This window comes from Periplaneta americana, chromosome 15 (assembly GCF_040183065.1).
Source record: "Periplaneta americana isolate PAMFEO1 chromosome 15, P.americana_PAMFEO1_priV1, whole genome shotgun sequence".
Taxonomy (NCBI): Eukaryota; Metazoa; Arthropoda; class Insecta; order Blattodea; family Blattidae; genus Periplaneta; species Periplaneta americana.
Genome location: NC_091131.1, coordinates 71,385,587 through 71,663,513, shown reverse-complemented (window position 1 = coordinate 71,663,513; position 277,927 = coordinate 71,385,587). Strand labels below are relative to the sequence as shown.

At 35.0% G+C, this 277,927-nt stretch overlaps 7 protein-coding genes and 1 long non-coding RNA gene across 12 annotated transcripts in view; 6 read left to right on the top strand and 2 right to left on the bottom strand.

Annotated features, from left to right (window-relative positions):
• The first annotated feature begins 38,120 nt into the window (after positions 1-38,120).
• LOC138715125 (troponin C, isoallergen Bla g 6.0301) lies at positions 38,121-62,216 on the top strand. Its single transcript, XM_069847663.1, has 6 exons — positions 38,121-38,407; positions 47,806-47,839; positions 52,742-52,885; positions 57,123-57,242; positions 59,121-59,252; positions 61,999-62,216. The coding sequence occupies exons 1-6, from the start codon at positions 38,405-38,407 to the stop codon at positions 62,022-62,024; spliced, it is 459 nt and encodes a 152-aa protein (XP_069703764.1). The 5' UTR covers positions 38,121-38,404; the 3' UTR covers positions 62,025-62,216.
• A 16,397-nt stretch (positions 62,217-78,613) lies between these two features.
• Positions 78,614-89,895, bottom strand: LOC138715122 (rRNA methyltransferase 3, mitochondrial). 2 transcript variants are annotated; one of them, XM_069847654.1, is made up of 5 exons: positions 88,923-89,824; positions 85,674-85,739; positions 84,741-84,979; positions 81,644-81,799; positions 78,614-79,262 (listed from the first exon to the last, which is right to left on the bottom strand). In XM_069847654.1, exons 1-5 carry the CDS (start codon positions 89,489-89,491, stop codon positions 78,685-78,687), a joined length of 1,608 nt encoding a protein of 535 aa, XP_069703755.1. In that variant the 5' UTR covers positions 89,492-89,824; the 3' UTR covers positions 78,614-78,684. The 2 variants fall into 2 exon arrangements, with proteins under 2 accessions (XP_069703755.1, XP_069703756.1); XM_069847655.1 differs by lacking the exon at positions 85,674-85,739 and having other exon boundaries at positions 88,923-89,895.
• Positions 89,896-90,148: 253 nt separating this feature from the next.
• On the top strand, positions 90,149-99,555 carry LOC138715123 (glyoxalase domain-containing protein 4). 3 transcript variants are annotated; one of them, XM_069847658.1, is made up of 6 exons: positions 90,149-90,323; positions 91,939-91,988; positions 92,147-92,412; positions 92,968-93,123; positions 95,234-95,409; positions 96,613-99,555. In XM_069847658.1, exons 3-6 carry the CDS (start codon positions 92,175-92,177, stop codon positions 96,730-96,732), a joined length of 690 nt encoding a protein of 229 aa, XP_069703759.1. In that variant the 5' UTR covers positions 90,149-90,323; positions 91,939-91,988; positions 92,147-92,174; the 3' UTR covers positions 96,733-99,555. The 3 variants fall into 3 exon arrangements, with proteins under 3 accessions (XP_069703759.1, XP_069703758.1, XP_069703757.1); XM_069847657.1 differs by having other exon boundaries at positions 90,149-90,338; XM_069847656.1 differs by having other exon boundaries at positions 90,149-90,511.
• A 3,789-nt stretch (positions 99,556-103,344) lies between these two features.
• Positions 103,345-143,299, bottom strand: nan (transient receptor potential cation channel subfamily V member nanchung). Of its 2 annotated transcripts, XM_069847652.1 has the most exons (17): positions 139,760-141,647; positions 132,980-133,158; positions 131,736-131,823; positions 128,846-129,022; positions 127,113-127,302; positions 126,355-126,508; positions 125,287-125,437; positions 123,594-123,697; positions 122,071-122,153; positions 118,931-119,408; positions 114,103-114,309; positions 111,614-111,765; positions 109,508-109,617; positions 108,043-108,224; positions 105,188-105,304; positions 103,929-104,054; positions 103,345-103,712 (listed from the first exon to the last, which is right to left on the bottom strand). In XM_069847652.1, exons 1-17 carry the CDS (start codon positions 139,848-139,850, stop codon positions 103,578-103,580), a joined length of 2,724 nt encoding a protein of 907 aa, XP_069703753.1. In that variant the 5' UTR covers positions 139,851-141,647; the 3' UTR covers positions 103,345-103,577. The 2 variants fall into 2 exon arrangements, with proteins under 2 accessions (XP_069703753.1, XP_069703754.1); XM_069847653.1 differs by lacking the exon at positions 114,103-114,309 and having other exon boundaries at positions 139,760-143,299.
• A 6,234-nt stretch (positions 143,300-149,533) lies between these two features.
• On the top strand, positions 149,534-161,953 carry LOC138715120 (trypsin-1-like). Its single transcript, XM_069847651.1, has 8 exons — positions 149,534-149,780; positions 151,601-151,664; positions 152,463-152,502; positions 155,155-155,320; positions 156,322-156,521; positions 157,565-157,776; positions 160,217-160,274; positions 160,784-161,953. The coding sequence occupies exons 2-8, from the start codon at positions 151,602-151,604 to the stop codon at positions 160,933-160,935; spliced, it is 891 nt and encodes a 296-aa protein (XP_069703752.1). The 5' UTR covers positions 149,534-149,780; position 151,601; the 3' UTR covers positions 160,936-161,953.
• Positions 161,954-169,799: 7,846 nt separating this feature from the next.
• On the top strand, positions 169,800-194,940 carry LOC138715723 (trypsin-1-like). The gene is made up of 8 exons (XM_069848779.1): positions 169,800-169,811; positions 176,290-176,364; positions 180,207-180,270; positions 184,063-184,228; positions 187,569-187,759; positions 191,586-191,788; positions 193,706-193,763; positions 194,242-194,940. The coding sequence occupies exons 1-8, from the start codon at positions 169,800-169,802 to the stop codon at positions 194,388-194,390; spliced, it is 918 nt and encodes a 305-aa protein (XP_069704880.1). The 3' UTR covers positions 194,391-194,940.
• Positions 194,941-197,246: 2,306 nt separating this feature from the next.
• Positions 197,247-248,275, top strand: LOC138715722 (transmembrane protease serine 9-like). The gene is made up of 15 exons (XM_069848778.1): positions 197,247-197,510; positions 201,201-201,312; positions 203,425-203,458; positions 205,339-205,510; positions 207,531-207,739; positions 210,055-210,248; positions 210,711-210,768; positions 215,952-216,193; positions 225,383-225,505; positions 228,839-228,866; positions 231,770-231,932; positions 235,580-235,803; positions 241,186-241,388; positions 245,435-245,495; positions 248,134-248,275. The coding sequence occupies exons 2-15, from the start codon at positions 201,259-201,261 to the stop codon at positions 248,265-248,267; spliced, it is 1,899 nt and encodes a 632-aa protein (XP_069704879.1). The 5' UTR covers positions 197,247-197,510; positions 201,201-201,258; the 3' UTR covers positions 248,268-248,275.
• Positions 248,276-271,737: 23,462 nt separating this feature from the next.
• LOC138715645 (uncharacterized) overlaps positions 271,738-277,927 on the top strand; it is a 13,860-nt gene continuing 7,670 nt past the window's right edge. Inside the window, exon 1 of the long non-coding RNA XR_011336526.1 lies at positions 271,738-271,768. This is a non-coding gene — a long non-coding RNA (uncharacterized lncRNA). The remainder of the gene's footprint in view (positions 271,769-277,927) is intronic.

The window sequence follows — 277,927 nt, the reverse complement described above, 5'->3', positions numbered from 1 at the left end:
TTAACTGGCAAAATTGTAAGAAATAATATAAAAATCCCGAATTCGACTCTTTGTTGCAAAAAAAAAAAAAAAAACTCCCGCCATCACCCCGTACCTAAAATCCCTGTTTTGAGGGATTTTTCTCGCCATCTGACAACACTGGCTAGGAATGGGCTCACGGGTGAGGCAGCCTCGCATACTTGTGAGGCCGCCGCGCCCTATTTAAGCGGCAAGGTTTCCACCAAGGAAATTTCCTTGGTTTCCACTGGGCGAAGCAAGCATCACGAGGCAGCCTCGCTTCGTGGATACGCGGATTTAGAATGACATTCTCTGGGAGACAAACTTTGATAAAAAAAAAACTGGTAGGTCCGTGTCGTATATTCTAGACCATGTTAAATTTCGATTCTTAATTACGCCTGCAGTTGAAATTATCGGTAAATAACCTATCACCACCACCACCACCACCATCACTAATACTAATACTTTATCGATATCAGAGATGATTAAGAACTGTAATTCCATGAAGATCTTGAAATATAATTCTTTCAGTATCACAACGCTTTCTCTTTATACAGGGACATCATTTTATTTTTACTTCAATTTTTATTGTACCTGAGTTTTTGAATGTACTTCACTCCCACCCCTTCTACTAATGAAGTTTCAACTGTTTTCCAGACAGAATCAAGGCCGCTTATAGTAAACAGCACTGAGTTACTGAGTATAGTACGTTCCAGAAATATGTTCGCGTTTTCCAGTGACGAAAGAACTTTTAATACTGAATCATATTTTCGCACAGGTACTGTCCGTTTGCCTACGTCACATCCCGATTTCCCCCACCTGCTTCTGCACGGCCCTCTGTAAAAGCAGGGCTGTCTTAGCTCTTTTCTGAAAACATTAATTTCTGTTAGGAATTGGACGTTTACGTAATATTATATAACTGTTCAAAATAACTTAAATAAAAGGGCCTCGTTAAGTAATTAACTGTCACGTGATTTCCCTCCTTTCTACGATCCTGCGGCATAACCACTTGGACGGAGAGTAGATAGCATGTACCAGTAATTTTATCTATGTGGGTCTTGCAGAAGTGAAGATTGAATTTACATTACATAAGGTACTCTTTTATAGAGTAGGTACAGAATTATTTCAACATGAGTTACTAGTACGAAGGACGAAACTGGTAATTGGAATTAGATGCAATAGTCTATAGTGCGATAATATGCACAAAAGAACTGAAGCCTGTAGGCTATCGAAATGAATGGCTACCATCTTCAAAAATGTGTTTAAATATCCATTTTATGATTATTTTTCAAATGAACTTCATTATTCTCTATATTGTACGCTAATGTGCTGTAGACAGTATAATATACACTACATAATGAACACGTTCGCATGGATAGCTCAGTTCGTGAGTAAAAACACTCATTCTTAATTCAGTACTGCATTTTGATTAAATAAAAATTCTAATGAAAATTATCGAACTCAAAATCGCGATATTTCCTAGTTTACGTAAATGGATGAAGTACTTTCCTTCCCTCCTATACCTAGTAAAGTGATGTGTTTGTGTTTTACGCCAGTATCATCGAACTCCAGTTGTGGAAGGGGGTAGCGAACGGGTTTTCCCGTTCTCTAAAGGTATAGCCAGGTTAATATTAAAAATGTTAGTAAAAATAAAATGATGTCCCTGTACTTTCTTAATGAGCGAGTAGGCCTGACCGTAATTCTCCTTATCTTGAATTGCACCGACTCGGGACGTACTAACTGGATTACATTCCCGCCTACAATTCTTGGCAATTGGTTGCAAGAGACAAATGTTCGAAATGCTGTTCCGTAATGGTTTTTGTTCCTTTGCACAGCGATCGTTAACCTGGAAAGCAAGGACACGTTCGTTTCTTGGACACGTTCCATGTTCGCAATCAGTTCGCAACCACAGTGCAAGTGTACTCGTCCTAATTAATCAAATGGCAGGGGGCATAAGCAATTCTGGGGGCTCGGCCCCGCTCAAAAGGTCCCACTTCATTTATGCCCCATTTAGCTCACAGCAATGTAATTTACAGTATAGCGACGTAGCTCAGCGGTAGTAAGTTTGCTTGCTGCTTCGAAGTTGCGATCGAACGGGGGTTCGATTCCGGATTGGGTTGATTACATGATTTGGTCTTTTTTCCGAACTATAAAGAAAATTTAAGATAATTCCATTAAAAATCGTCGCATTCACCTTGCCCAATGATATCTCTCTATGAGCAATACCATCAACGATTAATAACCTTGCAGTTGATAGAGCGGCGTTAAATAAACAACCAAACTACATTATATTACAGCGACGCTGCCATTGCACTTCTTTAGATAGATTGATATTTCCATATGTTTGATTTGCTTGTGTTTCGTTTCAGATAAAATCAAACGAAATTATTTCGTCCTTCATGGTCCAATGCTTATCATTCTTGAAGTTTTGAGAGCTTAGGCCTAGTCAAAGACGATGGGTTTTCAATGGGGCTAAAAATCCTTAACGGGGTTTAATTCAGGAAGAAAATATACTTAGAAGTCCGTAACGGAATCATGACAGTGTTTCCTTCCTTAGAACTTTATCTCAGAAAAGACGATTAGTTTTGTTTCGTGACGATTAGTCCCAATTCATAAAGATTCGTCTCAGTCAGTTCGTCAACTAAAATTAGTTACCTTTGCGCCAAATAACATTTTTATTAAGTGTTAACGTAAAGCACTTATGTTCCTAAGACACAGTTGCTCCTTTCCGTGAAATCTTAAAATAATGCATTTCTTCGCTAAAATATTTTACTAAGGGCCTAATATTAAAATAATTCACTACTATTGCTAAGAGACGGCTCCTCATTTTTATGAAATGTTAAAATAGCGCACTACTATTGCTAAGAGACGGCTCCTCACTTTTATAGAATGTTAAAATATTGCACTACTATTGCTAAGAGACGGCTCCTCATTTTTATGAAATGTTAAAATAATGCACTACTATTGCTAAGAGACGGCTCCTCATTTTTATAAAATGTTAAAATAATGCACTACTATTGCTAAGAGACGGCTCCTCATTTTTATAAAATGTTAAAATAATGCACTACTATTGCTAACAGACGGCTCCTCATTTTTATAAAATGTTAAAATAATGCACTACTATTGCTAAGAGACGGATCCTCCTTTTTATAAAATGTTAAAATAATGCACTACTATTGCTAAGAGACGGCTCCTCATTTTTATGAAATGTTAAAATAGCGCACTACTATTGCTAAGAGACGGCTCCTCATTTTTATAAAATGTTAAAATAATGCACTACTATTGCTAAGAGACGGCTCCTCATTTTTATAAAATGTTAAAATAATGCACTACTATTGCTAACAGACGGCTCCTCATTTTTATAAAATGTTAAAATAATGCACTACTATTGCTAAGAGACGGATCCTCCTTTTTATAAAATGTTAAAATAATGCACTACTATTGCTAAGAGACGGCTCCTCATTTTTATAAAATGTTAAAATAATGCACTACTATTGCTAACAGACGGCTCCTCATTTTTATAAAATGTTAAAATAATGCACTACTAATGCTAAGAGACGGCTCCTCATTTTTATAAAATGTTAAAATAATGCACTACTATTGCTAAGAGACGGCTCCTCATTTTTATAAAATGTTAAAGTAATGCACTACTATTGCTAACAGACGGCTCCTCATTTTTATAAAATGTTAAAATAATGCACTACTATTGCTAAGAGACGGCTCCTCATTTTTATAAAATGTTAAAATAATACACTACTAATGCTAACAGACGGCTCCTCATTTTTATAAAATGTTAAAATAATGCACTACTATTGCTAAGAGACGGATCCTCCTTTTTATAAAATGTTAAAATAATGCACTACTATTGCTAAGAGACGGCTCCTCATTTTTATATAATGTTAAAATAATGCACTACTATTGCTAAGAGACGGCTCCTCATTTTTATATAATGTTAAAATAATGCACTACTATTGCTAAGAGACGGGTCCTCATTTTTATAAAATGTTAAAATAATGCACTACTTTGGTAAGCGACGGCTCCTCATTTTTATGAAATGTTAAAATAATGCACTACTATTGCTAAGAGTCGGCTCCTCATTTTTATAAAATGTTAAAATAATGCACTACTTTGGTAAGCGACGGCTCCTCATTTTTATGAAATGTTAAAATATTGCACTACTATTGCTAAGAGACGGCTCCTCATTTTTATAAAATGTTAAAATGGCGCACTACTATTGCTAAGAGACGGCTCCTCATTTTTATAAAATGTTAAAATAACGCACTACTATTGCTAAGAGACGGCTCCTCATTTTCATAAAATGTTAAAATAACGCACTATTATTGCTAAGAGACGGCTCCTCATTTTTATAAAATGTTAAAATAACGCACTATTATTGCTAAGAGACGGCTCCTCATTTTTATAAAATGTTAAAATAATGCACTACTTTGGTAAGCGACGGCTCCTCATTTTTATGAAATGTTAAAATAATGCACTACTATTGCTAAGAGTCGGCTCCTCATTTTTATAAAATGTTAAAATAATGCACTACTTTGGTAAGCGACGGCTCCTCATTTTTATGAAATGTTAAAATATTGCACTACTATTGCTAAGAGACGGCTCCTCATTTTTATAAAATGTTAAAATGGCGCACTACTATTGCTAAGAGACGGCTCCTCATTTTTATAAAATGTTAAAATAACGCACTACTATTGCTAAGAGACGGCTCCTCATTTTCATAAAATGTTAAAATAACGCACTATTATTGCTAAGAGACGGCTCCTCATTTTTATAAAATGTTAAAATAACGCACTACTTTGGTAAGCGACGGCTCCTCATTTTTATGAAATGTTAAAATAATGCACTACTTTGGTAAGAGATGTCTCCTCACTTTTACGAAATTTTAAAATATTGCACTACTTTAGAAAGAGACGGCTCCTCATTTTTATGAAAATGTCATAAATATATTTCAGTAAACATAATATATAGCTTTCCGCCGATGCATTAACTCGTAACTCGAAATACAATAAGAGTAGCCTATAACTATCATTATCAATATTATACAGTAATTATTACACTTTGAACATATAATAATATTGAATGTTTTTGTACATGCACAATAGTTTCCGTCACACCCAGAACGAAGAGATTACATACCATTCTCACGTTCGCGAACTTCTCGCATCTTTGCTTGCATTTTCACTCAATGGGGATATACCTGAAATACTTTTGTCCATTATTTCCTTTCGCTGCAGTTTCAGTCTCCGAGCCAGCTGTTATGGGCGTTGTTGCTTCATTTTCCCCTTGTGGTTCCTCACTGCTAGCGATCCCAACATAAAATAATACTTTCATTCCTTCTTCTATCAGTACATCAGATCTGAATTCAGTGTATTCAATATTTTTCATGTATTTATTGTTATTATTAATTTGTGTGAGAAGTGAAATTCGAAGAAAATTTTATTGCAGTAGACAAAAAAAAACCCATAAGGAACCAGCTGTATGTAGTAAATAATAATATCAGTCACTGAAACCATGATTTTAATTTGATTCTGACATATAGAAAGAGTCAATTGGCCTATTTTATATTAAACATAGAAATACCTATAGAAAATACTCCTATTAAAACATTTACTACATTTATTGCTTTTGTACAAGAAGAATCATTCTCTTTCTACTGAAGAATATTTTAACAACTTTTAAGTAACTCGTTAATGCTATTCTTTCACATTCTAGAATGTAACAACAGTGGAAATATAAATCTTGCAAACTTCCTCATTAATACAGTGTTGGCACTTGTTAGTTTAAGCCTAGATCATAATTATGCAACAGATACGTAGCTCATTCCTATGTTAAAATCGATAGCACTTTGAAGAGAACAACCGCCAGGATCGCCACCCGTCTGCTGTAAACGAACACAAGATGGCAGTATAGTCGCTAATGCAATTCAAATGGGAATTATGACGTGACTCCTTATGTAACAACTAGATGGCAGCATAGTAAACCCGACGAAAGTTGTTACCGTCAAAGCCTATAAGGCCGAGCTATCTGGGTGTATATTATGATCTAGGGTTTAAGTAGAGACGCATAAAAATCTTAAGTGATCAACATATTACTTCTACAGTACATCATATAATGATGATACTAAGGGCATATGTGGACATAAACCGTTAATACCGACAAAATATTAGAAAATAAGACATGAGGCAAAATAATCATTCTACTGTATTTTGGCTTGCATTCCACCCAGATACAAGTCCGTAATATCAAATAAAAACTTAAGGTTTTTTAAATAGCTTTTCAGAAACTAAAAGTTATAGAAAAGAAATTACTTGAGCCCCATTGATCATTCAACGAAGAATTATGAAAAAAAAAAAAACTTTAGATAGGCCTATATGATAATCATCCTCTGATTGAGGCTCTGACTGATATGTACATCTATTATCAGGCAGTACACCTCACTTGACGATATGTGTCAAAGGAAGAACAATTGTTTGTATGCATCTGAAGTCTGACTAGTGTAATATACTGTATAGCTAGTGGGAGATGTATGCAATGGAGAGGGAAAGGAACTGGCCATCCTACCCCATTATCTCCTGGCCTAGTTGCCTCATAAGTGGTGCCTTCGTGATATCACTTGTGAGGTTTAGACTTGTCTTTGGACTGTTGACCAAACAACAATAACATAACGATAATCTTTATGCTAGCTTTTTACGGTTATAGTAGAAACTACAAAACAACTTTCGTACACCCTTACGTTTTGAATTTCGGATTTCTGTTCGATACGCCCTAGTGTACAGGCCGACAGAGGGAACACGAATGTAGGCCTACTCACAGCTACTGTACAGCAGATAAGTACGCGTACGAGTAGTTTAGTTCCCAGAACAGCCGGGTCCTCACTCACCTTGGACGGTTAGTAGAATTAACATGGCACACAAACATTATTTTAAGAAATACAGGAAACAAGTATGTTGCTAATTATAAAAATGTGTACGTTACGGAATAATTAACACTTAATATGTGCTGCGTCTATATTAAGGGATTAGGTACAGCTTACAGCAGTAAAATTTTTTAAAATATTCAACATTTTTTTCCTCCATTACTGTATCTTGTACAATAATGAAAATTGGTATGTGTAAAACACTGTCCTTCTGCTATATGAAAAAAATGTTTTTACGCTTTAAAAAATTATTTATATATATTTTTTTTTTCAAAACTCATAATGGTGACAGTTTACTGTGCAGTGATGAAGCGTTTCCCTCATAACTCATAAACTTGTTAACTTTTTCATGTTCTCTCTCTTTTATTTTATTGCTGGAACTCATGTTTACAATATCATGCTCTTTTAACTACATTCCTTAATAAATAATGTTCTTTTTTTGAGTTAGAAGAAAATACTGATATTTGACCATTTTTAAAAATGAATTTATTTTCTACCAGGCAATTTATCAAAGATAGAGAAGTTATCTTCCATCATATTGTAGACATGCCCTGCATAAATACACACAAAAAATTTCATCACCGAATGCTGAATAGTTTTTGAGTTGTGAGGTAAACGCTTCATCACTGCACAGTGAACTGAATTTAAAAAGTATAATTTTTTTTAATCGTAGAATTATTTTTTTCATATGGCAGAAGAACAGTGTTTTACACATACTAATTTTCTTTATTGTACAAGATACAGTAATGGAGGAAAAATATTTTGAATTTTTTTCAAAATTTTACTTGCTGTAAGCTGTACCTAACTCCTTAAATAATGAAATAACACAACGCAAATCATACATCAGTCCCTGTGTGGTGTGATATGATATCGAAGTTTCAATCTATTCTTTAATCACTTTAATGCATTGATGAAAGAAATGTAATCTTGCGGGGAATATCATGTTGAAAAGTGTACCACATATAGGCCTACTTCAAACTATTCAAAGAAATATTTATTTATTTATTTATTATTTTGCTAATAATTATAACATAACATATAAAATATATAGAAAAAACTTTAGCTCGCCCCTGAAAGAGGAGAACTCGTGCTCAGGGGCGGATTCCTGAATTGAAATTAATAAGTATATAATACAATTTGTCTTATGTCTACTATGCAATAATAGTATATAAATTTAAATTTACAATTTTTCAATTTTTATAAAATCCATACATAACTTTTTAAATTTAATACTGGAACTATTAGAATTGACAAGATTAGAATATTTAAATATAAATTTGTTATATAAACTTGGGCCTAAATTACTACTATGATTAAATACTGTAACAGTGTTGCATTTTGGTTCAATCAATCTTAAAGAATTCATACCTTTTGTTTCATAACTATGAGAATACAATTCAAATTTATTTTGATTTTTATGTATGAATTTTATTAATACAATATAATAAATTTGTCTTACGTTAAGTACATTAAAGTCTAAAAACAAATTCTGAGATGGAAAATCAATAGGTTTATGAAGACATATTTTAATTATTTTCATCTGTAATAAATAAAGTGGATTAAAATTGGATTTAAATGAGCTACCCCATCCTATAATTCCATACATAATTACCGATTGAAATAAAGTTAAATACATTGTGCGTAATAAACTTATTGACAAGTAATTCCTCAATAAAACAAAATAATATACTATTTTACATAATTTATTACAAAGGTAATTAATGTGTTGGTTCCATTTTAAATGATTATCGAAAATTATGCCTAAATACTTAACTTCAGAGGACTCCTTAATAATCGGACATTTACACTGTATAAGACAACAATCAGAATTATGTAATTTAATACTTAATATAGATGTAGGAGGTTTGTTACATTTTTCAGATAATGAGAATGGAATAATGATGGTTTTATTTTCGTTGATAGAAAGGTAATTTATGTCAAGCCATTCTTTTATTAAATAAGGGCGTCCAATTGATCGATACTTGATTAAGTGATCAGTCGAGGATTACGGCACTATGATCCGGTATATTTCTTCGATTTTTATTTATGATGAAAAATGTAAGATGGTGCATAGAAGAGCAATTCTCATGAATCGAAAGACAATATTTGTGTTGGAATAGTAATTACGCAGTGTTGTTTGGAACACTGTTTAGTAGTTGCGAGGCAGGTGTCCAAGAAGTGAGTAACCATTCCAAGATTCTGTTGTAAAATTAACTAAGGCACGGTTTTATGTGTATTTCCTTTTTCCAAAAGATCATCAGGAAACGACCCACTCACTGCTGACGACGCAGACTGACGTAGAAAGATGTCTCGACTATTCATGAACACGTCATATTACCTACAAAATAGACGACATAGGCGTAGGATAGTATGGGACAATTCAACTCAAGTGGGCGTTTGTTTCGTGTCGATTGTGTTGCTGGACTAAGCCGGCTTTAGGCTGCTATTACACTATCAGAGTTCTTTGACAAAGATCTTTTATAAAATATATATTATAAAATATATGACAGTGTAATGTGTTTTCTTTTATAAAAGTTCATTTGACTATTACACTTTTACTACGTCACACTACTTTTGACCAATAAAACGTTACGAAAGGACGTCTTTCAACTAATCATGGCTGCTTATCGCACAATTTTATCGCGTCCCTAACATTTGTTTATTTTTATCACTACCCTAGCATTTGTTTCTTTGTTTGCCAACATTTCAAACTGCACTGGTTTGGACGTCAAAAAACAGAAAATTACAAACCACTCCAGTCGATGCACAGCACTTTCAAATATGACTCGCATTGGCATTCAAGAACAAGAATTAATAAAGATCACTGGTCATATATGAAGAGCACCGTTCGGAAATTCTGAATAAGTTCAGGGATACACCATGTACATCAACGAGTTCACTTCTTTTACGCAGACGTCCAATATAACATCAACTGAACCACCAACCACTAAAAAATTCAGATTTGAAAATTGTACTTTCAATAATTGTTTTTTTTATTATTCATGTTTATTTTTTATTTCATCATGTTAATTAAAACGTTTCTTGTTTATTTAATCATCCCTAATTAAAACTTTCCTAACACTCGTTTATATTATTTAGGTTATGTTTGTTATAGCTTCTGCTATATGATATTATGGATAGTCACGTATCAGAGATTGTTTAATACTAAGATTTATTGAAAATCATCTGTCAAGTGACGTTGATTACTGGGATCCGGATGATTGAAGTGGAATGCAAATATTTTAATAAAAATGAAACTGAATCAACAAAGCCTTCTTGACTAGTAACCGTCCACAGAGTTCAATGAAGATTCCATAGTTGGCACAACTGATCTGATAACAAGAAAACATAATCATAAAACACTACAGCCATCTAGCGTAATATTGAGATGGTATAATAATGCATTGGAAGACAGTTGTATTTTCGTAAGCCAATTAATATTTTATTGTATTGGAGTATTTTGTTACTTCTAATCTTTATATACTTTCTTCTAATCGTGTAATAGTCAATTAAATCCCACTCGAGTTTTGAATTTCTCTAGATAAATCAAAACCTCTAGTGAGATTACTGTTGATAAAATATCTTTTATAAAATGTAAGTGCATCTTGTTATCTTTGACTATTACACATTTACTACGTCATACTACTTTTGACCAATAAAACGGTACGAAAGGACGTCTTTCAAGCAATCATGGCTGCTTATCGCACAATTTTATCGCATCCCTAGCATTTGTTTATTTTTATCACTACCCTAGCATTTGTTTCTTTGTTTGCCAACATTTCAAACTGCATTGGTCTGGACGTCAAAAAAAAAAAAAAAAAAAAAAAAACAGAAAATTACAAACCACTCCAGTCGATACACAACACTTTCAAATATGACTCGCATTGGCATTCAAGAACAAGAATTAATAAAGGTCACTGGTCATAGATGCATCTTCCCTGAAATCCTATTTACAAATAAATGAAGAGCACCATTCGGAAATCCTGAATGAGTTGAGGAATACACCATGTACATCAACGAGTTCCACTTCTTTTACGCACACGTCTAATATAACATCAACTGAACCACCAACCACTATGACTATCTATGCGGTAAACAAATGATGATCGCAAAGCATGTTTTATAGTACAGTAAAGAATTTTCAGTTTGAAATGTTGGCAAACAAAGAAACAAATGCTAGGGAAATGATGAAAACAAACAAATGCTAGGGAAGTGATAAAAATAAACAAATGCTAGGGAAGTGATAAAATAAATGCTAGGGAAGTGATAAAATTGTGCGATAAGCAGCCATGACTGGTTGAAAGACGTCCTTCCGTATCGTTTTATTGGTCAAAAGTAGTATGACGTAGTAAAAATGTAATAGTCAACGTTAAAATATTGTCCTTGAATCAAGGTCCTTATGAAAAAAAATATGAACTTACTGTATTTAAATGTAATGCGCATGGAACCTTTTGATGTCACTAATTTGTATAATTCAAATAAAATTAACTTCGAATCTAGCAGTGCGATTGAGCTGAAAATCTGTACACAGCTTATTTTATTACATCTAGCAAATAGTTAAAAATAAAATAAATCGGATTAAAATTGTAAAAAATTTGAAAACTCAGTCCTAGCATCCCTTAATGTGAGTAAAACATAATTTGTGACCAATATTTTTATACCTTTAACAAGACACACAGTCATTATAACAACCAACATTTTATTCTTCTTCTCCTTCTTTTTTTCAGAATTACTAAGTCTTCACAATCTTTTGTGATCAACAGTTGTTAAGAAGATTTATACTTAACTAGAAGGGTCATACGTTTTCAGAATAAATGGATCTTGTAGGGAATTAAACAGAACTTAAACCAGGTTAACTGCTTTAAAATCCATAATCCACAATTTCTATACGGGTGTCGAAGAAATGATGAGAAATTTGTTAAATGACTAGGAATGGCGGAGATGTGTGCGTTTGAGTAAAGACTGTACCACGGAAGACGGAAGTAGGCACAAATACAAAGGGTCACTGCCCCTTCTATATATAACCTGTCAGAACTAATGCTACCATATGAAACTGTCCTTTGTCTTATGCAGTTGCTGCTCATGTCCTCATCCAGTTTATGAAGACGTTTCGTAAATCTCTTTTTCGATGTAATATCCTAACGGAAAATTAGCAAGCAATAGGCCTATAATAATTTATGGACTTTCTCCATAAGGCCTAATTATCGCGCTTAAATATATACACAGAGACATCATTTTATTTTTACTAACATTTCTAATATTAACCTGGCGATACCTTTAGATTAACGGTTGAGAACCGGAAACACCGTTTTCTACCCCCTTTCACGACTGGAGTTCGATGATACTGGCGTAAAATACAAACAAATCACTTTAGGGAAGAAAAGTAAGTAAAATAAGAAATATAGCGATTTTGAGTTTGATAATTTTCATTAGGTTTTTGTTTAATCAAAATACAGTACTGTATTAACAATAAGTGTTTTTACTCACGAACTGAGCTATCCATTCTGTCGTATTCATTATGCAGTGTATATTATACTGTCTACAACACATTAGCGTACAATATAGAGAATGAAGTTAAATTGAAAAATAATCATAATAAGGATATTTAAACACATTTTTTAAATGATGGCCGTTCATTTCGATACTGGCTTCAGTCTTTTGTACATATTATCACACTATAGACTATTGTACCTAATTCCAATTACCAGATTCGTCCTTCGTACTAGTAACTCATGTTGAAACAATTCTGTACCTAGTCTATAAAAGAGTACATTATGTATTGTAAATTCAGTCTTCGCTTCTGCCCGATCCGAAAAGATAAAATTACTCAGACATTCTAACTACTGTCCGTCCAAGTGGTTTTGTCGCAGGGTCGTAGAAAGGGGGGAAATCACGTGACAGTTAATTACTTAATGAGGCCCTTTTATTTAAGTTATTTTAAACAGTTGTATAATATTACGTAGACATCCAATTCCTAACATAAATTAATGTTTTCAGAAAAGAGCTAAGAAAGCCAGCCATTAGCCTTTACAGAGAGGCGAGCAGAAGCGGGTGGGGGAAACCTGGATGCGACGTAGGCAAACGGACGACAGTACCTGTGCGAAAATATGATTCAATATTGAAATCTCTTTCGTCACTGGAAAACGCGAACATATTTCTGGAACGTACTGTAGCCTACTCACTACCGTAAGGCGACTTTGACTGCATACGCGGCCTCGGTTCTGTGTGGAGGACGATTGGAAGTTTACTAGTAGAGGGGGTGGGAGTGAAGTACATTCAAAAACTCAGGTACAATAAAAATTGAAGTAAGAATAAAATGATGTCCCTCTATATGTGTTATTTTAAAAAGAGTATTTAAAACCTGCAGGGGTTCTTAAACTTAATGAATTTGAGGACCCCTGTCATACGATGTGTATTTTGTCGGACCCCTAACACATCAGCCTAATTTCATATTTTTGTTTGGTATAGAGTAAAAAAATATTGTCATATTCATTTATTCATAGTTTTCTGCCCAGGGACAGATCTTTCACTGCATTCTGCTATTTTCCTCCTACCTCTTATACGAACCATGTATCTTAATGTTGTCTATCATCTGATATCTTTGTCAGCCCGAACATTTCTCCCGGTTCACCATTCTTTCCAGTGCATCTTTCAGCAGGCAGTTTCTTTTTAGCCAGTGATCCATTCAATTTCTTTTTCTCTTCCTGATCAGTTTCAGCATTATCCTTTCATTATTCACTCCTTCCAACACAGCTTAATTTCTTATTCTGTCTGTCCATTTCACACGCTCCATTCTTCTCCATATCCACATTTCAAATGTCTCTAGTCGTTTTTCTTCACTCTATTGTAATAGTACACCCCACTTGCATTTCATATCCAGAAGCTATTATTTTTCACTGTGCAAACTACTACGAGCTCAAGTTTAGTTTACAAACTTTGCAAAAATTAACTTAAAAAAATTAAAAAGTTACAATTATATTTTTTAAGAACATTTAGAAATATTTATTGTTAATTGCTGTGGGAAGAATTGTGTTCTTTTCTGTCACTAGATATGCAATATAATTTATTTAAGCAAATGATAGACATTGTGACAACAGATCATTAGCCCAAGATGAGCAATATCTTGTTCAATGTTTGAATCGCGTATTATTATTTTCAAAACGTATCATTTGTTCATTAATTAAAACAACTTCAAAGTTCTCCAGTTTCTGTATATAATAATAATAACAATAATAATAATAATAATAATAATAATTTACTCTTAATATATTTTATTACAGTAAATGCTCAAAATGTCCTCTTCTTGCACCCAAGTAAGCCTGGACTCGTGCTCTATAACGATACACACACTATCCAACAGCCCGCTTTGTTGTCTGTCCTATGTCTGCCGCAGCTGTATCAATTCGTTTCAGCAGAACATTTGTGTATCTAACCTCTGTATGTAACCTTTTATTTCATACAACACCATTAAAGAAGTCCAGAGACGTGAAGTCAGGGGACCATGCCGGTCAAGACACAGGATATCCCTCTCTATCCATCGACCTGGATAGTATTAATCCAGCCATTGACGAACAGGGAGTGTGAAATATGCCGGTGCGCCTCCAGCTGATACCACATATACTGACGCGTATTGAGACACATCGTTTAACAATGTGTACAGTGTTTCCTAAAGGAAATGGAGATAATATGCGCCTCCTATTCTGTTTGCCAGCACGAATAGACCAATTAAACTACCACCAACTATTCCAGACCAGACGTTGACACTAAATCACATTTTAATTGCGAATTAAATGTTTGACCTCTTGTAACTGTTAAAAGGTTGCATATAAACAAAAACCCAAAGGAGTTTTCTGTTGTAAACATCGCTCTGATCCTCATCCTCGCCAATTGACCTTTTCTCTTGAATCAACCTATGTACGTGTGCAAGTGTTTTTATGTTGAAACTTCGAAAAGTAGTGTTATAAATAGAAGGACAGATGGACATTCAACTGCATTCTGAGAGTCACCTCGTCCAGTTGCAGGCAGACTATGAAAAGCTTTAAGAAACACACTCACAGTTCCTCTCATTACACACTCCTTCATATCCATTGAATAAGTAATGATAGGCGAATAGGGCTTAATATTACATAGTTTCGTTAAATGTACTTTTTCGGAGATTGAACTAGGAAAGATACTAAAAATTATATTTTATAAAGCAACGGGCACACTGATACTTTTATACGGATATGAAATTTGGGCACTTAATAGAACACAAAAAAGAACAGAGAGCGCAAACATGAAGTTACTGCGATATGTAACTGGATATAACGTAAGAAATGAATCAGTAACCTCACAATCCAACGATAATTGTAAATTTTTTAACTTAAATTGTATAAGTTAATAATAGAAATGAAAAATAATTGGAAAGATCATATCTTAAGAATGGATGAACCAAAGATAACGAGACTAATTATGACTTACAAATCTGTGGGTAGGAGAGATGTCGGTCGACCAAGGAAACAATGGGAAGATAAATTTGATTCCTGAGTAAGCAAAACAGACTTACGAAATCCAACCTATGTAGATGATGATAAGAAACTGAGCAAATATGTAAGAAACTGAGCAAATATGTCTTCTTCTTCTTCTTCTTCTTCTTCTTCTTCACTTCTTGGTGTAGGCAATCAAGTGCCTGTTCCGTCTTCAAAGTCCTCCAGCCATCGTTTCCTAGGTCTGCCCATCGATCTTCTTCCTTTAGGATGATATTACATTATTTGTTTAGTAAGTCTGGTATCTGGCATTCTATCGACAAGTTCTTTCCAATTTTGTTTAAAATCTTTTAATCTTTCATTTATATTAAAAATTTCTAACTCTTCTTTTATGTTTTCATTTAGCATCGAGGGATCCGATGACTGTACCCAAATTGGGCGACAGGAAACTTCTTAGAAGATGTCAAACGGCTCTAATGCCAGAAGAAGATCTAGAATCTCAATGACTGAAGAGGCGGAGAAGACATCCTCAACTCTACTGCCTTGTAGTTAGGTATTGAATCACCAAGGGCTAAAGGAAGACAATCTTGAGTAAAAATTACCGGAAGTCATGAACCGTGAGAAGGCTATTCCTTCAGATGACTTACTCATCTACCGGCCGGTAACCCGTAATGAGGAAATTTCCTTACTCGAAATCTTCTAAGAAGCAAATATGTAAATGAGTTATTCTGTAAATTGGACCGGTAACTGGAGATCTTATAAAATTAGACAATGTTATTTTAATTACTTGAGAAAAAAGCGTATTAAGAGAAGAAGAGAAATGGAAATATTGGTCTATGACAGTGATGGGCAAACTTTTATGGGCGCAGGACAAAAAATAAGAAATATAAGAGATGGATATGTCGTTTATTGAAACGCTGCAAATATTCCCACACACATATACTGACAGTTTTACAATTAGTTTTGCAAATCATCGTCACAATTATAAGAGATAACACAACCTAAATAATTAAAATGATTGACTTGTTTTATAATGTTTTGATCTATCCCGATTTTAGATCTTGTTGAACATTTACTTTAGACTTCTTGCTGGATATCTCTAAATTATAATTATGTGTCGTATTGTATAAAAGATGTGAGGGCAACCAATTCATTTTCCGATTATTGTACTAAAAGTAGCCTACCTGATCATCTGAAAACAATAAAATATTTAAAATCCAATTCCTTTATCTAAAATATATCTTAATCTGGCCTTGCTATTCTTGAAATAGAGGGTGGATCTGAAATAATCTTGCAGATTGAAAGGGACGATAGGGTACGAAAACCTGTATTACGTTTAGTGATTAAATGCACGGTTAATTATAAGATTAAGTTTGAAGTTTCAGTAGTCCGGCAACATCGCCGCTAACACACTCTACTCGTGATATAGATGTAAGAGATCAACAAACTCGGTGTGTCTCGCTAGATGATCTGTTTTCTGGTGCTGTGTTGCAAACAACTCGCATCGTGCAATGGCTTGAAATTAGTGGTTTTTTTTAATTAAATTTACACGAAAATCGTCCATACTATTGAAATACGCCAAAGGGATAATTAATCTTTATTAGTTTTCCTATCGATATGGACAAAAATCACGATCCTACTCGCAATAGTTACCGAATAAGATGTTGTTAAAGATTTTTGAGAAAAAAACTTTTTTTTATTATTAACTTTCCACTTCGTCATTATTAGGGGGCGGATGTTGATGACCTAAAAATCTACTGAAAATGATCATTAAAATGCTCTTAAACTAATGGAAAAATGACATAACATTAAAAGAAGAGGGCATTTAAATATTATTCACCGTACTCGCACCACAACTTCTTAACAATTATTAGTCACCTTGTTTCAATGACTGCCCTGCAAATCTCGGAAAGGAGGCAACTTCCTGGAATTTGGCTAAGAAAAAGGAAAAGAACATGCAACAAAATGAATTTTTTAAGGGAAAAATATAGATTTTAATGAGGGTTTACAATGTGTTTCAATCAAAGGTGGTCCATGGCAGTGCCTTCATTCTCGGTCTCCTCCTCCTTCCGCGCTTCACTTTTGCTACCATATCTTCCAGATGAGGGAGTGCGAATGAGAAAATAAATTGTGGGCGCAGCGTGCATTCTTGCAATCTTTGTGTTAAAAATACATTCTTGCAATCTGTGTGTTAAAAATACTGTCTACTGCAGTAGACATCCCTTCCGAACCATGTTGAGGACACAACGTCCTGTCCAGGACATGGTGAAAGTTTCCCCCTTTCCAAACATAAGTTCTAAAGACACCCTCGTACCGACAAAAGAACAGCAGCGATCAAAGTCCTCACTTAAACTAAGCTACTGTCAAGCATTTTATATTACATCCGTTGTGTGAAATGAAGCCTTCAGTGGAATGAGGGATGGACTTTAGAGTCTGTTCCAAACTATAAAACTCACTGTTATTTACTTATTCAGTAGATAATTACTACTGACCTATTTGGTTATAAAATGATTTAACACACCTATCGGTAAAGAAGAAAGTAAAATGCACTCCAAATGATCTAAAAGTTCTTCAAAGTATTAAAAATGACCAAAAAGTGCCGAAAGAATATAAAAATGACCTATTAGTTCAAAAACGTCAAAAAATGCAAAAAATGCAATATAAGAAATTACTTTCTTACGTTGATATTAACATAGAAAGGATTTCTATATTAATAGGCATCGTCCTAATGTGAAAGATAAGAAGATGACTTTTCATCAACATCCGCCCCCTAGTCATCATAATTACACTTCCCCCTCTTTCATCATCATCTCCGTTTATTTTCTATATTTCGGGCTTGCTTCGATGTAGAATCGGCTGCGGTCGCCGCCTAACTTGGACCCCGTGGATACATGGTAATTCGTTGTTGGTGGTAGTGCTATGCACTGGGCTCATGATAACTCGTGGGACTGGGGTTGAGGGAACGCGGTGAGGCCTAAGTGAAAAAGTAAATGCATCATGTAGATTGTAGGTGAATTCGTAGGCGGCGCGCAGGGGGATCTATAGGCGGGAGGACTTAACACATGCGCACCATTCCATCCCGAGTAGTACAATGGACCCAACCAAGCGGCCTGCGTACGAGGACAGTTCCAGTCCGTGCCCTCTTCTGAAGGGGGACTAATAGATAGAATAACTTTATTAAATTATTAGGATAGCATCTTCTTTCTATTATGTCCCACAATTTATTTCTTACTTTATCAAAGGCTTTTATATAGTCTACAAATAAAATATAGGTTTCTAGATTAAATACTATTATTTTCTCAGTTATCTGTTTTACAAATAGTTTCTTTTAATGAAAACAGTTAGGCCTATTAATATTCCACAAGGCTGTCATCACTATTCCAGGCTAGAACACTTAAATCTTAGCTTTATTTCCTGTTAACATGAACGCACAGCTTCTAGCAGGTCAGGAATTTCATAAAAGCAATCAAAACTTTCCTCGTGCCGACATTTTAACGGCTGGGAAACCCGTTCCCTTCTCGCACTCCAGGAATAGCGACATTAATCTGTACGTCATCACACGTTCCAGAACATTCTCACTTCTTGAAACTGAAGGGTGATTCATGCACGGTAGGTTTCCCAAACATTCAATGGAATGAATTGCGCTACTGCAAGTACATACGTATGAGTCTAGCGCAGATTGTCGTCGATTCACAAAAATTCGTCGTAGTTGCGTTACTTCCTTTGAGAACGGTGCCAAAAACGATGATAATATCTCCGTAACGAGACATTTAATAAGCATACGCACATTCAAGAAACTTTTAATAAGACATTCAAAATAATATAACGTGAGCACAAAAACAGGAAAGATGGATTCGATGAGTTAAAAGTCTTCTCCAGTAAAATTTGCACCTGTTTTACATACCTAATGTCAGCTTGATAAAGTACGTTATTCATCAATGTTCAGTAGGCTTATAATTTGTAGGAAAAATTTACGTAGATCGGTTGAGATCCTTCAAAATCTATAGTTACAGATTTCGTTGAAGTATATTCAACACATTATTTAAAACTTACTGATAGGGCAACCATGAAGCATAAACGCAATAAAATTATCATAGTGTTCTGAATTTCAGATAAAAAAAAATACTGAGGTAAACCAAAGGGCGGAGTTTTACCATCTCCCATAACATCGTACCAAATCATGTGTACTATATTTATTGTATTGTATTGTATTTATTAATATTCCATGGTATTCGTACATTGCTTCACAGCTAGAATATAGAACAAGTCAATAAACTTAATATTACCATGAAGTCTTAATTTATCATCACAGTCTAGTTGAGAAATATGAGCCGTTCAGAGCAGAAGTGGTGTAAGTCAAAATTGAGTAATGAGGTTTAAAGTAAAAATTCTGTAAAATACAGCACAAAGTAGCAATTAATATGTCCTTCGTGCTATCCACAGACTACTAATAGTTTAAATAAATTGAATATTAATTGCTGCTTTGCACTGTATTTTACAGAATGTTTACTTTAACCCTCATTACCCATTTATGACTTACACCACTTCTGCTCTGAACGGCTCATATATAGAAGAGGTTTACAATATAGTCTACTAGTACAACACAAAGTTTTGGTATCAATTTCATGAAGTGTTGTTGAATGTCATGAATTCACCTACAGAATAGAAGGCGTGAGAAATTAGGTAGGCCTACTTCTTTAATTTGGCCGTAAATAAGCTTATGTTCTGAGTTTCATTTTTTATATCGATAGAGAGCCTATTAAGATTTTTACAGCATATAAAGCACTCCTTTTTGATAGCACGATAGACTTGCCGATGGAATATGAAAGCCATTTTTGACGCGTATTTATGCTATGAACTGTTGAATTAGTTACAAAGTTTTCACGATTACATACGTGGAAGATTATTAATGAAAAAAATATACTGACAATCCATGGGCATTATTTGTAGTTTTTTGAAAATAGTCGTACACGATTCCCTAGATTTGACACCTACTATTATTATAATTACCGTACTCTTTTTGTACTAGTAGAAATATACTGTTACTATCTGTGGAATTTCTCCACAATATTATTCCAAAACTCATTACCGAGTGTGTTTACTTATTGCCTAATGTTGACGTACTCATTAGAAATTAGTTCGCAATATTCGTTATTGAGATGATGTTGATCGTTACTGATAATTTAGACAAAAGTGAAATATTTTAACATCATGAATCGAGATTCGTGATTAGAACTCTGCATTTCATTAAGAACTACCGACCGAGAGTCATGACAATAAGCGCAATCGGTCTCTCGTTCCGTAGGTTAGCTGCCGCGTGTCCTGACTCTGCTGAAAGCAAAACACCCAACGAAGCATCACGAACGCCCGATCGTCCCGGTTATATGAAGGGCATCACAGACTGAAAACTATCTTCGATCGATGTGTTTACAGTATGAGCTATGGAAATTATTAAACTGCCCGATGCCCTATCACCTGTGTAGTGAACCTAGAAGATGCATAGGCTATCAGATTGAATAAAAATTACAATAAAATATTTAAATAATAATAAATTAATAAAATAAAATGAAATAAAGTTTTAACAAACTATATTGTCTATAAGAATTTAAATATAAAGTATAAGCAGCACTAAAAATGATTTTAAAAAATATGTTCGTGTTTATCCTCTAGTTCAGAGGTCGCCAACACTCGCTGAAATGAGTAGAGTGCAAGCGGTGCAAGGAATTATGCTCCGTTGTGCAGAAGGGATAGCGTGGCAGCATACCCGCCAGCAGCCGCGGTTGCACGCTGTTTCTGTAAGAGAGCTGCGGGTAAGACACGCTAGCCCGAGAGTGCAGTGTGCTCTAGTTGAACGGAATAGTCAACTTATAATATTTCGTAACAGTCTTAGATTCATAATGGCACAGGACAAAAGTAAATACAATGAAGAAACCAAGGAAAAATTCTAGATAAGATTGAACAAATATTATTAATTTTAAAATGGCGATTTTTTCCATTGATTCTCTTAATTTTGGAATAACTTTAGCACGAATTTTGTTTGCTCCATCGTTGACAATTCGTGATATGGTCGTTGAATGTGGAATAATAGAATATGCATACACCTTACCATAAGTAGCTCCAACGTCAATCATTGTTTGTGATTAACTTAAGCATTTCTTAAAATACACCATTGTAAAACGTTAAGCAAAGTGAACATGTAGATTTGGTTTATTTTTATTAAATATTGTGACTTAAACAGATTATGTATGCTTTTGAATAAATTTGACACGCATCACAAAATCTCTGTTTTATGCAATCATATATTTACTAAGCTACATTAAACATTTTCGTTACTGATATAATGAGTTCAACAAGATGGATCATGAGTAACATTATTGATAATATAAAACATTATTTCATTTAAAGAATTGCGTTATTTAGAAATTATGTTTCCTTGTTTAAATGTTCAAATACTTCCTAATTTTCGTGCTATCTGAAATGAAAACAAAATGACAACCATCTTAGGTAGGCATTAAAAGGTGATGTAATTATATTACAAGAACCTTGAGCGCTCACGACCAACCGAATAAAAGTTTCAACCGATCGGTTATAAATTCTCGATTGCATGTGCTGGAGCTTATCATTTCACGGCTGCCTCCTTTACAACCGAGGACTGATCGGCGAGTTCGGTCGGCCTTTTTCAAGAGAATGCAGAGGTCTGTTCGTGATATCGTTATATAGATATGAGCCTAGATCATATATACCCAGATAGCTCGGCCTTATAGGCTTTGACGGTAACAACGTTTGTCAAGTTTACTATGCTGCCATGTAGTTGTTATATAAGAAGTCACGTCATAATTCCCATTTGAATTGCATTAGCGACTGTACTGCCATCTCGTGTTCGTTTACGGCGGACGGGTGGCGATCCTGGCGGTTGTTCTCTTCAAAGTGCTGCCGATTTTAACATAGGGATGAGATGATCTAGGATATGAGTTATCACAAATCATTCTCACAAAATTAATATTACTGCTAAAGTAGGCGGGCTTCCTTAGGTCGTACTGTTACATTCCATGAAAGTAGAACCTGCATCACAACCAAACATAATCTATACCATTTCGAATGACAAAACTTCACTACAAAATTACAGAAAAATTAAAACTGTCTGGAGTCAAGAGCCATATAATTATGACGATATGTGATAAAAATGCTAGAATTGGTTTTTTATGGATTAGGTAGGGAGTGTGGAAATTGAGAGGTTTTAGGGGTAACATAGAAAATGACAGATGTATATTATGTCGTGAAATACAAACTATACTAAAGCATATATTGTTAACATGTATTAGACAGATTGGAGTGAACGCAGTTTTATGAAAAAGGAATGACTAAATTTTAATAATGAAATTGTTTTTGTCAAAATTACAAATGAACAGATAATAAAATCCTTAGGAACATACTTTTGGAAAGTAAGAGAAAAACTAATGGGAAAATTAATAAGTTAAAAGACATGTAAAATCAATTTTAAAATATATAGTGCATATGATGTAAGACGGTCTACCTATGTATACAGAGTATTTCCGAGGTGGCGTTACAAACTTTCAGGGATGATGGCGAAGGGCACATGTATTAATTTGAGATAAGGAACTCTGGTCCGGGAATGACCGAGTCGAAAGTCACAAGAAAAAATAGTTGTGTGGGAATGAAATAATTTTATTCCTCTGTACACCTTATTTATGTGTATTTATCTGTACATCTTACACATACTGTATTCATCTGACGTTGTTTACGTTGTTTACTTACAGTATACCATTCAGCGAACTGTCTGATAGGTGGGGACAGGAAAGTACACTAAAGCAATACAGATAGCGTAATGTGTAATGGACATGATCGGTCCTGATATGCACGTCTGTAGACAGCAGTGTATGTGTACAAGTTGCAGTGTCCAGTCGATCAGTCATAGTGAAATTTAGGAGTACACGAAAGCGGAATTTGAAGACCTGAGTTTCGAATACGGATGAGCCAATGGGAACAGTAGACAAGCTCACAGATTGTATCGGACCAAATACCCACGTAGGACACATCCGACCCATACCATCTTTCCACGACTGTTCCAAAGGTTAAGGGAAGGAGGGCACGTGGTGCCAAATTACAATTCCATTTCCACACAACTATTTTTGCTTATAACTTTCGACTCAGTCATTTCCGGACCATAGTTCCTGATCTCAAATTGATACATGTGCCCTTCGCCATCATCCCTGGAAGTTTGTAACACCACCTCGGAAACACCCTGTATATGTAAATTGTATGTTGATAAGTGAGTGAAAGCTATATGACCGGAGTTCAATGCTGTCATTCAACATTGTAACGCGCTGCAGCCAAATCCAAAAATAAATAAATAAAATATGTGCTGTTAAATCTAAAATCTTCAAAATATGCATTATCCATGAATTTATTCCTAAACAAGGCCAAAGCATGCAAATATGCACGGAATCGATGACATAAAGCGAATATTTGCTTATACAGGGACATCATTTTATTTTTACTAACATTTTTAATATTAACCTGTCTATACCTTTAGAGAACCGGAAACACCGCTTGCTCCCACCTCCAAGACTGGAGTTCGATGATACTGGCGTAAAACACAAATCACTCTACTAGGTATAGGAAGGAAGAAAAGTAGTTCATCCATTTACGTAAACTAGGAAATATCGCGATTTTGAGTTTGATAATTTTCATTAGGTTTTTTTTTAATCAAAGTACAGTACTGTATTAAGAATAAATGTTTTTACTCACGAAGTGAGTTATCCAAGCGAACTTATTCATTATGCAGTGTATATTATACTGTCTACAGCACATTAGCGTACAATATAGAGAAAGAAGATAAATTGAAAAATAATCATATAATGAATATTTAAACACAATTTTGAAAATGGTGGCCGTTCATTTCGATACAGGCTTCAGTTCTTTTGTGCATATTATCGCACTATAGACTATTGCATCTAATTCCAATTACCAGTTTCGTCCTTCGTACTAGTAACTCATGTTGAAATAATTCTGTACCTACTCTACGTACTGCAAATTCAATCTTCACTTCTGCCCGACCCGAAAATATAAAATTACTCAGACATGCTATCTACTGTCCGTCCAAGTGGTTATGCCGCAGGATTGTAGAAAGGGAGGAGATCACGTGACAATTAATTACATAACGAGGCCCTTTTATTTAAGTTAAATTAAACAGCTGTATAATATTACGTAAACTTCCAATTCCTAAGAGAAATTAATGTTTTCAGAAAAGAGCTAAGACAGCCCAGCTATTACAGAGGGGCGAGCAGAAGCAGGTGGGGGAAATCGGGATGCGACGTAGGCAAACGGACAGTACCTGTGCGAAAATATGATTCAATATTGAAAGCTCTTTCGTCACTGGAAAACGCGAACATATTTCTGGAACGTACTATACTCAGTAACTCAGTACTGCTTACTATCTGCGGTCTTGGTTCTGTATGGAGTTGGAACTTCCTTAGTAGAAGGGGTGGGAGTGAAGTACATTCAAAAGCTCAGGTACAATAAAAATTGAAGTAAAAATAAAATGATGTCCCTGTATAAAACATTCATTAGCCTGGAAATCAGCCCTCTAGTAGTAGTAGTAGTAGTAGTAGTAGTAGTAGTAGTAGTAGTAGTAGTAGTAGTAGTAGTAGTAGTAGTAGTAATAATAATAATAATAATAATTATTATTATTATTATTATTATTTTTATTATTATTACTAGCCGTACCCGTGCGCTCCGCTGCACCCGTTAGAAATAAATATAAAGTAATTACATAATTAAAATAGGACATTTGATCCAGGGAACATTCGTGTTTGATATAAGGATAAATCGTTTATTATGTTACTTAATTTAAATTGTATTTGCACAATTAAAATGAGATCATTTTGATCCAGAGACCACTCATTTGGTCATAAAAATTATTTTAGGAAATACAGGAAACGAATGTACAGAATAGCCTATCAAGTTTTCTGTGCATAAGAAGCTATTTTAATCTTACCTGTTCTCGATTCACTCAGAAGTTACTGTAATAACATTATAGCATTATGTCCATCTAGAGAAACTACACTTTCCAGTGGTGAATTAATAATTAATTATACAAATCGGTTAATTTAGCTTCTGATATTACTTCATACAAATACAGAAACATTATCTGTAGGCTATCTTTCATAGCTTTCGATTGTTGCTGTCCAAGGCCCCTTATAGACGAAGTCATTTGTTTTTTAATTCATTACACGGCCTTAGATGGCAGTTATTTTCATTTTGAAACTCATTTATCTCATTAAATATCAGTCCTATCAAAATTCTTCAAGGAATAAAACTTATCGGAAATTATTTTTAAAGAAACGTTTGTTATGTAACATTTTTCACAAAAATCAATAATAAGCGATATATTTCGATTTATTTGAGGGCCCCTTATAACCCCTCCTTTAAATAACGTATTTTGAATGCCATATAGCCTAAAATCTGAGTTACAACGAACTTAATTTATATTCCAATTTTCATCGAAATCCGTTCAGCCATTATCGCGTTAAAAAGGTACCAAACATACATACAGACAGACAGACAGACATACAAACAAAAATTTCAAAAAAGGGATTTTCGGTTTCAGGGTGGTTAATTGTATATGTTAGGACCAATTATTTTTGGAAAATCGAAAATTACCAGAAAAATTTCGGCTACACATTTATTATTAGTATAGATTATTATTATTATTATTATTATTATTATTATTATTATTATTATTATTATTAATGGCGAGTATCTGACTGTCATCATTCACCCATATGAAGCCAGATGTGTAGAAAATTTATCAACACAGTCCCTGCCCAGGGCACGCCATAGGAAGCTACACCCGCGATGATATGAGAAGATAATGGAAATTTGTTGGGATGCCACAGGGGAATAGGAGCTCCGGAAAAAACTCTCCTGTGGTACCTGGATCTCGGACTTGCCCAACACAAGTTATAAATCAGGGATCGAACCTGAGTCTACAGCATTAGAAGTTCAGTGTTCTAGATACTATACCACCGTGGTAGCTGTAATAGTAGTAGTAGTAGTAGTAGTAGTAGTAGTAGTAGAAGTAGTAGTAGTAGTAGTAGTAGTAATAATAATAATAATAATAATAATAATAATAATAATAATAATAATAATAATAATCATACTAAAACGATCAATTTAAGAATAGCTTGAATTGTTTTTTATTTCATTCGTCATAGCAACAATTGTCAAACTAATGAAATAGAAATTTGTGTTAAAACAGAATAATCCTACCCAATTTTTAACAAATCTGTATAAAAACTACTTGGTGACTTTTGGCATAGTCCACTTTTCGCTTCATTGTTATACGATTTCACAATACCAAAACAAATTTAATCTCGAGCTGTAACCTTGCTCGAGAGTTTCACAACCATGGCTAATGCTTAAAATGAACATTTCTGGTCTTAAAAAATCACTCTCATCGGTTTTTTTGTCATGGCCGGTGACCGCCAAAAATAGACTACTTTGTGTGCAGCAGCTTGGTGAGTGTAATAAAGCAATATATCCACCTGTGTGCTAGCACTCATCTAGTCCCAAAAAAAATGATTAGCATAGGCTAATAAATAAAAAGAACTGAAATATAATATAGCTGAGTGAAAAACGTATTGTTGAAAGGAAGCAGTAATATTAGTAGTAGCAATAATAATAATAATAATAATAATAATAATAATAATAATAATAATAATAATAATAATAGCAGCAGCAGCAGCAGCAGTAGTAGTAGTAGTAGTAGTAGTAGTAGTACTATGATCCGTCCCAGGAGTCTGTGGATCACGCATATGTGGGCGTAATCTATCTGTGCCGAAGTGTATTGCGGGCAGCATCAGCTCCAGGCCGCTAAGGGGTAAGATGCTCGTGTTAGAAGATATAATCTTTTCGCTGTAAGAAAAATCCTAATGTAAACAACAGCACGTGACTGAAGTGAGGCTTCATAGGGCACTGTTTGGCGTCATAGATTCTCAGTACGTGTTCCCGCCTACTGTTGTACATTCTGTTTCATGTTAAACATTTCCCGTTACTCGTCAAGTAGGTCAAACCTCACTACTATGCATTTGTTTGCTTAGGAAACATTTATTTTATAATTACTGTAATTAAATTATTTTTAAGTCTTATGTCTTCACAATGAACAGATGAGGATGCAAAAGCCATACTACAGTACCACGTGCTTACGTGAACAACTACGAGCTCAAGTGACGCCAGCTTGTTACAAGAACAGACTACCTCGGTATTACTGTTGGTATTCATCCGCGTTCATAGTACATAACAAAACATAAAAGTAGCTTTTCTTTTACATAGCGTTTTACATATGAGTGAAGTTAAATGTTTTATCGTATTTACCAACTAGAATTCAATGTTTTATTTTCAAATAATACAAGATTGTGGTTTCCAAATACGAACTATATTTTCCTGCGTCATGTGAGTGTTTCGACTGGGAGCCAATCACGGGTATGACAGCAACGTGCTTATGTTTACATTAGGATTTTTCTTAGAGCGAAAACAGTATAGAGTAGAGTTCAGATAGAAATGATCCAATCCCTGCAAGCGATTGCTAGCTTCGTTCAATCAACACCTCCCCCCAGAACGATCATTGGCCCTAGTCCTCTCACATACCACTTACGCAGACGTCTTGTTTCGTCTTTCTACTCCACGGACTATAATATTACTGCATTCCAACGAACTAAATTGAACTGAAAAGCAGCTATATACTAATGTTCTAACCTTAACGTACTTTTGGGCTGTGTTATCTGTCCGTACTACCCAACACAAAACTTTTCCACGCTTTATAGAGGAAAAATGAACAGTAGTGACAAAAAAAAAAACCGGACCGACCCTTGTAGCTGATTTCAGAGCCTTGTTTACTCCAGAGCACGATAGACTGGTAACGAAGACTTTCGTGGTTCGAATCCTGCCTGGGAAGGAACATTTTTTTGTTCCTTATTCAAACTTATTCTCAATACTTTTCGATTGCAGCGATATTTTACTACTTAATTAACTTATTATTCCCAGAACATAAATTTTACCAGCAATCGAAAAGTATTGGGAGTAAATTTGAATAAGGAACAAAAAAGGTTTCCTTCCCAGGTAGGATTCGAACCACGAAAGTCTTAGTTACCAGTCTATCGTGCTCTGGAGTGAACAAGGCTCTGAAATCAGCTACAAGGGCCGGTCCGGTTTTTTCTTTTTTGCCACTATTGTACACACTATTTTCTCGGCAATCGCGTTCGATCTATAAACTCCGATTGCATTTATCTGGATGACAACTGTTTTTAGGTGAACGTTCTATACCTTATACAGTAGTAACAGTGAGTAAGGTCAATTCATGTTTAGGCAAAACAATTCGTTGTTAATTTCTGGTATAAAAAAAAATTAACTCACTCAAGAATAGCTTGAATTTCTGTTTATTTTATTTGCTTCAGCAACAACAGTCAAACAATTGAAACAAAAGAAAATAAAGTAATCTTTCCTGACTTAAGTAATCTCATGTAGAATTGAAGCCTTGAAATATCGAAAGAGCTAAGTAAATTTTTTTTCGAAATGGAGACTTTCACATTGATATGTGCTATGTACCATTTTTAGTTACATATCAATCGGGGTGAGAGCTATGCGATCTCTAAGGAGTTCTAACCATGTATACGAAAGATAAGTTACAAGGTAAGCTTATTTTTTCAGCCTATCCAGTATTTACACCTTAGCTTCGCCACTGAAATTCAGATTATTTATTGCGCACGAAGCAACGTCAATCAGCTGGCTAAAAGACAGAGGACCCTACATGTAAACCGCTATGTAAAAAGACGCATAGCTGCGTCAGTCTGCATTTTTTCCACTGCTGATCACAGATGAGAAGATGGTAATATTTGGGGAAGCGCCTTGTTTCTTGGAAGTGTTCACCCGAAATATCCGACGAGTTTGATGCCCCGGAGATGTCATAGTGAGCGACAATTTCCCGCTCTATCCATCATCGTTCATGTAGGAAACAGTGAACTGTGGATAAACCGTCAAATGACGTCCAGCAAAGCGGGAGTTCCCAGAAATGAAACTTCCACCGACTTCGCGTTTGATCATTGAATAAATTTCACTTACATCTGCCAGGATTTGAATTCATATCTCTTGCATCGGCAACAGATATTATTTCTTCTATAGTTCTATCTGCTTTATTTTGTGCAAGAGAAAATAATGAGTTGAGTTCGAAGTTGAGGCACAGCACAGGATAGAACGTGTTTACAAAGCAAATGGCAATGTAGTCCTCTGTCCTCTGTCAGTCGAATGGAGCCGTTGTAATACGTAATACAGGTCCAGCAAGTAGGGAGGGAACCTTTGCTTGAAGGGCAAACGTAATAGAATACAATGTACAGTATTATACAGGGTCATCATTTTATTTTACTAACATTTCTAATATTAATCTGGCTATACCTTTGGATCAACGGTTGAGAACCGGAAACACCGTTTGCTACCCCCTTCCACGACTGGAGTTCGATGATACTGGCGTAAAATACAAACAAATCACTTTACTAGGTATAGGAGGGAAGAAAAGTAGTTCATCCATTTACGTAAACTAGGAAATATCACGCTTTTGAGTTTGATAATTTTCATTAGGTTTTTGTTTAATCAAAATACAGTACAGTATTAACAATGAGTGTTTTTACTCAGAACTAAGCTGTCCATGCGGAAGTATTCATCATGCAGTGTATATTATACTATCTATACTATAGAGAATGAAGTTAAATTAAAAAAATATAATATGGATATTTAAACACATTTTTGAAAATGATGGCCGTTCATTTCGATACAGGCTTCAATTATATTGTGCATATTATCGCACTATAGACTATTGTACCTAATTCCAATTACCAGTTTCGTCCTTCGTATTAGTAACTCATGTTGAAATAATTCTGTACCTACTCTATAAAATAGTACCTTACGTATTGTAAATTCAATCTTCACTTCTGCCCGATCCGAAAAGATAAAATTACCCAGACATGCTATTTATTGTCCGTCCAAGTGGTTATGTCGCAGGATTGTAGAAAGGGGGGAAATCACGTGACAGTTAATTACTTAACGAGGCCCTTTTATTTAAGTTAAATTAAACAGCTGTATAATATTACGTAAACTTCCAATTCCTAAGAGAAATTAATGTTTTCAGAAAAGAGCTAAGACAGCCCAGCTATTACAGAGGGGCGAGCAGAAGCAGGTGGGGGAAATCGGGATGCGACGTAGGCAAACGGACAGTACCTGTGCGAAAATATGATTCAATATTGAAAGCTCTTTCGTCACTGGAAAACGCGAACATATTTCTGGAACGTACTGTTCACTATGACCGTAAGGCTACTATGACTGTATATGCGGTCTTGGTTCTGTGTGGAGGATGGTTGAACTTCATTAGTAGAAGGAGTGGGAGTGAAGTACATTCAAATACTCAGGTACAATAAAAATTGAAGTAAAAATACTGTACAATGATGTCCCTGTAGTTTCTCAGGTGTAGAAAAATAACATTTTTCTTAGGTCTATAAACAGTTACTTAGAGCAATATTATTTACAAAAGTACTTTGTAATAGTACCGGCAGTACTAATAGTGGTAGAGATAGTGGTGATAGTGGTAGTAGTGGTGTTAGTAGTAGTAGTAGTAGTAGTAGTAGTAGTAGTAGTAGTAGTAGTAGTAGTAGTAGTAGCAGCAGCAGCAGTAATAGAAATATAAGTAGCAATATCAGTAGAAGTAATAATAATAATAATAATAATAATAATAATAATAATAATAATAATAATAATAATTTACCGGAAACTGCATTTGTAAATGTACATGAATTACAGTACAAGGAAAAGAAGAGACATAAATACAGTAATTATGAAGTATTAGTCACAAAAATAAACTTGTCTTGTTTTTAATTCGGTTATTTTACGACGCTTTATCAACTGTGATGGTTATCTAGCGTCTGAACGAGATGAAGGTGATAATGTCAGCGAAATGAGTCCAGGGTCCAGCGACGAAAGTTGCCCAGTATTTGTTCTTAAATGGTTGAGGCGAAAACTTGTCTTAAAAAACTTTTAGATAACAATGTGTTCTATTTAATATAAACCTAACCCCCGCACGAGTTAAACTCTTGTTTGGGGGAAGGAAAATTGAATATAAAGTAGTTTAATATACCGTATCATTTCCAAGAAAGAAAGATAATTTTATACTTAAAATAAAAATAACTCGAGTATTGTATGTAGTAAAAATTTATTATTAATAAGAAGTAAGAATGAAGGTTTTCATAATAAAAGAGTAAACTGAGAACAAAATGAATTAAAATTAAATATCACCAAATCGTAAGATAATTACAATACGTATATCAGTAAAAAATGATAGTAATTTAAATAGCGCATTCTACATAGTTCTTTATTTTTAATCTGAATTTAAATGTTACGGTTTCTTTATTATAGGTACTTCAAAATTATGTCAGTATAAATTTTTTATCCATAACTAAGGCTGTACTTTTTTTCAGCAATTATGACGCATTTTGTCTCTTCAAAAAAAAAAAAAAAAAAAAAAAAAAAACAACAAAAGTATATATGTATACTTGTATTTCTTATTCTAAGGTTTTCTTTTACGTGGAATAAAGTTAATAACGTACATTTAGAAATATGTTCCAATTGAATTTCGTTTCCGACATCGCAATGACTTCATGTTCTTCCAACTTCTGTGCTAGTACGTACGAAACCTCCAACCAGACCTAGATAGACAGCGCAAAGGATAGATCCGATAGATGGAAAAAATGAACAAGCCCTAACCTGTTCCCCCCACCTCCGTTCAATACTCCGCTATCAGTTAACTTAATTTCGAAGTCTAGTAGGTGATGACCAAAGCTCGGAACTTGGGGACTTGTGTGTCGTGTGCATGAGTAAGGTTACAGGTACAACGTACACAAAGCTCACGCTGCAAGTGCTCAGGGACAGTCGTGTGTACTAAGAAAGTGGTCACATCGAATGACAGGAAGACGGACGAGGAAACTGTGTCGTTCGAAGCCAACGACATTCAGATAATTAATTAGAGGTAAACGGTCTGTTTGAAAATAAGAAAATACGTATTATTCGAATGGGTATTGTATACGTTTGAAAATATATTTCTTAAAATTTAGGTACAGAATTTCGTGGAGGAATTCTGAGGAGATACATTATTTTCTTCGAATGGAGAGTTTATATTTTGTAACTTGTGTCAAACACAAACTAGAGATTGGAAACGGGCATTCATTGAAATACATCGCAGTCCCTTAAATCGGTGGAAAATTTGTCCATAGCCATGGATCAAGTCGTAGTGGAACCTTCCCTAGTAGTGACATAGAAATTGAAAACTATTTTCGAGACAAATTTAGGATACTTATCTTTCTCAGATACGAGATCAGCTAGCAACTACTGAAAATCGAACAGGAAACAGTGACAGTGAAAACATTCAATACTTTATTTCGGCCTAAGATTTTATAATACAATTACAAACCATTTTCCAAATTTGAAATTTTTTTAAATTGAAGCTTTTAAAAAATAAATTTGTAAAATTATCCACGTTATAATATAATATTAACAAATGTATTTTTTTACCTTTTACTTCTGTCTACTATATTCTTGTTTTTATTGAATATCACTGGCTTCTGTCGAATTGCCAATTTATATTAAATGTGTATTTTTCTCTCTTTTTCTCTTTCTTCTTTATTCTTGCTCTTGTGTTGTATTTATTGGTTTGAATTAAGTTACTTACTGTATTTAGTAAACTGTCCTTGTAATTTTTATGTTATATTATTGACTAAGACCACACCGTACACGAGCCTGGCTCTTACGGTAGTGGCTAGAAACATTTTTGTTTTATAAATGTAATTTGTATTCACTAGGTAGCCAGTTAAAATAAATAAAATAAAAAAAAATAATTTTGCTCCCGTCACTCCATGTGGCGTGGAAATAAGTTTCTTTCGTTTCAAATCATGTTTAACTAACAGACGAAGAAGGTATGGGTTCGAAAAATATTCGAATGTACGGTATGTAGTCATACACTGTAATAAGATAAACAGAGCAGAACTGTAAATTTGATATATTTTGCATGTTTATTTATATATATGCTATAAAATTACTTGTTTCAACCTACCATAATATTATCATTATGTTGTTCCAGCCAGGAACCACTTTTATAGCAGACCTGACAGTACCTCTGTGCTGGAAGCGGGAGTTTGTTGACATTGAAGTCCGGTCGCTTAGCCACGTTCAAAGACACAAGTCCCCAAGTTCCGAGCTTTGGTGATGACTAGGCTTCGAGACTTCGGACCCAATAGAGCAGCTCAGTGGGAAATCCGCATAACGGCGTATTGAGTATAGTGGTAAAGCGTACAGTGGGTGGGGGTATTGTAGAATGAATGCCAACAAATATGCAAAGGAAAACGCTCTGGATTTTAAGGTTTTGACGAATAATTTGGTTTTCATACGAACCTATTTTCAAACTGTGTCTGAAACTATTACACGGTTACAAAAGTCAGAGCAAGAGATGCCGGAAGCCCTCAAATTAGTTGAGGAAATGACACAGAGAATTAATGAGACACCAAGCACACCGGTTACTGAACGTGTAAAACAGAAGCAGAAATCAATTTTATGTAAAAATAACGGATATGGAATACTGTATAATATAAACAGCAAATTAGTGGACATAGAGTCATCCGAGAATAAAGGACCGTCTCTTAGGGCCGTATTCATAGACATTTTTAGCGCGGGCTTTCGGTGGATGATCAGCGTTTTTCGTATTCGTAAACCAGTGTTAGCGATAGGATATGATTTGAATTCTGTACAAGTAACCAGTGGATAGCCGGGGCTAGCTTAGTACGCTCGTAGTGCGTGCTGCGAAATGTCTATGAATAGCACCCTTAGAGACTGCAATGATGTTAAGTTTTTTCGTTTTACTCCTATCACGTCATGCGACGTAGATCGAAGCTTTTCCCATTACAAACTGTGTTTGGCAGATAACCGAAAAAGATTTACGTTTGAGACACTGAAAATGTGTCTTGTAGTACATTGCAATTTGGTCATGTAAGTGCATTTCCTAAAGACTACCAATAGAATAAAGAAGAAATTAAAATTGCTACATGTTTATTTCCACCGTTAACATTGTGTATAATTAAACACAAATGCTTATAAAAGACAGGAAAATAAACGCTTTTCACATTCTTTTGCCATTGTCATTGTGTAATGTATATTTACTTTCAGAATGTACATATGTGTACTCTACTCTAAATAGCAACGTTGTTACCTCAACCCATCTTTACCTTTCACTACCTGCAGCGAGTCAACAATACGTGCACAGTAAACTTATTGTACCGGGTCCCAAGTCTCGAAGCCTAGTAATGACTTTGTAAAAGAAAGTATAACTCGTTGCACGAATGATTGCCGATTTCGAGAGAGGCATTGGCACTGAGTTATACGATACGATCCAGTGTTTATGCTTTAGTTCGTGCAACGAGTAATACCGTTTCAAATTTGGTAAAATCCTACGGTAACAGAGCTTTAAAGGAGTTGTTATGAACCCAAAGTCAACATGTCAAAACGTTTTGTAATGTGGTATTCCTAACCCACGCTGAACTTCCATTTAGACAACTTGTTTCGATGTGAGGGATGCTGACGTGACCCACTTTTTGGCGACACTTTCTTTCGAGACCCCCACCCCCACCGTACTAAACCCCATTCGAAAAATATAGATCTTTGTAAAATCGAAAATAATGATAATTTTACTCAAAATCAGTGGATATGACCCAAAGTATGATCAAATTGAATTATATATGGTGCAACAATTACACGAAATATTAGGTAAACATAATTTCTAGTACTTCAAACTATTACCACTGTGGCGCTACGATAATAGTTCAATACAAAGTGGTAAATTCCATCGAAGGAAGGGCGTTGCAAACTCGTATTTTCAGCAAAATTTGTAAAGGTATGGCTTCGTTATATGAAAATACTCTTTATCACACAGAAGATGGGTTTCTTGGGGTAACGTGCTGAAAAAAGTTTTGTGCGAGATCGTGCGTATTTGTTTGGTTTCCGCACAAAACCAATCCGCGGAAAGTCTAAAATTCCACATTCAGTATTCCCAACCTAACACACATAACAATTTCCCTCTTCTTGCCGCTTAAGTGACATATTGATTTTACTGCTTTAGGCTTTTAACATATTATTTTTAGAGACGTTCAATATAGTAATAATTATAAATTGGAAACTTACTACTGCAACTTCACCTAAATTGCACTGTTAATTATTGTTTTTAAATATTTGCAAAAATTAAGTAAATTCTACAACTCCACTAAAGTTACTGCATTCGTGATGCAAGTAACATTAAGGAAGCCGTGAAAAAATCAACAAGATTCCAGGCTCATCATAGACTGGGGGAAAAAAAGACACGTATATCACGGCCTGCTGGAGTATAGTAAACACAGAAAACATTTTAAAGCAAAAATGTTGAAGATAGATATTTTTGTTTTGCAAATTTGCCGTCATTGAACAGCAACCAAGATGGAGATTTCATTGCAACTAATTAGAAACTCCTCTTTCAGGTATGTAATAAACGATCTTCGCACAAAATAATGTACGATACACGAGCGGTATGTTTTCTTTCAATTCTCGGAAATTAAAAAAGCTCAACTACGTTTCGCTTTTTCAAACTTTTCCTCGAACATGAAAACTTCAACATACCGCTCTTGTAACGCATATTACTATTACAATTAAGAACAGAAGTTTTAATATAAAAGACGAGAAATCGGAATATATGCAAAGCTATTTTCCAATTGAAAAATGTTGTCACAAAACTCACTCAGTCCATTTGGCCATTTTTACTATTTGTACATATATGATTTTTTTTTTTTTGATTTTTATCACATTTTAAGCTTCTTTTCTTCCAAAACAACGTCAATCCTTGTATAAAGGTTTGTGTTAATGTGCAAATCACTTGAAAATGAGCTCAGTCCGTAGACCGGTGGATAAAAAATTATTAGCCCAGTCCTTTCATGAAAATGGACTGAACGCGTTTTGAATAACAGCTTGCAATGTCAAGATGTTAACATTATAACAGCTAGAGATAAAATTAACGGATTTTCAAAGAAACTTGATTTCTGATCAATATCATTTGACAAAAATATATTTGATTCATTCCAATGTGTTAAAGAGCTCATAGAAAATTTCGCTACATAAGATAGGCAAATATTGTGTTTTTGCGGACATGCAAACAAGTTTCCACAAATTTGATCAACAACTTTTTGAGTACATTCCGAAAAAAACTCAAAACAATTACGACTGTTACAAAGATGATGAATTCATTTTTAGACAGTTGCGTTCAACTGGTTGAAATTCCAGCAGCTATGAAGTAAAATCTCATTTACATAATACCTAGAAATGTAATGTTACCATTATACTTCTTTCGCACAGCGTAGATCAATTTTGGATCAAAGGAATGCAAGAATACCACAAGCTTGTAAAAATGCGCAATTCTTAAATTTTTAAACATTTCTATCCCCGTATTTATGCAAAATGTGTTTCTCGTCTATGTTCACCATCAAAACAAAATGATATCACTGTGTGTATGGAATGCTCAGTCCAGATTTGAGAAGTTACTTTTTGAAAAACAGGCACATTAATCGCATTAATTATTTTTTACTTTATAACTACTGAAACATTTTTTATTCTTATGTTTCTAAATATAAAATAAATGTTAATAAGAAACTTTCTGACTTATTTTGTAAATCATCCGCGACCCCCCTCAACCCCTTACACGACCCCTCTGGGGGTCGCGACCCATACTTTGGGAAACACTGGTGTAGTTTGTATGTTTCGTGCTTCTGATTATTTCGATATAAATATTACTATAAAATATTAAGATTGTAGAACTTACTTAATTTTCCGTCGTTTTCTTTTTTTTCTTCTACGAAGTTAGTACACAAAGACTTTAGACTTAGAGGGCCAGTTACGCTGTGATGTCACCTTACTACCCCAACTCTTGTCCTTTCTTTCTCGTTGTAAAACGGAAAAACATTCACTTCTTTAACAATCCCACCGAAACCGAATAGACATTCGCTTTTCCCATTCCTACCGTTCCCGCCAAAACCCATCCCTACTAAATAGATTGAAGGAGTGTTGTTCTGTTGCAAGAAACGTCCACTGCGTGTGCGTAAAAAGACTGAGGAAAACATCGAACCGAATCTCGGACTTAATCCTACGAAACCAGAACCAACCCCGTAACTAGTTCTTATGGTTCTAGGCTCATTCCATATCACAGCACTATTAATATTGAATATTAGCATTATCTAGAAGAATAAATAGAACAAGAGGCTTCAGCAGTTGTGGTGGAGGAACGAGATTGGACCCGGCGCTGTACAGCGCTCCTAGGATTCGAATCTGACAATCGAAGTGACAGAACAAGCCTCATGCGCACTGCTAATAATGGTAGATCGCGGAGTGGGGAGAGTAGGGCAGAGGATAACGACGACAAAAAGAAACAAAAACCCTAGGAAAGTTTCCATGTTTTGCTTTTTGTACCACATACGAGGGTTTTCCACGACCCCTCAGACGACCAACTAAAAATAACGCATCCAAACAGTTTACATACAGCGTGTTGCTCAAGAAGTGTGCCCTACCCCTTTCGTTACAAAGGACCATTAACAAACATACTATACCAGAATTCACTGCTGGTTTCAAGGAGCTGCATTCTTCGCCTATTGGTTGTTCTTTAAAGGCGTGGTAACCAATTATAAACCTCCGCGGCACACCCAGACTAGAAGGGTTCTTCGGTGCGATATACTTATTTACGTCATCGTGATCTTGAAATCAACTATACTGTACACCATTAATACTGTAGTAAAGTCCTAAGACTCCTCATTGTAAGTTCTGGAGCTACGAAAGTTGGTGAAAGAAGCGTCTTCAAGAAAAAAAACTGCGAGTTTAACAACTAACAACAATCATGGTGAGTAGTCCAAATAGAACTTATCTTTACTGGGTTACATGATATCACAGAAATGTTATGTTAAATGTTGTTATTACGTTTTGAAGAAATGACCTAAATCCTGCTGGAATGTGACAGTCTTCAGATATTTTATTATATCTGGTTTGTAAGACTGCAGCCTCAATGATTTCGCGTTAAGAAAATAATTATTTTATGTTTCTACATAATATGAGAGATTTCAGTTTATGAATATAATTTATTTGATAATAATTCTATTACTCCTTGTCAGTTTTGGACATTTTTTCGAATCTCCTAGGACCAAATCGTTAACAATGTCAATTGTTTTATTGACCAAGTTTTCGTTCTTGACGCTGAAAGAGGGGAATTTCATCGAAACGTTTTTGATAATACGCTTTTGTTACAAATGTTTACTTAATATCATTTGAGTGCTATATGATTCAACCGAAAGTACTTCCTGGTTATTGTATATACCTTATTTTATTTCGAGGAGTGCAATTCGGTGTTCAAATAAGCCACCGAACTGCACTCCTTGAAATAAAATAAGGTATATCATTACCAGTGAGTTATTCAGTGTATTTTTTGTACATACTGCAGTCGAAACTGAGATCTGTGGTGAGAGTTATAATGTGATTTTAAAAGGACTGAAGTAATAAAATAAGGTACCTATTAAACTAACAAGTGTAAAATATCTATTGCTTGCACGAATAACATATTGAAAAGAGAATTTCAATAAATTTAACTTCCGTGAATGCTATTACAGTCACGTCCAGCTAAAAGTATAACAACATGAACATGAATATTATTATATAAAGTGAAAACCTCATTTTATTATTATAAGACTATAAATCTTAGACGTTAAGAAGAATATATTAAGGCGAAGATAATCTATCAAACGAAATTTCTTATATTAGAAATATTTTGCATTGAGATACAGTACATTCTGTACAGAAAAATTAGGCTAAACTTATACAGGGCGAACCGTAAGTAATGTTATTAATTTTAGGAAGTTATTCTTCGAGATATTTCAAATAAAAACTTTAATACAATTTTGCTCGTTTTTGTTTCCTTTCTGAGATAAAAATTGTTTTATATGAAACATTTCAAAGCGTGTTTTGGGAAAGCCATTGATTTAATTCCCATTATGCTCAGTCAATTTAAGAGAGCTTTGTATTTTGATAATACATGATTGAAGGAATTTTAGTTTTATCCTTTAAATGTGCAGAAATTTTATCCGAACAAATGTAAATTTTCGTTCTGAAAATGAATATAAAATGTTACATTTGTTCGGATCAAATTTATGCACATATAAAGAACAAAATTAAAATTTTGATCATTCAAAAAAAAAAAAGTAGCATTTTGTTTGTTTGTTTGTTTGTTTGTTTTTTTGTGAAAAATGAATCGGCAATCTCTTACATGTAGAGCAAACTTGATTGCTCTGCGGAACTCGGAAACACAAAAAAAAAGTCATATTTTAATGACTGCATCTTAGAATTTGAATTCCATGCAAACTTCAAAATTTTGTTTTCTGACAGTTTTTTTAAGACACTTCGTCATGCTCAAAGTGCAAAAGCTCTTAAAATTTTGATGCTAGGAACATGAAATTTATACTGCATGTTTTATATGTTGTGCTTAACATAACACAGTAGCATTTTGATAAATTAAATATTTTGAAATTAAAAAGAAACAAATTTATTGAAAATTAAACATTTAAATTTTGAAGTTGCATATATTTTGTATGTATGTATGTATGTATGTATGTATGTATGTATGTATGTATGTATGTATGTATGTATGTATGTATGTATGTATGTATGTATGTATGTATGTATGTATGTATGTCTCTTCAATTGTAGATGTAAATTTGAATTTCTGGATACTTCGTTATTTTCTAACCATATAATAAAAAATGTAGTAAAAAGGTGTCATGCACGCAACTTAAATTTTGTAAGAGGAGATACTAGTGCATTCGACAAGTAATGGCAACAATGCTATAAAGCAGTGCTCCTAACGGTGACCATTGGAATCTTGTAGTATGTAATCAACCCTGGGCCATAAGCTTGAAACGGTGAAACCAAAAAGGTCTACTAGTATGGCCGTCAAATTACCGATAGTTCATCTCTTTTTCCGGTGTGTTTATCAGCTATTTTGTTCATATTATTACGATTACAAATTATTTCGTGTTGTGAATATTTAAAAAGTGCAGTCAAATTCAGCATGATGTGTTATTTTTTTTATATAAATAAGCTAATATTCTGTTCGGCTCAACTGTAGAATATGTCCGTTGATATGTCCCCCTGTGCTTTAACATCCTTCTTGATAAAAGAAAATAATAATGTGGAAATAAAGTGTTCAATCCATGTCATAACCATAGCACTTTTAATAAAATTAATATACAGTGAAATGTACATTGATATAATAATCTACTAATACTCCTGTTACCTCCACATCCATTCTAAGCCGTTTACGTATGACCGAAACCGATAGTACGTAGCAATTGAATAATAGGCGATTGGCGGTATTTCGTGGAGGATTATGGGGCATAGAAGGTGTAGTTTGACGTCATATCCGTCGCACCAATTTCAAGCATATTTGTTTGGATTGCTCCTTCCTCTCTTTTTATCTTCTCAGTACGTAATAGAGCAGCGATTGTTTCATAAATATGCAATATTGAAAATCTCGAAGTAACTATATTTTGTAAATACAGTGAGTGTTTCTGATTTGTATTAAATAATACAGCCCTAAAAATGTTCAATAGGTGCTTCATAAAAATACAATTTCCAAGCGAAAAAAATGCAAATCAGTGCTTTCGGGCATTACAAGAGGCTTGTGGGAGAGAAGTCCTACCATACCGAATTATTGCAAGATGGAAGGAAGTAACGCTTTCAATCAAGAGTTGACATCCAAAGAGCTTTAGATCGATCAGTGAAAGAGAGATCCAGAAATGATGCTATAGATGGATCCGCCATCTTCCAAGGATTTGCCAACGTATTGTTGACATGTCAACAGATTATATTTGAAATAAGTAATGCCAAAAGTAACCTAAATAAATTCAGTGTAAAATAGTAACTATGTTCCCATTACTTTTCGAATATCCTATTATATTTTGAAAATATACATTTTTTATTTGAATATCTAAAAAACCACAATGGAACTTATACGCAAGGATACTTATAAGAAGGGGATGGAGTGTAATACCTTATAAATTGCATAAAATAGAAATTTCACCCATCCAGGGACGTACGCAAGGGAGGGGTTTCAAACCCCCCCCCCCTTGAACTTTTAAAAACTGAAATATATTTAAATTTGAGTATTCTTTTATCCATAATCGTTTGCTCTTCTCTGATTTTTCACTGTCAGTGTAACAAAATCTACATCGACATAGACAAAGTCCACCTATCCCTCCTTTTACCGACCTTGTAATAAAATAAAGCCGACACAATAAGAAAATAACTTGTTGTTTGTTAAAAATTGGATGACTGCGTAAAAATTAGGTTTCAAAGATTTTATAAGGATATTAATAAATGTACCGTTGCATAATAATAATAATAATAATAATAATAATAATAATAATAATAATAATAATAATAATACTATTATTATTATTATTATTAATACAGACAATTTAAAATACCGGTAATGCAAATTGTAAACAATTTTAATAATAACGCCCCCTTGACAAAATTTTGCGTACGCCACTGCACCCATCACTCCTCTTAAAACATTTAATTTTAGTATAAATCATTTTACAGAAAAGACGGTGATACATTGTCCTTAGTTTAAGTCTAGTGCAAATGAGATAAATAGTCCCGAAGATTGCAGTCAAAAAATATTATGGTCAATAGAGATGGTAAATTTTCGCAATCACGATAAATGCGAAATGTGCCCAAATGCAGTCAAAATAAGTAATTTGATGTTTAAAAGCATGATGAGTATGTTAGTGCAGTTTTATAATCCGCGATAAAATACGAAATTGAATATAAAATGCGAAATATATGTGTTTTTGTGAAATAAGAACGAAATTATATTTTGAGACATTTTTGTGTTTTTGTAAAAAAAAAAACAGAATTTATCTACAGGTCCCGTCATATACAGGTTTTTAACTTTTTTTTCAATAGTTTGGTCACACCGCCATTTAGCTTTAACGATATGAATAGCACAAAAAGACGCCTACCTGATATCGTCTTTGTTGTTACTTATATCATTTTCTCCAGTTTTCCACTAACCTGTCTGGTGCTGGTGGTAGAATATTGCCTGCCTATGCGACCGCATCAGGTCCAGTATTCACTACAAAGAAGTTCTACGTGAGAGCGGACGATTGTGATTGAGTAATAAGTAAAGGAATTTATACCACAACATGAGGACATTAGGTTAGTTGTGCTTAGACTGTCGTTACGTCATGAATGACGTGAAGCCTATATGGCCAGGTTACAACTGAAATTTGTTTTGTATCGCAGCAATTGAATGAAGATATGTTTCTCGTGCGTAGGATTCAGCGTTGTACTCTGACAATTGGTTTGTTTACATTGCACTGCGATTCGTTGATTGATTAACCATATATAATCTCACCCTGCTTATACCACGGCAAAGTTCCCTGACATGCACCTGCATTGCTAGCTACGCTCAATTTCTCTTTCAACAACGAACACACTATGCATTCCTAACCTTGTAGTCCACGTGGGTAAATTCCTATCTTATACCATATTTTTGGCATATTTCTTAATGTTCACAGTTTTGTATGTTTCTTTATTTATTTTTTCAAGAGTTTTAAGGAGAGACTGTACAGAGCCTTTATTCCTATATCTGCTAAGTTAAATTGGTGATGTTCAAGTGCACATTACTAAAGAACTATTGAAGATAGACTTCTGAATCTTTCCATAATAATAATAATAATAATAATAATAATAATAATAATAATAATAATAATAATAATAATAATAATATTTATTTATTCTGGCGAAGTTAAGGCCATCAGGCCTTCTCTTCCACTTAGCCAGAAACAAAAGAAGCTGATACAATTTTACAGACTAATATTTAAAGAACATTAATACAAATTTACATAGTTATACAAGCACAAGTCGAGTAAAATAATGCGAACATACTAAATAATAATTACAAAATAATATAACGCTAGAAGTTACACTCAATGAATATGCAAGCGGTAAGTGAACCAATATTACAAATTACAAGAATAACAAATTCAAATGTAAATTATAACTATACAACACTGAGGAAAATTACATATACACACAAAGGAAAATTAAACTTGAATACTGGTCACGTGTTTAAACAATTCACTTTTAAATTGCAATATCGTTCGGCAGTTCCTGAGGGAGCTGGGTAGGGAGTTTCAGAAATGAATTGCTGATACTGTGAAAGAGGAAGAATAGTGAGCTGTTTTATGGCAAGGCATAGATAATAAAAAGTCATTTTTAGAACGAGTACCCATGCTATCTATGATTCTGAGAGCAAAAGTAACCAGAAGCCAATACTCGTTTCATTTACGATAAATTAATGTTATTTAGATAGGAGTACCGGCTCAGTACAGTTTCCCCTTAACTGGAAAATCTAGAAAATGCAACTAACATATTGCCGACATTATGAATTTCTACCACCAAATTTTTCATAAAAAATTGTTCCATTCAAAATCGCTACAAAATGCTAACCAAGTTCTGAAGATAGCCCACAACAGGCTGAAACTAGGCAACAAGGTACCATAACCTAGCATTTAACACGTGAAAGCAATGAATTATATATTCCGAAAATGCTAAAATTTAACAATAAAAGTAAGATTTAATAGGCTATACTAAATCTTATTTCTGAAGTTCTCATTTTTTTATTTGAAGTTATTAAAATCTACCACTAATGATCAACTCTCACCTTCGGTGGTGACGTCTTAACCTGCACAGCAGATGTTACCACTTACGAATATATTTTTAGGTTAGTTCCCCGAATGATTCACCCGTTGCGACAGATAAAATTCCCTACTCAGGATTTCAATATGCTGGAGAGCGAGCGTAACGCCAGATTCCGTTGAATGTCAGCAGAAGTCTGTCTATATTAAGAAATAAAGTCGTGGCTCACGATTAATTGAACGGCATTCCACGCAGGATGGCCAGAGTGCTAAATGTCACTGCGCTGTGCTCAAGATCTGATGACCGACGACAGATGAAAAAATTTGCTATCCACTACAGTTACTTGCAGATTTCTGGGTTTAGTTTACATAGGTCTACATACATACATACATACTTTACCTGTTATTTAATGACGATATATCAACTGCGCGCTTATCGAGCGCCGATATTTGTGATAGCGAGATGAGTCCGAGGTTCCGTCATGGAATTACTTAACATTCGACTTGCAGTTGGGAAGAATCTCGGAAAAGAATTAACTGGGCAATCAATATTTATTACAACCCATAGGAAGGATTTCCTTTATATTAGAAAGTAATTTCATTCTTAGAGAAAAATTTAAAATATAACAATTTTATTGCCAAAACAACATGAGCTTAAGCCCTTCTAGAAAAAATCAGAAAACAGATACTTTTAAATAGTTAATAAGAATCCGAAGATTACCTGTTTTATTTCTATTCCATAAAATTATTTCGTTCAGAGTAATAACGATCGGTTATGAAGAAAACTATTCAGAATGTTTTTTTGTAGGTAAACAAACACATTTATTAGTTATATACAATAGGGTTATTTCTACAAGAAAGCTACAAAGAGAATCGTATCAAATATTGTTATTTTGTTAAAGAAATCTGAGACAGTTTATAGCAAATGGTAGCGAGAGCAAAAGTTCATAAAGCATTAAGCAATCCGTCACTGAGTAGTGCTTAACTGCCGATCTAATCGTCTCAGCCGGAGAAGGTGGAATGGGGAGTTAAGGGAAAACTGTAGTGACTCAATTCAGCTAATAGCGCTCACGTATGGACTATAGATTAACATCTTTTATAAAAAAAATGTATCAAGGAGAATAAATTTATTTCTCTACTGCCATTTTAAAAGCTTTCTCCGTTACACTCATGCATTTTATATACAGTGCGATCGAAAAGTTCTTCCGCAGCTCTATATTAGTTCTAGTAACGCTACAATACAACCTTGTAGAAAGTTGGTACTTCCCCATTCATTCCGGTTTGACAACCTCACACCCCCAGTCCTTCATATGCTTAGCGGCCAGTGCTGCCACTTGAATTCTCTACCAAATACACTTGAATTCTCTACCTAGTGGATTCTCAGCTACACAAGCACTGCGGAGAGACTTCTCGATCGTACTGTAGAAGAGAAGTTACATATATTGAGGAATGTCCACCACTGTGGAGTAACGGTTAGCACGTCTGACCGTGAAACTAGCGGACTCGGGTTTAAGTCCTGGTTGGGACAAGTTATCTTGTTGAGGTTTTTCCCCTCAACCCATTAAGAGTAAATGCTGGGTAACCTTCGGTGCTGGACCCTGGACTCCTTACGCCGGCATTATCACCTTCATTTCACTTAGACGCTAGGTAACCATAGCAGTTGATAAAGCGCAATAAAATAACCAATTAAAAATACATGGAGGAAAACAGCACGATCAAAGGAGTATGTAGGGTAAGGTTGCCTAATTCCGTGACATATTTAATAAAGTCTATATTTATGCCAAAATTGTAATAAAAATTTTCAAATATCACCTAAATGACGTTATTTGGACCTTTAGCTACAGTTTTTACAACATTCAGTGTCAACAGTTTCACAAGTTTGGTATATAATATATGTATGATTCTTCATTGTTATACAGTGGCTCCTAAAACCGTGACAGGGATACAAATTCCGTGATAGTGGTTTCCTAATTCCGTAAGTGATATCCAAATTCCGTGATACTAAAATAATCCTCATTAACTGCTCAGAAAACAAACGTGTATTTGGAAAAACACATTAAAGTCATGGTATATTGTTTTAATATAGATTAGGCAAGAAATTACAACATAGAAAAAGGGTCTAAGTGACAAATTTCATAGAAAATACTTGTGTAACTACAGGAATACATATTACATATTAATATATTATAAACAAAATAAACAAAGTTAAATTCAATACAAAATTAAATTTGAATAAATTGAATTATAACACAATTATTTCTCATTATTTTATATTCTTAATAACAGAAGTAATTAAGTTAAATATATGCCCTATTATTTTATTATAATTATAATTGATGTTTTCTATAACTTATTTCTATTATTATTTCCACGAACTATTTTCTTTCATAGACATTAATTTTCACAGTTTAGCGTTGGAATCACTGATCGAGTGAGTCGGAAAGGAGAAATATGAAAATAAATTCGAAAATGGGAAAGCTCCTGTAGCATTGTTATTGTCTCATAATGTTTAAATAATCATACACATTGATTCAGCTAACTATAATCTACAGTAACAACAGGGGCGTATTTTGCGGGCTACCGGGGCTACCGGCGGTAGCCCAAGGAAATTACAAAAGAAAAAGTTTATAATATAACATAATGTAATAATTTTGTATTATTAGTTTTACCATAGTAATTAAAATTAAAGTAATTGTTAGATATATTTTGTGTAATAATAGGGTCAGCGGTAGCCCAAATCCTTTAACCAGTATACGCCACTGAGTAACAATCATTTTTATAATGCTATATTAATTCTTACCTCAAATATAAAATGTTTCTTCAGGAGCGGTCACAAGAGAAAGAAAAACTTACTGGTCAACCAACTTCCACTGAACAAAAGCTTCTGCAGTCGACTGCTTCTATTCAAAAGGCGGGTAGTCAATAGAATTGAAAAGAAGACATCTCCTGGCATCTGTTAGAATTTATATTAATTATTTAAACTTAAATAACTTATATTGTAAAGCGTAACATTGAAGATTATGTCAAGACTTAAAAGTCAGAGACCACAACTCCATGGCAATCAATTGAAATTTTATCACGGGATTAGGGGTATCACGGAATTAGGCATCTTTACCCTACATTACTGACCATCAAATTTCATTTTGTCTAGTGATAACAAAAGCAGAACATTAACTCTGTCCATAATACAACTTCTTGAAGTAGCATATATATTGTTTTATTACTTATATTTATAAGTAACATACTCGTAATTTACCAAGATTGTGCGACTGCAGTAAAATTCAGGCATCCCACAAACCCCCAATCCTGACAACGTTATTTATATGTATAACACAATTGTTTGCCTCGCGTTTGCAACCCCTGTTCTAGAGTGTGCACGTGTTCTTCTTGGCACCCGCATTTGCCACAGGATTTTAAGAATAGCCCACTCGTAAATCCCATTCAAAGTGGCTACAGATAAGAAGTGTTTACTTTGAGACACGTTTGAAAGTGAGATGTGTTTTACATGGGCTGCTGATACCAAAATGGTGTTCTCTTGGTTTTCCAGGCTGACGAGCAGCTTCCCCCAGAGCAGATTGAAGGTAAGAATAATCTATTGATATCACTCTTGTGTACACAGAAGAAACTTTGAGCGCCAAGTAGTGAAAAGGAAGAGTACATGCCAACACGTTTAAAAACAAGTCCAGATATTAAAAGCTAAGCCAAGATTTTCAGATCTTGTTATTCAGTTCCGAAAATAAATTCCTCTCATCATCTGGTTTAGTTGATTATTCTGTCTTGCAATTTCTAAATTAAAACTAATTTCATGGACTTGCCAAATTTAATGTCACTCTCAATATACATTTTTGATATTATCAGTGTCTTGTGATTCCTACTCAGACTTCCGAAAAGAACTTAGTCCTTGATGAGCAGCTTTATGTATAATCAGTAATCAAAGTTACCTCGGTGTTTGAGTGTTTACCTGTGGTTCTTAGATTTAAATAGGCCGATGACTTCTTTTTTTACATGAAATGTCCATATTAAATCCACATGAGAGAAAAATTATGTTTTAACATACTGTAAAAGGTTTACTCTGACGTCAATTGTGGTACCATGTAAACAGAAGAGTAAGATGAGCTTCGTGCCTCGTTTTCCACGCGGTCAGTTTATCTCCATTTTCTATTTAATATGCATTGTTATTGTCGGACATTTATCTTCGTCTCGCGACGGATCCTTGGCATAAACGGAGCTCCCAGCACCAGCAAGCGTCGTATTTCTACAGCCAATCAATGGAGGATGGAGAATGGAGCGAGACGGACAGAATTAAAAACCTCTTACACTTCTGTTTCCATGGTACCACGAGTGACATCAGAGTAAACTTTTCAAGTCGAAACGTTACAATTTTCCTGTTTTGTACCTCGAACATACAGTAGATGTACTATAACGTCAAAAGGTTTCATACTGCACAAAAAATAAATTATATTTTTATGAACTATGAGTCAAAGTCAGGATAGGACAGACCTGCTGAACTGTAGCTCTTGAGAGCGACTGCTTTCCTTCCCTTTCTTACCCCACTCACATTTTCTACCTGTGCATTCACGGAGTTCTAGTTACGCTCGGCTGCATCAACATTCATTCTAGGGGCGGAAGTCGATCATCCCCAATAGAAGTGGAGTGAGGCTGACGTCATAGTTCCCCTACTTTGCGAGTTCTGCAGGCCTGGGATAGGAGAATAAGTGTCAGAAGAAAGTGAAATAGGGAGAGGAGTACGACAAGGATGACTTTAATTACATACCCTGTTTTCAACATCTACTTAGAGGATTTAGTGAACTGTTTTCAGAACAAGGAAGGGGTGATGGTATGAGAAAGAATAAAGTGAATTTGCTGACGATATGGCGTTGTTAGCAGAAGAGAAGATGACACTAAGGGATATGCTACTAGAGCTAAATAACAGCTGTGAGCAGTACGGGATGAAGATAGATGCAAACAAGATGATGTTCATGGTTATCGGAAGAAAACTAAAGAAGATAAACTTGCGAATTCGAAATGAGATAGTAGAGCAAGTGGACAGCGTCAGATACTTCGGGTGTACTGTGGGGAGCTCACGAGATCAGCCCTGGTAGAAATGTGGAGTAATGCCAATCCTACACGCAGGCAACAACCAGCGTAACGCCATTCTTGCTCGTAGAATGCGACATAATGACTCACTACTACTACATTACAGTAACTAACCAATGTGAAAACATTCGATCAACTTTTAAAATATAAACTAACAGTTTCAACTTATACAACACACTGACACAGAGCTAGTCTGAAACTAGTTGATATTTTCAGCCAAAGTATAGTTAAACACCATGTTGTGGCAATGATGTCGTCTGTTTAGTGTCATAAGACTCATAACTCATAACAACGTATCTTATCTGTGGTCAGTTCTAGGAAGAGCGGTGCTTCATTCATCAATACCTCCCGCACCGCACCTAATTAAAATACACCTCGCAGAGACTTTCTCGTAAGCTCCACACAATACTACTTATGCCTTGGTTTTTCTGAACCGACGCATGCGACGTGCCAGGTGCGAGGCCCGCCTCGTACAAATCCGGACTACACGAGAGATAGTGAGTGGTTTCTATGGCTGCGAGATGCTAGGTCTACGAGGACTTCGCACCTGGCACGTCGCATGCATCGGTTCAGAAAAAACCAAGGCTTAAGCAGTAACGTGAGCTGCTGCCAAGAAGTCCAAAGGAGAGCAGCAATGGCAAAGGAAGCTTTTAATAGAAAAAGGAACATCTTCTGCGGACCTCTGGAAAAAGAATTAAGGAATAGACTAGTGAAGTGCTTTGTTTGGAGTGTAGCATTGTGTAGGGCAGAAACATGAGCATTACGACGAAGTGAAGAGAAACTACTAGAAGTATTTCGTCGTTCCTGCAATAACTCCTATGTGATATATTTATCGATTTTCAGATTTTTACTTTATTAAATAACTTAAATAGTGATACAGCAAATAATAAAATCTCCTATATGTAATTATATTTCTCTGTTTCGAAAATGTAAGAATTCACAGTCTCCTATAACTTATATGGCTGCCATAGGATGAATAAATGTGTTTTTTCTCTCTACTGAAAAATTTCATATTTTGCACATAGGAGTTTTTGCAGGAACAACGACGATTTGAAATGTGGATATGGAGAAGAATGGAGCGTGTGAAATGGGCAGACAGAATAAGAAATGAAACTGTGTTGGAAAGAGTGGATGAAGAAAAAAATGATGTTGAAACTGATCAGGAAGAGAAAAAGGAATTGGTTGGGTCACTGGCTGAGAAGAAACTGTTTACTGAAGTATGCACTGGAAGGAATGGTGAACGAGGAAAGAGTTCGAGGCAGAAGAAGATATCAGATGATAGACGACATTAAGATTTATAGATCATATGCGAAGACTAAGAGGAAGGCAGAAAATAGGAAAGAGTGGAGAATGCTGGGTTTGTAGTGAAAGACCAGCCCTTAGAAAGGAAAAAACGAATGAAGGAATAACCGACATCCGCTGAAATGGGTTATGAAGACTTTAAAAGTGCACTATGAAATTTCTCTCAAATCTAGATTTAATCTTTCACCAAGTAAACGGAGTAACTTTAAATTTTTTGCGTGCTTCCGTTGTTCCTTGTTGAGCTGATCAAAAGAATACTGTAAGATGTTACTGCAGTGTAATCTCTCGTCTCTAGGATACATAAATTGAACAGAGCACAAGTGGATTTAAATTGGACGGCAGCTTTGATTTACTATTGATTGGAAACTGATCAGTCGCCTACGCCACTCTTCTGTTGGCGTCTGCGCTGTTTCAGTGTACCCAGATAGGTCAAGAGTCTTCACTAGCCTACGTGTTCCATGACGCAATTTTGGCGCGTTCACAATGAGAGTTAAGCATCTCTTCAGTGACATTAAATCATTAATTGTCTTTCCTCTGAATATATCCCCATGAATTTCAGAATTGACTCTTTCACTCCTGAGTTCTAGTATCATTGCTTGCGTTTATGTAAAAAAAAAAAAAAAAAAAAAAAAAAAAAAAAAAAAAAAAAAAAAAAAAAGAAGTATGTAGCCTCTACGCGTGTCAAAACAAACTTTTTTTTTAGCTGTAAGTGTTTAGTAATCTTTCTAAATGTTCCTGCAATGAGGAACATTTATTGTTCAATTGAACATGTTATATCCAATACTCTTCCCAATTTAAAAATGAAACAATTGGTTTATGATGGTTAAAATAAGATATGGAAACTATACTAGAGTCCGGATTTGTGCCTTCTCTCCACCAAGCAACTTGCATGCGTCGGTTCAGAAAAACCAAGGCTTTAGGTATTCTTCCTTCGTTAACCTCGAAAACTTTCTTCAAGTGGATGAACTCTGGAGTTGTCCTTAATGCAAGCTTCCACGTCAGGAAGCATTAGTATCATTTGATGCAGACATAGTCAGTTATTTTGCTTTGGAAGATCATCCATCATGGGGGGAAAAAAACTTGCTATGTCTGAACATCAGGCCGGAAGCAGTTCATACAACTACTAGAAATATTGCATAGTGTATTTTCGTTATCAATTTGAAGTCCAGATTTTTCATGTGTAAAGAAAGGGCATTATCATTATCATAATATTATTGATACTATATCATTAAACTTCTCTAGTGCAGGTCGAGAAAAAATGCATATATTGTGAATAAACCTCATTATGAATATGAAAAGTCCTAAACATAAATTGATATCGAAGACATCATACCAGAAGAGCGTATCAACAAATGCAGCGTTATGAAAATATTTTAATGAAACCTATTTATGTATAAAAACAATCGTTTGAGAATTAAAATGGACTTGAGGAAGAATCAAAGAAAGTACCTTGTTATGTGGACAAGGATAGAAAAAATTATTCTGTATTTAAATGGCTCTAATTAAAAATTGCAGTTTTATTGACACGCCCTTCCCGTATGATGCCCACGATATTTATAGTAAATGTACCGTAAACTGGGGTTACTTTGAACACAGAGGAAACTTCGAACATTTTTTCAGAAAATTATATTTAGGTTTCTAGATGCTACACTTGTTCGATGGAGGTAAATTTGGTATGAGAATGATTTTTATGACAATTTACCTCCATCTATAACAAGTGCAGCATGTAGAAACCTAAATATAATTTTCTGAAAAAATGTTCAAAGTTTCCTCTGTGTTCAAAGTAACCCCAGTTTACGGTACCTAAGAGTACAAGGTACAGATGAGGAGGCGAGATCTGGGATGTGGGCTGTGCGAGAGGAGAAAGAATGAGCTATCAGAAAAACAGTTTGTTTCATAATGGTTAATATTATACGAATATACCCACACGAAAGTTCATCTCAGACTAAAACCTATCTTCCCCCCTTCATACCCAATGGTGATATAGCCACGGCACATGATAAGGTCACACGACTGTACATGTTAGAATTGTCTCTTCGGGATACTTATACTACTGAGATTACATGGAAGTTTATGCATTTCAGTGCTGAGGAAGGCGTTTGATGCATTCGACCGCGAGAAGTCGGGGAGCATTTCCACCAACATGGTTGAGGAGATCCTGCGTCTCATGGGCCAGCCCTTCAACAGAACCACACTGGAGGAGCTCATCGATGAAGTAGATGCTGACAGTAAGAACCGTTTCGTTTGTAATATAAAGCGTGTCAAGAGTATCAAAATATCAGAGAACACGGAACATACAAGCGTAATCATTAAATATTGGAAAGGAAGAACAATCATGACTTCATTGTTAAATTCTGACCATTACATACTGCACATATACAATACATAAAATAGCTACGGACTACCCGTTCATTGTAAACCGACAGGTGTTGATTTCACGAACTAGCAGAGTGCGTCAGACCCGTCCTCAAATGCTTTGATGTCCTAAATGCTCCACACTCCGTAATTGTCTTGGCTAGTATACAACGACAGTGGCGACATAAGGGCTCAGCAGTCATGTATAGTCCGCATCAGCTTACTTACGGGGTCGGTACAGCTTACAGCAGTAAAATTTTTGGAAATATTCAACATTTTTTTACTCCATTACTGTATCTTGTACAATAATGAAAATTGGTATGTGTAAAACACTGTCCTGCTATATGAAAAACATATTTTTACGATTTAAAAAAAAACTTTTTTTTTTTTTCAAAATTAAAAATGGTGGCAGTTCACTGTGCAGTGATGAAGCGTTTCTCTCATAACTCATAAACTTGTTAATTTTTTTATGTTCTCTCTCTTTTATTTTATTGCTGAAACTCATATTTACAATATCATGCTCTTTCAACTACATTCCTTAATGAATAACATATATTTTTTTTATTTTGTGTTAGAAAAAAATACTGATATTTGACCATTTTTTTTAAGAATTTATTTTTTATCAGACAATCTATCGCAGGTAGAGAAGTTATCTTGCATCATATTGTTGATATGAAATATATAAATACATACAAAACATTTCATCACAGAATGTTGAATAGTTTTTTTTAGTTATGTGGGAAACGCTTCATCACTGCACAGTAAACTGAATTTTGAAAAAAAAAATGTATTTTTTTAATCGTAAAATTATTTTTTTTCATATAGGAGAAGGACAGTGCTTTAAACACACCAATTTTCATTATTGTACAAGATGCAGTAATGGAGAAAAAAATGTCGAATATTTCCAAAATTTTACTGCTGTAAGCTGTACCTAACCACTTAATACTCTAGGAGTGAAGCCTAACCACTTTTCCCCTATTATTGTATATACTAGTGGATTATAGTGATTTTCTAGATGTCAGGTTGAATTTTATTTTACCAACTTTGTTTCGAATTTCGAGTAGGCCTACTGTCAAATACAACTGGCAGTTATTTTCTAATTGTTATGTTGGCAGCAATAATTTTGGTTTGCCGTAAAAGAAACTCACGAAATGGAAGTATAACTAGACTTGTTAAATTTGAACGTAATTAATAATAATTAATAATATTGGTATTAATATTAATATCAATACATAATTCAGTTATGTTGCGTTGTGATTTCAATTCAGCATTATATTCAGGTAAGTTTAATTAAATAAGATATAACTTCTAGACCTACTTGGTATAAAACATGCACGTGGCTAACGCACAAATTTTTATTAAAATATCCAAGAGAAGAAATAGCATGATAGCGACTTAGGAGTATACCGTATGTAGTTTAAGTAGGGTAGGTCTATATATTTAAAAGTGGTATTTTGTTTTCGGCATTCATATTAATTATTTCACGTTATCAAACAAGATACATTTTTGGGTTAGGTCGCGTGAATCGTAAACTGTTTAGTGAAAGCAATGAACTTCATGTTGCCAGACAAAATACATTTTAATATTAGATCATACTAATCTACTAATTACCAATATAATGTGCTAGAGATCCAGGAAGAAAATATACTCTTTCACAAATTATTAAACCATTTAGAAAACACCTCCCAACATAAAGCTGAGATGTGGTAAATAAGTAAATAAGGAAGCCATTGTTACTGTTAATATATTATTATTATTGTTATTATTATTATTATTATTATTATTATTATTATTATTATTTCAGCATATGGCATTGTCACTTTACCCTCTTTGGTGATTGATATCTGGCATTGTTGGCAACACTGAAGAGACAGCCAAATTAACTTTTTAGGAACTACTCTTACGTGATCCTCACTATACTGTGGAAGGCGTAGTACATACACACATACATTAGTTACTGTTTATTCACTGATGTTTGAGCCAGTGAGAAGGGGTAATATCTTATCTTTTGTCCATGTAGGAGGCAGTGAAGCGTACCGGCACACGGCAGTTACCGGTACAAGAAACCAAGCTCTGTTGCAACACGTTACTTGAAGAGTCTAGTTAGTATTATTCGCTTACGAGTTGAAACTAAGTTTTGTGTGCATGGGCTAGATGCCCATCAAAGCACATTCTTCATATAATGATTGATAATGTTTTACAAAGCGACAGTTATAAAGAAAGAATGTGCAATTCATTAACAAGAGAAATAAAAGAAAATTAGAACATAAAAGAGAGATGTGGCTTATAATGAACCTTAGGAAAATCAGAAATTTAATAAATCGATAATAAATAATTATAGGAGATCTTAATTTCTAGCAGAACCAAAACAAAGAAAGAATTCAGTTTTTCCGGAAAAAAATAAATCTGCTATGATATGAATGACATTGATAGTTTGTTTATGAATTTGGTTTCTGAATAACTTTCCTATGCCGGAAAATAGATCAATTTGCTCACTTAATGGATAGAAGTTTCTTAACATTTTAATTAATTGTGAGTTCGTATGAAATACGTTTCTCGATCTTGGGATATTAACTAAATATATTCTAGATATAACTTGAAGGATGTAAATTGGAATCAGTTTGAATATTTCGAGGAAATAAATATTATTGAATTTGTTAAGAGTTTTCTTAGAAATATCATCGAGTGATTCTTCTGTCATTGTGCGTATGCAAATCTAACATTGATCTCAAAAATGAAATTGGAAACTTGAATGGACAGGGTACTTTGAATGTTTCACAATAAGGAACTTAAGAAATTTATTCTGCATCAAATCAATTGAATGAACGTTGTTCTTGCAACGAGGATTCCAAATTAATGTAGCACTTTCCAACTTGCTTGTAACTAAGTGATTATAAAGTAAAATAAAAATATAAGGTTGCGTGAATAATTTCGAATTACAAACCCGTGTGATTTGTAAGTAGAATTTAATAATTTTTGGTTGTAACATTGGCTTTGAAAATTATATGATTGTCATATTTTATACCTAAATCCCTTATTCTTGAAACATTTCAATTTTTTGTCATTAATAGAATAAGCTGTGGAAAAACATTTCTTTTTCCTAGAATGTCATCATCAGGCTTCAGTCCTGGGCACAGAAACGCATGAAGTTCAGAACGCACGGGCGATAGTGTTCTGTTGGTCGAGTGGATTGGGAGATGGAGCGCGCCGTTACTTCGTGTCTCAACATGTAAACAGTTCGTCATAGTACGGCACAAAATATATTTCACCCTGTACAGATGCAGTATATACAGTACATTCCTAGTGTAGACAATAAATGTCAATCATTAAAGTATTAACGTGAGCTGTAACCTTCAATCAGGTGTTTCTACGTCGAAGCTTGTTACACGTACCGCAGCCAAGCAGCAATATACACAACGGTAATGCACATTACGGACCCACCTGTACTGTTGCAGTCACCCATCCACACGGGTCATGACGTCATTTATACTCCGTGTACTCTAAACCTCATACTGGCTACTCTGTGTCCCTAGGCCGAAGCCTGGTCATCATCTTAAATTTATTTGCATTAAATTAAAAGTGATTTTTATTAAACCAAAATAAGATATTACTGGTATCTTCTTGTAAACATATAATGTCATTAATACTGGCTAATGATTTTATACAATTTTAAATCATCAGCATATAATAATAATTTAGAATTATATATAGAATTAGGTAAATCATTGATTATTATAATTAAGAACAAACGGGGCCCTAAGTTCGATCTTTGTGGGCAGCATATGAAGCTCCTTCAAGATGTATTCATTTCACCCATGATCTATGGAAGTATGCCTCATGAGTACGTGACATTATTGTTCCCTCATTGTTCAAATATACAATGTATTTTTAATTTATAATATAAAATTCGAATTTTCCTAAAAAAAAGTACACTTTTACGTCATCGTCTTACATTCATGACAGTGGTTTGTGTACAATCATTTCTCATAAGGTATTGGAAGAATTTTCTTTGGGAGAATTCACAATGAAGTGTAAACATTTCATGAATTAGTATATTTACTTGAAAACTAGCAACAGTATATTAAAGTCAAATATATTTTTCTTCCACAGAATCCGGACGCTTAGAGTTTGATGAATTCGTAACACTAGCAGCCAAATTCATTATTGAAGAGGATGTAGAAGCTATGGAGAAGGAGCTCCGTGAAGCATTCCGTCTTTATGACAAAGAAGGTTGGTTCATAAATTCGTGCACATTCGCGAATTTTAATTACACGTACGAGATACAAGCTCAAACCTCGGGATACACTAAGGACTAAATCACTACGATAATGTCAAAGAAGTTTTGTCTTCGATTACTTCCGTTTCCTATTCCACAAAATTTTCTTTATTATCTCATAATGACATCCAATGAGTAAATGCACGAACTTGTCACGCAATATAGTCACTTCAGTTCAATAAAATTATGAAAGAAACAAGAAATCTTACTTCTTAAAAATGAGTTTAAAATCTTTCTATTAACAGCAACAGATCATATTCTGTGCTGAAACAATGAAGTCATTTTGATAAATATTATGTTTATCAAATCGAACAACCGTTGAGAAGACTTACAGATTGCTACAGTCCAAGGTGTAGCTTGGAATTTTCCTCCATGTCTCCCGTTCCTAAGTTTTTCTTCTCCAATTCTGAATCCCCATGCTCTCCAAGTTATATTATGTCACAGAATCCAATATCTCGTTTTGGTCTCTCACGTTGTTTTTTTGTAGCACCATGTTTCATTGACAGAGGTAATGATCCTATCTCCTTATCCAAATTCTTTTATCGTTTACTGGATCAGACAGTCTTCTAAGTATGTTTCTTTCGAAAGATCCAAGAGAATCTTCATCTGTTTCTAACAGAGTCCAAGTTCTCGAACCAAATGTCAAGACAGAGCATATATCGAAGTTTCATAAAGATTAATATTATGTTCCATGAAAAGATTTTTTGGCTTTAGGAACTTTAACATCCCAAAATAACTTTCATTTGCTACTAGACATCTTGCACTAATTTCAGGGTTATACTGTTATTCTGTGAGTCTAATGAGATGAAATATTTAAACTGACTTGCACATTCAACAATATATTTTTAAACAGATTTTTTTCCGGTATGGATGTTCTTGTATGACCAGCAAACATATGCTTTCTTTGTTTTCATTTATTATCAAGCCCATACCAACTTTGAGTAGTTATGTTAAATATCAAAGGAGCAACCTTTCCTTCGCAACTGATATCCGGTAAAGCTCCAGAATGCAGCCACATTCTTTCAAAGTTTCCGTTTCTTTCCTTAAATTTTATTACTAAGCATCCGTTTTTACTTATGTAATGTAAAATCCCAGGAGGTGGGCGGTAATAATTGCTAATGTCGCTGCAAGCTTTTGTAAGATTTTGTATTATACTTTCTCAAACATCGAGATTCGTCTGATTCGAACAGAACTATAATCTTCATGATTAGGTTGTAATATTCTTTCCCCTCATGCGCTGCTGAATCTTAGCAACAATAGTATGTACTGGGTGACGTTTATCTGAAAATCTCTCACAAAGACCTTCGAATTCTCTTCTGTTTTCTCCTAAATAAAATTAATTTCTACAAGTTCTACTCTTACATTAGGAAATGTTCCATTTTAACTACGATACGCAAGAGAAAAGGTAAACATGAATACGTGACGCCAGTTCAGGCACGTAACGTGTGTGACAAGTACATTTACCAAATTAATATAAAACTTGACAAAACAGTAATGTACACTGACTTCATCTATTACCACTGTGAATTAATGTAATAATAGTTTTCCTTCCACCCTGCATAATCAATTGTATTTTATAAACTCCTTACACTCTATATACGTATGTACATAATATTAAAATAGTCTCCACTGATGTGAGCGCTTTGCTACTTGTTGTCCACAGAACATGTAAAATATAAGTATCGAGAAGATACCACCCATTAAAGTACGACAAAACCAAATATCGGTAATATTGGCTATAATATTGTAATCATTGACAAACAGAAAACATATATGTTTGAGTTGAAATTTGATTTTCACAAAAGTAACGCATTTTTTAAACATCTTTCCAGGAAATGGTTACATCCCTACATCGTGCCTGAGAGAGATTCTTCGAGAGCTCGACGACCAGTTGACAAGTGAGGAGCTGGACGGGATGATTGAAGAAATTGACGCTGATGGTTCAGGAACAGTAGACTTTGACGGTAAGCATTACCTAACTGCGTCTTGTTAACGTTTCTGTAATTATTTTGTTCAATATGTAAATTTTTTGCTCGTATCAATCCATTATTCTTCTCATATTCATTTATTCATTTTAGAGACGTTTGGCTAATTATTATTAACTGATTAAACATATGCACAGAAATCTATGACAGTAATACCAGCGTATAGGAAATTACAAGTATGGACACTTCGCGTCAGTACCTTCGATGTAGCATGACTGATTTCAATGACCTTCAAACCAGCCTGAGCGTGAGATTCTGCTTTTACCCTAGAGTTGGCGCTTACATCACACCAGTTACCAGGCGACACAGAGTAAATATAACACATATAGTTAATACACCTAGATACATAATGTACTCAAATAAAATAAATTGGACTAATGAAATCGACTTCCTCTTGTGTTCAGAAACTGAAATTGTGATCTTAGATACATTTCTTTATATTATATCAAGTCCACCACGTTTCGTTTTTTTAACTGTAATTAATTCAATGTTCGCGTAAGTCCTTATAAAGTATGTTAGTGAAAATAATGTGAGAATATTTACCAGTGTTGTGAATGATATAATTATAAAACCAACTGCATAAAGATTATAGTCAAGAGGGCTTAATTATAGTTACACAACTAATATGTTGGCAAATCCATGGCAGTACTATGGCAGTCAACTTCAAGACCATGTTTCGTTTTGCACCCATATTTCGATGTTCGCGTAAGTCCGCTTAGACATTACATTAGTGAAAGTTATGTGAGAATATTTACCATTGTTGTAAATAATGTAATTATAAAACCAAATGCATAAAAATATTATAAATTACACAACTAAAATGTTGTAAATCCATGGCAGTACCTAAACTTTTATACGGTAGTTATTGGATAACTGGATGAAAAGATGAAAGTAGACCTATATATTCCTCCGAAATGAAATCCTTACGATTAGTAAACTATGTTCACGAGTTGACCATGTTAGGAATGAGCGGGTAAGAGAAGCTTTAAAAATATCCATGAAATAACATATTAATAAATTTTTATGGACGAGGAAATCGTCGTAAAGACAATTCGTTTTGGCTGTCTATAGTTGAGTTTCTGAGATTTCCTAAAAGTCTAACAGCCAGTTTAATTAAAAAAAAAAAGAAGAAGCAGAAAGGACAACCCGGGCAACGCCGGGTAATTTCAGCTAGTATTAAAATAAAATAGTGACCGATTACCAAACATCGCGCGAATATTTCAACCACTAGATGAAGGGATATTGGACGACATAATAAAGATGGAATACAGAGCCTGAAGACTGCGTATGGCCTAACCCATAAAGCAGATGATGATTATGATAAAATTTCACTCTGAGTAACCAATATGCTTAAAAATACAAAATAAAGTATATTTCCAAAGTTCATGTAAATAGCCTATATAACTTATAATTTTTAGACAGCCATTTCTAAAAGTAGAACTTTTAACATTAAGTAAGCTATTACAGGTCTGCCCCAGTGGTCTGGGGGTAAAGCGCTCTCTTCTAGACCCGAGAGTTGCGGGTCGATGAATTTTTAAGACAAAAAAATCCTGAGCGCAAACCCTCCTGGTGGGACTTTAAATCAGAGTCCCTGGACTAAATTTCTCCTCTCTCGCATCCTAGTAATACCTCTGATCACAAATAACAGATTGACAGCCTAATTGACTTTCAAGGCAACACTTTTATCAGTTTCACTATGCTGCCATCTTGCGACTGCCATACGGAATTGCATAGAGCAACTGTACTTCCATCTAGAGATCGTTACCAAAAACTGATTTTTCGACGGTGGAGGCTCTGGTGGTTCTTCTCATTTAATGTTGCCATTTCATAACATGGGAATGGCCAATCTGATATTATATGTGATCAGAGTAATACCTTAGTTGCATACTTCAGCATTTAAGGCGATGAGCTTACCACTTGTTCCTCTTCCCTCTGTCGGTAAATAACTAAATTCCTTGTAGCTACTGAAACCTCTGCTACGTGAGTATCTATGTTCGGACTCTGGAACTATGGGTTAAATGAATGAAACGTTTTATGAATTGACTATTATATGAGTATATACGGTTGCGTGCGAAAATTACTTTTAACACTAGTGTGAAAAGTATTTAACACTGACTTACAACTGTTTGTGCCGATTTTCAATTGTGTTCCACCAGATGTAGCAATCCAACAATCACAACTAATGAATAAAGTGGCTTAAGCAATGTGAGGCCTACTTTTAAAAATGACTATATTTGGTTAAGAAACGTACTGAAATTACATAAATTGTTTCAACAACTATTTCAATGAAAAAATATAAAACAATTAATTAATCCAATGTAATAAATTATAAAAAAGGAGGTCACACAACTTTGAACCTGGAACCTCTCGATCTACAGCCAAATGCTCCAACACTGAGTTATACCACCGCCTGTATTTAATGCAATAAAGTTTCACTATTACAATGGGAGGTAATACAGCGGTGGAGAAATCGCGGAAATTGTCTCTTACCAGCACGGACGAACGGCTGCCTAAAATTAACGTAGACGAAGACATGCATATTAAAAATTAGTTTGTTTTGCCCGCAGGATTGCTACACTTTGCATGCGACCTCATTTTGAAAACATCCTTATTCACAAAATAAAATGCCATTTTTAACTTTTGTATCGTAAAAACTACTATAATACATATTAAACACTAAGTTATCGAAATAAAATATAATTTCCATTTCATTTTTTTTTTTCAGAGTTCATGGGAATGATGACTGGTTGATGGCAATGATTAGTGAAGGTGTATGTCATGCCAAAAGACATTTCTTCCAACTTTTGTAACAAAAGTTTTTTTTTTAATTTCATTTATGTACGTTTAATATGTTTATATTATTAATGCATTCGTATATGTAATTGTTAAGTGTTGTTTGCATGTATTATGACAAAATAATGTCAATAAAAATATATATTATAACCTGTGTTCATTATTATTATTATTATTATTATTATTATTATTATTATTATTATTATTATTATTATTATTATTATTATTATTATTATTAAGGCTCTGAAGTTAGCCACTTTTAGCAAGTTAATGGTGTATGGTGTATTGAATGGTCTCCGAAATGGTAAACAAACGACTCTGTGCCATGCGGAGAGCTGTAGCCCACAACGATGGAAGAGAGGCGTGGATACCTGACCCTTACTAATCGATAATGATCGATAATTTGTTCGTGTAAGTGTGGCTTCTTTAGTTATTACTTCTATGAATAGATGAAGTTGACAGTTATTGTTGCCAATAGTACAAAGATACAGAGTGGTTCATTATTACGTGTAAATACTTTGTGTGTGTAATGTAGAGGTGAAACTAAGGCTAAAACTTTCTACACAACTTTTTCTCAAAACCTTTAATTCCAGAGTTAACGCCATTTTGCGTGGAACTTGCGCTCCAAAACAAAGAAAGGATAACACACCAATTGTAAGCTAATTATAATTTTCGTACAGTGCATTTGGACTTCAATACAAAATAACCAAAGTCACTAAACCCATATCCTCGGCAGTCCACTTATGCAGTTTTGTGAACTAAAACCAAACACATTAAAGAATGTAAAGCAATTTTTTCTAGACTACACATTTGCACAATGCATGTTCAAAGTGCTGTCCCTCAACTTGAAGTCCAGAGGGTTCATGTCCGGTGATCTGGCCGGCCAAGGAGTTGGCCCTGCGCGGCCTATCCATTGACCTGGATACGCAGCATTCAGATACGCCCTTACGTTGCGGCAGTAATGCGCAGGAGCACCACTGTGCATAAACCATAAGTTCACTCGCGTTGGAAAAGGGATATCATGTAGCAATTCGCATTCCAAGAATGCGCGGTAGATTTTCCCAATCAACCGCGGAGGTAGAACTCGAGGTCTGAGTAACTGATTCCCCACAATACCATACCAAATGTGTGGGAGAACAGTAATGCCTATGCAGTTACTACGACGTAGGTGCCATCTACTGGAATTCTGGAATTAAAGGTTTTGAGAAAAAGTTGTATAGAACGTTTTAGTCTTAGTTTCACCTCTACAATACACACACACAAAGTATTTACACGTAATAATGAATCACCCTGTATGTACCCTCTTTATAAAATTCAAAATTTCATCCTCCTCTAATGATTGTAAATTTTACAGGTTTAGCCGGAAACCGCTGATATTGCCTATTATGAGAATAATTTGCACTGAATGTACCGGTAATAATAATAATCCCCAGCATTTTTTAACCCGTCTCAATAAAAATGTCGCCTATTGAGAACAAGCGGAACTATTTCAAAGTAGTCAATTTGTTATATGTTTGGTTTAGACTTACAAAGCTCGCTTACACGATCAGAAAATTCTAGGTCACATCTTTGAACTCCAGTGCACCTACAGCTGAAGTGCAGCCGAAGAGGAAAGTGTTATTGCTTGCTGTGTCACAATGTGAGTTGAACGAATAATAATAATTCAGATAATAAAAATAACACTGAACAACAAAATTGACGTTTAAACTGTTTTTGCACAATATATGCCATTATGTATTTTCATGCGCTGGATTCAAATATTGCCCTTAGTTTTTATGTAGCACCCTCAGTTTTATTTTACTGAGTACATTGTGCGCAATTTCTATAATAGCAACTAGGCTATGTGTACTTATTTCGTACATAATGACTAGCCTACAAAATGTAAACTTCCTTGAAAATATGCCATATTAAAACTAACATGAACAAGTATTCATTTTTTATCCTATAAACTGTTATTTCACTAGAATACATGTGTCAGACGAGACTTTCTTAATTGACTGTACGTGTGCAGTCTAGCTATAGTACGAATAGTGTATTATAGGTAGGCCTACAGTATGTTGATAACGGGGCCTCAATCCGTCTACCTTGAAAAGACTACGATTCTCACAACTCTATGTATCACTAACTTGTAAGCTATGTTTCTAGATAAAGTTCCGGCCCTAATTATTACTATTACTATTACAATTAGACCTAATTCAAAAGAAGTTATGTAAAGAGAAGTATAGCCTATAATAATGTGATTAGTTTTATGATGAAATCACATATGATAATCAGAGCCATTGACAGGCAGTGGCGCAGGAAATTCTGCCTACCTATAAGTGCATATTGTAATTAGCCTATACCACAGTCTAGTTACTAGCTCAATACGTAGTAAATATGCATCCATAGATAGTTGCTAACCACTATCGCTAATATCGCCTCATTACAGACAATGCGAAATAGTACCGGCACAGTCAATTGTTTCTAGCAGAGTGCTGCATTGGAGTTAAATCGCTCGCTTGAACTCGGTCGAATGTCGCACGCTCGAGTGAGATAAGATCGGTCGTGATACGCTCATAATAAATAGAAGCACAGTGCAAGGTCATCTCACCGACATGTCTTATCTTGTATGGAAGGCGACAGATAAGATACACATATGTTTCGCTCACACGGTAAAAATAAGGCTTTATTTTCTGCGTTTATGACAAACGTCTAATGGAACGTACCAAAAGAAGTAACATGAAGTTGTATATAAAATAGTATGAAAAAAGTTATTATTCCTAATTAATAATTATTCAATATTTGATTTACCACATATATAATATGATAGGTCCATACATAGTGTTCCGCCTATATACTGCGACAATGTAGAAACGTTTTATAAAATATTATTATATAGCAATAAATTAATAGCAATATTATTACAGAGATAACGTCACAGAAAATATAGTAAAACGAATAATCATGCTGCACAACTGTCCTAGGACCTTTACTATTTTCTATTTATATTAATGATATTTCTTCTAATCTAACATCCTGCCGACACCATATTTATGCTGACGACATACAAATCTATCTGCATACTCGACCTAACTACATAAATGACGCTATAACTAAAGTTAATGATGACTTGAATTCAATATCCATATGGTCGAAAACGCACGGACTTAATTTAAATGCAAGTAAATCGCAGGCAATCTTAATAGAACATCAAAGATCGAAGTGTGACAAACAAAATTTGCCACCGATAATTGTAAATAATACTATTATTCCATACAGTTCGACTGTGAAGAACCTTGGTATTTAAATGAATTGTCACCTGGAATGGAATGAACAAGTGAATCACACTTCCAAAAAAATATTTTCTATTATTCACTCATTAAAGCGACTGAAGCACTTTCTTCCCGATAAATTAAAATTAATCCTTGTGCAAACACTCGTGATGCCACACTTTGACTACTGCGATGTTATATTAAGTAACCTCAATGCAAATTTGAGCAGCAGGCTACAATGTGTGCATAATGCGTGTGTCCGTTATATTTGTAATATTCGTAAGTATGATCATGTTTCCCCGTCTTTCCAAACTCTGTCTTGGCTAAGGCTAAGTGATCGACGAGCCCTGCATTCTCTTGTTCTCTTATTTCAAATTCTGCGCACCACTACCCCAATCTATTTGGCTTCTCGTTTTCAAAATTTATCCGCATATCATCAGCTAAGTACAAGATCTCATCATAACAATTTACTCATTATACCCTACCACAAGACATCTTTATATTCTTCATCTTATACAGTTTCAGTTGCTAGAAACTGGAACTCGCTTCCGAGTGATGTAAGGGGTTGTTGGACAATAACTTCATTTAGGTCAAAATTACATAAATTCTTACTTAACAGATTAATTGCTGATTAATATTTGTTACTCATAATGAAACTAACATCTGTCCATTCTTATTATTATCATTAATTTCTCTAAATAGATTTACAAAACCTCTAATAGCAATTACATTAATATTTTCATTATAAAAATATATTTTAGATTTATATATATATTTTTTTCTCCCTTTAACATAGTCCTAGTAAGCTTATATTAAATTAATTTTTATCATTTTGCTAGCTATCTCAAATATTAAATTAATTATAATTGATTGAATTAAATTAGCTCATAAATTAAGTTACTACTTTACCTTATAGGTTTATCTAAATTTAAATAAATACATATTATGTAGTCTAATAGTCGTTAAAATTGAAGAATTTTGCTGGAGAACCTATTAAGTGTAGTGTAAATATTTGTAATTTAAACATGTATTGTATTGATTAAGGCTGGTTGAGTGGAAGAGAAGGCCTTATGGCCTTAACTCTGCCAGCTAAAATAAAACATTATTATTATTATTATTATTATTATTATTATTATTATTATTATTATTATTATTATTATTATTATTATTACAGACACAAAGATTGATACACTAATTATTAGAGATTATTATTACTAGAAAACTTGATACATTTCTTGCATTATCGTGATTGTGTTCTCCGTTTATAATAATTACATTTACATCCAATAACATCTATCAGATAATGGCAAAAACAAAACCACTCCTGTGGGGGGGGGGGGGGAATATTTACCTACAATATTTATATTACATTTTAAAGCAAGTTTTGTAGTTGTACTATGGAGAGGTTAGTTAAACACTGCAAAGTTTTGAAATGATAAACATCTATGATGTTACTACATAGTTCATCACTGTAACAAGAACGAATGTCTAACGCTCGGCTTATACCGTTCGAGGATTTATCGCTCGCGACAAATTTACTCATCATGCATGTGCGCTACCTAACGGATTATGCTATGAACTACTTGGCGCTCGAGCGAAAACGTCCGATGCAGAAACTTTCTAGCACCCTCACAACTCAAGCTTCGTGACTGTATATCCTAGAATGTGCTAACTGCTATTACCTCTTAGCACAGAGCGAAACTTGTTGCCCGATGGGAAGGCGGCAAGTGGCTTCAGTTTAACTCTGTTCTAGAGTCCCTCTACTGTGTACAAAGAAGGCGGCGTAGGTCATGCTCCGTTGAACTACTACAGGTTCGTTCCAACAACAGTCAGGAACCGTCCGTAACCATCGTGAGCATGCGCAGTACAGAAAAAGCGTTCCAACACAATCCGAACCAGTCCTGAACCGGAAACATGTACTGCAGTCGCCAGTCGGGCGTTCCAACAAGCTTTTGACACGGGTTCGGAACGGTCAGAAATAGTCCGCGGATTGAGGCATGTACGGAAGAGTACGCGAGACGCGCATGCGCATAAGCTCACCAACGTCTCCTGGATACTGAAGAAAGACATGATCGACTGTTCACATCAATGAGGTTAAAGATGAAAAGTGACAGTACAGACGAATAATAAAACTAGAGATTTAATTGAAATTTTCGCCAAAAAGAAAGGGAATGGAAATTATTTGGATATTGAAATAGTTAATTACAATTTCAACATACAGCTTTGATTAAAAGTATAATAAATAACATACATACATTAATAATTAAAAAAAGACCTATTTTTTAGATGAGAGTCCCCCAGTACACGACATTGAATTAGCGGAATTCTTGCCTTCCATATTTTTTGTCATCTTTTTATAGAAAATGATCGAAATTCTATTTTCTGCAATTAGAATTAGCTGCAAAACGATAATAATAAGCATCCCGTTCTTAGCAAAGATGATCACAGCTATAGCATCTCTGGATTTAGTACATAACGATCCGCGAAAGCGTTCCAACAGCGACCAGTCCAGTTTCAATCCCGTTGCTTACGGGATTACACAAGCTGGCGCATAGCACGATCGAGAGTAGGTCTCTGTGAGTCATGACAATTTCTCCCGCTAGGTTCGCCTCTCTGCCCTATGAAATGATGAATAGTACCATTACAAAGCATTGTGCATCGTGAAAATAGTTCGATTAATTGTGCATTACTGATTGAGTACGAATATTATAAATATGCCAAGCATATTACAGTGTTATTTGAAGTTTGTTCAGCTAAGTTATATTCGAAAATTGTCTGTGTTTTGCTATGTGAAGAACTCTGTACCAACAGGTCGTATCTTTATAGGTTAAGGTAAATGTCAAAGTTCTCTCATATAACAAGCAATGCTATGTTAAAAGTGGCGAATTGCATTTTCCGACTCTCGAATGATGTGACCCGAAATGTAAAATAATTTCATGCATTGTTTCACTTACCAAGCATTACTGAAATAGGCCTAATGAAAATTTGAACGACGTGATGTAAACATTGAAGATAATGTTGTTACTGTTTTCCCTTTCTCTTTTAGAAAATACCGACAAAAGTAATGAATCATCTTCATGCTGTACTTATTAGGTAATTAATGTGTATTTGTCTGTATTTTAGACCTGTGTATTGTTACGTAATTATCAGTGAATTAGGTTAGAGAACTTAACAAGGTTAGTATGAGATTAGGTAATGCACCTCAAACTGTAACTAATAATGGCTGCTTCCGAAATAGGCTGAGGTGATTATCGTGTGAAACAAATTATATCTGGAATATCTAGTTTTATTATATACGGATACGTAAAGGTTTTTTTTTTTTTTTAGCATGTGTTTGTAATTTTGTGAGGTTATGTCTAGCCTAATTTCTTTTTATTCTTGTATCATTACCAATACATTACGCGTACACGCACTAAAATACTACAGCGTTTACTATTACTATGCTCAATAGATTAATCAGTAGGCCTATAGAAATATTTTCACCACTGCAAGAAAAAATCGCGCAATAATTATACTTCTCAGTTATTGTGACGTCCGTATTTTTTTTTTTTTAAAGAGAGGGAAAAGTTAGGCCTTCTTGCAAATGCGTAATTATGAATTCAAGGAAATTAAAGATAATGCAGTACCTTAATTAGTTGCAATATCTTATTTAATAACAATATTAATAATATTAGGTGAAAAGGGTAGGCTATAGTGCGTATATGTAAGATGTCAAGTAATTTATTTCCGGAAATGTTTGGTGTATGAACTGAAGTACAGAGCAGACAGTCCCTCAGTTTATATGTAATATGTTTTAATATCAAGAATGACAGCCTTTTATTGTAATATAATTGAGGAGTAGAAGTTTGGAAATTACGTCTATTGTCCATAAAATATTGTACGAAGCATTTAATAAGCAATGGTGAGTCCTTTAAATGTCCCAAATGTCAATGTCATTTAAGTGTTCTGCTATGAATATATAGGGCAGAACAGCGCTCCGAGCGGCGGAATTGGCATTACGAGGGAACCACTTCAGACTCGTTTTTCAAGCTCTATGCGCCAGCTTGTATAATCTCGTAAGCAACGTTCAATCCCATAGCAGATGCTCAACTAGCGCATGCGCATAAGATCGTACAGGAACTGTACATAAACTGATCCATGAACCGCTTGTTGGAACGAACCTTATGCCTTAGTTGTTCGCTATTTGCTTGCTTTGTGTTGCAGTCTACGAGTGGCCTTTTAATTGGTAATTTTACAACGTTTTATCAACTGCGACGAGTAACTTACATCATGGGCTAGAAACCACAGAATTCCGTATTAATATCGGAAAAAAAATCGTGATAAAAAACATTATATTCCGCGTTTTATCATTATTTAGTTGTAAGATGTTCGCAATAATTTCGTACAAATTGGAAAGAAATTTTTACGTGAAAAAAATAACACTATATTACGCATTAGGCGTCAAAATAATGATAAGAAAGGTTTCATACATCAATTTATTCAACAGATGCACAAGGAACCCAGACATATTTCAACAAAGCAGGTGTAAATTCAGAGTAATTCAACATGAGAGCTCGTAATGCCTCAATCACGTCAACTTTATTTAACATTGAAAGTGTTGGATGATTGTTTAAAAACTATTTCTTCCAAAGTAAGAAATGCTACACTGCAATCGGTACTTTTTATATCCTTGAAGTAACTCATTGTTTTAACCCTTACTGTGAGTGCATTAATGTTATCAACATTGATCTGTACAATATTTCCTGGGTTGAATGTCTTTTAAATTTACAAACAATAGGCTATGAATAATGTAACTCGTATTTTTCAATTTTCTGAATCACTAGTTTACTGACACGCTTAAATAATTAGCCTATTATATTTGTCTTTAAGTCCAAGCTGAAATGGTTTGCCTACCGACTCCCTTACATTATTAGAAATTGCTATATTCATTCTACACATCATGTCATTATGCGGAAATCTGTGATCTGTGCCTATCCCTCTCCACCGCTGAACATGACTACTCATCGCATGTAAACAAAGCCAACCCGTTTCATCGGACAAAAAGTTTCGCTCCCTGCTTACTAGTAACCACCCGAGTACTCATTTCCAACTGTGAGTTCTCTGTCTCAACATTCACTTATACCAGTAGCGGCCCGCGGTTACAAAGGTTGGCAGTTCTGCATGAAAAATAGTGTATTTAGCAAACGCATGCTGTTTATTGCATCTAAATCGGATAACGCGTGTAATTACAGCCCCTTCTCGAAGTTGACTGTGCACCCGAAATTGTAACCCAACCATCCGTGCGCTACACCTCTCCCACCTGGTACAACTAGTCACGTAGTGGAGATGTGCCCCACATGCTTTTCTAGTTTTTTAAGTCAAATTAACTAAATCCTTCACTCCGGTGTTTGTCCATGTATTTTCTCCTCTAAACAGCATACATGGATGGAGGAGAAAGCGTTTTCATGAGCGCAGCAAAAAAGCAATCGTTTCCATTACACATTTCGGTATTAAAATGACTGGTAGGCTACATGATTTCCTCGACTTTTTCCAGAAATTTCAATATTTAAATTTTGTGTAGGACGTCCTAATTTCTTGAGTTAACATGCAATTTCTCTTTTAATTTCGAAAAGGGTTGGTCGATTAGGTTTTCATTTCATTCATTTTTAATATAAAATATTTCCTTAGACACACTGACTAATCACATCACCCACAGTACTATAACATACTGGAACTGTAATGATATACAGTAGTCCAGAAGCTTACGTGTTCTCCTAACGCAGGTCATAAATAGAGGAGGGTGTTCGGTTCTTTTGTATATTCGGAGAGAGCTGCTTCGGTTGCAGCTCTAATGCAGTCTTACTGGGACGGTGAAGAAAACCAGTTTTCTGCTGCCGACTACCCTACGTTGAGCTTCAGGAACTGCCGATCACAGATCCGAGAAGTACATCACAGCTAAAATTCTCGAGCAGTTCAAGGCTCCTACAGACAGTAAAATCTCGAATCGAAGGAGAATGAATTTAATTAATTGATGAACTAGTGGACTTACTCGTGTTAAATATGAAATATTCGTCCGGCTTACAGCTGTTTCAGTGCATCACGCACCATCATCAGAGCCTACTAGATCGCGGCGTCATCTCGAACTTCTCTGCCTGTTAGGAGAGTGTGTTTTATTGTTGGAATGTGTTGGATTGTGGAGTCGAATAGTGTGTGTGTGTACTGAAATTGATCTGTGTGTTGAGGATTTGATCAGGGTGTGTTTTAGTGTGTTTGTATATTTCGTATTGTTCTAGTGTGTTGAGTTTTTGGTTCTTGGGTTGTGTGTATAGGATTTCCATGTCCGTATTTATGTTATTGTATGTATGGTTGGCATTGGTTATGTGATCGGCGTATGTAGATGTGTTGTGTCCTCTGGTTATAGCTTTAATGTGTTCTTTGTAGCGAGTTTGGAATGATCTGCCTGTCTGTCCTATGTAGAACTTGTCGCAACTATTACATGTGAGTTTGTATACACCTGTGTGGTCGTATTTATTTGTTTGTGTTTTTTGTGTGTTGAGATGTCTTTGTAGTGTGTTTTCTGTTCTGTATGTTATGTTGTATTTCTGTTTTCTGAATGAAGATGCGATCTTATGTGTGCTTTTGTTTTCATATGTTAGTGTGATGTATTTCTTGCGTTCTTGTGTTTGTGTTGTGTTTTGTGTATTTATGTGTTTGTTAAGTTTTTGTTTTGTCTTCCTTATGATGTTGTCTATTATGTTTGGATTGTATCCGTTTTCTTGTGCTATGAATTTGATTGTGTTTACTTCTTCATTGTAGTGTTGTTGGTTCATGGGTATGTTGAGTAATCTGTGTACCATTGTCCTGAATGCAGCATGTTTGTGTTGTATGGGGTGGTTATATGTGTTGTGTATGTGTGTGGTGGTGGTGGTGGTTGGTTTTCTGTATATTTTGAAGGTGTGTTTGTTGTCGATTTTTGTTATGGTGATGTCTAGGAAATTTATGGAGTTGTTGTTTTCAAGTTCTAGTGTGTATTGAAGTTTTGGATGTAATTTGTTTATGTATTGGTGTAGTTTGTGTATTTGTCTTTTGTTTCCTTTGTATAATATGAGTATATCGTCTACATATCTGCAGACAACATAATATACTGGCACTGGATTTATACAATATATCTCCAAGGAGTTAAAATGACCATGTTACAAACTGGTGAAGCTATTTATTGTACACTCGAGTGCAATGATGGTCGGACGGTATAAACAAATGCTGCCTGCCATAAACCCTTCCCAGTCTCAACAAGACTGGCGTTTTTCTAAACATTATGCAACTGCGATCGTCTCTTCCACCTGCTTGTACGATCACAGTATGCCCCGTTGCCAGCTCTTCCACTGATATTAAAATTAATTTAATTAGTAAATTTTATAATAATTACGTACTGCGATAATTCCTGAGTTGTAAATTTCTGAGATGAAAGAAACTTAATCACGGTATTTTATTGGAGTTGCAATTGAACGGGAGAAGAGTTCGTAGCAGAAGAAGATATCAGATGATAGAAGACATTAAGATATGGATCATAAATATGAGGAGACAAAGAGGAAAGCAAACAATAGGAAAGATGGAGAAAGTTGGGTTTGCAGTGAAAGACCTGCCCTTGAGCAGAACACTGAATGAATGAATGCTGAAAAATATCACATAAACTATATCGTATAAGTTTTTCTTTTTTATTCTTGTTTCCCAGAAGCCACAAAGCCTTAAAGAAAATTTGCGCCGGTTCTGCTGCAAGTAGTACCTAATGTGGAAACTGAAGTTCGTATTAAGTTTCGCAATCAATTTGTAGTTCCGCGCGCTTCCAGTCCGCAAGGGGGAAGAAATTTTCTCACGACATTTCGATCACTGTACATATGGGACCGGTTCCTACCCAGCATCGTAATGCATTTGGGGAGCTACGCTAGGTAGAGAAATCCGGTTACGAAAACCGGCTAATGGCCGAGAGGATCTCGTGCTAACCACGCGATACCTCCATTCTGGTTGGATGATCGTCCACCACTGCTTCGGCATGTGGCCGGCTGGTCGGTCTGGGCCCTTAAAGAGCTGTAGCGCCATGGATTGTAATTCATTTATGGGGTACAAGTGGGAAAGATGTACACATTTCAATCCAACTTTTCTACAATAATAAAACTGCACTAGTACAAAACAATTTCTTACCGTATCAAATGTAATAACAGTTGTGATGTGTTGATTCACTCAATATTTTCTAGTTGTCAGAAATGAACCACATGGAAGAAGCGTCTCAAGCTAATGTCACGACCTATATGACTATGCAATGAATCATTGCTTGCCAGAGGTTGCATTCGGTTAGTGAATACTTGTGCAGCCAAGCATGTCGGCGAAATACTGACCTAAACGTCTTACGTCATTCTTGTCAATCATAGATCGTAGGTCTATACATCAAACCTGGCAACTTACAAAAGATGAAATGGGGCGATGAGAATTTGGTAGGGAATATCCCTATTTAATAATAATAATAATAATAATAATAATAATAATAATAATAATAATAATAGCAATGAGACAAACATAATATTAAAAACGAAAGTTATGCGAAGGGACTTCTTTTTTTTTTTTCTTTTTTTAATTCGGTTATTCGACGATGTTGTACCAGCTACTAGGTTATTTAACATAGATGGAATTTGTGATAGCGAAACGTTATTTGGCGCAGTTCTGAAAAGCAGGCAAACGCCTCAACTGCTTGAACTACTCAGGTGGCTAAGGCAATGTTACATCGTGGGTAGATATGTTGACTTAGGCCTATACGTATACAGAATGTATCAGAAATAAATACAGATTTTTTGGGGATGATACATTGCGTCTAGGCCATACATGGGCACAATTTTCAGTTACGTGAGGCACTCGATTTGAAATAGTTTGTTTTCTAGGAGAGGAGACTGCAGAGTAGGATGGGAAATATAAACTGCTGTGACCTGCGTCACCTTATCGTAATCGCTAAGGCGGTCAGTGGCGAATTATTAGGAAAGCGCTTGGTTAACGTGAGACTCTCGAAAACTTTTATTCAATTTGACAAATTAATTCGGCAGCTTTAATCATAAACCTCTTTACTGTTTCTCCGTCGCTGAATTGATTTAAATCACAGGCGAGGAATTGCGTAACTAGCCAATAATGTTCCATCATGTTGTCTACGTTTATTTTCTTGAATATTTTGGCGTTTCTCAAGATTACTTAATAGATTTGTACGTTCTCGACCTAACATAATTTCAGAAAATCATATTTCGTTTTCTACGCACATTTGATATTTTTTTATATAAATTTCTTTTGGAAATAATACGTACAAACATCATTTAATTCCTCGTACCTTTTAATGCAGCGTCTTTAAGGTATAATGTCGTATTTAGTATACTATGCAAATGTTAAGATCATATAGTACGAAAAATAACATCTAATTTGTCTTACCTATTAATTCAGCATGTTCTTTATGGCATAAGGAGTAATGTCGTTGTATATTAAATTTATTAATGCCTAATAGGATTTTCGAGCATAACATACATCGTATGTTCTCCTCTTCTAAACAGCAAAAAATCTCTTCCTCCCATTTCTCATGAAATAATCGTTTTCTAACGCGTACACACTCTTTTGATAATGCCATTATGCCACCACTGATATTGCTTATGAAACTGATATAGAACCTGCCCACGCCTAGGAGCTACGTGAGGGAGGAACGGGGACTGTGAGGACGATGTCACTCAGAGCGATAAGCTCTGTGAAGGTCAGTGAGGCACTATGCCCGTCTCTGGTCTAGGCGATTGTTTTGAGAGGGACACAAGATAAATTATTATGACGCTACGTGGCAATTGCGTAACATGGACGATACGCATCCGGTGGTGCAGTGATATGTTACTGTGGGATAAAAAGAGGGAAAAATACAGACGAATTTTAAAAACACTGTAGTGGTATGGCGTCATAAGCACAGAATTTCTAAAGAAGGAGAGACAGTAGAGGTGACAAATCAGTCAGTTACAGTCGAAACTAGCGACAAAATCACAGGTCTTCAAATTACATCCCAATACTAAATTACACAACTCAAATTGTCGAACCATAGAACGATGAAGAACACTTCATGTGGTCGATCTCGAACATCACTGCAATTAGTGTTCTTAGTTGTTCCGGAGTATATAAGAAGAACCTTTATGTTTACACACAAATAGAAACCAAATGGCGTGAGATAATACAAACCTTTGACGATAGTTGATCAAGAAAAAAGCAAAGTCCAGGACACATCCATCACAACGAGTAACAACATGAAATGAGCAGTCAGCTAATAAAATGCAGAGCAACGCCACAGTCTAGTTAGTATACACAGTCACGAAGCTCAATACGTAGTAAATATGCATCCATAGATAGTTGCTAACCACTTGGATCGCTACTATCGCCTCATCAAAGACAATGCGAAATAGTAACTGCATAGTCTATTGTTCCTAGCACCCTCAACAACTCAAGCTTCGTGACTGTATATGCTAGATTGTGGCAACACGTTTTCGAATGGTGGCATGCCATTTTAAACTAACGAAAGTAGACTTATAGTGATCTGCCGCCTGTCTAATCTCCAGTTCGATACACGGCAATTTGGCATTGCATGGTGCCGAAATTACGTGTCGGGGACATTATGCTCCCTTACTTAAAGTTATTACCTAGATCCAACCAATCAATCCTTAAAAAGAAGTAGGCCTATATCTATTCCTGAAACATCCTGTATTTTCATAATAAAATGACATTAAACGAAATTAATTCATAATTTTAATATCACTTAGGCTACAATAAATTACAGGAATAAAATTGAAACTATTTTTTTTTGTTACTAGTACGCTAGAAAATAAGAGCAATACGTAGTTACAAAACAATAATACACAAGTGTTGTATTATGCGTCCAAGGGACAGACCGTATTGCAACCAAATTGCTGCTGCTTGTTCATTATTTGTTGTTTAGTCAGCTGTCCAAAGACAAAACTGAACTTCACAAGTGATACCAAGAAGGCACCACCTATGAGGCAACTAGGCCAGGAGATAATGAAACAGAGTGGCTAGTTCCTTTCCTCCTCCATTGCTTACATCCCCGATTAGCTACATACTACATTAATCAGCAGAGCTAGGAACTTCGTACCGATCTCGTTATTCAGGGAGCGAGCAGCCAGGAAATGGGCATACAAAACAAGTGACCTGCACGACCAATGGCCGTCTTGGAGTGCGTCACGTTGGAATCTTATATTGACTGAAATAAATACTTGCATGCATGCTTTTGCTTGCAGGGTGTCTGATACGATAAGCTAACTGCTCTAGCATCCACACAAGAAGGAAGGGAGCGCTTCAGGTCTCAGAAAGCCATCATACAAGTACAGCCATTGGGCTACTCCAGCGATTTTCAATATTTTCAAACCTCCTTTTGAGGACCTTGTAGTTCATATTATAAGCCAACTTTTTTTTTGTATTCGCTCTTTCTTTCCAGCATCTTCCTTTACACGGAAATTGACAGGTTTTGAAGATTCCCTTGTCAGCGATTCGATAGGGTATCCAATGCACTGCAATTTTACATAACCCAAAAATATTGTGCAGGATGTGGAGCACGGTTTTGTGGCATACGTCTATCTCTGTGGATAATTCACATGCAGTCCATTAGTGATCAACATCCAGCAGGGAAACAAGAAGCTAAATACCCGTAGTGTGGTCGTCAATTTGGAGTCGTCCTAAACAACATCCCTGCCTTCAATTAACACTTTCATCCATCACGCCATTGTACAATATGACGACACTGCATCACCACATGCTTAATGCAGTCCTGTGCACTACGACCTTGTGCAACTTCAATTTTGATCCAATAACGTTGGTCCAGCTCCGTAAACATGTCATTAGGGTGCTTGCACTATCCTTCTGTACTTCAAGGTGTCACCATATTTGATTGAATATTGTACAAACTGATACCACTCTCTGTACTAGCTCGTCTGATCTTCTGTCCTCAGTTTCACAACACCCTAAGACTATCTTATCTGACTTACATAGCAGCAGTGTTGCCATTCTTTTTGTCCAACCCTCATATAAGTGCAAGAAAATAAAAATAATATATAATCATTTGAATGTATTGAGAATTGGATGTGTATGATCTTCCTGTATTGCATGATGCTGTAGTTCAAAGAAATCTGTTCACTTACTTAATTACTTACAAATGGCTTTTAAGGAACCCGAAGGTTCACTGCCATCCTCACATAAGCCCGCCATCAGTCCCTATCCTGAGCAAGATTAATTAATCCAATCTCTACCATCATATTCCATCTCCCTCAAATCAATTTTTTATATTATCTTTCCATGTATGTCTCAGCCTCCCCAAAGATCTTTTTCCCTCCGGCTTTTCAACTAACATTAACTATGCATTTCTGGAAATCAAGATTTCAGGTATAACTCCCTGTAAAGTTGATTTGAATAATTTCGAGGGAAAAATTGTTCCGGAGCCGGGTATCGAACCCGGGACCTTTGGTTTAACGTACCAACGCTCTACCACTCACTACCCGGCTCCGGAACAATTTTTCCCTCGAAATTATTCAAATCAACTTTACAGGGAGTTATACCTGAAATCTTGATTTGCATAATACACGTCACTGTTCGTTAACAGAAAGCCACAATTTAAGTCACACGGAGTTAGTGTGCACTCGAAGTTGGTTGCTTGACGGTTGTCAGCCCACTTTGAGGTCTGTGGATATAGAGGGAAAAATTGGATCGGTGTCGGTTAGAGTTCCCGAGTAGCTCAGTGGTAGAGCGTTGGTACGTTAAACCAAAGGTCCCGGGTTCGATACCCGGCTCCGGAACAATTTTTCCCTCGAAATTATTCTTATGCATTTCTGGATTCGCCCATACGTGCTACATGTCCTGTCCACCTCAAACGTCTTTACTACATTCACTATATTAGTGAACAGGCAACAGAGATGACGAACCATGGAACCTTACAGGCCACAACACTAAAAAAAAAACTATAGTAGCTATGAAGCATACAAATGAACACACTACTTTAGGAACGCTGATATGTTTCATATACATACATGCAACTTCAAATTAGATAATATTTAATGCATTAAACACCAGGTTTACATATTGCTCAAATATTTCTCACCATATGCTACTGATCTTCAAATACCAAAGTTTCATGAAGTCCTTTCTTCTATTACTATGATTCTTGGCAATGTTTCCTATATTTCTGTAATATGAAAATACAAAAGTAAAATCCAGAGTGTTGGGAAGTAATTTAAACAATATTGAAAAACAAACTTGAAACAAATAATACGAATTTAATTGTATACAAATTATACATAAACTACTGAATACATATACAAACAATATTACACATTAGTAACAGACATTTTCTCTGACTTCTGAGTAGTGCCTTGTTTAAATTTATTTCGTAGGTTTGTGAGGAACTGTCGTTTAATTTCAAACACGATAATGCCAAGAGCAGTGCCAGAATTTAAGCTTTCCACATTATTGCTTAGTGGAATGTTCAAACGAACACCACCTCTATTATGAACCAATTGGAATGATTCTGCACTTAACCCTTCTGTTTCCCCACCAACCACCAAAATGACAGAATCCTGACTTGCAAAATCTACGGCAAAGTAAGGAAAAACCGGAACATTCTTTAGGTAGTTGTGTGGTATATCAGGAGATCTAGAGTTTGAATTTTCTGTCTCTAGTTTCTCTTCTCCTTTATACTGTGAGTCTGAAATATTTTCTTCACCGTCTTCACAACTTTCATGATCATCTTGTGCCACGAATGCATTGCTGTCAGCAATAAACACCTGAGATTCGGAGTCCACATGTGATTCCAAGTCATTCCATTCTACATTGCTTACTATTGGTGTTCGAAAATGGGCGCCTGCACCACTTCTTAAAACCTTTGGATCCCACAAATCAACACAACCTAAAACAAAAACCGCTGATTAGATATAAACAGGCTAGTCGAAAGTTATACAACTGGTTCTTCATACCAGTCATTGCTGATAGTGAAGCTATCCATGATCATAAGATAATTTTGGAAAATGTATTATATGACTTTCACGTGTTAAATTTTACGTCACCTTGTTAACATGTTTCGGCCTGCTATCGGCCATCATCAGAACTGGTTGTTGCTGGTCTTGGCACTTTTTGTTTTGTTTTCTGTGGGGGTGTGTTTGTGTAGTGTAATGTGGAGTCAAAGAGTGTGTGTGTTCTGAAATTGAGTTGCTTGTTGAGAATTTCATTTGGATGTGTTTTTGTGTGTTTGTATATTTTGTATTGTTCTAGTGTGTTTAGTTTCTGACTTTTTGGTGCAACAACTTCTACATAGGACAGACAGGCAGATCATTTCAAACACGTTACAAAGAACATATCACAGCCGTAACAAAATTACAAAACACTTCCACATATGCAGAACACATCACAAATGCTAACTACACATACAGAGACATCAACACAGACATGGAAATTCTACACATCCAACCAAAAAGCCAGAAACTAAACACATTAGAACAATAAGAAATATACAAACACACAAAAACACATCCAAATGAAATTCTCAACACACAACTCAATTTCAGAACACACACACACACACACACACACACACACACACACACACACACACATTCTTTGACTCCACATTACACTACACAACCACACCCCCACAGAAAATAAAACAAAAGGCGCCAAGACCAACAACAACCAGTTCTGATGATGGCCGATAGCAGGCCGAAACATGTTAACAAGGTAACAAAATTTAACACGTGAAAGTCATATAATACGTTTTCCAAAGTGATATAGTGTTAAAAGTTGTGTAATCAAGATGCATAAGATAATGTTGGTTTTATGGTTTTCCAAAATATTTCCATTTTATGTAATCGCAGTACAATTTTATTTTAACATTGCCATTTTTAAGGAATAATCTGTTAAGTCCCAGCCAAATTACCATAAGAACAATGTAATTAATTCCTGCTTTTAAGGAAACTGTTTTAAGGAAAATCCTGTTTTTAAGGAATACTTTTAAAGTGAATTTCAAAGATCAATAGTACCAGCATATTCAATAGCGCATCTTAGTCAATAGTAATGTGGTGTCATGCAGCAGCATTATTCTTTACCATTCTCTACGGTCTTGCTTTACACTGCTTTCACAGAATGGTTGCTTTGCTCGTGAGTTGTGTGGATCCTGTGTACAACCTTTTTTGTTAGTTTATGCTGTTTATGCATCTTTATAATGTCGATTAAATGGAAGAAAGTAACTATAGGACAGAAAGTGAAAATAATAAGGGATTTGGAGGCTAATCCTCAAATAACACTATCGCATATGGCAAAAAAGCATGATTTGCCAACTACTTCAGTATGAGGAATAATGAAGAAGAAAAAATAACTTTTCAATGCCGACTTTAAGTGTGGTCCAGGTTCGTGTCTCATCATTTCAGGAGTCAGAAAATATTATTGCGAAATGTATTGTAAATAATAATTGTAGGCCTAATTAAATTATTACAATAATGTTTGCTATATAAAACACATTCTTGCACAGGATAGGGTCCGATGGCGGGCTTATGTGAGGGCGGCAATGAACCTACAAGTTCCTTAAAAGCCTTAAGTAAGTAAATAAGTATATAAACACATGTTAGTACCAGTTATTTTAGCCTTTCTTTCCCATTTTATGTAAACCCTACTTTAAGAAAAACCCCTATTTAAGGAAAAGAAAGTAATCTTTCAGAGATTCGTTGAAAAGGGGTTCTACTATACTTATTTCTATATTTTATCTCATGTGTGGAAATGATCAAGCAAGTACTTATAAATAGATCAGTTTTACAGAGACACCTGTCTCTATGAATTTAATAAAATAAGAGAAAGATTACATTTTGACATTTCAGTGTAAAATACAAAGCAATGCCATTCATAGACTCTTTATCAGTCAAATGTGAATTAAAATTTAAGACAATAAATGTATGAGCAAGTTCATTTCAATTTTGAATGACATATACAGCAGTACAGTGTTCAAATTGAAAGGGAGAAGCAGGGAATTTTCTCATTCTGGATATTTTTCACCAATTTCTGCATTCTTGTGTTCATTCCCAACTGGCGAAACAAAATTCCCCTCTCTGATTACACGTTTTAATATTATTATCACACAGGCTGAATAGAGATATTTTTCCTGAAATTGCATAGCTGTACTGTTTATATAGAAACTGGTAATTTATATTTCTTTTTCTTTCAGAAAAAAAAACACTTTAAGCAAATTAAAAAAACGGGAGTGGACGAGGGAAAAAGTAAACTAAATCACATGTGGAAACTAACCTTTGGTAAGAATCACTTTTTGACAACCTACACCCGCTGCTCCTCTAAGAATTGAGCCCAAATTACCAGGATCACGAATATTGTCACAGATAATTGTCAAAGGTATAGCATCCTTTTCAGGTTTCTTTTCATGGACAGGAGGTGTCTTCATAATAGCTGAAAACATTTCAAACAAAAACAAAATGTAATGTACAGGTCTACTAACAAACATATTGTACAATATATTTAAAGATACATCACTACAACAAAAACTAGAGTGGAAATTTTCCATATCAGAAACACGTACTAGCTCATTTCAGTCTCAAGACAATGGGAACAAGGCGATTTACTAGCCAACCATGAAACTACCATGCAGTGCTATGGTCTGGACACATAAAGGTACGGTCACACGTCGCTACTTTTGCTGCGTAACTTTTGTACTGCAGCAAAAATTGCGTGTCGTGTTCACACATAAGCCAAAAGTAGCACGCTGCACGCTACTTTTCGTGCTGCATAACCCAAGTGCTCTAAAGTTGCAACTGGAGGTTGCGAGTCTGTTCACACATAAGGCACTACTTTTGCAGCCACAGTCTAGCTGCAGTTGTTGACTTCTCAATATACATTTTGTGGTTATGTTCGCATTATTATGAAACTCACGCGATAGCTTACTTATTTATTATTTGCTTTTCTGTCCTAACTAGTAATAAAAAATTGGCATTATTTTTACTATAAAACTTTTAAAAACGCCTATATACTTAAATGATAACCAACAGCATATTCACATAATCAATGTTGGCAACCCTCCTGTTTGAAACTACGCTATGGAAAATTTAAAAAAATGAATTATATCGTCAGCAAATATACTCAGTCTGTGTTGTACATTTAGTAACTGTTACAAATAATTTATTTTCATCACATCTAACATCAAAATATACCCAAACAATAAAAGTATCAATGGCACATTTGGGTGGCAACACTGGTCGCAACCGCAGCAGAAGTTTCAACAAAAGCGATATCAAAAATGCTGCGGCTGCAACCCTGAGAACCCTGTTCACACGTCGCTACTTCTAAGCTGTGCGTAGCATGAGAAAGTAGTGGGCAGCAGGTTCGGCAGTTGCTACTTTTCGGGTTGCACCATTGTTCATACATCGCCGTACAAGAGTTGCGCAGTTTTTTGTACTGCAGTACTGCAAAAGTAGCAACGTGTGAACCGTACCTTAAGTTGGAATCTCTAAGTGTATAATCAAAACAGGCTCTAATGAACAATCTGATGAAGGGTTTACTGAGAGCATGGAGATCTATACCAGCTATGAGACAGGTCAAACTCCTTATTAAAGAATCAAGATCTGACTTAACTAAACTATTTCTAGCCTTAGAAAGGAGAAATTGTAAGATGAGCAACTGGACTTCTAACTGGACACTGCCATCTGAATGAACACCAACATGTATTGGCCCTCAGGGAGGATCCAACCTGTAGGAAATGCAGGATGGATGTTAAATCATCTATCACTCTTCTGGACTGTCCAGGTTTAAGCCACATCAGACATCGATACCTCAGGAAACATGCTTTTTTATGAAGTTTTATCAACTGTGGTGATTATCTAGTGTCTGAGTGAAATGAAAGTGATAATGCCAGAGAAATGTGTCCAAGGTTCTGTGCCGAGAGTTACCAAACATTTGCTCTTAATGGGTTGGGTTGAGGGAAGAAAACCCGGAAAAAATCTCAACTTGTCCCAACCAGAATTTGAACCCAGGTCTGCTCATTTCACGGCCAGACAAGCTAAATATTACTCCACGGCAGTGGACGAAACATAGGGCCTATGTTGTCTTTCAAGGAGATTCAAGAAATCAAACCCAAAGTATCGTGAAACTGGTCACCCACTGCAGTCACCTGGGATAATTTCTAGGTTATGGGGCGCACAATGGGCCAATTGTACCTAAGTTCTTATGTAGCTGTCTACAATTAGGAAGAAGAGGAACCCATGTTGATGCAATTTCATTTCTTCTGAAGTTATTTCACTATTTTCTTACTTTTCATGAACAGCTTTCACACCAGTTCTGCACCAAACCAAATTCTCACGAGATGATGATACAGGAAGAAGAAGGAAATCAGAAGAGAAGAAGAAAGAATGCAGGAGATGGAGAAAAAAATGAGAAAGAGGAAGTAATGCAGGGAAAAGATAGGCAAGAGTAAGAGGACGACAAATAAAAGAAGCGAAAATGGAGGGAAAAATGCAATGGAAATTGAGACAGAAGAAGAAATGGGTATTCTGCACCACAATGGACACATGTACCAATAGATAAATAACAGGAGATCAAGGTCTGTGACAAGGCTAAAGTGGGTTACACAAAGGTTAGTGGAAAATTAGGAAAAAGATATGGAACAGAAGAATAAAGAGTTCATCATGAATAGCACAGCATGAGCTGATCAGTCCTTTCTGTCCCCATTAGAACTGCTCAGCCTATTTTATCTAGGTTTTCCAACATTACGGTATCAACATTGTCTAAACTCAAACGTCGGTTTGGGGATTTGATCTTTCTCCATTTTGCATTAGATGGTCCAAGTATTTATTTGTTACAGAGAATAATGAATAAGGAATAGTAGTAGAACAAAAAAGAAACAAGAATATTGAGATCAGTTCTGAAAGAGATTTAGAAGAAGGCAGTCATTGATTATTTAAAATCCTGTCCTGATATATGCCTGAAGAAGCCGAGAATAGACATGAGAAACTTGTCATAGAAGTCTGTTTCCCAAATACAAGACATCATTAATTAATTTGGAGACCATTACATAAGATAATGCGTTGACTGAGTGATCAGGAGATATGCGATTCTGACCACTAAATAGATATCCTGACAGTTTTTTAGAATAACAACTTAAAAGAAAAAATTACCAACATCCTTCAAATTTTTTTCATATTCGCCAAACTGATAAAAATAACCATTATCAGTCTCAAAACAACTACCGGTATGCAACTAAAAGTAATAAAATAAAAAATATAGTTATTCCCACAGTGCATTCAATATCCTAGAAGACACTGATGAAGTCTGTCATACTTTTAGATCGTAAATATTCATATTCGTAATGATAAAAAAAATACAGTGAAATGATACTCACCCAAAACACCAGGAGAAGTAGTCAAGTCTGACCACAATGAAATTGATTTGTATGAAACTTTGAATAATTGCACCCCTTCGGGAAGATTAAGATCTCCAGCATCTTTCACTCTGCTGAAAAATACCATTTGTGGTATGTAACCTGCCAAAATAGCATCTTTAATCAAACGTTTTCCTTCCAGAACGATGTTATTCCTTTTCACTTTCTTGTTTTTTGATTTTGCAACCAACATGACAGTGCTGAAAAAAAAAAAAAAAAAAAGAGCATCACAAAGATGATACAGACAAGATGGAAGAGAACCTATCACATTAATTCACAGAAGTAAAAGATCAAGTCAATGTGAACAAGTTTGGGGATGAGTCTCATCAGATACGTTTCGATCAAATTACAGTACCTATGTAACAACACTAACACATTATTTAAATTTCTTTTCCAAATTAATGTTTAATTTCAAAGATAAGCTAATAACTTAAATGGCGATTGAGTTACAGAATGTATATTCGTAACAATGTTAGGGTTACATAAAATTAAAGAAATCTTTAATGGAAATGGTTTTCTTTTATAAGAATGTACATTCTTTACTATTTTGTAATTAGCCTACGTAAAAAACAAAGACATCAACAGATACTGGGAATGTTAATCAAATTTCACGGTATTAAATTTAAAGATAAAGAGGCTAAGAAAAATGACTTAATCCCTACTCCAGTATGAATGGTATTACTCGACAGATGCCAGTGGAGTCCTGCAGCCCAGAGCACCACTTGTACTGCTCCTGCGTTCATATAGCGTCATTGTGATAGTTCACGTTATGCCCACAGCTCCACTCGCCTCGGTCGAGTCATACTTGGTTTCTGTACATTTTAAAATGTTTGTTGCCAGGCTACACTTCTGCTTTTCGTCAATTAATTTCTTTTATCGTGTTGCGAATATTACCGTTTATAGTCTATTGATGTGGAATACATATTTCCCCACACCAAGTATGGGCACCTGTTCCAGAATCTGTGGTGAAAGAAAATATGGCAGAATTTCAGATGACACTGTGCTTGCTGTAACAATACTATAAGCCACAGCTAAAGCTAAATAATTACTAATGTTATTAGTACCTGTATCACTCTACGAGTCCATGAACTAATGTAACTTGTGTGACCATGTGAAATGACGCCATCTCCCTTCACTACAAACATGACGAAACCAAGTTGCGTGTAAAATTAGTGCCTTCTCTCAGTAATATTTCAGCATCGAGTGCAGCTACAGACTTATGCAACCACTTGTTTGCTTTGTAATCGCGGGTTGATAACAGACAGGTAAGCAAAATACACTGTGAACTAGGCCTATAGTAAAAAATTTGTTGTGAGCTCGAACAATTTCGAAATATCACTTCATACACTTCATATGGAGAGAAAATAGTTTGTTGTAATCATTATTTGCCATGCATAAACAAAATCTTTTACTATGCACACTGAAATAGGAACTTGTTTTTTTTAGATTACGATAGGCCTATTAGACTTCATGTATAAATTGTAGTGTGTAGTTTAAGTACGTATGTCAATTCCACGATAGGTTGGACATTGAAGATAAAATTACATTTCGTGTTCAGTATATGTTCTTTATATCATTTTCTTCAGGAAAGTCCATATTTTTAGAAATTAGCAGAAAAGTTCGATTTACTTAATTCATCTTTGTTTTACATACATCCGAAGTGAATATTTTTAGTGTGTACTTTTGATCTGTCAAATTTACTTTGGCAGTTTGTTGCCAAATCATAACTTAAAATTAATAAACAAGGCTGTTCTCTGTTGTAATTCTATTAACAGAAAGAGAAGACTTTAAAATCAGTATCAATTTACTTTTATGAATGTCAGTGAGTTTAAAAGTTTGCTATTTTAAAAATAAGTGTTTTCATGTAACACCCGTCACAGAAAATGCTTAAAGTTACTCTCTTGCTCTCAGTTTTTGTCCTGAAGGCACCAATTTTTGATAACTAAGTCAAAATATGATGCCAAAAGTACAGTATGTTTTAAATTTTTTTTTTTTAAACTAAAACTAACAAGTGCTTTAATGTGACGGGTGTTACAAAATTAGAGCACGGAGAACACAGGAATTCTGTATTTTGATTTATTGCAGGTAGTTCCCACAACACATTATTAAATAGGTTTCAAATGTTGGTAAATCTGAAGTTTAAGTTATCAACAGTCATCAATACCTGTTACCTCCAAAAGCTTACTTGTCTGAAAGATTTCCCACCAAATTTACATTAAGCTGAATGTTTGGTCGAAAGTTCTGATTTACTTAAAAATTATAGGCTACAAAGGTAAATGTACTTATGTCCTATTTTAGTTAATCATAGTACTTTTCTATTCTGTAATATTATTTCTTGCTTACTTAACAAGGAATGAATTACTGAAGATATTAACCACTAGCATAACCTAAAAATAAATGTAGATTAAGCTGCTGCATTTTTAGGATACACGCTGCATGTTAACCATGCAATTATTTATTTTAACGTTTTGAGATAGCTGGATACAATATATATTTAATTGCAGAATGGGGACATCAGCAGCTGAGAGGCAACCTGAATGCCATAGGCGAAGAAAATTAAATCAAGATAAAATTCTGTGGTGTTCGAGTAAAGGGGGATAAGTAATTTTTTGTGCAGATGGAATTTTGTTCCCCAGATGAACACACAAGTTAAATTATACAAGTGAGTGTGCAAAAATGAAAAGAATACTAGCAGTTGATGTGTTTTGTGTAGAAAAGTATTTTCAGTAAGAGTTCTAAGTTTAATTTTCATTTATCTCCAAACTCATTTTTATGACATCTCCCTTTACCCAAACAACACAGATATGAAGACTATTTGCAGAAGGAGAGAGAGAGGGAAAAGCTTAGGAGAACAAAGAAGCTATCAAGAAAAGAACTTACTGCTCACAGTAAGAAAACAAAACTGAAAGTTTGAAACTAAAGGACAAGAAAAGCTGCATTAATAAACACTAGTATTTTCAGTGATTCACCTGTGTACGAAATTCCAGTCACTAGGAAAAGCTATCCAAATAGTAAAAATTGAGACAGCTCTGAGTATAATGCTGCTTAAGTTGTTGCAATTTGTTTTGTAATTACAGTTTTAGTAAAATTTATTAAATTCCATTGTGAGAAATATAAATTTATATTTAGCATTTGTTGAAGTGAGCATATATACTAAAAAGTAAATTTATGTTAGGAACAACAGTTTAATATCAAAAGCGAATCTGTTTTTCTAGCCACACTATTTTGATTTTATGGCTATATTTTTTATTGTTTCTATTAAATATTTGTATTAATTTACTTTAGAGCGTCAGAAGTACAATTGTTAACCTGTCAACATCATATTTGTAATTTACTAAGTGAAAGTTAACTTTAAAAAAAAATTGCACACTTTGAAAACATATGTCTACCATTGATATTATGCTACCAGTACTCTTAAGTCTATGTAGTGAACTACAGAAAATGTATGTTCTATGATTTGAACCAAAAAAAAAAAAAAAAAAAAAAAAAAACAAATGTGAAATTTCTTCAGACAAGTAACACCTTTCACATAAGATTAATTAAATTGTAAGTGCAAGGCTTAATATTTTAATTACATCCATTATATCACTCGATTCCTTGAACTTTCCTCTCACTGAAAATAGGTAACACAATTAATTCAAACTGTGAACTTCACAGAGTTATCAGTAAACTCTATCATTAATTTATGCATGTTTTTTCATGTTACACCCGTCACATTGTTTATTTCACTTATATCACCTGACAAATAATATGATATCCCAAAAAACAATTAGTTGTGTCTGACAAGCAAGAAGTGGAGATTCATTGGCGTACAAAAGAACTAGTAAAAATATTTTATTAATTATTGTATTCCAGTTAAATTTCGAAGAATCTCTTTCTGAAAGTAACATCCGTCACAGTGGAATTGACCTATATCGGTATGTAAAATTGTCACAAATTACCATGATAATGCTCTATGTATAATCCAATAATTATAATATTAACTCACTTTGCTTTAAAAATCGTTTTTTATATTTATGTAATACAGGTATATTTTAATGTACTGTTGTACCCCATACCCTATTCATATTAACATTAGAAAGGTTCTGGAGAATTACCAAAATAATAAGTTCTATAGTTTTTACATTTACTATCATCTCTAACCTTAACTTAGGATCATTGTCCTGTAATTTGGTATACACAGGCACTCCTGCTTTAGCCGCAGACTCTTTTATTTTGAGAGTTTTCATTTCCTGCTTCTTCTCCAATTTCCTTTCTTTCTTCGACTTCAATTTTGAGCTGCTCTTTTGAGGTATTTCTAGTTCAGAAGATGGTTCCAATTCAAGGGATGTACTCGCATTATTGGAAGTGTCATAAAGACCAGAATGTGGCACATTACCTTCATAGTCAGATTTTATCACTGAAGAGTCCTTTAACTTTATACTATCTGTATCTTTACCATAACTGTGACTGTTTAACACTGTATTTTCAATATCAGTTTTACTGAATGTAGACTGCACGTTTTCTCTTTCTACTCTAAGCTTCTCCCTGTAATTAAATGTATCTTCATTTGAGTCTTCAGGGTAAAAAACTTGGAGAGGTCGTCTATGTAATCGTCTTGGAATATGTCGAGCTTGTCGCTTTGAAGTTATCTGTACAGTCATCAATTGGCTAGTAATATTGAAAACCTTTGAGAGGTTATGTCTCAGGCCTATTTGAAGCAGATGAGCCATAACTACTTCGAAATAGATTCAATTCCAGCCTGATTTATATCCTCTGTTATGTTAAATGAATATTTATCATTCTGACAAAGTATGATTCCCCGTACTTTAATCAATATCTCAAAAATTAATTCACTAACTCAACTCCCTCAAAATTCGTACCGCTACCCACTTCCACTAATACACCAACACCACCGCCTGGCGCCTGTGCTTGTATCAGTGTCGCCAACAAATCGATATTGCGTTATCACAGAGTTTGTGACTACAAATCGACAATTTATCTGTCAAAAATATGTAATCAACCGTTAAAAATATGTTAATATTTGTTGAAACATAATAAATATATTCAGTCACATGTTACCAGTTACCAAAAAGATTTATGTTTAGGAGAATTTAATAAAGCTCTTGTTGGCTACTTAGACGTATACCAACTTACGAATTCGTAAATATAATTTGCATTTACAGAAAATTTAATAAAATGAACCTCTACTTACTTCTTACATCTCTCTACGAGCCTCCGGAGTCAGTCAAACAAGATGAATCTATGTAATTATTCATGAAATACAGTCCATTATGTACAAAATTTGTAACTTACTAATAATCTATTCATCAGTTTTGTATGGGATTATTGGTACTGCTATAGATACCGTCACATGTTTTTTTTTTTTTTTTTAGCAATTGACAGGAAAGAAAACTGTACAGGAAAAAAGTGATATATCGAAAGTTCAGAGAAAGCAGGTTGTTTGCTATTAGTGGTTACCAGTTTCACAATAATTGTTCCGACTTGATAACTGTCTCAATCGGGCTCGCTGTCAGTCACAAGTGAACTCTTTTATGCGCTGTGGTAAATTTATAACAGGTGACAACAGACTTGTATGTGTTGGCGTCAACAGTGTTCCTACTGTAATCTCGTACATAATAGTGTAACAAATATTTTACAACATGATTTCTGGAAGAGCTTTACATTTTGTATTTAAAGTAGCAGATAGAACCTTGACTGCAAAGTTTTACCGCGAAATCTTGGGCATGAAGGTAAATATAACGCTGAACTTTTGAATAAATTTTTGAAAGAAACGTCGTCCTGAGTGGCGCAGTTGGTATAGCGCTGGGCTTCTGTGCCCGAGGTTGCGGGTTCGATCCCGGCCTAGGTCGATGGTACTTAAGTGTATTTAGATGCGACAGGCTCATGTCACTAGATTTAGTGGCAAGTAAAAGAACTTCTGCGGGACAAAATTTCGACACATTAGCGACGCTGATATAACCTCGGTAGTTGCGAGCGTCGTTAAATGAATTATTTATGATATATTTTTTAAAGAAATGTGCAGTGGTTTAGTTGGACCGAAGACCGAAACGCACCGGAGCACCGCTCCGGAAAATAAAAATGTATACTGTACTTGTCGGAAACATGAGGATGCCAAACTTGAAACCTGGTATGAATCTATTATGCGCGTGGTGAAATGATAAGTTGAAGTTCCTGTAAATATTTGTTTCCAACTAAATCACTGGAAACAAGTACCGGTATAGTAAAAGCTCGATAATAACGCGGCTGTCAGATAACTTTAGTGATTTATCCCCGCGTTGTTTAATCATGGTACCGGTATATTGTTAGGTAATTCGCAGAATGACAATTGACGGACTGAAGAACACGAGAAATAATATATAACATCACGTACTACCGGTACTATAAGTTACGTAATTTTATGTTGTCAATCAGTTTTAAAGTCTTGGCCTTGCCACTTTAACCATGTTCCTCTTTCTTCTGCTGTTCTTTTAAATTTAAATTCTTTATGCGCTTTTGTTACGTAATGCCAGAGTTTATGACATCCACAGAAATGTCGTAATGAGCCAGGTACCGGTACTTTACTACTGCGATAAAGTGAAACAAACTTTGAAATAGATGAAAAGTAATTTATTTATTGTACACATTAATTTTACATACTCTTTCTATCATCATCATCATCTTTTGTTTTTAACAATTTTCTGCATTATCGATATCACAGGCAACTCATTCTTTATCTGCATCACTCATTTTTACAAAAAAATTTGTACCAGTAGTGGCTTGAGGTTATATGACACAGTATTGCGAAACTGCGGGCCCGGATTCAAATCTTGGTTGGGACATGTTATCTGCTTGAGGTTTTTCCGGGGGTTTCCCTCAACCCATTAAGAGAAAATGATGGGTAACTTTCGGCACTGCACCCTGGGCTCATTTCGTTGGCATCATCACCTTCATTTCACCCAGATGCTATATAATCATCGCAGTTGATAAAGCGTCGTAAAATAAACCAATAAAAATAATCATAATTATAGTACTGCAAGCTTACTCGATGAGTTAACAAACTCGGGGTTCGGCCGCGTTACTTTTATCATTTCAAATGCCTATAAACGTAAGTATATGACCGACGAATGTCGGTTTACTTTATTTTCAGTTAACTAATTTATCTTCCTTTTTTGTTCAGGTTCTGAGGCATGAAGAATTTAAAGAAGGTTGTGATGCTGCATGCAATGGGTAATTATTCATTGTCCTATAGTAAAGTTTCGTAAATAATAATAATAATAATAATAATAATAATAATAATAATAATAATAATAATAATAATAATAATATAGTCTGTATTTGTCGATAAGTAAATGTTTTTATTTATTTATTTATTTTTTTTTACTCAGGCCGTACGACAATCGCTGGAGCAAGACTATGGTAGGGTATGGACCTGAAGATACTCACTTTGTAGTTGAGTTGACTTACAATTATGGTGTTACTTCGTATGAGAAAGGAAACGACTTTTTGGGATTGACAATACGATCTAAAGAAGCTATAGAAAGGGCCAAGGCACAAGGATGGCCTGTAAAAGAAGACAGTGGACTGCATGTTTTAGAGGCTCCTGGAGGTTACAAATTTTTTCTCATCAATGAACCACAACCAACAAATAAAGGTAGTATATTATTACTAATTACTTAGTTTGAGAATACTGTATTTTTGGTATTAGTTGCTAAATCACTATGCACCATATTAATTTCTACAATAGTGCTTTAGCTGACTTTATCAAAAAGTGGACGAGAGCTCTTTCTAAAATGACTGATTCAATTATTGTGAAGCTGCAAAATATTGATTTTGAAATTTAGACGGAAATAAAAAGACTTTTCGTTCAGTTAAATAATTTATTATGCTACTGTAGGGCTCAAATACTATGGTTATTCTTTCCCATCATTTTCAGTTTAGTGTTTTAGTTCTCCATATTCCTCTCCCTCACGCCCCCCCCCCCCACCCGCCTCTTTTTTTCTTTTTCCTTTGAAAGTTTTTCATGAAACATTTTAGTATGACTTTTAAGTTCGGCAGGTACCAATACCTATATAGGCTAACTAGTTACAAATTGTATTTTTCTAAAGTTTATTTTCTTGAAACATGAATAGTGCATTATCTATCCTTGATATGCTTTATTGAAGTCCTGAGTTAAGGATAGAATTCGTTGTAATCCTTTTACTTTCAGATCCTGTGGAGAAGGTGGCATTAGCTAGCTCCAATTTACAGCGCTCTATTGATTACTGGAATGGAATTTTGGGTCTGAAAATCTTTAATCAGAGTGACAAGAAGGTTCTTCTAGGATTTTCTGACGAACAAACTAAATTAGAACTTCAGGACATAGGTAAGTCTATTGTTAATAGGGTGTACAGTATAGTAAAACTTTATATATTTGTTAATTACAGGTTTTTAACACGAATTCAATAAGACAGTTGTCTCAAAAAGTATTCAATGTTCAGTATTATTGGTCATTACGCGCCAGTTTTCTTTTGTACCGTAACAGAGTATAGTTGAGTGATGACAGAGCACATTTATTTGTTGGTTGTTACGTAATATACAGAACTTGTAACGGTCTATTTGTTATCTGCAATGAATCATACAACTTTCCCAAGAATTCTTGACCTCTATAAAGTTTCTCTTATTTATACAGACACTATTGAGGTTGAAGTGCTGTTCCTTTTAATTGAATCATTGTGCTTAATTCTGGTACAGTACCTTTGAAGTTTCAATAGACAAACTACAGCATATTATTACATTCTGTATAATGAAACAGCTGAAGGAAATTTAGGCCTACATAATACCTTTTTTTAATCAACAACAATAGTAATAATAATAATAATAATAATAATAATAATAATAATAATAATAACAATAATAATAATAATAACAATAATAATAATAATAATAATAATAATAATAATAATAATAATAAAATAAGCCTGGCCTATAAAATATGTGAGTGTGTATCCAATGCCCATCCACTTCACTTGCGTGATTGAGGTTCCGCATACTGCGGATAGATGGCAGAACTGTGACCCATACTGTACATGATGTGTATCTGTGGATAGTTACCGTATGTCGTGTACTAGGGTGAGTGTATGTGTAAGTGTTCGTGTAAGTGTAGTTTCTGGAATGAGTGATGATGAAGAAGATGAGGAAGGGAGAAGGGGAAACCTGGTGCAGGCACATAGCCTACTCCCGTCAAATAACACCAAGGGGGCCACCAGGCTTATTGTCCCCATCCGACGGAAGAATCACTATCAACAGTGACATATGCCTTCTCTTCATATGCACTGCGGAGAGATTTGAGATATTAGTGCACAATCTAGTGATTAGAAGTTGTGCACCGCCATCTCGCCTAGTCCCGAGGTAGAAATTTTACATGAAAATTTCTGACCCTGCCAGGAATCGAACCCAGACCGGCTAGTCTGGAGGCAGGCACGCTACCACAGAGCTAATTCGGCGGACTGGCCTTTAAAATATATTCTCATTAATTTAGATAGGCTACATTGCTCTTTATTTTTGCGAACTTTTTTTTTATGAATGAGAGCCTGAAGGCTTGCAATGCAGCCTGAGGCTTATTGTGCTTACCACATTTCTATCCTGTGAATGATTTCATCGCCGAGCGGCTACACTTTTGCAACAATACAGCATGCTGTACCGTGAGCTTAATCTAGGCTATGGTAGTGACAGTGACTGACTTACTTACTTACTGGCTTTTAAGGAACCTGGAGGTTCATTGCCGCCCTCACATAAGCCCGCCATTGGTCCCTATCCTGAGCAAAATTAATCCATTCTCTATCATCATATCCCACCTCCCTTAAATCCATTTTAATATATCTTCTCATCTACGTCTCGGCCTCCCTAAAGGTCTTTTTCCCTCTGGCCTCCCAACTAACACTCTATATGCAGTGACAATGACATTTGAATTAATAATGGCGAAATGATTCCGAGGTCAAACATCGAACATTTCATTTGGTTGAGGGAAACCTCGGAAGAAACCCCAACCAGAATTTGGTCTTTACTACACGACATCCCACCCACTCTGCACATGCTTAAAACTATGGGTTATTTGTGCGCCTGTGCAAAGGATGGACATGAGAATTACAGTGCCCAGGCTGGACAACTAGACGACTTACAGGCCAGACACATCTGCTTCCCCCTCAGCCGCAAACCTCAACCAGTCTCTCTCTCTCTCTCTCTCCATACTATGAACTGCTCATGGTGAAAGCATTCACATTTCACAGTAGGTTTATGCCTGTATGGAACTCGTAAAACATCCAGTTTTGAGCCAATAATTTTAACTAAAAAGCCCTCTAATTTTTTGCGGGTAAATAAAACGGAAGCAGCGGCATGCCCCTTAATTTGAGCCGCCACCATTTAGAAGATTTCAGTGCTTGGTTTTCATTCATAAGTTTAATGACAATGAGTTTTCTATTTGGCATTAATTCCAGGTACTGCTGTGGATCATGCCAAAGCATATGGTCGCATTGCATTTGCTTGTCCCTACGATCAACAACCACTAATAGATGAGAAGATAAAAGCTGCCAACCACAAAATATTAACGCCACTTATTTCATTAGACACGCCAGGGAAAGCAACAGTTCGAGTCATCATCTTGGCTGATCCGGTGAGTGTGAGAGTGAAATTTCTTGTATTGTCCTTCGAAATTCAGTATAATATGTTTAAAGAATTAAATTCTAATCTTTAGTCTTTGAAATGACCAAACTAGAACTGGAAGTGACAAGTTGTTGTTACTACCAGATAGAAAGTTTGTTCAGAGCTTTAAGATTGTTATTAACATACCTTAAGTACGACTTTTATTAAATAGGTGTCTAATAATTAATTTAACAGTACTAGTGGTAATTATTTAACAAAATGTAAACTGATTTGCTGATCAAAGAAAAAAGCGATTTGGCTCAGTTTATCATTTTGAAGGTTGCACCTGAACAGATCCAACATAATCTGACAAGATAAGTTTTGTTACACTGTTTCCAAGATTATGTTTCCAAATTATCACTAGCAGACGATATTTGTAAGAGAAATACTTGGAAACTGTTTCATTGTACTTGTTACCTCTCAATGCTCACACATTCCTCCTCTTCTTGTGCCTTCTCAAGGAGTGGGTTATTTCCTGTTCCGAAACTAAAGTTCATTGGAAATGTTGTGGCCATTTTTTTTTTTTTCAGTCTCTCAGTGTTCTGTCTTCCAGTAGATTTATAAAACAAAGCTTGTCTTGTTAGTCGACCAGGTAGCGTTCTATATACATGACTACACCAATTCTTCTGGTATGCTATGACCTTTTCAACCATTGTATGTTGTACCCCTAACTCTCTTCTTATGTCTTCACTCCTTATTCTGTCTCTGAGCGTTAGTCCTAGAAGCGATCTTAGGAATTTCATTTCTGCTGCTTCAATCCTCTTTTTGTCAGATTCTCGTAATACCCAAAATTCACTGCCGGCTGTGATATAATATTATGTAGTTTCAGTTTAACTCCCTTTCTAATGGCTTTTCCTCGATATCTTTTAATTTGTCCATTTATTGCATTGTATATAATGAGATTACTTTCCATGTCTTTATTTGTATTGTACATGGAAATTTAATTTCCCAAGTATCTAAAGTAATTTACCTGTTCTATTATATTGTCTTTTATCATTATTTTGGCTCTCCCATTATGTTTGCCTGTAAAATCATTCCTATTTTGTCAATCCAGTATATTGAAATTGTTCCAGAACTTGTAAGACAGACTCCTTTGCCTATTTTTTCCATCAGAACCCTGCCATTTTGCAAGTATTGAAAAATTATTTTGTAATAACATGGACTTTTGTTTCAGGATGATCATGAAATTTGTTTTGTGGATGATGAAGGCTTTCGTAAGCTGTCTGCATTCGATCCAGAAGGGGAGACTTTGCTGAATCGTTACATTGCAAAGGATAAATCTAGAGAACAATAAACTCTTGAAATCCAAAGTTATGAAAATAAGCATGATTCAGAAATAACTTCCATTTATATTGAATATAGAAAAGATATTGATAATGCCTCAAATATATATACATATATTTTTTGGGGGAAGATGTTCATACTCAGCAGTTTCTTGCCATTGCTTATTTGTAAAGAATGTGTAATCTCAAAACAAAAATACAGAAGAAACCTTTATTTCTATGCATTTTTGTCTCACTAATTTCTATAACCATTTCTTTCCTCTTCCACCAATTTCGAAGAACAGTGAGAGTCAATTCACACTGTTCACGTAAAATAATTTACTTATATTTAACAACCTTTGTTAAACCTTGGCATTTTAATATTTTATCTTTATAATGCTAATCTTTGACAGTGTTGAGTGTTTGGTTGTAGCAAACTAATGAATGTTGTTCGTCAAATGTTTTAGAATTTTTCCTAACCTTCCCTCTCTGCCAGTGGTCCAAAATGTGTAGACCTAAACACCATTTTTGTAAAATGCCTATACAGAAAGCCTAAAATGACAGTGTTGCCACTGGAGTATATAGCTGTCATCAGGCGAGAAATCTGTTCTTGAGAATACAAAACTTTTTAAGTTACAAATTTAATTGCTCAAAATTTGTATATTTATATTTACATAATTTTACGTTATAAATTATAAAATAATGCATTAAATATACATTAGTTTTCAGCGAACAGTGTAGCTCAGGCAATACCATATTTGTTTGCTGATATAGGGCATGGGTTCGATTCTCACTTGGGCTGATTACAGGGTTGAGTTTTTTCCGAGGTTTTCTCACCTCAGTAAATACCATGCCACTATCACCAATTCCATCGACGCTAAATTTCTAGTAGTTGATATATTGTCGTTAAATAAACAAATTAAAAACATACATTAGTTTGTAACAAGTTTTATCGTCATTGTCCTTTGAAAATTTAAATTTTTAAACAGTCTTTTTTCGGTGTAAAAAATTACAGTTATGCTACCTTCCATTTCAAAGTTATAAGTTTAAATTATTTTAAATGAAAGTGTGAACATTCCTTTGCAACACCTCTTCCTAAAGAAGATGTGATTTCAGAAATTGTTTCAAGTTAGAGAGTGATCATTCCTCTGCCAAACTTCTTCTCAAGATATGGTTTCAGATCTAAAGTTTTTCTTCCTTCAGTTAAATTGTCTTCACTATGACTGAACTTGTCCTGTTCTAGTATTATTTCGGAGTACTTTCTTCCTGCACTGATTCATATCTGATAGACGGAGTTTTATTTTAGGTTCAAAATCTTCTAAATACTGCTGAGGAATATTACAGTGTGCATTCACTAGAATTTGTAGAAAAGATTTTAAGACTTCAATAAAAACTGATTACTTACATACATTCCAGAATCATATAGAATATTAACTGTTCAGTAGAACCTCGATGATCCGAATTAATTGGGACTGAGGTTCGTAAAAAGAACATATTTTACACTACTTCCTTTCTTATTCTGTGTAACATTCCCTTTTATCCCATTTGTACATCACTGCAGGTAGAGGAGGGAACTTCATTGTATCTTCTTTTCCAGTACTCCCTCGTTTTCTGTGCTTTTCGATATTATACGTACATTCGGTAGTGCATTAGGATTATCTAGGTTCTAGTGTATATTTTTTTATACGTTTAGTTCAGCAAAATGCATTTTATCTCAAATGTTTAAAACTACTGAAAGACTGCTTCCAAATAGAAAAAGCAAATCGTAAATAAAGACTGAAAAGGAGTAAAAATATTACAGGCCTATACAGTAGTATGTTCAGTGTTAGGTACTAAAATCAAATTGATATTAATTTTTGGGTGGTAACGAGAGAAGTTACCAAAAAAAAAAAAAAAAAAAAAAAAAACTAATTTTGTCAACTCTTCCTTCCCTTAGTTTGAAAACGAATAACTTTTTCACGTGTAGTTACTGCAGAAATGCAAAATAAAAAATTAAGCATAAGAGTGAAATAGTTTTGTTACTTGCTTCATTTGTAAATTTTGAAAATATGTATTTGTGAATAATGCAATGTTAATCAGTATTACAGTAAAACTTAAATATGGTTAGTAAAGCAAAAGAGAAACAAGTATAATATCTTCACATCTCTCTCAATATTTATAATTGGCTAAAACGAGATTGTATTCAGCATACGTTTGTTTTTGGAAATCGAATCAAAATTAATGGCTTAGGAAGCACTTATTTTATCATCATTACTTATTGGACTGTATGCATAGGATAAAGTAAAGTGAAGTAAAATCCCCTAGTGACAAAACACTGAAGTCAATATGTAGAGGGCTTCACAAATGAAAGAAGTAACAAAATTATTTTACTCCTACATTTAATTTATTATTTTGCATTTCTCCAGTAACTATACGTGAAAAAGTTATTGTTTCACAATCAATTAGTATAGGTATTCTCTTTTTTGTTTCCCTAGCAACAAGTTTATGTGTGGGAATTCTAACTTTCAAAGCCTAACAATAATAGCTGAAAAAAAAAAGATTGTGTAAAAAAATCATATTTGGCCACATAACAAAGTAAAGGTCATCTTTTAGCACACAGTAGTGCTTCAAATCTGATCAGCTACTTGAACTGAAAACAAAGAGCGGTCTATAAATAAGATACATTGTAACAAACGTATTTCTTTAACTTAATGTAATAGAAACACAAACACATAATGTTCTCAATATATTGTATCTGTTACTTTTATTATGATATATATTTTATAATATTATATGTACTTAAATGCCAGAAATGATTATTTTGTTATATAAGAACTATGTATTATAAGAAAATAAAGATACTTAGATACCTTGAAGACAGCAATGCAATTTTTCCTTTTACCCAAATTTATAGTTTACCGGTACTGTTATAACATAGAAGTTAAAAACTGCAATTTATTCTAATGGACTCCAAGAAAGGACTTACCAGTATGTTCTGAAGCTGCTTAAATATAACTGGTTTTTAAACATTCCTCACCTAAAAGAGTGTACTATTGTTGTTGTGCAGTAATAAGGACAGTGGAGGACTCGGTTCAGATATGCTGTACTTTTTATAATAAGGGTAATGGTGCTATATTTTGTTAGTGTGGGTATTTAGTTAGCAATACCGTGATAAATTTTTACTAAAGATGTCAGTAGAGAAAGAATGTGGGCTAATGATTCTTAGCGAGGAAAGAACTATAATTGCGAATGTGTTTAATTGCCATGATGAAAAGAAATTTCGTAGTATTCTCAACACGAAATCTACTGAAAGAGCATGGAAGTATTATACTGTAAAGTTTCCGCAAGTTAAGTTAGGTTAGGTTAGGTTAGGTTAGGTTAGTTTAGGTTAAAGCACAATATGGGGAATAAAAAAATGAAATAAAATAATAAAAAAAGGAAGCATGTTGTCATCACCTAGAAAAAGTAACAGCGTCCACATTACCAGGGCCGCCGAGAAGGGGGGGGGGGGGCAAAAGGGGCGAGTGCATATGGGCCCGTGAGCAGTAAGGGCCTGTCAGATTAAGTGAGTCTGATTACTTTTTAATATCATGAATAATTATTCAGAGATACATACGGGTACTATAAAATTTTGTAAGAACATTTGTTACATAAATTTGACATATTAACTCAACAATAGTAGAATTAATACAAATTACCACTTCATATATAAATATTTGACTTCTATATAATAGAATATCGGTTTCCCGCATTAACATTTACCGACATGACAATTGAGGGCCCCTACATTTGCCTGAACTATCTTACCGTCACTTGTACCGAACACGTTCAATTATTTTATTGGCTTGTCGTTTTTAACTACCAACTGCTGGCCCACTGCAATATGTTATTGGAGTCTCCCAAACCGAAGTCGCAGGATACGTTTCCTTTTCAGTACATTGTATGTTTCGTGTCGAAACATTCGTCTTTTCGTTGTCGTTTTCTAGTGAATTCTGTTTATTAGTTTTACCGGTTATAGTTTAACTGAACAATGGACAAGTACAGGCATAAGTCGGGAGCTGAGAAGCACAAGGAGAGACAGAAAAAATTGGAAGATATTAATATGGGTGCTAGACTGCGTGAAAAATATTATGGCGACATTAACAATGAGAACAGTGATGAGCTGAAATATTTAAAATTAATTCAGGTTTCTAATTTAGGGACAACCCCACTGAAACCTATGAACCTCCTAAATAGTCTGAGGAAATTAAAAGTGTACAGTTGATTTCCTAATATCTGTATAACCTTTACAATATTTCATAAAATTCCTGTGCCAGTTGCTGATGCTGAAAGATCCTTCAGCAAAATGAAGGAAATAAAAATTGTATTCAGATAAACAATGTGTCAATAACGTCTGAGTGACCTTGGCCTCCTTAGTCTGGAGAGCGATCTTGCTAGTCTTTAAATTTTTATGATATAATTGATGATTTTGCATCAGTGAATTCAAGGAGAGTTGTTTGTTGATGTCGGACTGCAAGTTAGACATTACAGGTGTTTAGGAATAACGTTTTATGAATATAATATATTGTGCTAATGTGAAGTTTTGCTAAAAATGTTCAATGTAATAAAAGTGTATATTTTTAGGTCCGTATCTGTGTAAGGGGTTCTCTTATTTATTTTGCAAATAATTATTATGGTTAGAATAACTGGTAACTTGTAATTATTACTTTTTTCAACGGGGGTCCGAGTACAGTATTGCATAGGGGCCCATAAATTCTGTTGGCAGCTCTGCACATTACTATAATATAAGTGTAAACGATTTTGACAGGAATGTATCTAAAGACAGTGGTGATATTCGGCTGATTCACACCAGTTTGGACGAACCGGTTGTTAAATTATTTTTAGGTAATATTTGCAATTACAATGGACATATACTGTACAGGCCTATGTTTAACATAGGTACACATGAGAGAACTGTTTATTAAACTTCTTGAATATCATCACTGTTTAAAGACATAATTGAGATTTATATTTACACAAAAAGTAGTACCGGTATTAATCTACAAGAAATTTTTGTCTCTGCTCCAAGACGTAATTAGTTTCAAATGGAAGGCGACAGCACAGAGATGAATATTAAAGGGAATGTGTTTCAAGTAGAAAAAAACATGTAGAGTACGTCCAGAAAGAAGATTTTAATTGAGAGAGAGTATTGAAAACTGAAGGTGAAGATATCTACAGAAAATCAGGACACTTGAAGAAGAATGTATATCTATTTTACTGTATATCTGGATGAGACATGAGTGGACACAAATTTAATGTTTCAGATGATCTGTATAATTACATAACCTACAGCAATACAAACCTTGCCCTTCTGCCTAGAAGCATTCTACATTACTCGAGGTGCAAGTACAAAAATACCTATATAATATGATTCCAGAGTTAATATCATCACTACCACCATTATTATCACCTTCATGAAACTAACTTCAAGAGGAGGATACAGTCAGTCTTGACCTATCAGCAATTTAATAATAATTACCGATATATTATACAATCACAATTTTCGTATTCTCCCATTTCATTTAACTTCTTTAATATTTTAAATTTGTTGTGTTCAATTATTAGTGAGAAATATTGATAGCCTGCTTCGAAAGTTCTTTAAGTGAAATGTAAAAACTCAAATGTTCTTCAGAAGACACAATTAATGAATAATAAAGAAATATACGAAATGAATAAATAATAAATTACTGTAATAAGCAAGCATAACATTAGGCCTAATCATCAAATTCAAATGAACTGCTCAGAGTAACTACCCTCCGTTTCTAAACTCTTCCTGCACCTTCAAATAAAGGAATTACACACAGATTCTGTACGTCTCCACTTATGAAGAAGTTTAAGAGTAGCTTCAATTGTGAAGGAACTCATGTTTCTGGATATTTACTCTTGTTTGAAACACCGCACTTCACTTTTTTATTTGCTAAAAACACTCACTCACGAATAATGTCACAATCAGTGGCGAAGTTAAGGTCTAAATACTGGGTAGCCTGAAAAAATCTGCTTACCTTAGGCCCTATATCTTTTTATACAACAGACGTTTCTCGGCTTTTCTATCAAAATATTTTTTCTGACACAGACTCCACAAGAAGATGATGACCATTTGTTTTTATCCCCAAACAGAATACAAATATAACAATATAACTTATTTGTCTCAGAGCACCCTGACCCTATTAGCCAAGGATATTTCTTATACCTCGAAAATTAAAAATTTCTATTTTGTCTTCCTCCATCTGCTATTTCAATATGTAAATGTAGTGTCGATCTCCTATCTTTGTAAGCACTTTTTGTTTCACATACCAAGTAAAACTGTTTCTCTTTCAATTCTACAAATAATTAATAATGACCTCAATGTTCTCTCAGCATGAGCCACTTTACAAAAAATTAATATGTAACACACACATGCATGCACTTGTGATTTGTAACCCAAGGAGTTTCCCTTCTCTCCTCCTATTCGCGAAATTCGTATTTAGAATTGAAGTACTGGTACGAATGTCTCAATTTTAAAGCTGAATTGCAAAATTGCCCAGATATATTATACTGAAATTAACGTCACATTAATATTTATTTGATTATATAGTACAGTACTTGCATATAGCCTACCTACAATATTTCAGCAAAGAATTACTTGACACATGATAACATTGTATATTTCACCTTAATAACATTATACAATTAAAGCACTACACATGCCATGTCAGATCCTTACAGGTAAGCTTACATGTATGATTCAATAAAGAACATTCCTAACCAAACATATACAACAACTCACGGATTAAACAGATTTCTTATTTTTTTTCCTACTTGAGAAGAAATTAATCTCTGAAAAAAATATTCAACTGCAACAGACAAACGAAATAAGAGGTTATATATTTACAAGTCGCTTTGGACTGGGGCTGGAGGATAGTATTTTGTTGCAGCCTTGTTTTCTTCTTTTAACAATGCGTTGATGCACTCTCTTCATCTCCAGAATCTCCTTCATTTCTTCCTTATCTTCTTCCTGAAATAAAAAAAATTATCATGCGCTAATAAATGAACCATTATGTACCGGTAGTTCTGTATTAATTATAAGCTACGCTACTGTATTAATAAATGTTGGACTCTGCTGCAATTCTTCAATATTACACTTTCAAAATATTCTCTTTCGGTACAGTATAAAACAGGAACAAGTAAAAATTGTAACTTAATAAATATTATGATAATGAGGAAAACTCACTGATTGATTTAATCTCAATATCAGAGCACGACGACCATCAGACATAGGCTGGGAGTAATCCATGAGCTTCTTCAGCCTCTCTGCTGGACTTACTCCTCTTTCCACTACAAGCACAATGCGTGCCCACTGTAAATTACCAATAGTTCTGCTTTACTACAAGAATTTAGGTTAAATAATTTACAAGTACATTTTTGTATGTATAAAGATAAATAGATAATAGTAATAGGAGGACAAGTTGTATTGTATTATATTTATTTACATTCCATGATATTTGTACATCGCTTCATAGCTAGAATATGAAACACCTTAAAAAAATCTTAATAGTACTACAAAGTTTTAATTATAGTCACAGTCTAGTTGAAATATATACAAAAGAGTTTTGCAATATATGATACTAGTACAACATATTGGGTTAGTATCAATACTTATTATAAGTAAGAAATATTCATGCAGCGTTGTTGAATGTCATAAATACACCTACAGAATAGAAGGCTTGAGTTAAATCTATCTTTGAAGTAAAAAATAGAGGCAGTAGAATTTCTGTTTCTGAGTTATTGTACAGATCACATCTCTTCAGTAGATAATAATATGTTATTAAAACTGACTCCATTGCTGCCAATCAAGCAATAGCTCAAACTCCAAACCACAGTCTAGTATAAACTAAATATAAAAAAAAAAAAACCTTTTTTACTGCTGGACTCCAAGACGTATTGAACTTTGAAGGGAATAAAATTGCAGATCAGAAAAGAAAAGAGGAGAGAACAAGGATATGGAAAGAAAACCAAAAACTACAGTTAACATCTACAAAAATAAAAAAAAACCGACTTATGTCGATAACATTTAAAAAATAGGAATTTTTAATTCAGGTACTCGTATATACCAGTAGTATCCTCTGTAAAGAACTCATAATTATGAACAAGGACTACTGGTACCGTCAGATTGTGAGAGCTTGGCTAGAGATGAAAATGATTTGATAGCTTTTATTGGGACATCAGAAGACATGTATCTTGAAACTCCAAGTCTGATATCATTGGAAAATAACAACAGGCAATATTTACACATTTTTAACTACAAAAATGTTAGAGATGTGTGTTTTTGTTTATTACGGTACGTGCAAATGGAGAGTTTTTACATTCTTTAAGCCTTCTTTTAAATAACTGATACACTATAGTTGGGAATGATTACTGATCACTTCCCATAAATAACCTGAGCCATAATGAAAATATCAGTAACACATTTCATATGATTTCTACTCTTACCTGTCTTTGCCATTCATTGCGTGTTTCAGCAATCTTCTGGTATGTGTTACCCATCATAGCAATCAACATGTTCACTAACAGAATAGCCACTATGCCCATATATATCACAAACAGCAGCTGAAAAATACATAGAAGGAACTTATCAGGGGCGATTTCTCAGGGCATGCTATGCTTGCTGCGCAAGCCCAATATTTTCGTAGAATGTGTATTTCTCAAAATGGGATTACGTACATTAAAATTTATTTTGATTTTTGTATAGGCGTAATACCATCTGCAGGTTGCATACCACAAGTATCGCAACGCTTGCTCGTTTCCCGCAGCTACAGGAAAGACGTAGAAACAGCGAGAATATGATGCGCGCGCAAGTGCCTTCCTCCTTGGTCCGTCCTAGGCGCACATGCTTCTGTTATGTGTTGTTTGAAGCTCTGATCCGAGAGCTACACCAACGACTATTTAACGTTACACAGAGCAGTATTGACAGCGGGAATGTGCTGTGATTCGCGAGTGCAATGTAATTGTATGAGTGGAATGCATGTATTATTAATTCTTAAACATTAATTTGAAGTATTGCAATGAGTTCGGAATTGTGTGTTATTGAAACCCCATTATTAAGTCAATTTCCCGAAGGACTATTCAAGAGAAGACGGACATTATAGAGAATATGTGCGCTCGTTCAGTGCAGCTCAATACAACAATATGCATTGGTTGGCAGGGTCGAAAAAACTAAATAAACTGTTTTGTTGGTCATGTTTGTTATATTATATCGAACTTCTACATCTGATAAGCGAATATGATCCATGACTCATAATGATTTCATAATTATAAAATAAATTATTTATGTGGGTCTGATTATTTTTATTAATTATGAATTATTATATCCTCCCATCTTCCCCTATGAATAAAAGAGCAAGCCTAACTTTCGTGACTAGCATTCGCCCCTGGAACTTATCGCAAATTTATTATATTCGTGTCCCAACTTTGTATCCCTGGAAAAAATGCGGATCAATTAAAAAAATGTAGGGAAATATGGGCCAGAATAGACTAACTGCTGTTGTACTTCAAAATGTTTATGTGATCTAAAGCTAGGGTCATATTTTTTTGTTAGAAGTATAGTACTTGTACCTATCTTATCGGGGTGAACTGTATACCTGCCCCTCACTATTTGGTACATTTTCCCGACTGTCACAGGGGAACCTTAAAAAATTATGAGTCGAAAATCCTCTAGAAAATCTTCCATATATTTAAAATACAGTATAAAATGTTTCGTTGTACTAGTAAATATACTCGGGTAAGCTTCCTACTTATCACTATTGAAGACAAGTCATACGGTAGCCTTAGGGTTGGGACTTGATGATGATGATGATGATGATGATTATGATGATGATGAAAGTCTCAAGATACAATTTTAAAACTTAGAAAGTTTCTTCGGTTGTTACTTATGAGTAGGGCTGTAACATTGGTATATTTGTATTAGTCTGAGTGAACATACGACGCAGACAAAATGTAGTCGGCATTTCAAGTACAAGCAGCGGAAGCGAATTTGACACATGCCTAAGCAAGCACATTCCATGTTTTGTAGAGTATACGATTATTGCGGGTTATAAAATCAAGACAATACAAATTATTGTATATAAGGGTTAATATTGGAAAGGTCTAAAATGCTGGTGAGGTTGAGAAATCATACTTAAGTTGTCACAAATGTGATAAAACATAAGTCTGAAAAGATGTTTTTCTTTTAATATTTAGAGTTTTGCATTACAGTTTTAGAATGACGAAAAGGTATATAGCATACAATTTTGCTTTCCCTATATTTAACTGTTACGTTAATTTATTTATCACATTTATTCTGTACCTTACTTTTCTTGGATGTTGTTCGCCTGGTTTCGGTTCCTGCTACAATAAACAACAACATTCATTTTCAAAGTTTCAAATGAAAATGACCGCCGAGTGTCGGATAGTATAACTTTGTATGCGGAAAAACTGCGTTCTACATCGGCTGAAACCAAGGGCACATATGCAAAATATTTCAAATCATTCATTTCTACATCAAATGTTATGTTTTATTTAACGACGCTCGCAACTGCAGAGGTTATATCAGCGTCGCCGGATGTGCCGGAATTTTGTCCCGCAGGAGTTCTTTTACATGCCAGTAAATCTACTGACATGAGCCTGTCGCATTTAAGCACACTTAAATGCCATCGACCTGGTCCGGGATCGAACCCGCAACCTTGGGCATAGAAGGCCAGCGCTATACCAACTTGCCAACCAGGTCGACTTCTACATCAAGTTTATAACAATCGCACTTGTCATCTGACAAAACCCTTGCAATTTTGCATAATGTATTGAAACCACAGTTTTTTTGTATTAATGTGTTCATTTTCGCACACACCTTTTTGCTTATATCATACATAAAATACGTTTTCGGCATTCCAAAACTGTAATACAAAACTCTTAAAAAATACATATATGTTTTTTCAGACTTATGTTTTACCACATTTGTGACAATTTAAGTATGATTTCCAACAATTCTCAACCTCAACATTTTTATATCTTTCCGATGTGAACCCTTATATACAATGATTGTATGTATTGTCTTGATCTTATAATACGCAATAATCGTATACCCTACAAAACACGGAACGTGTTTGTTTAGGCGTGTGTCAAATTAGCTTCCACTGCCTGTACTTGAAACACATCGACTACATTCTGTCCGGTATCTTACGTTCACTTTCAAACTAATACAAATATACTGATGTCACGGCCCTTCTTATGAGGAAGTGAAATTGTGCTTGATAGATATGGAGCATCGAACTCTGTCTACAAGAAATACAATGTATTATTTTTATTGTACTTACCTTAGCTTCAAACTCATGTTCTGTTTGCTCAAACGCATTGTAGTAATCACCAAAATTCGTCATGGACATGAGGAACATGGCCATTACTGATTCAGTTGGACTTGGCACTGGGTTAGATATAGTGTCATCAATACCCTCTGGTGTTTTAGGGTTGTCGAATGACAGGAAGATGATGTAGTAAGCTGTGTGTATATCAGAAAACAGTAAGATAAAACGCTATAAATTCAAAGTATAATAATACTCATCATTCTCCTTCCATTTAATAGATCTAATGGCCTACTGTGTTCTCCTGCCAGCATTTTGGGCATCATCCTTGAATAGTAAATTCAGAATCTGTAAAGGTGCATACAAAGACATGGTGAATTATAATAGTACCAGTACCAGTACATAATTTAATTATGTGTAACAATGTTAAATAGGGTGTGTGTTCTGAAATTTAATTATATTATTACCTATATTAACTATATTCTTAAGTGATACAAAGTGTTACAATTATTGTGTAATCAAAATGTATAATCAAAATCTCTATTTGACTCAACATTAGCGTACACAAACGCATCCCCGAGCAAAATAATTGAAGAAATCGAAAGACGCAAGGACCTCACTAGTTCTGATGATGGCTGAAACAAAAGTCGAAATTAGTCAACTAGAGATAATTAATATACCTCTTAGTTTTTCATATTAACACTAGAAAATCGTTATTATATTAACTATAAGATATTCTTAAGTGATAAAAGTGTGTAATCAAGATCAATTGAAGTGTGATCCCAAAACACGCTAAGTCCATTTTTATTGAAGGACTGGGTTAGTTTTTTTTATCCATCAGTCTATGGACTGAGCGAGTTTTCAAGTGACATGCATAATAACACAAACTTTTAGCCAAGGATTGGCGTTGTTTTAGAAGAAAAAAAGCTTAAAATATAATGATAGAGGTTTCGAACATAATCACTTTTTCATCGAGAAAGATCTTATGCTTAATTTATTTTATAAAATCAAATATAACCAAAAAACAAAAAACCAGAACCAACAAAATCATTCTTAAGTCATTGATGTATTGTTAAGCTATTTCAATAAATAACTACTTCACTTTGTTAACACTATAAATTGACTAGTTTCGATGTTATTTGCATTATCTTCTGAATCCTAGTGTTTCTTAAGGTGTTTAAAAAGTTGTGAAAAATACGGTACCAGATTGTAATAAACTGTAGTTTTTCGGAAACTTGGGTGGAAATGAAAGTCTCTTTTTACAGTATGTACGCTGATAAAAAATGAAATTCCTTTAGTCAAAAATCATTAAAAAATTAGGGAAAATAAGCCTTTTTAGTACATATATCAAGCTTAAAGTATATATATATATATATATATATATATATATATATATATATCTAAAACTTTGAAAGTAGCAAGAATATGAATACGAGTCTATACTTTTGCATCCATTCCACCTTAACGATGCCATACTTACATTGTGAGAATCCCATTACGAACACCAAGTAGATAGATACAAATCGCAGAAGATCGCCCATTATCATACGGTAAATCATCACCACGAATGGACCAACTGTTTTGAAGCCCCTATATGAAGAGAGGATAATATAAATATTGTAAAATTATTATGTCCATAAATGCTTAATAGTAATTAAAGAGCAACATTTTAGTTTCTGCTTAAAGACATTATTTGGCTATGTTGTGCTTATTCGGGCACTCTGTTAACTGAATTGGTAAGCTGTTGGCTACAGACTGGGAGGTTCAGGGTTCTGTCTCGTTGCCAAACTTCCAGAATGTTCCCAAGGTTCACTCAGCCTCCTATCAAACTGAGTACCAGGTCTTTACCTGGGGGTAAAAGGCAGTTGGAAAGTGGTGCCGACCACACCACCTCATTCTAGGTTATGGAAAGCCCCCGAAGTGCGTTCATGTGAAGTGGATACCTTTACCTTTATGTTGTGCTTATTCAACATAAAAACAATGAATATCTGAGAACAAACAAGATAGGCCTACAATTCGTTTAAAATGTAATGTCTCATCTTCCTTTAAAAATTGAATAGACCATTCACAGGAGTGGCATGACAGTACCCGTATTCGTATATTTTATCATTAGAGCAATTTTGTAATAATAAAGGAAAGAAAAAGCGAAACATGAAGGAAACCTGTCTCCAGTATTTTTTAAATACAAATTGCACTGGATCATTCACTCATTTCAACATATTAACTGACAGGTTATGCCATTATCGCACTTTATAAAAATACAATATGCTTCATATCATCAAAATCTTCATGTGCAACAGGAAGTTATATATTAGCAACTCGTAGAAAGAACAAGACATGAATTGCACAATTGCTATCCATAAAAGTGAAGAAAGAAGCATATTTTTATTAAGCAATTGGAAGATAATAAAATATTTTTTTAGTGGAAACAGCGAACACAAAGTTAATTTACAGAACATTTTAGTAAAACAGTTAAAAAACAATACTCGCATATGTATATCCTAGGTTTTACAATGATTTCTTATCTTCCAGTGCCCAATATAATTCACTTGGTAAGAAACTACGTACTTTATGCCTAAATTTTTTATCTATTTTTTTTCTATCAACTCATTGTCATCCTTCTCTAACCCTAACCATAATTGAATTTCGTATTCTTTATAATTAAGTAAAGAATGCGCTTCCACAATCATTGTATCAACAAAAGCCATCCTAAATAAGGGTTCATAGATCGGCCTACTAATCCATTCACAATGAACAATGATTAAAAACAATTATTTGTTATTCATTATTTGTTAATTACTATATAACATTTTTGTCTTCAAAGAATACAAAGATCTTGTGTAATATATGATATGGTATCCATGGTTGGAGATGGTAGCTCGAAAGTTTCTGTATAATTTGTAAATCTTAAAAACATTGAGATACAATAAGCTAGCTTGAAAACAAATTATATTTTCAGTTCATAGTAACAAATGTTTCCATGATCTGGTGGTCAGCATGCTAGCTTCCAGATCTGAAGATCTGAGGTTCGATTCCTTTGGCTATTGGGAATTTTCTCTGAAGAAGAAAAGTTACCCGAGTGTCTAGAATCTGGAAATTTGTACAAATGTGAGTGTGATTGCGTATGTGCAGAATTATGAATTAACCAGTCTTCAAAATATAAAATACAATATATAGTGTTCATTAAGTATGGAATATTACTCGTAACTTTTTACATTTAAATTTTACGAAAAAAAGTTTTACACAAAAGCTGTTGGAGATAAACTATACAATATGATACTAGTGTTCGAAAAAAAGTTAGTTATTTAGGTACAGAGTGCAACAGTAAATCTAATTTTTTTAAATGGCTTCTATTTTAAGATTTACATATTCCGAATCTCCATTTCTGCCACAGAAAAATTTATTGTTTCAAAGTATTTAATTATATGTGAAATTTTGTTCTATCTTTCTCTGAAGTATCATTATGAAATATTTCAAGAATTTAATAATCCCCTGGAATAAAAGTATATCTGAATACGGAAACAATGTACCTTATACTCTTATTTCGGAAGGCTATTCAATTAATGTTCATTGAACTACTACTTACCTGCAGAAAAAGAGAAAATATGGTGCTGTGGTGAGCATAATGAAGACTGCCACAACATCCTCAATTTCGGTGAGACAAGACAAACGCAGGAGTGGCATGAACAGCATGAGCACACAAGAGCAGAGGAACATGACGCGGGAAGGTGCAGTCATCTGCAAAGTGTAGGCGATGATGTTAAGTGCAAATGAAGGATTTTGGCAATTTTTCTCAGAAATGCAAGAGAAGAATAATATGGTGATGATTACGATGATGTTTATGATGGTGACTGTTTATTTTAAAGACAAAATTATGAATTCTATTTATTATGAAAGCATTGATGTACTCCAGATATTGTCTTAACGAGGGGTATGTATGGCAAACAATTTAATTTATTATGCTAATATACTCGTAATGTTACCCATCCAGAAGCGAAATGAAAAATATTTTCGGTAATATTTTACTGTTCTAAGAAAGCATTGATGTACTCCAAATATTGTCTTAACGAGGGGTACGTATGGCAAACAATTTCATTTATTATGCTAATATACTCGTAATTTTACCCATCCAGAAGCGAAATGAAAAATATTTTCGGTAATATTTTACTGTCCGTAGAAAGCATTGATGTACTCAAGATATTGTCTTAACGAGGGATATGTATGGCAAACAATTTTATTTATTATGCTAATATACTCGTAATCTTGCTCATCCAGAAATGAAACATATTTTCGGTAATATTTTACTGTCCGTAGCAAGCATTGATGTACTCAAGATATTGTCCTAACGAGGGGTACGTATGGCAAACAATTTTATTTATTATGCTAATATACTCGTAATCTTGCTCATCCAGAAATGAAAAATATTTTCGGTAATATTTTACTGTCCGAAAAAAGCACTGATGTACTCAAGATATTGTCTTAACGAGGGGTACGTATGGCAAACAATTTTATTTATTATGCTAATATACTCGTAATCTTGCTCATCCAGAAATGAAAAATATTTTCGGTAATATTTTATTGCCCGAAGAAAGCACTGATGTACACTAGATATTGTCTCGCAGAACTGCAGAACTCGCAAAGTAGGGGAACTATGACGTCAGCCTCACTCCACTTCTATTGGGGATGACTGACTTCCGCCCCGAGAATGAATGTTGATGCAGCTGAGCGTAACTAGAACGCCGTGACCACACAGGTAGAAAAGGTAGGTGGGGTAAAAGAGGGGAGGAAAGCAGTCGCTCTCAAGAGCTACAGTTCTGCAGGCCTGGTCTTAACAATGGATATGGCAAACAAGTTTTATCATTTCAGCCTTTCATTAGGCTTAGGCACACTACACGCACAGATAACATTTTATTAATTATCTTGTCTTGTATCTGAGGGACTCACAACCAGTGTGGACCAAGTCCACCAGTGGTCAGTTTGTGGATTAATTCAATCTCGGATGAAGAAAACTTAGATCTATTCAGTGCCGTAACAAACCAAGTCCATAACTCATATGTTACTCCATAGAGGGCAGCATTTCCTATGGATGGTGAAGGTTGCTAAGTGTGAGCCAGGAACTTTAAGACTCAATTTCTCAAAATTATTCCAGGAGGACTTGGTCCACTCTGGTTGTGAACCCCTCATATTTGCGAAGCATTTGAATAATAATAATAATAATAATAATAATAATAATAATAATAATAATAATAATAATAATAATAATAATAATAATAACAGTAGTAGTAGTAGTAGTAGTAGTAGTAGTAGTAGTAGTAGTAGTAGTAGTAGTAATAATAATAATAATAATAATAATAATAATAATAATAATAATAATAATAATAATACTCTTCTGGCTCGTGTTCTTTCAAGGATCTAGTTTCTGATTAAGAGTCTCTCTCCATTTTCCCCATCCTTCCACAGTTGGGTTCCATCTACTTCTTGCTCTTTTTCTCGTCTTCTTTCACTATCCCTCTTAATGTGGTCCAGTCATCTGCTTTTGTCTTCCTCTTGTCCAGGGGTGGGAAACTCGTATTGTAAACAGAGCAATCATCATGAGTATCTACATACAACAGCAACTGTAGTGGGAGAAGCTAAGCTCTCTGAGAATGCCTGTTTTCCATCTCTGCTCTTGTCTCTTTCCTCTTTCTATCGATTCTAGCACTTTTCTGGGTAATCTGTTATCATTCATCCTTTTCACATGAGCAAACAATCTCAATCTTTAAGTTTACATGTATTTTACATGTACATTAAAGTTTACAAAGAAGTTGTGAAAAAGAGGAGCAAATCAGAAATCTATCTGAGAGCAAGGACTTCTAAATATCTCTTAAATGAGAGATATTTATTTTAAAAATAAAGTAAGAATTATGCAAAATATTATAGACTATAGAAAATAAATTTTTCCGCGATCAAGAGAGCATTTTTCAAATGCAAACTCAATTGTCTCACAATATGTCCAAATTTCATTTATCGTAATGAGAAACTGAAAAACTAAGTTCGTTCCTATCCTAATTTTAGTTATTAAAATATGTAACTTACCAAATTCTCTATGAACATGTTAAGGCCCAGAAAGCGTGCCTCTCTCAATGCTGCCAAAATGTAGAGCATAGATCCTGCCTCCATACCAAGTTCGCAGCCAACACGGATCTTTGCCTTCATGGATCCAAATTGCATTAGCCGGCATTCTTCTTGCAGGTCATCCCACCAGTCATCGTCGTCATCGTCATCATCTTCATCTTCTTTCTTCTGTTTAACAGAATTTTACTGCTCAGCACATCTGAAACTACAGTGCGATTATTCCCTTGATGTCCAACTATTCCCATGCGGCCAGTGGACCAAGCCACATGCCTGAGAGTGTTGACCACGTGGGACTGGCAAATACAGTAAATCGACACTTACCAACAGGCATTGCTGGAAATGCTACTTATTCGCATGTACACATTCTTCAGACATTTGGAAAAAAATGTTGATCACACAATAAAGTTCGTTTACTATGGTACTTCTGTAAAACTGTCTTTTAGTTTTCTGCACAAGTAAAAGTGCAGAAGGTCAAGTCAGGGTAGCATTGCGGCCATAACACAACATTAATAACTCTATTCTCAAAACTGTTATTAAATTTATTAAAGCCATGAATAGGGCTATGAACAGTGTTGAATCCTTGTTGAAAAACACGTTAACATCTGTAATCTGTCAAATGTTGGAAAAATGGATTCAGGATCTGTTGTCTGTAGGCCCTACCTTTCACAATTAAATGCGTCATTAAAGAAAACAGGCTATATTAATCTTTTAACACAACACACCACACAATAAAATAAAAAAATCGTCTTACTTCTTTAGTTTACCTGTTACACACACTAATCTCATGAAGACCCTTTGCTCTAATATGTGTATGTATTGTGAATTTTATTAGTAACAACAATGTAATTTATTAGTCACAACAATAATTCCTTTCTACAATTCGCCTTAAACGCTCTCGTCAACAATTAGATTTTCACTCAACACAATATTCGTTATAGCACTCCACCGACGACAATGACAATTTACTTGGACTAGTGCGAACAACAATGAACTGTTAATCTTAACTAATATTTACAAAGCACTATTTACAAATCAGAACTATCAGTTCTCAGTTCACAGTTCTTCTAGCTCAGTCACTCGAGTTCACAGTATCTCGAACCACAGACCTTCAGAGACAGTTCACTGTACTCGAACTCAGGTCCCTCCAACTGCGGTCCACTGCACTCGAACTCAGGCCTTCGGATGCTGATACAGTTGCGGACGCACACTCGAGTCGAACTCCGGTACACAAGACTGGCTTGCTTGCTCTGGCTTAGTCACTCACTGGCTGATTAATCAACTGAAAACTGCTGTCGTTCCTTCGCGTCCGTAATTTATAACCACAGCGACGTAGCCTCGAAAGTTCGAATTCGCGAGTCTTCCACTTCGACGGATTTCTCGGCCTCTCTAGGCAAGCAGAAGATGCGCGCGCAAACTCCCTCGCCACTCTCTCGCTGCGCGCCGTCCCAAAGTGCTCCACACGATCTTCTCTCTTGCGGGACGCTGGTCGTGAGTTCGAATCTCACGTCGCAGTCACAGTATTTATTCACACTGCAAATGGGTAAATACCCGATGGCAGTGGTAACTAATTACCGTACACTCAATAATAAGGTGCATCCCAAATTAAATGAACGATCACTTAAAATAGCATTTAAAGTAAATCTACATAATTTATATCTTAACCCTAAGTTCGAACTATAACCCATGAGTATGATATGTTCATACATGCACAAGTATCTTTCAACACTACACTCATTTTGCTAGCAACTCACTCACTGCACTGAAACTACGACACATTTCACTGATACTTATCCTGATTTCACTAACACTTCAGAAACATTTCGTTGTTCAAATACTTTGCACTACCACTATAAACTATAAAACTTCATTGACGCACACACACTTCACTTACACAACACAAAATTAACAGCTCCTAGAATTGAGGATACACAAAATTATTCGTTAGAATAATTTAATGAGCATCATAGGATAGTAGTTAACTATAACATTTGGGTTGCATTAAAAAAGTATTGATTAACTTCACTGACATAACACACTTCTTCACTGATACGACACTTCAAATAACAAAACATCAATTACACCCTTTAAATAGTGTGTATAATATACTACCGTGGTAAAGCCCTTAAGCCTATTTTAAATACATTTTTGGTTATTGGTATAGCCTTTAGTACCGGTAAGTCTGCAGGTAAAGCATTCCAGTCCCTGATAGCACGGTTGAGAAAAGAAAACTTTCCAGTGTTCGTCCTCTGTCTCCTTTCCCTCAATTTATATGAGTTGTCTTTCTTTGAAGAGTAATTTGGCGGCTGCAACCTATTTTTTATTTCTCTCCAGGCAGGCTCACCTTTGTATGTTTTGAACACTGCACATAATCGAATTCGCATTGTGAATAATCGAATATGTCCTTAGGATTTAACGTTGTTACTTAAATAAACACTTTAACAACTTAACATGTAGGCCTAATACGTGTAGTGATTGCATATGATACAATATGCAATACAAAATACATACTTAACGAATACGCAGTTCAGTGACCTCTGAAGATAAGCTACTAATCACGAACAAACATGCAACATAATTCAAGAGACATGCTTGCATGGGAAGTGTTTTCGGGAGTATGTTATTACTTTCTTTCCTCGCAGAACTTGTTGGCAGTGTGACATCAAAGAAATAATCGCACTCCACTTGCTTACAATTTAATTCATAATTTTAGGTACATATGACATGCTTATTGTCTAACAATAAGTGGAAATGTTTTCTGTATGAAAAACTGAACTTCATTTTGCACTTCAAGAATTTCAATTACTGGTACTACGTTGGTTTGTAACTATGCAGTACATAATATTAAGTAGGTATTATTAGCAAAAAACTTAGTAATTCATTGTTGTTGTTCACAAAGCTCCCGAATGTTATATTTAATAAATCAATTAAATTTAGTAGCCTACATACATTCTACTTAAAATTGTGGTTTTTCAATGACTACAGTTCACTGCTGTGGTGTGGAGTAATGGTTAGCATGTCTGACCATGAAACGAGAAGGCTCGGGTTGAAATTCTGGTTGAGACAAGTTACCTGGTTTTTCTGGTTTTTTTCCTCAACTCAATAAGAGCAAATGCTGGGTAACTTTCGGAGCTGGAACCTAACTCATTTCGCTAGCATTATCATCTTCATCTCACTCAGACCATAGTAATTGATAAAACATCGTAAAATAACCAATAAAAAGTCCATGACGACAGTAGGTATTATTACGTTTTTGACTAAGAATACAATGTTTTCTCTATAATCCATTTCTAAATAGGTGTGAAAGATGCTAAATTAGGAGACAAGTATTTATTCTGAGTTTCTTCCCTTCTCTTTTGTCTTTCGTGACAAATAATTTTTGCAAGATCAAAATTAGTGGAGAAAATGAAAATGTAACTTAACCACAATAATAAAAACCTTTCTGAATGTCACGATATGACTTAAATAGTTAAAACGACAATAAATAATTAAAAAAAACCTTTTCTCTTACAAACTAGTAATAATTTAATTCGAATTCTAACTAATTTTTATTGCTTGATACAGTTCTATATGTGATAATAATAATAATAATTATGATGATGATAATAATAATTATGATGATAATAATAATAATAATAATAATAATAATAATCATCGTCATCCAAAACATTAGACCAGGTGGTCTGTTAGGGTCTCACTCAGTCCATCTCTTAGCTGGGTGACCAATGGATCTTCTTCCACTAGGGGCATACTGCAGGATTTGTTTCAGGACACCACCGCCGCCACCGCTGCCGCCGCCGCCACCGCTGCCGCCGCCGCCACCGCTGCCGCCGCCGCCACCGCTGCCGCCACCGCCACCACCACCACCACCACCGCCACCACCACCACCACCACCACCACCACCACCACCACCACCACCACCACCACCACCGCCACCACCACCACGAACTTGTTCATGCTTAGTTTTTCGATTGAAATAAGTTAAATAACATCTCACATCTCAGTCATGGTTTGATACACAATCGTCCAAATGACGAAGAGTTTCCAAACATTCAGACGTAAATATCCTGATAGGCCATTGTCCTCTAGATACAATAATGTACAGATGAGGAGGCGAGACCTGGCATGTGAACTGTGCGACAGGGGAAATAATGAGCTATCAAAAAGAGAGTTTGAGGATGGTTAATATTATACAAATCTACCGACATGAAAGTTCATCTCAGACTAAAACCTATCTTCCCCTTCCATACCTATTGGCGATATAGCCACGGCACATGATTAGGTCACAGGACAGGTCTTGCCTTCCCTACTATATTAGATGTACAATATTAAGGCTATTTGATAAACTCAAACAGGTTCTTCAAATGGCAGGAAAAGAAAAGACAAAAACACCATGTTCATATGGAGGGAAAAATCAATGAAATTGATGCAATTTTGAAGCATAGTCTTTGCAAGTTTCCGAGACATTTAGCCAGGAGACAGAAATTTGTAAAGCATCTGCAGCAGTAGGAACAAAATTATTGAAATTAAATCCGTACAGAATTCCAATATTTAATGAGACAAAATGGACATTTGGCATAGAACATCTTCTGTGCGCAGGGTGAGTACCGGTACCGAATGTTGTTGCCTTATACAGAAGTACATCTAAGTTGTAATCCAGTTAACTCCTGAGAGCAAGCATCCTCTTTTAGTGTTAGAGACCGAGCTGTCTATCCGATATGTGGCTGACCAATTTCTCTATCTACTTATATAGCTCTATGCACTATATTTAGTGACGTGGTAATTTATTTACCTGAGATGATGGATCAGCCGCTCTCTTGATTCTTGTTTTCGTTCTCTTGCGCATGACAGTACTGTCGTTAGAGGATGAGACATTGGACTGCTTGTTTGTCCAGGAGTTGTTAACTTCTTGCGCTGCATCTGAATTCTGAGTGTCATTTACAAATAACAAAGGTTCATCGATTTGATCATTGTATCCAGATGATAGCATTCTGTATGGCAATGGCACGTTGTTAATTGATGACTGATTCTGTTGGAAGAATTCGTAAGAAGAGTTTTCAGCAGGAAGTAAAATATCTTCGAGTCTCAACTGAGAAGCCATTTCAGGGAAATTGGAGATGTTCGAGAATGGTACTGGTGTTGTGTTGTTTATTCCAGTGTTGTTGGTTTGAGGCGTCAGTGCAGTCTTTGGTGGTGGCCCTGGTCTGAGAGTGAAACAGACCAGAGAGAAGAGAAAGTAGAAGAGGAAAAGAAAAAACTGTCTGTAGAACCTGTAATTTGAGAAGAAAGTATTAAATTATGGATTTTAGAAATAACTTCACAAATAGTTTACGCTTTTTGGGGGAAAAAAGAAAAATTATTCTCTCTTCTATAACATTGCCAATTTTCCTTGTTCCTAACAATATATATTTTAATATCTAATGTAGAAATATCAGTATGATAATATGATTGTTTAGAAAACAGTTTTATTTGTTTTGAACAATGATTTAATACATATGACGTATAAGGGTTACTTCATGAAACATTACAATTTTACACATATTTTCACAACAGGTGTATAAGGTTTTAATGGAGGGTACATGGTAGCATCGCAGTGAAGGCGTAACACTGGAAGGCAGGAAACCGCAGGTTCGATTCCCGATAGGGTCATGGATTTTTCCATTGATTTAATCCTTCCGGTCGCACTATGGTCCTGGGGTTTACTCAGCCTCTAACAGAAATGAGTACAAGAGGCATCTCGCCACCTTCTGGGCTGATTTGGCCTGTCGTGGGGTTGACTGACTATATGTTTAATCATGTAGAAGTTAATAGCTCTGACACTAATCGAGTTAGAATACTCAAAGTCATACTTGGTAAAATTTAACATAAGTAAACAATATTTTAAAAAGGTTACTGGTACCTAGTGGTACATTTATTTGTGAACAAAATTTTTTTATTCGGAATTGTTTGTGTTTATTGCCAGTCGTCTTAAAAGATCTTATATAATTTTAAAATAAACATTTTTTGTTTTCATTTTCGTAGCTAGTACACAATCATATTAGTTAAGGACGAAATTAGGAAGTAAGGTATCGGTATTAATTGCAAAAGTTTCCCAATCACTTATTTTTTTATCATACTGTATGGAAAAGAATTTCCTATTAACTGATTTGAATTTCAAATTAATTTTCAAAATATAGTAAGTTTGCAGAGAGATGTCACAATATACTTTATTAATGTGTTTAAGTTGAAATATAGGCATCCATTCCTGATTACATTTGCTATGTACTTTTTCATAAAGAGAGGAGATGAGTAGACTCAGCATAGCAAAAAAGAAATAGACAAAATAGTACAGATTCATCAAATATATAATATCAAGGATCTTATACTCAAGATACTAAGAAGATGATGAAGTAAAATGACAAATTTTTCCGTTTAAAGTGTGTAGGATTTTCCAAGTTTCGTTTACACCTTACTGTATTGTATTTATTTATATTTCATGGAATTCGTACATCGCTTCACAGCTAGAATATTTATTTATTTATTCTGGTGTAGTTAAGGCCATCAGGCCTTCTCTTCCACACCACCAGAAATACAAATACAATAATAGAAAGACAAAAAAAAAGTCACACAATAAACAAAGTAAAGCCACACAAAAATATACACAGGTTGTAGTCACACAAACTGTAGATGAGTGATTGAATATCCTAATTATTTGTATCCTAACTAATTAACGAACATAAACAAGAAACTTGCAATTTTAATCTAGAGTAAAAAAAAAAAAAACACACAAATCAACACTTCTAACAATATCTAAAAAGTATTAAATAAGACAAAATTTTTCAATTTAATTTTGAATTGTGATAAAATCCGGCAGTCTCTGACGTCATTAGGTAACAAATTCCAGAGGCGAGGTATTTTTACATGTAGGATGATGAGTATAAAGACGTTCTGTGTTGAGGGACAGAAAAAAGTGCTTGATGAGTTTCGAAGAGTTATAAGAAATTGAAAGCGCGATAACAGATAATTCGGAGTAGAAGTATGCATGATTCTAAACAGAAGAGACAGTGAATGTATTCTTCATCTTACGATGTTTGGTGACGTATACACGTCTGTTGATGTGACATATTAATGAATTTAAATACTATTATAGTCACAATCATGCCATGGTATAAAAGAAAATTTCACAACCTCGAGCGGGAATCGAACCTGCAACTTCCTGTACTCTGGTCAGGCGCTCTACCACTGAGCTATCGAGTTCGTCTCATGCCAAAGGCTTGGAATTATCCTTTCATACTGGCGACTCTGTTATAGAGTACTGTCGCCAGTATGAAAGGAAGTCGCAGGTTCGATTCCCGCTCGAGGTTGTGAAATTTTCTTTCATACCATGGCATGATTGTGACTATAATAGTATTTAAATTCATGAATGTATTGTTCTTCGTTCCTTCAGACGCATCCATGAAATAAGTAACTGGAGGGAAGGCATTATATGGTCAAATTTACGAGTATTGCAGATGAATCGTATGCACACACTATGAACACGTTGTAGTTTCTCAGCTAAGAGTGAATATGGAACATGTCAAAAAAAAAAATCTTAGTAATACCGGTACTATACAAAGTCTTAATTATAGTCACAGTCTAGTTGAAATAATATACTGAATATGTTTCGAGAATGTAAACTGAAATATTTGCCAATGGAAGCAGTAAAAACACGATATCTATGTACGAATTATTATAAAGAATATACCAGTATAGGTACCAAAGAGGTAGAATTCTTCACATTTCATTTTTTGCTTGTAATTACAAACCTCCATGTAGAAAAATGTACAATTTAAATTAAAAGTAGTTCAAAAACAATTTTTGCTACATGCTTTCATTTTAATCCAAAGCACCAGATACACTTGTGACTTCATTTGTGCAAGGAGAATTAAATTAAAAACAGATAAATAGGAATACCTGAATTTGACAAATGCACTCCACTTTGCATTAAGAAGATCAACAAGCATGCCATCCATTAGCTCCAAATGTTCATCTTTGTCCTGAAAAATATAATGATCATATTTCGGTCTGTAGGTTGTACACAAAATTAAACATTATATAATACCGGTATGTCTTTAATGGATTACAAAATATCACATTTACTTTTAAGCAGTAGAGAAAATATATTTAAAGAATAATTTTGTAATTAACTACAATTTTGTTAATAAAGTTGTCACTTGAAAGATAATATATATTATTTGCAATACAGTTTAGTAAAAAAACATTTTTGGAAAAAAATTAATATCCTTATTTGCTTAGGCCTAACTAATTTTATTCAAATAATTATCGCTGAATACCGGTAGTTGTTTAATAAAATGTATAATATATGTGTAACATGGATTATAATATTCCTTTTTAAATTTTGAACAAAGATTGTCTAGAATACGAAACAGAAACAGGGGCAATGTTATGAAATTTCACTGTGTTACTGATAAATTTAGTGCCAAAAATCTAGCTGTTCGGGAAAGTTTCATTCATTTCTAATCCCCAAAGATAAATTTTAATGAACTATATTTTAAAAATGATTTTTTTTTCACTTTTGTGAAGTTTGTGTTGTATTAGATAAAATACTATTAGCATTTACTTTTGATGAGAAAATTTAGTTAAATAATAACATTATCTTGTCATGATAAAATTACTCGCTAGAATATTTTTCAATTCCACAAATAATACCTTTAAGATGATTAATATTATTTATATTCTTCTCTATTATATTTATATTATTTAACTCTATAAATTATTTTTCATATATCCCAATTAAATTATTGATAGAAAAAAGTAATTAATTTAAAAATTATAAATTAAAATTGATTTATAAAGAAAGTATAGTACACTAAAAAATGTAGGTACATCAAATTGGACAAAAACTAGAAATGTTTGCATCATTTCGCGTACAAGCAAATAGAAATTAGAATCATTATCTGAGGCAATAATTCATTATTCAATAATAAAGTAAGGTAAAAAAGAATAAATCTGAAGAAATGCGACATTCTCTTCTATGACTACATCGAATTGAATTAACGTTTTTTCTCTATAGGTAATTAATTACGGTACTGGTATGCTATTTTAGTCGTAATAACATGCTTTATTACAGTAGATATATAAATAAATGCATATGGTTTCATTCAACCCTGTGTATAGGGCATTAAGACACATGACATACTGGTATTGCTTATAGGGAGTATTAAAGTTGTAATACTGGTAAGAAATTATATCTATGGATTACAGGAACACCGGATACTGGATATAATTACAAAGCACAATACATTCCTGGATTATTTCTCATGTGAATTTCCTTAGCTATTGCTTCATAGAAACTTTCGCTTTAATTTTATCTTCATAATAATATTATTACGTCCTTTAAAATTTATTTTATAGAATTTTACTTAATACAATAAAAAATGTTTCATTTAGTGGGAAATAGGTTCACTGGCTCTTACCCCAAACACAACGAGATTTAGAGCAGAGTTCTTGCTTATATTTCCTGTCTCGATGTCTATGGTGTCTATCTGCTCAAGAGGGTATGCTGCACATGTAATGCTCCCTGCAAAATGTAAAGTTTTTATCAACATTAAAAAGAAATGCTTACGACTATTACTAGCATAGGTAAGGAAATGTATAGCCTACCGGTACTATACAAAAAATTACTGTGTTACGTAGTATTGATATTCAATTCGCATTCCATTTATACCCTTGCATTCCTATAACTCATATTTATCTTGCTAGATGTATAAAATATTTTAATTTAATGCACAGGGGTGTAGTTGTGCCATGGCGCCGTCCTGGCAACTTTATTTATTTATTTATTATTTATATATTTATTTATATAATCTGACAGGATTAAGGCCATGACATAATGCTTTCTCTTCCATCCTACCAGATAGCATACATAAATACAAAAAATACAAACATTGACAAAAATAATACAATTTTTTGTGCAACCGGGGAGTGCCCTGCCTCTTTATTTTTACTTTTTAAAATAATAATTATCTCGCTTGCATCTTCCTGAACTTTGTATTTTATAAGTATGGATTAGAAGTATATCATCGTTGATTTTATGAAACCTCCTAAGTGACAGTACAGAAAATAATTTTTCAGGAGAAAGAAAAAAAATTAATTAAATTTCAATAGACCTACACTGATCCTCGATGTTGTCATTTATATAATAATAATAATAATAATAATAATAATAATAATAATAATAATAATAATAATAATAATAATAATAATAATAATAATAATAATAATACGTTATTATTAGAATATCATAACACACACCATTTGTAATTGTATATAAATTAAAATATAAGGAAAACAAGCGACATAAATAGAGTAATTATAAAATATAGGTAACAGAAATAGACTTGTCCGAAAACAGTATGTTCTATTTAATATAAATCTAACCTTCATATGAGTAAAACTCGTGTTCAAAGTTATTTGCGTGAGCTTCAGGGATCAGCGAGATGTGGCTCGCAAGGCCACTGGTCGCAAGTATAATTCTAAATATCTTCTACTTCTAATTTGGACTTATCCATTATAATTTTTTAATATAGATACCGGGGCTTTAAAATAATGTCATTATCTCGTAATTAAGCAATATTTTTTGCCTGCAGTTGTGACGCATTTTGCCTTTACAAATAAAATACTGTACACTTATTTCTACATGTAAGAGTATTTTTGTGGAAAAAATTAATAATGTATATTTAAAAATTTGTTCCAATTTAATTTCGTTTCGACATAGCAAAGACATCACGTCGTCCCAACTGTCCCTGCTTCAGTGCTGGTAATTACGAAACCTCCAACTAGACTTAGACAGACAGCGCAATGAGTAGATACGATATATGGAAAAAGTAAACAAGCCCTAGTCTGTTTTTCCCATCTCCATTCAATACTCTGCTATCAGTTAACCTACATCTCCCAGGCTGAGACCTGAACTTCGAAGTCTACTTATTACATTAGTTGTCTTTGTAACTCCAAACGCAATTGTCCACATTTTGAGTAGCCTACTTCCTTTACACATTAAATAAAATAACGCCATGAAGATGATACACACTTTCTCATAACACGTTATAGGTACTTAGTTTAAAGGAACATTCTTATTCAGCAGATGGATGAACGCTGTAATTGCCGTACCTATTTGCCAATATATCTCCCTCTCGATGTTGAGGATGTGGAAGAACATCTCGATCCTAGCAAGCTTGGCAGAAAGGGTGAGAGGTGTAAGGTTCTGCACATTTCGTACAGCTAGAGATGCTCCCACTTCATACGCCATGTCGAATGTTTCCTGCCGGAAATAACATTAAATACATTGTTTTAAAAACTTGACACAGTAAATGTAATAGGAAATAACTTGATGGGGCATTCCATCACATGTAAGTGTAGTACAGTAAAACTTCGTTAATATGCTTCTGCTTACAACGCTTCCAAATCCCGTTTGAAGTGCTTTATGCGGATCGCAAATGAGTGAAACAATAGTGGAATATATGTTTTATAAGTACGGTGAAGAAATATTGTGCTTTGACTGTAATTAGGGTAATTGCATCACTAGTGCAAGAAAGAAATTTCACCTACCTGAAAAAACCTCCGGTCAGCACTGTCGGAAGTTGTATGTAAAGGTATTTTCCTTTGTATGAAAGGATTCACTTACAAGGAAGAAGGTCGCCTCTTGGATTTGAGTTTTAAGGCATCAGTTTAATCTGTAAATTACTTATTAAAATATACATAATGAAATGTATTATTATAACAATTTCGAAAAAAATAAGTCCTTCGGAATCTATGTTTCCGGAATGGTGACTAATATTTGTTTTCGGAAATACTGCTGTATCGGAAACAACGCATTCGAAATGAAGACCATTCGGAATAGTCTGATTTCGGAAATAAGACCGTTCGGAAAACTGGTTTCGGAAATACGTCCGGGAACGTGCATTGTAAAATAACTGGAATATGATGTTAGCCGTTCGCATCTAGCATAAATGGAAATATTGAATATGGTACTCCCTGCATTTCCATGGCATGTACAAAGCACTACTATATTATATTTTTAAGAACAGTTACGATTCTCCAAAACAGATAGTACACTCACTCCTTGATTAATGAATTACAGTAATTTCTCGCTTCTCTAATTGGTGGATATTTCCTGAAGGTTACAGTATATGTTAATACGCCGATTCACAATAATATATTACGAAATTACGTACATACCAGTTTCTCATATATAACCAACATGTGCAATACAGTATTTCCATTTGTATCCTGGTTGTCAGGATTTGCACCTCTGGCCAACATCAGTCTGTAACACTCCTCCTGTCCCAAGCAAGCAGCAAACGTCAAGGGATATTCACCCCAGTATACGTAACTGTAACAAAAAGAGGAACGAAACATAAAAAAAAAACTGATTTTATTTATACAGAATCCCCCTTTGTTAGCAGAATCTGTACCTGTGGTTAACCTCGCCAATTCTTTTTACGTACGTACGTACCCTCACTATTTACTTTTCACTGTCCTGACACATGTTGCAGTATCAACCTACCAACAGGATATTTATAGGCTTTGCTATTATCAGCAGTTTCGCGTATCCGCCGTAAGTTTCGGAAGTATCCCCCTCAGACGATCAACTCCCTGCCAGCAAGCAACGACACAGCACTTCTCATTAGACTTCTGTTGTTTGCAAGTGGTGTGTCGCTGCAATCAGTTGCACAGTTTTTGCTGTTGCGCGCAGTGTCGCAACAGTTGTTATCAGCAAGTTGTGGCAGTACTGTGTCGTTGCATGCCGTTGCGAGTTGATCGTCTGAAAGCTATGACGCTGTATAATTCAATAAATCTATAGGTTTACACAAAGTCGCCTGTAAAAAATAAAAGTTATGGAAATAGGAGAAAAACTACAGGTAATGGGTAGCAGACAGATATTTCGGACCACCAAATGCTCTGTAACTGACAATAGAACAAAAACTGGAACTCACCCTTCATAGGTGGTTTCAGGAGCAAGATTTACGTATTCATGGTCTAAGGAATCAGTACGGGATCCCTTTTGATCCTCCGGGCACATGAAATTCCCAACGCAGCGCTCGTGGAAGTCCGCTCCAGAATCTAATAAGAATTTAACCATTGCTGGATCCTCATTCACGATGGCTAGATGGAGAACACTCTCTCCTGTAACAACAGAAATTATTTTATAACCATTATAAATACTGATACAATGTTGTTGAAGTTATTTCTCCTCAGATTATATTTTTATTCGGCATTATATAGTGGTTTTCTTTCACACTGTGGCCACCGCATGGACTCCCGCTGAATCAGTTATAATATCCCCACAGCTGGAACTCCCGCCGCCCACGCATAATATTTGCGCATGTTTGTGGCACGCAACAGTATGTGATCTGGGCTTTAACTTACGTATTTAAAAATCTGTCTTCACTGATTTTAATAAGTCATTTACCTAAAATGAGACGATGATGTGATAATGATGACAATAATAATAGTAATAATAATAATAATAATAATAATAATAATAATAATAATAATAATAATAACAGTAGTAGTAGTAAGAAAAATAATTATTGGGTGGGCTCGGGGCACACGGGCCTATATAAGTTGGCGCCACTGTTCACTGCCTTCATTTTCCATACAAGCAATAATGTGTTATAAATTATAACCAGGCTTCGAGACTTTGGACCCGATACAATAAGTATACTGTGCATGCACTATAGGTTGTTGACTCGCTGCAGGTAGATGGAGATGTGTTAAGGTAACAACGTTGCTATTTAGAGTAGAGTACGGTAGTATGGGGAAACACACATATGTACATTTTGAAAGTAACTATTACACAAAAATAATGACAAAAGAATGTGAAAAGCATTTATTCTCCTGTCTTTTATAAGCATTTGTCTTTAATTGTACACAGTGGAAATAAGCAGGTAGCAATTTTAATTTCTTAATTTATCCTATTGGTCATCTTTAGGAAGTGCAGTTACAGTACCGAATTGCAATGTACTACAAGATACATTCTCAGTGTCTCAAACGTAAATCTTTTTCGGTTGTCTGCCAAAGTTTGTGCTGTAGAAAGCTGCGCTTTACGTCGCATGACGTGATAGGAGCAATTTCTGAGAGACAGTCCTTTATTCTCAGGTGACTCTATGTCCACTAATTTGCTGTTTATGTTACACAATGTTCCACATCCGTTATTTTTACATAAAACTGATTTCCACTTCTATTTTACACGTTCAGTAACAGGTGTACTTGATGTCTCATTAATTCTCCGCATCATTTTCTAAATTAATTTGAGGGCTTCCGGCATCTCTTGCTCTGACTTTTCTAACCGTGTAATAGTTTCAGACACAGTTTGCATGAAAACCAAATTATTCGTCAGAATCTTCAAATCCAGAGCGTTTCCTTTGCGTATTTGTTGGAATTCATTCTACAGTACCCCCACCCACTGTACGCTTTACCACTGTACTCAGTACGCCGTTATGCGGATTTCCCACTGAACTGCTCTATTGGGTCCGAAGTCTCGAAGCCTGATTATAACATAAGATTTATGGTCAATTAAAAAAAAACATTCAAATTTGTGATGGCAGAATTTAACCGTGGGATTACTTCAAAGGTCAATATGCATAAGGTGTCATAATTACGTCTTTGGTCTTAGTCCACGAGATTATTGATCCTATAACATATTGAAATGCTGTTAGTTAATTACCGTAGTATTCGTCGCACATGTAGATGTCGTTGATGAGCTTCGGGTAGAATCGGAGAAGCCTCTTGGCGAGATCTGCATGTATCGAAGTGGCATTCAGAAGACACAGATGCAAGCATGTCTCCCCTACAGCTCCTCTCTCCTTGAGATCCCAACACACTTCTCGACACTTACTTGGGTCTGGGGAAATAAACACCGACTGAAAATACTGCTTATTTTTTTACTTTGTTATAAAATAGTAGATCAGTTCTTTACTTAGGCCTAATAGTCATTTTTATGAGGAATTGTTTCCAGTTGGCTAAAGAACCTGGCAGAAGTGTTGCAGAAGCATCATTTAGGGATTCGGGGGCAATTCACTGCCCCCCCCCCCCGAGTTTAAGAATGGAAAAAAAGATTGAGTAGTAGGGCCTACTACTAAAAATTTGGGAATCATACTTTTAATAATGCAGGTTTGTGAGTACAAGGTGGAATATAGAAAAACACGGACATTTGTATATCTTGAAACAGATGTTTGTAATAGATTTTAAACAGTTTTTATAGAGTTTATACTGTTTTCCTTCGTGTTCTTCCATTTATCTCCATCATTCCACTGCCATTAAAAGAACAATACGGTCTATTTTATGTCATCAATTGTGCACAAATTCACATAAAATAGCATAGCCATCCGAATATTGCAAAAATTTTCTATTTAAACTTCCTACTTAGGAGAATCAGTACTTAAAAGTAATATAAATGTTGAATATATTACGGTATCGGTTTATAATAAGGCTATTAGCATATTCCTGCCTTTTATTTGAACTTTTGTAATATATTTTTACGCGTCAGTGAATTTCTTTATAAGAATGGGAGATTTACAATTATCAACCGGGAATTTTTTAAGAAACAAAGTCTAGTGTAGTCTACGAATATCCTTTTTCCAATACCTATATAGTACAGATGTACCATCTTTTATAAATCTGTACAAATATTAGCCTTTGCGGATGATATTGACATAATAGCGAGGTCAGAAAGAGATCTAATGAAAACCTTCAGAAATCTAAGAGATGCAGCTGGAAATATGGGATTAAAAATTAATGAAAACAAAACAAAATACATGGTAGTCAATAACAAAAATAATAATAAAACTTCTAAGTACATTGAGATTGATGATGCCAAATTTGAGACAGTCCAGAGCTTTGTATATCTTGGATCACTAGTTAATAGTAACAATGATATCTCAGAGGAAGTAAGTAGAAGAATACAAAGCGCCAATAGGTGTTATTATGGGCTGCAAAAACAAGTTAAATCAAGATTGCTATCTCGTGGCACAAAATGTAGACTATATAAGACCCTAATAAAACCAGTGTTGACCTATGCATCAGAGACGTGGCCTCTTAGCGAAAGGGATAAATTTAGATTGGCCGCATTCGAAAGGAAGATATTGCGAAGGATTTTTGGACCTGTAAGGGATGGTGAAACTTGGAGAATAAGATATAACAACGAATTATACCAGCTTTATGAGTCTCCCGATATAATAACATCCATTAAGATTGCTCGTCTGAGATGGGCAGGGCATGTTAAGAGAATGGATGAATGTGAAATACCTAGGAAGGTGATGGAACATGGGATTGCTGGAGGAAGAAGAGTTGGAAGGCCAAAGCTACGATGGATAGACTGTGTTATGGATGACATTAAGAGGCTTGGAGTGAAGAACTGGTGGACGGTGACTAAAGATCGAGACCGATGGAGAAGAATTCTTAAGGAAGCCGAGGCCCGATCCGGGCTGTAGCGCTATGGATGATGATGATGATATAGTACAGATGAACAACGAATCGAGAAAGCAGACTAACAGAGCCCGCAAAGCCGAAAACCCGCACAACAATGTTATATTACGTCGCATCGCTGACGTAAAGACTGCTTGTGACTGTTTCGAGACACCGAGATTAATCACTCCCGAAGTCCCGAACGTCAAGCAGCCTTGAATTGCCACAGTTGTTTATACCTGACTGAACTTTTATCTACTTTGGCAACTGTTATATATGTATAACAATCAAGTAAGTAGCCTATTTGAAATATCATCTCTACCTTTCAGTGTATAATAATTCGTTTCCCAATCTTTATTTAATTACTAGGCCCTTATTAAAAGGCTAGGAACTTTCTTTTCATATGTTTGATATCAAGTGTGCAATCTCAAGTAAAAAGATATTAACGTTATGTTTTATGTTTCTTAGAAATCCAAATTTATTTGAGAATTGTTTTTCTTTTCTATTTATATAGGCCTAACCATAGGTAATATCATATAATAGAACGAGAACATTTTGATAACTAAGCTACTGTTCTGTTTTGTCTTTTGGTCTCTTTTAAACATTTATAATGTTATTTATTTCAATGATGTATGTTATTCAAAGTTACGAGATCTTTCCACTCCGACCAAATGCTATTTCGAAGCGCACGAGAATGACGAGACGAGGCTCGAAAGAGGGATACAATCTATACTGAATTCAGAACTAAACGTAGAAATAATTCGATGTGTAATAATTAATCTTAAGAATTAGACTTCATATGAATTTCACAGACTCATTTACCACTTTATTTTGCGTAATACAAAAAATAAAAAAAATCTTATGTTTCTCGTAGTGAATCATCATTGTGTGCTTTTACTCTCAAATGAAGATCCAATAAGTTTTACTAATACAATATAGGCCTAATTATATCTCTTGTATAGGCCTATAATTCCCGCATAAATTAATTCGTTCATACTGAATATGAACAAAATTGGTTCGTATTACTGAATATGAACAAAATTGGAACAATAATTTTGGAGAAATCGCTGTACACAAGCATACCGACATGTACTGACAACAAATAATTTTTTATAACTATGTTTCTTGCGACTGACATGGCCCTTGATTACCAGTTTTGTCACCTTCGTCAATGAGTGTTGGTAGACTTGTGTCAATGTCGTAGTCATCAGGGTTCTCCATTGCTCTGAGAACAGGCAACTGCGAAAACAAGAAGAAACAATTATTTAATTACTAGTTCTGAGCACGCAATAGAATAATTACACACTTATCAACGTTATAATCACTCTTTTCATTTATGTATTAACAATATCATAACACTTGATATTGTAGACAATATTTATGGCATACATCTAGCAATTATTTCGGAACATAAATCAAGAGAAGGCCTATGGGAATGCTTAAATAAAAATTAATTTCCGACTACAAATAATTATTTAATTATAATTAATAATAACAACAAGCGTTTAATATAAATACTGAATTTCAAGTGATAAATATTATTTATTTTAATACATAATTCTATTCTATTACTATCAAGAATGAAGAAAAATAAGAACCTCTGTTAATCCAAATGAGAATTAAAAATACCAATTTGGGTTGCATTCAAATGAAACAATATTTAATACGAGGGTGGATCGGAAAGTAATAAATAACACACAATAATTTTTTTTTCTGCGTTGGTATTGCGGCTGGGATATTGACATTTCACCGAGGTAAAGTTCGCAGTTGGATCCGCCAGTCGTTCAAAATTTCCGCCTCAATGCCTGTGACATTCCGCTGGGTTGCAGCTATTACCGGCCGTCCGGACTTGGCGAAACACAAAGGTTCTCACGGCCGTCTGAGAAGAATGCGCACCACCTGGAGATGTTGCTACGGTCCATACAGCCTTACCCGTACACGCCACACATGTACCTGCGAATTTCACTTGGGTTATGTCCTTTAGTTCACAAAAATCGCACAACACTTCGCTGCTCTTCACAAGTTAACGATAGCAACATGCGTGCCATCTTTGTTGCGTAGTTCTCGCTTCTCTCGCTAGAGCTACACATGCAAAACAAATTGTGTCTGTAGTGAAAACTTCAAACTATATCTCGGTGTCAACATCACAGTCGCAATACTGACACAGAAAAAATTATTGTGCGTTGCTTTCCGATCCACCCTCGTATCATATGGATATGTACGGAGAATATAAAACTTCAAATTGTCAAACAGTACGTTAAATTAGTGTCCAAATGAAAGACAGGAGGAGAAGAACTGAAGAGAATAATAATTTTAAAATACATAAAAGCAATGAAAAATGAAAATTAATATCACAAATCCTGTTAGTATCAGCATGCACTCCAATATTACTCACCATCTTGTGTCGAGGGCGTTCTTTATTCCTCAGCAGCACGAGGCGTGATATAGGAATCATGCGGCCTTGCCCCTTGTTGTACAGATAGGGCTCCACTTTCGTTTTGATGGCGTGGTCCAGCTCTGCATACTGCTTCGTTTGGGCCGCGCGCTTCATCATATCCACCAGTAAACCGCCACCTGCTCGATGTGGATTCTCTGTGTTACAATCTTTTATTTTCCAAAATTTGTTGAATTAGTTTAATAAATAACTGAAACCACTAACATGTGAAGAAGATTGTAACTATTATGGGATTTTAGATTTCTAAGATGAAATCAGAGACCAAACCATTTTCTTGTGAGGCATTTAAATGTCATACCTTAAATGTGTGTTTGTAATGTATACCCACTTCATTTTGCGTGATTCGGGTTCCGCATACTGCGGATAGATAGTAGGACTGTGATCCATCTTCAAGTTGCACACCACTTCGGCGGGCCATGTTTTGCATGATGTGTATCTGTGAAGAGTTATGTCGTGTACTAGGATGAGTGTCCGTGTAAGTGTAGTGTAGGGAATGGGTGAGGATGATGATGATGGCGAGGAAGGGAACAGGGGAAACCCGGTGCCGGCACGTAGCCTACTCCTATCGAATAGTATCAAGGGGGCCGCCTGACTTAACGTCCCCATCCGACGGACGAATCACTGTCAACAGTGACCTATGCCTTCTCGTCATATGCACTGCGGAGAGATTTGGGATTTAACCCAGGCATATTGGTGCATAATTTAGTGATTAGAAGTTGTGCACCGCCAGATCTCCAAATACCGAGGTAGAAATTTTACATGAACATTTCTGACCCCGACGGGAATTGAACCCGGGCCGGCTAGTCTAGAGGCAGATGTGCTACCACAGAGCTAAGTCGGCTGACATACTTTAAATGTTACCGGTACTGTTTAACATTCGTCTTTGACAACCTCACCTATTTGAGGAAGATTAAATATTATTATTATTATTATTATTATTATTATTATTATTATTATTATTACTACTACTACTACTACTACTACTACTACTACTACTACTACTACTACTACTACTACTAGTACTACTACTACTACTACTACTACTACACAGTCTGATCAATTTATCGCTTTCCCATATTAAGCAATTGACACTACTTACCATGAATAATAAATGAACGAACAGACTAACGAATGAAACAAGGGAGAGAAACAATTGAAAGATATGCGATCGCGCGTTTGAAAGGAAAAATGGAACTGAGAGGAAGTATTTATGCGAGCTCCAAGCCAATTGGTCATTTGTCTCACTCCGATTTTCGCCATTCCGTTTCAATGAATAGATCATTTTGAGCCGAAAATGGATGTAACCTAATAGTTACTACATGAGGAGGAGAAATATTTCAAGCACAACTGAACAGCAGCAGGACAGAATTGCCGAAGATATTAAAAATCTGGATAGAGAGAGAGAGAGGAGAGAGGGACACCGGAGTCCTCACTAGATAAGGGATGCGAGCCCTTGCGCTGTGCGAGTGACACTCGAGTAAGCTCGCTCTGAAATACTCAACGGGATACGCGAAAACTCAGGCTTCGATTTTCAGAAGGCTTTCATTTAGAAAAGACCAAAATTTATGTGGGGAAGATATAGGCCCGTGGCCATCTCTTTCAAGGCTCATTCTGAAATTTGATTTACCTAAGACCTCGAAATGAATATTTTCGTGGACACGGTAGAATTAATGATCAATGAGATGACACCAAGTATTATCATGCTATCATCATCATCATCATCATCATCATCATCATCATCATCATCATCATCATCATCATCATCATCCTATAGCTCTACGGCTCTTTTTGTTTAGCTTCGGCTTCCTTTGTGATAGATGCCCATATGTCTCGATCCAAAGCCTTGTTTCTGCACCTTCTTACTCCCAGCTTCTCAAATCATTTTCCACATCATCACTCCATCTAAGCCTGGGTCTTCCTTTCTTTCTACTGCCTCCCATCTTTCCTTCTAAAATCTTCTTCACCACTCTATCCTGGCTCATTCTTTGTACATGTCCAATCCATCTCAATCTTCTTGATCTTATTGTTGCCACAATGTCTGGTGTAATATATTTGTTCATAATTTCAGAGTTTGTACGAATTCTCCATATGCCATTTTCATATATTGGACCGTAAATTCTTCAAAGTATTTTCCTTTCCCAAGTCATTAGTTGCTTTTTTGACTTTTCTGTTAAAGTCCATGACGCTGATCCATATGTTACAATAGGTTTTATAATTGTTTTATATAATCTTTCTTTTAACATCTGTGACAAATATCTTTTCCTAAACAGATGTGCCAGTGCTTTATAGCATTTATTTCCTTGATTAATTCTTGCTTTAATCTCTATCTCGATCTCATTTTGTTCTGTTATTAGAGTGCCCAGATATTTAAAACTCTCAACCCTTATTATCGTGCTATATTTACAGTAAATAAGATTGAAATATTCATATATTGGTACGCATAAAATAATATAAAAATGTACGACACACCTTCGAAAATTTTAATCCCTTTTTCAAATTCACATAGTGACTGAATAAAATGCATACACCTTTTATAATTTTTTTTGTATTTTTTTTCAAAATAAGCTTGAGCTGTGCAAGTGACAAAATAATAATTTGGTATTAATTATATATATATATATATATATATATATATATATATATATATAGAGCCATTAATCATTATGCAAAATAACTATATGACTATATTTTGTCACAAATTTTGGTCACGCGAGCTCAATTACAAGGGCCGTCCAGAAAGTAAGCTCCCCTGGAGCCGTTTACAGAAAGAAAACACAATTTCATGGAAAGATTTACTGGAACAAATATAGCAATTGTTTAGCTATTTTTCAACATATTCCCCACCGGAATTGAGACATTTGCCATACCATGGGATCAACTTTTGTATACCTGTGTCGTAGAAGTTTGCCACCTGGAATCGGAGCCAGTGTGTGGCAGCCGTCTGCACTCTGTTGATCCCACGGTATGACAAATGTCTCATTTCCGGTGAGGAATAATGCTGAAAAATAGCTCAACAACTGCTGTATCTGTTCCAATAAACCTTTCCATGAAATTGTGTTTCATTTTTGTAAACGGTCCCACGGAAGCTTACTTTCTGGACGGCCTCGTAATTGCGCTCGAGTGGCCAAAATTTGTACAAGCACTTGTTTTGGCATTATTAACATGGTGGATGAAAAAAATCAACTTTTTTATCTGCCCCCATGAGACTGTTTGCCTGTTAGCTATAGCGCCTTATTATTAGAGTAACACGTAACTTGCAATTTCATGTGATATGGAATGGAGAGAACACAAGTCAATATTGGTCTACCTTCATTGCGTGAGCATCTTCCGATCTCATCGCTATTTGTGTGTACATGTATTCGTAAACAAGCATTTCACTATAGTTATCCATTACGAAACACCAAACATTGATATAGGCCCAATGTATAACGAATGTTTGCTAACGACTCCATTTGAAGTGCATGTTAATTTGTATGTGCTAGAATTGATCATATTTATGGCTCACTTGTGGAACGCTATAATTATAACAATTCACACATTGTAACACAGACATACGGTACCCTTATTTTGTCAAATGGCGTGTTACACCTCAATAAATTACAAGGGAACAGTGAATTCTTTAATTATTTCTGTTTAGAACTTTAATTTGGCAGTGAGATGCATATAACACGCAACAAGCGTTCACTTTCTGAGGTAGGAGAAATACTGTAAATTAACCTCGCGACGATGCGAATACGTAATAATTAATAAACTAAAAATAAAGACAGCACGTTTCTTTATTATACTGATAAATAGGAGGATTGTTTTTAAGCATCGTATTAAAATAATATTGTAGATGCGGATATAGGCTACTAATTGAATGGTTATAGCATCAGCTTTTCATGCCGGAGTCTCGAATTCAAATTCCAACGAAACCAAAGCAATTTGTGTTGATGAAGCATAGGGTTTCCAACCTCGAGCGAATGTATCTTGTAATCCGGTGAATTGAATTGTGAAGAAATGTATTTTATGTAAGTGTATTTTTTTCTTTTCTCCTCACACACAAATTATTATTTTATATTATTAAAACTTGTACAGTATAATGTAAATTGAAACATGTAATGCTAGGCAATTATTTTTTGTATGTTGAGTCATTCCATATAAAATTTTAAGAATATGCCAGCGATGTCATGAATTTTGTTGGCCTTTTAATATAATAATGTTATTATGAAAGTAAATTAAACTGCCAACTATGACCCCCATATCATTAATATTTTACTCATACGGATGACTGACAAATGGGTGGCAGTTACGTGTTATCCATTATTTAAAATATTCTAGACACCCTATATGAAGTATAATCGAAACTAAACAGACGCCATTGTAAACCTGAATAACCATATTTTAATATCTTAAAGACTGATCCGAATAATATTAAGGCATGCTCATGAAAACACTTAATTGAAAAAAAGAAATAGTTTTATATTCGAATGCAACAAATTAAATTCATGCGAATTTCATTCCTATTAAAGAAAATCTTATTTATAATCCATCTCCCAAGTTTTATGACTTTATCTCAAAAAACCTGTGAATAATTAAATTAATGAAATTATTAATTTTTGTTCCGAGGCCGGTTGAAAATCGCTTGCTATGTGTGGCGGTCGTAGCGTTCGCGAGACTTCATAATGATGAGTAATCTCTAACGTCCGTGTCCCTGTCCTTGATCGCGCAACATTCTGTACGACGTGAGAGCCTACCTGCTGAGCTCCTTTGTTCCGGTGAGTTATTTTTATTAAAAACTGAAATTATATTTAAGTCATTATTCTGAAATTTTCACAGTGGAATCAATATACCCTACATAATTAAACTCATGTTTTTTTCGTCTGTAAAAATGAATTGTATTTTGTATTCTGTATTTTTTTAAATTATTTTACGGTGGGTAACTATTTAAAAAATTATATATATTTTTTTCATTTTGTGGGCATTTATAAACAAGGCTCTCCTTTTTCGAATTGCATTGAAATCATTTTTCAATCTTTCTTTACATAGTAAGAAAACTTCAATGAATGAAACCGTGTTCTTTGTTAAACCAATATTTTAAATTATGATTTCTGCCAAACTATGAAAAATATAAATATAGTATTTCTTGAAATTCATATTTAGAACATACAAAATAACCTACTACAATATTTTTAACTTTTGAGACATCATGGTTCAAAAACATACTTTTTGCATGGAATGACCCTGTGAACGTGAACATTTACTTTGTGTCCTACTGTGACTTAATGCTTACATGTTGAGGAAAGGAGTAACTGCACTCTTAATCTCCCATTCCCCTCGATCTACACAACACAGTGGTCCGTGCGTTCGTAACTTAATGCTTTCAGTACCCTGCGCCTCGATCTGTTCATAACATTACACAAGAACTGGATCTAGTGTTCAATATATTGAAGCGTTGCGAAGCTTGTCTGTGAAGAGATGGACATCTTTTCGAACATGTTATGTGTAATTTAAGGACAATTAAGCACTGCGATAGCATTTAATTGGACTCTTAATTTTATTGTAACATTGAAAAGCATGTTTGACAGTAAAATTGAGTATGAAGTATAGTATACTATACTCTCAGGACTCAGGAGGATAATCCTGAACATATACGTTTTCATTTTCAAAATAAAAGTCAGTGCTTTGTGATAATCGGTATAGCTTTATGTTGCTCATTTTAAGCTTCACTTTCATGGTTTAATTTAGCCCTGGGAATAAAGGGGGAGGGAAATGAAAAGGAGATACCCCCACTCATGTCCTTTTCGCTTACACCGCTTTAGAAACAAACACATAGTAAGGCAGTGTGTATCAGTGGTGGATTTTTAGGCGAACAGTGAGATCCGAAAGTTATGATACCTGCCTTATACAATCCGTCACTCAGCAATATTAGCCTGCCTGTCCGAAACATAACTGTCTACTCTGGGGAATGTGAAGTGAGGAATTAAGGGCTAGTCTGTAGTGACTCGATTGAGTTTTTAATGCCCAGGCCTGGTTTAGTGCAACAGTTCTTCACTCATCGTCTTGGCTACTGAAAACTTTGGGTGAGCACTTACACTGTACAGTAGTGGCAAAAAAACCGGACCGACCCTTGTAGCTGATTTCAGAGCCTTGTTCACTCCAGAGCACGATAGATTGGTAACTAAGACTTTCGTGGTTCGAATCCTGCCTGGGAAGGAAACTTTGTTTTGTTTCTTATTCAAATTTATTCCCAATACTTTTCGATTGCAGGGATATTTTACTACTTAATGAATTTATTATTCCCAGAACATGAATTTTACCAGCACTCGAAAAGTATTGGGAATAAATCTGAAGAATAAGGAACAAAAAAAAGTTTCCTTTCCAGGCAAGATTCGAACCACGAAAGTCTTAGTTACCAGTCTATCGTGCTTTGGAGTGAACAAGGCTCTGAAATCAGCTACAAGGATCGGTCCGGTTTTTTTTGCCACTGCTGTACATTCAGTTCAGATTTTTTAAAGTAAATATTTTCTAATCTTCGAAACAATATTTCTTACGTTTTAAGCATAAAAAATATGTATTTTCCATTTTTATAGCACTTAAAAATCCTACTTATGAATAACATTGGTGCAAAACGCTAAAAAGGGCACGACGAATTTGGCGAGAGGATTTATTATTGGGATGATGATGATGATGATGATGATGATGATGATGATGATGATGATGATGATGTGCATCACTTACCCTTGAGGTCGACAAGTCTGTACATGCTCTGTGCACATGTTCCCGCTTGCTTCTTAACTCCGCTGGTCACGTTACTCTCCGCATTACCCATGATGCACTACAATTTTCTTAAAAACAAAAAATCACTGAAAGACGCAGCTTAAACAACGGTTAGTAAAATGTATGTGATTAAATCTGGAACATATTCATAGAAGTACACGCCTATTATTAAATGTCTGTTTTTCAAAACGTCTTCAAATAGGTTATGTTCTTTACACAACATCCAAATTTAATGTCTCTAATAAAAGTGAAAGTGGAAGTGCTTGGTTATTTGAACAGGATACGTGTTTCTACAAATTGTATGACATATAGAACCTGAAGCAGTGGTCGGCAAAGATTACGTCATATAAAATGCAACCCCCAGTACACAGCAGAGAGAAGGCAGGAGGGGGAGGGCATCCAAATTTCTTTACGTTGAATGAACAAATAATAGTTAAGGGGAGGGAGATCATGCCTCACCCCTCCGCCCTGCTTGTGTAATTAAGGGGTTGACTTGCGAGTCAAGAAATGCCGGCCACTACTTTAAAGAACCTACTTCATACTCGTATACTGAGGGGACATTCTCAACACGTAAGATTTTGTAGGTCCGTCCAATAACCGTAATGAGAAATTCTAATCAAATTCTATTATTTTAAAGTAAAATTCGTAACGGTTCTTCAGGTCACGGACATTATAAATCTTGTTCTAAGATATTTTATAATACAGAAACTCATACGAATAAAAGTATGCACCATATTTAGCATAGCCATACCCTAACTTTACATATAAACACATATGAGCTTTCAAGTTAATTTTTAATGTAAATAATTGTAAAAATTGTTCTCTAATCCCTCGTTTGTATATGTTAGTCATAAGAGACTTCTGTGCTCGGTATGCAATGAAATAGACCAGTGATTCCTTAGTAAAAATAGTCCATAAAATGTCAAAAAAACGAGATAAATTTAATATTACTGACTTCTATTATACGTGAACAAAATATAACGCATTGAGCAGTTATTAAACCTAAATATGAGCGAGAAGTCATGCGTCTTTTATTCAATCTTAGTCTCTTCCGTTTCAATGTTTGGTGATTTTATCTAAAATCTGAGTCAATAACCAGGCGATATGTAGGCCTATGCTTGTTCTTCATATAACAAAAAGTTGTAAGTCAAATATATTTTTTCACCAACATTACGGGGAAAAGAAGAAAATTAAATGCAATAACAATTTTCACCTAAATTATTATAATAAAGAAATTCGAAACGTAAGTTTTAATAATTTCGTGCTGGAAAGTGATCTTTGGAGTTAGTCACAATTTTTCGTCAGTGAAGTCCAGAATGTATCCAGTGTTAGGATATTAGTGAGCTTGTCCATGACAGTAATTTTTGAATCACTGCCTCAATCTGATCTTGAACATAAATACATAGGCCTACACCTTAGTACCTAGAACGGTAATGTCAACTGATGCCCATAGGAGCAAGCGCGCGCTTTAGAGCCCAGGAGAGCCTGAGCGCTTTACAGCGGAAAGGAAAGAGACAGACGAAAGAGTTAGTATATGCCGCTTGGTCGAGCTATGTACAGGGATGGCCAGCACTGATTCAATGGATAAAGGGAAGAGAACTTATTAAAACTGTATCCATGTTAATTTTTAGATTTGTCTGAGAAGTATAAGTGCATTATAAGAATGCAAGTTTTAATTTTAATGTTCATTTTTCACGAGTTTGCTTTTTTATTCAAAAGGAATATTTTCTCAACTATTCTACAGAAAAGTGAAATTTTCAGATATGTTTGTTTAGTAGCCTTACAGATACTAAAACAATGTTTTCGTAAATCTAATATATCGTAAATACGTATTACTGAAGATAGTGTATTAAAAGTTTGAAAATATTCGGATGAAAAATGTTTGTAAGGAAATGAATTAACAAAGCAAATACTGTTACATCACAAACAAAAGATATGTCCTATGTGTTGGTAAAACGTCAGGTCTATAGCTTCAGCAGATTTCGAGATAATTTTTAATATTATGATAACAGAAAGTTGCGCAGCAATATCACCTAAAAGCATAATGCGATAAGAGTTTTATTATGTAATATTAGTTACAGTTAAAACATATACCTAGACGACTTTGTTTTGTATTATAATATTGTTTTGATTACTTTTATAAGGCTAAAGATACCATCAATATCAATTTCGACTTATCATGTCATATTCAGTGTCTTTCTTTCGGATAACACTTTCTTTATGAATGATGTGTTTAATTCACTTAGTAAGTATAGTTGTAGTTATTATGTAATTTGTGTGAATATTCCTTCTTTACTCTTTATTATGTTATTAACGTTTGAAACACAACTGCAATATTAGGCTAGAACTAGGTGTTAGTACTTTTGTTTTACAGACAATATAGAAAATAACAAACAGAAAGAAGTCATATAAAAATAACGACATAAAATTTAACGTTCCGTTTGAAGTTTGTGTACCACTGATTTCTTAATCCAACAGGCTGCTTATTCCTCCTAGCATACCTAGCGCTTAATGCCCGCGCACGACGTCAAGGTCAGAAAAATGCGCTTGCTTTGACATCACTGACCTAGAAGATCAATGTCGAGATCATTGAAACATGCGAAAAAAACCTGCTGAGTAAGCTACCATACACAAACTCGCAGATTTGTTCACATAATCACATAGACTTTTTTATCTACCTGAAGAAAAAAATTTTCACCACGTAGCTCAAAAATATCACTTCAGTATTTTCTTCTTGAGACATGCCTAACGTAAGAATACTCTTTTGATTACCGAAAACTATTTCAATATGAAGATTACAGGAAAAGCTCACATACGTCGAACCTATCTAAACATATTATTTCACCTACAGAGCTATTATTAAACATTTCAGATTTTAAATAGCATGAAAACCGATTTCTTGTCACGAATCATTGGTTAATTGGACATCCAGGGGACTAACAATTGGGAATCGCTGCAAAAAATTATGGTTTATTTTACGACGCTCGCAACGGCCGAGGTTATAATTATCAGCGTAGCTGGTGTGCCGGAATTTTGCCCCGTAGGAGTTCTTTTACATGCCAGTAAATCTACTGACATGAGCCTGTCGCACAATTAAATGCCATCGACCTGGGCCGTGATCGAACCTGCAACCCCGAGCACAGAAGGCCAGCGTCACTGCAAAAGACTGAACGTTATACGATCTATGAGTCACGAACTACGTACATGATTAAAGACGGGCATAAATTATTATCAACTAAATCAGAATCATAACAAAACTTTCCTTAAACTCTTTCAACAAATGCTTTTTTTTTAAACAATCCCCGACCAACGAGCAATGTCCCCATATTTCCTTTCCTCTTCGAAATTCACAATTTTAACTGCGCCCTTTCAATAATATTTCATCGTCAATTACACTTCGTGTAACAGAAATATGAGCTACGAACTCTATTTTCCTTCACGGCACCTATTTCCTTGAGAGTGGTCCGCTCGAAGCACTCGCACTATTGAGAAGTCACAGGGTGTCGGATCGCAGCAGCAACTGAGAGCTTTGCACGTTGTATTTCTCTCCCCCACCTCACACAAGCTAACAGGTGATGGCACGGCCTGGCACGGTGACCTCTGACAGCTATGTTCGATCTATGAAACAAAGACAGCTTTCCCCGATGCGTCAGGTGGAGTGTTCTGGGGCAAGAGCGGCTTTGTTGGGGTCACAGAGTAAACATAATGTCTTTATTTGGATTTATGAAATTCATCAGAGGGTAGCCAGTGAATATGTCAGTCAGCAAACAAGTCAGTTGCTCAATTGGTCTCAAGCCATCGCTTGTTAAGTCTTAAGGCTGGTTCACAATAAACCGGAAACGAGAATCGGAACGAAAACGAAAACGGTAAAATTGTTAAAATGTATATATTTAAATGTGAGTATTCACAATTAACGAAAAGCTTGCCGGAGCCCGAGATCGGGAACGGAGAGTTGGCCAAGTTTCAACTTCGGCGGTCACGTTTCCGATCACAGCCCACTAGATTCATTCTATTGCCATCTAAAAGCTATTTTGTCGTATATTTTGTAGCAAGAAGACCGTGACATAACATATGCATTATTTTGTTCTGTGCTGTGCATCATGGCGCAAGTTTTATTTGATGAGATTCTAATATTGAAATCCTCACATTTACGATAAGCGGCGTGCCTAGTATAAAGATGAGAAAATGAAGGAGAATACGTGGCTTTGAACACCGATCGGAAACGAATCATATTTTATTACTGTATTGGTTATACTATTACACACTACATATTCAAGTTTCAATTTAATTAACTACTGTTGTGTTCATTTTTGTTCTATTACAAATGTTTCTTCTCTAATTATTTTACGTTATGGTAGACTTAAAATAGGTTGTGATAATAAAGATGCGTGGGCATATTTATAGTACCGTACCTAATGAAATGTTTCAGTTGAAATTTCGAAGTTGGTTAATTTGTGTTTATGTTGGCTGCCTTGTACTGATGAGAGAACGCCATTGGTCAATTATACACAAATAACATCGGAATGCGTAATATCGACTTTACATATCGTTATTGACATACATATCGATATGCATAGTCGTCTACATTCTCGGTTTATTGTGAATAAAAAATTTTCATATTCATTTCCTCTGCTTCTCGTTTTCATTCTGGTTCTCGTTCCCGGTTTATTGTGAACCAGCCTTTATTAACGATTTTTTGGTATATCCTGCTGTTCCTATGAGGAATTTAATTTCAATAGTTTCTATAGTGCGTTCGGAGTTTAGAAAATACTATTGGATATATAGGCATCTTTTTAGCGGATTTGTAATATAAATAAAGTAAGTTACTTATATATTTTCTGACGTATATAAAATAACAGAAGTAAATCTATTCCATTCATTATGTTATTTATAAAACAAATAAACGAACACATGTCTGTGATTAATCTTATATATGCAGTAGTTCATTATTTGTCACATCCGACCTCAAGGATCTTGCTGCGTGATTCAGTTATAATTTATTAACCCTTAAGCAGTCGCGCCTAACTTTGTAACAATGAAGGCTGGTTCACAATAAACCAGGAACGGAAACGACAACGAGAACGAGAACGGAAATATTGTTAAAATAAATGTATTTAAATGTGACCATTCACAATTAACTATTATGAATGCCCACATTCAAATACATTTATTTTAACATTATTTCCGTTCTCGTTGTCGTTTCCGTTTCTGGTTTATTGTTAACCAGTCTTAAGAGTCGCGCGGGATGTTGTTGACACCCCAAATATAATGAGTTCTTATGAGCTATTTTTTTAGTGAACAATTAAAATATCGCTCTTTTTATTCATAACTGTATGAAATACTTTAATTACTATAACAATGTTATAATTAATGTACCTATATTAATGGTAATATTTCAATATTAGTTTTAGTTCATATGTAACATTCGAACATCTATTCACTCATAATCGTAATTTACTTTTTATCTTCCTTTCCAGACTACTTTCTTGATTTTTCTGTGTGCACATTCACTACTTCGCATTCATTGTTATTACTTGTTATACAAGTATGTTCAGTTTAGTCACTGTCACTATTGACAATAGGAGCGCGGGATATTGGCTCCACCTCACACGACTTAAACCGTTATTATCTCGAGTATGCGAATTCCGATTTCAAACATGTTTACAGTTATAGTTGCCTTACCAATTCTAAGAAAGGTACTGAAAGTTTCAGAAGTAGAGGCTTACTCAGTATGTAGTTAACAGCTCTTTATATGTGACTGGGGTGTTCACAACACCACGCGCAACTCTTAAGGGTTAAAACAATAATAATTGCATATGTACGTATATTATAATTATATTCCCAATATAGTTTAAACATGATTTGGAACTTTAGCGGAAAAAAAAACGTGTATTTTTTGTTATTGTTACTGCATTGTGCTTTTATGTTAATTTTCTTCTTTCATTATACAGGCCTATTTGTATGTGTATTATTTGAATAATAATAATTGAACTGAACTGTTGAAAAAAATGGTTATGGTTGTGTCGAGGACACAGCCGTGGATTTTACGTGAGTACGTATCGATAGATCTTCACGAGATCTTTCGTTCGACACCAAAATCAGAGCGTTAGCACATCGGAGTCGCGAGATATAAGCCCACTGCCCGGAAATTTTAGCACGCTCAAAATGGTCACCAGTCGCTGCGGGTACTCACCAAGGTCATGCTCGCATCAAATTAGTATACCCGATCGAAGGAGACCACATTTATTTCAATCACGTTATTAATCACGAAGTTAGGGTGTCGGAATGGATCACCCTGCAAACGTTGCAGCGTTACATCTCCGTTTACGTCCTGTTATCCCATGTGTCGATCTGATTTTAAAGACGTATTCACGCCAAAAATATTGTAAGCGTAACTAGGAATCTGAACACGTGAAACATTATTGTATTGTGTTGTATTTATTAACATTCCATGGTATTCATAGATGTTTACAGCTAGAATATGGAACAAGTCAAAAAACTTAATACTATTATAAAATCTTAATTTATAGTCATAGTCTAGATGAAATATATACAGACGAGATTTACAATATAGTCTACTAGTACAACACATAGTTTTAGTATCAATTTCATGAAGTGTTATTGAATGTCATGAATTCACCTACAGAATAGAAGGCGTGAGAAATTAGGTACTTCTTTAATTTGGCCCTAAATAATTTTATGTTTTGAGTTTCATTTTTTATATCGATAGGGAGGCTATTAAAAATTTTTACTGCCATATAACGCACTCCAAGCACTTAAAGCAATACTTAAATACACATTCTATGATTGAGTTTCTGGCTGATATGTACTTCTATTATCAGGTAGTACATCTCACTTAATATGTGTTAGAGGAAGATCAATTGTTTGTATACATCAGAAGTCTGATTAGTGTAATATATAATGAGTTTTGAAAAATATTCTGGGGAAATTCCACAGATAGTAACAGTATATTCCTACTACAAAAAGAGTAATTAGAATAATAGTAGATGCCAAATCTAAGGAATCGTGTAGTACTGTTTTCAAAAGACTACAAATAATGCCCATGGCTTGTCAGTATATTTTTTATTAATAATCTTCCTCGTGTGTAATCGTGGAAACTTTGTAACTAATTCAACAGTTCATAGCATAAATACGCATAAAAATGACTTTCATACTCCATCGGCAAGTCTATCGTGCTATCAAAAAGGAGTACGTTATATGGCAGTAAAAATTTTTAATAGCCTCTCTATCGATGTAAAAAATGAAACTCAAAACATAAGATTATTCAGGGTCAAATTAAAGAAGTAACTAATTTCTCACGCCTTCTATTCTGTAGGTGAATTCATGACATTCAATAACGCTTCATGAAATTGATACTAAAACTTTGTTTTGTACTAGTAGACTATATTGTAAACCTCTTCTGTATATATTTCAACTAGTCTGTGACTATAAATACAGGGCCATATTCATAGACATTCTTAGTGCGGGCTTCCGGTGGATGATCAATGACTTAACGTTTTTCGTATTCATAAACCAGTGTTAGCGATATGATATGGTATGAATCCTGTATAAATAATCACTCGATAGCCGGGGCTAGTTTAGCACGCTCGTAGCGCGGGCTAGCGAAATGTCTATGAATAGCACCCTAAGACTTTAAAGTAGTATTAAGTTTTTTGATTTATTACACATTCTAGGTGTGAAGCAATGTATGTATACCATAGAACGTTAATACAATACAATACAATATGTAGCTAGGCGGCGATATATGAAATGGAGGGGGAAAGGAACTGGCCACCCTACCTCATTAGCTCCTGGCCTAGTTGCCTCATAAGTGGTGCCTTATTAGTATCACTTGTGGGATTCAGACCTGTCTTCGGACAGTTGATTAAACAACTTATCCTACACTTGGCAATACATGTAATTCCTCTATGATAAGTTATTCAGCTTTGTTCATAAGGTGGTAATGATGTGATAAAACAGAACGTCCTATTCGATATTGTTTTAAAAGTAAGTAACTATGTTTCGTTGCTATGTAAGTTAAGCTTGTTAGTTTTTGCATACTGATTTTATCAGCAGAATTTTATTGACTTTCGTGAAAAGTTTACGCACTCTAGCGTGCAAGTCCAGATATGGCACACGACTATTAGCCTAAATAAATAAGTTTAACCACGTGGTATTAGAAAAATACAAAGATATCCCGAAGGAACCAGAAAATGAATATTTCAAATTTTTAAAGTTATGGCGCTTGGAAGCATAAAAATTACGTCATATTTAAATGGCTGCACTCTTGAATTTGAATGGCATGTAAACTTCAAAAGTTATTTTCTGGCACTTTTTTTTTCAGCACAGTTCATCACGTTCAAAGTGTAAGGGCTCTTACTGTTCTGATGCTAGGAATATGAAATGTTTACTACATGTTCTATATATTGTGAGTAACAAATTACAGCAATATTTTTTAGATAAACTAAATGCTTTCAAAATTAAAAAATAAAGAATAGGCTACTTAGTTGACAATAAAAATTTAAATTTTGAAGTTGCATATGTTAAAAAAAAGTCTCTCCATTTCATCATCATCATCATCATCATCATCATCATCATCATCATCATCATCATCATCTTCCTAACAAGTATTAGGCCAAGTGGCCTGTTACGGTCTCAAACTAGAATTTTCAGTCCATCTCTTCTTTGGACGGCCTAGAGATCTTTTGCCATATGGATTGTAATGAAACAGTGCTTTTGGAATTCTGCATCGATTCATTCGTTCGAGATGACCCTTCCACTGAAGTTGATATCTGCTGATGAACTGCATAATGGGTTCTATTTGAAGTTCTTGCATTATGTCCTCATTTTTTATGATCCCAGCGAGTATATCCAGCTGTTGCTCTCATAAACCTCATCTCACTTGCTGTTATTCTACTGACATCTTTATTCTTCACAGTCCACGCTTCACTACCATAGCTTAATACTGGCTGTGCTAAGGTTTTATACAAGCCTATTCTTGTGTCTTCGTACTAATGTTACATATTTTTTCAGCAATATCTACTTCATCATAAGGTGATAGTGTAAATTATAGGTGTAAATTTTATATTCTGCATATTAGTTCTTTTCTAACCATATCAGAGATGTCTTAGAAAAATATTCATGCATAAAACTTACATTTTGTAAGAGGAGATATATTTCGAAAGTAAGAATTTTTTTTGAAACCCTGAATAACTCAAAAACCATTTTTCTGATTATAATTAAACTTATATGAAAACAAAAACTTATAGGAAGGGAGTGAAGTGTACAAAATATGAAGTATCTACTTTAAAATTGTGGAAAATAAAAATGTCATCCCTCATCCTCCTCAGCTTTGGAATAGATGGTACTTATGGTAACTAATCACATAGAAATATCTTTCGGCTTGTATTTAAATAACAATGCATCAAAATATAAGTCATTTCTAAAGTGAAGAATGAAGTATTATTACGGTTATATTGCTGAGGTTTATATAAGTATAATATCTGGCTTGAGTACGCTAAACAAGAGTGATAAAATTTACGTTAAGAGCTGATAAAGCAAAATTCTTAACAACATAAATTCTCTTTCTATGTTAAAATTACGGCCCACTGACCGTAACCTCTTATCTTACTTATACTTCATTTTAAATAATCTAACTTCACAATAGACCATTGTGCGACTCTGTCTTAATAGTCTACTATTGAAAGTGATAACGTGTGTCGCAATGTTAACATTCCAAAACTTAACACGGATTTTAATTGATCGTTTTGCAGGCACTTTGATTTTTCATACGACGACAGTTCAATTACAGTGAACTGTAACGCACTCAGTCATGCAGTGTATCAGAAAATACTTTGCCACATTAATGGCTGTTATATTCAACACCCAGATTATGCACTTTGACATTAAACATAGCACATGGAAGTACGCAGCAACACCAAAGTGCTTGAAGTGCTTGTGATTGCTGATTTTCTGGAGTTAGGTAACGTATAACAAGTCTTTGATTAGTTTAATTATTAATATATTTTAATACATATTATTGTTACTAACAGATTCCTGGAACATACTCAGCGCGAAGTGTTGGTAATTAAATTCGAGGTTTATGACATCATGACTAGCAAAGCAATTTTAAATCAGAAACAGAATAGTTTTTACATTCCATAAATTTGCCACACAAATCTCGGCACGTTACTTCCTTGTTAAGGAAGGATGGTAAGGATTTTTGTCGTTCTTAAGGGGTTAGGTACAGCTTACAGCAGTAAAATTTTGGAAATATTCAACATTTTTTTCGTCCATTACGGTATCTTGTAGAATAATGAAAATTAGTATGTGTGCTTAGGAAAATATTTGGGGCTAAGAGGGATGAAGTTACAGGAGAATGGAGAAAGTTACACAACACGCATTGTATTCTTCACCTGACGTAATTAGGAACATTAAATCCAGACGTTTGAGATGGGCAGGGCATGTAGCACGTGTGGGCGAATCCAGAAATGCATATAGAGTGTTAGTTGGGAGGCCGCAGGGAAAAAGACCTTTAGGGAGGCCGAGACGTACATGGGAAGATAATATTAAAATGGATTTGAGGGAGGTGGGATATGATGATAGAGAATGGATTAATCTTGCTCAGGATAGGGACCGATGGCGGGCTTATGTGAGGGCGGCAATGAACATCCGGGTTCCTTAAAAAGCCAGTAAGTAAGTGAGTAAGTAAGTAAGTAAATAAGTAAGTAAGTAAGTAAGTACGTAATTAAGTAAGTAAGTAAGTATGTGTGAAACACTGTTCTTCTGCTATATGTACAAATATTTTTATGACTTAAAAAATTATTTACATTTTTTTTCAAATTCAGTTCACTGTGTAGTGATGAAGCTTTTCCCACATAACTGAAAAACTATCCAACATTCTGTGATGAAATTTTTTGTGTGTATTTATTCATGTCATATCTACAATATGATGCAAGATCACTTCTCTATCTGTAATAGATTTCCTAATAAAATATTTAACTAATTAAAAAAATTGTCAAATGTAAGTATTTTCTTTTAACACAAAATTAAAAAAATATATATATTTATTAAGGAATGTAGTTGAAAGAGCATGATATTGTAAACATGAGTTTCAGCAATAAAATAAAAGAGAGAGAACATGAAAAAGTTAACAATTTTATGAGTTATGAGGGAAACAATTCATCACTGCACAGCGAACTATCACCATTATGAATTTTGAAAAAAAATATATATATAAATAATTTTTTTAAATCGTAAAAATATTGTTTTCATATAGCAGAAGGACATTGTTTTACACATACCTATTTTCATTATTGTACAAGATACAGTAATGGAGGAAAAAAATGTTGAATATTTACAAAAATTTTACTGCTGTAAGCTGTACCTAATCCCTTAAAGAAAAATATTCAATGCCATCGATAGGGTTTGAACATCACAGTCTTAGGTAAATTGGTAACCATAGCAACAATTTTACTTTCGAGGACAAAAAATTAACGTACAGAATGGATACTAAATGCTGCAAGATGAGATCAGGATACGACAAAGAACAACCTAATAAAGAAACTGAACGCAGGTAGTGCCTCACTAGTAACTTATGAATAATTATGGAGATCAAAGTCACCTTGTAGTTAAAGGGGGTAAAATATAAGTTGATAGTAACAGGAGTTTAAGCGCAATAAATGTGTCTATTGAAGATATTCTTATTGTGTGTGTAGCGTAGGCTCATAGATAATTCGTTACTAACAGCAATTATAGTAAATGTTCCAAATTTTTCTTACGCTTCTACTTTTTTATTTTCAGAATGGCGGCAATATATCGGCGGAGCATTGTTGTTATGGTACTGACAACAGTATGTTTTCCGAAGGTAAGGATATGTTTTGAAACAGTATAGTTAGGAATATTTAATACTTCATTAGTAACTGTAATTAATTATTGTTAAGAAGTATAAATAAAATATATAAACCTTATAAGTTACAATGTAAATGTCGATAAAATGTCTTCGTTTTGGATTACAAATATCAATTTTACGGGAATGGCCTATATGAAAAATTACACATCTATTCAAACAACATATTTTATAAATAATGTCAAAGACTCACTTTTGAGATTGTAAAAAAGACGTTTTTCTTACTGTTTAGATCAGGCTTGCAGAACTGGGCGATAATCGTGGCGTTACGTCACTCACCCCTTCCTTCCACCCCTGCGTCATTGACTTGGTAGGGGAGGGCATTTATATTCAGTGTCTGTCTTACGTGATTGCGTACGGGCCACAGATACGTCATTCAACGCCGGTGGACTGTGGACGGGGAACCAACGCTTTCCCCATGCTTTCCACCCCTCTCTTGCCAGTTCTGTATCCCTGGTTTAGGTGCTTACTATATTATGTGCCTTTTAAATAACATTGACAAAAGCAAAATATAAACGATATATCACTCACAGCATGGTAAACAACTGAATTGTTACGTAACGTGTAAAACATCTAATTAATGCCTGCCTAAAATTTTCCTGAACCTTGTCCTTCATTTCTCAGAATGAGTTTTACACTTTGAGGTATGGAGAATTGCTTGACTACAGCTCTGATATTTATGTACCACTATTTAGTTTTCTATACCTATAAGTATTTTATATTAAAATACATTATAATTTTTTCTTTTCTTCACAGATGGTACTGTCGAAAAGTAAAAGAGATTCTTGCAAATGTGGTAAGAACGTACTTTTAATAATATTATTCTTTGATAAGAAAGGGGCAATTTGTATGTAGGTATCCATATATGATAATGATAGGGCCTACCTAGTTTTCACAAACCATGAATTCGCGAAATACATTTTTCATGCTATAAAGCAAAATTTTATGTTTCAAGCCCTTCCAGATCAAAATACCATAAGTTAAGGTCAAACTCTCGAAATAACGCGAAATTTTTGTTTTAGCACGAATTTTTTCGAAATTAGTGTTTTAAGAGACATTTTTATTTCATTTTTTTTTTCCACAAAAATTTTATTTATAATGCCCAAAATATAGGACCTATATTTACTGGAAGCCTAGATCGTATATACCCAGATTGCTTGACGTTATAGGCTTTGACGGTAACAACTTTTGTCAGGTTTACTATGCTGCCATCTAGTTGTTACATAAGGAGTCACGTCATAACTCGTATTTGGATTGCATTAGCGACTGTACTGCCATCTCGTGTTCGTTTACGGCGGACGGGTGGCGATCCTGGCGGTTGTTCTCTTCAAAGTGCAGCCGATTTTAACATAGGAATGAGCCATCTATATGTGATCTGTGCTGGAAGTCACAAAAATATGTGCGTAAATCAACATTCCTGCTACCAAGAGGTGTAATAAGATTATCCCACTCATGATTTTTCAATACTATTTTCATTTTTCTCCGTATTTCTTTTTGAAATTCCATATATTTGTCTGTTATATGTCTACCAGCAATTTTAATTAAGAATAATATTAATTAATCTATTTTAAGATGTAATTCACATTATTCATGTGATGTGATCTTGTTACCCCCTTGATAGTTTGTGTCATAAAAATTCTAGGATGTAAAATTCAATGTATAGCTTAATTTTCTTAATTTCTGAGTTTGCCTATTTCCAAACTATTTTATTTCGTGTTATTTGTAACAATTTTATATTGCTATTTATATTATCATGACCTTTTGTTTCCAATTTTTTCCTATGTGTTTTTGTTTTTCTAAAAGTGATTTTGTTACAAATCGTCGTTGTTCATGCAATAACTCCTATGTGACATATTTATTGATTTCAGATTTTGCTCTATTAAATAAATTAAATAGTGATACAGCAAATAATAAAATCTCCTATATGTAATTATATTTCTTTGTTTCGAAAATGTTAGAATTCACAGTCTCCTATGTACGGCTGTATAGGATGAATAAATGTCTTTTCTTTCTACTGAAAATTGTTATATTTTGCACATAGGAGTTATTGTAGGAACAACGACGAAATAATTATTCATGGAGTCTTTTTTCAAGATGCTTATTGTAGTATACGTGTTGTTCGAATATTTGAGTTTCAACAAAGAACTAACATTTGATTTATTAGTTTTACATTTTTATTTATTTATTTTTAGAACTTTAAGTTTATTTTATTTTATTATAAACAAATGTTTTTGAGATGCTCATGAGTGCACACATGGTATTCGAATATTTAAATTACAAGAATTAAATGAATTTATTTCCAATTTGCATTATAGTACTGTGACTTTTATTGATTGTAAATGTTTTCCATCATGTCAAAACTATACGAGTATAGCATTGAGAAGTTTGTCTTGATATTGAAGGAAGGCAAATTTAAGTTTACTGTATATGTTACCGCATAGTGTCACCAGTAAATATCTAAAGTTCATTAATTTTGGTATACGTTTTCAACAAAATAGAACATGATTTTTTAATCATCCTGCATTTTTAAAAATAGGATGATTATTTCATATTTTTACATTTGATGAAAGATGAGTGGAACGTAGAAAAATTCTCTCCGGCACCGGGATTTGAACCCGTGTTTTCAGCTCTACGTGCTGATGCTCTATCCACTAAGCCATACCGGATTCCCATCCCGATGTCGAATCGAATCCTCTCAGTTTAAGTTCCACCTCTTGGGTTCCCTCTAGTGGCCTACCCTCATGCACTGCATCATAGATGTATGACAGTGGGACCATGTCCACACACATGTGCAGAGGTGCACTCGGCTCTTATTCCGTCGGATCCCGGCCACTTATTCACTCATAATGAGTGCACCTCTGCACATGTATGTGGACATGGTCCCACTGTCATACATCTATGACGCAGTGCATGAGAGTAGGCCACTAGAGGGAACCCAAGATGTGGAACTTAAACTGAGAGGATTCGATCCGACATCGGGATGTAAATCCGGTGTGGCTTAGTGGATAGAGCCTCAGCACGTAGATCACCCGGGTTCAAATCCCGGTGCCGGAGAGAATTTTTTCTCCGTTCCACTCATCTTTAATCATATGATGACGCAGAATATCTGCACGGAAATATCATATGTACTTCGGTACATAATAATATATATTTTTACATGTTTTGTAAGTCTACAGTCAATAATAGTCTACATAAATTGTTTATACTCCAATTACTTAAAGATCTGTATATGATTTTTATGGAAGTAATTGCATTACCACTTGGTATAGTAAGTTGTGAAAAACCTTGGTAATAGGAGGGTCAATGCAATAAGTTTTGGTGCAGCTAAGTTCCCTGTCCTCTGTACGTAGGCCCTACTGAAAGAACCTGAGGAATCATCTCTTCAGGTTATTCACGTTAATAATGGATCATTCTATATAGGCTACGTATTTTTCTTTATATTTTATAGTTTGCGGGAGCAGTTCCTCAAGCCAGGGAGCTATAGTGGGGGGCGTGGAGTCTCGCCAACACGAGTTCCCCTGGCTGGTTGCGATCTTCAATGGGGGCTCCTTCGATTGCGGTGGCACTCTTATTACGAAGAAACACGTACTTACAGCAGCGCATTGCATAGACGGGTGAGATTTATATTGGCTACAACACACTATTCATTACTAGAAAAGGTAATTCTTCAGATTACCTGTACCACAAGAGGCACATTGTTTCTTTTTGTTTTTTTTTTCTTTCTACTGTTCATTGCCCAGAGATCCAGGAAGTAATCCTAGTATTGCGTCTTACAATTAAGTATATGGTTCGTTGCTTTTGTAATTCTTCCTGGACCTCTCGCAGCAATGGTACAGTTAATCTGGAGGATTACTCTAGAAAAATATAATACTGAGTTTTTCGTCTGATAAGAAATTAATTACAGGTTGAGTGTAGCAAATTTTGTATTTTATTGCGATATAAATATGAAAATGTCATTTAAAACAAAAACTATAGCAATCGAAGTAAAGTAGTAATTAGTATAAACAAAAGGAAGTATGAATCATCCTATGAACTTAATATTGTCCATATACAGATGCCTCTGCAAATTATGCCTTCTGAAAGTAGAAACGATGTCACAATCGTTGTCTATTATCGTAACAAATGATAAGAAACTTCGCCTTATTGATGCCCTTATCTTACAAATGAAATTTAACTCTTAATATATTTCAGAAATGTCTTAGTTGATCACATCTTAATAGAGATATCGTGACCAGTTATGTTTATTAGAACTTTCTGCCTTGTTTCGTTGCTCTATAGTCACCCCTGCATTTTGTATCTATACTTTTGAAAAATTTTGTATACCATATAGTAGGTCTATTTTATGCTTGTTTGGATGTTGGTACTTCCAAATTATAGGGAGTGATAGTTGCCTATATATTTCGCTATTCAAAGAAAGGAAGTCCCAAAGCTGTATGGAAAGGTGAACATTCATCTCACCATATCCCAAAATGGACATTTGGACGTATTTACTTTTGACTCCTGAAGTAAGAGATATAGTCTATGCCCATTGAGCTTCACGGTTTACAGCCTGAGCTTACGCTTCCAATAGGCCAGGCCTATATTATTAGTTTATTACATTATACTTTTTTTACAGGCGGAAAGTAGAAGACACTAAAATTCAGTTAGGGGAACACAACTTGGATAATCCAGTAGGAGAAGAGATAAATGTGGTAAAAATGACGATCCATGAAAAGTACGACAACAAACATTATTATAACGACATAGGTATAATAGAACTCGAAACCGCTGTCGATTTCACGAAGAAAATACGACCTGCTTGCATTCCTGAAAACCGTAAGTAAGAGTGAGCTTAGATAAGAAAAATGTACAGTTACCCAAAGAAAGACTGGGCCGATGGAATATTAGAAGTTCCAGATATAAGATACTGGGCATGATCGGAGACCTCAATTTTTGAGATTTCTGTTTTTTGTCACATTCACAAGATATAGAGAAACATTTCTATGCATTCATTTTATGGAATATATCATTTATTCACTTTGAATTTTTTTTTTTTTGAAATTTTGAAAATGTTATTTTTTTTATAATTCATAAAAATATTAATGAAAAAAAAAACAAATAACATATTTTCTCACAAAATAAATGCATAGAAACATACAGATACCTCATAAACACTTACAGTAAAAGTTTAATCCAGATTGATTAATATTTGGCATAAAAAAGTTGGTGTTGAATCAACAAAAATAAACTTATGGAAAAATGGATTTGAAAGTAAAATGAATATTTGTGTAACCTATTAAAATTCTCCTCCGCTACATTCATCTAGTAACTTCCGGGAGCTAACTTTAGAGAAAAAAGTTACTAGATTTGTAATTAGAAATTTGTGAGAAAGAATTCTTTGATGAAAAAATAATTTTAACAGCTCTTTAAAGGCCACGCCCTTTTACAGGCTTAATTTAAAAAAATGAACATATTTGCAATCAGAACTGAACTAAATCTATTTGGGGTATAAAACTATATATTCTAAAGAAGTGAAATAGCCAATATAATTTGGAAAATTTTCATGATTTTCAATGGAGTCTCCCTTTAAATAATCGAACTGAATAATTTGTCAATTGTCTATGTGAAATTGTGTGTCTATTCCTTTGTCTCCCTTATTTTCTCCAAAAAAGTTGGCAACCTAAATTTGTAATAAATAATAGATAAATATTATATAAATGTATTCTTATTAAATGTGAATCTAAAATAATTGTTAACTTCGAAAACGCATTCGCTCTGTACTTATGTAAGCACACGATATCGATATTGGTAGATCATAAAATAAACATAAGAGATTAGAAAAAAATTATCACTAATTTCTTCAATGTCCACTCTATTAGGAAAGAAAAATTACGATGGAATCATGGCGACTGTAGCGGGATGGGGTAAGACGTCCGAGTTCAGTCCTGACCCCTCGAACAACGTTCTGCTGAAAGTGGATGTAAAGATAATGTCCAGAGTCAACTGTCTTAAGACTTCCTACACCGAGAAAGATATATACGAAACTATGATGTGTGCAGGATATCCTCAAGGGAAGAAGGACGCATGTACAGTAAGAGCATGAATTTTAAGTTATTTATTATTATTGTTATTATTATTATTATTATTACTGTTATCATTATCAACATAATCGTTTTTAACTTTTTCGTCGTCATTGCCTTAGACCTGGTGCTATAGACTATTACGGACCCTTGCCAGCGTTAAATATCTCCTATAATAATTGAATCAGGGATTGCAGAAACAGCACATGTCACTATATGTGGCGAAATGAGTTTATTCGAGTTTCATGGACTGTTGATTTAGGGCTATCATTCCATGCAGGAACCACATATCGATCGTCCAGTTCAAAAGTGCGACAACTAAAAAATGACAATTTTTTAGTTATTTATACTACTGAAAGCCCCTTTCGGAGCTCTTTCCGATTCAGTATTGAGATAAGTCATATTTACAACCAAAAAGAAAAAAAAACTAAATAAACTGCTTTAGAAGTAATTATAACTATGGACTTTACTAATTCATTATTAGTACATTTCGAAATCTATTAATAATGAACTGGAAGATTGTGATAAACTCGTCCTGAATACTGACTCATTTCTAATTGTCGTGGTTATGAACCAGAAATCTGTTCCTTTCTAGATGATTTATTTGAAACTTTCAACTGAAGATATCTCAAAACTTGTTTTTTTGAGTTGTCGCACTTTTGAACTAGACGATCGATATGTCAGTATAGCCGTCTCACATTTGGAGACCTGTGAAATCCTGGAAGCGCACAGAAACAACTCATGTCAAAGACATGTGCCGACACATTGGTTCCGATTCCAGACGGCAGACATCTACGACACAAGGATACAAAAATTGATCCCACTGAATGACGTCTCAATTCTGGTGGTGAATACGTTGGAAAATAACTCAACAATTGCTATACGTTCCAATAAAACTTTCCATGAAATTTTGTTCTCTTTCTTTAAACGGCCCCAGGGAAACATTTTTTACGGCCCTCGTAATTGCGCTCGAGTGGCCAAAATTTGTGTAAGCGCTTCTTTTGACATTATTAAAATTATGGAAGAAAAAATATTAATTTTTTTGTCTGCCCCCATGAGAATGTTTGCTTGTAAGTACAAAGGAGAATACCATATTTACCTTCTTCATTGGCATATCCAGACAAAATCGTGCCAATTCAAAGAGAGAAGCTTGACGATATACGCAAACTAATGCGTTACATACCACATGAATATCAAGAATTTTACAATAATATTCTTCAGTGGCCTATTGTGGAAAAATAAGTTCATTTATATGCTGAACTTATCTACTAAGTATACATTAGGCCTGTGCATATATTATACCTCTAATTTGACAAATAAACTTTAGTTGAACTGAAATTATTATACTACAATTTTGATTCCTTCCAGAAACAGCACATGTCAAGCCAATATATATTGATTTATTTCATTAACAATTCATCAGATTCCAATAAATTTGGTATAAAACGACACATCTATTACACTTCTGTTTGAAGAAGCCAGTACTATAACCAATGATGTGGTCTACCACCAGTAATACCGTTTTTGTGTCTACTGAAAAATTTAGTTTTCATGACATGTGCTGTTTCTGCAATCCCCGATTCAATTATTTTAGTTAGTGGTTTAAAAACTAGCTGTGCAAATTATTATTATTATAAATTATTGTTAGTATTAATTATTGGTATTATTATTAATTGTATTTTTAATTAATAATTTTTATTGTAATTATTGAGTGTAATTAGTTACCACTGCCACCGGGTATATACCCATTGCAGTGTGAATAAATACATACATACAAATGGCGAATGTTGCTGCTGATTACAATGATTTTCATACAATTTTGTATATTCTTCACGTTACCCCGTCAATTCCGTTACTCTTTTTCTGTCGCACATTAGTATGGTTCAATTTTTACTGGGCTTCGGAAAAATTAGTATTTCGAACATGTTATAGACATGTTTTTGCAGCATATTATACAAGTTTTAAACACTCAGTCTATAATTTCCATCGATTTATTTTGTTTTAGATTTTTCTCATAGGCATTGTAATAGTATGGGAGCGGGCCCGGGTTCAAATCCAGGTTGGAACAAGGTATCTGGTTGAGGATTTTTCCGAGGTTTTCTCTCAATCAATTAAGAGCAAATACTGGGTAAATTTCGGCGTTGGACTCTGGACTCATCTCGCTGACATTATCACTTTCATCTCACTCAGACGCTAGATAACTATAGCAGCTGATAAAGAGTCGTAAAATGACCAATTAAAACAGTATTAACATTTAGACAAATTACAAGAAAACTGGAGACATCGGTAAATTTTACTTCAAAGGAAACAATGCTTTTCTTAAAAATTGTAATTCCCATTTCTACCATCATTAATTCAGTAGATGTTAAGGTGTGGATCTTGACATTTTCTATCGGTCTTAGGGCCTATATAATATACATTTCGGAAAGTAGGGAATTTTTCTTTTTGCAGGGTGACAGCGGCGGGCCCCTCCATATCCAGGATGGAGACGGAGAATACGAAGTAATTGGTAAGTGTCATGCACTTGAAATTGTCTGTGTGGTTAACGTCGCACAGTGGTCCTTTTATGCTATCTGACTACGCAAAATTCGATTATACATTAAAATGACGCAGAAACATTAAAATTTCCGTTTGCATTCTTATGTTAAGGATTTTTCGTACCCGTATCGACATGATTCGAATTCAATTTAGGCTTAAATTAACTCTTAATCACAGATATATGTATTCTATAGGCTACAATACGTAGGAGTTCAGGTCTTTATCATTGCATATATGAAATATATAAGTAAAATATATGGAGGAAATCAGTTACTGATTACACGGTATTATGAGAAAGTAAATTGTTTTCGTATGTTCCGCGTAAGTTCGTGTGAAATTGACAATAAATACGGTATCTAATAAGAATACATTACGGATAACATATCTATTACATTTTCTGTAAAATCTCCACCATGTTTATCGCCTTATAATTATTGTACCACGACGAATAGCACGTTTTAACCGAAATTCCGTTTCCAGGTGTTGTATCTTGGGGAGAGGGCTGCGCTAGGGCCAACAATCCAGGGGTATATACAAAGATCGCAGATTACTTGGACTGGATAGAAAGCAACATTGGAAGGGAGTGTCTCTGTCCCAAACAACCTACCAAGAAGCGGAATAATGGGAAGTGAACTATTTAATTTGTAGTGTTTAAAGTTCTCCATAAGTTACAAGTTATTATCCTAAATATATTTGAGAAGATTAAAACATTTTTCAAATTACAGTATAACTTGGTTATAGCGACCTCGTTTTGTGCGACACCTCGCCTATAACGTCAAATATTCTGTGGTCCCAACTAATTCCCCCTAAGACATATGCTTTTCTATCTTGCTTAATACGACAAACGTAGTATATGCGTCTACCTCGCATACAACGTCGTTTCCAACTTCAGTTTGGAATAAGATTTTCTAAGAACCAAAGTATTTCAAGAAATATTTTGTTGAAATCTAGCCCTGAAAAATTCTTTACTGTCCCTTCTGTCATAGACCTCTGGAATGCAGGCGGATTCCCCACCCCTTGTAACCTGCCCGAATTCATGCGGTATTAGGTCAGTTTCGACAGGAAGTTTTCACTAAGTGCACGCATTTTAACGCAGTATGGGCACTAAAAGACGTGAGTGACGCTTTATAAGTCATTAGAATTATGAACATGTTCTATGAAGCTAGGAAAGAGCAGTGAAATTACAACTGAAATTATGAACATAGAACGTAATTTAGAAAGTGTGTATTGGGCAAGTAGGAGACAACAGAGTAAAATAACTGATTACTTCACTCCTAAGTAAAGTAATTTGGTGAGTACTGAACAAGCTGTTTTAATACAGAATACTGCATTTATAATTGTAGGCCTACGTGTATTTTATTATGTTCATGGTAGGCTTAAAAGTCAATATATAAATCTAAAATAAGTCTAATTAAGTTTGTTATTTTTCATTTTCCACCTCACTAGATTGATAATGTGAATCTTGGTTACTGCGACACTCGTTTATAACAACTTAATTTTTAAAGTCCCTTGGATATCGTTATAACCAAGTTCTACTGTATAGCAATGCACCAATTTTAAGCGGCTATTTCTATTGTATTCTATTAAACACGAATGATTGTCCAAATAATTGCATGTATGATTGAATTAGTTTAAAGGAGAATAAATGAATGAAAAAGTTAATGAAGGAATTATTATAGGTTTGTAAGCCTACTTCATGACTTACTTTTCTTGTACAATGATTTACAAATGAAAAACAGATTTTTTGTTCTATATAATGACAAGGCTTGTAATGTTGATTACACAAGTTGACTGCAGCATGGTACATAGGCCGGGGACGTGAATTAATACGAGAGGATTGATTTGGTTTTGCGATCGATTACGGGAATAACAAGGTGCACATAAAGAAATCTGGAAAGCTCTAAAAATAAATATACACTACATAGCATTACAAAGATATATTTTTACGTACCTTTCGTTATGTGCAGAAGAATTATCATAGAATTATTCGTGGGTTTGAGTTTCCTCGTTTCTTTTCTTGTGCTACAATGTCTCTGTATATAATATCGCTTGTTATCTCGTATGTTTGTATTACATAATTTACATGTAATGTTCCCGTCATTCACTTCAAAACACTCACCAAATTCCGCTGCAAAAATATGCGCCTGAGAACCTTTAACCTTCGGCATTATTATTCAGCAGGTACACTGTTTACGCATGCTACGGTAGTAACTGGCGAATGGAGTATTCAGCAGGCACACTGTTTATGCATGCTAGAGTATGGTGAACGGATAGTCAACTTGAAACCACTGTAACGCACCCTATCGGTCCCCAACATTTCAAGCCTAATAATTACTTACTTAATAATTATGTCTTAATATTTTCATTTACACCTTAGTAAATATTAACGGCATGTGAAATTTCCAATACCTTCAATTTCAGAAATCGGTACACCACTACCAAAAATATTTTCCGACTGTTTATTCAAGCCATCTCCTTGAAAGTCCCATTCTTTTTCTTCCTACACACAAAGTGTCCCGCTCGAATGTGTCTTATTTCAGTTTCTGTAAAAGTTTAACAACTTAAGACATAAATTTAAAATAAGCGCCATATTATAGGAAAACCCACCATACCCATAAGACGGTCAATGATTTCATTTTGTTAGAGTGCACATCAAGTTTTGGACTATCTCGAATGTATTCAATCACATTGTGAGAGTTTTCCGAGTCCTAGATGCAAATATTATTGCAGTTAACCTTCCCTGAAATATGGTTGCCTGATGGAATAAAATGATGTTCTTGTACAGAAAATCGGGTTTACAACCTAGACCAGCGATGTCAAAAGCAAGCGCATTTTATGACCTCGAAATCATTCGCAGGTGTCAGGCGCTAGTACAATGCCAAGAGATTGACAAGATAAATCGTTTGGAAACCTGCTGATTGTAGAGGGATAGGAAATCAGTGGTGTGCAAACACTAGGCGGGTGTCAAGCGCGTAGAGTTAGACGAAAAATGACATAAACCAGACCATTTTTAAGTAGAAATCAATTGTTCTTTTCTACATTGCTTTTGTAAAAAAAAAAAAAAAAGTAATAGGTGAATATGATATGATTTAAATTAGTGATATAAATAAATAAATAAATAAATAAATAAATAAATAAATAAATAAATAAATAAATAAATAAATAAATAAATAAATAAGTAAATTAATTAATTTTTCTCACAAAGTATAATGCAACTTTGTAAACTAACAAGCACTTTAGAGTAACACTGTATTCGACATCCAGGTAGTTAGTTGTACTACCTAAAATCTAAATTAAGTTTTCCCACCAATTTTAATACTTTAGTTCTTCTGCAAGCATTAGATTTTCATTTACCTATGAATTACAAGCTACGAGATGTCGGACACGTCTGTCCTTTCATCAAAAACTAATGAGAAACAAATAGATTCCTTACATAAATGTTGTACTTTTTCTCCAGTATCTCCTGCAAATGATGATGCTATCTTAAACGATTAAATTTTTACAGCCAATTATTAAAATCAAGTACGTTCTAGAGAAACATAATGTATTTTTACTTAAACAATTTATCGGAATATATGTGGTTCTGTTCATTAAATTCATTGTTTCCAATTGATTTCTGTGTTTTAGTACTAGAACATTAAACAATTATTAGAAAAAATGCAGGGAATCAGTGATCTAATGACGATCGTCACAAGGCTGTAATGTCTGATAGAACAATCATTTTAGTACACATGACATTTCAAATGGCAGTAAAATGTTTGTTAAGTGATATAATTGATTTTTGACTTGAATGATGTCTGCTACGAGTCTACACTTGAAACTTAGCGTTCGTTACGGAAATGAATCGCTGAGAATAACTATATTTTTAATACTTAATAACTTTGTAACAGCAAGGACCAGGGCGATAAAGCCCATATGTAAATTATTCAGAAAATAAAGAGGTTTAAATATATGTAAATTGCTTTATTATAACTATAATAATATTGGCCTATTATATTTATTACAGGTTTAAGAAACTGGCAATAAAATTTACTAATAACGAACACATCTCCTAAACTAGGCCTACCTATTGCATGTAGATCCAGACTTATTGCGTATGAAATAAGCAGAGAATCACAAGCTTTCAGATATGAAATAAGTTTCTATGTAAGTCAATAGTTTTTGAGTTACAGCGAATAAATTACTTATAAAATATAAACGTGTTACTTGCTCTCAAGTGAGAGTGTGTTACACCACAGTGCATTGCGTAACGCTATGATAAAACGTCAGACTAACGTAATGAGCAGGCAAAACGAATAGTGTATAGTCTATACGTGGATGTAGAAAATGAAAAACAAAGTAAATCTTTAACTGAAAAGTATTTCTCTTAATTTTAACCTTACGGAATGGACTCTCTGGAACCTCAATTAGTTCTCTTCAGCACAGTAAAATTTCTCTCAAGGGCAATGGTAAGTACGAATAACGGTGCTTCATAAAAATTCAAACAATTCGCAACAAAAATGCAACACTAGTCTTGAGGACGCTGCAGCAAGATTGCGAGAGGAATGCCCCTGCCATATTGATCTCTTGCTAGGTGGGTGGAAGTCATTCGAAAAGAAAGGGAATCCAGCGAAAAGAAACAGGAAGCTGATGACGCTATTGCTGCTAATAAAGATGTTCACGATAGGGCCGTAAGTACTCTTGGGAAGACGACAAACACTGTACGCAAGTTCTAAGTAAGAAGTTAAGTTCAGTTTTTTTATGTTCAGTAGAAAATTCATAGCTTTACAAATAAAACTAACAAATTTGTACAAGTACTCTACGAGGGTGCCGAGAAGCGTGGTTGAAGGATTTTCCCTCAACCCATTAAGAGCAAATGCTGGGTAACTTTCGGCGCTGGACCCTTGACTCATCTCGTTAGCATTATCACCTTCATCTCATTCAAACGCTAGATAACTATAGCAGTTGATACAGCATCGTAAAATGACGAATTAAAAGTGTAAAAGCAATTCTCTCATTCTCATTTTATATCACACAAGCGTAAATTACATTTTGAGAAATTAAACAGAACATGGGAGGAGTGATAGTAGAAGGAAGAAGAATAAAGTGCATACGATTTGCTGATGATATTACGGCGTTGTTAACAGAAGAGGAGACGATACTAAGGGACATGCTACTGGAGCTAAATGACAGTTGTGAGCAGTATGGAGTCATTCCACGTCAAATCGCACAGCAATAAAACACGACCTTCTCGGAAATGGTCGAATTTTTTTTCATGAATTCCAGACATCAAATAAGGAGACCCGTATTTTTTTATTTTCACAATTATTAATTATTTGTGTAGTTATGAATATTTGAAGTTACGCAAATTATGCGCGCTCTGTTACATAAACTCGCATAGAACTCTGTGTCTACATATAATTGAGATTTTCGGTTTGGCGCATTTGAAAGACGAAATACAACACTTTTTATTACTTTAGGCCTATCACAAATAAATTAAAAATTTGGCCTATTTTTTTAATCGTTTCTTTTTCAAAGCAAAATTACTATATTAAATAGCCAAGTTAAAAATCTGAAAAATATAGATATATAGATGTCCAGCTAATGAACTGCTTGCAGCCATACGCTAGAAGGCTGCCCGTGGAAATTCCCCGTTGCATCTGATGTCACCATACTAATCATCAAATGATTAATACCTTAAGGAACAGTAAATATCTTATCTAAAATTATTTTATTATTGTCAGCTTAGCTAAGAGGGGAAGCCCTTCACAGTTTATACTGTACTATAGCCAAGTGTTTGATGATAGCAAGGCTGGGTAAGGCAGTAAACTTTATGGAAGTAAACAGATGGCAGGAGAGAAAAATAATCATTTTGGGTTTGAATTTCGCGCAGTGACGTGACTTCTATATAACATGAGTGATGGTAAAGATCGCGTAATATATAACAAGTGTTTACATCCATTTACCTTCCTAATCACGCTTTTAAAAAGAAAAGTACACTGAGACGCGTAAGTCGCGACTTATTGATAAATCTCAATTTAAAGGAGTCTTTGAGTGTGCAAATATGTGATTTGTTCCGTAAAAATCAATCAATTTCCGCATAGGTCAGGTGAAATTATATGTGAAGCCGGTAGTTCTTGTGATATTAATAAACATGAATCAAATGAAAGTGCGGACAGAGAAAGTGATTATCCCAGTACTTCTTCTAGCAGTTCTATGGATACAGTGCTAGAAATCAGTAATACTGAGGAATTAAACAAGAGTTTGATGTCAATAGAATCCTCTATCAAGAAAAGAAAGATACAACAAAACGATACCCCCGTGAAAAGTTTCAAAAGTAAAAGGCTCCCTAGCATGTTAAGTTTTTCATGTAGAAGATGCATCATCATCCATTCAAAAGTCAGCCATATTTTATTTTTGACGGAATGCAAAGAAAGGTACAACCTGAAAATTACATAGTTATTGCAGACTTTTCTGAAAATTATGTTGTTGTTATTTTCTAATGCCAGGCGTTTGACAATAAAGTCAATTGACCTCTTGCTCTCCAATATTTTTCAAAGATATTATCATGACCAGCCACTGAAGCACAGATTTTGAGATGTTCCGAATCCATTTCTTGGTTTGAGTTGCACAATGGACAGTTAGGGGACTGATATATTCCAATTCTATGCAGGTATTTGGCCAAACAATATTATTATTCATTTATAATACAAGATTCAATACAAGGTGTGCATTGGTACATATGCCAAGCCACAATACAATACAATTTTAATTTACTTCCTACTTTATTTTATATTCTCTTATAGGCCTATTAATATTATATCTGAACTGTGACCGAACACGAGCGCTGCTCATTCGGTCTCAAATTTTGTTAATACTACTGCATCTCCTTTTTTATATTGATTGTATTATTTTATTTCTATTTCTCTTGTTTGTAATTATATTCTTTATTCTGTATATTTAAATAAATAAATAAATAAATAAATAAATAAATAAATAAATAAATAAATAAATAAATAAATAAATAAATAAATAAATAAATAAATAAATAAATAAATAAATAAATAAATAAATAAATAAACAAATAAATAAATCCTTTCGTAGTATATTTCAAAGAGATACAGAAATTCGTTACGAAAGTAATGTCATCTCAGAAACCATGAAACATGACACCGATCCCTTTCACTTTTTTCAATCCGAAGCAATCAGTTTCTTAAAGCAAGAATTCAACGATATGAAAAAAATCATCTACTTTTCCAATGGATCAAGTTCACCAAAAAAAATAAATAAATAAATAAAAAATAAAAATAATTGCTTACATAAAGACGATTATGGAATTAGTGCTGAATGGCACTTCTTTGTAATGTCGCATGGTAAAGGTCCATGTGTTGGCATTGGAGATACTGTTAAAAACTTGCCACGAGAGTTAGCCTATACAAGATCCTATAACAACACAAAAAAAACTGTTTGTTTAGTCACAAAAACATTTCTAACGTATCATTTATATTTTGTCCATTCAATAAGCACAAAAACCACACTGAAAATTTGCAGGCCAGATACCATAATCTAAAACCAATAACTGGTACATTAAAATTATATTCTTTCATTCCGTTGTCAAAAACTAAAGATTTAGTAAAACATTTTTTTTTTGTCAAGAAAGAAGGTAGGCGAATGAAAATTTAAAGTGTGACTGAAAAGAAACATTTGAAAAGCATAATCTATAATTATTTGAAGATATCATAATAAGTAAATTAGCAGTGTTTCCTCGAGTAACTTGATCCGTACTGGGTGTAATGTTGCAACGTTCAGTCAATTATCCAGCGCCGATAAACCTCTTAGCGCGCTTTAACACTTCCCGTCCACTGCTGTTGCGCCGACCGCTACACATTGTCATAAGTAATTAAATTTCCATTAAACTATTGGAGATCCCATTCTGATTTTTTCTGGAATTATTAAGAATACTTCAGTGCACCTAGTAGGCATTTTTTTAGATTTTTAATAGGGCTATTTCACATTGATGTATATGTTTTAAAAATTGAATTATAAAAAAATATTTGAAATAATTATATTAAAATTAGTTAGTAAATATTTAATAAAAGACAGTACTTTAAGCTTTTAAATGCATTTTTCAAAAAAATTTTAACATCAATATCGTCAGAAATATAACGCTTTAAATGTTGCATTGTGCGACATTTTTAACGAATTTTAACATGTAATATTTTAAAAACATGTGGACTTAGGAGGAAATAAAAATACACTTGTTGGTTTATGAGACCCGTAGAGTTGGTAAAAAAAAAATAAACGCAATCAGAAATATGAAGGTCAAAATTTGTATAATTTTGTGCGATTTGACGTGGAATGACTCTATGGGATGAAAATATATTAAAAAATACTTAGACCAAGGTTATCGGAAGAAAACTAAAGAAAGTAAACGTGCAAACTCGAGGCAGTGGAACAAGTGGACAGCGTCAAATATCTGGGGTGACTGCTGTCAGGAAGTCAAAAGGAGGATAGCAATGGCAAAGAAAGCTTGCAATAAAAAAGGAGCATCTTCTGCGGATCTCTATAAAAAGAGCTAAGGAAGAGACTAGTGAAATGCTTGTGTGGAATGTGACATTTTATGGGGCAGAAACAAGGGCATTACGACGAAGTGAAGAGAAGCGACTGTAAGCATTTTAAATGTGAATAAGGAGAAGAATGGAGCGTGTGAAATGGACAGGTCGAATAAGAAATTAAGCTCTCCTAGAAAGAGTGCATGAAAAAAAAAGAGGATTCTGAAACAGATCAGGAAGAGGAAAAAGAATTGGTTGGGTCACTGACTGAGAAGAAACTGCTTACTGAAGGATGGACTGGAAGAAATGGTGAACAGAAAAAACGTTCGAGGCAGAAAAAGATATCAGATTGTAGACAACATTGAGGTACATTGATCATATGCGGAGACTAAGAGGAAGGAGGGAAATAGGAAAGATTGGAGAGTGCTGGGTTTGCAGTGAAAGACCTGCCCTTGAGCAGAAAAACTATGAATGAATGAATGAACGAACCTTATTATGACACTTTTTTTAATAAAAACGTTACGATTTTTGCAAAGAAAATATTTCCACGATTTAACAGCATGAATGTAATGAAGCCTGGAAATTCCTGAAAGTCGAAATCGTATTAAGGTTGCGAAAATATATTAATGGAGTTAACGAAAGCATTCCAAGTTATTTATAATAATCCCACGTTCAATTGAAAGAATTCAAAATTAATGAATTGGCATTCTATCATTTATTTAATGTTAGTTTCTTTTTCCCAACTAAATTGATAATCGGCATGTGCAGAATGGCACTTCATTACTTGAGCGTATATAAAGTTTTATTCATATCAGCTCTTTCTCTTGCATGTCGCTAACGTTATTATAATATAACGAAGCAGTGCTTACATTTTATGGTCCAGCTTCAGAGATTAAACCACGTTAAAGTTTTTAATCCGAATATGAAAAGAGTTCTTCATAAAGTACGTAACAGCTAAGGTGACTATGGTAAAGAAGGTAAGATTCTGCAAGTGCATAACCTGTTGAGGCTCACCAAGCCAGTAATTATATGTTATTTTGGTCTGGTATCAAAATTCCTGTAGTTACAGTTTTCACGAACTATGTGTTCACTTAAAATTAATGATATATTTAAAATTACATTTTAAAACAGAAATCTTATATCTAATGGTGAAGTTATTGTTCGTGTGGGTCAATAATTTTCTGTAGGCTGCACTTATGTTGATACGATATTTTTTTTTTCTAAATAGGTTCTTGTAAGCAACATTGTTTCCAATTTTGTAAAGTACAGGGACATCATTTTATTTTTACTTCAATTTTTATTGTACCTGAGTTTTTGAATGTACTTCATTCCCACCCCCTCTACTAGTAAACTTCCAACCGTTCTCCTCACAGAACCAAGCGTATACAGTCAAAGTCTCCTTAAGGTCGTAGTAAACACAAACAGTATTGTGTTAGTGAGTATAGTACGTTCTAGAAATATGTTCGCGTTTTCCAGTGACGAAAGAGTTTTCAATATTGAATCATATTTTCGCACAGGTACTGTCGTCCATTTGTCTACGTCACCCGGAACTGTTTAAAGTAACTTAATTAAAGTAATTAACTGTCACGTGATTTCCCCCCTTTCTACAATCCTGCGACATAACCACTTGGACGGAAGTAGATAGAATGTCTGAGTAGGCCTAATGTTATCTGTGCGGGTCGGACAAAAGTGAAGATTGAATTTACAGTACATACAGTAAGGCACTCTTTTATATAATAGGTATAGAATTATTTCAACACTAGCCGTACCCGTGCGCTCCGCTGCACCCGTTAGAAATAAATATAAAGTAATTACATAATTAAAATAGAACGTTTGATCCAGGGAACATTCGTGTTTGATAGAAGGATAAATCGTTTAATATGTTACTTAATTTAAATTGCATCCAAATAATTAAAATGCGATCATTTTGGTCCAGAGACACTCATTTGGTGCAATGACAATTCCTTTAACCTGTTTCTTAATTTTTATTACATGCAACCATAGTTTAATGAAGATTGACAGCATTTAGATTTAATGTGTATATTTTATTTTACTTGTTATAGGTTTCCATTGAATTATGGTAATAACTTAATTTTAACCCTTCTTTTCTACGTATTCAGTAAATGGCGCTTAGCCCACTATGGTTGTGAACACTTCAAATAACTTAACTTATATTATATAATATTACACATTATATTATATTATATTATATTATATTATATTATATTATATTATATTATATTATATCAGAAGTTACTGTAATAACATTATAGCACTATGTCCATCTAGAGAAACTACACTTTCCAATGGTGAAATAATAATTAATTATACAAATCGGTTAATTTAGCTTCCGATATTACTTCATACACACACAGAAACATTCTCTGTAGGCTATCTTTCATAGCTTTCCATTGTTGCTGTCCAAGGCCCCTTATAGACGAAGTCATTTGTTTTTTAATTCATTACACGGCCTTAGATGGCAGTTATTTTAATTTTAAAACTCATTTATCTCATTAAATATCAGTCCTATCAAAATTTTGCAAAACTTATCGCAAATTAGTTTGAAAGAAACGTTTGTTATGTAACATTTTTCACAAAAATAAATAATAAGCGAGATATTTCGATTTATTTAATTCAGGCCCCCTTATAACCCCCTTTTAAATAATGTATTTTGAATGTCATTTAGCCTAAAATCTAAGTTACAACGAACTTAATTTATATTCCAATTTTCATCGAAATCCGTTCAGCCATTATCGCGTGAAAAGGTAACAAACATACAGACAGACAGACAGACAGACAGTCAGACATACAAACAAAAATTTCAAAAAAGCGATTTTCGGTTTCAGGGTGGTCAATTATATATGTTAGGACCAATTATTTTTGGAAAATCGAAAATTACCAGAAAAATTTCGGCTACAGATTTATTATTAGTATAGATGAGTTACTAGTACCAAGGACGAAACTGGTAATTGGGATTAGGTACAATAGTCTATAGTGCGATAATATGCACAAAAGAACTGAAGCCCGTATCTAAATGAACGGCCACCATTTTAAAAAATGTGTTTAAATATCCATATTATGATTATTTTTCAATTTAACTTCATTTTCTATATTGTACGCTAATGTGGTCTAGACAGTATAATATACACTGCATAATGAATACATCCGAATGGATAGCTCAATTCGTGATTGTTAATACTGTACTGTATTTTGATTAAACAAAAACCTAACGAAAATTATCAAACTCAGAATTACGATATTTCCTAGTTTACGTAAATGGATGAACTACTTTTCTTCCCTCCTATACTTAGTAAAGTGATTTGTTTGTATTTTACGCCAGTATCATCGAACTTCAATCGTGGAAGGGGGTAGCAAACGTTGTTTCCGGCTATGAACCATTAATTCAAAGGTATAGCCAGGTTAATATTAAAAATGTTAGTAAAAATAAAATGATGTCCCTGTATAACCATGTGTTCTCTACGTCATGGTTACAAACTGACAAAATTGGAAATAATATTTTAATATATTTATTGACTGTGAGCTATCACTAAAATACAACCGAAGCACAATGCACTATGTAACAGATGAAAATCAAAATAATATTACTTACTTACAAATGGCTTTTAAGGAACCCGGAGGTTCATTGCCGCCCTCACATAAGCCCGCCATCGGTCCTTATCCAGTGCAAGATTAATCCACTCTCTATCATCATGTCCCACCTCCCTCAAATTCTCCCATCTACGTCTCGGCCTCCCCAACGGTCTTTTTCCCTCCGGCCTCCCAACTAACACTCTATATGCATTTATGGATTCGCCCATATGTGCTACATGCCCTGCCCATCTCAAACGTCTGGATTTAATGTTTCTAATAATGTCAGGTGAAGAGCACAATGCATGCAGTTCTGCGTTGTGTAACTTTCTCCATTCTCCTGTAACTTCATTCCTTTTAGCCCCAAATATTTTCCTAAGGACAAATCAAAATAATATAGATACAGAAATATGATATAGGGTAAAGGTTGATAATATTGTGATGTGAGTAATATTGTGATAAGGTGGGTGCTCCTGTTATGGCCATGTTCCTCATATGGCCACCCCCCCCCCCATTGTAAGTTAGTTAACCAAAAAATCCGCTAAATTGCAGCAGTATCCAGTGAAAGGGCATCCTGGTATGTCACTTGATCGTTTTCCATCCAGTCAGGTTGTGCAATATGGTGCCAGTTGCCTGTTTTGTGGTTTTTATGTGACCTCTTCTTATTTTTCTCTGGTAAGTCTCCTTTGTTTTATGCATGTTTTCAAATACTTGTTTCATGAAAACCATCGTACTCCATTCAGTTTTTAATGTTCTGTTGATGGTGTTGTCTTTGATGGCGTATCTTTTACGTGTTGTTCATAATCAAACGATTTTCGTGAAAGCTTACCTGCTCCTGATATGGCCATATCATATGCACCATGGCCATATCAAGTTCATTTCACTTTTATGTTTTCACCTAACAAATTTACATACCTTATAGCTGGGATTACGCGAAAATTTTGTATTTTAAGAAAAACAACTTATTTTTTTATGGAAAAACCTGTTTTGACTACACTTTTGAATTATAAAAAAGATTATTAAATGTCATGTTTATTCATTTTACACCAAAATTATTTAATTTAATTTTATTGGAATTTTTTATTAAATTGTTATTTATTTGTAATTATGATAAATTAGTAATTTTTTATTTATTTTATTTAATTCTTGTTAAAATTTTAAAAGGAACTGGGCAAAATATTTAGTTCTCGCATGTTTATCAAAAACATCTTTTCTTGCATTTAATATGAAATATGACCTGCCCACTGATTAATTTTGAAGGGCCGCGGTATCAAACTGAAAACAATCACGATTTGTAGAACATGGAACAAGGGTGGCCATATCATGTGCACATATTCCTGATATGGCCACTAGGTAGACTTTTGGAATTTGGGACATTTTGGACAATTAAAGCTATTTTTATGGGGAAAGGAAATTGTTTTAAGAAAGTCCAATAGACTGAGAACGAGTAACAAAAAAGTGGTTTACATTTTTTTCAAAATGGCGGCTAGAAAAATTCTCAAACCTTAGCATGGCCATATCAGGGACACCTACCTTAGTTCTTTTTGAGAATTTATTACAATTTTACTGAGCGAGAGAAAGATCGGTTTTTTATTTTGCGTCAGCGTATTAAGGGAATGTTCGTGGACAAATGTCTGCACAAATCGGTCCTTCTCTCGCTCAGTAAAATTGTAATAAATTCTCAAAAATAAGTATCACAATATAACTCGTATCACAATATTACTAACCTTAACCCTATTCCGTTAATTTATGTCCCTTAGGCTATTCTTAATATTTTATTAAAATTACATAAAAATGGATTTTTCTTTTTTTTTTTTTCAACTAATGGGGTGTACTTCATTGACGTCATTCACCCATGTGAAGTCAGTTATGTAGACCAATTTACCGACAGAGTCATTGCCCAGGATGCGCCATAGGAGGCTGGTCTACATTACACCCGCGAAGAGATGAGATGATTATGGAAATTTGCTGGGATGCCATAGGGGAACCAAAGAAAACCCCTGTGTTACCTGGACCACGGGCTTGCCCAACACAAGTTATAAATCGAGAGTACATCGGGGACCGAACCCGGATTCACAGGATTATAAGTCCGGCGCTCTAGCTGCTAGACCAGCGTGGTGGCAAAAATGGAAATATTGTGACCTACGGCTGGGGTCGGAGCGGTTCGGTTCGGAGCAGGTACAGTGGCGGTTGTACAGAGTACAAATTTGTGGCGGCAGATTTAAAATTTTGATAGATTGAGTCGATTTTAGAACGTACTTTGAAAGTAAACCCAAGCGTATTTTAAAAGCGTTGTAGTAAAGAGCTTTCGCTTTGCTAATTGACGAGAAAAAAAAGTGCTTCGCTTCATTGCAAAATGGCGGTTGCAAATTTTATGTGCGTGATTACAGCTATTTTTGGAGTTATTTTATATGAACGGCGTATTTAATCTTTAGTGTTGTTATATTTGACAGACTAAATAAAATTGATAAAATAATTTATAATACTAACGGCTAATAGATAATCTAATACAACCACGAATTAACATGCGAGGTAAACGTTAAACGCTGCAGTTAACTAAAACGGAAGATAAAAGAAACGGGCTCCATGCCTACACCAACGTTATTGTTGTCATCCTGCATGTTTAAATTCTGAATGTTGTCCTTACGTGCCCTTTTTACGTGGTTCCATAAATTTGAAGTGCCTCCGCCTGTACAATGTACTCGACTGCAAACTTTTTCTTAGGACTACAATCAAAATACTGTCATGCAGTGGAGGATTTTCGTGGCATTACCTCTTTTTATCAAAAAACAAAAAATAGAATAGAAACTAATTAGGCCTAGTATTAAAACGTGGCAGAACATTGGGTGAAAAGTATTTATTATAAACTACGTATCAAATTAAATAATTAACAGTTTAGATTTGAGAAAACAACTTCTAATATTAACAAACACAATAGAGAAAACATTTAAATACAATAGTACCTGCGTCGTTGCCTGCTAGAACTAAATGAAACACGTGACCTCTGTTCGAACGTTTGAATTGACCGGTAACGGCTACGGTTAACGAGTAATTCCGGTGCTCCGCTGCCAAGCACATTAAACCGCTAGAACCGAGTTATTCAACAGTTCTACTCGCTCCGTCCCCAGCTCTATTGTGTCCCAAAAAATGTTAAGATAATGTATATGAACATGCTGAAAGGAAGCAGAGAAGAAGATAAAGAATTCTGCGTTGTGTCAGAGATACACCAGCACGTGGAATACATCACTCAGTTTCGGGAATGAAACTACAGCTGTGTTGGTTTGAATGTTTTATGTTTGTTTCGATTTACAAATGGAGAGTATGAGTCTATAATAAGATAAATAATTAACGAAGGGCATGTGATTTTCTATTCATGTTAAGTGGTATTCCGAAATTGGTCTAGTTCACAACAAATTTTTCACTATAATAATTTATTATTATTATTATTATTATTATTATTATTATTATTATTATTATTATTATTATTATTATTATTATTATTATTATTATTGTCGTCGTCATCATCATCATCATCCAGTGTTATTTTTAAGTAGGTTATTTTACGACATTTTATCAACATCTTAGGTTATTTAGCGTCTGAATGAAACGAAGATGATAATGCCGGTGAAATGAGCTCGGGGTCCAGCACTGAAAGTTACCCAGCATTTTCTCATGCTGGGTTGAGGGAAAACCCCGGAAAAACCTCAACCAGATAACTTGCCCCGACCGGGAATCGAACCCGGGCCACCTGGTTTCGCGGCCAGACGCGCTAACCGTCCACAGGTGTGGACTCCAGTGTTTGAATAGTATTTCAGGAAGAAATATTATCAACACACTTATCAGTAATTGGATATTTAAAATTTTCAGTGTGAAGCGTTCACATGCCTGCTGAGTGCTCTGGTAGTCATCGTCGGCGTCGTAAGGTCTTCAGAACTAATCAAGGTGATGTATGGAGGTCTACCATGGTGAATAAGTAGATTATCCGACTAGAATATTTCTAAGTCAAAGAATCAAGCTTCGCGCGTGTCCATCGTCGAAAGCGCCTGTTTACAATCCCTACACATCTTCACTCACATGCAAAATAGCCGCATACTAGCCATACCAACACATAAGACATCATCGTATTCATCATCATACGCAATCTCACTCTCGCGCTTGTGGAATACCCTACCCAGTGACATCAGAGACTGTCGGAATTTAGTAGCGTTCAAAAGCAAACTTATTAAGCATTTTCTTACTGCGTAGAGTAGGTTTACTTTTTACTTAATTAATAAAAAAAAATCTCTCCTCTTAACTTTTACCATAAACTGTCTAGCTATTATTAATCAGTTAATCTTTTAGTACTTTGCTTTTTATTGTATTTGTAAATTTAATATTAATTGTAATTATAATTGTAATTGTATTCTTAATATTGTAGTTGTAATCCCTTGGTAGAGGGGAAGAGAAGGCCTGATGGCCTTATCTCTACCAGCTTAAATAAATAAATAACTAAATAGATAAATAGATAGATGGATAGATAGATAGATAGATAGATAGATAGATAGATAGATAGATAGATAGATAGATAGATAGATAGATAGATAGATAGATAGGTAGGTAGGTAGGTAGGTAGGTAGGTAGGTAGGTAGGTAGGTAGGTAGGTAGGTAGGTAGGTAGGTAGGTAGGTAGGTAGGTAGGTAGGTAGGTAGGTAGGTAGGTAGGTAGGTAGGTAGGTAGGTAGGTAGGTAGGTAGGTAGGTAGGTAGGTAGGTAGGTAGGTAGGTAGGTAGGTAGGTAGGTAGATAGATAGATAGATAGATAGATAGATAGATAGATAGATAGATAGATAGATAGATAGATAGATAGATAGATAGATAGATAGATAGATAGATAGATAGATAGATAGATAGATAGATAGATAGATAGATAGATAGATAGATAGCTAGATAGATAGATAGATAGATAGATAGATAGATAGATAGATAGATAGATAGATAGATAGATAGATAGATAGATAGATAGATAGATAGATAGATAGATAGATAGATAGATAGATAGATAGATAGATAGATAAAACAAAAGAATACACATTTTCACAATTGAGCTTGCAAGGTTAAACTATCGTCATCAGACGTGAAATTTACCACGCGTTAACACTTAATTTCAACGAGGACAATCTTTTTGCTCACCACTGTATAATAGTAAACATTTTCGAAACTGAATCTTTTACGTTAAGAACACGCTTAGGTAAAGTTTTGTCAGTTTTGGTGAAAAAAAAAATCGATTTTTCGTTTTCAAAATTAAAAAATTGGATTCGGTCCGGAGAATCTTTCCATAAGATTTTATGCAGATAGGCCCATTCAATCAGCTGTTTTAGGCCGCCATTTTTAGAAGGTTGCACGCTTTGTGTGGCCCTTTAAACACCCACTCTTCTCTAAATGCTATAATCCATTTTTCTTACATATTGCTTTACTAAAAATACTATTACTTCTCCAAAATTTGTACTGTGTGCATAATCTTTTCGTAGGTCTTCTTAAAAGTCAGCTTAACAGAACTTTTTTTGGGCGCGCTTCCGAACAGGGGCAGCGGCATTTCCCCTAAGGTTAGAGTCCAGTTTAGGTGTGTGTATATTAATCGAAAATTAGGGGCTAGAAAATAGCCTGTTGAGAATAGGACGCATGTTTATATGAATTTTTTTACGATTAATACACACACACCTAAACTGAGCTCTAACCTTAGGGGAAATGCCGCTGCCCCTGTTCGGAAGCGCGCCCTTTTTATATAAACATTTTGAGTTTTCCGTTAAACCGTTACCGTAATGTACAATTTTCTATTTAAAGGTCGTCTATGCTTACCTAATACAATATGTGTTGAGCTAAATAATGGTTTTTACATATTTATTTGATGAACGTTTTCAGCTCCATTGAGCCATCATCAGATCAAATTTTATACAAATGTTCACTGAATACATTCATAAATTAGGTTGACAACCATGTGTGCATGCAATAGGCTGGATACCAGATACAATGCTAGAGCAATTAATTACATATATACGTAAGTCATATGGTCTCGTTGTTGTAAGGTATGTTTCTTTAAGATGCCGCAATTAAATATTGGACAGCGTAAATTGGCTTCATCCACCAATGTAGGCGAAATAGTGCACTGAGAATTACAGCATTCAATCGTTTTCAACCAGATCACAGATGTTGCCCTTAACGTTTACAGTACATAATTATTTGTACAGTTATTCTTAGGAAGAAATATTATCTGCACATCTATTAGTTTCCATAAATTCTACACTCCACGTTTGCCTTAAATGTGCCCACCACAATTCTGCAAAACCGGAAGAGTCTGTAGCTACGTATGAATATACAGGATGTCTCTATAATGCTCCAACAAACTTTATGTGGTTGTTCTATACAAAATAATAATGAGAAAACATATATACATATGTCCACAAACGAAGCATTTCAGAGCTAGAACTCTCCCCTTATGTTGAATCCTTCAGAGTAGGCCTACATCAGGGATGCAAAACTGTGCTACAATTGCGGCAGACGTCACAAGTCCAAACACGTAACTCATCCCTTCCCTACAACCCTCGCGTCATTGGATATGGTAGAGGGAGAAGAGATAGGCTTGCAGTACTCTATTACCAGCACTCCACATATTAGTTGAAAATTCGAGATAATGATACAGATAACAACAAAGAGGGTATTGGATAGGTCACTTTTCTCTGCTGTTCATACAAGCTGTAAAAGTTAAGGGACACTGGGACCGAGTTTTGAAACTTTGAAAGTTTTTTGTTAATTTATTTAAAATTTGAAGGGTTTATTGTGTCTGTACATTTAAATAACAGTACCAAATTTCATCGCGTTTCATTCATTAGTTGCTTAGATATTAATGTTCACTTATTTTAATTATATTAAATTATGCGTAAATTCACTGACGGCTTCAAAATTGTTTTTGCTTTTAAAAATTTTGTGTAAAGGTCTTACATTTCATGATAAAGAAAATAGCGCATGGATTTTTAAATTTGAGAAATGGTTCGTGAGATAAAACATTTTCTTACAGATCATAATTTTTACTTCATAATTTTCTTTAACTTTAAAGATTAAAAACTCATATCATGAAAAGTTTTCAGTGAAGAGCTGATTCCATGCACAGCTTTGTGTATTGGAGTATGCTGAGTATTCTTGTGAAGTTTCATGTAAATCGGAGACAATGGAAGCCGCTAGGAACTTTATTATTGACAAAAAAAAACTTAGTTTTGAGAAAACTTCATTTTAATGGGTGTGATAGGTTTAAAAGAGCTGCGCGTCGCATTTTAAAAATGGTCGCCAGATCTTTAAAAGTAGTAGACGGGGCTAAATATAGCACAGAATGTTAAACAAATGTATAAGATAATTAATTATTTAATAAAAAAACAAAAATATTTATCTTTACCATTTTGGCCAATAATTCAGTCCTAGTGTCGCTTAACATGGAGGGGTGACCAAAATATTTGAAAAAAAAAAATTAAAAACCTGTATGTGGCGGGACCTTTAGATAGATTCCGATTTCTTTACAAAAAAAAAAACACACACACACACGCACAAAAAAGTCTCATAACATGTAATTTCGCTCTTATTTCTCAGAAACCATAGCCTACATTTTGTAGCTACTCAATTTCACATTTTATCACGGATTTAAAAACTACAGCAATATAAGTACTTAACATGCTTTCGAACATAAAATTACTTGCTCTGATATCTAATAATAAAATTATTGTTACTTTTTATGTTTATAATTAATTATGTTCTTTTTCAGACGACAGAGGCGCGTAATATATACAATATCTTTGGTTACCAGCAAGAACCCTCCTGTTCCTGCGGTAAGAATACTTCAGCTACTTTTAGAAATTACAATTTCTCTACATTCATGGTTTATGCCATAACGTTAATTAATAGTAAAATGAACATCTCTGTACTTCCGAAGGAAATTAAAACTAAATGAAAGCACCAATATTTTGCTTAAGAACACTTGCAGATTATGCAAATCTGGCTTCAGGTAGTAGCTCCTTGTAAAGCAGGTTTGAATAATTTCAAGGACCGGATATCAACCCCGGGACCCTTCGCTAAGCGCACGGATGCTCTACCGACTGAGCTTCCCCAGGAATTCCTAAGGTAGCTCCTGCGGTAGCTCAGTCGGTAGAGTATTCGTGAGCTAAACGAAGGGACCTGGGATCGATACCCGGCCCCGGAACAATTTTCCCTTGTAATTATTAGCAGATTACTTCGTAATTAATTACATTATTTTGAATCTTTATAGCTCAGGCGATAAAGTTAGTGACTCTCGAATATTTCGATCTATATTTTATTGTTGTAACAACAGATCTCTTACAAGTGAAAGAGTGGTCAATACTAATTTTCCTCGAAAGGAAAGAACATGAGGGATATTTTCCTTGTGTGTACATTAAAAATTAGCGATGCCATACAAATGAAACATTTTTCACATTATAAATTTTATGAAATATGTAATAAAATGATTGTTTTAGGTAAACTTTCGTTAATGACCGCACTTCTTCAGTAATATTATAATAGATAATTTTACACCATGCTGAACACATTGTGCAAGAATGTGATTTTTTGTGAATTCCTGACATAGTTCATAATTTCGCAAAGATGGTGCGACTGCAACGAATATCATAAATAAAATTACAAGGATACTATAACTGCAACTACACCAAATACTAAATCAGACTACACCGAGTAATATAAATATGCCTACTAATATATCAAATAATATACTGAGCGTTTATTCTTGAAGTACGCATTGTCTAAGATGTCTGAGAGTGCCTATACAAGGTGATAGGGGACTAGAGATGAACAAAAGTAACTGCCGTTCTCGCTCGCTGTATCCGCTGCATTTGTCCTTCGAGTTTCGGGTCGTCATTCTTGTGCGCTTCGAGTCTCGCTCATCATTCTCGAAATAGCATTTGGTCGGCGTGGAAAGATTTCGAAACTTTGAATAACATACATCATTGAAATAAATAACATAAATGTTTAAAAAGACAAAAACAGAACAGTATCTTAGTTATCAAAATGTTCTTGTACTATTATGTGATATTACTTATGGTTATCTAAATAAAAAAACAATTCTGAAATAAATTTGCATTTCTAAGAAACATAAAACATAACGTTAATATCTTTTTACTTGAGGTTGCACACTTGATCTCAAACATATGAAAAGAAAATTCCTAGCCTTTTAATATGGGCCTAGTAATTAAATAAAGACTGGGGAACGGATTATTATACATTGAAAGGTAGATATGTTTCAAATAGGCTACTTGATTGTTTATACATATATAACAGTTGCCAAAGTAGATAAAAGTTCAGTCAGGTATAAACAACTGTGGCGATTGAAGGCTGCTTAACTTCGGGAGATGATCAATATCGAGTCTCGGAAGACTCGGAAGTCTTTACGGCAAGAGTAATACAACATTGTCGTGCGGGTCTTCGGCTTTGCGGGCGCTGTTAGTCTCGCTTTCTCGATCGTTGTTCATCTCTATAGGGGACCGAAGCACCAAAATTTAACAGGTGATTCTACATGTTTAATATAACAAAACTTTTATTACACTTTACCTTCGATAAAGCACCGTTAAGCAGGAAAAAAATACTCTTTGCCCAATGTTTGCAGCGCTCTATTGCGGTAACGCCCGAGAGAAATGGCTGATTGCTATAAAAGCAGATATGTAAAACTAATCTGAATAGTTAGTTTCTTGAGTCTTTTTTGCAAATAAAACCGTTTAGCCATGGATTTAAATAGAATATTTGCGAAAATCGGTAAAATAAATCTTGCAACGTAAAGCACTGTCGCGTGTCTCCGACTGAGTAAAGTAGAGAGGGAGGGGAAGGTAAGAGATGGGTGACCGGGCTAGGTAGAATTATTGCATTAACCGTGATGTTGCCAAATGTTTCATAGAAACATAACGATTTCCTCTAAAACAGCGAATCTTAGAGAAAAAAACTTATTTAGATTTTCAAATCTCTCCTCATGATCTACTACCACTTTCATTTTGGTGCAGTGGTTACCTCCCACCTTGTATAGGCCTAGAAGTGAGATGATCATTTGTCGACGCTCTAGAAATTCCATTAGTAATGGTCCCCGATAATCGAAAAAGTATAAAAAGATAACATGACTTTCCCTGCATTTCCTTGCAACTTGAGCTTTCCACGAAGAGGAGATCCGGTGTCTCTCCATTCCATGGTAGACGGAGGGGGTGTGGTTCAAAATTATGGTACCAGTACTCATAATGTCACAATACGATGCAGGAATTGATCACCTTCTTCCTGATATCGTCTGAGTTTCTATTAGCAGCTTCTCACACGTTCGGATTTCTGCTCTACAATTAAACAGTATGACACCCACTGAGCGCAAACTTTGAGACAATGCAGGCGTTTGTGAATGATTTTATAGATAATTTCCTGGTTAATGTTCAGTAATAAACTAAGTTCGCTTAATGTTATTCTCTTATTCTCTCTGACAAGAGCATATCGTCGTTGATTTTATTGAACCTCCTATTTGACAGGACAGAAAATAATTCTTCAGGAGGAAGAAAAAAAATTAATTATAATAACAATAGGCATATAGAGTGTTAGTTGGGAGGCCGGAGGGAAAAAGACCTTTGGGAAGGCCGTGACGTAGATGGGAAGATAATATTAAAATGGATTTGAGGGAGGTGGAATATGATGGTAGAGACTGGATTAATCTTGCACAGGATAGGGACCGATGGCGGGCTTGTGTGAGGGCGGCAATGAACCTTCGGGTTCCTTAAAAGCCATTTGTAAGTAAGTAAGTAAGGGATATGATGAAAGAGACTGGATTAATCTTGCTCAGGATAGGGACCAATGGCGAGCTTATGTGAGGGCGGCAATGAACCTCCGGGTTCCTTAAAAGTAAGTAAGTAAGTAAGTAAGTATAGGTCTACACTGATCCTTGAGGATGTCATTTATGTTCAACATATTCACCAACGTTTACTATGGAATTGTTCATATTCTTTTATAGGCCCATTGATTTTTAATTAATTTTTTCTTTCTTCTGAAAAATTATATTGCGTATTGTCACATAGGAGGTTTTATAAAATCAACGACGATATGTTGAACTGAATTTGATGTGATAGACTTGCACTGGTCGTAGATTATCCTGTAGATATATTCGGAACAATCCTTTGCAGCTGATTTTTAGTAGGTTATTTTACGACGCTTTATAACATCTTAGGTTATTTAGCGTCTTAATGAGATGGAGGTGATAATGCCGTTGAAATGAGTCAGGGGTCTAGCACCGAAAGTTACCCAGCATTTGCTCATATTGGGTTGAGGGAAAACCCCTACAGCTGATTTCCCTAGGCATGTCTCTCCATATACTGCAACTATCAACTGACTATACTCAGTACCTACGCTTTAAGATTCGCGAAGTTACTGTACTTCTAAAATATATCTTCACATCCTGCAGTCCCAGCAACAATTTAAGAAATGTTTAGCCTATTGCAGATGCCGATTGAGCAGTTAAAGACCTATGGAAATAATAAAATATCTTCCAACTTTTTCTAAGACAGGCTCCGACTTAGAGCCTTCCATTACGAACTGCTTAGCTCACTGTCTGTGATATGAATTGAATGTTACAGTTTGTGCCACGCCTCGACGTCACAGGGGGAAGATTGTTGGAGGCATGGAGACGCAACCTCACGAGTTCCCTTGGCTTGCAGCAATCTTCGTCGATGAAATTCTCCATTGTGGAGGAACAGTGATAACAGAACTGCATATACTGACTGCAGCTCACTGTCTTCAAGGGTAGGAATTGCATTACCAGTAGAGTTCTATGGTGGCCGAAGGTACAAGAGTCAGGAAAGACCATTAGGCCTATATGTCGGAAGCCGAATGAAAACGAGAGTACGGGGCCTTGTTAAACACCGCGTGTGAGATTGGAAATTCGCTTCAGTGTGTAGTGGAAACAGAGCTTCAGTAAATAGGTGGCTTGACATGAAGTGATGTTCACATGGGAACTGTCATTGAGATCATATTGAAACCTGCTTTGAAATTTCGCTGATAAAAGAGACGTCTTATAACAATGCCACACACCAAAAGTCAGCTGCGAATTTCAACTGCAAGGTCTGAGACTGAAGTTGCAACATCGCCTGATAAAGAAACCATGCAGCAGCAATTGAAGAATGTGATCCCAAAATTCGTTCAGTCCTGTTGGCCATTTTTATTAAGTAGATCTTTAGGGCTTGAACCTCCTGGCCCTAGTTATTGTGAATGTCACTTGAGAACTCGCTCAGTCCGTAGACAGGAGATTAAAAAAAACTAGCCCAGTCCTTCAATAAAAGTGGAATTAACGCTATTTGATATATCAATCTTTAATTGGGCAGCCTCATCAACAGTAGTGGGGGAGAGACGGGATGTGCTGTGATACTGTCGAGTGGCTGGCTGTACGGGGGGGGTACAAACCCGCGATAAAATTCCATGCTTTTCCCCTTGTGTTTTAACAGGAATTCCTATCTCGATATCGGGAACTTGCAGTTTGAACTAGCAGCTAAATTTGATGTAAGGCTTTCTGTAAGATGTAGATTCTATCAGCAAAATTTCAAGATAAATTTCAATATGAACTTACTTAGTTTTGTAAGAATTCCACAAGCCAAAATAACTTTCGAGTTTCAACTGCAAGATTCTGAAATCGTAGGTTCAAAGTCGCCTGACAAAGCAGCCTTGCAGCAGAAATTGGGCACCCCTCATCAGCAGCAGTAGGAAGAGGTGGCGTTCAGTGATTTCAGCGAATAGGGATTATATATAGAATGGACACTCAGAGAATTTTTCCTATTTTATTTCTCTGTGCGCCGGCGTTTAGTTCCACTTTCAAGTGCTAGAAGTTAGTGTAATCGAGCACACGCTAAGATGAATATAAGAATTGAGACACAGGATCCAAACATCGCCTACCTTATTGCATAATCCAGTAATGCTTTGCTTCAAATAAATTCAAGTTAACAGTTTCTCCTTATTTCTCAGTGATAAACTAGTTGTAATAATATTTTTTATGTTTTATATATAATAAATTATATTATAAAATTATGTATCAAATTCGTTTAATATTTGCATACAATATATTATAGGCATATGGTTTTACTTCTCATAGGAGTTTTGTTTTTCCATTTTCAGCGCTATCAAACCATTACATATTTTAATTCTTGATGGGGTCAACGTCTCAACTCTTATTATAAAGGAACTCTAGAGTCTAGATATTACAGATAATGACGGAGTTATTATTTCATCGATGCAATTTATTTTATTTGAGTACTTAATGTACCTAGATGTATTAATTGTATGTCTGTTATATTCCACTGTGTCGGCTGCTAACTGGTGTGATGTCACCGCCAACTCTAGGGAAAAAGCAGAATCTCACGCTCAAGCTGGTTTGAAGGTCATTGAAATCAGTCCTATTACATCAAGGTACCGACGCGAAGTGTCCATACTTGTAATTCCCTATGCAATGGTGATATGCCGAGCGACCGTACATGGGCGCATAAACTCTACAATAAAACGCCATGCTTTTTCCTTCGTGTTTTATTTAATATGGATTACTATCTCGATGTCGAGAACTTGCAATTAGAATTAGTAGCTAATTTTTAGCATATGGGCTTTGTATAAGGTATAGATTCTGTCAGCGAAATTTCAAGGCAGGTTTCGGTATGAGCTCACTGACAGCTCCCTTGTGAGATGTTTCTGTGATTCAGATTTCTGTAGTTATTGTTTTGTATTCCACTTACACCTGTAGAGTAGAAACTGTAACATAGAATAACGAAACAAAATAAAATATAATGTAAACTAATTAATAGGGCTCGAAAGTTGATGAAATTACATAAAAATGGCTTTAAATTTATGAAAATATGACATTAAAATTAAAAATACCATAATTTCAATAGCAAATATAAAAAAGAAGCAGTATACTTCCATCTGTGGAAAATACATTGTCACCAAACTCGGTCACTAACTGCCGAATAACAGTTTATTTATGAAACAAATTCCGAAAGATTCTCCTTTTGGCACGAGTGTGTGTCATACAATCTTTTTTTCTGCAATAGCACACATTTACATTAAGTATCTCAAGTTGGAGTGGTTATAATACCACAATATCATGGCCACCTAAACTCAGAACCATTATTATGAAATAATTATCCATGGAATGGCAGCCTGTTTTTATTCATGTTCACGATTCATGCCCGTCTAAATTGGTCACATAAACAACAGAGCTGTTAGGAACAGTTGAATGATAAATCTTATTACAATGAGTAGCCTACTACATGTAACTTCAAGATAATAAAGGCTAAAATGTAGATATGAATGTTACATTCGTTACTTATTTATGTTACGTGTAGGTCCTAATATTTAAGCAATGAAAGATGGAGATAATGCATTAATTTCTTTCTGAATGAAGTTTGCACATTGAATACTACATTTTCTTTGACAGTGCGTAAAATGAATAGCAGTGCCTAAAGTGATTACTTACTTTTTTACGCACTAGTGTTAATTTAAAGGCTCACTTTAGGCACTGATAGCAGTGGTAAAATGCAACTTTACGCAATATCATATAAAAAAAACTTTGTTTGCCTTGTTTTAGTTTCGGCATTTTTACGTCTTCATTTGTGTGATACAATATGCTGACTACGGGCACTGCGGTTGCAGTGTTTGTTCTGTTGTGTTAAATGGGGGGAAGCACGTAACTCACGTGATCAGGACTCGAGACTGATGCAACCATAAGGAAAATTCTTTTAAGACACAATCGAAATGCATAAGCTACCTGCAATAGGTTCTCGAATATAGACTACGACTACACCGTAAAAAATGTTCGTTCCTGAACAGAAAAGAGCAAAAATACAACAAAAAGTAGAACATTTCTTAAAAAATGACCAATAGATAATAAAAAAGTGGGCTATATTAGTTCGTGTTGAAATGAAGCGAGTTTATATTGCACCCTGCATTGTTTGTGATGTCTCAGAAAAAAAGATGATATTTCATCAAATCCCGAGCCCTATTAATTAATTAATTAATTAATTAATTAATTAATTAATTAATTAATAATAATAATAATAATAATACTATGTCGTATATATTAACACTACCTGTTATTTTTCCTTAGGACACCCAAGCAATATGTGGTAGTCCTGGGAGCGCACAATCTTCACGACGAGATTGGAGACGTATATATGGTGTCTGACATTCTAGTACACGAGCTCTACAAGCCGTATCATCATGACATCGCACTGATGAAGCTGGCCAGGAAAATCAGATTCAGCGACGTCGTCAGGGCGGGCTGTCTTCCTAAGATATGTATGTGACCACATCAACATTATCTGTCGGTGTTCTAGAAAGGAAAATTAAGAAAAAATATGTAACGTTGTATAGTCCATGTCATAAATTTAAATTATGGTTTGTTTAACGACGCTAGCAACTACCGAGGTTATATCAGCGTCGCCAGTGTGCCGGAATTTAACAACACACTTAAATGCCACCTCGGCCGGGGTCGAACCCGCAACCTCGAGCATAGAAGGCTTCTATTACTACATATGTTAGTGGATTATAGTGATTTTCTAGCTCTCAGGTTGAATTTTCTTTTACTAACTTCGTTTAGAATTTCGGATACTGATAAATATTACAACTGGCAGTTATTTTCTAACTTATGTTGGCATCAATAACTTCGGTTTGCAGTAAACTGCTGAAAATGCAAGTATCTAGGCTTGTGAATTAATAATTAATTAGTAATACTGGTATTAATATTAATATCAATACACAATTCAGTTCTGTTTCGTTGTGATTCCAATTCAACTCTATATTCTGGTAAGTGTAATTACATAAGAAATAACTTATAGACCTACTTCGTATGAAACATGCATGTAAATATATTGACATTTTAATGAAATTCTTTCATGTTTAGGTTTTTATTAAAATGTGCAAGAGAGGAAATAGGGTAGTGAATTCTCCAAGAAAGAAAGTGCTTGAAAGTGGTGTTCTCTTTTTGGAATTCGTACTAATCATTTCACCTGATCAAACTACATTTTTAGGTTAGGTCTCGCGAATCGTAAACTGTTTAGTTAAAGCAATGAATTTCATGTTGACAGACAAAATAAATTTTATTATTAGATCATAGTAATCCTAATTACCGACATAATATGCGAGAATTCCAGAAGGAAAATATACTAATTCATAAATTATTGAATCATGTAAAAAACACCTCGCAACATAAAGATGAGATGTGGTAAATAAGTAAGACATGTAGTTATTGTTAATTACTGTATTTGTATTACTGTATTATTATTATTATTATTATTATTATTATTATCATTATTATTATTATTTCAATATGTAGCATTGTGATTTTTACCTCTTTGGGGTAACTGGTTTTAGTTGACAACACTGAAGAGACGGCCAAATTAGACTTTTACGAACTACATTTACGTGATCCTCACCATACCATCTGCACCAAATATTTGGCCTTGCCAAACGAATAGATTCCAAATGCGAATACTACTAGGTCACATTGATTCAATAGTAAATGCGGCACGATTAAAACTAACATACATCATTCATTAGAATATTAATCAAAGTTTAATTGAAAATTATGTTTCATCCTGTGTAACCTGTGCAGTTCCAGAAACAGAAAATGGTCCGACTCTTGAAGCTTCTTACAGAGCACGATTCACATCACGATTTTCAATCCAGTGTTATTTGAATAGTATTACAGGAACTGATTTCACAACTAATACAAAAGAGACGAAATTAATCCGAAAATAAGATCAAATTAATGTCTAAAGAAACACGATACATACGACAACCCCGATTATGGCAATTCATCGCAAGCATTCCGATTGATCTGTGCTAACGTGCTTTCTCGCAAACTTCAAAGTTCAGGATTCAGATATTGTTGACGAAAGGGTTTTTAATTAATTATGTAGGTTAATTTCGTTTACGATCATTCTATTTTACTGCACGATTTGTAAATATTCATCTACTATTAAGAATAGATCATTTTCATCGCATCTTTTCAAATGTCTTTCGGGTTATGGCAACAATCAACGTGAAATTAATTTCAGTAACTATCAAAGCGTTCTCGTGTGTACCACTGTTTTTGAGGACTGAGGATGCGCAATGCTTTAAATCTGGAATTTGGAAAATTCAGATCGGCCATATTTTTTGGTATTGTACACATAAATATAAGTTTTTTTTTTTTTTTTTTCGGAAGAAATCTCCGTATATGTTGAGGCAGTCATTCTAGTGCGACCAATTGCCCAACCACTTGCGTAAAATGTCTATAACCTTCCTATTTGCTAGAGAGAGAAATCATTCTCTTAAGACTTTCTTAAAAATGCCTGATACGTGAAAGGCTCATGATTACTTCGCTACACTCACTATGAAGTCCCCTGTATGGACTTGGTTACGAATTTCATCATGCTGAGTACTTCTCGCACTGGGAAAAAAAAATTACCAGTCATAGGTCAATTTAATGCATTTTTCAAAATTAACACGTCTCAAGCTGTCCCGCACATCCGTTTGCTGGAGTATGTTCATACGGAGACAAGAGAGCTAAGAAAGTGCATAACTTTACTGTACCGAATGTATTTACGTAGAACTACGTATTCTCCTTGCATTCCCCTTGCTCTCCTCGTATTCACCTTCCACTCCTTGTATTCCCCTTGTTCTCCTTGTGTTCCCTTTGCTCTGCTCGTATTCCCCTTCTTCTTCTTGGATTTCTGGCGATCTACATCAGGGCCGGGCATGAGAGCGACTCCGTTTAGCCGGCCAGAGCTGCTCTCGCTCCGCAAGGCAAGCCAGAGCAGAACGCTCAAATTACAGCTACCTTCCCTGCATTAATATAACAAGAGCCATGGTTGTTCTAGTCATTCAGCCTGTCAGTACATAATAGTTTATAAGGATATTACATCAATCCATTGTACAGTACAGACTTTATAACACTTATTAATTTAATGAAACAAACTTCGCTCTATGCTCACGCACAAATCATTAGCTTTATTTACATAACCCATACGCACAGTGCTTTAACAGTTACATAATAGCAGGCTATTAATAATATAAATATATGTAATAACGGATTACAATCAGACATACTGTTAGTGTATTAATAATATAAACATAATATGTAACAAAGGATTGCAATTAGAAACAAAAGAAGGACATTAATAATAAACACTCTTTTACACTTTTCTTTTACATGAATAAACTATTGTAACAAAATCGTATTTCTGTCAATCTTTGGATATTGAACTTGTTAATCAGCTGGAGTGTTTTAATGACAAATTAAACACTTTGCTAATCCACTGCTCTCTACGAAAAAGAACTCCTCCTCCCACGACACATTAAAAGCATTGGGAATAGCGGGACGCTTTAATGTAAGAGCGGAAGCTCCGTCTTCAAGTTCGCCATCATACTGCAGAGTCACCATTGCACCGACACTGAATGACGTACAGTACACATACGTCACAGCGCTAGGAAGAACCGCTCTTTAAAGCACACAGCGCTCATTTCTGAGAATGACGTAATGTGCCCAGCCCTGATCTAGATGGTGCACAAGTCCTTTCCCTATCATCACAACCAACCATTATTAAAACTTGTATTCTTCTCCTCTTAGTGAGAGTCGTCATTACAAGAATGTTCCATACTAAAATGACTTGTCTCAAAGGCAAAATTATGAGATCAATTATGCAAATCTGGCTTTCAGGTATAGCTCCCTGTGAAGCAGACTTGAATAATTGCAAGGGAGAAATTTTTCGGGGGCCGGGTATCAATTCCGGGACCTTTCGCTTACCGCACAAAAGTTCTACCGACTGAGCTACTCAGGAACTACGCCCGACATTTTTTTTCACTTGACACTCCATCTTATTTATCCCATAAATAGCACAAACTTTCTTCAAATTCATATAATTCAACGCGTATTTACAGACACAACACTGTAATAACAACAAATAACGAATTGACAAATGACAAACGATAAACAATCTCATAACAACGCAGTGTTGTAATGAACAAAAGCGATAGGCTATGAATTTCTGCATCAACCTAATAGTAAAAAAGAGTAATACATTTGGATGATATATTCGCCTTATTTAAATAACTAATCCAAGTAAACGGCGGACTTTTGTAGGGAGAAACAGCTATGCTGGCGAGATGGGTGTGGTGATCGGATGGGGCCAGGTCGGAGAATCCGAAGCTTCTTCCAGCACATTACAGAAGGTCGGGGTTCCAATCATCCCCACTCAAGAATGCATGAAGTACTATAAAGCGGATGAAGTTTCCAATCACATGGTTTGTGCGGGCTATCCAGAGGGAAAGAAGGACTCTTGCAAGGTGATTAGTATTTGTTGTTTTAAACTCCAAATCATTGATAACTGAGTGGTTGGCAGATATGTTATTTCAGCAGTTTATTGAAGTAATGTCATTACTATAGCAGGGTTAACCAGAAGTGACGACTAGATGAAAAGTCTTACTAAATTTTGAACTTGCGACGTCTTCCTTCACTAGTATTGTACTTGAACGAAGTTCCTCTCAACAAATCATGAAATCACAATCCAGACACTGTCTGTTCAGGTGCGCTGTACGGTACTGTACGATACGATACAAACTAACAAGAAAACTGTTATGGTCTCACGTCGAAACCTCTTCTCAAACTGCCTACATAAAGAGTCATTCAGGATTAATATTAAATATTTTAGGAGATGGCAGTATGTACGATTCTGAGCAAGAAAGTTCCAATAAAATTGTTCAGTTTTCAATGGTTGTGGAGATACAACTGTTTAAATGTTACGCATAACAAGCCTTACAACAGGTAAGAAGGAGAGAAATGACTTAATGATTATATTCATTGATTAGGTATCAGTTCGGTGCACTTTTTCGTTCTGTTAACAACAGTAGTCTAAATGAATAATTTCGAGGGAAAAATTATTCTGGGGCCAGGCATCGAACCCGGGACCTTTGGTTTAACGTACCAACGCTCTACCAACTGAGCTACCCGGGAACTCTACCAGACACCGATCCAATTTTTCCCTCTATATCCACAGACCTCAAAGTGGGCTGACAACCTTCAAGCAACCAGCGTTGAGTGCACACTAACTCTGTGTGACTTAAATTGTGGTTTTCTGTTAACGAACAGTGACGTGTATTATGCAAATCAAGCTCTCAGGTAAAGTTGATTTGAATAATTTCGAGGGAAAAATTGTTCCGGCATCGAACCCGGGACCTTTGGTTTAACGTACCAATGTTCCCGGATAGCTCAGTTGGTAGAGCGTTGGTACGTTAAACCAAAGGTCTCGAGTTCGAAGCCTGGCCCCGGAACAATTTTTCCCTCGAAGTTATTCAAATCAACTTTACAGAGTAGCCTAAATGTTTCTTTTCTGATGTCTTGTCGTTCTGTTATGAAAGCAGCACTATTCATAATGCGAGCGACCAATTCGTCCCTTGTGTTCACTTCGTTTGTGTACATTTCGCCTTTCATCCACCCTACAGACAAAAATCGAGAGAAGTAAGTCTGGAGACCTCGGTGGCCAATGCATGTGACCACCGAGACAGATCCATCGGTTGGGGAATGTGTCATCCAACGGCTAAAATGTACAGGAGCTCCGTCATTCTAGGAAAAAAGCATGGCATCCTTGTAGCCAAGGCAACTACAATAGCCGTCTCTCTACACCCATTATAAACAGTCTTGCCGTCAGACGAGCTCAGAAGAGCGACACGTACAATTCCTTTGTAGACCTACGTAGTCATTTCTTGTTCCTTCATACAATTTGTTAAGACTCGTTATGCTTAACATAAAAACAGCTGTATCTCTACAATCACTGAAAATTGTACACATGTTTATATGAACTTTTTCACTCACAATATATCTGCCCATGTTAAATGTAATTGTGTGTAAACTTACATAAACACTACTTTACGAAACAACGGCATTTTGTCTCATCGCATGCGAGATAAGACCATGCACTCTACGCGTTTCGCCAGAGTATTGTCTACTCCAGACTGGAAACCACACAATTTTGGATAGTATTTTGCTAAAGCTTTAATTTCGCAATATTACTGTTAATATAGCTAGATATAGCCTATATGGAGATTTAACAATACAGTAGTATTTCATTTGACTAAGTTTTCAGCTGCAGAGTTCATCCAGCACCCACATTCAAAGTGGACGATAAATTGTCGACATTATTATTATTATTATTATTATTATTATTATTATTATTATTATTATTATTTTATTTTTTTTTTTTGTAGGGTGACAGTGGTGGTCCTCTGCATGTCGTGTCTGATTCTGGATACTTGGAAATTATAGGTAAGCTGCATACATAAAAGTAGTTTCTTCTCAAAAAACCTAACCCCATGCAAGTTTAATCACAGCAGAAAAATATGTATAACCCCTGTGTTCATTATTCATCGACTTACTCATGTGGGCCTATTTAATTCTAATGTGAATTGGTGTCTAACGATAGTCAAATATATTATCAGCATATTTAATTTGCAATTGCAGGGCTCGGTGCAACATAATGCTAAGCTATATGCTGATAAATTTACAAAGAGACAGTCTAAAGATTATCGATCTTACTAATAAATACTCTTATACAGACGTTTAACTATCTTATACTTACACAGTGAATAGCTCGTTTATAGTCGTGTGTAAATTCCTGACTAATAATCACTACTTCTTATTTTGACCCTCAGGGTATTAATTTTAATAGAAGTCGTGACAATAAAAACCAAGTTCAACTGTACGTTCGCAAACAATAAAATTCTATTTGCTTTACTTGTTGCAGGAATTGTTTCTTTCGGACGAGGATGCGCGCGGGCGAATACACCTGGAGTGTATACAAAGATAGCAGATTACATGGACTGGATACGATTTTGGATAGGGAACAACTGTCTATGCTCTCATCCATATTTTCAAAACGCATTTTACTTTTGATGTAATAGTTACTGTAATATCATGGGATTCGTATAAGTTACAGTCGGATAACTATATCTGGCTTTCTTTGCTAAGACACGCATGGAGATTTTCCTGGCCTCCAGAAGTTGTGCTGTACCTTTATTAAATATCACATCTATATTACTAATGACTTAATAATTGTACATTTAATAGGTGTTACAGTGTTATTTATGTCGGTTTAATATAGGCCTAAAAGAAAGATGAATATTCGTGAAGATATAAGCATCAACGGTAATTAGGTGTGGAGAAACAGATAGTTAAGAGGCTATTAGATGCAAAACTAGCTTTTCCAATATTAAATTACTTTCTACAATTCGCAACAAAAAAATTCCTGAAACCTCTAAACTATTGGTCACTGAAATAGAAAAAAACATATGATGTTAGATTACGTTGTATAATAGTACTAAACCCTTATTTTGTGGAAAATCACAACCCCAAAAATATAGCCATAAACTGAGTATTATTTTTGCATAAGACCAGTTATGATAGTTAATGATATGAATAAGGCAAATTTTGAAAAAAGTACACTAATTATATGATACTATATACGAATATAATTATTTGACAATAATTGATATTAGAGAATCAAACATTTCCCACAAATTAATTACAAAGAATATTTCAAATTTTTATTGCAGTAAAACAGATGAAATATGCTAAAGTTTAAAAAAAAATTCTTTCAAATCAGCAAAAAACAAGTTTTTCTTAAGACTTTCCATTAAACAAGCAAAAATCCAGGAATAAGATTGGATTTGCTGAAACCACCATGAGAAAAAGTCGACCTATGAGCCTATACTCAACTATTTCAAACTGAAATATTCCTTAATTCACGTTGAGGTATTCGGCTATAGGTGCTCGAGGGACTATACCAGCTTTTTTCGAAGAATTTCGACGGCAATTTGCTCTGCCAAAATTTCTGAGGCATGACATTGTGATAACAGTGTTAAAAAGATCCTGTAAAATCCTGATTAATCACATGGTGCAACATTAATACAAATTGTAAATTTTCATGTTCTTTTCCTTGTTTCTTTCTTTTAAATTTCGTTACCTATGTTTACATATGCATTACATATTTTAGGATATAGGCTTACTGAGTCAATAAATAAATAAATAAATAAATGAATGAATGAATGAATGAATGAATGAATGAATAAATAAATAAATAAATAAATAAACAAATAAATAAATTAAACAAATAAAATAAATAAATAAACAAATTAAACAAATAAAATAAATAAATAAATAAATAAATAAATAAATAAATAAATAACAGATTCATGCAAGTTTGCATTAAATTTTATAATGGATTAGGCTAGTTATGCATTTAATAAAGATTTTCGCTATCTCGAAAAACTGTAAATAGGCAAGTTTTGATGTAGAAACAAATTCCAAAGGGTAGTGGACAACATCAAGTATACGATACCGTGCTTAACTCTTTTTTTTTATTTTGGATAAGACGAGTTTTGCATCCAATAGCCTCTACAAATATATGTCATTGATTAGAAATGGTTCCGGAGATATAGTTACAAAAATGTTGTAGTAGCAATGTATTGAACAAAATTTAGAATTGCATACAATATAATTTTATAGCACACTGGAAAATTTCGCAGCCAATGTTAATACATCTTTTCATTAGTGTGGTAAGAAGTTACTGCGTCTTTTTTCTATCATCCATACATATTTCAGTATCTTTCAGTCCTTGCAATATTTCTTCTGCTTTATTCTAGATTTTTAACACATTCTCAAAGAATATTGTTAAAATTAACAGCAATTAAATACCTAAATTTTTGGATGAGAATTGTGCAATCATCATGCCTATTTCTGTCATTTTCAACAAATTTAGGCCTGTGAATATCTAAATGATTTTTAGTTTAAAATGTTTGTAACAAATACATGGGCAAAAATAAACTAGAATCTTTTATTCATCTCTTAAAATACCATTCGTCCTATTTTATATTTTATAATACATTATTATTTTAACGTTTTTCTTCCACATTTCCAGAAATAAATATTCTAGCAGTTGCTACAGTAAATATATTATGTTGCTAAGATTGCAAAAACACATAAGCATGCAAGATTTCATTAAAACATACAACAAGATGTATAAAGATGTAAAAGAAAAATAAGTTATCAAGGAAAACAAATGTAAAATCAGAAGTTTCGGAAAACGAACGGCGAAGAATAAAATTAAAGGGACAGAGAAGTGACACGCGCCCATGTTAAAGGACATATCTCGGGCATTATTGCGGGTATCTAAGTAATTATTTCATCACAAGAAAGAGAGAATTGTATTCTATAAAGTAAAACAAACATTAAAAAATGTCATTTTTTGAACCATAAAAGTGCAACTCTTCTCTTAAGTTCCTTCGACGAAACTGTGAAAAACGAAGTTCTCCTTGTCTTCCCCTTATTCTAGTTGTCTTCTCTTGTGTTTTAATGATAGAACTGGATAAAAGAGATTTTTTGACATTTTACATTAAAAACTAGACTTAGGGGAGAGTCGGGTAGTATCGGACATCGGGTAGTATCGGACAGTGCGTTTCTTTCATCTACCACCATATGGTAGTACATGAATGATATGGTTACGTTTCTCTATGCGACATCACAGAAACGTAACCATGTCAATCAGGTACTATCATCGTGTGGTAGATGAAAGAAACTCACTGTCCGATATTACCCGATGTCCGATACTACCCGACTCTCCCCTATTTCAGTATGGTACAGTAAAAATCCATACGACATACAGTTCTGAATTAAAACAATCAGGTACTGCAACGCATGTAAATGAAACCGTCATTCAGCGTTTATGGTCGACATTTAATTGGTCGTAATGTTATATTCAAAGCTATTTGTTTGGTTTCGACTAAATGTTTCCGAAACAGAAGGTAATTAGAATTTTAGTGAGCCTGAAAAATATTTGCTATCGCTACTATTGAATGTGCTTTTTATTTCTTGAATATCCTGCTGTTGACCATACTGGACTCGTGGCTGCAATTACGCGTAATTTTGAAAAGTATAGAATAAATTTACTAGGATGTTATTTGGATTCTACTGTTAAGTATGAAATATTCACACTGTCTTGCTGAAGGGACACAATATGTAAGTTTCTAAAATTCAGTGATTTTTTTCTCCACCATAAATATATTTACACTCACTACCGAATACTGATTCTGCTGCTATGGCTCAGTTGATAGCACGTACGCTTCCTAACTAAGCGGTCTGTGGTTCGATTCCCGGAATGGAGTGGAAGTTCTATCTTCATTTCATGGGACTGGGTATTTGTCTATTATCTTGCACTTGTCCTGAGTGTTTCTGTGGTGGCCCTACTCGTACTGGTCTAGGAGGCCCGCTATGTGAGAGGGTTTAATGTTGGTTTAGAGAGAGGTCAATATAACTCGGTGATGTTATGGAAAAAAGTCACATGAAAATCAGTGCGATATAATAAACAGTTCATTGTAGTATGTATTGTGGTCGCATCGGTGTACAGAAATCGAATTTAAAAATTCAAGAAATATTTTCTATTGCCTCGATTGAATAATAATTTTCGGAGGAAAAAATAGTGTAAATGATTTTGAATGTATTTACAATATCATCAATGTCTTCATTGATAATGGACTAACATGATGTAGTGCCCCATGTAAGTTGTTACTAGTATAGAGTAGGCCTATATCAGATTTTCATGAGATTTGCAATGCGGAATTTGTACATGAAAATAGTTTTTATAACATTTCGAAGCTAATATGACAGGTTCCACTTTTATTATATTGATGCATATATTACTAGCCTTTTGATTAAACACAAAATTACTTTATATAAACTAATCAATAATAAATCAATAATTTATTCATCTCTATTGTTTATGACTGACTCCCAACGTTCTGGCAGTTTTTCAATTTCACGGAAGAAGAAATCCAGTGGTTTGGAGTTGAATTCATCATCGGTCCCGAACATTGTTGGATAGAGTACGGAAGAAATGAAAATCTGTTGAAGCAAGATTATTAGACTAGGGTAGATGTGGAATAACCATCCAACCGAGCTCTTGATAACTGCTTTTGTGATACTGTGTGTTAGAATTCCATGTATTCCCTATCATCACATCATGGCACGTCCTCAGGTTGCGGATAGAAGAGACGGCCTCCAGTCATGGAGGATAGCTGCGAATATATTGAATAAGCTGTCCATCACTGTAAAAAAACGGCTTGTTACGAAACCATTTAGCCTCGGAATGGGACTGATTCTGTTCTTAGGAAAATATTTGGGGTTAAGAGGGATGAAGTTAGGTCTATAGGAGAATAAAGAAAGTTACACAACGCAGAACTGCACGTATTGTCTTCTTCACCTGACATAATTAGGAACATTAAATCGAGACGTTTGAGATGGGCAAGGCATGTAGCACGTATGGGTGAATCCAGAAATGCATATAGTATGTTAGTTGGGAGGTCTGAGGGGAAAAAGACCTTCGGGGAGGTTGAGACGTAGATGGGAGGATAATATTAAAATGGATTTGAGAGAGGTGGGATATGATGCGGGCTTATGTGAGGGCGGAAATGTACCTACGAGTTCCTTAAAAGCCATTTGTAAGTTGTAAGTAAGTGTGTTAGAATTACGCGGACGGGCATTATCACGCTGCAAGATCACTTGACGCAGTGTTCCCAGTGTTTTTTCTTGAACTGCGGCCTCAAGACGACTGAGATGTTGGCAGTAAATCTCACAAGTGATGAGAAACAATATATCGTATGTACACGAATACTCCACGCACATTTTTTTCCGAAATTTGGCGCAGAAAAACTGGGATGCGCGCATTATTTGAAATAAGACTGATACCGCTTCGCAGTATCACGAATTCACTTGACGGAACTGAGGATGACGCTCTATGGGAAGATGGCGAAAACGACAATGATTTTTTCGCTAGTGATGACGATGAAAGTAATGGTGAATAGAGGTATGGGAGCATGCGATAATTGACTTTAATATTTTATTGCACATATTAACATTAAAAAAATTGAAATTCGCATTTTTTGCCATTAGGTAGAGTCCCGGATGCTTCTACAACAGATGTGAAGATTATGACACGTTTCTTGAAACAAATTGATATTTTACTTAACTTTGGAATACGTCATTATGTAGGATTAATTTCTTGTAAATAAAACATACATTACAGCCAATTTTTTTTTTAATTTTCTCTCCTAAAATTAGGTTGCGCGGATTATTCGATGGCGCGGAGTATTCGCGTATATACTGTATAGTAGATGACGCCTTCTTTGTCCGACTAGATTAGCTTACGTAAATGGACACCAGCTTTTGCACCGGAAGTTGCTTTGTTTTGTTAGAGCTCAGCCATTCTTTTCTGTTCTTCATGTTGATGTAAAGACATCATTTTTCTTCACCAGTAAATCTGGGACAAAAACTATCGATATTGTTGATGAGCTAAACGGTAACGAGTAAGCAAAGAAGCAAAAATAGTAACACGATTTTTTGTTTTCGCTCAAAACTTACGGTACTCATAAACGCAATTTTTTAAAACTCTGTCCTTGGAATGTGCACGTCGCAATTCATTATTTGGGAAAATTGACGAGTTGATTAATGTGGATAATTTTGAATTAAAGCGTTTAAACGGTCTTCATAAAAGACGGACGATTTTTCTGAACGTGAAGCATCATCCATGTCAAAATGATCCTCTCTGAAACGAGAAAACCATTTTCGTACTGTACTTTAGCCGAGTGTGTCCTCCCCGGGAACAGAACAAATGATTCTACCGCATGTGAGTCTTTACTCCTCGGTAAAAAAATTCGGAACTCTTCACTTTTTTTTAACTTCTTGATACCCTAACTTCTTTTAGCTCTCAATTAACAGAAACTTTCTTAAAAATTGAGAAGTTCAAGTCATAACCACTAAGAAAATACTAAGACCTTAAAATGACAAATCAATACTCCCAAACAAATTCTTTACAAAGGCTCTATTGCCATCGAAAACAGAAGCGCTACGAACTTCAGCATTAACCGGTTATAAGGATGGTTGAATCTGTAAATAAGTCATAAACTTTTGACAAATTAATCTTTATAATATTGTTAAAAGGTTAAAAGAAATTAATGCATTAAATTTTAATGTCGTTATCTATCAACCACTTGTGATAATTTAAACCAACGGTCATCAGCACAATGCACCCTCGGGCTAGCGTCTCTTTCCCGCGGATAAGACATTGCACTAGCGTGCATCCGTGGTTGCTGGCGGGTATGCTTTCTCTCTCTTATGCACGGCGGTGCATATTGCGATACACTCCTTACCCGTTACCCATTTCGGCGATTGCTGACGATCACTACTCTAAACTGTGTATTATGTGAGTTTGCTGAAATAGTTGGATCAATATTTTTGTTACACACTAAGCATTTAACAAGAATTGCTTGTTGTTTACTTCACTTTCTGGTATACAGCGTTATGAACTAAAGTGCATTTATGTTTCTGATAATTCACGGCACAACAGCTCTATCAGAGCCAACTACCGACTGCTAAACTCAACCCCAACTTCTTTGAGCGGTGGATGAACATTCGACCAATATGGCGTAAGCTAGTTTATTAGTCATATGTCAAGACATATTTATCTTGAGCAATCAGTAGGCTTGTCATCGACATGCTATAGCGTAGGACTATATCGAGTTCCTCCTTCAATTGATATTCTATACCAGAAAACATATTTCACATAATTTTAAAGCCTGACTCAAATAAATGTTGAATAAGATGTGAGAAATACAGCAACCCAGCTTATTTTTATATTTGCTTCTTGTTACACAGGTACAACACAACTAAATAAATGACATGATGAATTTCTTAACTTAAGACGTCGTGAAATATGTATGGGATAAAATTACTCCTCATTCTTGTGGTAGATATTTTTGTGATAGCGGTGAGTTTACCATTTTTATTTACTTACATTATAACGGCTTTGTAATAATGTACATTTTCACCATAGTCTCTAGACTACAAAGATATTTAAATAAATACTTTAAAACGTTAAGTGATAAAATACAAATTAAAATACTGAGACGCTTAAGTCACTTCAATTTAATAAATTACAGAAAAAAATTCGATGGAGTGAAAATAATACTCATTACTGTACGAAATATTGGCTGATAAATACAATAAAGAGTGTGCGCGAGAAAGCTGAGATTTGTATTATAAAAAAAAGAGAGAGAGAGAAAATAGTAAGCCATTTATTTGTGTAGATTTAGGCTTACAATAAGAATGTAGCTTATCTCCGATATATATTTTAGTATTTGTGTTTATGAAATAATTACAGAATGGCTAATTAAGTTATAGTAAAGAAAATATTTTTACTTAATTTTACAAAAACGATCACATGGCAATAGCTCACAGTGGATAATTTTTATAAATAGTGGTATTTATTCAGTTTTAATATCAGGGGAATTTCAATCTCAGTACATATTATAACGAGTGTACGCCTGGAAACAGGTTTCGCTTAGTACTGCGCCGTTCGAAAAGTGACATGGGCAAGTAACATCCCGCTTAGCGGTGATACAGCGTGTCATCTTTCGGTAGTGCTGCTCAGCGGATGAGTACTACTGACGGAGGAATCGGATATTACGAACAAAACTCTCCTCCGGTGATCTCTGTTACTACCGTAGGTGGCAGAGAGAGCATACGGAGTGGTTCGGAGCTCCGGAGCAAGCGAAAATAGAAAGACGGAATTCTCAAGGACGACCGGCAGGCCGAACGAAAGACAAGACTGGCAGTAGTTGTCAGTGGGATATCCGACATATGGAAATTGTTTCATTCAGTTTAAAGTAGTAGAAGTTTGTTAAGGGGGTTATTATTAAAATTGTTCACAATTAACATTATCGGTATTTTAAATTCTGTGTACTATAATAATAATAATAATAATAATAATAATAATAATAATATTATTATTATTATTATTATTATGTTACAGTATATTTATTAATATTATATTCTAATAGAACATATTCATGAATATTATGTAAAAGTGTTTTCAGAGTTAAAGGTAACGAAGAGCCTGAATAAATAATTATTTTTAAACAGTGAACCTTAATACATTCATACCACACGTTTCTTTGGTTCCATTCTGAAATTCCATTTAATATATTTTATGCTCGACCATGCCGAAATGTAGTAATTATACACCTGGTAGCAATCCTTTAATGCATGTCATTAAAACACACCTATTCATTAAAGTTCAGGTTTTCGATTATTCTCGGATATGCAATCGAAAGACAACTAGCAAAACGTCACGCAGGCTGGAAATCCAATACTGTCGCAGAAGGTTATGTTCTGTTACTATAATAATTAGCGTTAATTGCAAATAATATTCAAATAAATTCAATTTGTCATCTCGTTTTTCAATGTCGAATTCAATTTCAAGATTATATCAAGTTTAACGTTTATCTTACTCTCTAGATTATATCAAGGTCGTCGACATTCGTTGCCCGGAAAAAATCAATACTTTCGCGTCTGCGCACATCTCACAATTTACGAGCTATGCACAAGGTCACTTCCGATGTTCAGTCAGATACGAATAAAATTAATACTTCTGAATAATTTCAAGTTAGAAATATGGTCGAGCATGAAAAGTCGTATGAAACTTGTCTGTAATAGTAATTAAGACGCTCGTATGAAAATTATGAAACTCGCTTGCGCTCGTATCATAAACATCCTCGCTTCTTAATTACTATCATTATAGGCTCGTTGCATAATGTACTATTAACAATTTAAGTGTCTTATGAAATCTAGAAAAGATTCATAAAATGTATTATTAAGCTTTTATTTATGTGCTCAAAACATTAATAAATGATATAGAGAACAATGTATGAGATGCATTATTTGTAATCACACATAAATCGTTTAGTGATTGGTTAGTTATTCCACTATTTCTACATTTTAAGAACAGCACAAGATATCTGGCAAAATACCTGTATGCGGTTTATATAAATTTCAATATAGGAATGATGTCAATAACGTAAAAAATGCAATGCTGTTTCAGATGGCCCATGAGCAGAGCTCCCAGTGTAATTGTGGTGCGTATGAATTTCTAACTCAGTTCCAATTATAAAATCTAGTAGCACTAAAGAGTAGAACCTAACATTTGAGAATTCTCACTAAAAGAAAATAATCGTGAAAAATGAGCTAAATGCTGTAGCTCTGTTTCACTCTCTCATTAGGAAGATAAATTATTGCCATGCTGTGAGATTTTGAGTTGAAAATTCTCATGGAAATCAAATTTTTATTATTCTTTTAACAATACATGCGACTTTGATTCTTTTAGAACCTACCATGTGCTCGTTTATATGACTGCTTATAGGGCTTAGCCTACTTCTGAACTTCATCAAATTGTGTCATATTCGATATTTGTGACTTTTTAAAATTGTTTTAAAGATGCTGTATCAACTAATAGGTTATTTAGCGTCGATGAGATTGCTGATAGTGAAATGGTATTTGACGAGATGAGACCGAGGATTTGCCATAGATTACCTTACATTCGCATTACGGTTGGGGAAAACCTAGGAAAAAATCCAACCCGGTAATCAGCTCAAGTGGGAATCGAACCCACTGTCAAGGGCAACTTCGGATCGGTAGGCAAGCACCTCCGCCGACTGAGCTACGTCAGTGGCAAAACAGACTATCATATAGTTTATTATTGCAACATTGCAACATTGACATAATATATATTTATTATAGGCTAATGAAAAAAAATCCCCTCTTTGTTATTGAAATTATTGTCTTCCATGCTCAGTTGAATTTGAACAAAATTAATACTCATTCATTCATTAATTCATAGTGTTCTATCTAAGGGCAGGTATTTCACTGCAAACCCAGCTTTCTCCAATCTTTCCTATTTCCTGCCTTCCTCTTTATCTCCTCATATGATCCATATATCTTAATGTCGTCTATCATCTGATATCTTCTTCTGCCCCGAACTCTTCTCCCGTTCACCATACCTTCCAGTGCATCCTTCAGAAAGCAGTTCCTTCTCAGCCAGTGACCCAGCCAATTCCGTTTTCTCTTCCTGATCAGTTTCATCGTCATTCTTTCTTCACCCATTCTTTCCAACACAGCTTCGTTTCTTATTTTGTCTGTCCACTTCACACGCTTCATTCTTCTCCACATCCACATTTCAAATGCTTCCAGTCGATTCTCTTCACTTCGTCGTAATGTCCATGTTTCTGCTCCATATAATACTATACTCCACACAAAGCACTTCACTAGTCTCTTTCTCAGTTCTTTCTCCAGATGTCGCAAAAGAAATTAATATTATGAATTCATGATTAAATGCAATTAAATACGAGTAATGATTTTGCTGATTGTTCTGTTGTTGCAGAAAGAAAGGCAGTGCAGTTACTACAAGAACTAATATCAAATTGAAAGATTACTAGTTCAATCCCGAACGCAGATAAGGATTCTTTCTCACGACATAATTTCTTGGCCGTAGAAAACTACTCGACCTTCTAGGAAATTAGCATTTTCGTGTTCATCACATGTCATCTGTGTGTCCAGTGTATACCGAAAAATGTGCTGAATAACTTACGGGTTAGAATAAATCTCCCTAGAGACAGGCCTATTAAATATCCTGGACACACTGACAGAGGATTCGTTAAACTTCCCCGCACGATTAATTAATTACATTTAAGCCACAGAAACCAGACCTAACACATGGAGGTACTAAAAATTAGTCCATCAGCGTTATGGTTTAGAAGAGTCATTAAGTGAAGTGTCAATTTTAAGTCGATATTGCTTTAGGCTGGTTCACAATAAACCGGGAACGGAAACGACAACGAGAACGAGAACGGAAATGGTCTTAAAATAAATATATTTAACATTATTTCCGTTCTCGTTCTCGTTGTCGTTTCCGTTCCCGGTTTATTGTGAACCAGCCTTTACCTAGAATTATCTGTTGCAGTGTGTGGAGGTCTTCTAGCCAAAGACTTCAGAATCGTGGGAGGAATTGTAGCAGAAAAAGGAGAATTCCCCTGGATTGTATGGATACGATTGGGACATAAGAACGGCGACTTCTGCGCTGGGACTCTCATTTCACCGAGCTATGTACTCACAGCAGCTCATTGTCTTCAGGAGTAAGGAGTAATCTCTCATATCTGGTCCCTATGTAACATTCATACGCTGTTTTCACACAAATGTGGCTTACATGGATAGAACATACTTTCTGACTATGCATTTCATACAATAACTTTAACAAATAGCACTTATCCCATAGGTTACTATTAAGGCAGCAATTTCTTGTGTATTTGTTAATTTTATCTTGAAAGTGTGTTTAAGGATCTGCGAACACAGAATAACGCCGTTAAAGGAAAATAACCAAAGGAGAAAGATTCGATCAGGTGCGGTGGGTTGAACTTCGGCATAACTCAGTGGTTAGAGCACTCAGTGGGTGAAATTGGGAACTCGGATTCGATCCTCGACGCCGGAGCGAATTTTTCTCCATTAATAACTAATAATAAATGCCTGTTATTATTCGGTTGAGAAGCTTTTATCATCCAATCTCCTGTCAAAAAATCTGAAAGTTAGAATTTATAAAACAGTTATATTACCGGTTGTTCTTTAAGGTTGTGAAATTTGGATTCTCACTTTGAGAGAGGAACATAGGTTAAGGGTATTTGAGAATAAGGTGCTTAGGAAAATATTTGGGGCTAAGAGGGATGAAGTTACAGGGGAATGGAGAAAGTTACACAACACAGAACTGCACGCATTGTATTCTTCACCAGACGTTTGAGATGGGCAGGGCATGTAGCACGTATAGGCGAATCCAGAAATGCATATAGTGTTTTAGTTGGGAGGCCGGAGGAAAAAAGACCTTTGGGGAGGCCGAGACGTAGATGGGAAGATAATATTAAAATTGATTTGGCGGAGGTAGGATATGATGATAGAGACTGGATTAATCTTGCTAAGGATAGGGACCAATGGCGGGCTTATGTGAGGGCGGCAATGAACCTCCGGGTTCCTTAAAAGCCAGTAAGTAAGTAAGTACGCAAATAAGTAAGTAAATAAGTAAGTAATAGTAACTTAAGGATTTTGATTAAGTGGGATGAATATATTGTTTTCCGTTGAAGGACTGCGATTTAGCTGCTAATAATAATAATAATAATAATAATAATAATAATAATAATAATAATAATAATAATAATAATAATAATAATAATAATAATAGTTTTATTTTCCCTGGCAGAGTTAAGGCCTCTATTCCACTGAATCAAAGCACATATAGGAAAATACATACCGGTATACAAGTTGTTTGTTTAGTCAACAGTTCGAAGACAGGTTTGAACCTCATAACCATAAGTAACAACAATAAGACCACCCAGAATGGTAACTTGAAAAATATTTAAAATGGGACTGTGGGGTTTTGAAAAAGGTATTGGTTGGGTCACTGATTGAGAAGAAACTGTCTACTGAAGGATACCTGGAAGAAATGGTGAACGGGAGAAGAGTTCGGGACAGAAGAAGACATCAAATAATAGACGGCATTAATATATGGATCATATGCGAAGACTAAGAGGAAGGCAGAAAATAGGAAAGACTAGAGAATGCTGGGTTTGCAGTGAATGACTTGCCTTTGGGCAGAACAGAATGAATGAATGAATGAATGAATGAATGAATGAATGAATGAATGAATGAATGAATGAATGAATGAATGAGGGCTTGTCACTGATATTTTTCTTTACTCTGGGGCTACTGCCACAATTAATTTGTCGGTCTATTTTGGAGACACTGTATACATTTGAAAGTGCAGGTGAAACTACAATTGAATATGTTATTGCACTTATATCAAGTAATGACATTACAGTCAATAGAGTCATGGTCCACTTTATCGTGTGTCATATTTATTTTGATAATTATTCAGAAAATACTCATTGTACGACTTTTCTTATGACTGAGTATTGCCTATAAATAAATTGCAAATAAGAATAAGTGGTTACTTATTATAAGCAATCACTTATTACTCAAGGGTTTCCTCATCCTATGAGCGAGGACTATGAATTCGCCCCTAGATGTTAGAGCATGTACAAATAAAACTCAACAAAAATATCCGTCATTAAATACACTTAGTTCATAAAATCCATAATATAATTTTTTCAGCACAGAGGACGTATCAGATCTGAACCTGTACCTGGGACTACACAACATAGCTGAGGCCAAAAATCCTCATAAAGCGACAAGCATGAAGATTCACAGCGAATTTGTGGACGATGAAGAATTGAATTTGCCGAATGATATTGGAATTATACAACTAGATAAACCTGTAGAATTCAGCGACAGAATTCGAGCGGCTTGCATTCCCAAAGAGAGTGAGTATAAATATCAAGAAGTTAGATAACTCAAAACATATTATTTTAGAGTTTATAGATTTAGCCTTTATGCTGCTGTATGATTTTGTAGCCATTCACCAGACAATTTACAACATACCGGGCTTTTAATTCAAAACTTACCAGTCTAAATAACTACTTGTATTTATTTCAATTAAATTTAATTGAGACAAAAACACGTCAATTTAGGTATTGAGGGGGAAATTTAAAACCAGTGTTAATTTCATTTTAGATTTCATTCCTAACACCCCGTTTGAAATTTCAAATGACACCACTATAATTGTTATGATACTTATATTTGAAAGAGTATTCAATTGTCTATACATGCAAGGCAGTCGAGAAAGTAAGTTTCCTTGGGGCCGTTTACAGAAGGAAAACACTTTATTGCAACAGATACATCGATTTTTTTTAGCTATTTTTCAACATATTCTACACCGGAATTGCGACATTTGTCATGCCGTGGAATCGACTTTTGTATCACTGTGTCGTAGACGTCTGCCTCCTAGGATCGAAACCAGCGTGTGGCAGCCGTCTGCACCTCTCTGTCCATGTGAAAATGCTGACCGGAAAGGAATTTCTTGAGGTACTATAAGAAAAGATGGTAATCGCTGGGCGCGAGATCCGAACTGTAGGGTGGGGGATGAAACACCTCCCAGCGGAACTCCTGCAGAAAATATGTTGTGGGTCGAGCTTAATATAGCCGAGCGTTATCGTGCAGCAAGACAACACCGGGATCATTTTCACAGTGACAGAGAGGTGCCGATAGCTGTCACACATTGGTTCCGATCCCAGGCGCCAGACATCTACGACACGGGAATATAAAAGTTGATCCCACAGCATGACAAATTCTCAATTTCGGTGGCGAATATGTTGAAAAATAGTTAAAAAATTGCTGTAGGCTATGTGTTCCAATAAATTTGTTCCATCAAACTGTTTTCTCTTTCTCTGAACGACCATAGAGAAGCTTACTTTTTGGATGCGCCTCGTATCATTAACTTATTCTCACATATTTTGTTTTCTATCATCATCAGGCAACCTGGACTGTTGTCAGTTGGTTGTAGGGTGAAAACACAGTTCATTTTGAATTGTTGTTTAGTCAACTGTCCGAAGACAGGTAGGAACCTCATAAGTGTCGCTAATGACATCACTCATGAGATAACTAACAGCTTATTCCGAATCTCACCGGACCGGTGGACCTCAATGACGTCACGCTGCAGCGAAATAAGGAACAAAACTGCTGGAAGGTTCAATGGCTAACATGGGGGCTGTACAAGTTGTCTGTGCTACGCTAGCAAGATTTTGCGAAATTTCCGTAATGTCATCTCGTTCAAAGAAAAGAGAGCATAAACAATTTATTTATTGAACCGGTAGTAATAACTGGTCCGTTGACATGTTCGCTCATAAGCCATTAAATATTTTTTACGTTGTGCTCATTACAAACAATACAACAGAACCAAAGCAGAGCACACCGCCATGACACAACAGTGCACGATGTCATTCGTCTGCTAATTCCCACCCTATGCAAGAACCAATCAGATTCACTGATGGCGGCTGATGGATACTGCCACCACCTCTGCAAGCTGATGGAACCGATGCGACACCGGTGGAGCATCAGTGACGTCATCGTTAAAATTCGGAACACCGTGATGGCATCAGATTGCTCAGCGCTGAGATTCGGAATACGCTTTAAGCCAAGAAATAGTGGAGTAGGATGGCCAGTTCCTTTCCCTTCTATTGCATACATCGCTGACGAGTAACATATTTCACTAATCAGGCTTATGATGTAAACAGACAATTATTGTTCTTCCTCTGACACAAAGCGTCAAGTGAGATGTACTCTCTGATAATAGGTGTATTATATCAGCCAGAACCTCAGTCAAATATTGTAGGGCAAAGGAATGCATTTGCCATAAAATACCCATGGACGTCACATTGAGCATCTCCTATGAACAGATCTCAGAAAGTATGTGTTGTAGGACCAATGTTTATTAGACATTGTTTTCTTGCTTTGATGCATACTATCACCTCCTAAAATATTGGATACTTTTCTTTAACATCCCGTATAATTTTGATGTTAAAGTATTTTTTTCCAGTAGATATTTAATTATACATTTAAGAAATTAACAACTGAAGGAATTACTGTACAGTGTGTCTTCACGTGTGCGAGTATTTTCCTCGGTATTTTATTTCTTTAAACAACATTTATATGTTATTAAGTTATATGACCTAATACTTAATGCATGAATTGTTCTCACGTTGGATCTAGTATTTATGAGTGACATGTGTGGCTCTTACAGACTATAACTATGACAATGGAGAAGCAACTGTGGCAGGTTGGGGCGTAACGGCTGAAAATGGACGTCCTGCGAAGTTGCTTCGTAAGGTTAAATTGCCTTTCGTTCCTAGATCTTTGTGTAACGAAACATTTCCGGGCTTGCGGCAGGGAGTAGTGTGTGCTGGCTATAAAGAAGGAAAACGCGACGCGTGTCAAGTAAGTATAATGTAATTTACCTTTGATTAATTCTGATATTGAGTATTGAGTAGCTAGGAGCGGGTTAGGAACGATCCTTCAGCACGTCGGCTTGACAGTGGCCTATTGTGCACCCCGAATTATGGGATGAATGAGAATGAGGTGTACAAGCCTACCGACCGCATAAAACCCTTCACCCGCTTACCCATCGGGAGAATATGGGGGATGTGCAATCACCTCCCAACTAACCAAGCTCCTGGAAACTGCTTTCGTCACGTTAGTGGAGTGGGGATGTGCATTATCGTGTTGCAGGAGCACTTAATGTATTCTTCCCGGTCGTTTTTCTTCAATTGCGGCCGCAAGGATTCTTATTTGTCAATAAATATCAGCAATTATGGTTACATTCCTGGAAAGGAATTCGTAGTACACGACACATCATTTTATTCTTACTGCTATTTCTGTAGGCAATAATTTTTTTTTCAGGGTGACAGTGGTGGACCTATGCACAGAATCAACAACGCGGGAATGTACGAGCTCGTAGGTAAGATAATATCGAAATGTAAGATAGCGATAAGCGTGTTTAAGCTCATATCTCAATATGATTTCTCAGACCCGACGTTTCCTATCTTTAAATGTTATGTGGAATATCCCCTATTTCTTGTTTAGCTTTTACTGAATCATCCTTTATAATTCTTCACACATCAAGGAAGCTATAGTGCAACTTTTCTGGCAAAATTACAGTACATGATTTTTTAAATAATTATTATATCATGTCAGTCAGCTATTTCACACGAAATAAAAAAGTGCAGAGACGAAAAAAAATTGTACTGACAAAAAAATGGTAGATTTGTCTAACAGACATTTCTAAATAGTTTTGTAAAGTGAAATATCATGAAAGTGTTTGAAATTTCCACAAATACATTTAATTTTGCATTTTTTAGGCTTTAAGTTTAAATTATGACAAAAAGTAAATGTCTTAATATGGTACTCGTATATTACCATAAAATAATAAACATACTATAAATTTCTTATTTAAACTATTGAGTTACCGGTACTTAAAACTCATGGAAGATTTGAAAGTCTTTAACTTTGTTAAGAAGTAATTTCAGTTTTGTTCATAAAAGAGTGGGGTTTATTCAGGCACATTAATCAATTTCTGACAATACGCCACACTGTTGAGCAGCTCATCCGTTGTCGATTCACACAACATGGCCCATATTCTAAATGTTATCTAATTGCCTGGACTTCTTGTAAACCCATCGCGGCATCCAGATATTTTTCTACGGACTTCGGTATACAAAACTTTTTATCTGCCACTGGACCTGTTTCTTCAAATTTGTTTACAAGTTTCCACAATGACAATAAATTGCAGAGGCCATACCTCAATCCATTTGCAGTTTTGAAACTTTTCAGTGAGCTGACACAATCTATTTTATATTCTTAGCAACAAAGAGTAAGTTCAATTCGCATTGCAGAGGCAAAACTATTGTGCTATGAATTTGTAAAAATAAATAAATAAATAAATAAATAAATAAATAAATAAATAAATAAATAAATAAATCAATCAATGAATAAATAAATAAATAAATGGATAAATGCATAAATGAATAAATGAATAAATGAATAAATAAATAAATACATCAATAAATAAATAAATAAATAAATAAATAAATCACTCATACACGCACAGAAAACTCAATATGACCTTGAATTGCTACTCACTCACTCACTCACTCACTCAATGTATTTATTTATTCATTTATTTTATTCATTAAATTTATTTATACATTTACTTATTTTATTATTTATTTTTACATGTTTATTCATTTATTTATTTCATTTGGAATAGCAACAATATTGATACAATTAAAGCAGGAATTTTTGTATAAGCAGATCCTACTCTTTTATGAAAAGATTATATTATTATTATTATTATTATTATTATTATTATTATTATTATTATTATTACTATTATATTATTATTACTATTATTATTATTATTATTATTATTATTATTATTATTAACAATAAATAAATATCAAGGAAATTGGCACATCTTCTAAAGATGACTGATAATACGATACCCAAATATAAACAACAGTACATTTCATCTGGGTGAAGAAGTGTGACAGAAGACTCCAAATGAGATGGAGAGAGCAGTTTATAAGAGAAGGAATGGGTCAACAGGTCCAACCATTGAAGGTGATATCATTATCATTATTATTATTATTATTATTATTATTACTATTATATTATTATTATTATTATTATTATTATTATTATTATTATTATTATTATTATTATTAACTATAAATAAATATCAAGGAAATTGGCACATCTTCTAAAGATGACTGATAATACGATACCCAAATATAAACAACAGTACATTTCATCTGGGTGAAGAAGTGTGACAGAAGACTCCAAATGAGATGGAGAGAGCAGTTTATAAGAGAAGGAATGGGTCAACAGGTCCAACCATTGAAGGTGATATCTTTATCATTATTATTATTATTATTATTACTATTATATTATTATTATTATTATTATTATTATTATTAACAATAAATAAATATCAAGGAAATTGGCACATCTTCTAAAGATGACTGATAATACGATACCCAAATATAAACAACAGTACATTTCATCTGGGTGAAGAAGTGTGACAGAAGACTCCAAATGAGATGGAGAGAGCAGTTTATAAGAGAAGGAATGGGTCAACAGGTCCAACCATTGAAGGTGATATCATTATCATTATTATTATTATTATTATTATTATTATTATTATTATTATGATTATTATTATTATTACTATTATATTATTATTACTATTATATTATTATTATTATTAACAATAAATAAATATCAAGGAAATTGGCACATCTTCTAAAGATGACTGATAATACGATACCCAAATATAAACAACAGTACATTTCATCTGGGTGAAGAAGTGTGACAGAAGACTCCAAATGAGATGGAGAGAGCAGTTTATAAGAGAAGGAATGGGTCAACAGGTCCAACCATTGAAGGTGATATCATTATCATTATTATTATTATTATTATTATTATTATTATTATTATTATTATTATTATTATTAACAATAAATAAATATCAAGGAAATTGGCACATCTTCTAAAGATGACTGATAATACGATACCCAAATATAAACAACAGTACATTTCATCTGGGTGAAGAAGTGTGACAGAAGACTCCAAATGAGATGGAGAGAGCAGTTTATAAGAGAAGGAATGGGTCAACAGGTCCAACCATTGAAGGTGATATCATTATCATTATTATTATTATTATTATTATTATTATTACTATTATATTATTATTACTATTATATTATTATTATTATTATTATTATTATTATTATTATTATTATTATTATTATTATTATTATTAACAATAAATAAATATCAAGGAAATTGGCATATCTTCTAAAGATGACTCATAGTACGATACCCAAATATAAACAACAGTACATTTCATCTGGATGAAGAAGTGTGACAGAAGACTCCAAATGAGATGGAGAGAGCAGTTTATAAGAGAAGGAATGGGTCAACAGGTCCAACCATTGAAGGTGATATCATTATCATTATTATTATTATTATTATTATTATTATTAACAATAAATAAATATCAAGGAAATTGGCATATCTTCTAAAGATGACTGATAGTACGATACCCAAATATAAACAACAGTACATTTCATCTGGATGAAGAAGTGTGACAGAAGACTCCAAATGAGATGGAGAGAGCAGTTTATAAGAGAAGGAATGGGTCAACAGGTCCAACCATTGAAGGTGATATCATTATCATTATTATTATAATTATTATTATTATTATTACTATTATATTATTATTACTATTATATTATTATTATTATTATTATTATTATTATTAACAATAAATAAATATCAAGGAAATTGGCACATCTTCTAAAGATGACTGATAGTACGATACCCAAATATAAACAACAGTACATTTCATCTGGATGAAGAAGTGTGACAGAAGACTCCAAATGAGATGGAGAGAGCAGTTTATAAGAGAAGGAATGGGTCAACAGGTCCAACCATTGAAGGTGATATCATTATCATTATCATTATTATTATTATTATTATTATTATTATCATAATCATCATCATCAACATCATTACTTACGGCTTTTAGAGAACGTGGAGGTTCATTGCCGCCCTCACATAAACCCACCATAGGTCCCTAGCCTGAGCAATATTTAATCCAATCTCTACCATCATATTCCACCTACCTGAAATCCATTTTAATATTATTCTCCCATCTACGTCTCGGCCTCCCCAAAGGTTTTTTCCCCTCCGGCCTCCCAACTAACACTCTATATACATTTCTGAGCTCGCTCATAAGTACTACATGCCCTGCCCGTCTCAAACGTCTGGATGTAATGTTCCTAATTATATCAGGTGAAGAATACAATGCGTGCAGTCCTGCGTTGTGTAACTTTCTCCATTCTGAAATTTTACTTGAAGCAAGTAAAGCGATCGATTTGGAAGTAAATCCCGAAAAGACAAAGTATGTGATTATGTCTCGTGACGGGAATATTGTACGAAATGGAAATATAAATATTGGAGATTTATCCTTCGAAGAGGTGGAAAAATTCAAATATCTTGCAGCAACAGTAACAAATATAAATGACACTCGGGAGGAAATTAAACGCAGAATAAATATGGGAAATGCGTGTTATTATTCGGTTGAGAAGCTCTTATCATCCAGTCTGCTGTCCAAAAATCTGAAAGTTAGAATTTATAAAACAGTTATATTACCGGTTCTTCTATATGGCTGTGAAACTTGGACTCTCACTCTGAGAGAGGAACATAGGTTAAGGGTGTTTGAGAATAAGGTGCTTAGGAAAATATTTGGGGCTAAGCGGGATGAAGTTACAGGAGAATGGAGAAAGTTACACAACACAGAACTGCACGCATTGTATTCTTCACCTGACATAATTGGGAACTTGAAATCCAGACGTTTGAGATGGGCAGGGCATGTAGCACGTATGGGCGAATCCAGAAATGCATATAGAGTGTTAGTTGGGAGACCGGAGGGAAAAAGACCTTTAGGGAGGCCGAGACGTAGATGGGAGGATAATATTAAAATGGATTTGAGGGAGGTTGGGTATGATGATAGAGACTTGCTTAATCTTGCACAGGATAGGAACCGATGGCGGGCTTATGTGAGGGCGGCAATGAACCTTCGGGTTACTTAAAAGCCATTTGTAAGTAAGTATTATTATTATTATTATTATTATTATTATTATTATTATTATTATATAAACTTACTTCTTAACAAAATTAAAGGACTTGCAAATCTCTCGTGACTTTTGAATAGGCCTAGCACTATAGGTCCTATATCAGTAGATGGAACAATATGTTTGATGGTTTAAGTATGATATCTACAGAGAAAATATTATTTTGACTCCATTATACATTATTCTCTTTTCTGAGAAGGACATGTTTCATCAAAATGTGACAGGAAGGATTCTGTCATAAGGAATTTTAATTTGTTTTCCATTTAAACAAAATATCGATGAGTATGTGAAAGTTTGGCGGACTATCTCTTTTCCAGGATTAATAGTATGTATATAAAATAGGAGCTGATCTTCTCTCTTCAGGTTTAGTTGTATGTAAAATGTCTCTTCTAGAATTAATACTAGAAGCTATGCAGAATATGAGCAGACTGTCTATCTTTTGTAGGTTTGGTGTCTTTTGGCGAGGGATGTGCCAGGCCGGAGATGCCTGCTGTCTTCACCAAAATTCCACATTACTTGGACTGGATCAAGGCTAACTTAGGATCTGAATGTCTTTGCTCGCCACCGAAAGCTAGGACCAACATTAAAGAAACTGTTAATAGCAAAGAAGAAGAAGTGAACAGTTCTTTTACTCCAATTCCGATCTCACTGGGGAACACTGTTACTACCACTCAGACACAGCAAAGAATAACAATTGACAAAACTTGAAGAATCGAAAGGATAATAAATTTAATACCCTGGGTTACTGGAAAGTCATCTAACTTTATTACTATGTAAGTTTATAAGATAAAGCAGGTTTGTTCGTAAAGGAATGGTGTTTATTTTGGCTGAAACTTCTGTTTGAATAATTGTTTCACTATTGTTGCTATGGCAGAAAAAATAAATGAACAGCACTTCAAACTATTCTTGAGTGAGTTAATGCACATTTAAATTGAAGGATTCAGAACCATAGTGGGCCAAGCGCCATTTACTGAAACCGTAGAAAACAAGGGTTAAAATGAAGTTATTACCATAATTCAATGGAAACATATAGCAAATAATATAAAGTATACACATTAAAACTAAGTGATATATCAATCTTCATTAAACTATGGTATTCACTTAACTTTAACCCTTGCTTTCTCAGTTTTTAATAAATGGCGCTTGGCCCACTATGGCTCTGAACCCTTCATTTAATATAAGAAATTAATGGTTCGGCTCCAAAAATGAGAATTGACTTTAATAATCAATATTATTGTGAATGTATAACAGATTTCTCCAGGGTACTTTGAAGATTCAGAATTATTCTAAATCTAATGAGGTATGGACTAGCGTCGTGCATTACAGGCGCTATGTTCAGTTGAAGTTTTTCGAATATGACGGAGTTCGATATTCGCCGATGTTCGCTCTGCAGAAGGAAGCTTGTGTTAAAGGATTTTAACAAAGATCTTGCGATTAGTTTTTCATATGAAACAAGACTAAGTTTTTAATGTCTTGGTTGCTTCTCTCATGTTCGAACATTGCAGGACATTAGTATGGATCCTGCAACTTGTCATTGTAGAAGCTCGTAAAACAATTCGAAGATACCGGTTGCATGGCAGCCTAGATCATATATGTAACAGATTGCTCATCTCTATGTTAAAATCGGCAGCACCTTGAAGAGAACAACCGCCAGGATCGCTATCCTTCCGCCATAAACGAACACGAGATGGCAGTACAGTCGCTAATGCAATTCAAATGGGAGTTATGACGTGACTTCTTATGTAACAACTAGATGGCAGCATAGTAAACCTGACAAAAGTTGTTACCGTCAAAGCCTATAAGGCCGAGCAATCTGGGTATATATGATCTAGGATGGCAGATAAAAACGTCCGTAGAAAACGATGTGAATGCTACGATGGCTTTACAAGAAGCCCTGGAAATTAGACAAAATTCAGAATATGGAGCATGCAGTGTGAATCAAGTTGCGAGGCGACAGCAGATGAGGCGCGTATTCTTAGAAACTAGTTTCTACCTGAACAAACCCCACCCATTTATAATAAAAACTGTCTTATAATTTTTCTGTAAACTTACTTTTATAAAAGTTAGGGGACATTCAAATCTTTGGTAACTTTTGAATAACCCTATATGTGCAAAACATACGTTTCCTCGGATTTTATTTTCTTCAAATTATCATTAATATATAGAACTAATTTATCATCGCAGTCGAATGCGTCGCAAATTTTGTTTCTCACACTAAGATTATCGTACAAAGCCGTAGGCCTATAAACAGCATACAGTACATATAGTTAGGGATTTTAAAACTATAATGAGAAAAAACGGAATTAGTGTAAAGTGCTACTAACGAAAAAAAATATACTTTGTATTATTTGAAGTTTAAGCAATTGATTAGTGTAAATCGATCATTACTTTATAAGCATAATTTTTATACTGCATTGTAATGGGAGTCAATATAATATTGATGGTAGAATATTGTCGAATGATAATTTAAGGAAAATTATCTTTTAGCATAATTTTTATACTGCAGTATAATGAGAGTCGATATAATATTTGATGGTGGAATATTGTGGAATGATAATTTCAGGAAAATTACTTTTTAGCATCATTTTTATACTGTAGTATAATGAGAGTTGATAGAACATAAACTTTACACTCGTGCCAGAAAGAGAACCTTTATGAACTTGTCCCATAAATAACTATTCTGTAGGCTATAAATACACGTGTATAAATTATGACGATTCGAGACATATTTCAGAAAAATATAGTGTTTTTTGTTCATATTTGCACGCAAAATTTAATACTTTTTTGCCATAAACTTCCTTTCTCTGGCTATTGTTATGATTATGATGATTATTACTATTATTATTATTATTATTATTATTATTATTATTATCATCATCATCATCTTCATCATCATTGGAGGATTAGTCCTAATTGTCATTCATAGCTCATGTTATTTCGTTCATTAAACACACTTAAATATTACATCAAATTGTATTAATTATCCTAATTCTTGATTAGACATTATATATGTTTCACTTTGTGGTGGCAGCTCTCTTATGTCCTTGTTGCTGTGAGGTGTTTGTTGTTTCTCAGAATCGGTTGAGATAAAAGGGCCGGTGTTCTAAGCATTGCGTATAATCGTGTTGCGAAAAAAAAGTTCTCTTCCACTTGTCTTTCCATCTTATAGTAATACCGAGAAAGAGTATTTATCTTGTGTGTAAACAGGATTTTTATTACACTCTGATTGTATTACTCGACCGAGGCGAGTGGAGCCGCGGGCGTAATATGAACTATAGCGATGATGCTATACGAACGCAGTAAGAGTACAAGTGGCGCTGCGGGCTGCAGGACTCCACTGGTCTCGCTCAAGTAATACCAGGCTATCCTTGCTCACATTTAAACTGCACGTGTCACTCAATCAAACGACTACTCCTCAACAACGAACTGTCACCACAAAGTGATAGATCTAGGGATTTCCTCAAATCCCCTGTCAGTTTCTGTCCTCCCTCATGTTATCTTCCTCTTTCTCCTCCTCCTCATCATCAGCATCATTATCATAGTTATCACAAGATTAACAGTTGTACCAACCCTTATACCAGTATGTATGTACTGAAACAATCAGACCGGCACATTAGCTGTCCGACTAGCAGCCAATATAATTGCCGGACATTTACTAGCCTATTAACTTTATTAAGACAAATAAATTAATGAATAAATCTATACGAACTGAACATCCCTTATTTAAAATTGCCAATAATGTTACAACTTTTGTTAAGTAGCTGAAGTGTGGACCATGAAAACAACAGATGTTTCAAAAACTAAATCATCCAAAATAAAATTACTGATAGCAGATGAAAGTTAGATTTTAGTTAGTTGGCCATACACTTGTTAGTTGTTAAAAACAGCAATGAAGACATAAGGCAGAAACTGTGAGTTAAATCCCAAAATCAAATAATAAAGACTGCAATGAACACAGTATATTTGAAGAAAAAGGCAACAGACTGCTGTATCCTATAATAAACCATCAGGAAATATGCAAAATAGTATCACCTTATTCTTGTGCCGAGGTCATGAAAGCATGAAGTTCTACCTTCATGCCGAACAAGTGCCTTCATAGAGTATAAAGGAAACACCTTTAATTTTTTTTAATGGACAGAAAACTATTATGTCTTGCAAAGAAAAGAAGAGATACACTTAAGGGGAGAGAATGGATTTTATACTGTGGAAAACCAGTGAATTTTCAAAAATAATTTTATTGCTTTAAAATACACTTTGATTTGTGAAAAATGTATATACTTGAAGTACTCTTTTATGCTCTTGTCAGATGCTGCGACGAAATCCGAGAATTTAAATCAAATTAAATATCTAGCAGCTAAACTAGGAAATATGTTTTGGATTTGTAAACAGCAGTGCTGTCTCGTAAACTGAATTAGGCTACTTAATACTCCTATTTAACAAAAGACAATCTGGTTTTTTACTATACACACCAGTTTTCAGAAACATTCACTTGTTTCAATATTTAAAAACACTGGCAATGTACAAGACAAAGGCAAGGGAGATAGAGATAACATATTTTGACCAAGAAAAACTTAAACTACTTAACGTTTTGTGTAGAATGCTTGTAAATACAGCTCATATCTACTTGTATTTCAAATTCATATCATAACAATTATTAGTGGTAGTGAGTGGCTATATATTCTTTGCAAGTGTCTCACGGGCCGCATGACGGCGAGAGTTTTACTCAATATTTACAACACGAAAAAAATCGCGCGATTTATAGCATACGTATAATAGTTCCTTACTCAATCTATCTCTTATTACGATAATACGCAAAGAGTCACGATTTATAGCACACGTACGAGTATAACAGTTTCTTACTCAATATTTACAATATCACGATAATACACGAAGAGTCGCTCGATTTATAGCACACGTGTAACAGTTTCCTACTCAATATTTACAATATCACGATAATACGCGATGAGTCACGCGATTTATGGCACACGTATAATAGTTCCTTACTCAGTATTTACAATATCACGATAATACACGAAGAGTCGCACGATTTGTAGCACACGTATAATAGATCCTTACTCAATATATTACGATAATACGCGAAGAGTCGTGCGATTTATAGCACACAAATAGCAGCTTCAAATTCAATATTTCTAATATTACGATAAAAAGCGAAGAGTCGTGCGATTTACTACACACGTATGAAAGTTTCTCACTCAATATTTATAATATTACGATGATACGCGAACAATCGCGCGATTTATAGCACACCTATAACAATTTTATATTCAGTACTTCCAGTGTTACAAATGTACGCGAAGAGTCACACGGTTTATAACAGACGTATAACGCCTTCTTACTCAATATTTACAATATTAGGATAATATGCAAAGAGTCGCGCGATTTACAGCACACGTATAACAGTTTCTTACTTAATTTTTATAATATTAGGATAATACGCAAATAGTCGCGCGATTTACAGCATACGTATAACAGTTTCTTACTCAATATTTATAATATTAGGATAATACGCAAATAGTCGCGCGATTTACAGCACACGTACAACAGTTTCTTACTCAATATTTATAATATTTATAATATTAGGATAATACGCAAATAATCGCGCGATTTACAGCACACGTATAACAGTTTCTTACTCAATATTTACAATATTATTATAATACGCAAATAGTCGCGCGATTTACAGCACACGTATAACAGTTCCTTACTCAATATTTACAATATTAGGATAATACGCAAATAGTCGCGCGATTTACAGCACACGTGTAACAGTTTCTTACTCAATATTTACAATATTATTATAATACGCAAATAGTCGCGCGATTTACAGCACACGTATAACAGTTTCTTACTCAATATTTACAATATTATTATAATACGCAAATAGTCGCGCGATTTACAGCACACGTATAACAGTTTCTTACTCAATATTTACAATATTATTATAATACGCAAATAGTCGCGCGATTTACAGCACACGTATAACAGTTTCTTACTCAATATTTACAATATTATTATAATACGCAAATAGTCGTGCGATTTATAGCACACGTATAACAGTTTCTTACTCAATAATACGATATTAGATAATACGCGAAGAGTCGCACGATTTATAGCACACGCATAACAGTTTCTTACTCAATATTTACAATATTAGGATAATACGCAAATAGTCGCGCGATTTACAGCACACGTGTAACAGTTTCTTACTCAATATTTACAATATTAGGATAATACGCAAATAGTCGCGCGATTTACAGCACACGTGTAACAGTTTCTTACTCAATATTTACAATATTAGGATAATACGCAAATAGTCGCGCGATTTACAGCACACGTGTAACAGTTTCTTACTCAATATTTACAATATTATTATAATACGCAAATAGTCGTGCGATTTATAGCACACGTATAACAGTTTCTTACTCAATAATACGATATTAGATAATACGCGAAGAGTCGCACGATTTATAGCACACGTATAACAGTTTCTTACTCAATATTTACAATATTAGGATAATACGCAAATAGTCGCGCGATTTACAGCACACGTGTAACAGTTTCTTACTCAATATTTACAATATTATTATAATACGCAAATAGTCGCGCGATTTACAGCACACGTGTAACAGTTTCTTACTCAATATTTACAATATTAGGATAATACGCAAATAGTCGCGCGATTTACAGCACACGTGTAACAGTTTCTTACTCAATATTTACAATATTAGGATAATACGCAAATAGTCGCGCGATTTACAGCACACGTGTAACAGTTTCTTACTCAATATTTACAATATTATTATAATACGCAAATAGTCGCGCGATTTACAGCACACGTGTAACAGTTTCTTACTCAATATTTACAATATTAGGATAATACGCAAATAGTCGCGCGATTTACAGCACACGTGTAACAGTTTCTTACTCAATATTTACAATATTATTATAATACGCAAATAGTCGTGCGATTTATAGCACACGTATAACAGTTTCTTACTCAATAATACGATATTAGATAATACGCGAAGAGTCGCACGATTTATAGCACACGTATAACAGTTTCTTACTCAATATTTACAATATTAGGATAATACGCAAATAGTCGCGCGATTTACAGCACACGTGTAACAGTTTCTTACTCAATATTTACAATATTATTATAATACGCAAATAGTCGCGCTATTTACAGCACACGTATAACAGTTTCTTACTCAATATTATTAGGATAATACGCAAATAGTCGTGCGATTTATAGCACACGTATAACAGTTTCTTACTCAATATTTCGATATTAGATAATATGCAAATAGTCGCGCGATTTACAGCACACGTATAACAGTTTCTTACTCAATATTATTAGGATAATACGCAAATAGTCGCGCGATTTACAGCACACGTATAACAGTTTCTTACTCAATATTATTAGGATAATACGCAAATAGTCGTGCGATTTATAGCACACGTATAACAGTTTCTTACTCAATATTTCGATATTAGATAATATGCAAATAGTCGCGCGATTTACAGCAGACGTATAACAGTTTCTTACTCAATATTATTAGGATAATACGCAAATAGTCGTGCGATTTATAGCACACGTATAACAGTTTCTTACTCAATATTTCGGTATTAGATAATATGCAAATAGTCGCGCGATTTACAGCAGACGTATAACAGTTTCTTACTCAATATTTACAATATTAGGATAAAACGCAAATAGTCGCGAGATTTACAGCACACGTATAACAGTTTCTTACTCAATATTTACAATATTAGGATAATACGCAAATAGTCGCGCGATTTACAACACACGTATAACAATTTCTTGCTCAATATTTACAATATTAGGATAATACGCAAATAGTCGCGCGATTTACAGCACACGTATAACAGTTTCTTACTCTATATTTACAATATTAGGATAATACGCAAATATTAGCGCTATTTACAGCACACGTATAACAGTTTCTTACTCAATATTTACAATATTATTATAATACGCAAATAGTCGTGCGATTTATAGCACACGTATAACAGTTTCTTACTCAATAATACGATATTAGATAATACGCGAAGAGTCGCACGATTTATAGCACACATATAACAGTTTCTTACTCAATATTTACAATATTACGATAATACGCAAAGAGTCACGCGATTTACAGCACACGTGTAACAGTTTCTTACTCAATATTTCAATATTACGATAATACGAATAGAGTCGCGCGATTTACAGCACGCGTGTAACAGTTTCTTACTCAATATTTCAATATTACGATAATACGAATAGAGTCGCGCGATTTACAGCACGCGTGTAACAGTTTCTTACTCAATATTTAAAATATTACGATAATACGCAAAGAGTCGCGCGATTTATAGCACACGTATAACAGTTTCTTACTCAATATTTCCAATATTACGATAATACGCAAAGAGTCACTCGATTTATAGCATACGTATAACAGTTTCCTGCTCAATATTTTAATATTAAATAATACACAAAGAGTCGCGCGATTTATATCACACGTATAACAGTTTCTTACTCAATATTTCAATATTAGATAATACACGAAGAGTCACGCGATTTACAGCACACGTATAACAGTTTCTTACTAAATATTTCCAATATTAGGATAATACGCAAAGAGTCACGCGATTTACAGCACACATATAATAGTTTCTTACTCAATATTTCAGTATTAGGTAATACACGAAGTGTCGCGCGATTTATAGCACATGTATAAGAGTTTCTTACTAAATATTTCCAATATTACGATAATACGCAAAGAGTCGCGCGATTTACAGCACACATATAACAGTCTGTTACTCATTATGTCCAATAGATATTACGCAAAGAGTCGCACGATTTATAGCTCACGTTTAACAGTTTCATATTCAGTATTTTCAATATTACGATAATACGCAAAGAGTCGCGCGAATTATAGCACACGTATAACAGTTTCTTTCTCAATATTTCCAATATTACGATAATACGCAAAGAGTCACTCGATTTATAGCATACGTCTAACAGTTTCCTGCTCAATATTTCAATATTAGATAATACGCAAAAAGTCGCGCGATTTATAGCACACGTATAACAGTTTCTTACTCAATATTTCAATATTAGATAATACACGAAGAGTCACGCGATTTATAGCACATGTATAACAGTTTCTTACTAAATATTTCCAATATTACGATAATACGCAAAGAGTCGCGCGATTTACAGCACACATATAACAGTCTGTTACTCATTATGTCCAATATATATTACGCAAAGAGTCGCACGATTTATAGCACACGTTTAACAGTTTCATATTCAGTATTTTCAATATTACGATAACAGGCGAAGAGACGTGTGATTTACTGCACACGTAGAAAACTTTCTTACTCAATGTTTCCAATATTACGATAACACGCAAAGAGTCGCACGGTTTATAGCACACTCATAATAGTTTCTCACTCAATACTTCCAATATTACGATGATACGCGAGGAATCACATGATTTATAACGTGTATAACAGTTTCTTACTCAATAGGCCTATTTCCAATATTACGATAATCAATACGCAAAGAGTAATGGAATTTATGACACACTTCTAAGAGATCTATGAATCGGTTTAATCTAAACAAATAGTTACTTGTAAGAGCATCGTCAACTAACGTGCAATTCGTCGTAGTTGATGAGACCTGCTCGTTAAAAATTATTAATAATTTCAACGAGGACAATCTTTTTGGCCACCTCTGTATTGTTTTCTGAATATGTAAAGAGGCTGTAAATAAGTTCTACTTGAGCAGTTATGTTCTTTTGTTTAGGAATTCATTACTACTGAATTGCGATCGTTAATTTTTCTGTACGCTCCAACAATCACATGCCATACTTTCTGATTGCCATACGAGAAATGAATTCGTGCAGCATTCAATTTCTCGCCTTTATTATGATTTCCATAGTAAATTTCACATCATCGTTGAATAACGTAAGTAGAAAATGTAATTCTTATAGGAAGTTACTGTTTAAATTTTATTCAGTATTGAAATTGTAGAATTCCATGTAGTACGGCAAAAATGGTTGATATTTTTGACTGTCTCCAGATATGCAAAAGTAAGATTAGTTTTTAATTGTAACAGTATAGTTGATTGCCATTTATTTTCTGGGAAGCAGGGGCGATAAATGAAGAGTAATAAAGACAATTCCAAACCTTCCCGCCTTTCAGACACACAATGAGCGTATTCCGAATCCCACCGGTGAGCAATCCGATGGCATCACGGTGTTCCGAATTCCACCGATGACGTCATTGATGCTCCACCGGTTTCGCACCGGTGCCATCAACTTGCAGAGGTGGTGGCAGGCTCCATCAGCCGCCATCAGTGAATCTGATTTGTTCTTGTATAGGGCGGGAATTAGCAGACGAATGATATCGTGCACTGTTGTGTCATGGCGGTGTGTTCTGCTTTAGTTCTGCTGTATTGTTTGTAATGAGCACAACGTAAAAACAATATGTTAATGGCTTATGAGCGAACATGTCAACCGATCAGTTATTACTACCGGTTCAAGAAATAAGTTGTTTATGATCTCTTTTATTTGAACGAGATGGCAGTACGGAAATTTCGCAAAATTTTGCTAGCGTAGCACAGATAACCACTTACACAGTCGCCATGACAGCATCGATTCTTCCAGCAGTTTTGTTCCTTATTTTCGTTGCAACGTGACGTCATTGATGCCACCGGACCGGTGAGATTCGGAATACGCTGTAATGTAAGTCACAATCGGAACGTTATGCGAAAGAGCCACCTACACCCGAATTTAGGACCTGCAATTGATTGTTACAATGCCGTTAAATATTATTACAACGTCGTCATAAATAGAATTACAGCCCAGTGTAGCCTCAGCCACCTTAAGGATTTCCCTCCAAACGGTTCTCGTCTTAGCTACACTTCATTTTAATACCCAATTTCTTTATATCTTCTAACACTCCATCCATCCATCCATCCATCCATCCATCCATCCATCCTTCCTTCCATCCATCCAACCTCCATCGAGATTTGGGGCTTAGAAATCTTTCTACTCTCCTTCTTTCAAACTTACGTTATATGTTCTTTTAACAGTGTCTTATTTGTTCATCTTTTTAATGTGTCCTACCCATCTCAGTTTGGCTATTTTAATTGAGGTATTAACTTTATCAGGCCAATCATGCAGTTTGTAATTCTTCATTCTATCTTATTCTTCAGGCTCCATTGCTATTTATTTGATCCATATACACAGGGAAGTTTAAAATTTCCGAAACACTTCTCAGTCGGCCAGCAGCCCGAACTCTATTCAATCGCTGGAATTTCCCCACCTATGAAATCGTGGTGCTCTTCCCGCCTGCAATCAGTAGTGAGATATCATCAGACTAGGACAGTTGTATTGTGCAGTCGTGAGTGAGATTTCATCGGAGTTGGACAGTTGTATTGTGCAGTCGTGAGTGAGAGTTCATCGGAGTTGGACAGTTGCATTGTGCAGTCGTGAGTGAGAGTTCATCGGAGTTGGACAGTTGTATTGTGCAGTCGTGAGTGAGAGTTCATCGGAGTTGGACAGTTGTATTGTGCAGTCGTGAGTGAGAGTTCATCGGAGTTGGACAGTTGTATTGTGCAGTCGTGAGTGAGAGTTCATCGGAGTTGGACAGTTGTATTGTGCAGTCGTGAGTGTGAGTTCATCAGAGTTGGACAGTTGTATTGTGCAGTCGTGAGTGAGAGTTCATCGGAGTTGGACAGTTGTATTGTGCAGTCGTGAGTGAGAGTTCATCGGAGTAGGACAGTTGTATTGTGCAGTCGTGAGTGAGAGTTCATCGGAGTAGGACAGTTGTATTGTGCAGTCGTGAGTGAGAGTTCATCGGAGTTGGACAGTTGTATTGTGCAGTCGTGAGTGAGAGTTCATCGGAGTAGCAAAGTTGTATTGTGTAGTCGTGATTGTGATTTCATCGGAGTAGAACAGTTGTACTGTGCAATCGTGAGTGAGATTTCAACGGAGTAGGACAGTTGTATTGTGCAGTCGTGAGTGAGATTTCATCGGAGTAGCAAAGTTGTATAGTGTAGTCGTGAGATTTCATCGGAGTAGTACAGTTATATTGTACAGTCGTGAGTGAGTTTTCATCGGAGTAGGACAAATATATTGTTCAGTCGTGATTGTGAGTAGAACAGTTGTACTGTGCAGTCGTGAGTGAGATTTCATCGGAGTAGGACAGTTGTATTATGCAGTCGTGAGTGAGTTTTCACTGGAATAGGACAAATATATTGTTCAATCGTGAGTGTGATATCATCGGAGTAGGATAGATGTACAGTATTGTGCAGTCGTGAGTGAGTTTTCATAGGAGTAGGACAGTTGTGGATAAAAGTAAAATAATGCCTCTAAAGTTACCACAGTCCATAACAGATTCTCCTTTTTGTACAGCGGACAATTTATACCATTTTTTCATTCATCAGGGATAGACTCTTTTGATTACACATCACATACCTCATCAGTACTCAAACGGCAACTAAAGTTACCACTGTTTTAAAAATTGTAATAAACATAATATTAGGTTGACATTATTTTTTGTGACGGAAGCTCTTCTAGACATTATGTTCTCATCATCTCAGGCACAATCCTCCATTTCAAAGTCAATTGTTGTAAATAGTAACGTAAATTTCATTCCAGGCATATTTTTATATCACTGTATTAAGTCATTTTAAGGAGTACAATATATAATTTCACTTACTGTTTCAGCAGATTTTGTAAGTAGCACAGCGACGAGGAATATTGATGACTCAAAGTAAAGATTACTTCAGCTTTTGGAAGAACTATCTCTAAGATGTTACATTACACATGGAAGAAATAAGACTCATGGTATGAAATTGTACGAAATGGTAGCACGTTTTGGTCTAATGTGGGCAGCGTTTTTGTTTTATGTCTTCCCAAAAGGATCATCCTGTAGATATCCAGTTGTTCGGAAAAGCCAGCCATAAAGAGACACTTAGAATATGCAGCCCTCTAGTTATATCTGTCTGCCCTGGCAATGGAACCTGAATTTATTTCGAAAAGTTGGAAATGTTAAGTTTCAGAACATGAATGTCCAGAAGTCTGTTTTTGAATACAGTATCTATAATAAATTGAAAAAGCTGTAAGTTTATATACGAGGTATGTTCGATTAGTCATTTCTAGATAATATAAAATAAAAAAACCTACCTACAAATCTTGAACATATATTATTCATATGCATTGCAAGCATTCTTTATGTCAGTAATTAAGCCATTTTAAGAAGTACAATATATAATTTAACTTATTGTTTCAGACAATGCTGGATGAACCTTGTGACTGTGGTAAGTGACGTATGTATATACCTTAAGAGGTGTAAAGACTATAGGCCTATAGAGAGTAGAGGTGTCCCCTTTATACAGTAGAATTTCTATTATCCGTGGTAATGAAGGTGGTGGATTGAACGATTAATTGAAAAAATCGGATAATCCGTACAATAGAATATTTCGTGGTGTTGTGTTTAATGGATTTTTAATAGGCAAGGAAACTCCTTTTAACGGCTATCTGCGAAAATATAGAAATAATGGAGGTGGTCTCATGTTGTAGATTTACATACTTTTTTTTTAGGTCCACCGCTGTGGAGTAACGGTCAGCATGCCAGACGTAAAACGAGCGGGCTCGGGTTCAAATCCTGGTTGGGACAAGTTACCTGGTTGAAGTTTTTTCCGGGGTATTTCCTCAACTCATTAAGAGCAAATGCTGGGTAACTTTCGGCGCTGGACCCTGGACTCATTTCGCTGGCATTATCACCTTCATCTCATTCAGCCACTAGATAACCTTAGTAGTTGATAAAGCGTGAAATAACCAATTAAAAAAAGTTATACAGTAAGCAATTCGAACAGTAGACAATACTGTGTAACGGTAAAGGCTTGTAATAATGTTCTCTAGAAAAAATACGTAGACTACTAATATAATGTAGCCTACCAAACAGCATTTCATATAAATTATTATTTCTGAAGTAAAAAGAAAGCGAAAGAAAGAAAGTCGGACAACCCGTCAACCTTCCCGGGTAGCTCAGTTGGGAGAGCGCTGGTACGTTCAACCAGAGGTCCCGGGATCGATACCCGGCCCCGGAACAATTTTTTCCCTTGAAATTATTCAAATCTGTTTTACAGAAAGCTTCACCTGAAAGACTAGATTTGCATAATATATACGTCTCTGTGTACGTTAACAGAAAACCACAATTCCAAGTCACACAGAGTTTGTGTGCACTCGATGTGGGTCTCTGGCGTTTCGTCAGCCCACGCGAGTTGTGTGGATATAAAGGGAAAAGTTGAGACGGTGTCGGATGGAGTTCCCGGGTAGCTCAGTTGGGAGAGCGCTGGTACGTTCAACCAGAGGTCCCGGGATCGATATCCGGCCCCGGAAAAATTTTTCCCTTGAAATTATTCAAATCTGCTTTACAGGAAGCTTCACCTGAAAGACTAGATTTTCAACCCGTCAACCGGTTAATAGGGTGACGGATAATCGGAGTTCTACTGTACACTATGAAAACTCATGGAGGTTAAGGAGGTAGAGTCCATGCTTTCAAGATCTCGGCACTATACTGAAGTGGTGTGATCGACACCATGTTTCCATCACCTTTCCATCCACGGGAAAAGAAAAGACAATATCAAATTCTACAGGGGACTGAGTGGATTCCGGAACCTGTCTGGAAGTTTGATAACAAGAAAAATCCTACCATATCCCGGAACTGAACCATAAGAAGTTGTTCACTTAAGTCTCCGAACTTATTATTTCATAAAAAAAATGCTGGTCCAAGTATTCTTCACAAGCTAAGCATACGTTATATACATACATTCTGATCATGTAATACAGAGGTGTCAATGCTAAGACTAAGCTGTGACAACATTCATACTGCAGAAGAATAACATGACTGTGAGCTCAAACAAAATATGACGATCTTGGCTGTTAACGAATGTGGTTAATTCAGCTTAAATAAACTGTAATTTCTAGAAATAGTACACATAATCGTATACTTAACAGAATTATGCTTGTTATACAGTATATAAACTATACATGAATAGATGTGCCCAAAAATATATACATACATTCACAGATGTTAGGCCTATATTATTCATATATGGATTCTCGAAGTTCAACTGAATTACTGCGGGAATGTGTATTGTGATATTCTATTAAAAGATCATGCTAGTCGCCTAAATGCCAGAGCCAACAATGCAACTGGCAGGACTTAAAGAAAAATATATGGCTGCACGTTTGCCATTCGAGGAAAAGGTACAAGAGGACGAGGAATTTGAGAGCAAAATAACTGGCCTTGTGTACCGCGATCGTACACTCATTTTACCTGACATTCATGCACTCTATGGGAATGAGCGATTTTATTTTCAGCAAGATGGCGCACCACCACACTATAATCGAAACCATACCAGATCAACAGATAGGACGAAGAGGTGCTGTTGAGTAGGTTACCCTCCACGATCACCCGATTTAACTCATTCAAATTTCATTTACGATGGACACTAAAGGATGTGAAAACCAGATATATTAGTGGAGCTGCATGAAGGAATTGAAGTGGTGTGTGCAATCATCACAATGTATACATATATTAATGTTGCATATGGAATAGTTCATCGAACCCAGAAGTGTCTAGTTGCTAATGGAAAGCACTTTGAGTACGTTGTTTTTAAAATGTCTCACAGTCATCCCTTGATTTAGTAGTATAGATTTTACTCAGATATTTTGTATCTTGAAGTGTGTATACATTTTTGGGGCCCTCTATATACACTGCATTAACACCGCATTATAAGCCTATAATTCTTTCAAAATATTTGAGTATTGAAAAATAAACTGCTTCTTTTGAATCTTTAGTTTAATATTTTACAGATAAAGATTTTTCTCAGAATAAAATATAGGATAAACATAGTATCTTCACATAGTTGTTCTTTTACAACGCGCTTGGGACAAACCTGTTTCTCGCCACTTACTAAATAAGTAGTTTATAAAATACATTGGTTGTGTAGCATCTGGAAAACGCAGCGGAAACTTATCCTGAGCGTAGATAGATTCTTTATTAAATAGGTTTGAACAAGGAAAACGCATTTGCTGTACTCAACTACGTATCTAACTATGGTTAAAAATAAGTGTTTATCAGTTCAGTTCAGTTCAAACAATTCACTAGCATTAATTGATAAGGTAGTCTTTTAGGTTTCCAAACGTGTTGCAGTGTGCGACAACTCTCCACATAAGGCCGAACGTGTCGTAGGCGGCAAGAACGCAAGGGAGGGCGAGTTCCCGTTCGTCGTGGGGTTGTACGACGGCATGTATCTGTGTGGCGGCACCCTCATCACACGCCTGCACGTTCTCACTGCGGCGCACTGCATCAAAAAGTAACGCTTCTATTAGGGCCTACAATATTATTAAATGTAAATGTAAAAGTGAATTTTATCTTATGTGCCTTAAAACGTATTTTCTCAGGCTAATGAAATATTTCATTATCTAGTTTTAAGGTGTAATACGTCTTGTATACTATATTCATTCTTTTTTCTCTGTTTACGAAGAAAGAACCCAAAGGCTTACATTGCAGCCTGAGGCTTATTGTGCTTACCACTCCTATTCTGTGAATGATATTTGTACCCGAACGGTCGCGCTCTTGTACAAATGAGGGGTTGTGGGCAAGAATATGGTAACCCACAATTTATTGGTTTTCAGAAAAATGAGGAAAAGTAACTGTGTTATGTATTCCAAAGAAGAGAAATGTGGGTTATCGAAACAAGTATAACAAGCCATCTCTTGGGGATAGACGCCAACTACTTCGTCACTAGATAGAGCATGTCCCCTAACATATTATCGCCATGTTAGTTCAAAATTCGTCTTCATGTGGGTTACCATGTTCTTGCCCACAACCCCTCAAATACAACACGCCGCACCATGAACTCAGACTATAGTATGAATGACGATGATGATGATGATGATGATGATGATGATGAAATTTGAATTAATTATGGCGAAATGAATCCGAGATCCAACGCCGAAAGTTACTTAGCAATTATGCTTCAATTGGTTGAAGGAAAACCCCAGAAAATCCCCAACCAGGTAAATTTTCTCAACCAGTTTCACGACTACACGTGCTAACCGTTACTCCACAGCGGTAAATATCTTCAATTTTACGAAAATAGACATTTTAAAATTACCATGATTTTGATTTGGTTTACCCACGCGCAAAAAATGTGTGTTTGAAAGAGATTATAATCCTATAACAATGATCCGCTCTTCAAAAAAATTGGTTGGCCTGATGGTTATTGCGATTCTGATAAAGTTCACCACGAAAATCAGAAATAACTCTCGCATTTAATAAACATGGTTTCTCCAAAACATATGGGCCTGAGTATTCTGGATTCCATTAATGGCGTTTCTTTCAGTAGACGTATATTGTCAACAAAACTCCGTATTCCACCCTCGCCTATCGTGCAAGTCCGGCTGAATCGTCTGTCTTGTGTATTCCGGTTTTCACTGGTGTTCATTCTAGAGTAGTAGCTACACAATTAGAACTCGTTTGCAATGTATTTCAACATTTTAGAGGTGGAGCGGCACGCCACTGCTCATAGGAATGGCTATCTGTGTGTATTGTATACATTCTTATGAGCATAACGGGGGGGGGTGATGAAGTACTGAATGTACACAATTTCAAAATCTGAAGGAATTAATGTACTTAACTGTACATTCTGAACAGTTCATTTCATTTCTCTTTTCATTCTATACAAGAAACAAAATTTAGGAAGTACAGTAGAACTTGGTTATAACGAGATCCAAGGGACCTTAAAAATTATGTTGTTATAAACGTGTGTCGCAGTAACCGAGATTCATATTATTAGTCTAATGAGGTGGAAAATGAAAAATTACAAATTTAAATAGGCTTATTTCAGATTTATGTATTTACTTTTAAGCCTACCATGAACTTAATAAAATACACGTACAATTATAAATACAGTATTCTGTATTAAAATAGTTTGTTCATTACTCACCAAACTTTTTTACTCAGGAGTGAAGTAATCAGTAATTTTACTCTGTTGTCTCCTACTTGCCCAATACACACTTTCCAAATTACGTTCTACGAGTATGTTCATTATTTCAGTTACAATTTCACTGCTCCCTTCCCTGCCTTCGATCCATTCTGTTCAAATGCAGCAATAATTTTATCCTTGCTCTTCCAAATCATTTGGACTGTGGAATTAATTAGGCCAAATCCACGATAGACTTAAGCTTTTTTAATTTCATTCTCAATTTGATGAATTACTTTAACATTTTCTTCCAACGTTACAACTTTTCTTTTAGTGCCATACTGCGTTAAAATGCGTGTACTTAGTGAAAACTTCCTGTCGAAACTGATCGCACACAGATACCGTTAATACCGCATGAATTTGGACAGATTACAATGGGATGGGGAACCTGCCTGTCTTCCAGAAATCTATGACAGAAGGAGAGAGTAAAGAATATGCCAGGTTACCAGATTTCAACAAAATATTTCTTAAAATACTTTGGTTTCTAGAAAATCGTATTCCAAACTGAAGTTGAAAATGACGTTATATGCGAGGTAGACGCATATACGTTTGTCGTATTAAGCAAGGTAAAAAACCATATGTCTTATGGGGAATTAGTTAGGACCACAGAATATTTAACGTTATAGGCGAGGTGAAGCACAAAACGAGGTCGCTATAACCAAGTTCTACTGTATATAGAATCGATTTCGAGTAACTCGATATTTTGGATTTTTTTATTTGTAACATAACCTCATAAATTACTTGCTAAAATGATTATAAAATATAAGTTGGCTATACGTTATTTTACCGGGTATTACACAAATATTTCACTTAAAAACATTCAAAATGAAACTACAATTATTCAGACTGTCCACAATTTGTTTCATGTGATATTTTTCAGTAACAGCCTTGTATGTCTTCTAGCAAAATTGCATATATTAATTTCATCATTACTTCTTTGAACATTATTCCCATCCGCATATCAAGCAAGATCTTCTTGTCCACATCTGTGGAGTAACGGTTAGCGCGTCTGGCCGCGAAACCAGGTGGCCCGGGTTTGATTCCCGGTCGGGGCAATTTACCTGGTTGAGGTTTTTTCCGGGGTTTTCCCTCAACCCATATGAGAAAATACTGGGTAACTTTCGGTGCTGAATTCTGGACTCATTTCACCGGGATTATCACCTTCATTTCATTCAGAAATCTAAATAACCTAAGATGTTGATAAAACGCAGTAAAATAACCTACTAGAAAAAATATATTTTTCAAGAAACTAAAATACGAAGAGACAGTATACACCACACCTGTGAATCAACTAACGCTAGTCTTCCGTGTAGGCGGCTCTGGTTCGTTCCTTGGCCAGGTCATGATGGAATTTGTAGTAAAAAAGCTGACGTAACAGAGATTTTTCTCGGGGTACTCTCGTTTCTCTCTATCATTCCACCAACACTTTCCACTTCACTCCTCATTTCATCTATCATCCGCAATAGTAAAATAGGTCGGGATGAAGGTTTTGGGGTAGTACGGGTTTCCGATGCTGATATAGGAAGGACTTGGGGCTCCGGACTCCTAGGGTTCAACAGACCACTCGCAAGCGGACGGGACCTGGCTCTATCAGGGGCGGAGGTAGGATGGCATACCTGTCAGCGTCGGATTCACGAATGTCACCCAGGCCACCAGTCGGACGCACAATGGTCTAAACCATGTCGTCCCGGATCCACCACAACTTCCATCATGACCTGGCCGGGGATCGAGCCCGGGCCGCCTGGACGAAAAGCAAGCGTCACAGCACTGTAGCCAAAGACACGGCCAGTAACAGTGTTTGTTTCACTGCTAATGTAGAAAATGTTTTCAATGTATGTACGATTTAATGAATTTATTAATTTTAAATCCAGTAAAGGGAGATTCGTTACTTTAGTGGTGTCTATTTTCTTTTATAATTTAGGGCCCTTTTTTAGTGTCCAAAAATTCCGAGGTCTATACATTAATTTTTGTTACAGTTTCATGCAAGTAATCCAACGATTCCCATACATTGGAAAGGATATACACGTTTTGCTTGGAGCACACCACGTAGAGCGACCAACCATGCTAAGAAAAGTGGCTGAAATGACGTATCATGCGGACTACTACCCGAGGACGAATGTTCATGACATTGCGCTGGTGAAGATGGACAGACCCGTCGACTTCAATAAGAAAGTACGAGCGGCGTGTCTACCGTTCGAAGGTATGTGTGCGAGTTGAAGCATAGGGGACACGACGATTTAAAAAATTCAAATTCCGGTTCCTCCACAACATTAGATAACTAGGCTAGAATATCACTCTTTCGCTGTTGAAAAATACATCTTAGCTGCAAATGCCGTCATTATGTATATTTTAATTCAATATTAATAGCTATTATAATTAAGTTAATATTTTCTTGTAAATCTTTCATAGAAGGAAATATATTACATTAGTTCACACGAATTATAAAAGGGGTCATTATGAGTCAATTTTATGAATTAATGTTTTTTATTCTTCTTTTTTGTGGGTTATTTTACGACACTTGTGTCAACATCTAAGATTATTTAGCGTCTGAATGAAATGAAGGTGATAATGCCAGTGAAATGAGTATGGTGTCCAGCACCGATAGTTACCAGCATTTGCTAATATTGGGTTGGGGGAAAATCTCGGAGAAAACTTCAATCAGGTAACTTACCCAATCGGGATTCGAACCTGGACCACCTGGTTTCGCGGACAGACGCGCTAACCTTTACTCCACAGGTGTGGACTAATGCTTTTGATGTTATCAGGAATAATCTATTAAAAATTTTTAGTTTTTCCAGGAAATCAAATAGAACATAGGCCTACTGACTTGCAGAGGTGTTTATGTGATTCTATAGAAGTAGTCAGGTACGAAGACATCTGGCACCGCATGCGTATTTTCACCTAACCCCCACACTTGTCGTAATCCTATCTAACAGTATACATCAGTGCAAAATTTTATTTATAAAGTCCTCAATAACTTACGTAAAGATATTTTTTGGTCCTACAGAATTATCTGTTATGGTTGCAATTGGTATTAATGGAGAAAAATTCGCTCTGGCACCGGGGATCGAACCCGGGTCTCCGGTTCTACTCACCGAATGACAGTTTACTTAAGGGGTTAAGTACAGCTTACAGCAGTAACATTTTTGGAAATATTCAACATTTTTCTCCTCCATTAATATATCTTGTACAATAATGAAATTGGTATGTGTAAAACACTGTCCTTCTGCTTACTTACTTACTTACTGGCTTTTAAGAAACCCGGAGGTTCATTGCGGCCCTCACATAAGCCCGCCATTGGTCCCTATCCTGAGCAAGATTAATCCAGTCTCTATCATCATATCCCACCTCCGTCAAGTCCATTTTAATATTATCTTCCCATCTACGTCTCGGCCTCCCCAAATATTTTTACGATTTAAAAAAAATTATATATAATTTTTTTTTTTTTTTTCAAAATTCAAAATGTGCAGTTCACTGTGCAGTGATGAAACGTTTCCCTCATAACTTATAAGCTTGTTAACTTTTTCATGTTCTCTTTCTTTTCCTTTATTGCTGAAACTCATGTTCACAATATCATGCTTTTTCAACTACATTCCTTAATAACTAATATTTTTTTTTTATTTTGTGTTAGAAGAAAATATTGATATTTGACCATTTTATAAAATGAATTTATTTTCTATCAGACAATCTATCAAGGATAGAAAAGTGGTCTTGCATCATATTGTAGATATGACATCCATTAATACACACAAGAAATTTCATCACAGAATGTTGGATAGTTTTTGAGTTATGTGAGAAACGCCTCATCACTGCACATGGACTGAATTTTGAAAAAAAAAATATATATATATATAATGTTTTTAAGTCGTAAAAATATTTTTTTCGTATAGCAGAAGAACAGTGTTTTACACATACTAATTTTCATTATTGTAAAAGATATAGTAATGGAGGAAAAGAATGTTGAATATTTCCAAAATTTTACTGCTGTAAGCTGTACCTAATCCCTTAATATAGCCAATGTATCAATATACAGGGTGTTTCAAAATTACGAGGCATAATTTCAGGTATGTATCTCCCACATGTAGACAATCAAAATAGTTCATTACAACATGTGTCCGAAAATGCTTTATTTCCGAGTCATGGCCTTCACAACATTGAAATTCACCGGAACGTTTTTCTTTCCAGAAGTCGTTGCCGTCAAAGGAGACATTAAGAGGGCACTCTGACAGTTCATTCCGAGGCGAAGGTTACATTCAGTGTTGTGTAGGCGTTAGACTGTGCGACATGTATTCAAATAAGAGCTGGCAGAGATACACTTCATGTACGGTAAGGCGGACGGCAATGCTGCGCTGGCTCGTCGTTTGTACCAGGAGAGGTACCCACAGCGACAATGTCCAGATCGGAAGACATTTGTACGTCTTCATTACCGTCTGTGCGAGTATGGAAAATTTAACTCTCCTGGTTTGGGAAGGGGACGACCAAGATCTACAACTCCAGAAGTGCAGGAGGAGATTCTGGAGGCTGTGAACATGACTCCTTCTATCAGCACACGAAGGGTAGCGTTGCAAGTCAATGTTCCTCATACGACTGTCTGGAGACTGTTGAAAGAGTATCAATTGTATCCTTATTTGCAACGTGTACAGGCCCTGTCACCAGCAGATTACCCTGCACGAGTTAGGTTCTGTCAGTGGTTCTTGCAGCAGTGTGGTGTAAATCCGAACTTTCTTGCCTTAGTATTATTTACAGATGAAGCACAGTTCACACGAGATGGCATAACAAATTTCCACAATCAGCATGTATGGGCGTATGAAAACCCACGTGCAACTGTTCCATCTCATCACCAGGTGCGGTTCTCCCTCAACATGTGGGCCGGTATCATTGGTGATCGATTAGTTGGACCCCATGTACTTGTAAACAGACTTACGGGGCAGGCGTACACAAACTTCCTGGAAAACACCATACCTCATGTTTTAGAAGACCTCCACTGATCAATCGTCAACACATTCACTTCTTGCATGATGGCGCTCCTGCACACTTCAGTCGTACGGCTCGCCGGTACTTGGATCGAAGGTTTCCTGTTCGATGGATAGGTAGAGGTGGCCCAATTGCTTGGCCTCCACGCTCACTTGATCTGAAGCCTCTCGATTTCTACTTGTGGGGCCATTTCAAATCATTGGTTTATTCGTCTCCGGTGCCTGATTTGTAATCCCTTCGGAATGGAATTGTGGCATGTTCTGAGGACATACGCAGTACTCCTGGAGTTTGGGATCGTGTTTGCAGGTCACTGAGACATCGATGTGAGGTCTGTATTCAAGCAGGAGGTGGACATTTTGAACATCTTCTGTAATGACAACGACCTGTGGAAAGAAAAACGTTCCGGTGAATTTCAATGTTGTGAAGGCCATAACTCTGAAATGAAGCATTTCCGGACACATGTTGTAATGAACTATTTTGATTGTCTACATGTGGGAAATACATACCTGAAATTATGCCCCGTATTTTTGAAACATTCTGTATACTTATGTCGAACATGGAGTAAGGCCACAGAGGGAAAATACCAAAGGAGAGAGATTCTATCCGGCGTTGTGGATTGAGCCTCGGCGTAGCTCAGTGCGTAGAACCGGGGACTCGGATTCGATCCCTAGCGCCGGAGCGAATTTTTATTCATTAATTACCAAATCAATAACTTACAATTAGTCATTAAACCATCATTACGTACAGATACAGAATTAAAATTTGGAGCGAGTCTTGATGGGAGTCCATCTGTATGTAGGCAACAATTTCGCACAACTGTCCACAGGTGCTCTTGTTTACTATACTTGCAATAAGGGAGCTCCAAATTTTATTTCCGTTTCTGTACATTCATGCTCAAAATGGCCGACAAATCGCTTGCGCTCCATGCTTATGTTTGAGGCAGAACAAGATGGGGTTTATGCTGATATCAGTAGACTTGTAGCTCAAGTGATCTGATCACATTTTTCGGCCATTTCTGAGCATGAGGATACGTACTCAAAAAGCATTTTTCAGTACTAACAATCTCGATTAGAATTACTTCTGTGCGTAGTTTAGCGACATGTCTCGAAAAACGGCGTACACTCGCAGTCGAACGAAATAAATAATTTGATTATAATAATTACGAATATTAAAAAAGTGTAAAACGTGTGACAACATTAACAGTGTTGGGTGACCCTGTAGTCGTCATTACTTATGTTTGTGAGCAGGGTGTCTACTGAATGATACGTGACGTAATGTATACCCCGTGCACACTTATACTCTTCATTCCAATGTTGTAGGACTAAAAAAAAAGTTCTTTAGTTATGAATTTTTAGTCCATAATTAAGGCCTTTTTCTCTTGCCAGCAATTGTGATGCAGTTCGCCTCTTCTTGTAAGGTTTAATTTAATTTAATTTAATTTTATTTTATTTTATTGTGGAAGAAAGTAAATAATGTGTATTCAAAAATTTGTTCCAATTGCATTTCGTCTTCAAAATCGCAATGATTTCATGTTGTCTCAAATGTCCCAGCTTCAGTGCCAGTACAGACCGATTATTTAGTCCTGACAGCTCAGTGACGCGAAATAGAGGAAGTAATAGAAGTAGTGGGGAGAGTTCCGGAGTAGAGATATGGGCGAGCAGTCGGTAAAGGAATACAGTACAGCTTAACTGTGCTGAAAAAAACAACGCTAAACCCCATGCGTGACATCCGATCGCTCTGACTGCAAGCGACTGAACATCCCTTGGCGTAACTTAATGGACTCGCCTGACCCAGGCGCAGATGGCTGGCGACTGTCAGGACTAAATAATCGTAGTGTACGCACGAACCCTTCAACGTCAACCATACATAGACAGACAGCACAGTGGATAGAATATGGAAAACGTAAACAAGCCCTAGCCTGTTCCCCACCTCCACCCAATACTCCGCTATCAATTAACCTGTATCGCCCAGACTGGGGTCTCAACTTCGAAGTCTACTTCTTACTTAGACCTATACAGAATGGAAGTGAAATAGCCTTGCAGAATTCCATAGCGAATAGCTCATGTATGTAACAAAAACTGTAATATCATATTGATGAAAAGTTAACAGTTTTCTTTTCAGAAATAATGTTTTTGTCAAATGTTTAACAACCTCTTATTCAGTAACTATTGCGAGTAGGATAGTGATTTTTGTCCAAATCGATAGAAAAAGTAATAAAGAATAATTTATCCCTCTGGCTTATTTCAATAGTGTGGGCGGTTTTCGCGTAAATTTAATTTTAAAAACCCTTAATTTCAAACCACTGCACGATGCGAGCTGGTTGCAACACAGCGTCAGAAATCAGCTCATCTAGCGAGACACGCCGAGTTCGTTGACTCCTTACATCTGTATCACGAGAAGAGTGTGTTAGTGGCGATGTTCCCTACTGAAACTTCAAACTTAATTTTCTAATTAACCGTGCATTTAATCACAAAACGTAATATAGGTTTTCTATTCATTCAAGTGTACCCTATCGTCCCTTTCAATCTCCAAGATTATTTCACTTCCACACTGTATATTTATTTAGATAATTAATTTGTTAGTAAAGCATGGTTTTCATCTTGCATAGATGATAGTGAATATCTGCACGACTTTGCCATCGTCGCTGGATGGGGTGTTCTAACTCCAAAGGGCCCAGTTTCTAAGATACTTCAAAAAGCTTTCGTGCCGCTAGTATCGAACGAGCATTGTGTGCAGGCATACGCCATGAAAGGCGTTTACATTTCGGAAAGTATGTTGTGTGCAGGGAGGGGAACTCAAGACGCGTGCAAGGTAAGGAGATGAAGCGCATATTATGCTAACTTACTCATTTTATATAACTTTGTGTCATATCCCATGTAGACCTACATGTCTTCAACCCTACATTGAAACTGGTACAGGAGGCTCGTTTCTGACAAGGAGGGGCTACTAGAGCCTATCTCTTTGATAAGTTGGTGCCTATTTTCGTGCTATTGCTTTATTATGGAAGCACCAAGAAACATCACTAGATAGGGACCCTATTTTATAGTAAAATATATTTATCTATAGCTGTAATATAAAAGGTTCCGGATCGTGATTATTTCGTATTCACAAATTTTTACCATAAGGCACATTTCACAGATATTTGCAGTGAATTAAACACTAACAGAGCACCTAAAAATCTAAATAATAAGTAAACACCGTGTGTAAATATAAGTTTTAATTACTTATTTAAGTGCAAAAAAAATCATGAATCTCTATTTTCCCCAAAAACATCTTCATGTAACACAGAGATCCATGCATAGCTATTGTATTACTGTCATAAGATTAAATTTCCGTAATTGCTTAATATTTCTATACACAAAACACGAATTATCTGTCACAGCATTACGTATGAAATTTAGAGTCCCATATTAGCAAGACTGTATAGCCTTTCGCTATAAGAAAAATCCTAATATAACACAAGCACGTGGCTTTCATAACCGTGATTGGCTCCCAGTCGAAACACACACACGACGTAGGAAAATATAGTTCCATATTTGGAAATCATAACCTTGTATTATTTGAAAATAAAAATTGAAGATGTATAAAAATTGAATTCTAGTTATTAAAATACTACGAAACATAGAACTTCACTCATGTATAAAACGTTATGTAAAACAAAAGCTACTTTTATATTTTGTTATTTACGTTGTAAGCGGATGAATACTAACAAGTAAGAGTAATAGGCCACCAAGGTAGTCTGTTCTTGTAATACGCTGGCGCCACTTGAGCTTGTTCTCGTAAGCACGTGATAGTATGGCTTCTGCATACTCAAATGTGTGTGGTTACTAAATATGAGTGGAAACCCTCTCAAAAGCGGAGAGAAAGAAATAATGTTGAATGTATATAGTAAGTTCCAATTAATAAATTATAAAGTAGCAGTTCCCTAAGCAAACCAATGCGTAGTAGTGAGGTTAGGTATACTTTGAAGAGTAACGGGAAATATTTAACATGAAACAGAATGTACAGTAGTGGGCGGGCTCACTTACTGAGAATCTCTGGCGCCAAACTGCGGGCCAATCAAGCCTCGCTTCAGTCATGTGCCATTGTTTACTGTAGGATTATTCTCACAATGAAAAGATTAGATAGTATGCAAGCATTGTTTACTCATACGTACTTTCCTGTTTGTGTATTTTTCAATGAATTGCTTAAAATGTTGACATTTGCACGTACTGACACAAATCACTGAAAAGCTACGACTGGTGACTAACATTAGAATCTGCGTTCTAATTTAGCTCCTTGGAAAATTTCTTGGATACAAGTCTTCTATCTCTCAATATTAATGAAACGGCCATTATACTTTTTTTCTTTAAATAAAACAGGACTTTCTCAAGTGAAAACAACTTCAAAATAAGGTTACATACTGAAAATTGTTCACAACAAACAAATCTATGTGGAACTAAAGTGAATTAAAATGGCAAGCAGAGTACATAATAATTAGCTCATGCCTCTATCTATACGTAAAGATTAATTTTTGGCCCTACAGAATTTATCTGTTATGGTAACAATGGTTATTAGAGGAGAAAAATTCGCTCCTACGACGGGGATCGAACCCGGGTCCTTGGTTCTACGTACCTGACGCCGGAGCGAATTTTTCTCCTCTAAAAATCATGGCTCTAAGTTAATTATAGAATCATTGTACTCATTAGAACCGTGTATCTAGCTTCTGAAGCCTTTAATCCTGTAAACTAGCAATATTCTATATATAGTAGGCCTATATATTATTAACGTACTGCCATAAAATCAAATAGTCGTCAAATTATCATGCTGACATAGATTTGTGGATGGCTTCAGCAGACGCTGTTCGTTTTTTAAACGCAAGTCCAAATGAACAGTCATAATAATTGTTTGTTACAAATAATTAAACACGCTTCACTACATTCATTTTTCAGTCTTTGTGACCACGCTCTCCTCAATTAGAGTTCAGAGTATTGTGAACAAGGCTTGGAAACGGTTTTAAAATACATCTTATCTTCTCGAAAAATTATGAAGATTTAGTGATACAAAAATCGGTAGTTTGAGTAAAAAAATACAGAATTATGATTTTATACAGTATTATGTTCTATATGTTGTCAGTGTTTGATTTTGAAAATCGTTAATATATAGATTCAAATTATGGAAAATATTGAGTACAACGATATTTTAAAATTTATTTATATGCGTATATTACTACACACTAAAATTTATTCATTTCTACATGCCCATATACAGGCCGACTCATATGTATGCCCAACTTTTTATTCGTTTTTCGCAAGTAAATGAATTAACATGACAGAATCAAAGTAGCATGAACTAATAGTCCAATCATTAGGATTGCTTAAAATTCCACCAATATTAAAATTCGATATAAGCACCAGCATTTGCTGCACATTTTTCCAGACGTGGCTGAACGTTCTATACTGCTCTCACAAGATTTCATTTGGCACCCGGCCACACTCCTCTCGTCTGACCACAAAATATGTCGCAAAAGGTTAGGTTCCTCTTGAATCCAGGCTAGTAGCGACTCCGTAAACTCCATTCTGATATCACAGTCCTCACATGACAGAGCTTGCATAAAGTGTGGCTTCCATGGCCGCCAATTCATTTCCTTTAGCAACCGCTGCACAGATCCATAGGATCCCGCTGGTATTGTCGAATGGATTTTTTAGGACTTCTCTGGAAGGCCTCACTAGCGGCTGCTTTGGCCTCCTCTGTGATCACTGTTTTTGGTCGGCCAGCACCCTTCTGTTGCGTAACTGAGCCAGTGCGAATCAAGTTGGCGTGAAGTCTCTCGATGGTCTTGTAGTCCAGCTTCGCATTTCTTCCTTTCACTATTCTCCACCAACTCTGCACCATAATTGGGGAGTGCGGCTCCATTCGAGCAGCAATTCGTGTTCCATCGTACACAGACAGCCTTGTGGCCATGGTTAATGTTTTAAGATTTACACTACATTTTTCTGATTACATTAAATGTTTCGGACCGTACTGAGAACACAAAGTAAAATAAAATAACAGCTTCTTTTGTGCTTTTAATGATATGGAACACGGTACATTTTAGCGGTGGAATGGGTCACTTAGCATGATTGGTTTCGCTACTACAGTGTAATAAAAATTTGAACATAAATATGGGTCACACTGTACTATATAGGTATATGCGTATATTACATACCGGTACCATATACTTAGGCCTACAACGTGCATGCGTGTGTGCAAACAACAATAGGGCTAAGTGCGTATGTGCATACATAGGTCCTACATGCGTGCGTACGTGAGTGCGTGTATGCATACATGTATGTATGTATGTATGTATGTATGTATGTATGTATGTATGTATGTATGTATGTATGTATGTATGTATGTATGTAGTTAGTGGGGTTTAAAAAGGGCGCGTCAGCGACTATGGCTATTTGCGCCCTTATCTAAAATTATTTACAAACAGAGACACAATACAATAATCAGAATGATTAAAAGAACTAAAATACGTTGTCACGGTTAAAACGAGGTTCACAAATGCAATTTCAACAGGGTGATGCATAAAAATCATAAAAATCTCAGACCTTAACTAGTATTTAAAGAGAGACAATAAATTAATAAAACAAATGCTATCACAAATAAACTATCTGGCGTATTGTATGTATGTATGTTTGCAAGCGTACGCGCACGCATTCTATGTTTATAGCTGTCATTCAGGTTATTTGCATCCACGCATGAATACACACATTTTTTGCATGCATACATTTTGTGATTACATACAGTATGTTTGTGATAATTTGATACATTTCTGCAATTTTCACATCCCTGTATATTCGATCTCACTATCCTCTTTATTCATCCTGCAGGGTGACAGCGGAGGTCCCCTGATTGGACTCAACATGAGGACAAAAACGGAGGAAGTTATTGGTAATGTATAATCTATATGAACTGTCTAATTTTGAAATTAAAGGTATGTAAATTTAAGCTAATTTTCTACCTCCCCCAGACACTAGTAATGGAGACACATTTTAAATTATTGTTACTGGCAAGTTGCATATCCCCTCTGATGTTCATTATTGCTAGTTTTGTACACTGGCTCGCAAAACGTTTGTCCGATATACTGTACAGTTTTTCTCATTCTTAAGTTGGTATTTGTACTCCTCTAGGACAATAGTGCAGGCGGTAGGTAGTCTCCCCGTAGGTAACAAACCACCCCTCCTCACAACTGAAAGGTTGAATCAAGCTACTTAGTAAACTTAAAGAGAATATGTTACTTAATGGTCTAGTGATATAGATAAATTTAATAAACACGGCATTTTGTAGCTCCTCCTCACGCCACGGTTCCTTGCGTTATAATGCGCATATAACTTATTTTTCTTTGGCTGCTGTCAGGGTTATAACACTATATTAATAAAATTACATTGATTAAATGCGGCACCAACAATCAATAGATTAATATTCTAAAAATCTGGTAAATAATTTTATTAAGACTATTACACTTTTACTACGCCACACTACTTTTGACCTATAAAACGGTACGAAAGGACGTCTTTCAAACAATAATGGCTGCTTATCGCACAATTTTATCGCGTCTCTAGCATTTGTTTAATTTTATCGCTTCCCTAGCATTTGTTTATTTTTATCACTACCCTAGCATTTGTTTCTTTGTTTGCCAACATTTCAAACTGCACTGGACTGGACGTCAAAAAACAGAAAATTACAAACCACTCCAGTCGATGCACAGCACTTTCAAATATGACTCGCATTGGCATTCAAGAACAAGAATTAATAAAGATCACTGGTCATGTATGAAAAGCACCATTCGGAAATCCCGAATAAGTTGAGGGATACACCACGTACATCAACGAGTTCACTTCTTTTACGCACACGTCCAATATAACATCAACTACACCACCAACCACTAAAACATTCAAATTTGAAAATTGTACTTTCAATAATTGTTTCTTTTAAAATTATTCATGTTTATTTTTTATTTCATCATCGTTAATTAAAACGTTTCTTGTTTATTTCATCATCCCTAATCAAAACTTTTCTAACACTTTTTTATATTATTTAGGTTATGTTTGTTATAGCTTCTGCTATATGATATTATGGATAGTCACGTATCAGAGATTGTTTAATACTAAGATTTATTGAAAATCATCTGTCAAGTGACGTTGATTACCGGGATCCGGATGATTGAAGTGGAATGCAAATGTTTTAATAAAAATGATACTGAATCAACAAAGCCTTCATGACTAGTAATCGTCCACAGAGTTCAATGAAGATTCCATAGTTGGCACAACTGATAACAAGAAAACATAATCATAAAACACTATTGCCATCTAGCGTAATGTTGAGATGGTACAATAATACATTTGAAGACAGTTGTATTTTCGTAAGCCAATTAATATTTTATTGTATTGGAGTACTTTGTTACTTCTAATCTTTATATATTTTCTTCTAATCGTGTAATAATCAATTAAATCCCACTCGAGTTTTGATTTTCTCTAGATAAACCAAAACCTCTAGTGAGATTACTGTTGACAAATTGTTATGGGTATGCGCATAATTTAAAACTTGATTGCCAATTATATCCCAGTTTAATTTATATTTTGCACACATAACAAAGAGGTTTGTATATTACTCTCATAGTTGGGAATAACAGGAACAGAGAAAGGAAAAAAATATATATATTACTCTCATATAGTAATGGAACGAAAATGTGTATGTAACGAACTAAAAAATAAGCAAAGCATATAGAAATAGCAAATGTATGTGCTTTCAACACCAAACTTGATATTGGAACCATATCTGATATAACAAAGATGTGTAAATGGAGGAATTGTCCTGTTGAAAGAATATAATTATATCAGGTTGCAACACGCGCATCCTAGGTAGCATACTGTATTTTCCAGTATGTGGATATATTGCTGGGAAGTCAAATTCTCTCCAATTTTACACAGAGTTCCTACTCATAGCCTGGAAATACATTCCCAAACAGCGACAGAAATACGTCCACTGTGTTGTGTTGGGTGATTAGATGTGTTGTGTATGTGTGTTTTGTAATTTGATCGCATTTAAAAATTTAATTCAAAATTCATAACATAGGCTACAGTGAAATGTTGAAACAATTATGTCGATCTGAAAATCTCTCTCTCATCGTCATACTATACCTGACATTTCAGATAAATGAACATGTGTACTCTGTGTTATGATCTTTCTCACTGCTCAAAAACTACCATCTTCCGAATTTTGTTATGAGAAGACAAAAATATTTAGGTCTTGAGAAATAAATTATATATCAAACACTTTCAATTATCGTTCACGCAATGAACCTCTAGAACATAGCATAGAATATAAATGTTTGAACGATAATACAGGTGACTGACTGTAATAGTAATAATGCAACTTGTATACCGATCAGTAGCATTGAAAGAAGAATTTTCATTCTTAAGTTATCTTCATAATTGTGTATGATTATCATTATGTAAACATTCGCGTCGCTTTAATGGAAATTGGTACAGGAAACAACTAAACAATTATTGTCTTTTTACTTTGAAAGGTATTGTGTCGTTTGGAAGAGGTTGCGGTAAGCCTGAATTCCCAGGAGTGTACACCAAAGTGACGAGTTATTTGGGTTGGATACTACAGCAGATCGGCGAAGAATGCTTGTGTTTTCCATTTGTTAAGAAATGAAACTTCGAGCTACAGTTGTACTACGATATCTTGAACACTAATCTTACCTGTTAATTACTTCATTGTATTCTGTTTAATACACAGGGTATAAAATGCCTAAATTATATAGGCAATACATATCGGTCTACTGAACAAAATGTCTAGTGAAATTTAATTATATCTTATAATTTTATTTTTAATTTGTAAAATACCGTGTTTTTTTAGATTGACAGCAGTTTCATTATTTGTTTACATTTCCACTGAACTTAAATGTTATTGTCAATGACCTAACACCCAACACATACGTATCAATACATAACAAAGTAACAAAAGACTGCTTCAACATACATACCGAGCAAAGTAGCATAAATAATGACTGCCTCTTCTCTTTTCCAGAAAGTCAAATTCATAAAACACATTTTTTTTTCCCTGGAAAAACCATGACAGTTACAGAAAAACAACTTTTGATGTTTTTCTTCAATTATTTATGCTCTACCACCAGTATTTGTTTGGTAGGTTATATCGTTTACACCCTATATAATATATGAATTAAAATTTATTATCCCTTCGAGTTGTAAGAATAGAGTTTAAAGGAGAAAATACTAATACTTTTTGTAACTCGAGGATAAGTTATTTTATGTAGATATTAGTCTCAAGTGTCTGAAGTGGATGTAAGGACTAGAGACCTGCAGAATAGCGCTTACAACTGGTTTAGATTCGACCGATTAGAGAACATCCGTCAAGGTCGGGCGTCCGACCGAATATTCGACTTTCAACTGGTTACCCCTTATGTTCTGCAGAATAGACAGAACACTTGGCGCACTTCATCATACATGAAACCGACATTTTCTGAGTACACAAACAGAGTAGCAATTGAATGAAATTTACTTTGTCTTATTAAAAAATATGTTTGCTTGATATAGGTCTGCAATTATTGATTGGATACTTTAATACACTTATCTTCATAACTAATACATAAATGAACAAATGGACACTGGTAACAACAAAGGAAATAAGTGTAATGCAGAATATGAAATCTGGTGCGGTATAGAAATGCATGAATAAAATAAATTACAATTACTTACTAAAGAGAAGAACAAATAAGTACATAGGCCTACATCCTAGTGTAATATTTACATTTTAAATTCAAAATGCACAAAATGCAAAACATTTAATTAATAAATAATTTTTTAAGAAGATAGAGTGTTATTAACAAAAGGAAAAATAATCTGGAGCTCAAATGCTTGTACTTCCACGAAGCATGTTGTTGCCCTTGAAGGTACCCAACTGTAATACCTGGACTGGATGAATGAATCAATCAATGAATCTATGAATAAATAAACTAATGAATCTATGAAGCAATAATCAATCATTGAATCAATGAATGAATCAACCAATCAAAAATATGAGACTAAATGTCAAACCTTAGAGAAACTTAAAGTACTCGCATGGGGGAAAATTATCAATCTTTCACGTGAAGAACTCCATTGGTTATCAAGTAATAAATTACAAAGATTAATTATATACTTATAAACAAATGGACATAATTTGAAGTACTTATCTATTATAAATAACAGGTACAAAAATGTTTACCTTTAATTGCCAAAGTTGGTTAAGATTTACAAACACTCGGTTTATCATCGCAGAAGAGAGGGGCAACCATTGTCTGTAAAGCACTCCACCGTCTGAAAGAAAGAAAGAAAAGAAAATAAAAGAAAAGAAAGAAAGAAAGAAAGAAAGAATCGTGCTAGTCAAGAAGTATAATGTGTAACAATTAGACGAAATTTTTATTCATTTTTATTTATTCATTGAAGACATCAACCCAAAGAACTTGAGTGACCACAAGGATCCTGAATATAATAAACATGTGCAATATAAGATAATATTTAAAGCATTCAAAAACCAAAGTTAATTGTTGAAGGGAAATATAAGTGAACTAATTGAAAGAGATGATGATGTAATATTTGAAGAGAATCTTTGATAATATTTATAAGAATAGACATTACATAATCAAAAGGAATGTGAAGTTTCTTAAGATAATTCCATGTGAATTTTGTAATAGAACCTCTATTGCCAAACAGCAAACCAATGATAGGCCATTGTTTAAGAGGGATGTTGTACTTTTGAGAAATATAAGGCAAACAAGGTTCATAATATGTAGACTTATCAATACAAACCTCAGTGACCTGCTTTAGGTTCCTTTCGAAACGGATGTAGGGTCAAAAATAAAAGCACGTTTTAAATGTCCGTTAATAGCAACAATGTCCGCCCGTCTATAAGTACCATTTGAAGATAGGCTACACAATGTACTTTTCACGAATCTCCCAATTTAAAGTTTTTAACATTGTCGCCAAAGTATGTCGTACACGATATTAAACTATTTTTATTTGACATGCATTTTATCTATTTCGTAACATAAAGCACGAATTAGTGCTTAAATAACTGAATAAAGTTGTTTGTATTAAAATCCATGAACCACTTTCAAATGACCGTTTTCTCTGAAGGCTTCCACAATTTTCGTCTAATATTTATGGCTTCTTGATATCCTTTCATAAATCTAGCATAAAATGGAGATCGATTCTAAAACAGCTTCGACGATTTTCTTCTTTCTTGTATACATAATAAATGACTTTATGTAAGAATGTTATCACTGGCCTCAATTGAAAAATGTTTCGTACAAAATGAAAGTAAATGACAAGCTAGAATTGCAAGCAAAGTATACATTTTATACGGAATATGGCGAGACATTTTACTGTAAAGAAAACCATGAAAAAGAAAATGATTAGCGATCATGAGGAAGGAAGACGTACCAAGTGTAATTTCAGAAATATCTTTTCGATGGTATTGCAGATTATATACAACGAGATAAGAATATGCACAAAATAGTCTGAAATTATTAAGGCTTGGAGAATTACAGATCTACATACAATTTTCTTTATTACATTCAGAGAATTTTCAGAAAATCTCTTATATAAAATATTATGGCAATTATGGAAAATACTACCTCTGATTGAGGTTCTGGCTGATATGTAGCCTATATCTATTGTCAGATAGTACATCTCACTTGACAATATGTGTCAGAGAAAGAATTATTATTGTTTGTATGCATCTGAAGTCTGATTAGAATAACATATGATCGACGATGCATGCAATGGAGGGAGAAATGAATTGGCCACCCTATTCAATTATCTCCTGGCCTAGTTGCCTCATAAGTGGTGCCTTATTGGTATAACTTGTGAGGTTCAGACCTGTCTTCGGACAGTTGACTAAACAAAAATGAAAAATATGAGTACGAGTATTTGATCCTGATGAAGTGGATCATAACCTGGACAACTTACAGGTTCAGAGAAAAAAATATCGTCGTGCTTTTTTTATTTGTTTGTCATTTATTCAACTATAGAATATTTCGTTGATCCAGAATTTCATGTTCATGTAAATTTTAAGTCACATTAATTTATAAAAGATTTCATGTTGATGTCATCACATAGCATGAAAAATCCGTTATAAAATGATGTATTCACTGCTCTAAATATAAGACATTTAAGGGGACTGGGTAGTGATGCCAGTACGATTAAAGAATTTCAGAACAAAAGTTTAGTTCATTATTTCTAAGCTTTTAGTGTTCAGAGTGGAATAAATATTTTCATGGTTATACAATCAATCATTCTGAATTCAGTAGTATCTAAATGCAAAAGAAAAACCCTAACTGAAAATCTGTTTTCCCATTTTGCTAAATGTATCTCAGTATTCAGGTGCATATAACTTGCTACAATCTTCACTCACATGCCTTCTATTTTTTAAAGTTATCAAGTAATATATATATAGTAAATTTTAAAGCAAAATTTAGTTAAATATTTCACCCTTAGTGAAACAGAAAAAAAAATTGAACTTTGATTGATAATTTTTGCTATTTTTTCAATGCATATATATTTTTTCCTAGTGTTTGTGTATGATATTCATAAACCCGTAGGTCTACTTTGTAGAACACAGGTTGCAGAAAACAATGTAAAATTTTTTATGTAAATTGATTCAGTAGTTTCAGAGAAAAATGGACTCAGGTTTGAAAAATATCTACTTAAGGAAAACTGCATTAAAATGTATGAATTACATGTACCGCTAAAGTCAAAGAGGCCATTTAAAGGACTTATTTACAGAGATACTCCCACAATCTGTATATCGTTTTAAATAGCAAGTTTTGTACTTTTTAAAACAAAATAGAAATACGAATTTTTGACCCCTGTTCACTACCTGGTTCCCTTAATACTGCCTTATGGCCCACCGCTGTAAAGAAACGGTTAGCATGTCTGACTGTGAAACGAGCGGGTCCGGGTTCAAATCCTGATTTGGACAAGTTACGTGGTTGAGGTTTTTTTCAGCCTATGAAGAGCAAATGCTGAGTAACTTTCGACGCTGGACCCTGGAATCATTTCGCTAACATTATCATCTTCATTTCACTCAGATGGTAGGTAACCATCGTAGTTGTTAAACCGAAATAGAAAAATTATTGCCTTGTTTGGCAACGTAGCGAGAATAGAAAAAGTGGCGAAACAACAACGTGGCAGGTGGGCACAGATAACTACCGCTTGGGAGGAGGACCTAAGGCAGAGGCAGGCCATGAAGAAGATGGGTAAATTCTTCAAGCAACCAGGACAGTAATGTCACTAGATCAGCACGGTAACTTATGATTTTGAACTTATTGCATATGCCACGTGCTCCACTGTATAAGAATGCACATGGGTGGGCAACTCGTGCTCTCAAAGTGTCAACACAACCTCAGTGCGGATAGAACGGACTCTGTACTAGTTGTATTGTCTGTATATGGTCGCATCTGCAGTAAGTGGCGGCTCGTTTTAAGTGAAAAGCAATGTAATCCCCATATCATTTCCCTTTAGTGATGAGTCGAGAGAGAAAGATTTTTTTTAAGATGGGAGCTAGAGTTTGTATTATGTTCTATTACACTTTCTTACGCATGATATTTTATGTTACAAATAAACACAGTGAAGGTTTTAGTAAAGAAATACTGTCTAGATCTGCTTTAGAACAGCTAAAGGCAAAATAGGATATCAACAAGGTGAGACTGATGTCAAATATCGTTAGCACGTTGTGCGTGCGAGTTACAGAATTGCACAACATATGATTAACTAGCTAAGAGAGTTTGTGGATAAATTTGAAATGTGACTGTATCATAGAGATCATAGAGAACTTCACTTTCTTTGACTATAAACTATCTTGAAGAGTGATAAGATAATCTTCTTATCAAATATAAGACCCTACTTCAAGACCTACAGGAGAATTCATTGGTAAGTTTGGAGAAACAGTGACAGTAGACAAGGAATCGAGATTTTTCTGAAATCCTTTTGGCTTACAGCCGATAGCAAAACCTGAAAGTTTATAGCTTAAATTGATAACTCTACAAAACAGCACGCAACTCAGATTCCACTGAAATCAGAAATAGAACTGTTCCTAATGCTGTCTAAGTCAGAATTTCCAAATATACTCTTTGCTTCCATATATACTCTATGTGTGCTTGAGTCAGAGTTCAATACAAGAAAGAAGTGTAAGAGCTTTCAATGGACAGAGAGAGCTTAGAAGTAAGTTTATTTCATCTGCCGTGATATGTAAAAAATACTTTCTTGAATTTGTGATTGTTTGCGAATACAGACTATTCATTACCTTTCTGAGAACAGGAGAATACTCTTTAATGTATAAAGACTTGTAAATTCTCGCGGCCTATGTTTCAAATAAGATATATAATAAGAAATATTAACAAATAGTGTAATAATAAATAAGTGTTGCAGTTATGTTTGTTGTTTCTTGAAAAGGTTGTATTCAGTTTGTTTTTCCAGTACTAAACTAATTTACAAAGCTAGAAAATAATATAAATTTGTTATTGTGTTTAGGTACAGTCTGTCTAAAATTACTATAATTACTGTATCATGCGTCATTCTGAAATTCAAATCATGGAGTAGACATCACGACCACCTGCATGAACCGCCAGAGTGCACCGTGGCAGTGAACTGCTTTTGTAGCGAAACTATAAACAACTTGTAACTGCTGCGGTTGGCTCCGTCTGTCTTTCTCTCTTTCAAGGTTTTTTAGCACTTTGTGAGAACGAGTTGCCCATCCATGTTCATGTATATAAGTTATAAACTTCATTAGATTTTTTTTAAGTGAATTAGTAAAGTTTGTTTGCACATTTGATCGTTGTTCACTTCTTCATAATTCGAGTCATTTTGTAAGTTTCTGTATATTATCTTTCTGTCTTTTAAAGAATTTATTTTATTAGATTTTACCGCAAGTATTGTTTAAAATGTTCATACAATATGTCCAGAAAAATATTATTTGTTCACTTATTTCATTTTCATATTATGTGCTTTATCACCTATATTCCGTTATCACCTACCCTTGAAAGTTTTGGTGAAGAACTGTTTTCAGAACATGGTAGGAGTAATAACAGAAGGAAGAAGAATAAAGTGCATAAGATTTGCTGATGATATGGCGTTGTTAATAGGAGAGATGATACTAAGGGATATGCTACTGGAACTGAATGACAACTGTGAGCAGTATGGAATGAAGGTAAATGCAAATAAGACGAAGACCCTGGTCATAGGAAGAAAAGTAAAGAAGGTAAACTTGCGAATTCCAAATGAGGCATTAGAGCAAATGGACAGCTTCAAATACTTGGAGTATACTATAAGCAATAACATGAGCTGCTGCCAGGAAGTCAAATGGAGGACAGCAACGGCCAAGGAAGCTTTTAATATAAAAAGGAGCATTTTCTGTAAACCTCTGGAAAAGGAACTAAGGAAGAGACTAGAGGTTTGTATGGAGTGTGGCATTGTATAGGGCAGAAACATGGACCTTACGACGAAGTGAAGAGAAGCGAATAGAAGCATTTGAAATGTGGATATGGAGAAGAATTGAACGTGTGAAGTGGACAGACAGAATAAGAAATGAAGCTGTGTTGGAAAGAATGGGTGAAGAAAGAATAATGCTGAAATTGATCAGGAAGAGGAAAAAGAATTGGCTGGGTCACTGGCTGGGAAGAAACTACTCACTTAAGGATGCACTGGAAGGAATGGTGAACGGGAGAAGAGTTCGGGGCAGAAAAAGATATCAGATGATAGACGACTTTAAGATGTATGGAACATATGCGGAGACTAAGAGGAAGGCATAAAATAGAAAAGACTGAAGGATGATGGGTTTGCAGTGAAAGACCTTCCCTTGGGCAGAGCACAACGAATGAATGAATTATAATTTTGAATGTTATTTGATATTTCTTTAAAAAAAATACTGATTTTTTTATGTTTGCATGTGTAACTGATCTCTCTGTGCAAGATTCAAACATGCATGTGTATAAAAGACAATAAATATTATAAGAAACTGCGATAATTTTCATCAAAGAACAATAGTGAAGCATAATTTATTCCCGCGTAGGCAGCTGTAATATTTTTACAAAGGCTTCAAGTAACTACAAGGAACAACATGGACATAAAATGGTTTCCAATCGCAATACTATTACGAAATATTAAAACCTATTTATGCTGTACACCATTTCATGATTTATGGCTCTATTAAAGTAATCTAAATCTTAATATGAACTGAAACAAACAATACAGAATGCGCGTTATTTGCCGACACTGAACGGGTCACTAGCACTCAAAGGTACGTTCCATTGTTTGAGAAAATTAAATACGTACAAGATGCAGATAAGCTATTTCCTTTTGTTTTATATTCATTATAATCATTGTAAGGAGCTTTAATTAACTGGGTATGGTCGGTCTACATGATTTTGAGATAAACTTGTACCAGTTTCTTATAATTAACATTATCGAAAGCTATTATTAAAATTAACAAATATAATTTTTAGTTCCATATTGAATAATATAATTTCTGAATTTAACTTAACAAACCTGAAAATATTAAACGCAATATGTTTAGAAAAGAACATTTTATAGAATAAAAAAATGCTTCATAATACAATTCAAGAGCAAACTCTAAATTTTAACTAGACAGGTGTAGAAAGAATATTAATATTGCGAATTAAATATGAAGGATCATCCAATAGGGCAGGCTTGCAGAACTGTGCAACAATTGTGGCGTTGCGTCACTCATCGAATACGTCACTCATCCCTTCATTCCATCCCCGCGTCATTGACTTGGTAGGGGAGGGGATTTGTATTCAGTGTCTGTTTTATGTGATTGCGTACGGGTCCACCTCAACATATACAGTCCCTACAGAAGCCAAATTGGGTTGTCGTCAGCACGACACCTCATCCTCTCAAGGTTTTTCCGTGGTTTCCCTTGAGTAATAAGACAAATGTCGGGATGAGACTTAAAAGAAATGGGCCACGGACCACTTTCCTTCCCCCACTCTTTCTCTTCTACTAAAACAAAGAACTTGCTAATTTCTCAGATAATCCTATAATATGATAATATGGGGAAAATAAATATACTGTAAGTGTTCGCGTAGGCTTCCGCGGCTGGTGTACATGGTGTGTGGATAAGCTTCAGGGCTTCTATCGCGTTGTCTTGGTGTTATTGGCTGACGTTTCGATGGCTCTGAAGATGGCCACAACACAGCGGTCGAAACGTCAGCCGATAACACCAAGACAACGCGGTAGAAGCCCTGAAGCTTATCCACACACCAAATGTACTGTAAGTTCACAGAGTTAACGGCTTCGAAGTTGGGTACCTGGTTCTAATGAAGGGCACTGGTAGCAACACAAAACATGGGGGCATGGGATAGTTACTCTGCCTGCCATAATAAATTCACTTCAATGAAATTCCCCAATATATAAAAAAAAAATTGCGTACGGGCAACAGATACGTCATTCAACGCTGGTGGACTGTGGACGGGGAACCAACGCTTTCTTCATGATTTCCACCCCTCTCTAGCCAGTTCTGTATCCCTGCAATAGGGTATCCAAAATTTCCTATTCAAATATTTATTTTTATTTATTTTAGTTGGTTATTTAACGACGCTGTATCAACTACTAGGTTATTTAGCGTCGATGAGATTGGTGACAGCGAGATGGTATTTGGCGAGATGAGGCCGAGGATCGCCATATATTACCTGGAATTCACCTTACGGTTGGGGAAAACCTCGGGAAAAACCCAACCAGACAATCAGCCCAAACGGGGATCGAACCCGCGTCCGAGCGCAACTTCAGACCGGCAGGCAAGTGCCTTAAACCTGCATTACTCAGGTGGGGTGTGGTAAACCCCGGTGCATATATTTCAACGAAAATCTAAGAGATGGAGCTAGTGTGTACTCTGTGCATCTGTATACCTTTCAATCACATCCAGAAGAGTTCACTTAAGAAATTGTTTAAGTGAACTAAGAATAGTATATTTAATTGCGTTTATCTGATTTCTGAAACTTGCGGAAAAATATATTAGTTATTTAAAATGGGGTTTATGAAACCCCACCTGAGCAATGGTGAGAATATTTATAACATGAGTAACGCAGGGTTAATCGACTGAGCCACGCCGGTGGCTGCCCTATTCAAATAATTTGCAAAAATAGAGAAGGGTTGATTTTCTTTAAAAATGTATAGAAATTGTTGAAGATCTCTTTCGGGCAATGCAGATTAAAATGTTTTTTTTTAATACGTGAAGTAAAGTCCCAATATGTAACCAATTGCATCATCTAGTACCTACAAAACGTTCACTTTTGGAGCATCATGAATTTAGGCCTACTCATGAATCTCGTTTGGTTGCTGTGTACCCCATGTTCTGTATTTGTAAAGATTAAACCATTTCTTCATGTGGAACGCAGATTCGTCTATAAAAATTAAGTAAGTACTTTTGAAGTAGTCTTCATATGGGAGTCGGCCTAGGTGGCGCAGTCGGTGGAGTATTGGCCGTCTGTGTCCGAGGATGCGATTTCGATCCCGGCCCAGGTCGATGGCATTTTAAGTGTGCTGAAATTGTGCTTAATTACGACAGGCCCATGTCAGTAGATTTACTGGCACGTCAAAGAAATCCTGCGGGACAAAATTCCGGCACACCGGCGACGCTGATATAGCCTCGGCAGTTGCGAGCGTCGTTAAATGAAACTTAAGTGAATCAATTAAATTCATATGGGAGAATTCCATTTTTATTTCATATTTCAATTGAGAGTTCTGTACAAACAATCGTACCAAACACAATTTCTTCATGTGGATATTTGTATATATGAAAAAACATACTCGAAAAAAATCTGCGACTTGCATTGTCTGAAAGAAATAATCGCCGACGTGTTAAATTGATGTAAATTACTTGAATGAGTAACTAGAACTGTATGGAATTTATAAGAAAATACAAACGTTTACTGAGTTGAAAGGCGCAGAAATGGTGATGGAAGACAAAACTAGAAGTAACTAACAATTTTACTTTATTGAATCAATTTCAAAACTAGAATGCCACTCACTCTGAGAGTGGAAACTGAAGCTACAGAAGATAAAAATTTAAGGATTTTACTACTTGAAACAGAAGAAATACAACACATTAGATTTATAGAAATTCAGATGCAAACCGTTAGAAAATTTATTGCACATATATCGAGGGTTCAGAATCACAAGCTTCTATCTAGTGTTTAGTAAATTTTACAAGAGAGCATTTTAAAAGTTTGGTTGTTGATACAATCAATGCAAATAAGAACTTTTCAAACTAACTTTATCAAGAAAAATAAATGAGATATCAACATATAATTTATATGGTAGATAGCTGTGAAGTAGCAGAATTAAATGCAACAAAAATCTCAGTTTTGCTAAAAATGTCAGAACCTTGTCATTATATGCCTGCGATATACCTTAAGTGCTTGTTTAGTTATAAAAATATTGAGTTCATGAAAAAGAATTCTATTTATGCATAAATATTCTTGCGATCACTATTTTTGGACTATTTTATCCAAAAGATTTTAATGTGTTTGGAATAGGACACATTGTAGTAGTGCCATAGTATACAAGATTGAAGAAATCCAAAAGCAACAGTAACTGAAATCTCCTGCGATAAACCTAGGACACAGGAATTCGCAAAATTACAAGGAAAGTTATATTGAAAAAGAATGGGTCTATGCAAATCTAGTCTTTCAGGTAAGGCTCCCTGTAAAGCAGATTTGAATAATTTCAAGGGAAAAATTCTTCCGGGGCCGGGTAGTGATCCCGGGACCTCTGGTTGAACGTACCAGCGCTCTTACCAACTGAGCTACCCGGGAACTCCACCCGACACCGTCTCAATTTTTCCCTTTTTTATCCACACAACTCGCGTGGGCTGACGAACGCCAGAGACCCACATCGAGTGCACACAATCTCTGTGTGACTTGGAATTGTGGTTTTCTGTTAACGTACACAGTGACGTATATATTATGCAAATCTAGTCTTTCAGGTAAGGCTCCCTGTAAAACAGATTTGAATAATTTCAAGAGAAAAATTGTTCCGGGGCCGGGTATCAATCCCGGGACCTCTGGTTGAACGTACCAGGCTCTTACCAACTGAGCTACCCGGGAACTCCACCCGACACCGTCTCAATTTTTCCACAATTCCAAGTCACACAGAGATTGTGTGCACTCGATGTGGGTCTTTGGCGTTCGTCAGCCCACGCGAGTTGTGTGGATATAAAAAGGGAAAAATTGAGACGGTGTCGGGTGGAGTTCCCGGGTAGCTCAGTTGGTAAGAGCGCTGGTACGTTCAACCAGAGGTCCCGGGATCGATACCCGGCCCCGGAACAATTTTTCCCTTGAAATTATTCAGAATGGGTCTACTTACAAATATAAAACAGCAATGTCTTACATCTACAATTTCTTCCGCGTGAAAAGTTTTGTTTTCTGTGCAATGTTGTTGATGGAACATGCCAGGCCTTCTACTACCTAACTTATTCATTACGTAACTCTCTGTACAATATTACATGCAGATTACGTCATTAATAGGGCCCGATTCTTATGTAATATTATTCCTAAAAGAATTTACAAAAATATGCAATTAAAAGTTTGTATTTACACAATGTAAATGCAAATAAATTTAAAAAAACATAAGAATATCCTATTTAATGATAAAACACACATGTTTGGGTCGATAATACAGTGTTCATTGATCCGATGAAATACATTAAAGGTGATATCTTACAGTTGTATGAACACTTATAAATTCGTTGAGGAATATTACCCAGACATGTTTCGGAGAATGCTTCTCCATCTTCAGTGGCAAATACTACGACGAGGTGTTCAGATGTTCGAACCGTGTTCTTCTGTGGCTTAAAGAAGACTAAGCATAACGAGTGCACCTCTGCACATGTATGGACATTGTGCCACTGTCATACATCTATGACGCAGTGCTCAGGGTAGGCCACTAGAGGGAATCCAAGAGGTGGAACTTAAACTGAGAAGATTCGATCCGACATCGAGATGGGAATCCGGTGTGGCTTAGTGGATAGAGCGTCAGCACGTAGAGCTGATAACCTGGGTTCAAATCCCGGTGCCGGAGAGAATTTTTCTCTGTTCCATTCTTCCACCATCATACGATGACGCAGAATTTTTGCACTGAAATATCATATGTACTTCGGTACATCATAATTATCATATGAGCCGTTCAGAGCAGAAGTGGTGTAAGTCAAAATTGGGTAATGAGGGTGAAAGTAAACATTCTGTAAAATACAGCGTAAAGTAGTAATTATTATTCAATTTATTTAAACTATTAGTAGTCAGTGGATAGCAAGGAGGACATATATTAATTGCTACTTTGCGCTGTATTTTACAGAATTTTTACTTTAAACCTCATTACCCAATTTTGACTTCCACCACTTTTGCTCTGAACGGCTCATATTAGAAATGTTATTTTTTCTCCTTGGCATTCCATTTTCTTTAGTACATAATTAACACAAACTTTCTTTAAATTTTAAAAATTCAAGATGTATTCAGCAACACAATATTATATTAAAATAACAAATGAAAAATTCCGAACAAATGTCTTAGAAAGGCCCCATTGCCGAAAAACGAAAACGCTACGAACTTATACGGCAACTTGTTATATTGGTTTACTCCAGTATTATTTCCATTTGCTGTGCTACAAAGTGTGGCGGTAATCAAATGTCCTCTGCATTTACAGAACTTCTAAAAAAAATAATACTTTCTGCTTAAAATCTACCTTTTAATATTAAATTATTATTTTAAATAGTAAATACAATTTCATCTACTAAAAGAGACTCTGTTTGGTTATTCATAGTGAAAGTTAGGCGAAAGCTTCATTAAAAACCACGTTAATCTGAGAAATTCGATGTACTCAACATGACTTGTGCATAAAATTACATATCAGAAGCTAACTTGTCTTTATTTTGTGTCTTGATCCGTATACCACATCTTTGACGGCATTTTCGAAACACACTGTACCATAAACGCATAACTACTGTGTTATTAAAATGTAGACCTATAAGCCGATGCAACACGATAACAAATATTGGTGTTCATGGCGAATCTGCAGGCCTATACTTTGCAGGCTTAACATTTAAATACAAATTTGTTCTTATATATTTGAGACTCAAAATCCTTTGTTTAAACCACTATGTAATACGATTTCCTCCATTAACGAAATTCACGGGTAATTAAACGTGTTTTATTGTTAAAAATTACGAGTATTTGTATTACGCCATAATACACAACTATTGTGCCGCTTTGTATTGTTTGAAGTGAGGTTCTGAGACAAATCAAGTTGCATGATAACTACTAACATATTACGCATTATTTATTTTATTAATTAAAATTTATATCATAAAATTCGTAAATGATGCAGGTAAGATGCGTTAACACGTCATTATAAATTCCACTGTTAAGGAGGAATGGTCAACATTTCGTAATATGGTAGAATCAGAAACAAAGAGAAAAATATTTCACGTACCTTGTTTCGACGGTTTTCGGAGATATTGCTATTCGAATCTAATGACCATAATGTAATTGTTTTGTTCCTTTTATATTCTTTAACGTTTCTATTTCATAATTTATTAATACACTGGACAGAGATTTTATTCAGAATAGAAAGGACCTTTCATCTCGAGATTAATCTGCTTAAATGCAATTTACCTTGAAATTAAAAATCTGTGAAGTGTTGAATATTTTTTCTCGCAATACATATCGGCATGAAAGTGTTCAAATGTTTTTCTCAAAAGAATCTTAAAAGAATACAGAATGTGCATTCGAAAATATTTCTGTTACGACCTTATTATGGCCCAAAAGGCTTCGTGGTAAAGTCAATATTTCCATTTTCAAAGAGTAGGCCTACTGATACCTTAAGCAGCCTTCAATATTCTGGAAAAGATTGAAATAAATCACTTCTGCCCATTTTCTAAAGAAATCCAGCATCTCTGCAAATGAGAACCAAAGAATTTTCGTGCATAAAGATAGACATCATTATTGTATTTGTCAGACACTGTAGTACTGTATAAAAACAAACTCTCCTCTTCCTTCTCTTTCTTACTACGGTTTGGGCTTCAACCCGTTCCGGCTGCAAACTTCTGAGATAATCATTTCTTAGGTCTCCTGGATTCCTTTTCCCTTGGGGATTATAAGACAATGATCCTTTGGATATTGTACTATTTGGTAATAGCAACAATATTTCTTTATTTCTTTATTTACTTATTTATGTGATAGATTTATTTCTATTGTAGAATTAACTTCCACTCAAATATAAGAAGAACAATAGCAATTATAAAAATGACAACAATACTGGAGCAATATACAATTTAGGTGTTCTTTCCAGCTTCCCCTATATTTTGTAATTGTCTTGTCTCATTTAACTCTTCGACATTCAGTTCTTGTTGAATATCCTCGCTTCTTTTCCTATCGTGTTTGATGTAGCCTGCTTCACAGGATATTAAAGAAGCATTCAATATTTCTAGAGGTGGTATAGTATTCAGAAAACCTAGGAAAGTACTCGTAGAATAAATATGGGTCCTAGAATTAATATGTTCCAAGATATGAATACTTGTTCATCAACATATTCCGGTCTTCTTTTCGGAGTTTGCATTTTCCAGTTATAGAGTTAAATCTATTTATTTTGTTATACTATATACAGTATATACACTTCGTCTACATAAATTCTGCAGCCTGGAAAATTAAAAGTGTGATACTTGTTCCAAAATTTATTTTATAACACAATTTTTTAGCGGAGTAAGCAAATTTTAAATTTGCTCTTTCAAGGCCAATTGAAACATCCATAAAAATCTCTTATTAATAGGTAACTTGAGTCTGCCATAGATGAAATAAAGTCCGAGAGTATGTAGGCTATATCAGAGATGCCATAAGATTTTGCCTTTCTGTACCATTTCATAGATAGTTGTGTGATGAAATTATTGTAGAAGAGCGAGGATTTTTCCTAGAAATACAGTAGGCCTACTCTGCAATTACTATAAGTGAAAATAAATTATAGTGATTAAATTAAATATTAACTTGTTTAAACTCATTTGTTTATTTAAATAAAGTGTATTTGTAGTTATCAAAATTTTGTCAAAATTTTTTCGTGCATTTATGGAGTCTGAGATTCTTAACTACATTACTAACTACAGCATTTGTGTAACTTTTCAATTAGTTCCAAGCTGCCTTCTGGAAGAGCCTTCCCTTCATTCTAACGATAACAAGCCCATCGGTGGCGCATTTGGAAATAAGATCCGTAAGTATTACTTAAATATGTCGGTTTTTTTATAATCACGAAATCACATGAGCCATTCTGACGTGAAACATTTATACGCTTGACACATCTCCCGTTAATACCTGACGCCTTTCAAGCTCGCCAAGTCAAGCGAACGATAAGAGCCGTGCTCTTCCGCTCAGGCTGGGAATCGTAAATTGAAAAGCTTAAGTAAATATTCAACTTAATTTCAATTTAATAAAATATTATCTTTCGTACAAAAATTGGGAGCGATTAATAAATGCGGGGAGTATAAAGACATATAGTTAATTTAACATAGTCTAAAGATGATAAATTACTATTCATTACAACTTCAAACAACTCATTGGCATCATATTGATATCTGAATCGTTTCGGCTATCTATTGCATTGCTATCTCGAGGCTAGGTCTCATGGCATGAGGCAGCAATTTTGAAGTAGGCCTAATTAACGACAAGGTTTCGCCTTGTTAAATTTAAATGTGGGGAGTACAAAGGCGTAAGTGAAATATATATATATATATATATATATATATATATATATATATATATATAAATTTTATTTAAAACTCCAAATATCCTTACAATCCCAACCATGCTTATAATAACAATTTGTCACGAACAGCATAAACGTTTCAAGCAATTATAGGGATTCGGTAAATTCTCTGACACTTTCTGAAGTAGATTCACGGACTAATAAGTTAATTGTATCAGAGGCAGATTGCTTCTGAAATATTTATACTCAAAGTAAAGATAATAGAGATGACAACATTTTATAGTATATATATAATCTTGGAGCAACAGTAACAAATATAAATGACACTCGGAAGGAAATTAAACGCAGAATAAATATGAGAAATGCGTGTTATTATTCGGTTGAGAAGCTTTTATCATCTAGTCTGCTGTCAAAATATCTGAAAGTTAGAATTTATAAAACAGTTATATTACCGGTTGTTCTGTATGGTTGTGAAACTTGGACTCTCACTCTGAGAGAGGAACATAGGTTAAGGGTGTTTGCGAATAAGGTGCTTAGGAAAATATTTGGGGCTAAGAGGGATGAAGTTACAGGACAATGGAGAAAGTTACAAAACGCAGAACTGCACGCATTGTATTCTTCACCTGACATAATTAGGAACATTAAATCCAGAAGTTTGAGATGGGCAGGGCATGTAGCACGTATGGGCGAATCCAGAAATGCATATAGAGTGTTAGTTGGGAGACCGGCGGGAAAAAGACCTTTGGGGAGGCCGAGACGTAGATGGGAAGATATTAAAATGGATTTGAGGGAGCTGGGATACGATGATAGAGACTGGATTAATCTTGCACAGGATAGGGACCGATGGCGGGCTTATGTAAGGGCGGCAATGAACCTTCGGGTTCCTTAAAAGCCATTTGTAAGTAAGTAAGTAAGTAAGTAAGTAAGCCTTCTCTTCCCCTCTACCAGGAGATTACAACTACAATATTAAGAATACAATAATTACAATTAATTTTAAAAGTGAATCCAAGAATTGAAATCATATTGCATAATAAAATGAGAAGAAAATGTTATAAAATCCTTTTTTTTTATTTTTAAGGCTAAAGCATTTAACATAAATATTTTGAATTTTTACATTGAGCTAAATTTTTCCATCTACCTTCTAAGCGTACGAAAGAAGACACAATCACTGAGGGTAGGAAAAAATTTCTTCAGTTTCTTCAGTAAAATTAAGACACTCCCATTGTATTGCATTACAAATGTTTTATTTGCAGTATTCTTCACAATGCAAATATATTTAACATTTAATACATGTTATTTGTAGTGAAATACAGATGCCTGGTAGACAAGTCGTTACAGCATAGTATTAAGATGCCAAATACCGCCGAGATAAAGTCGAATTTATGTACAGACCCAGAAACAAAATTAAGGCCACTAGAATTTTCCAAGTTCCAGTTATAACACACTGCGCAAGCTCAGTAAGCAAAATTTGGGCCATCAGAATTTTCCAAGTTTCAGTTATAACCAGGCTTCGAGACTTTAGACCCGATACAATAAGTTTACTGTTCATGCACTATATGTTGTTGACTCGCTGCAGGTAGATAGAGATGTGTTCAGGTAATAACGTTGCTATTTAGAGTAGAGTACGGCAGTATGGGGAAACACACATATGTACATTCTGAAAGTAAATAAACATTACACAATGATAATGTCAAAAGTATGTGAAAAGCATTTATTCTCCTGTCTTTGATAAGCATTTGTGTTTAATTATACACAGTGTTAATGGTGGAAATAAGCATGTAGCAATTTTAATTTTTTCATTTATTCTATTGGTCGTCTTTAGGAAGTGCAGTTACAGTACCGAATTGCAATGTACAGTTACCCTTAAAAGGAATGAGACGACTCTTGATCGTCGGAAGTTAAAGTTCTACAGCGCGATTCACTCGATATCGACGTAACGATACATAACATGAGAAATACAGCAAGAATTGTTACGAGGACCACAACAAGGACAAGGACCAAAATAAGAATCACGAAGAAGACAGCCATTTAAGGCCACGATTTCACAACATAGCTAGGGTCACAAGCTATCATTGCTTCTCTGTACCGAATGGCAAATGCCTACTATGGGATCTACATTCTAGACTGCTGTTGTCACTGTCTTGTCTCGATAGCTCATACAGTAGCGTGTCGGTTCCACTGCTTAACCGAAACGTTTCGTGTTCCATCCCAGGTGAAACTTTTTTTTATTGAGGTGTAATTAATTTCTTCATAGTTCCTAGACTACCTAATTTGTCGAAAAATATGAATAATTTATGCCCAATTTCTGGGTCTTACAAGTGGGCTGAACCTCGTCAAAAAATAAATCTTACTTGAAAGTTAAGAGTATTTTTCCTCAAACAAAAATCACAAGAAACAAAAAGAGACCTGTCAATTTAAAATCTTGTCCACATGCCATCTGCTTCTATTACAGCTCTAAGTCGGTCCGGCATGGATGTCACGAGATTGTGGAATAAATTCTAATCCCCGGCGAGATCTTCCCAGGTTTCAACAACTTGATCCCACAATTCGTCTCGATTTCGAGGGCGTCGGTGGGCATAGGTGGCTATCCTTCTCTTTTTCAATTCCGCCCATAAATTTTTGATGACATTCAAATCAGGTGACTTCGGAGGCCAATTAATGATTTCGATCTCGGGTCTACTTTGAAACTATCTTTGAATGCTTGCGGCATAGTGCACGGGATGGTTATCCTGTTGGAACAGCAATGTTCCTTCGGGAAAACGTTCTAGGGGCGGAAGGAAGGAATATATTTTCCAGAATGTGCTCGTAAGTTCCCGTATTAAACCGGCCATCGATGCGTTCTATAACGCCAGGTCCATCGTAAGACATCCACCCCAACACGATATCACAGTCTACTATATACAGTGACGAAGCTCGAGTTTTGAGGGTGCTAGAAACAACAGACTGTGACGGTACTGTTTTGAATTGCCTGTAATGAGGCGATATTAGCGATCCTAGTGGTTAGAAACAATCTAATGTTTGCATATTTACTACGTATTGAGCTTCGCGACTGTATATACTAGACTGTGACAATATGCTAAAGCGCCCCGATCTTTCACGTCGGTGCACATAGCGCTGATCATGTGGGAGACCATCCTCACGATAGACACGGACTCGATTGGTAACGAAGGCAAGACGGTCGACAGCTTGTGCTTCCCCCAATATTTCCATTTGCGCAGCCCTCCGGCTCCTAATACCGCGGTTCCTCAACCTGCTGATCACAGTCTGTGAAGAACCGGGAAAGTTAGATGCTGCTCTTATTTCGTTAGCAGTCCGAAAGGGGTCCTGTCGAACTTCCTCGAATAAGAGAGCATCCTCGTCCAATGAAGAAATCCGGGGACGCCCAGGAATAGGGCGATTTTCGACCTCCCCTGAATTTTGGTAACGATGAACCCACCTCTCGGCTGTACTTCCAGAAACACCGACCAAACAGCCAGCAGATCTAGCCCCATATCCAGCCTCAACTAGAGCTATAACTCGCTGTCTCATGTCACGTCGGTTCGCCATCAAGATGAGAAATGAGGGATGATGATAATACTTTAGTGTAGACAATGACTATTTAACGTGATATAGAATTATTGAGATAAGGGTCATCTTGCACAGTAAGAGTTAATAAATCAACTCTAACTTAAATATTTAAATAACAGGATATAACAGGAAGTCCAATTGTTGCGAAGCTAATCAAATTAAATCTAATTACATTAAGTAAACAAACCCCAACTTATGATACCACATTGCTACAGCTAAATTGTAGGTTATTAACATAAGCATTGAATAGGTCCGTGCTTATGTGTTGGACGACAAAACCAAACATCGAACAGTTCGAATCTTGCCGAGGAATGTAACTTCTTGCTTTTTATAATGTAAATCAGACTTATAACTACAATCATTCATATTTCTTAATATTTATTAATATTTATAGCCAACATTGAATTTGTAAAGAAAAGACTTTAGAAATCTCATATGGAATTTGTGATCTGTAGTGACATAGACATAGATTATCTCTCGGAACTTTTCCGCAAAAGTAAATTAAATTCACTCCTTGAAACTGGAAATCTTAGTCGTAGACTCATTTCTCCACCAGCATACAAGCTGAAGTAGCACAGCCATTGATAAAAGTTTTGTACACTGAATTAGACTGAATTCCTATTCGGCAGCACCTATAATCAATGGCTTGTATGAACATGATAAACAAATCCTGTTTCCAATGTTACTGAACAATTTCAAAATACTAATTTAAAAACTAAAAAAGGGTCGTAAATGCTGTATCTAGTGATTATTTACATTTATATCTACAAAATAAATCTTGGAAAAACGTATATGTTACTGCTGCTACTGATATTAAGAGTAAATGTATTGTATTTTTCACTTCATTTCAGAATCACTTCAGTGGATGTTCTCCACTCAATGTTGTGAAAAATTTCAAAAGTAAAATCATGTAGATAATGCAGGGACTTAAAAATATCATGTATTAAAAGAAGAATCTATATGTAATGAGCTGCAATGTAACTATCCTCATATTCTTAAATACTACAAGAAGTACAGTGTAATTTATCAAAATTTATGAAAGAGGGAAATAGAACACATTTGAATAGAAAAGCACAAAATCCAGATAATGCAATTAAAGCTATTCGGAATATAATTAAAGTTAAACTTGTAGATTTCCTAAGAAAGAAAATATTTTTTCATTAAAATTAGTGATTATAAAATAGAGGATCCCAAATCTATTGCAAATTCTTTTAACGTCTTTTAGTATATAGTACAGAAATATTATTGACAACTTAAACATTCAAGATTTTGCAAAAGATACTGCAATTAGTTACTTAACACATGCATTTAATATTTAGTATTAATATATGTAATTAATCAATAACTGCAAAAGTGCTTATACATTCAATCATAACATGAATTAAATTGAATGCACATTAAATTAAACACGTAGATAAAAATAGTTAAAATCAACTGGAGGGGTGAGAATGAAATAATCTAAAGCCACACTTTTTTAACAAAAATTGTTTTGTGCGAGTGCATTTATTACACATATGGGAAAGCTACTAATAAAATATTGTAATAATTACTCAACAAATGACATGGCCTAAGGACTCTAAACCTTTGTAATCGTTTGTCTGTGTGGCTTAGGAATATATTTTTAATTTCATTTTAATTGTTAGTTTTTAATTATATATATATATATATATATGCATTTACATTGTATGTGTGTGTGTATAAATGCATTCATTAGATTAACGTTTATAATATTATAACTTGTAATTTCGTAATTTCTGTGATAATTAACACTTAATCTGAGGACTTTGTAAAACTCTATTTCAACGTTATTTAGAAAAAAAAAAGACGTTGATATAGACTAAGAATCGAACTCGCTCTCTTCTACACAACACGCAGAGAGCTTAGCGTCTGAGCTGTTGCAAAGACACGAAAGCTTTACTTTCTGTGCGGAGTGTCGATCTAGTCATGAAGGTCCATTGTCGATTTAACTACACGATTTACGTATATATTTATCTCTTATTTACGTAATATTATCATATTTTTTGCAGTTTTTGAAGTGAATTCCGGAACGATGCTAGTAACAAACCAAATAGCTTGAATCTAAGTAACTCAATATTCGTTATCTTGTGTATCAGTGCTCTGGTCTCTGATCATGCGCAGTGTTTTACATCTGAGACTTAAGGAATATTCAATCGTCTCATTCCTTTTCAGGGAAACTGTACCTACTACAAGATACATTCTCAGTGTCTCAAACGTAAATCTTTTTCGGTTATCTGCCAAAGTTTGTACTGTAGAAAGCTGCGCTCAACTTCGCATGACGTGATAGGAGCAAAACGAAAAAACCTATCATTATTGCAGTTCTTTATTCTCGGGTGACTCTATGTCCACTTATTTGCTGTTTATGTTACACAATGTTCCATATCCGTTATTTTCATATAAAATTGATTTCCATGTCTGTTTTACACGTTCAGTAACCGGTGTACTTGATGTCTCATTAATTCTCTGTGTCATTTTATAAATTAATTTGAGGGCTTCCGGCATCTCTTGCTCTGACTTTTCTCACCGTGTAATACAGTAGTTTCAGACACAGTTTGTACGAAAACCAAATTATTTGTCAGAACCTTCAAATACAGAGCGTTTTCTTTTGGGTATTTGTTGGCATTCATTCCATAGTACCCCCACCCACTGTGCTTTACCACTATACTCAGTACGCCGTTATGCGGATTTCCCACTAAACTGCTCTATTGGGTCCGAAGTCTCGAAGCCTGGTTATAACACACTGCGCATGCTAAGTAAGCACTAAGCATGCGCAGTATGTTAAACTGGCACTTGGAAAATTCAAGTTGCAGAAATTTTGTATCTGGGTCTGTACAAAGAATAGCGTTAAGCCAAATTTAGCAGTGTATATTATTATATTCTCATCTCTCTAGTCAATATACTGTCATTTAATAAACATACAATATATATATATATATATATATATATATATATATATATATATAAAACACAGTTGTATGAACACTTTACAATGATGATAATTAAGATGGGTAAAATTCAGACATGTTTCGGAGGGTGTCCCTCCATCTTCAGTGACATTACCACGACGCTGGTACAGGTGTTCTCCTTTAAGCCACGATACATCGCGGCCGAACACCTGTACCAGCGTCGTGGTAATGTCACTGAAGATGGAGGGGCACCCTACGAAACATGTCTGAATTTTACCCATCTTAATTATCATCATTGTAAAGTGTTCATACAATTGTGTTTATATATATATATATATATATATATATATATATATATATATATATATATTGTATGTTTATTATCTAATCTATGAACGCTGTTTTAATTGACCTTACATGTGTGAGTTAAATACTGTCATTTATTATTATTATTATTATTATTATTATTATTATTATTATTATTATTATTATTATTATTATTATTATTATGTAAATTACATACCCGTGGCGCGACACCCTATGAAGGGCCGAATGTTGGTTTCACGTCCACATGCCTCAGCAGAGGTGAACGATCAGCCAACCAGAATAGAGGTATCGTATGCTCAGCACGATGATCTCTCTTCCCCCCCCCCCAGTCCTTAACTTGTATATAATTTTCCAAATACATGAGATTTAAATGGCTTAGCGCTTTACAAGACAAGCAACAATAGTGAATCTTCAAACAATCTAATACAGTCCGTACTTATCGTTTGATATTCAAAAACGTATTTCATACAGTCGTAACTTATAACTCACAAGTAGGCCTACATACAAGTACTAAATTCAGCCATCTGCTTTAATCTTTTTCAGAAGTACAAGCGTCCCAGCTCTTGCAAATGCTGTAAGTACACTTTCTGACTTACTTTTTTTCATATGGTATTTCACACAAACGGTCTGTCCAATAAAAACCTTTACACAGACGTTTAACTACCTTATACCTATACAATGAATTGCTCGTTTACAAGTCGTGTATAAATTCCTGATTAATAATCTCTATATACGTCGTGTATAACAATACAACTGTTACGGAACAACGTTACAGTTTCGTCATTATTTTATCACGAAAGGTTACTGCAACCGATAGTGTGCGCTAGTGTGCCGCGATTAGTATCGTTTCATCAAAGAGTACAGCTACATTAATATTATTCTAATTAAGTATTCTATGTGCTTTGATTTGTTGTTCTGTGGTTACAAGGCAACCGTCATCATAAAATGACAATCAATAAGAACAACTGTTATAGAAGCGGCAATTTTTTCTCTCTATGCAACGCTTAACAGGAGGTTTCGTGTATATAACAACAGCAAAGCAATTCCCATGTACATAGTTACACACTGCTCATACATCTATCGCTTATGCATGATTTATTAATAACGTTTTCTGTTCCAACTCTGTATAAGTCTCGTATAAAAATTATACACGGTTTATTAATAAGATCGAAAATAGATTCTATATCGTATTATAGCCTACTAGATATACAAAGTGCTGCACCATAATGGACTAGTACGTATTGTATTGTATTACATATTATATAATATAATATAATATAATATAATATAATATTATATTATATTATATTATATTATATTATATTATATTATATTATATTATATTATATTATATTATATTATATTATATTATATCATATTATATATTATAAAAATACTTAGTAGACTAACATGTAGTATCCCAGGCCTATATTATAAGATAATCAATGCAATGCAGTGCAATGCAATGCAATACTACTGTTCTGCAATTAGTTGGATCAACCCTAGAAAATCGTTTCTAAAAATTCTCTACGACACTGTGCAGATTCTGAAGTTTGATTATGTAATATGTAGCTAGTCGTCGATGAATGCTACCCTACCACTACATATCTCCTGACCAGGTTACATTATAAGTTATGCCTTGTTCGTATCATTTGTAAGATTCAGACCTGTCTTCGGCCAGTTGACTGAACAACTGTGCAGATGATTTTCTTTTTAAGTTACGACAAACGAAACTATTTTATACTTCTACTTACGCAACTACCCTCTCCATATTTCGTATAGTAGCGAGCCCAAGCAAAATAAATTAATTGTAGTTATTTGATTAGAACTACAAGTATAGAATTTACTAGACTTGTTAAATATGTACATTAAACATTAGCATGCACATCTCTTGAGAACGGATCCAAATAATATATTTTTACAGATATACGATTAGGAACCTATGGGTAAAAGAAATTTAGTTCGGCCTAGAGGAAGAACCAGGTATGACATTCCTGGAGATGGCATAGGTCAACAAATTGTCCTAACTCGTATATTTTGTGATAATGTTGTGCTGTAGTATTGCCACCATGCTCATGACATTGTTATAAGAGATGAACACATTAATTTTTAAATTTTATGTTTGTGTATAATACAGGACGAGTCCCACGCTATGGCGTCGTGGTCTAAGGCAACCTGCCTGGGACTCGCGTTACGGAATGCGAGCTGATTCGAGTCCTCATGGGGGAAGAAATTTTCTCATGAAATTTAGGCCAGTGTATGGGACCGGTGCCCACCCAGCATCGTGATGCACTTGGGGAGTTACGATAGCTAGCGAAATCCGTTGCGAAAGCCAGCTATAACGGCTGGGGGGATTATCGTGCTAACCACACGATACCTCCATTCTGGTTGGATGATCGTCCACCTCTGCTTCGGCATGTGGGCGTGAGGCCAGCAGCCGGCTGGTCGGTCTAGGCCTTTCACGGGCTGTAGCGCCACGGATTATTATAGGACGATATTTTTAAAGTTACATATGAAGACATTATTTCAAAAACAGCCCTTGTCAAAAATTTCGATTTTTCAGGAAAAGGAAAAAACAACCCCCAGCCCATGTAAATTATAACACCGAAATAAAAAAAGATAGACTCTTTCTTCAGGATATAAGAATCAGATATATAATAAATACATTTAAGTTTTTAAATATTAGAGACCTATAATTAATTATTGAATGTGGGAGTGTGTGACATGGGCAATTTTTGTATTAAAACGATACAAATGGAGATTGTAATATTATTATTTCAATATTTAATATTGTATTGCAATATCAGTAAATCAGCAAGAAATAACAACACATGTTAATAACTTTCTTCTCCACTGCTGTTGACGCTTCAAAGTTTACAACATGTGTATTGGCAGTTTCTGTTTCTGAAACAAGTTGGAGACTTTCAAAGAACCGGCGGCTTTCTGGAGACATTAGTCCATACAGTTTTTTCAGGTCCTCCATTTTTATTGCTTGATCTTCAAGGGTTCATTGTAAAGAGGGGCAAATGATAGTTCTTGAGGTATTAATACCCTTTTACGGATATGCACAGATCTCTATGGCCCCGAATAACTGTCCCTTACTCCTACGTGTGGGAAGTCTCTGTCAAGCCTATACATTCTCAGCTGCATTAGCTTCAGTTGACATCTAGAAGACTGAGAAAAATAGGGCTCCACTGTAGTCTTGATGATGTTGAGAAAATCTGGTGTATGAACCTCTTCACTTCAAAAGGTTTTGGATGTACTCTGCAGCTATAACTATTATATCATCCCACTGATTTGGAGTTTGCACAAAGGCAGTTCGTTTTTTCTTTGCAATTGAGGAAAAGTTCTGATCATTTGACAAAAATGAGTGGCCTCTTATGGGGAACAAGTGCGTAACTCGTTTGAAAACTTGAAAACAGTGTACTAGCATGTACAAGAAGTACACCATACAAAAATTTTTTATTTTGGTTTGGATAGCCTTTTAATATTATAATTAACTCATTTTTAAAACATTTCTTTCTTTTAGGTGATCAAAGAGCAAAGACATGACTTCATTTGTCCCTTCTTACCAACTGTTTCATGATAGGTAAACAGGTTACCTCATCATTTGGCAAATGATACTCAAAAACAATAATGCCAAAGCTGACGAGAGTAGTAGATTACATTGGATCTTAGATGTGGGACAGGCAAATTCTGCATGTAATCGAAACTCAATACTGCAGCTATGCCTTTATGAGCTCTTTGTATGGTCGTTTCATGACACAGAAAGCCTCTGCTTTGAAAGATGTATTTGCTTCTGATCCATAAGTTTGACATTTTTCATCATTGCTTTCACAAGCTTCTATCTGTTGGGTCAAGGTGTCACATACGGTTCAGGTATCAGATCTAGGTAGTCTGAAGGAAATATTAAATATTTATGTAAAAATATATCAGTAGGTATGGTAGGATACTTGAATGCGATGTAACTCCATAAACATATTGCGCATTTGCAAATCAAGATTTCAGGTATAACTCCCTGTAAAGTTGATTTGAATAATTTCGAGGGAAAAATTGTTCCGGAGCCGGGTATCGAACCCGGGACCTTTGGTTTAACGTACCAACGCTCTACCACTGAGCTACTCGGGAACTCTAACCGACACCGGTCCAATTTTTCCCTCTATATCCACAGACCTCAAAGTGGACTAACAGCCGTCAAGCAACCAACTTCGAGTGCACACTAACTCCGTGTGACTTAAATTGTGGCTTTCTGTTAACGAACAGTGACGTGTATTATGCAAATCAAGATTTCAGGTATAACTCCCTGTAAAGTTGATTTGAATAATTTCGAGGGAAAAGTTGTTCCGGAGCCGGGTATCGAACCCGGGACCTTTGGTTTAAACCAAATGAATTTCCCTCGAAATTATTCAAATCAACTTTACAGGGAGTTATACCTGAAATCTTGATTTGCATAATACACGTCACTGTTCGTTAACAGAAAGCCACAATTTAAGTTAAACCAAAGGTCCCGGGTTCGATACCCGGCTCCGGAACAATTTTTCCCTCGAAATTATTCAAATCAAATTTACAGGGAGTTATACCTGAAATCTTGATTTGCATAATACACGTCACTGTTCGTTAACAGAAAGCGACAATTTAAGTTTAAACCAAAGGTCCCGGGTTCGATACCCGGCTCCGGAACAATTTTTCCCTCGAAATTATTCAAATCAACTTTACAGGGAGTTATACCTGAAATCTTGATTTGCATAATAACGTCACTGTTCGTTAACAGAGAGCCACAATTTAAGTCACACGGAGTTAGTGTGCACTCGAAGTTGGTTGCTTGACGGCTGTCAGCCCACTTTGAGGTCTGTGGATATAGAGGGAAAAATTGGATCGGTGTCGGTTAGAGTTCCCGAGTAGCTCAGTGGTAGAGCGTTGGTACGTTAAACCAAAGGTCCCGGGTTCGATACCCGGCTCCGGAACAATTTTTCCCTCGAAATTATTCATATTGCGCATTTCTTTAACTGAAAGTGTTTCTAGCACGTACAATGCATGAAGATTTCTTCGTATAGAGTAAGGGGACTGCCGGGGTTTGAATGAACTAATATGATGCATAATCAGAGTTTCAATTTTCTTTGGAACCGCCTTGGGGCGATTATTGTGTTTATCTCTGGAGTCAGTAGAAGATTTCTGATGGTTCAGCAATGATGTTTGTACAGTACGAAGACGCCCTCTTGTTATCCCATGCAAACTCAAACGCATTGCGACAAACAGGCACATCTTCGGATTTACCATCTGAACTTATTCTCACCTTATAATACAAATATTTTCCTACGTGATTAGTATGTTATTTTCCCTCTACTTTAATTTTCTTAATAAAATCTTCCTTTGTGCCCTTTCATTTTCTTTTCTGAAAATTTAATGTAATCTACTTCCATCGTTACTAGCTATGATGTACAAGAAACTAAAATGAAATGCTCAATGACTGTTTATTGTTGCAACGTGAAACATTTAAATATTTATTCAACTTAACACAATGCTGCCAATAATTATTATATAATGCATAATGTATCTAATTAATTCAGTGCTGAAGACATTTAACAAAAGAACAACCCATGTCAGTTGACAAGGGCAATTTTTGTTCGAAAGCAGAATGACATGGGCTGTTTTTGTAGAATCGGTGTTTTTTCTTATGGCTACTGCGCCTGACACAGGTCGTTTTCGGTTTTTAAACACATTTCAGATTGTGGCAAAAATGCGTCTCCAAGTGATGGTGCCCTTAACTCATTTTCGTTAAAAATTGACAAGGGCTGTTTTTGTAATAATGTCTTCATATGTATAATGTGTCTGTGCATGTGTATATACTCGTGTACTACTGTATATAGGCCTACGAGACAGTAAAATCAGTTTAGCGCCCGAGACGAAACAGAGGACGATAATTTTCACAAGAGCATGAAACTATTTATTCTCGTTTACTATACATTATTTACCCATTACTAGTGTCTAAATTTCATTGCTGGTATCTAAATTTAATTAAATTGCACACCTTTTCTTTGTAAAGTATTATCTATACTAATAACAAATCTGTAGCCGAAATTTTTCTGGTAATTTTCGATTTCCCAAAAATAATTGGTCCTAACATATATAATTAACCACCCTGAAACCGAAAATCGCTTTTTTGAAATTTTTGTTTGTATGTCTGGATGTTTGTTACCTTTTCACGCGATAATGGCTGAACGGATTTCGATGAAAATTGGAATATAAATTAAGTTCGTTCTAACTTAGATTTTAGGTCATATGGCATTCAAAATACATTATTTAAAAGGAGGGTTGTAAGGGGGTCTGAATTAAATAAATCGAAATATCTCGCTTATTATTGATTTTCATGAAAAATGTTACATAACAAAAGTTTCTTTAAACATCATTTACGATAAGTTTTCTTCTTTGAAAAATTTTGATAGGACTGATATTTAATGAGATAAATGAGTTTTAAAATTAAAATAACTGCCATCTAAGGCCGTGTAATGAAATAAAAAAAAATGACTTCGTCTATAAAGGGCCTTAGACAACAACAATCGAAAACTATGAAAGATAGCCTACAGAGAATGTTTTTGTGTTTGTATGAAGTAATATCGGAAGCTAAATTAACCGATTTGTATAATTAATTATTATTTCACCATTGCCAAGTGTAGTTTCTCTAGATGGACATAATGCTATAATGTTATTACAGTATCTTCTGAGTGAATTGAGG

Bases quoted from the DNA above. Each gene is read 5' to 3' on its own strand.
- LOC138715120 (XM_069847651.1), top strand. From the start codon at position 151,602: ATGGCGGCAATATATCGGCGGAGCATTGTTGTTATGGTACTGACAACA. The intron at 152,503-155,154 runs GTAAGAACGTAC...TATATTTTATAG, and splicing joins AAGAGATTCTTGCAAATGTG to TTTGCGGGAGCAGTTCCTCA. The intron at 155,321-156,321 runs GTGAGATTTATA...CTTTTTTTACAG, and splicing joins GCAGCGCATTGCATAGACGG to GCGGAAAGTAGAAGACACTA.
- LOC138715123 (XM_069847656.1), top strand. From the start codon at position 90,422: ATGATTTCTGGAAGAGCTTTACATTTTGTATTTAAAGTAGCAGATAGA. The intron at 90,512-91,938 runs GTAAATATAACG...TTTTTTGTTCAG, and splicing joins GCGAAATCTTGGGCATGAAG to GTTCTGAGGCATGAAGAATT. The intron at 91,989-92,146 runs GTAATTATTCAT...TTTTTTACTCAG, and splicing joins TGTGATGCTGCATGCAATGG to GCCGTACGACAATCGCTGGA.
- LOC138715722 (XM_069848778.1), top strand. From the start codon at position 201,259: ATGTATGGGATAAAATTACTCCTCATTCTTGTGGTAGATATTTTTGTG. The intron at 203,459-205,338 runs GTGCGTATGAAT...TATCTGTTGCAG, and splicing joins GAGCTCCCAGTGTAATTGTG to TGTGTGGAGGTCTTCTAGCC. The intron at 207,740-210,054 runs GTGAGTATAAAT...TGGCTCTTACAG, and splicing joins GGCTTGCATTCCCAAAGAGA to ACTATAACTATGACAATGGA.
- LOC138715122 (XM_069847654.1), bottom strand. From the start codon at position 89,491: ATGGCTCATCTGCTTCAAATAGGCCTGAGACATAACCTCTCAAAGGTT. The intron at 84,980-85,673 runs GTAATATTCGCA...TTTTTTTTTCAG, and splicing joins ACATCAATAGACTATAAACG to CACTGTCATGTTGGTTGCAA. The intron at 81,800-84,740 runs GTGAGTATCATT...AAATGTTTTCAG, and splicing joins TACTTCTCCTGGTGTTTTGG to CTATTATGAAGACACCTCCT.
- LOC138715723 (XM_069848779.1), top strand. The intron at 180,271-184,062 runs GTAAGAATACTT...TGAATGTTACAG, and splicing joins AGAACCCTCCTGTTCCTGCG to TTTGTGCCACGCCTCGACGT. The intron at 191,789-193,705 runs GTGATTAGTATT...TTTTTTTTGTAG, and splicing joins GAAAGAAGGACTCTTGCAAG to GGTGACAGTGGTGGTCCTCT.
- nan (XM_069847652.1), bottom strand. From the start codon at position 139,850: ATGGGTAATGCGGAGAGTAACGTGACCAGCGGAGTTAAGAAGCAAGCG. The intron at 122,154-123,593 runs GTAAGAGCCAGT...TATATTTTTCAG, and splicing joins TAAATCTCGTTGTGTTTGGG to GACAAAGATGAACATTTGGA. The intron at 103,713-103,928 runs GTGAGTTTTCCT...TTTTTATTTCAG, and splicing joins TATTGAGATTAAATCAATCA to GAAGAAGATAAGGAAGAAAT.
- LOC138715125 (XM_069847663.1), top strand. The intron at 47,840-52,741 runs GTAAGAATAATC...TATGCATTTCAG, and splicing joins TCCCCCAGAGCAGATTGAAG to TGCTGAGGAAGGCGTTTGAT. The intron at 57,243-59,120 runs GTTGGTTCATAA...ACATCTTTCCAG, and splicing joins CCGTCTTTATGACAAAGAAG to GAAATGGTTACATCCCTACA.